Source organism: Eretmochelys imbricata, chromosome 12, assembly GCF_965152235.1.
Source record: "Eretmochelys imbricata isolate rEreImb1 chromosome 12, rEreImb1.hap1, whole genome shotgun sequence".
In the NCBI taxonomy this organism is placed as follows: domain Eukaryota; kingdom Metazoa; phylum Chordata; order Testudines; family Cheloniidae; genus Eretmochelys; species Eretmochelys imbricata.
Genome location: NC_135583.1, coordinates 43417586 through 43705943, shown reverse-complemented (window position 1 = coordinate 43705943; position 288358 = coordinate 43417586). Strand labels below are relative to the sequence as shown.

Below are 288358 nucleotides of genomic sequence, written 5' to 3'. Positions count from 1 at the left end.
GAGTGATTAGAAGACTACCAAACTGATTAATCGTAGCAGGCAGTAGGATGTGAAATGTAATCTGAAGTCATGATTAGCATTGCAGTTGCATAACAAATGCTAATGTTCTCTCTCTCTAACAGAGTCTTGGAGGAAGGAAGTAGCCGATATACCCCAAGGAGTGGTTCAAGACCAATTAACAAAAGGGGGTAGCCTTTTCCAGCTGGCTAACAAAGAATTTGAAGGCAGTGAGGTATACATTCATAGTTGGACAGCTATATCTGCATAATGTGATCACACAGATGTGTTGAACGCTTTATGATGTATAGATTAAAATCCCAAACTAGTGAAACTTTAGATGTAGTTAAGCCTTCATAAGTAACTTTAATCTTAAATATGACTTTGTTTCTGTGTGAACACCACCAGGATGCTGATTCTTTCTACAACTTTGTAGTAACATTAATTAGGGTGTGCTAGTTCAGGGATAAAGGAGTTTTCAGCAGCTGGCTATATTGGGGCCCCTGCTTACAGCAAGGCCTCCCTGCCTGCTAATTAAAACCTTTACCATTCCCAAGACTGCTTCCCACTTCTGATGCTTTTCAGCTTGACCATTGAATCAGGAATTGACAGTGGTTGTAGATCAGCTGGGAGCAATATCTGTATGGCATGAAAAACAACGGGACCAGTGGCTGGGGGAAAACAATACAGAGGTTAGTCAGAACAGGTTGGTATATCAAGGTAGCAGAGAGGGAGTTGAGTCTTGTGTTGGTGCCAAAGAGAGGATAGTATTGGCAAAATAAATATATGTATATACACATATGTATGTGCACACACCCCATCCTTTCCAATAAAGTTATAAGTACATGGGTTACACCAGACATCTCCCTGGAGAATGACCATCAGACATTCATGTTTATAAATTTACAAACTGCTTCTTAGAACTACCCAGAACTGACTGAAATAAAAAAAAAAATGGCTAAAATGCCTTTGTGTAAGACTCAGCATCTGGAGCATGCCATCCTGTGAAGCATTTTTCTCTAATTCACAGGTGCAGATTTATTCTCTCTAGCTTGGCAATTACAGCTTAATGGGGGTACAGCATGCTTTTTTTTATACCAATGGCTTACATTTTAATAATGAAGAAGCAAAAATAGCTTCAGCAGCAATAAATGTTTCCCAAGTTCTATTCCAATTTAAGGTTAATTACAAAACTATGACTAGTCAATTGATTCCCAGATAGTCAGTCATCTGAGTTAACACCTAGAAAACGTCTTAGTGTCAACATTTTAAACTTTTACACAGCTAGCTAAAGCATGGAAGGATATTATTAACTACACAACTTACTATGAATGGTGTGTCGTGGCATATCAAGTAAAAAGAGCATGACTAATTTTTTCCAATTTGACCCTGTGTCCAGAAACTTGGAGGATGTTAGAGACCAAACATGGTTGATAAAGAATGGTCATCTGCACATCACCGTCACCTTGAGTTAAGTTGTAAGTGTTAAGGCTCCATTGGCAAGCAGGGAGTGATTCACTAAGGGTATGCCTTCCCTATCAACATTAAAGTGCTGCTGCGGCAACACTTTAACATGGCTGTGTAGTTGCAGCACCAGCGCTGGGAGAGAGCTCTCTCAGTGCTGTTAAACAACAAAAAAACCCACCACCAGCGCTGGGAGCGCAGCGTCCAGCACTGGGGCACTGTCTACACCACCACTTTACAGCACTGAAACTTGCATTGCGGGGGGTGGGGGTGGGGGGTCATACCCCTGAACGAGAAAGTTTCAGTGCTGTAAAGTGGCCGTTTAGACAAGGCTTTAGTATCACAAGGAGAGTGTGAGCCTTGAGCAGATTTACACAATTCAGAATGACAAAAAAAATTATTTTTGACTGGTTAGATTTTAGTTTATTTAAATCCTATCCCTTGTCTCCTGCCTTTCCACATTCCACTGTATCCTTGGTGCTGTGCATTGCTGTACTTGGATTATTGGATTTTATTGTGCACAGGTATTATGTTCAACACATCAGTATACTTTAGAAGGATTCATATGGGAGGAGGAGAGGACAGCACTGCTCTGGACTCCTAATTTAGCAGTTTTGTGTGACTGAGTTATAGTGGAATGTCACTCACCCTAACTTCTATTCCTAGTCAGAAAATGAGACCTCTGACCTTCAGGAAGAAAATCGTGCAAAAGATGAAGAGCCGAAGTCCCCTGAAAAAATAGCCTCCAGTCAGAAAATGGAACTGAAGGAATGGGTAACTGCTGAGGACTCTGCTATAACTGAAACTCCACCTCAAGAGGAGGAAAATCCCATAAGGACTTGCCCTTCCCCCACAGAGGTGGCAGATGCAGTGAAGACAGTACAGTACTTCATGGAGGAATTCAGCATGGACCTCTCAACTGTTATACAAGCCTTTCTGAAAAACAGTGGTGAAGTGGAGGCCACTTCCTACTTCTTACATAACAGCCAGCGCTTGGATGGATATCCTATATGGAGCAGACAGGATGATTTAGATTTGCAAAAAGCAGATGAAAATCTCAGAAGCAAATTAATAGCAAAATTTGGAGCCCAGAATGTGGTAAAGCGGGTTGCGTTCAGGAAGCGTTAGATGGTAACTTGTGAAGGATGGTTCATGGACTGGGACCCTCCCAGGAAAGCAGGAGATGAGACTTGCATCTCTGACCTTCATGGAAAAAGGAATGAGGATTTGTAGATGTTCTGAAGTCTCTAGGATAGCCACCTGCAATCTCATTTCATACAGGAAAAATCTGGCATTGAAAATTAAGATCTCTGTGCTAAACACTTCATCCTTCCATCGTTTTCTGTTAACTTTTCCATAAGTTTCCATGTTTATGCAAGGCCTTGTTTTATATTTGATTTTTTTTGTACATGCTGAGTATCCTGCTGATAAATCTAAAAATAAAATATTGGGTGAAGATGAGAGCTCCTTAATCTCTTCAGAGCCGAGTGGCTGAGCATTGGAAATCTGCTTTTGTCCTATACACAGTGGTGGGGGGAGGAGTCTGCACATTCATCCATTGAGATGGGATGATACATGAACATGCATTTCAACATACTTTAATCTGTATTAAGGTGGGAAGGTGTGCCTCATTATACAAACAAAAATACCACTGTCTTGCACCTGTAAGGCTTCCCTATTGTCAGAGGCAGACAACTTCTCTTCCTTCTAGGTCAAAGTAAACAGGCTTATCTGATAAGACTTGCCTGGGAGTTACAGAGTAAGCATCTTGATTCTCCTTTATGCTCCAGATTTCTGTACCCTTGAGCTGTCTTATAACCCTGTACATCCTGTAAGACTCACTAGCATTGCTGCATGTAGCAGCTGCTAAGCCACCAGTCCTTAACAGATGGCATGATTGTCTAGTCTGAGGAGGGGTTTTAGACTCGTTGTTTCCAAGCCTTTGGGGGGTGGGGGGGGGAGAGATTCCACTGCAGAATGCAGGTATTGAATATATTTATAGCCATATAAAACTACACTTTCTAGTAGGGAGTTTAATATGTGATACAAATGCTAGCTAAGGGTTGAAATTTTTTCTGATCACTGCTACCTGACCAAAGCTTGGAAGGGCTTACAGGTATTAAACACAGCTTGTAGGGGGTCCTGCTAAAGTCTTTCTAGTCTCTCTGCCTGTTTTCTGGTTTTGTTTTAAGTTGAATTGGTAGTTAGCAAATGTGGGAATATATTTTTAAATTCAGCTGTAACTTGGTGGGGAGAGAATATCACTCCTATTCAACACTGTTACATGAGCAGACCTTGCTAGAGAAATGTTATACATGCACCCACTAAAATGCCAGTAGCGTGTTTTTACCTCTACAAAGTGCTCTAAGACCTATTGCTTACAAAATGACAAGAGTACAATGATGTGGATGCTAAATTCAAGCCTTTCAACCTGGTTCTTCAAGATGTTTATGAAAGAGGCAAGTGTTTAGCTAGAGGCCCCAAGCTTTTGAGGTAAAATAATGTAAGTTTAAACACTTTTTACATGAATAGCAGGAGTAGTTACCAGGTAGGTTTAATTTTCAAGGACTATGGAGTATCAAAACTACATTAAGTGCAATCATTCAGTGTAGCCAAGAACTTCCTTCACTTCACCTATAACATTGTCAGATGCATTATGAGATTTCATGTTATATGAAGTAAAGTATCTTATAAGTTATCACAAGTTATGTTAGGTGAGGCCCCACAGTCTGACTGTCCAGTCACTGGCTCCAGTGCTGACTCTTTAAGACTCTCCCCATACCTATACCCTCTCCCAGAATGCCACCCAAAGGTGTGAGCTTTCTGTTTTACAGTTTACCTCTTCAAGGCACAATAGCTGTATGCAAGCAGAAAAACTTGGTACAGGATTCTAACACCCCATAGCTCTCTAAGAGCAAGATAATAGCAAGAGAAATACACAGCTCTATAATAAACCCTACATGCATTTTTCTAACTCAGTTTCCTCACCACTCTGGAGCTGGGGTCCAGATCTGCTGCATCTCATGGCTTGACTTCTGAACCATAGAGTTTCTCCCCTTCTAGGTTAGCTTGTTTTTCCCTTGATCTTGGCTGACGCTGCAGCTAACCCCTTTTCCCCATGAAAGCATGCCTCTCTCTTTGTCTCCTGCCTAAAGCTTCCTGTGTGGCTTATAGATTCTAAGGCTAGAAGGGACTTTGTGGTCATCTAGTCTGATCTGTATAACACAGGCCACAGAACTTCCCCTAAATAATTCTTAAAGCAAGTCTTAGGAAATTGTCCCATCTTGATTATAAAATTGTCAGTGATAGGAGACTCTACCGTGACCCTTGGTAAATTGTTCCCATGGGTTAATTACTCTCACTGTTAAAAATGTATGCCTTCTTTCCATTCTGAATTTGTCTTGCTTCAACTTCCAGCCATTGGATGGTGTTAGACATTTTTCTGCTAGGCTGAAAGCCAATTATTAAATATTTGTTTCCCATGTAGTTTGTTACACATTGTAATCGACACCCCTTTCTTTGTTAAGATACTTAAATTGCGCTCATGTTTTCTAATCCTTGACTCTTCCCTATACCCTCTTCAATTTATCAACATTCATCTTGGAGCATGAGCACCAGAAGTAGCTAAAGGTTTCAGAGCAGCAACTGTGTTAGTCTGCATTCGCAAAAAGAAAAGGAGTATTTGTGGCACCTTAGAGACTAACCAATTTATTTGAGCATAAGCTTTTGTGAGCTACAGCTCACTTCATCGGATGCATTCAGTGGAAAATACAGTGGGAACATTTATATACATAGAGAACATGAAACAATGGGTGTTACCATACACACTGTAACCAGAGTGATCACTTAAGGTGAGCTATTACCAGCAGGAGAGCGGGGCTGGGGTGGGGCGGAGGGGACCTTTTGTAGTGATAATCAAGGTGGGCCATTTCCAGCAGTTGACAAGGACATCTGAGGAAAAGGGGGGGGGGGGGGAGAATAAACATGGGCAAATAGTTTAACTTTGTGTAATGACCCATCCACTCCCAGTCTCTATTCAAGCCTAAGTTAATTGTATCCAGTTTGCAAATTAATTCAAATTTCAGCAGTCTCTTCTTGGAGTCTGTTTTTGAAGTTTTTTTTTTATTGAAGTCTTGCCACTTTTAGGTCTGTAATCGAGTGACCAGAGAGATTGAAGTGTTCTCCAACTGGTTTTTGGATGTTATAATTCTTGACGTTTGATTTGTGTCCATTTATTCTTTTACGTAGAGACTGTCCAGTTTGCCCAATGTACATGGCAGAGGGGCATTGCTGACACATGATGGCATATATCACATTGGTAGATGTGCAGATGAACGAGCCTCTGAGAGTGTGGCTGATGTGATTAGGCCCTATGATGGTGTCCCCTGAATAGATATGTGGACACAGTTGGCAACGGGCTTTGTTGCAAGGATAGGTTCCTGGGTTAGTGGTTCTGTTGTGTGGTTGCTGGTGAGTATTTGCTTCAGGTTGGGGGGCTGTCTGTAAGCAAGGACTGGCCTGTCTCCCGAAATCTGTGAGAGTGATGGGTCGTCCTTCAGGATAGGTTGTAGATCCTTGATGATGCGTTGGAAAGGTTTTAGTTGGGCTGAAGGTGATGGCTAGTGGCGTTCTGTTATTTTCTTTGTTAGGCTTGTCCTGTAGTAGGTGACTTCTGGGTACTCTTCTGGCTCTGTCAAACTGTTTCTTCACTTCAGCAGGTGGGTATTGTAGTTGTAAAAATGCTTGATGGAGATCTTGTAGATGTTTCTCTGTCTGAGGGGTTGGAGCAAATGCGGTTGTATCGCAGAGCTTGGCTGTAGACAATGGATCGTGTGGTATGGTCTGGATGAAAGCTGGAGGCATGTAGGTAGGAATAGCGGTCAGTAGGTTTCCGGTATAGGGTGGTGTTTGTGACCATCGCTTATTAGCACCGTAGTGTCCAGGAAGTGGATCTCTTGTGTGGACTGGTCCAGGCTGAGGTTGATGGTGGGATGGAAATTGTTGAAATAATGATGGAATTCCTCAAGGGCTTCTTTTCCAGATGATGAAGATATCAATGTAAATACAGTATTCCAGAAGCAGTTTCAGCAATGCCAAATAACCCTACACAAGATTCCCCTGTTTGTGCATCCCAAGATCGCATTAGCTCTTTTGGCCACAGCCTCACACTGGGAGCTCATGTTCAGGTGATTATCCACCATGACTCCCAAATCTTTCAGAGTCACTGCTTTCCAGCATAGAGTCCCTCATTGTGTAAAAATTGCCTACATTCTTTGTTCCTATTTGTATACATTTACATGTACATACTGTTTCCTTGGTAAACTAGGCACAATCAATCTATATCACTCTGATTCAGTGATTTGTCCTCTTCATGATATACCACCTCCCCATTTTTTGAGTCATCTGCAAGCTTTATCAGTGATGATTTTTTCTTCCAAGTCATTGATAAAAATCTTAAATAGCATAGGGACAAGAACTGATCCCAGTGGGACCCACTCAAAACAGACTTGCTCAGTGATGATTCTCCATTTATAGTTACATTTTGAGACCTGCCAGTTTTTAATCCATTTAATGGATGCCATTTTAATTTTATATTCCAATTTTTTTAATAAATTGTGTAGTATCAAGTCAGATACCTTACAGAAGTCTAAGTATATTACATCAAAACTGAGTCCCTAAAGTTGCTGAGTCCCTCAAATCTATATATACCACTACAAACCTTTGTCCTGATGCTGGTTGTTTTCTGGTCTCAAAACCTCAGTGCCCCTAAAGATCAGGAGGAAATACAGGGGCACACAGAGCTCCTGGCATGGGGGGATACTAGGACTCTGGCACAATGGGGAAGGGGGGAACACAGACCCTGGCAAGAGAAGGAAGGAAGGGCTAGCACACAACTACTGGTGAGGGAAGAATGGGGGAGATGAAAGCATGTTTCTCAGACTAGAGCAGTTAACTGTAATGACTACTCTGATTAGTGAATAGATATATTAATGAGGTTGGGTGGAGCAGGGAGAAGCCACTCCAGCTCCAGTCAACCTCCTCATTTCCTCTTTCCCCCATGCCAGGTTCCCTATTCTGCCCACCACACCACGCCAAGGGCTATGTGTCTGACACACACCAAGCCAGGGGCTCAGTTTGCACCCCCATTCTCCCTATAGCAGGTTCACCATCCCACCCCTTGGGATTCTGTGTGCACCCTCCCCCCCCATACCAGGACTGTGTGCACCCCTCAACTCCTATACCATTTTCATATTTTTCTTCTCTCTTTCAGGATGTTAGAATTTTAACTTGTACTGAGAGGCTGGGCAGAGTTAAGTTTGGGGATATTGTAGAATCATAGAAATGCAGGGCTGGAAGGGACCTTGAGGAGTCATCAAGTCCAGCTCTCTGCTGAGGGAGGATCATGAAAGTATAGACATCCTTAACAGGGGTTTGTCCAACCTGTTCTTAAAAACCTCCAATGATGGGAATTCCAGAGCTTACCTTAGAAGGATATTCCACAGCTTAACTTCTTAGAATTAGAAAGTTTTTCCTTCTATCTAACCTCAGTGTCCCTAGCTGCACATTAAGCCCATTACTTCTAGTCCTACATCCAGTAGACATGGAAAGCAATTGATCATACTACTCTTTAGAATAGCCCTTTGTCAAAGTTCCTTCCCCACTCTGAACTCTAGGGTACAGATGTGGGGACCTGCATGAAAAATCCCCTAACCTTATGTCACAAATATAAAGGGAAGGGTAAACCCCTTTGAAATCCCTCCTGGCCAGGGGAAAACTCCTCTCACCTGTAAAGGGTTAAGAAGCTAAAGGTAACCTCGCTGGCACCTGACCAAAATGACCAATGAGGAGACAAGATACTTTCAAAAGCTGGGAGGAGGGAGAGAAACAAAGGGTCTCTGCCTGTCTATATGCTGTTTCTGCCAGGGATAGACCAGGAATGGAGTCTTAGAACTTTTAGTAAGTAATCTAGCTAGGTATGCGTTAGATTATGATTTCTTTAAATGGCTGAGAAAAGAATTGTGCTGAATAGAATACCTATTTCTGTCTGTGTATCTTTTTTGTAACTTAAGGTTTTGCCTAGAGGGGTTCTCTATGTTTTGAATCTAATTACCCTGTAAGGTATCTACTATCCTGATTTTACAGAGGTGATTTCTTTACTTCTATTTACTTCTATTTCCATTAAAAGTCTTCTTGTAAGAAAACTGAATGTTTTTTTCATTGTTCTCAGATCCAAGGGTTTGGGTCTGTGGTCACCTATGCAAATTGGTGAGGCGTTTTATCCAACATTTCCCAGGAAAGGGGGGGTGCAAGTGTTGGGAGAATTGTTCATTGTTCTTAAGATCCAAGTGTCTGGGTCTGTAGTCACCTACGCAAATTGGTGAGGCTTTTTACTAAATCTTGTCCAGGAAGTGGGGTGCAAGGCTTTGGGAAATATTTTGGAGGGAAAGACGTTTCTAAACAGCTCTTCCCCAGTAACCAGTATTTGTTTGGTGGTGGTAGCAGCCAATCCCCAAGGTACAAAATACTGTCCTTGGAAGTTTTGACCTAAGCTGGTAAAGATAAGCTTAGGAGGTTTTTCATGCAGGTCCCCACATCTGTACCCTAGAGTTCAGAGTGGGGGAGGAACCTTGACACCTTATTTTTACCAGCTTAGGTTAAAACTTCCCCAAGGTACAAACTATTTTACCTTTTGTCCCTGGACTTTATTGCTGCCACTACCAAGCGTCTAACAAATATAACAGGGAAAGAGCCCGCTTGGAAACGTCTTTCCCCCCAAGATCCCCCCCTGCCAAGCCCTACACCCCCTTCCCTGGGGAGGGCTTGATTAAAAATCCTCACCAATTTGCATAGGTGAACACAGACCCAAACCCTTGGATCTTAAGAACACTGAAAAAGCAATCAGGTTCTTAAAAGAAGAATTTTAATTGAAGAAAAAGAATCACCTCTGTAAAATCAGGATGGTAAATACCTTACAGGATAATCAGATTCAAAACAGAGAATCCCTCTAGGCAAAACCTTAATTTACAAAAAGACAAAAAAACAGGAATATACATTCCATGCAGCACAACTTATTTTATCAGCCATTTAAACAAAAAACAGAATCTGACGCATATCTAACTAGATTGCTCACTGATTTTTTACAGGAGTTCTGACCTGCATTCCTGCTCTGGTCCCGGCAAATGGAAAAAACACAGCGAGAGAACCCTTTGTCCCCCCCCCCCCCCCAGCTTTGAAAGTATCTTGTCTCCTCTTTGGTCATTTTGGCCAGGTGCCAGCGAGGTTATCTGAGCTTCTTAACCCTTTACAGGTGAAAGGGTTTTTTCCTCTGGCCAGGAGGGATTTAAAGGTGGTTAGCCTTCCCTTTATATTTATGACACGCCCCTCTAATCACAGATAGGGTGAAATACTGGCTGTGATTTCTTCCTGGAGCTCTGGGAGAAAGCAGAGTTAATAAGACACATGCACCTCTAAATATACTACCAAGTATATAAAGACTAACAATATTTTCCACATCTCAAGGAAAATTTTTACCAGTGGATTCTGGGAAACTTTCACGGGAAAGTGAATTAACCACTTTGTTACAAGCTCCTGAGATGTGTTGGATGTCGAAATCAAAATCTTGGAGAGCTAAACTCCGAATAAGTTTGTTATTTCCTATGGCGGTATGAAGTCACTGTAGCACAGCATGGTCAGTTTGCAGGTGGAAACACCGTCCCCAAACGTGTGGGCGTAGCTTTTCCAGAGCCTAGACAATAACATAACATTCTTTTTCACTGACTGACCAGTGGCTTTCCCTCTCAGACAGCTTCTTGGGTGGAATTCTTCATCTCGTCCTTCCTGTATTAAAACTGCTCCCACACCACGCTCAGATGCATCTGTGGTTACTAGGAACGATTTGTCAAAGTCTGGGGCCCTTAGCACAGGGTCAGATATGAGTGTTGCTTTAAGCTGGTTAAAGGCCTTCTGACACTCTTCGGTCATAGAATCATAGAATATCAGGGTTGGAAGGGACCTCAGGAAGTCATCTAGTCCAACCCCCTGCTCAAAGCAGGACCAATCCCCAATTAAATCATCCCAGCCAGGGCTTTGTCAAGCCTGACCTTAAAAACTTCTAAGGAAGGAGATTCTACCACCTCCCTAGGTAACGCATTCCAGTGTTTCACCACCCTCCTAGTGAAAAAGTTTTTCCTAATATCCAACCTAAACCTCCCCCACTGCAACTTGAGACCATTACTCCTTGTCCTGTCCTCTTCTACCACTGAGAATAGTCTAGAACCATCCTCTCTGGAACCACCTCTCAGGTAGTTGAAAGCAGCTATCAAATCCCCCCTCATTCTTCTCTTCTGCAGACTAAACAATCCCAGTTCCCTCAGCCTCTCCTCATAAGTCATGTGTTCCAGACCCCTAATCATTTTTGTTGCCCTTTGCTGGACTCTCTCCAATTTATCCACATCCTTCTTGTAGTGTGGGGCCCAAAACTGGACACAGTACTCCAGATGAGGCCTCACCAATGTCGAATAGAGGGGGACAATCACGTCCCTCGATCTGCTCGCTATGCCCCTACTTATACATCCCAAAATGCCATTGGCCTTCTTGGCAACAAGGGCACACTGTTGACTCATATCCAGCTTCTCGTCCACTGTCACCCCTAGGTCCTTTTCCGCAGAACTGCTGCCTAGCCATTCAGTCCCTAGTCTGTAGCGGTGCATTGGGTTCTTCCGTCCTAAGTGCAGGACCCTGCACTTATCCTTATTGAACCTCATCAGATTTCTTTTGGCCCAATCCTCCAATTTGTCTAGGTCCCCCTCTATCCTATCCCTGCCCTCCAGCGTATCTACCACTCCTCCTAGTTTAGTATCATCCGCAAATTTGCTGAGAGTGCAATCCACACCATCCTCCAGATCATTTATGAAGATATTGAACAAAACCGGCCCCAGACCGACCCCTGGGGCACTCCACTTGACACCGGCTGCCAACTAGACATGGAGCCATTGATCACTACCCGTTGAGCCCGACAATCTAGCCAACTTTCTACCCACCTTATAGTGCATTCATCCAGCCCATACTTCTTTAACTTGCTGACAAGAGACCGTGGGAGAAGCTTTGCTAAAGTCAAGAAACAATACATCCACTGCTTTCCCTTCATCCACAGAACCAGTAATCTCATCATAGAAGGCGATTAGATTAGTCAGGCATGACCTTCCCTTGGTGAATCCATGCTGACTGTTCCTGATCACTTTCCTCTCATGTAAGTGCTTCAGGACCACTGAACGCATTTGGCTGTTTCTTTTTGGTTAGGTCTGTCAGTGGGGGGCGATTTGGCTGTAGTGTGGTACAAATCGCCTGTAATATCCGGCCAAGCCTAAGAAGGATTAGACCTGTTTCTTTCACTTTGGGACAGGCCACTTTTGGATAGCATCCACTTTGGCCTGTAGGGGGTTAATAGTTCCTTGACCCACCTAGTGTCCAAGGTAAGTCACTCTGTTGAGGCCTATTTGACACTTCTTAGCCTTAACAGTTAGTCCAGCCTTCCTTATGCGCTCAAAGACTTTTTGTAGATGTTCCAGGTGTTCTGCCCAGGAATCTGAAAATATGGCCACATCGTCAAGGTAGGTGACTGCATATTCTCCCAATCCCGCTAGGAGACCATCTACAAGTCTTTGGAAGGTGGCGGGTGCATTCCGCAGCCCAAAAGGGAGCACATTAAATTCATACAGCCTGACATATGTGGTGAAGGCTGACCTTTCCTTGGCGGATTCATCTAGGGGTACCTGCCAGAACCCCTTGGTTAAGTCCAAGGTAGAGATGAACTGGGCCCGTCCCAGTTTCTCCAATAGTTCATCTGTGAATGGCATTGGATAGTTGTCTGGGCAAGTTACAGCATTTAGCTTATGATAGTCCACGCAAAAACGTATCTCCCCATCTGGTTTGGGAACTAGAACCACTGGAGATGCCCATGCACTGCGGGAAGGGCGGATTTACATTTAAAACATCGTCCAGCTGATGGGTCACTGGGTCGAGGTGGTTTACTGGAGAACAGTTTGGCAGGACGATAAGGTGTCTGGAGTATTCCTTGGCATGTAGTTGGGGCCTTGGGCTGCCCCCGGTAGTAGGGTGTGGTCTGAGGGTGTCCCTTCTGGTAACTGCTCCAACTGTGACCAGGGTTGTTCCTCTTTCCTCCCTCCACCTGTTTTGTTGGTCCAGGGCTGCTCATATCAATCAGCATAAGAAGCAAGATGTTCTGCTGAGTCCATTTCCTTATCCCATAAACACTGTTTTATTTCCTCCTTGGACATATTCAGGAATTGCTCCTGAGCTATCAAATCACACATTTTGTCAAAGCTAGTGACACCCCTTCCTTGGACCCATTTATCTAACAGATCCTTCATCTGGTTTAGATAAGCCACATTACTTAGTCCAGGCCCTCTCTTAAGGGTTTGAAATTTTACTCTGTACGTTTCAGATGTAATTTGAAATTGCTTTAAAACAAAATCCTTGAACTTATTCTAGTCAGAAGCCTCATCAATAGGCATCTTATTGAATATGTCCAGAGCTCTTCCAGTCAGTTTTGCAACCAATGTGATCATCTTGTGAGCTTCAGGAATTTTATGGAGAGTGCACAGTCTCTCAAAGGTGAGAAAATATTCAGCAATATCACTGGATTCATCATACTGTGGACATAGTCACTCCCATTTGTGGATTGTTGGGGAAGAATGGTTAGGGTTATCCAGTAGATTCCACTCAGCCCTTACCTTCTCCAACTCCAGTGCATGCTTCCTCTTTTTCCCTTGCCTCCATAGCTCTCCTGTGGGCAGCCTCTAGGGCTTTTTCTGCCTCTTTCACTGCCTCCAGTCTGGTTAACTCCAATTTGTGTTGTGCCTTGGTTTCTGTCACGTTAGCCTCTGTTTTTAACTAACTTTACACCCGAGAGTTAGAAAGAAAAACAAAAAACTTTGCTTGTCAAAAAAAAATATAGGTTGTGCTGTACCCGGATACCGATGGGGTCTGATCATGATTGTCAGCCTGCAGAAAAATCCTAAAAAAAACCCCAACACCTTTGGCTCCAGGCAAAGAGACAGAAAAACCCTCCAGTTGCTCTTAAGTAAAAACAAACAAAAGAACCCACAACATCCACCTCTTCAGGTCTGTGAAGACTTGTGAATTTCCCTGCAGGAGGATAACACCCTGCCTTTAGGTAGAGAAAACTCCAGCTCACAAAAGACAATTCCCTTTTGTCTCTGCTCTGGCCCCTAAGCAGAGACAAAAAACAACTAACTGCTTTCAGCTTAAAACCTGCTTTCCAGCAGCCCAAAGGAAAAAAAAATTTGTTTTTTAAATCTGTTTCTGGTTCAAAAAAAAAATCTCAAATTGATCTCAAAATGATTTCAAGTTAATCCCACTGCTCTGCCACCATGTCAAGGTTCCTTCCCACTCTGAACTCTAGGGTACAGATGTGGGGACCTGCATGAAAAACCCTCTAAGCTTATTTTTACCAGCTTAGGTTAAAACTTCCCCAAGGTATAAACTATTTTACCTTTTGTCCCTGGACTTTATTGCTGCCACTACCAAGCGTCTAACAAATATAACAGGGAAAGAGCCCGTTTGGAAATGTCTTCACCCACCCCCCCACCCAAAATCCCCCCCAAGCTCTACACCCCCTTTCCTGAGGAGGGCTTGATAAAAATCCTTACCAATTTGCATAGGTGAACACAGACCCAAACCCTTGGATCTTAAGAACACTGAAAAAGCAATCAGGTTCTTAAAAGAAGAATTTTAATTGAAGAAAAAGAATCACCTCTGTAAAATCAGGATGGTAAATACCTTACAGGATAATCAGATTCAAAACAGAGAATCCCTCTAGGCAAAACCTTAATTTACAAAAAGACACAAAAACAGGAATATACATTCCATTCAGCACAACTTATTTTATCAGCCATTTAAACAAAACAGAATCTGATGCATATCTAACTAGATTGCTTACTGATTTTTTACAGGAGTTCTGACCTGCATTCCTGCTCTGGTCCCGGCAAAGGCAAAAAACACAGAGAGAGAAAACCCTTTGTTCCCCTCCCCTCCAGCTTTGAAAGTATCTTGTCTCCTCATTGGTCATTTTGGCCAGGTGCCAGCGCGGTGATCTTTAGCTTCTTAACCCTTTACAGGTGAAAGGGTTTTTTCCTCTGGCCAGGAGGGATTTAAAGATGGTTAGCCTTCCCTTTATATTTATGACACCCTTAAATTCCCCTCTTCCTGAGTCTTCTTTTCTCAAGAAAAAACATGCCCAAATTTAACCTTTCTTCATAAGTCAGGTTTTGTAAACTATCAGTTTTGTTGCTCTCCTCCGGACTGTCTCCAGTTTGTCCACATCTTTCCTAAAGTGTGGCGCCCAGAACTGGACACAATATTTCAGCTGAGCCCTCACCAGCACCAAGTAGAGCAGGACAATGACCTTCCCTGTCCTGCATACACCACTCTTGTTAACACACCCCAGAATGATGATATCCTTTTTCTCAGCTGCATCACATTCAATTTATGATCCACTATAATCCCCAGATCCTTTTCACCAATACTACTGCCTAGACAGTTATTCCCCATTTTGTAGTTGTGCATTTGATTTTTCCTTCCTAAGTGAAGTACTTTGTACTTTATTGAATTTCATTTTGTTGATTTCAGACCAATTCTTCAATTTGTTACGGTTGTTTTTAATTCTAATCCTGTCATCCAATGTGGTTGCAACTCCTCCCAGCTTGGTGTCATCTGGGAATTTTATAAGCACACTCACTTCCATTATCCAAGGTCATTCAAGAGAAAATATTGAACGTTAATAGACCCAGGACTGACCCCTGTGGGACTGCACTAGAAACATCCTCCCAGTTTGACAGTGAACCATTGATAACTACCCTTTGAGTATAGTCTTTCAACTAGTTGTACACCCACATTACAATTTAATCCAGACCACAATTTTGTAGTGTTTGAGAATATCTTGTGTGACTGTCTCAAAAACCTTACTAAAAAATCAAGATATCTGGCAGCTACCACTTCTCCCCTATACACTAGGCCAGTATCACTATCAAAGAAGAAATTTAGTTAGTTTGGTATGATTTGTTCTTGACAATAAACATGCTGACTATTCCTTATAACCCCACTGTCCTCCAGGTGTTTACAAGTTGATGGTTTATTAATTTGTTCCAATATCTTTCCAGGTATCAAAGTTAGGTTGCCTGGTCTATAATTCCCCAGGTTCTCTTTGTTCCTCTTTTGAAAAATAAGTACTATGTTTGCCCTTCTCCAGTCCCCTGGGACCACACTCATCCTCCAGGAGTTTTCAAGGATAATTGCTAACAGTTCTGAGATTGCTTCAGCTAGTTCCTTAAGTACCCCAGGATGAATTTCACCAGGCTATGCTGACTTGAATATGTCTATTTCTTTAATCTGTTCTTTCCCTATTTTGGCTTGCATTCCTTATGCTTTGTTGTTAATACTAATTATGTTGAGAATCTGGTCACCCTTAATCTTTTTAAGGAAAACTGAAGAAAAATAGGTATTAAACATCTCAGCTTTCTTGATATCCGATATTAGCTCTCCTTCATTAAGTAGATCTACATTTTCCTTCATCATTCTCTTCATCCCAATGTTTTTAAAGAACCTATTCCTATTGCCTTGTGTTATACTGGAATCTGTCAATGGCTATCAACAACTGGTTCTCTGATCTATAGACCATTATAGAGGTGGTTGAAGCTTCTGGCGCTACTACCAGATCCCTGGGGCTCCATGTGTCCCTCGTTTCCCCATTTCAATTTTTTTGCCATAATCCACAGAGATCTGGCCTTTGATGCCTATAACATTCTCTGAAATTTTGGAATTGAATGGTTGTAGTTTTCAAAAGTTATTGTGATTCAGTCCAGATGAAGAAACACCTTGAGTTGAGTGTTAGATCTCACTTTGCCCAGGCAAAGAAGTTCAGGAGAAAACTTCTTCCTACATCTTTAACAAATTGTATTTGTTATAAAGGTGATTCTTAAAAGGGAGCCTTATTACTCTGAACCTGCCCAGTATAAAGAACTTAAAGACCATGCTTTTAGTTCGCTTCCAAAAGGCAGCAGTTTACATATCTCTGCAGTTGGAGAAATCCCAGACCTTCATCTTCCTGTAGCATTCATATGATTGTGTGCAGCGATGCTCTTTTATAAGCATCCCACTCTCTTTTCCAAATCATTTTCCATAAGACTGATCAATATTTTTTATTTCAAGCTCCTCCCTTAATATTTTAAGTCACCTTTGCCTGTGTTAGCATGAGGACAGCTTTAATTTGTTCTGTTCAGCTACAGAGTGCATCTCTGGTATTTCCTTGCCGGTATCTAACCAGCTATCGTCATTAGGAGATAGCCAGTTAAGCACAGTGAGAACTTGTTAAAATTAACTGTCCTGGCTTTTCCCTGATACTGTAAATGCTTCAGCTACTAGAGAAATTTGAGAGGGGGGTAAAAAAAACCAAAAACAAACAAAACCCACAGCAGCATATTGTTAACCTAAACTGTGTAAATCTTGAAATCATGTGTTTATTGGATGACTTTCTGCTCAGTTTGGGAACGCTCATGTTCCAATCATGTAGCTGCAAACTGAGATAAGAGTATCCAAGTTAATCCAGCACAAGCATTACCAACAAAATTTATGCCATGCAGACTGACCGCTCATTCCCGCAGAAATATAACTAGCCTGGTTTACAAAAAATCTGCACCTGCTGAGAAACAAGTTTTCCTAACACCTCTTGGGCCTCAGTAAAGAGCTGGTCACTGGGACTCTGCCCTTTTAACTAAAGCAATATATTGAGTGCAGTTCAGATTTAAAGGGACTTTAGAAAGATGTTCTGCTCTAATCCAGGATGAAGAGGCAGCTCACTCAGTGAAAGAGCAATAGTTTTCCATAACAGCCAGTCCATTACAAGGTAATAGGGAAACAGGTGGCAGAGTGATAAGGTAGAACAGTTAAGAAATCTTTATAGATGGGGTGAGGTCTTATTATAGTTGTGGCTATACTATACTCTTGAGTTCCTAAGGGGTATGAATCAGTACTGGGTGTTAGAATTGATTAACATGGTCTTTAATTTGAATCCAAATTACAGACTTATACCCAAGCTCTAAATACAGAGTAAAATAAATCAAATAGCAGCCTTTTTATAATTCATTCAATTATTAATTTCCTCAATGATCTTTGTAGCTGAGCCCATTGCTTAAGATTCAAAAGTGGTCTCTGCTCTGGAAGGAATGGATAGCATATGGCATACAGTCATTTGTAGATATTCTGAAGGAGGACAGGATTTACATTTACAACAGAAATGGAAATACATTCCATTTTGATGTGTAACAAGGCTGTGCTGAACAGACAGACTGAGCTCACATCCTTGTAGGCATCATTAGAAAAAGCACCCTGAAACGAGGGTGACAGAGAAACAAGATCATTTTGTGAAGGTAAAGGTCATATAGTCTATACCCTGTCTTGCTGCAAGAGGGACCCACCCTCTTAATGAGCAGAACCAGACACATATAGTAATGTCTCCCATGGAAATTGACCCACTGCTGAAAATAGTTTAACTGCTAGTGCAGACAGAAAAAAACTATTTTCAGCTCCATTACAGAAAGTGTGATTGAGACTTTCCTTAGCTAACAGGCATTTTCAGCAGCAGGTCATTTTCCTAGTGTAGAGAAGGCTCAAGAATCTGTCCTTGCCTTAATTGCTCACATACCACTGGCCTTTCTAGATCATTTGGCTAAGAAACCATCTACCATAAGTCTTGCCTTCTTTAGTTTCAGATTATGACCACAGTTGGTTGAGCAGCTCCTTCCATAAATACTTACACACACAGCATGATAGAATCTGGTCATGTTTAACGCTAGCAGTCTTTCCTGCCATTATCCAGATTAATCTTGTTTGTTCAATACTATCTTCCCATTTTGTCCTGACAAAGTCAGTGATTAGCCCTGACCACAAAATTCCAGTTGCAGCCAGCTGAGGACCTTCTACACGAGAAGGTGCCATTAGTAATTTATTGCTGTTGTGCCCGTTTATTGCCACATGCTACCACCCGCTTTCCTATAATCCTTGGTCTCTTTCTTCCAGATGCATTGCTCCGAGTCCTTGTCCTACCACTAATATTAACATACAGGGGGGAATGTTCTCTGTATAGACTACAAACATACAGAAATTGGCTGGTTTTCAAACCCAGGATGGGAGAGCTATTTTCATATGCGGAGTTTCTAATGTGATGGGCAGTGCTCCCCCATCCCTGGCTCTGGCCCAGGCCCTACCCCCAGTCCCTCCCCCGAGCACACCTGGCCCTCGCTCCTCTCCCACCTCCAGCACCTCCTGCATGCTGCGGAATAGCTGACGGTGGGCGGGAGGTGCTGGGGTGGGGAGCACTCACCATTTTTTAATCTGTGGTACTCTGGCCCTGGAGCACCCACAAAGTTGGTGTCTATGGCTATTTTCATGAGGGGAAATAGGGGTAGGAGTGTAATGGCTTTAATACACACAATATTTCTGTTATTAACTATGCTTCTAGCCCTTCTGGGTGTGAAGGAAAAAATCTTTAAATTACAAACCCCTGCAGTCATTAAGCATACTGAAGACATAGCACCAGGGAATGTACATTTCCATGATATTTTCATTAACAATATAAAATTATCAAGTTTATAAACATTATAATTGAAGTCTGACTTTGGCTATAAGAAGATGGTCTCTATCATAGCATTTTGTACATTTCTGGTTAAAACACCTCAAACAATTCTGAGCTAGAGAGTCACTAAAGAGACAAGTGGGTGGGATTTGGATGGTGGGTGAAAAAGGTTGAGATTATGGCTGTCAATTAATCACACTTAACTCACGCGATTAACTCAAAAATATTCATCGCACTTTTAATCAATAGACCACCAATTGAAAGTAAGTAGTTTTGGATGTTTTTCTACATTTTCAAATATATTGATTTCAAGAACATAGTCTACAATGCTCACTTTATTTTTATTAAAAATATTTGGACCGTAAAAATAGTATTTTTCAATTCACCTCATACAAGTACCGTAGTGCAATCTCTTTATCATGAAAGTGCAATTTACAAATGTAGCTTTTGTTGTTACATAACTGCACTCAAAAAACAAAACAATGTAAACCTTTAGAGCCTACAAATCCACTCAGTCCTACTTGTTGTTCAGCCAGTCACTCAGACAAACAAGTTTGTTTACATTTACAGGACATTTGTTTACATTTACAGGAACTGGGAGTGCTTTGTTCCAGGTGAGCCTTAAGTGGGCCTGACTGTATAAAAAGCCAGTCAGCTACGAACCAGCTGAGCAGCAAACAGCACAGCAGCTAACAGAAGGAGTTTGCCTGGGATCTGCCTGAGAGGAGGTACGCTAAGGGCTGCATTAAGGAGGCTGTGTTGGTGAGTATCTGAGTGTTTGTTGTGAGGACAATTTGACTGTGTGCTTGATTGGTTGTTTGAAAAGGGCGGGAACTGGGAGTGCTTTGTTCCAGGTGAGCCTTAAGTGGGCCTGACTGTATAAAAAGCCAGTCAGCTGCGAACCAGCTGAGCAGCGAACAGCACAGCAGCGAACAGAAGGAGTTTGCCTGGGGAGAGCCTGCTTAGGCTTACATCTTGCCGGATTCTCTGAGTAATTACTACAACTCCTGAGGAAGCTCGTAGAAGGAAGGTAATATGGATGGGGGGTGTTCAGCTGTTGTGACCTGCACTGGATGTGCTATGTTTGTCTTTCTTCCACAGGACAGAAGCGACTTTGTCTGTACAAAGTGCAGGCTGGCCTCCATATTGGAAGAGAAGGTTCAAGGTCTGGAGCAACAGGTATCGACCCTGCATTGCATAAGAGAAACTGAAGATTTCCTGGACAGACGTCAGGATATGCTTCTACGGGCACAAGGTTCTGAAGATTCAGAGCAGGCTGCACATCAGGGACAGGAGGACGGTGAAGAAATTTGGCAACATGTGACCTCCAGAAGAAAAAAGGGGAACGTCCATGTACTATCAACGCCGGTACAGATAAGTAACCGTTTTCATGTTCTCTCCACAGATACTAATGCGGAGAGTGGACTAGATGATGCATCTGAGGAAAGGGAACAGAAGGAGACTCCGCCGATTGGAAGGCATGAGATGCACTGTCCTAGGGTTGGGGGTTCCACGACCACCGCTCCCAAGAAGGAGGCAGGTGGTGGTGGTCGGGGACTCTCTCCTGAGGGGGACTGAGTCATCTCTCTGCCGCCCCAACCAGGAAAAACGAGAAGTCTGCTGCTTGCCAGGAGCTAAGATTCACGATGTGATGGAGAGACTGCCGAGATTCATCAAGCCCTCGGATCGCTATCCCTTCCTGCTTCTCCACGTGGGCACCAATGATACTGCCAAGAATGACCTTGAGCGGATCACTGCAGACTACATGGCTCTGGGAAGAAGGATAAAGGAGTTTGAGGCGCAAGTGGTGTTCTCGTCCATCCTCCCCGTGGAAGGAAAAGGCCGGGGTAGAGACCGTCGAATTGTGGAAGTCAACGAAGGCTACGCGGGTGGTGTCAGAGAAGTCTTTGGATTCTTTGACCATGGGATGGTGTTCCAAGAAGGAGGAGTGCTAGGCAGAGATGGGCTCCACCTAACGAAGAGAGGGAAGAGCATCTTCGCAAGCAGGCTGGCTAACCTAGTGAGGAGGGCTTTAAACTAGGTTCACCGGGGGAAGGAGACCAAAGCCCTGAGGTAAGTGGGGAAGTGGGATACCGGGAGGAATCATGAGCAGGAATGCGTGAGAGGGGAGGGCTCTTGCCTCATACTGAGAAAGAGGGATGATCAGCGAGCTATCTCAAGTGCCTATACACAAATGCACGAAGCCTTGGAAACAAGCAGGGAGAACTGGAAGTCCTGGCACAGTCAAGGAATTATGATGTGATTGGAATAACAGAGACTTGGTGGGATAATTCCCATGACTGTAGTACTGTCATGGACTGATATAAAGCTGTTCAGGAAGGACAGGCAGGGCAGAAGAGATGGGGGAGTTGCACTGTATGTAAGGGAGCAGTATGAGTGCTCAGCTCAAGTATGAAACTGCAGAAAAACGTGAGAGTCTCTGAATTAAGTTTAGAAGTGTGAGCAACAAGGGTGATGTCGTGGTGGGAGTCTACTATAGACCACCGGACCAGGGGGATGAGATGGACTAGGCTTTCTTCCTGCAACTCGCAGAAGTTACTAGATCACACGCCCTGGTTCTCATGGGAGACTTCAATCACCCTGATATCTGCTGGGAGAGCAATACAGCGGTGCACAGACAATCCAGGAAGTTTTTGGAAAGTGTAGGGGACAATTTCCTGGTGCAAGTGCTGGAGGAACCAACTAGGGGCAGAGTTCTTCTTGACCTGCTGCTTACAAACAGGGAAGAATTAGTAGGGGAAGCAAAAGTGGATGGGAACCTGGGAGGCAGTGACCATGAGATGGTCCAGTTCAGGATCCTGACACAAGGAAGAAAGGAAAGCAGCAGAATACGGACCCTGGACTTCAGAAAAGCAGACTTTGACTCCCTCAGGGAGCTGATGGGCAAGATCCCCTGGGAGAATAACATGAGGGGGAAAGAAGTCCAGGAGAGCTGGCTGTATTTTAAAGAATCCTTATTAAGGTTACAGGGACAAACCATCCCGATGTGTAGAAAGAATAGTAAATATGGTAGGCGACCGGCTTGGCTTAACAGTGAAATCCTTGCTGATCTTAAATACAAAAAAGAAGCTTACAAGAAGTGGAAGATTGGACAAATGACCAGGGATGAGTATAAAAATATTGCTCGGGCATGCAGGAGTGAAATCAGGAAGGCCAAATCACACTGGAGTTGCACCTAGCAAGAGATGTTAAGAGTAACAAGAAGGGTTTCTTCAGGTATGTTAGCAACAAGAAGAAAGTCTAGGAAAGTGTGGGCCCCTTACTGAATGAGGGAGGCAACCTAGTGACAGAGGATGTGGAAAAAGCTATTGTACTCAGTGCTTTTTTTGCCTCTGTCTTCACGAACAAAGTCAGCTCCTAGACTACTGCACTGGGCAGCACAGCATGGGGAGGAGGTGACCAGCCCTCTGTGGAGAAAGAAGTGGTTCGGGACCATTTAGAAAAGCTGGATGTGCACAAGTCCATGGAGCCGGATGCGTTGCATCCGAGAGTGCTAAAGAAGTTGGTGGATGTGATTGCAGAGCCATTGGCCATTACCTTTGAAAACTCATGGCGATCTGGGGAGGTTCCGGACGACTGAAAAAAGGCTAATGTAGTGCCCATCTTTAAAAAAGGGAAGAAGGAGGATCTGGGGAACTACAGGCCAGTCAGCCTCACCTCAGTCCCTGGAAAAATCATGGAGCAGGTCCTCAAGGAATCAATTCTGAAGCACTTAGAGGAGAGGAAAGTGATCAGGAACAGTCAGCATGGATTCACCAAGGGCAAGTCATGCCTGACTAATCTAATTGCCTTCTATGACGAGATAACTGGCTCTGTGGATGAGGGGAAAGCGGTGGACGTGGTGTTCCTTGACTTTAGCAAAGCTTTTGACACAGTCTCCCACAGTATTCTTGCCAGCAAGTTAAAGAAGTATGGGCTGGATGAAAGGACTATAAGGTGGATAGAAAGCTGGCTAGATTGTCGGGCTCAACGGGTAGTGATCAATGGCTCCATGTCTAGTTGGCAGCCGGTATCAAGTGGAGTGCCCCAAGGGTCGGTCCTGGGGCCGGTTTTGTTCAATATCTTCATAAATGATCTGGAGGATGGTGTGGATTGCACCCTCAGCAAGTTTGCAGATGACACTAAACTGGGAGGAGAGGTCAATATGCTGGAGGGTAGGGATAGGACACAGAGGGACCTAGACAAACTGGAGGATTGGGCCAAAAGAAATCTGATGAGGTTCAACAAGGACAAGTGCAGAGTCCTGCACTTAGGACGGAAGAATCCAATGCACCACTACAGACTAGGGACCAAATGGCTCGGCAGCAGTTCTGCAGAAAAGGACCTAGAGGTTACAGTGGACGAGAAGCTGGATATGAGTCAACAGTGTGCCCTTGTTGCCAAGAAGGCCAATGGCATTTTGGGATGTATAAGTAGGGACATTGCCAGCAGATTGAGGGACGTGATCATTCCCCTCTATTCGACACTGGTGAGGCCTCATCTGGAGTACTGTGTCCAGTTTTGGGCCCCACACTACAAGGAGAATGTGGAAACATTGGAAAGAGTCCAGCGGAGGGCAACAAAAATGATTAGGGGACCAGAACACATGACTTATGAGGAGAGGCTGAGGGAACTGGGGATGTTTAGTCTACAGAAGAGAAGAATGAGGGGGGATTTGATAGCTGCTTTCAACTACTTGAAAGGGGGTTCCAAAGAGGGTGGATCTAGACTGTTCTCAGTGGTAGCAGATGACAGAACAAGGAGTAATGGTCTCAAGTTGCAGTGGGGGAGATTTAGGTTGGATATTAGGAAAGACTTTTTCACTAGGAGGGTGGTGAAACGCTGGAATGAGTTACCTAGGGCGGTGGTGGAATCTCCTTCCTTAGAAGTTTTTAAGGTCAGGCTTGACAAAGCCCTGGCTGGGATGATTTAATTGGGGATCGGTCCTGCTTTGAGCAGGGGATTGGACTAGATGACCTCCTGAGGTCCCTTCCAACCCTGATATTCTATGATTCTATGACATAATACTGCCCTCTCCTTACCTACAAGGTCACCTGAAAGTGAGAACAGGTGTTTGCATGGCACTTGTGGCCAGCATGGCAAGTTAGTTATGTGCCAGATATGCTAAACATTCGTATGCCCCTTCATGCTTCGGCCACCATCTCAGAGGACATGCTTCCATGCTGATGATGCTCATTAAAAAAAATAGGAGGACTTGTGGAACCTTAGAGACTAACAAATTTATTAGAGCATAAGCTTTCGTGGGCTACAGCCCACTTCAGCGGATGCATAGAATGGAACATTTAGTAAGAAGATAGATAGATATACATGTATATACACACACAGAAGGTGGAAGTTGCCATACAAACTTTAAGAGGCTAATTAAGATGAGCTATTATCAGCAGGAGTTACCTTCTTAGTATATATAAGTGTGTGTGTGTGTGTGTGTACACACACACACTCCATTTTACTATGTTCCATTCTATGCATCCGCTGAAGTGGGCTGTAACCCACAAAAGCTTATGCGCTAATAAATTTGTTAGTCTCTAAGATGCCACAAATACTCTTGTTCTTTTTGCAGATACAGACCAACACAGCTGCTACTCTGAAACCTGTCATTAAAAAAAATGTGTTCATTAAATTTGTGGCTGAACTCCCTGGGGAGAATTGTACATCTCCTGCTCTGTCTTACTCACATTCTGCCCTATATTTCATGTTATGGCAATCTCAGATGATGACCCAGTACATGTTGTTCATTTTAAGAACACTTTCACTGCAGATCTGACAAAATGCAAAGAAGGTATAAATGTGAGATTTCTAAAGATAGCTACAGCACTTGACCCAAGATTTAAGAATCTGAAGTGCCTTCCAAAATCTGAGAGGGATGAGGTGTGGAGCAAGCTTTCAGAAGCCTTAAAAGAGTAATACTCCAATATGGAAACTACAGAACTGAACCACCAAAAAAGAAAATCAAGCTTCTGCTGGTGGCATCTGACTCAGATGATGAAAATGAATGTGTGTCAGTCTGCACGGCTGCAGAACCCGTCATCAGCATGGGCACATGTCCTGTGGAATGGTGGTTGAAGCATGAAGGGACATATGAATCTTTAGCGCATCTGGTACACAAATATCTTGCGATGCCAGCTACAACAGTGCCATGCAAACACCTCTTGTCACTTTCAGGTGACGTGAACAAGAAGCGGGCAGCATTATCTCCTGCAAATATAAACAAACTTGTTTGTCTGAGCAATTGGCTTAACAAGGAGGAGGACTGAGTGGACTTGTAGGCTCTAAAGTTTTACATTGTTTTATTATGGAGTGCAGTTATTTTGTTCATAATTCTATATTTGAAAGTTCAACTTTCATGAAAGATTGCAGCACATTTGTATTAGGTGAATTGAAAAATACTATTTGTTTTTTATTGTGCAAATATTTGTAATCAAAAATATAAAGTGAGCACTTTAGGTATTGTGTGGTAACAGAAATAAAATATCTGAAAATGTAGAAAACATCCAATATTTAAATAAATGATCTATTATTCTTTAACAGCACAATTAATTTTTCTTAAAGTCACTTGACAGCCCTATTTGAGATCCTTGCTTTGTGGGAGCAAAGAACCCAAATCCAACAGGAAAAGCCCAGTTGTACTGAACGTTTTCTGTCAGACATAGGATCTCTTATTCTGAGATAAGAGCATGAAAGATCTGGCTAGATTCAAGCCTGGGAAATGTTTAATAAGCAAAAGTAGGCTGTGCCTTCCATATGCTAAAACCTCAGTGAAGTCTCTGTCAAGTTACTGACCCCCTCTCGCTTCCACAAATCAAGGGCTATCTCCCTGCTAAGCTTAACATAGGATGACTATATGAAATTGCAAAACAGGGAGTATGGAGTTTCACATCTGCTCTCTACGGGGCCAGGCTGAACCAGCTAATCCATAGAACACTTCCTTCCACTAGGATCTGGCCTGATACTTCAAGCCTTACTCACACAATGAGTCTGTGATGGTGCAGGACTCACCCTGCAGTGCCTCCTGCTGGTCTCTCAGGGAATTAGCTCTTCCAGCCTCCAGAGCACCCTCTGTAGGCCAGTGTCCTGCTTGCCCCATGTCTCTCCCAGACCCCAGTGCCCCTTTTACCCAGGGTGCTGCCCCCTGGCAGTACCCCCACAGTCTCTGGGTCTCTCCTCCCCAGGGAACCCCTACCTCACCTCAGTCTTTGGCTACTGCCAGTCATCACTGAGCCCCAACACACTGGGGCAGACTGCAGTGTATAAGCCAATCATCACAGGCAAGGGGGGTTTGGACCTGCTGCCTCTGTCTACCCATAAGCTGCGCCCTGCAACCCCAATACCCTTTATTAGGCTGTCTGCCAGGCCTGTAGCCTGGAGCTTTTCCAGTCTGGAGCCTCCCAGCTCCTCTAGCCTTCCCCAGCCCTGCTCCACTCCAGGTACCTTCTCAAGCTCCCCAGCAGTCAGACCCATCTCCCTCTACAGCTAGAGAAGACTGTCTACTCCTGGTCCACTGCCCTCTTATAAGAGCCAGCTGAGCCCTGACTGGGGTGTGGCCACAACTGAGCCTGCTTCCCCCAATCAGCCTGGGAACTGCTTGCTCCCAGCCACAGCCCTCTCCTAGGCTGTTTTAAGCCCTTTAAGGCCGGAGCAGGTGACCACCCTGCTACAGAGTCCCTTTGAAATCAGTAGGACTGCTCAGGTGAGTAAGTCTTTGTAGAGCAACATGAGCTGTTGTCCATATGAGTCCTCTCTCATTTTCTGTTGAGGGCAGCAAGATGTGCACACAGACCAGTCCTCGAGAAGCCAACACTTCACATGCATCAGCCTGACAGCATAGTCACAGTGAGAATTTGTGAACTGGGCTCTCCAGCTGGCACTCAGAACAGGATGTTTTAGGAGCATGCATGCAGAGAGATGCCTCTTGTCATACCAGGCTGAGAGCAAGTCCTTCTCCACTCACACCCCTCCATAGCACCAGACAGAGCAGATAGAAACTGCCCTCTCTGGCTCCTGTTTCTTAAGCTTTTGAAATGGACGGAGTATATTTGTATCATCATAGCAGCTAGGAGCCCCATTCATGGCCAAGGCCCCACTGCAGTAGATACTATAGAGAGACAACAAAAAGATGGTACCTGCCCCAAGGAGCTTCCAATCTAAGTATGAGATAGCTGGATACAGACAGGCATACAAGGAAACAATATTGGTCAGCATGATGGGCAGTGGGCATTGCCATGGTGTTTCCGTTAACCCAGGGGAACCTCTTGTGGGCTGTGTCTGTGCTGCCCGGAGAGCAGGGGCTGGGCTCACACAGGTTGAGGGAGTGCTCCTTTAGCTGAAGTGGAGAGAAGCTGCATTTCAGGGGTCTGGTCCTGGCTCCCGGCGGTTTCAGAGATTTAATATTTGTGTCTGTTGCCTATGAAACACCAACAGACCCTGGTCGTTGGCAGGCAGGATCGAACCTGGGGCCTCTGGAGCTTAGTGCATGAGCCTCCACAGCATGAGCTAAAAGCCATATGGCTGTTAGCTAAGGTTGTAGAGCAAAACTCATTAACCTCGCTCTCTCTAAGTAGCCTCAGTGCCACAAGATGGTATAGAACACTACACCCTGGACACCTACAACCTGTGAGTGCATCACACCCACCCCTCCCCTTCACCCTATAACAACCACTAGCACACAACAGTCTGCCACTTTCTACACTAAATGTCCCAAATCCTACAGTAAAAGAGTCTGATCACTGGGGCCACAGATGTAAAATAGAAAAGGAGTACTTGTGGCACCTTAGAGACTAACAAATTTGATAGATTTCCACTCCATACGGCTAAATTCAGTGCCTTGCATAATGACAGGTTTCAGAGTAGCAGCTGTGTTAGGCTGTATTCGCAAAAAGAAAAGGAGTACTTGTGGCACCTTAGCGACTGCTCTAAGTCCTCCTTTTCTTTTTGCGAATACAGACTAACACGGCTGCTACTCTGAAACCTGATGTAAAATATTATATTATGTTTTTAATTTGGATAAATGTAATTTACCTCTGCTACATGCCCTTTGCAGACCACACCCTCTTCTTCCCCCAGCCCACTCTCTCAATCTGAACACACTTGCCTCCTCTCCTGTTTCATACGCTCACTCTGATTTCTGCTCCTAGTTCCAGAAGGAGCTCAAAGGTAAGATTTCTCTGTTCTGAGAGACTCTAGTGCAAACCTGTTGATCCTTCCCCTCTGTCTGGTGGATGTTTCTATCATCTTGGTATCTGAACACTCTTGCCTCCTTTACAAATTATGTTCTTAAACTATATTTTGTGATTTCCAAACACTTTTTTATGGGCCTACCTTAAAAAAAATTACTAAAAATTTCCCATGTGAGTGTAGCAAGGTAGCAGCAGTGTACTCAAATGTTCTGCCATAGCATTATAGGTGAAAGATCTTGCTCCATTGATCCAACATGCAGTTTTGGAGTTTCTTCTTTTCTTTTAAGGTGCCCTGTGGTGTATTGGCAGTGCTTTGCTGGAAGCTTTAATGGGCTTCTACAAAGAACAGGACCCAATGTGCTAGATGGATTTCTTCAGGTCTTCAGGCCTAACAAGACTCTAGAGGAGCCTCCATTCCCTCTCCTTTGAACTCCAGTTGCAAGGAAGGGGGCTTGACACCTGCTGTTGGTGAATGAAAAATTGGAAAATAATTTCCCAGGAGGAACCACCAGCTATTCTCCACATAACATGCTTCAGCCAAATGGAGCTTTGGGGGTAACACCGGAGACTAACTCCAATGCATCTGCAGTTCTGGCAACACAGTGTTCAAAAGGCAGGAGACAGGCTTGGAAAAAAGCACATCGTTTTAAAAGTTTATAAACAAACAAACTACATTTATCAGAGTAGCAGCCGTGTTAGTCTGTATCCGCAAAAAGAAAAGGAGGACTTGTGGCACCTTAGAGACTAACAAATTTATTTGAGCGTGAGCTACAGCTCGCTTCATCTGATACATTCAGTGGAAAATACAGTGGGGAGATTTATATACACAGAAAACATGAAACAATGGGTGTTACCATACACAGTGTAACCAGAGTGATCAGGTAAGGTGAGCTGTTACCAGCAGGAGAGTGGGGGGAGAAAACCCTTTGTAGTGATAATCAAGATGGGCCATTTCCAGCAGTTGACAAGAACGTCTGAGGAACAGTGGGGGGGAGGGGGAGGTGAAATAGTTTTACTTTGTGTAATGACCCATCCACTCCCAGTTTTTATTCAAGCCTAAATTAATTGTATCCAGTTTGCAAATTAATTCCAATTCAGCAGTCTCTGGTTGGAGTCTGGTTTTGAAGTTTTTTTGTTGAAGAATTGCAACTTTTAGGTCTGTAATCGAGTGATCAAAGAGATTGAAGTGTTCTCCGACTGGTTTTTGAATGTTATAATTCTTGACGTCTGATTTGTGTCCATTTATTCTTTTACGTAGAGACTATCCAGTTTGGTCAATGTACATGGCAGAGGGGCATTGCTGGCACATGATGGCATATATCACATTGGTAGATGTGCAGGTGAACGAGCCTCTGATAGTGTGGCTGATGTGATTAGGCCCTATGATGGTGTCCCCTGAATAGATATGTGGACACAGTTGGCAACGGGCTTTGTTGCAAGGGTAGGTTCCTGGGTTACAGAGTAGCAGCCGTGTTAGTCTGTATTCGCAAAAAGAAAAGGAGGACTTGTGGCACCTTAGAGAATAACAAATTTATTTGAGCATAAGCTTTCGTCTCTAAGGTGCCACAAGTACTCCTTTTCTTGCTCCTGGGTTAGTGGTTCTGTTGTGTGGTGTGTGGTTGCTGATGAGTATTTGCTTCAGGTTGGGGAGCTGTCTGTAGGCAAGGACTGGCCTGTCTCCCAAGATCTGTGAGAGTGATGGGTCGTCCTTCAGGATAGGTTGTGGATCCTTGATGATGCGTTGGAGAGGTTTTAGTTGGGGGCTGAAGGTGATGGCTAGTGGCGTTCTGTTATTTTCTTTGTTGGGCCTGTCCTGTAGTAGGTGACTTCTTAGTGACAGTTAAGAGTGAATCAGCACCCATCCTCCTCCCACCCACCACAATATCTTTAAAGGAAGTGGTCATCTCAAAGGGACTTTAGCACTGATAAAGGTAGAATAATGTCCCAAGTGCATGGAGAGTGTGTGACAGTCAGATGTGCTGAGCTGTTGATATAAGAACACATGAGATCATCATTGTGGTTTTGTGTGAAAGCCCAAGTTGAGGTGTATGTTGCTCTTCAGTATATATTGGAGATGGAAGGAAAAGCCTTTTGGAGCATTTTATCCAAAGCATCGTAGGCAATGTATGTGAAGGTGGCAAATAATGAAGCCAACATTTTGTTTCCACACTGTTAAAGGTTTTGAGTGGGTCATGAAGCAGCCTTAACTGTCACTAAATGTAGCTTTTGTTATACAGGCATGGTTAGCTCATGTGAGTAGCTCCGCAGGGGCTCAGGAAGATAAAAGGGGAGCTGCATGTGCCTGGGAAGCAAGAGAGAACCTGTGCTGCTGAACCCACTGCAGGCTGTACCAATCCCTGAAGGATGTGAGATGCTGCGATATGGCTCATTCCAGTCTGTGTCTATAACACTTTATCCCTGTGTGGGAAGGCAGTCTTACCACCAAGTGCAGTTGTGCCTCAGTTTCCTCTGCGGGTGGCAATTTTCTTCCAGCTAGGTGGGAGGCTGGACGAGGTTTAGCCTCCAAGTCTTCCAGAATAAAATGTCCAAAAGAATCCATTAACATAAAGCCTGTCATCTGCTATCACAGCCTCAATGGTCTTCCTGCACTTCTCGGGGCCCACCTGTTCTCCCCTTTGTGGCGGGGTTTAGTCCTCCACCCCTCGAGGCAATAGCTCAATAGTTCTCATAGCCCTTCACAGGGTTTAGTCCCTTTGGAGAGCCTTGCAAGTTCTTCCCATTACACCCCTCCTTCCTCTGACCTTATTACCTCTTTCTCTTTTTCCTACTCTCTCCACCTTCTCCTGAGAGTCTTTGCAATCACTGCAAACAGCTGTGGCCCTTCCTAGGACAAGGTTAACTCTTTCCATGTCAACCCAGCACAGAGACTGCACACTTTCCCACTAGGAGTGTAGATATCAGTACACATGGCAGAAGTCCAGCTCCCTGCCAGCCCAAGAATGTAGCCTCTCATGGATTTTTGGAACCTGATACAGCCAGGAGTGGCTGCACTCCTCTAGCGTGTCTAACTACTGTGTTTGTCTGGCCTACTAGTGTGAAATATCATGCTCATAAACCTTCAAACCTATTCATCTGTGACACCTGCAACCCAGACATGTGACTGAAATGTGAGACTTAGTCTTAAATGTAAGACTGCACTTAGGACAGAAGAATCCAATGCACCGCTACAGACTAGGGACCGAATGGCTAGGCAGCAGTTCTGCAGAGAAGGACCTAGGGGTGACAGTGGACGAGAAGCTGGATATGAGTCAACAGTGTGCCCTTGTTGCCAGGAAGGCCAATGGCATTTTGGGGTGTATAAGTAGAGGCACTGCCAGCAGATCGAGGGACGTGATCGTTCCCCTCTATTCGACACTGGTGAGGCCCCGTCTGGAGTACTGTGTCCAGTTTTGGGCCCCACACTACAAGAAGGATGTGGAAAAATTGGTGAGAATCCAGCGAAGGGCAACAAAAATGATTAGTTTCAGAGTAACAGCCGTGTTAGTCTGTATTTGCAAAAAGAAAAGGAGTCCTTGTGGCACCTTAGAGACTAACCAATTTATTTGAGCATGATTAGGGTTCTGGAACATATGACTTATGAGGAGAGGCTGAGGGAACTGGGATTGTTTAGTCTACGGAAGAGAAGAATGAGGGGGGATTTGATAGCTGCTTTTAACTACCTGAAAGGTGGATCCAAAGAGGATGGATCTAGACTATTCTCAGTGATAGCAGATGACAGGACAAGGAGTAATGGTCTCAAGTTGCAGTAGGGGAGATTTAGGTTGGATATTGGGAAAAACTTTTTCACTAGAAGGGTAGTGAAGCACTGGAATGCGTTACCTAGGGAGGTGGTGGAATCCCCTTTCTTTGAAGTTTTTAAGGTCAGGCTTGACAAAGCCCTGGCTGGGATGATTTAGTTGGGGATTGGTCCTGCTCTGGGCAGGGGATTGGACTAGATGACTTCCAGAGGTCCCCTCCAACTCTGATATTCTATGATTCTATGAGACACCTGTATTCTTTTATGTTTCACGCCATAATTTATTGATTATCCCAGTTTTCTTCCGACTGTGTGAATCACACGTAATCAGAATATCTCCCATGCAGATCAGCAGAAGCATTTGAACATTGAACGTCAGATTCCCAGTTCAGACCCCTACTGCTTTAACTCCTGGAGTAATTGCCTCTTTGTGGACCATCAACTAGAGAATGACTTCACACACACTTTCCCAATGGGTGACACACTGTTTTCTAGACAGCAGTGGAAGTATTTATTCTAAAATACGCTCTATTAACAAAGAGTGCTTTGTATAACTGATAGTCCGAATCAGCAGCAGAAGGAGCACCGTAGAGCACAGCCCCGAGCATTTCAGATTTCCTGCAAAAGGGGCCCAAAAAAGAACTACCCCTATAAAATGAAACACATAATACATTCTTAAGATGAATAGAAATTTGTAGCAGGTGCTACAACAGCACCATAATAGTACATTTTGAGGGCTTATTATTTGCCTTTTGATTTCTGAGACTGAAGGATGCACTTGGGGGCCATGTTTTCAGATTCTTCTTCACCAAACATCAGAAGACTTGCAATAGAATCACAAGAGTTAGCAACACTGCATTTGGGCCCTGTAAGGCTAATCTGGAGGGAAGATGACTGAATGCATCTTTCGGTTGGCCCCCTCCCAGTGCTAGGAGAAAGGGGAAGGGCTGCAGAGGAGTCAGGATCCTGAGGCTGACAGGTCCCTAGGCCAATGCAGAGAGGCCAGCACTCCAAATCAGCTGGATTGACAGGACTGGCAGGTGTGAGCCGGGGCTGCCAGGACAAAGCCAGGGGAGCCAGAGCTGCGGCAGCGCTGACCAGCTCCACCACTGGGGAGCCAGGGCTGAGCTACAGCAAGAGCTGTGAGGCCAGAGCCAGGATAACGACGCTGGCCATGCCACAAGCAAACTGGAGCTGAGCACAGTGAACACCTAGGGAAAGTGAGGGGGGCCCTGGGCAGAGGGTTCAGTGGAGGGAGATGGTGTCAGACAAGAGGGACTTGAAGGCCAGACTGGGAGTAGGGACCACGACCCCAATGGGAGGGCTGATACTGGGGAGAAGCATCCTGCCACCTGGAGCCTGAGAGCGTGCATCCCAGGCCCCCACCCGCACCCCAGGGCAGGTGTCTGACCTATGGTGTCACCACAGTGCAGCCAGGACTTGGGATGTGTAGGAATAGGCTGTGACTAGCCCCCGAGAGTGTAGTTTATGGTATCCCTATGCCCATTGTGTTAGTTTCTGGATCATTTCACCGTCTCCATTTTTCCCTGATTGGTTTACAGTTGCAGGTTAATAAATTGTACGTGGTTTAAACTCAATGCAATGATCACTGGATCAGGGATGTGGCCAGGGAGGAGAGAGTACCCCACAGTAGGAAGACCCTAAGCCTGGTCCTGAGAAACCCATAATGAGACTGGGGGTTAAGCCCCCAGTGATCCTGGCCCCAGCCTTATCGGGGTTACGAGGTCTCTGTCAGATGGCAGCAAGGAAGAGGAGTTCTTGAGCTCAAGCAGGCATCCAGTAAATATTGTTGAGGTGCAGACTCAGACCCTGTTACCTCCAATTCCACCTGGGGCAGTAGAGAAGCCAGGCAAATTCCTCACAACAGCAGGACCATTCCCTGATTACATGTAGTTTGACAATGATATGAAAACTAACTGAGCATACCGAGGATACTTGGGTTACCTGAGTTTTAAACCTATTCCTGAAATCTTAATATTTGCAAGGATTCTGAGCTGTTTAAGGCCAGAAGGGAGCATTGTGGCCATCCAGCCTGCCCTCCTGCATAATACAGGACAGAGAATTTCACCAAGTGATTCCTGCAACAAGCCCATAATTTATGATTGAGCTAGAGCATCTCTTCTAAAAAGACAATAAGCTTGATTTAAAAACTTCAAGTTCTGGATAATCCACTAGATCCCTAGGTAAAAATGTATAAACTCTTGGATTTACATAGCACCTTTCATCCCAGAGTGCTTCACAAGATAACATACAATAACTACAAAATACTTCTACATCACCATAAAGAGAGAGGATTTAAATCCACAAACATTATGAAATTCAGTTGTAAAGGTTGCTGCCCAATTTCCCATTTTTTGGATTCTGGAGAACAGCTTATTCTGTTAAATGCAACTTTAATGCAGTGTAGACCTGGAAATTGCCCCAGCCTGTAATGCAACTTTAACACAGTGTAGACCTGGAAATCGCCCCGGCACATAAATAAGCTAAAAGGGGAAGTTGCCTGTTCTACACTATCCTTCTACTCTCCACTGCCATGAGCACTGGCAGCCCTTCTCTTCTCCCTCTGCCTCTGCCTGGAAGTTTTCCTACAGCTCCATCCAGCCTCTGCTGCATTAAATAAATCCAGCACAAGCTATACCTGTTCTACAACATCTGTAACTATGGACAAGCAGCAGGAAACGTAACTATTCCATTCCAGTTTTTCACCATGCTTAGCGCTGTGTAATCTGAGCACCTTTAGAATATTCTCATGTGTTTAAATTCTCAGCCTTAACATTGTGTTAATACACTTTTTTGTATTTAATTTCTTTGGCTATAACTGATCATACAGGGCTGGGGTCTCAGTCTTGGACATTGTCTTTGAGATCCCTTGGGGAAGAAATTATTATTTCTGAAGATCAGAAGATTATTATTTTACTAGGACAAGTGGGTTTACATATTCCCAGAAATGGATCCGACTATTCAAACCCAGAGAGAACTGATTTCCCTTTTACTGGTTCAGCCATGGCTGTTCTTGTCCCCTGTTCCACACTGGTGTTATACAGTAAACAAACACAATACTTTCCAACACTGTTAACCAGTGGTGGATGCTCAGGCACAGAAGTGGAGAAAAAGAAAGCTGGACTAGAAAGCTCAGTACTCTCAGAGAAGAAGCTACCCAGAAACTCAATTCTAACCAAATCCATTTCTCCTGTGGCATCATTTACTCCTTCATGGAATTTGTCAGACACATAGGTCCCTACCTGTACACTCACTGTGCCTTCTGGTCTCCAGGAATACACCTGCTAATTGTAGTTTTCTTGGTGTTTAATTAAATTGGCCTTCTGGGAGGTTTCTGACTCTTTTGGGTCCTGTTTGTTGGATGTTCTGTTCCCTCTCAGCTGCGTTTTCTCCTTTTACTGTCCCTCCTAAATTGTGGACTTTTTCAGAAAAAACAAGGCTTGCTTTGCTGCGGGGCCTTGAAGGGTGCTTCCAACCTAATGTCATTTATTTATTGCTTTAATGTATTTTTAGTGTGGAGATTGCACAGCAGAGTTACGCAGGGAAAAAAGTTAGCCGTGATCTCACTGCCTCCAACTGTGCTCTGTTTCAGGTGCTATTATCACGCTGGACACATGCGCGCGCACACACACGCACACACACTTTCACTTGTGCACACTGTTCTGAATTCTGCAGCCTTCAGCTGACAAACAGGAGGCAAATTTTCTGCATTCAGCTCCCTGTGTCACCGGGCGGAGGGCCCTGAGTAAATAACAGGTTCAGTGCCGTATCTTTCTGTTCTTCCTTGGACATCAGTAGTCGATAACCCAACACGTCCATGGCATCCTTGCACACATTTTGCAACTTTTCTATTTTCTGGAAAGGCAGGTTCTTCCTCCAGGCCTGGGACACATTCACTGCATCTCTGGAGCTGATGTCAAAGGCCTGCATCCCTAGGCCTTTCCCATGAGTAATGTTGTACACCCACACCTGAAGTTTGGGTGTGAAGTGGAGCTCTGCAAACTTGTACAACTGTTCAGCCTTTGCCAGGGGATCATTGACAATATCTTCGTAGCGCACCAGCATGTAGCGGCCTTTGAGGAAGCTGGGAAGGGCCTGGCTGCCTTCAGTATAAATACGGATGTGACTTTTACAGATTTCTTGCATCACATTGTATGGCCCACTCTCCCCTTGGTTCTTCTGGGGCCCCACCACAATGTTACTGTCGCGCATCAGAGCAGCCTCTGTTTTCTCACGAGAGTGGAACACAGCCCTGGGGTCGCGAACCAAGTGAATGATTTTGAGATTCAGGGAAGGGTCAGTGAGAAGGGGATAGAGAACCGTCAGATCAAAGAACCGGACCTCCTTGAGGACTGTGTGGCTATAGGTCTTGCAAGCCTCCTCCACCTTGCTGAATGGATACCTGCTGCAGAGGGTCTTGCAGGCGGTTTTGGAAATGATGTGGTTGCGCTGGAAGAGGTCACATGCAGGGGGGGAGCACAGAGCCCGGCTGGTCTCCCACTGAAATAAATCAGATTTATTCCTCCGCGTAGACATGTAGGCATCAAACACAGACATGTCGCACAGAAAGACAGACCTGATGAGGTCACGTGCTGCCATCTGTAAGGTTTTGGCCCTGTTCTGGTACATGGCTGTCCACACGTGCCAGGCAGGCTCCATCAGGTAGAAGACATCAGGGTGCTGGCTGAAGAGCTGGCCAGTGAAGGAAGATCCTGACCTCCAGGAGGAGAGAATGAGAATGTGCACCTGAGCTGGTTTCTGTTCCTGTGGGGAATAGCTGCTGCGAAGCTGAGCGAGGAAGCACATGAAAACAATGGACTGAACTGCCAGGACCACTATCACTATTGTCTTGTTTGACTTCAGCATGGTGGCTGAGAGCCTAAGGAGGGGCGAGAGAGAGAGAGAGAGAGAGAGAGAGAGAGAGTGAGTGCATTCAGATCGTTGGGTTAACAAACACCGTGGGAAGCCAGACCACCCAGGACTGGGCCTCAGAGAAAACCGCAGCACCCCTGTTCTGGGGAAACAGAGTGCTGCCTTGCCAGCAATGACATTCTGGTAATAAATTTGAATGGTCTCTGGTGAAAGCAGATAAAAGGGACTGTGGGTCTGTTTGTGAGCCTGCACACTAGGAGAGAGTGGGATTGAACGCTATATATGCCCACCTAGGTCTGCTGTTTCTGTGCTGTAAGTCACTACAGCGTCCTTGCTCCTAACGCTCCTCAGGCGAAAGAAAAATCACATTTTTTTTCTCTTTTCCTTATCAAGAAGGGATTTATACAGCCCCTGAGGAGCCAAAGTATTTCCCTTGATGGGGACTTGTCCATTTTTTCAGCCTTGCCCTGGATTGAATTTCCCAGCTGGTGGGAGAGAGAGAAGCCTGGAAAGAAAGGAAGCCTTTGGTGAGGCTCAGACAGCTGCATGGTGCAAAGCAGCTGCATCACAGTGGAACTGGGAGGCTCCTGGCTACATCCTGGCTAGTGCCCCCTGGTATGTTTAAAAATCAGAGTTCTGTTTTTAATTATACTGACTTGATGGTTGTTATTATTGCAGTAAGGCCTAGAGACCCCAGTTGGTCTGTGTGATCTAATGAAGGAAGGTATTGTAGACACAGAGAACAAGACAACAATCCCTGCTTTGAAGAGATTACAATCCAAGTGGAAGCTGAGAGATAGCAGGTGGATGCAACAAACAGGTGAGAGAGCCCAGCTAACTATAACTGCAAATAAATAACTACTTCTCACAGTCCTCTGGGAGACACAGATCTAGCATTATTCTAAGTTTACAAATAGAGAAACTGAGGCATGGGGCTGACATATGACCTTCTCAGAGCCTCCCTTATGCACTGGGATCTGCACCATGACTTTCTGACCCCCATCCTGTGCTCAAGCCCCTGGCACATGCTTCCACGTACAGCCTCACAGGCATGTCTGTAAAGTGCCCAAATGTCCCATTTTTAAACAGCTTGTCCCTGAAATTTGGAGCCTTAAAAGAGACCATCAGTTTCCTGTGCTCCCGACCTGCAGGGAGGCAATGCAGGGATGCCATTTGCTCCAGGCCAAACTGTTGGCGGCAGCAGCCCTCCCAAACAGAGGCTGACACCAGCCACCTGACTGACTGCCAAAGCCTAGCGGGTGATGCCAAAGCTGCCCCTGGGCTAGGAGGAGCAGGGTTTGCCTGGCCTGTTCCCAGCGCAGGAGGCAAGGGATGAGGCGGGGACTAGCTCCCCAGTGGCAAGTGGTCAGGCTGCTGTGAATGGTTTATTGTGCCTCAGGGTCACGGGCAGGATCTGAGGCTCAGCAACAGAAAATCATCTCCGGCTCTTGCCAGCTGCTTCCTTCATTTTAATGAGAAAGCACGCTGTAAAGTATCAAACGCTCTTTATGTATAAACAAGGACAGCTTGGGGATGGGGTCACCACCACTGCTGTCGCTTCCGCATAAAACTGAGCGACAGGGTCAGCTCCTGCCCATCTCCCTGCCTTGAGTGACAAGCATCACCCCTTCTGCTGCTCGCTAGCCATGAGGTCAGTCCCTATCCTGAGTGACGGGGGTCAGCCCACAGCTAGTCCCCCTACCCTGAGCAACAGTGGTACCCCTTCCTGCACCCCGAGCGACAGGCCCATTCTCACTGGTAATCTGGCACCTTTGCCAGATGGCACGCACTACCCTACCTGCTGAGCTTACAGAGGAGCTGGTACGATCCCACCACAGGTTTCCTCTCCCCACCTGATTTGGGGGAAGGCAGGAACTCTTCATAATCAGCTCCTACCTTGAAATGGCTGTCCTCAGGAACAGGCTGCCCCAGCTGCTAGGCAGGGCTCTCCCACGTGGAGCAGGGTCAGCCAAATGAACGTGCTCACTGGAGAAGGACCTGGCACACCCAAAGCTGCACCCTAAAATGAGGCCTTGTTTACATGAGAAAGGGGAACCCTAAGGGGTGACTTAAAACCAGTTTAGTTAAACCAGTGTACAGGGCTGTGTGGACACTTGTAGTTAAGCGTAAAGCAGGCTCATTTCATTTAGCAAAACTCAAGAAGGAATCAACTTTAGTTAAATGGAACTATGAGCATCCACACAGCCTTATACACCCATTTAACTAAGTTGGTTCAAAAGTCACAGCAGAGGTTAAACCGGTGCAGCTTTGTTGTGCCGACAAGTCCTGAGAGTGATGCAGTTCCTTTCTGTTAGTGCAACAGTCAATATAACAGCCTGCACAGGTCCCTCTTTCAGAGCCTTAGATGGCAGCATATAAGATGTGATGAACAAGCTAGCACGTCTTAGGAGAGTGGTTTTCAAACTATGGGTTGCGACCCAGTACTGGGTTGCAGAATGGAAGGCACTGGGTCATGGCACCTCTGGTCAGCACTGCCGACGGGGCCGTTAGAAGTCCCATCGGCGGTGCTGCCCGGCTAAAGCAGGCTAGTCCCTACCTGTTCTGACACCGTGCTGTGCCCTGGAAGCAGTCAGCAACAGGTCTGGCTCCTAGGCGGGGGGCCAGGGGGCTCCGCGCGCTGCTTTCGCCCCAAGCACTGGCTCCGCACCTCCATTGGCCAGTTCCTGGCCAACAGGAGCTGGGGGAGGCAGTACCTGTGAGTGAGAGCTGTGTGGAGCCAGACCTGCTGCTGGCCGCTTCCGGGGCGCAGTGTAGTCTGCGGTGTCAGGACGAGCAGGAAGCCTGCCTCTGCACCCTCGCTGTGCTGCTGACTGGGAGCTGCCCAAGGTAAGCCTGCGCAGAGAAGAGCTCTATGTTGAAGCAGAAGTTGTTCCAGTAAAAGGTATTACCTCGCGCAGCTTGTCTCTCTACTACCCCTCTGAGCCACCTGCAGCCCAGTACCCACTAAGTCCACATTGCAACATCGATGCCAGAACTGACTGGGAGGGGACAATACACCCTTCTGAGCCACCCACGTGCTCCCTGAAGCACAATACCCTCTACTGCCACAGTGGGGCATTGGTGTCATGATGGCTTAGAGTGGAGAGCACCCCTTACTGAGTCACCCACATGCTCCATGCAGCACCTTAGATTTTCCTAGAGGTCTCCTATCAGACACTGATCTGACAATTCTGCTTAGGTTCAAAGATTCCAAGGCCAGAAGGGAGCACTGTGATCATCCAGTCTGACTTGCTATGTAACATTGGCCAGAGTCATGCCCCAAGATAATTCCTGCAGATCTCTTAGAAGAATACCCAGTCTTGATTTAAAAATGCTCAGTGATTGAGAAACCACCACGCCCCTCGGTAAGTTGTTCCAATGGTTAATTACCCTCACTCTTGGACAAAGAACTGGTATGGCTATGGGCTCTGCTGACAGGTGTTTGCACCATTCAGCTCTCCAGCTAAGTTAGACTGACCATGTGCTTGGGCACTGCCCTAGAGCTGTCCCCTGCTTTCAAGCACTGACTCTAGCACTAACTTGCTAGCTGGTTGAAGTGACCAGAGTTTGGAGGGCCCCAGTGACACTGGTGAAAGTGTGCACTCCTGCATCTATGCAGGATTTGATTTTGCAGGAAACACAGTGAGGGGAGAATAATTTGTCCAAAGCTGGAAGGTATTGCCCATGCATCCTTGGCTTAAACACTGATTGACAGGCAAGTACGTGAGCCCAGAGCCCCACCTGCCACTTCTCCGCAGGTGTAAATAATTCACAATACAGAGCTCTTTGTATCTTGCACATTTTTTCCTTATTATATATTATGCAACTGTGTTTAGCACTGATCTCGGGGTATGGGGCTGCAAAGAGACTGCATTTTCTCCTTTTGAGCTCCTTCTGGAACAGGACTCACACCCATGATGTGACGAGCACAGTTCCTTCTGCAGGAGCCAAGCTGGCACCGGGCCCCAATTACATTTCAATAAAAGTGTGTTGTTCTTGCCAAGTAACTGCTTTTCAGTTTCCAAGCCCAACTAAATAATAATCTGCCGATTGTCAGCATCATGTCCATCAGAAGCGCAGTGTTCCTCCACAGCAGTCAGAGGGGAAGGGCCCTGATTTAAGAGTCCGAGGGTTGTTCTTAACTTCCCATCACATTGTGGCTGGGCATTGAAGACAACCACAGCACTTCTGTGCTCCTTACCTGCCTGGAGAGGCCTGCCACTTCCCACTCTTCTGAAGGACTTAGAATGCGTCTAAATTGCAAATTAAGATGTGATTGGCACCTGGGTAGGCCTACCCCTGCTATCTTTAATCTAGCTAGCATGGGTAACAATGGTAGTGAAGACATGACAGCACAGGCTTAAGTGTGGCTAGCAACCCAAGTACATACCCAGGGTACCCAGCAGGCTTGTGCTGGGGCAGCTAGCCCATGCTTAAGTCCTTGCAACTACACCTTCACTGCTATTGTTACCCATGCTAGCTAGAGGAACGCAAGCGTGGGTATGACTAGCCATGCTACTGTTACACCTTAATTTGTGGTGTAGATGTACCCTGTGTGTGCTGGAGGAAGAGGGGGACTGAGAACAGAATCCAGGCTGCCTGCCTGCTGTGCCATTTGGACTCAGCTTTTGGACTAAAAAAACACAGCCAATATTTCTGCATTCAGCATCGTGGCAGTTCCAGCCACAGCTCACAGGGACCAGGCAGCCCTAGCTCCTGCCCCCCCGCCGCCCCGCTTTCAGAAGTGAAGGCATGCTCCAGATTGACTCATTCAAACCCCTTAGTCAGGCTGGGGAAAGGGCCTGGCCCTCACCCTTCTGGTACCTCCGTTTCACCTGTCTTGATGCCCAATATTATGTAAATTGTTTTGGTTTATTTACCTCTTACTGGATCACAGGCCTCCATCCCCCACAGCCCAGGCCTCTTTCCTGCTCTGGGCTCTTCTTACACTGTAATTAGAAGGGCTGAGTATTACAATTGGGTCTTTAACATTTTTAGTGCTGTACAAACATTGTCTAATTGTTTGGGGTTCACAGTCTCAGCTGAGCCTCACATGCACTGAGCATCATGCTAGCTTCAAAGCCTCACACATGCTGGATAATTCCAGTGATGACAGTGTCTCATGTGCCATTATTAGTGATAATTTGTGGTATGGTAGTGCCCGGGGCCAACTGGTGCTGCACAAACACATAGCAAGAGACTGCCCCTGCCCCTTACAGACACGGACTAAGCAGACAAGGCAGACACGGGACGGGACAAAGGGATTCAGCACATGCAGAGCCAGTGTTTACATACAGCATGTTAGTGCCACCTTTTGGGAAGGGGGCTGGATTTTTAACTCTTTGGGTGGGTTTTTTGGGTGGTGAACAGCTATAATGGACCTGTTGTAACTCTTGGGGCCTAGCAGGCTTTCCCCAGTTGTGAGCTCAGGAATTGAAAAGTAGGTGAAAAGTTTATAAAATGTACCTCCAACAATAAATGTTGATGGGAAAGGTGCCAAAGGGCTGGCGTGCAGGTCAGCCCCTCACACAGCCTTAGCACGGATGCCTCACACACCAGGCCTGAGGTCAGAGCATAGGGTTGCCAGCTTTGGTTGGATGAATTCCTGGAGGTTTCATCACATGACATTATCTTTAATTAAAGATTAATCTTTAATTCCTGAAGACTCCAGGACAATCCTGGAGGGTTGGCAGCCCTATCAGAGCAGCTGAGCACAGGCTGCTCCCACTGTTTTCTGTTGGCAGGGTGGGCTCTCAGCACCTAGCAGTCAGAACATAAGAATGGCCAGACCCCTGGAGGAAAATTCCTTCCTGACCCCAAATATGGTGATCAGTTAGACCCTGAGCATGTAGGCAAGACCCACACCGCAGATAAATGGGAAAATAGTTGGCAGTCTTGGCCGTGTTCCGGTACGGTAGTCCGTTGTCCACATCACCAATCCATTAACTGGTGCCTTGCATGGCCTGTCTGTTTTCCCATGGGCTGGGAACTGAGCAGTAGTGAATGAGGTGCCGGGGAGGAGAGTCCTAGATTTAGTCTTTCTGAAGGAGACACTAAGACAAGATGCCATGCTTCCAGGAGAAAAATCTCCTTGACTTATAATTGCTGTCTACCTTTATTAAAAGGTTCAACAAGGACAAGTGCAGAGTCCTGCACTTAAGATGGAAGAATCCCATGCGCCGCTACAGACTAGGGACCGAATGGCTAGGCAGCAGTTCTGCAGAGAAGGACCTAGGGGTTACAGTGAACGAGAAGCTGGATATGAGTCAACAGTGTGCCATTGTTGCCAAGAAGGCCAATGGCTTTTTAGGGTGTATAAGTAGGGACATTGCCAGCAGATAGAGAGACGTGATCGTTCCCCTCTATTCGACATTGGTGAGGCCTCATCTGGAGTACTGTGTCCAGTTTTGGGCCCCACACTACAAGAAGGATGTGGAAAAATTGGAAAGAGTCCAGCGGAGGGCAACGAAAATGATTAGGGGACTGGAACACGTGACTTATGAGGAGAGGCTGAGGGAACTGGGATTGTTTAGTCTGCGGAAGAGAAGAATGAGGAGGGATTTGATAGCGGCTTTCAACTACCTGAAAGGGGGTTCCAAAGAGGATGGATCTAGACTGTTCACAGTGATAGCAGATGACAGAACGAGGAGTAATGGTCTCAAGATACAGTGGGAGAGGTTTAGGTTGGATATTAGGAAAAACTTTTTCACTAGGAGGGTGGTGAAACACTGGAATGCGTTACCTAGGGAGGTGGTGGAATCTCCTTCCTTAGAAGTTTTTAAGGTCAGGCTTGACAAAGTCCTGGCTGGGATGTTTTAGTTGGGGATTGGCCCTGCTTTGAGCAGGGGGTTGGACTAGATGACCTCCTGAGGTCCCCTCCAACCCTGATATTCTATGATTCTATGAATTTCATCTTGTTGAATTCAGACTAATTCTTTAATTTGTCAAGGTTGTTTTGAATTCTAATCCTGTCCTCCATAGATCTTGCAACCCCTCCCAGCTTGGTGCCATCTTCAAATGTTATATTCAAATGTTACTCCATTATGTAAGTCATTAATGAAAATATTGAATGGTACCAAACCCAGGAGTGGTCCCTGTGGGACCCCACGAGAGACACCCTTCTAGTTTGACTGCAAACCATTGAGAACTACTCTTTGAGTACCGTCTTTCAACCAGTGGCACAGTCTTTTAACAAGTGGTCCACTCACCTTAGAGTAATTTCATCTAGACCACATTTCCCTAATGCAGTGTTTCCCAAACTTGGGACGCCACTTGTTCAGGGAAAGCCCCTGGCGGGACCGGCCAGTTTGTTTAACTATTGCGTCTGCAGGTTCGGCTGATCGCAGCTCCCACTGGCCGTGGTTTACCGCTGCAGGCCAATGGGGGCTGCGGGAAGTGGCGCAGGTGAAGGGACGTACCAGCTGCCACTTCCCACAGCCCCAAGACCGGGTCAAAGCCCCTCTCCAGCCACTCCCCATCATTGAGGTTCCATTTCAGTGAGTAGCTGTGAATATTCTGGGTCCTTTTCCGAAAAAGACACCCAGAGGAAAGCAGTACATACTGACTTTCATGGATTTTGCCACCCGATGGCCGGAAGCAGTAGCTCTAAGCAACACCAGGGCTAAAAGTGTGTGCCAGGCACTAGCAGACATTTTTGCCAGGGTAGGTTGGCCCTCCGACATCCTCACAGATGCAGGAACTAATTTCCTGGCAGGAACTATGGAAAGCCTTTGGGAAGCTCATAGGGTAAATCACTTGGTTGCCACTCCTTACCACCATCAAACAAATGGCGTGGTGGAGAAGTTTAATGGAACTTTGGGGGCCATGATATATAAATGAGCACTCCAATGATTGGAACCTAGAGTTGCAGCAGTTTCTCTTTGCCTACAGAGCTGTACTACATCCCAGTTTAGGGTTTTCCCCATTTGAACTTGTATATGGCCGTGAGGTTAAGGGGCCATTACAGTTGGTGGAGCAGCAATGGGAGGGGTTTACACCTTCTCCAGGAACTAACATTCTGGATTTTGTAACTAACCTACAAAAGAGCCTCCAAACCTCTCTAGCCCTTGCTAAAGAAAACCTACAGGATGCTCAAAAAGAGCAAAAAGCCTGGTATGATAAACATGCCAGAGAGCGTTCCTTCAAAGTAGGGGACCAGGTCATGGTCTTAAAGGTGCTCCAGGCCCATAAAATGGAAGCGTCGTGGGAAGGGCCATTCATGGTCCAAGAGTGCCTGGGAGCTGTTAATTATCTCATAGCATTCCCCACTTCAAACCGAAAGCCTAAGGTGTACCATATTAATTCTCTAAAGCCCTTTTATTCCAGAGAATTAAAGGTTTGTCAGTTAACAGCCCAGGGAGGAGATGACGCTGAGTGGCCTGAAGGTGTCTACTACGAAGGGAAAAGTGATGGTGGCATGGAAGAGGTGAACCTCTCCATGACCCTTGGGCATATGCAGCGACAGCAGATCAAGGAGCTGTGCACTAGCTACCTGCCAACGTTCTCAGCCACCCCAGGACTGACTGAAAGGGCATACCACTCCATTGACACAAGTAATGCTCACCCAATTAAAGTCCAACCTTACCGGGTGTCTCCTCAAGCTAAAACTGCTATAGAATGGGAGATCCGGGATATGCTACAGATGGGCTTAATCTGCCCCTCCCGCAGTGCATGGGCATCTCCAGTGGTTCTAGTTCCCAAACCAGATGGGAAGATACGTTTTTGCATGGACTACCGTAAGCTAAATGCTGTAACTCGCCCAGACAACTATCCAATGCCATGCACAGATGAATTTTTGGAGAAGCTGGGATGGGCCCCGTTCATCTCTACTTTGAACTTAACCAAGGGGTACTGGCAGGTACCGCTAGATAAATCCGCCAAGGAAAGGTCAGCCTTCATCACACATGCTGGGCTGTATGAATTTAATGTGCTCCCTTTTGCGCTGCGGAATGCACCCGCCACCTTCCAAAGACTTGTAGATGGTCTCCTAGAGTTATTGGGAGAATATGCAGTCACCTACCTTGACAATGTGGCCATATTTCAGATTCCTGGGCAGAACACCTGGAACATCTACAAAAAGTCTTCGACAGGTTTCAGAGTAACAGCCGTGTTAGTCTGTATTCGCAAAAAGAAAAGGAGTACTTGTGGCACCTTAGAGACTAACCAATTTATTTGAGCATAAGCTTTCATGAGCTACAGCTCACTTCATCGGATGCATACCGTGGAAAATACAGAAGATGTTTTTATACACGCAGACCATGAAAAAATGGATGTTTATCACTACAAAAGGTTTTCTCTCCCCCCGAAACCCCACTCTCCTGTTGGTGATAGCTTATCTAAAGTGATCACTCTCCTTACAATGTGTATGATAATCAAGGTGGGGCATTTCCAGCACAAATCCAGGTTTCCTCCCCCCCACCACACCCCACTCTCCTGTTGGTAATAGCTTATCTAAAGTGATCACGCTCCTTACAATGTGTATGATAATCAAGGTGGCCCATTTCCAGCACAAATCCAGGGTTTAACAAGAACATCTGAGGAACGGGGGGGGGGGGAGGAATAAACAAGGGGAAATACATTACTTTTTATAATGAATCAACCATTCCCAGTCTCTATTCAAGCCTAAGTTAATTGTATCCAATTTGCAAATTAATTCCAATTCAGCAATCTCTCTTTGGAGTCTGTTTCTGAAGTTTTTCTGTTGTAATATCGCAACTTTCATGTCTGTAATCGCGTGACCAGAGAGATTGAAGTGTTCTCCAACTGGTTTATGAACGTTATAATTCTTGACATCTGATTTGTGTCCATTTATTCTTTTACATAGAGACTGTCCAGTTTGACCAATATACATGGCAAAGGGGCATTGCTGGCACATGATGGCATATATCACATTGGCAGATGTGCAGGTGAATGAGCCTCTGATAGTGTGGCTGATGTTATTAGGCCCTGTGATGGTGTCCCCTGAATAGATATGTGGACACAGTTGGCAACGGGCTTTGTTGCAAGGATAAGTTCCTGGGTTAGTGGTTCCGTTGTGTGGTATGTGGTTTCTGGGGAGTATTCGCTTCAGGTTGGGGGTCTGTCTGTAGGCAAGGACTGGCCTGTCTCCCAAGATTTGTGATGGTGTTGGGTCATCCTTCAGGATAGGTCGTAGATCCTTGATAATGCGTTGGAGGGGTTTTAGTTGAGGGCTGAAGGTGACAGCTAGTGGCGTTCTGTTATTTTCTTTGTTAGGCCTGTCCTGTAGTAGGTGACTTCTGGGAACTCTTCTGGCTCTATCAATCTGTTTCTTCACTTCCGCAGGTGGGTATTGTAGTTGTAAGAATGCTTGATAGAGATCTTGTAGGTGTTTGTCTCTGTCTGAGGGGTTGGAGCAAATGTGGTTGTATCGCAGAGCTTGGCTGTAGACAATGGATCGTGTGGTGTGGTCAGGGTGAAAGCTGGAGGCATGTAGGTAGGAATAGCGGTCAGTAGATTTCCGGTATAGGGTGGTGTTTATGTGACCATCGTTTATTAGCACTGTAGTGTCCGGGAAGTGGATCTCTTGTGTGGACTGGACCAGGCTGAGGTTGATGGTGGGATGGAAATTGTTGAAATCATGGTGGAATTCCTCAAGGGCTTCTTTTCCATGGGTCCAGATGATGAAGATGTCATCAGTGTAGCACAAGTAGAGTAGGGGCGTTAGGGGACGAGAGCTGAGGAAGCGTTGTTCTAAGTCAGCCATAAAAATGTTGGCATACTGTGGGGCCATGTGGGTACCCATAGCAGTGCCGCTGATTTGAAGGTATACATTGTCCCCAAATGTAAAATAGTTATGGGTAAGGATAAAGTCACAAAGTTCAGCCACCAGGTAGTGGTGAACTATAGGGGATAGTGTTCTTGACAGCTTGTAGTCCATCTTTGTGTGGAATGTTGGTGTAGAGGGCTTCTACATCCATAGTGGCCAGGATGGTGTTATCAGGAAGATCACCGATGGATTGTAGTTTCCTCAGGAAGTCAGTGGTGTCTGGAAGGTAGCTGGGAGTGTTGGTAGCGTAGGGCCTGAGGAGTGAATCTACATAGCCAGACAATCCTGCTGTCAGGGTGCCAATGCCTGAGATGATGGGGTGCCCAGGATTTCCAGGTTTATGGATCTTTGGTAGTAGATAGAATATCCCAGGTCGGGGTTCCAGGGGTGTGTCTGTGCAGATTTGATCTTGTGCTTTTTCAGGGAGTTTCTTGAACAAATGCTGTAGTTTCTTTTGGTAACTCTCAGTGGGATCAGAGGGTAACGGCTTGTAGAAAGTGGTGTTGGAGAGCTGCCGAGCAGCCTCTTGTTCATACTCCGACCTATTCATGATGACAACAGCACCTCCTTTGTCAGCCTTTTTGATTATGATGTCAGAGTTGTTTCTGAGGCTGTGGATGGCATTGTGTTCTGCACGGCTGAGGTTGTGGGGCAAGTGATGCTGCTTGTCCACAATTTCAGCCCGTGCACATCGGCAGAAGCACTCTATGTAGAAGTCCAGTCTGCTGTCTCGACCTTCAGGAGGAGTCCACCTAGAATCCTTCTTTTTGTAGTGTTAGTAGGGAGGTCTCTGTGGATTAGTATGTTGTTCAGAGGTGTGTTGGAAATATTCCTTGAGTCGGAGACGTCGAAAATAGGATTCTAGGTCACCACAGAACTGTATCATGTTCGTGGGGGTGGAGGGGCAGAAGGAGAGGCCCCGAGATAGGACAGTGCTTCTGCTGGGCTAAGAGTATAGTTGGATAGGTTAACAATATTGCTGGGTGGGTTGAGGGAACTATTGCTGTGGCCCCTTGTGGCATGTAGTAGTTTAGAAAGTTTAGTGTCCTTTTTCTTTTGTAGAGAAGCAAAGTGTGTGTTGTAAATGGCTTGTCTAGTTTTAGTAAATTCCAGCCACGGGGAAGTTTGTGTGGAAGGTTGGTTTTTTATGAGAGTATCCAGTTCTGAGAGCTCATTCTTAATCTTTCCCTGTTTGCTGTAGAGGATGTTGATCAGGTGGTTCTGCAGTTTCTTTGAGTGTGTGTGGCACAAGCTGTCAGCATAGTCTGTGTGGTATGTAGATTGTAATGGATTTTAGGAGGCAGGACTAACTGTTAAGGCTAAGAAGTGTCAAATAGGCCTCAACAGAGTGACTTACCTTGGACACCAGGTGGGTCAAGGAATATCAACTCCCTACAGGCCAAAGTGGATGCTATCCAAAAGTGGCCTGTCCCAAAGTCAAAGAAACAGGTCCAATCATTCTTAGTCTTGGCCGGATATTACAGGTGATTTGTACCGCAATAGAGCCAAATCGCCCCCCACTGACAGACCTAACCAAAAAGAAACAGCCAAATGCAGTTCAGTGGACTGAAGAGTGTCAGAAGGCCTTTAACCACCTTAAAGCGACACTCATGTCTAACCCTGTGCTAAGGGTCCCAGACTTTGACAAATCGTTCCTAGTAACCACAGATGCATCCGAGCGTGGTGTGGGAGCAGTCTTAATGCCGGAAGGACCGAATCAAGAGTTCCATCCTGTTGTGTTTTTCAGCAAGAAGCTGTCTGAGAGGGAAAGCCACAGGTCAATCAGTGAAAAGGAATGTTATGCTATTGTCTACGCTCTGGAAAAGCTACGCCCACACGTTTGGGGACTGCGTTTCACCTGCAAACCAACCATGCTGCGCTACAGTGGCTTCATACCACCAAGGGATATAACAAAAAACTTATTCGGTGGAGTTTAGCTCTCCCAGATTTTGATTTTGATTTCGACATCCATCACATCTCAAAAGCTTCTAACAAAGTGGCTGATGCACTCTCCCGTGAAAGTTTCCCAGAATCAACTGGTCCAAATCATCCTTAAGATGTGGGAAATATTGTTAGTCTTTATACAGTTAGTAGTATATTTAGACATGCATGTGTCTTATTAACTCTGTTTTCTCCTAGAGCTCCAGGAAGAAATTACAGCCAGTGTTTCACCCTATCTGTGATTTGGGGGGGCGTGTCACAAATATAAAGGGAAGGGTAACCACCTTTCTGTATACAGTGCTATAAAATCCCTCCTGGCCAGAGACAACATCCTGTTACCTGTAAAGGGTTAAGCTCAGCTAACCTGGCTAGCATCTGACCCAAAGGACCAATAAGAGGACAAGATACTTTCAAATCTTGGGGGGGAAAGGCTTTTGTTTGTGCTCTTTGTTTACGTGGTTGTTCTCTCTTGGGACTGAGAGAAGCCAGACAGAAATCCATCTTCTCCAACCCATCTTAATCCAAGTCTCCAATATTCAAACCAGTATAGGTAAGCCAGGCAAGACAGATTAATTTATCTTTTGTTTTATGTGAATTTTCTCTGTGTTAAGAGGGAGGTTTATTTCTGTTTTGTGTTACTTTAAGGTTTTGCCCAGAGGGGGATCCTCTGTATTTTGAATCTGAATACCCTGTAAAGTATTTTCCATCCTGATTTTACAGAGATAATTTTTACCTTTCTTTTTTTTTAATAAAATCCTTCTTTTAAGAACCTGACTGATTTTTCCATTGTTCCAAGATTCAGGGGTTTGGGTCTTTGATGATTATGTAACAAATTGGTTAGGATATTATTATCAAACCTCCCCAGGAAAGGGGGTGTGTAGGCCTTGGGGGGATATTTTTGGGGAAGACATCTCCAAGTGGTCTCTTTCCCTGTTCTTTGTTTAAAACGCTTGGTGGGTGGCAGCATACTGTTCAAGGACAAGGCAAAGTTTGTACCTGGGGGAAGTTTTTAACCTAAGTTGGTAAGAATAAGCTTAGGGGGTCTTTCATGTGGGTCCCCACATCTGTACCCTAGAGTTCAGAATGGGGAAGGAACCCTGACACACGCATTGACGAGCTAGTTGATCAGTTAGGCAAGGCCCAATACCTAACCACTCTGGACCTGACCAAAGGATATTGGCAAATTCCCCTGGCTGAGAATGCCAAGGAAAAGACTGGTTTCAGAGTAGCAGCCGTGTTAGTCTGTATCCGCAAAAAGAAAAGGAGGACTTGAGACTAACAAATTTATTTGAGCATAAGCTTTCATGAGCTACAGCTCACTTCATCAGATGCATTCAGTGGAAAATACAGTGGGGAGATTTATATACACAGAGAACATGAAACAATGGGTGTTACCATACACACTGTAACGAGAGTGATCAGGTAAGGTGAGCTATTACCAGCAGGAGAGTGCAGGGGGGCGGAACCTTTTGTAGTGATAATCAAGGTGGGCCATTTCCAGCAGTTGACAAGAACGTCTGAGGAACAGCGGGTGGGGGGGGTGGGTGGAATAAACATGGGGAAATAGTTTTACTTTGTGTAATTTCCCTATACCCAATGGCCTGTTCCAATACACTGTCCTCCCTTTCGGACTCCATGGGGCCCCTGCAACATTCCAACGACTTATGGACAAATTGCTGCGACCCCATGCCAAGTATGCCACCGCCTATCTAGACGATATAGTCATCCATAGCCCTGACTGGGAAACGCACCTAGGAAAAGTAGAAGCAGTGCTAGACGCCCTGCAGAAGGCCGACCTCACTGCCAACCTTCTCAAGTGTGTGATAGGACTAGCTGAGGCCAGATACCTCGGGTACGTAGTAGGGAGAGGTTTGGTGAAACCCCAATGGAACAAAGTGGAGGCAATACAAGGTTGGCCTTGACCAGTCCGCAAAAAGCAGGTCAGAGCATTTCTAGGGATAGTAGGATACTATCGGAGATTCATCCCTCATTTTGCCACAAAATTGATGGGCCATTGATGGATTTGATAAAGGCTCAGGGCCCCGAGATAGTAAAGTGGACTGACGTGGCAGAAGGAGCATTTGCAGATTTAAGGACAGCCCTTTGCTGCCATCCAGTACTCATAGCCCCAGACTTCGAGAAGGAATTCATCCTACAAATAGATGCCTCGGAGATAGGGCTAGGAGCCATCCTTTCGCAGATGGTAGGGGAGGAGGAACACCCAACCTTGTACCTCAGCCGCAAACTCCTCCCCAGGGAACAAAAGTACGCCATCGTTGAAAAGGAATGTCTGGTGCTAAAATGGGCTATGGAGACTCTCTGCTACTAACAGAGACTTGGTGGGATAACTCACATGACTGGAGTACTGTCATGGATGGATATAAGCTGTTCAGGAAGGACAGGCAGGGCAGAAAAGGTGGGAGTGGCACTGTATGTAAGGGAGCAGTCTGACTGCTCAGAGCTCAAGTATGAAACTGCAGAAAAACCTGAGTGTCTCTGGATTAAGTTTAGAAGTGTGAGCAACAAGGGTGATGTCGTGGTGGGAGTCTGTTATAGACCACCGGACCAGAGGGATGAGGTGGATGAGGCTTTCTTCCGGCAACTCGCAGAAGCTACTAGATCGCACGCCCTGGTTCTCATGGGAGACTTTAATCACCCTGATATCTGCTGGGAGAGCACTACAGCGGTGCACAGACAATCCAGGAAGTTTTTGGAAAGTGTAGGGGACAATTTCCTGGAGCAAATGCTGGAGGAACCAACTAGGGGCAGAGCTCTTCTTGACCTGCTGCTCACAAACTGGGAAGAATTAGTAGGGGAAGCAAAAGTGGATGGGAACCTGGAGGCAGTGACCATGAGATGGTCCAGTTCAGGATCCTGACACAAGGAAGAAAGGAAAGCAGCAGAATACGGACCCTGGACTTCAGAAAAGCAGACTTTGACTCCCTCAGGGAGCTGATGGGCAAGATCCCCTGGGAGAATAACATGAGGGGGAAAGGAGTCCAGGAGAGCTGGCTGTATTTTAAAGAATCCTTATTGAGGTTACAGGGACAAACCATCCCGATGTGTAGAAAGAATAGTAAATATGGTAGGCGACCGGCTTGGCTTAAAAGTGAAATCCTTGCTGATCTTAAATACAAAAAAGAAGCTTACAAGAAGTGGAAGATTGGACAAATGACCAGGGATGAGTATAAAAATATTGCTCGGGCATGCAGGAGTGAAATCAGGAAGGCCAAATCACACCTGGAGTTGCAGCTAGCAAGAGATGTTAAGAGTAACAAGAAGGGTTTCTTCAGGTATGTTAGCAACAAGAAGAAAGTCAAGGAAAGTGTGGGCCCCTTACTGAATGAGGGAGGCAACCTAGTGATAGAGGATGTGGAAAAAGCTAATGTACTCAATGCTTTTTTTGCCTCTGTCTTCACGAACAAGGTCAGCTCCTAGACTACTGCACTGGGCAGCACAGCATGGGGAGGAGATGACCAGCCCTCTGTGGAGAAAGAAGTGGTTCGGGACCATTTCGAAAAGCTGGACATGCACAAGTCCATGGGGCTGGATGCGTTGCATCCGAGAGTGCTAAAGGAGTTGGCGGATGTGATTGCAGAGCCATTGGCCATTATCTTTGAAAACTCATGGCGATCGGGGGAGGTCCCGGACGACTGAAAAAAGGCTAATGTAGCGCCCATCTTTAAAAAAGGGAAGAAGGAGGATCCTGGGAACTACAGGCCAGTCAGCCTCACCTCAGTCCCTGGAAAAATCATGGAGCAGGTCCTCAAGGAATCAATTCTGAAGCACTTAGAGGAGAGGAAAGTGATCAGGAACAGTCAGCATGGATTCACCAAGGGCAAGTCATGCCTGACTAATCTAATTGCCTTCTATGACAAGATAACTGGGTCTGTGGATGAAGGGAAAGCAGTGGACGTGTTGTTCCTTGACTTTTGACACGGTATCCCACAGTATTCTTACCAGCAAGTTAAAGAAGTATGGGCTGGATGAATGGACTAGAAGGTGGACAGAAAGCTGGCTAGATTGTCGGGCTCAACAGGTAGTGATCAATGGCTCCATGTCTAGTTGGCAGCCGGTATCAAGTGGAGTGCCCCAAGGGTCGGTCCTGGGGCCGGTTTTGTTCAATATCTTCATAAATGATCTGGAGGATGGTGTGGATTGCACCCTCAGCAAGTTTGCAGATGACACTAAACTGGGAGGAGAGGTAAATACGCTGGAGGGTAGGGATAGGATACAGAGGGACCTAGACAAATTGGAGGATTGGGCCAAAAGAAATCTGATGAGGTTCAACAAGGACAAGTGCAGAGTCCTGCACTTAGGACAGAAGAATCCAATGCACCGTTACAGACAGGGACCGAATGGCTCGGCAGCAGTTCTGCAGAAAAGGACCTAGGGGTTACAGTGGATGAGAAGCTGGTTATGAGTCAACAGTGTGCCCTTGTTGCCAGGAAGGCCAATGGCATTTTGGGATGTATAAGTAGGGACATTGCCAGCAGATCGAGGGACGTGATCGTTCCCCTCTATTCAACATTGGTGAGGCCTCATCTGGAGTACTGTGTCCAGTTTTGGGCCCCACACTACAAGAAGGATGTGGAAAAGTTGGAAAGAGTCCAGCAGAGGGCAACAAAAATGATTAGGGGACTGGAACACAAGACTTATGAGGAGAGGCTGAGGGAACTGGGGATGTTTAGTCTACAGAAGAGAAGAATGAGGGGGGATTTGCTAGCTGCTTTCAACTACCTGAAAGGGGGTTCCAAAGAGGATGGATCTAGACTGTTCTCAGTGGTAGCTGATGATAGAACAAGGAGTAATGGTCTCAAGTTGCAGTGGGGGAGGTATAGGTTGGATATTAGGAAAAACTTTTTCACTAGGAGCGTGGTGAAGCACTCGAATGGGTTCCCTAGGGAAGTGGTGGAATCTCCTTCCTTCGAAGTTTTTAAGGTCAGGCTTGACAAATCCCTGGCTGGGATGATTTAATTGGGGATCGGTCCTGCTTTGAGCAGGGGGTTGGACTAGATGACCTCCTGAGGTCCCTTCCAACCCTGATATTCTATGATTCTATGATACCTACTGGGGCGGCGGTTTACCCTCATGACAGACCATGCCCCACTCCAGTGGATGTTACCTAGGGAGCCCTGGCTGGGATGATTTAACTGGGAATTGGTCCTGCTTCGAGCAGGGGGTTGGACTAGATGACCTTCAGGGGTCCCTTCCAACCCTGATATTCTATGATTCTATGTACAGAAACAAGGAGAAGAACGCAAGAGTGACTAGGTGGTTCCTGTCCCTGCAGCCCTTCCATTTCCGGGTACAGCATAGGGCTGGAAGTCAACAAGGCAATGCTGATGGCCTATCACGACAGCACTGCCTCTTGTCCCAAGTAGCCCAACCCCATGGTGTTGAGTGGGGCGGGGCGGTGGGGGCGGATATGTGATACAGCATGGCCAGAGGGCAGCAGGAGAGTGTTAGAAGGGAGCCTTATTCCCCGTAGAGGGAAGAAAGTTTGCTATAGATTAATTAAAGCACCTGAAGCCAGTTAGAGCACCTGAAGCCAGTCACATGATAAAACCCCCCTGCTTCAATCAGACAAGAGGAGGAGTTGAAGTAGAGTGGATTGGCGTTGGAGCAGAGAGCAGTTTGGAGGAGTTGAAGCAGAGTGGATTGGCGTTGGAGCAGAGAGCAGTTTGGAGGGAAGCAGAGGAGAGTTTGGAGAAGTGCTGCAGTGGGCTAAGAAGACCAAGACCCTAGGTAAAGGGACACCTGGTTTGTGCAGAGGGAGGGCAGGAAGCCCCATAAGCTGAAGGGCAGGAAAGGGAAGTAGCCCAGGGGAAGGAACCTCTAGTTCAAGCGGTTTATCACTATCCCTAGGGCCCCTGGGCTGGGACCCGGAGTAGAGGGCGGACCTGGGTCCCTCCCTCTCCACTCCCCTCCTCTAGGACATTAGTGGGGCAGATAATACTCCTGTTCAGGGGCAAGAAATGGTGCCCTGAAACCTCCCCCTCCCACCCCAGAAGAGAAAGTGCAAGACCCATTATAGTAGTGCCGGCAATTTGCCACATAATCCTTTCCCTCAAATAACTCCCCCTGGGTTTCTAATAGCACTGATTACTCTGGAAAGAATTTCTCAACCTAGTTTACTCTCCTCTAACTGCCAGAAGCTGGGAGTGGATGACAGGGGATGGATCACTCCCAAAATTATGCTGTTCATTGCCTCTGAAGCACCTGGCATTGGCCACTGTCAGAAGACAAAAAGAAAAGGAGTACTTGTGGCACCTTAGAGACTAACAAATTTATTTGAGCATAAGCTTTCGTGAGCTACAGCTCACTTCATCGGATGCATTCAATGGAAAATACGTGCATTCAGTGGTATCTTCCACTGAATGCATCCGATGAAGTGAGCTGTAGCTCACAAAAGCTTATGCTCAAATAAATTGGTTAGTCTCTAAGGTGCCACAAGTACTCCTTTTCTTTTTGCAAATACAGACTAACATGGCTGCTACTCTGAAACCTGTCAGAAGACAGGACCCTGGGCTAATTGGACTTTTGGTCTGACCCAGTCTGGCCCTTCTTTGGTTCTTATGTTCCTACACTGGAGGGATGTGGTCACTCTCTCGGAATGTCCTTTAACCTGAACAGGGACAAGAGACAGCAACTTCCAGATACAGAAGGAAGGGGATGGTGGCTGGTGGTACAGCTGGGAGAGCCATGTGTGTCCCTGCCATTGGTGCTGGGAAAGGCTGCCCCCTATTGGTGTTGGAGAGCTGTGTGGGAAAGAGCAGAGACTTCAGCAGAAGCAGCCTCTTGGACAGGGGTGCTGGAACAATGTGTATAGAGGGGGTGCTGAGAGCCATTGAACCAAACTGTAAACCCTGCATATAATGGAAACTACTTCAAGCCAGGGGGTGCGGCAGCTCCCCTAGTTCTAGAGCCTATGCTCTTGGATGCTCTCCGGGAACATAAACTGCAGCTAAAATGGAAGATTTTCTTCCAAGCGCTTCCTATTGTCCTCACCCCACGCTCCTGCCCCAGCAAACAACTTGCCCCTGCCCTCCTGCCACATTGCTCTGCTTACTCAGTGGAGCTTTGTCAAATAGGCTAGAGGTGAAATGAAATATCAGCTGCACATATTGGAAGGAGGCTGGTCAGAGATCAGTGTTGTCCATTCAGCTTCCAGGTAGCAGCCTTTACCATTTATGCTTTAACAGATCTAGAAGCCAGTGTGATGAAAGCAGTAACAATGAAGACAGCACCCGACTAGGATGGAGTTACCTTCTTCCATGCAGAAGGGAGAGCACCACGGTGTTTGTGGAGTAAAGGTTCTGACAGTCTTCGGTTGCCCCTAAACAGGCTGGATCCCTTTCTGCCCCCACACCCTCCAAACCCACCCTGACATATGGTGCGCTGAGTGGCAGAACCAGGTTATCGGTTATGTGTTACAATGAAGTGAGCGGTAGCTCACGAAAGCTTATGCTCAAATAAATTGGTTAGTCTCTAAGGTGCCCCAAGTACTCCTTTTCTTAAGGCACACCCTATCTAGCTGATCTTAGCTCCAGGTTGACTGCCACCTGTGCTCTGCAATAACGCCAGCAGCAAATGCCAGATCTCTTCCTCTGCAACAAGCACTTTTGCTCTTTATCCTGTGCCCCACTTATGATTGGGAAAAGCTCCCAGTCCAAATCCATAAAGCTACCCTTTTATCCTCCTTCATATTCCTCCTTCAACTCACCTCTGCCATAATGCCTACAGGACAGTGCAGCCTAATGGGTAAGCAGAGAGCTATCTACACTGGCATTTTATACGACCACCCATCCCCACAGAAACTGAGCAACGGAGTATCCAGCTCGAATCACTGCTACTGGCCAGTTATGAAGAGTGCACATCCTAAAATAGTTATTTGTTAGTCCGTCTCTCCACCCCACCCTGACCTCTTTGTTGGTCTCATCCCCCTGTTATGGCTTGTCTCTTTGATTGTAAGCTCTTTGGAGCAGAATGTCATTTATCCAATGGGGCCCTGCCTGCTTAGGCACTATCACAGTTTAATGGTTAAATCATAATAATAAGACCTTCCATTGGGGCTGTGAAGATGATTCCACTAATGTTTGCCAGGTGCTCAGATAATGCAGTGATTGGGCTGTACAAGGATCATTCTAGATAAATAGACTTGGTGGGTCTATTCTGTCTGGCAAGAAGGCTGCAAAAGCTCTGACTCTTAGAACTGTGCTGTAGCATTTGGTTCTGACATGTTGTCTCTCCTGATTCACCCCAGGGACAGCCTAAAACAACTTCAACTACCTCACACTGTAAACAAAGGATATAAACTCTCCCCCTCCTCCGCCCTAACAGCAAACATAGTTAGGCTTGTTAAGAATCCTACCTGCATAATAAATCTCCGATGCCATCAGTACCATTAGACACCTTTAACTCCTCATGTCTACCCTGCCCCATTGGGCCAAACCCAGAGAGCTCCGTACCCAGACACAGTTTGGCACTGGAATAACCAAAGCGGTTTTAATCCGCACCATTAGTTATTTCACTGCAAGTCTACGTGCGGCCTCTTATTTCCGATGTATAGGGTCCTATTGCAGTTAGCTTAAGTGCAACCTGGCACCAAAGTAATAAAATATGTGAATTAAAACCTATTTAGGCCATGTCTACAGAGGGAAAGAATGTGGCTTTACAAGCAGACAGCCAACACAGTGTAACACCCTAGTGCAGAATGAGCAGACCCCACAATTTGCCCTATGTAACTGGTCGAGGTGAACTCTAGGGGGGAACCTAGCACACGTTAGCTATGGTGTGTAAAAACACACTTTATTTCCTAGCAAAGACATGGCCTTAGTTATTTCAGCGCAGGTTTGTTTGTAGACCAGCCCTTGCACTTTCACGGAAGCTTGCCTGAATAAGGCCTGCAAGGTGTGGTCCATCATTATAAGATCACATATTGGAACACAAACAAAAAAGGGGATTTCTTGGGTCTTTTCATAAGACCATGTGGCATCTATTGTCCTGGCCTTATAACTCCTAATGGAATGGCACACGGTGGGGCTCTAAACCTGGGATAATGCAGTGTGTGTGTGTGTTGGGGGGGTGTCTATTAGACAATTTCTATTGTAAAACAGAAGATATTTATTTTATTTTTCATAACCATTGACAAGTCCTTATGATCCTGTGAGCTGGAGCTTTTCTTTTGTTAATTGAAATGATGACTTTTCCAACTTTTTGCTATGACAAACAACCAGCTTTAATCGTTATTGCAATTCAATCCCTTTTATACTATGGATGTGAAATATTGGGCCCATCATTAATTACAGAACAGAGCATGGCCCAATCAGCAACAGTGGCAGAGCAGGAAGGGAACATTTCCTCTGCTAACTGCTGCAGATAAGAAAATCTGGGTGTTCTGGTATTGTCTCAGTCGGAACAAGAAGAGCCTTAAGGGTATTAAAGACAAAGAACAGAAGCTTCCAGGAAAGCCATTGCTGTGTCTCACAGCCTCTCCCGGCACTGAAGAGAACAGACACAGACCTGGGATGCAGGCAACCCTCACAATGCCAGAAAACGTCTTAGAATATGAATAGGAAGGCTCTGGAAATTTCTAGGGGAAACGTACAACACTGAATGAATTTGATTCTGTCAAAGAACTGCCATTGTAGCAGGCAGCAGTTAGGCTGCAGGTGTGCTGAGACTACTGCCTATCATGCCGCCCATACTGTCTCATTACTTCCTTTCAGAGTGGTAGCCATGTTAGTCTGTATCAGCAAAAAATACGAGGAGTCCTTGTGGCACCTCAGAGACTAACAAATGTATTTGGGCATAAGCTTTCATGGGCTAAAACCCACTTCATCGGATGCATGCAGTGGAAAATACAGTAGGAGGATATATATACAGAGAACATGAAACAATGAGTGGTGCCATACTTCCTTGTATTCCCAAGACAATCCTGCTCTTATCTAATATTAAGCTCTTTGGGATAAGGACTGTCTTTGTTCTGTTTATGTGGCACCTGCCTCAAAGGAGTCATAGAATCCTAGAATATCAGGGTTGGAAGGGACCTCAGGAGGTCATCCAGTCCAATCCCCTACTCAAAGCAGGGCCAATCGCCAACTAAATCATCCCAGCCAGGGCTTTGTCAAGCCTGACCTTAACTGCAGTCCTGTCCATGACTGGAATTCCTAGGTGCTATGGCAATACAGATAATAGAATTGATAAATAAATACAGTGAAAACATAACCCCAGAAAGACTCTGTACCAAACACAGGCTGGGAACTGTGGGACAGGCGCCTAGAAGGCAGCATAACTGTGCCACTACGTGCATGGGGCAAAAATAACTCCCAAACAGCGTGGCCAGTGCGCACACTCTCATGCCCAGACTCTCTCACCAGCTTGGTTGCGGACAGCTCAGTTTGTTAGTGGAGCTGTGTCCTGTGAGACTTTCTGGGCTGGGCTACACACATATTTTCCTAGCCTTCCCCACTTTTGTACTAGTGCTGATGCAGTTCCAGCTGTGCTAGCAGCGTGGGCCCCCTAGCTACTGTGTCTTTTTAAGGCACAAGCAGCCACTGGCATTTTTACCGCAGTGTTGACTAGGCTTCCTCTGAGCAGCGTTAGATGACAGAATATTAAAGGTGGCAGCACCCTGTCTACACTATCTCTCCCACAGCTGCCACCGCCAGTGGAAAGTGTTTAGAAAAAGGCTCTAAGTGGCTAGCCAGGGAGGTCTGCAGCAACAGAAACTGCTCCCCAAACCTGGCTCAACTGCTTCTGCCCTTGTAATGTAACAACACTTAGCACTTTGCTAACATGTTACATTACAAACATTAACGCGTAACATGGGGTCAGTCCATGGACTTAGGGCTGACCACAACCAGCCAACACATTTGTAAATAACTAGGTGCTGAGTTGTGTCTAACACACGTCAATAACCCACATTCACTAGCACTTTTAAAACACAATTAATTTCCCAAGTCTAGGCAATCCACCCACCCACCCTTACAGTTGCTCTCTGTGCAGACACACACACTTGCTCCCTTTCCCACATATAAATATACATACTCCCCAGTGCATGTGGCACACATGCACACTCTGGCCTGTCATGTGCACACTTTCACTCACACACTGTTTCTCACAGACTGATTTGGCTCTTACCTATACCTGCGACCTGCTCCCTCCCAGTGCTAAGGTTCTTCGCTCACTGGATTTGCATAGGCATCTCATAGCCCTAAGCCACTGTTTGCTCCTGTGCCCTCCTCCCCTCCCTACACGCTGCAGCTGTCTGACTGAGAGTCTGAGATGTTTCAGTACTTTCCTCAAGCCTGAAAACCCCACCTTCTAGGACTGGCTGCAAAGGATGGAAAGAGGTAGTCGCTCCCAGGGAGCAGGGATGGCAGAGTCCAACTGTGACGCAGGCAGATCAGGTGCCAGCTCAGACCAATGTCTCAACTAAACTTTGCCAAATCCAGGGCTGGGATCAGCCTGGCTCACCAGGGTATTAGTATTGTAAAAACAGATATTAGAATTATAAAAATGTGTTTCATGTTTAGACTTTAACTGAAAGCTTGTGAGCTGCTGCCAGCATTAATCTCACTTACATCATCTGTGTCCCATACTGCAAGGGGATATTTGAGCAGTTGTGTTGTGAGCCTCTGTGACTGTGTAAATCACTCAAAGGGAGAGAGACATTAATTAGGGTGAAGTTCTGAGCTTCAGCAGAAGGTGTTACAGCCTTCCCAGCAAGAAAGGTCCAGACACATCAGACTATTGTGGGATGTTAAAGAAGACAAAAGACCTTGTTTTTCTGCTCTCCCCCATGAAGAGGAGTCATGCAAGTGGATGCCTCCCATCAGCTGAGTTTGCAACTCAGAGCTCATGGCAGGAGGGGAATAAAACCCCAAACTAAAGGAACTAGATAGCTCTATGCTGCTCGGACTCTGGGAGGAAGGTTTCTAAGCATAAGCAAGACCAGTAGTGAGCAACCTGCAGCCCATCAGAGTAATCTGGTGGTGGGCCGCCAGACAGTTTGTTTGCATTTGTACGGCCACCCGCAGCTCCCAGTGGCTGTGGTTCACCGTTCCTGGCCAATGGGAGCTGTGGGAAGCAGCGGCCAGCATGCCCCTGTGGCCCGTGCCCCTTCCCGCAGCTCCCAGTGGCCGGGAACGGTGAACTGCGGCCACTTTGAGCTGCGGGTGGCCCTGCAAATGCAAACAAACTGTCTGGCGGCCCGCCAGCAGATTACCCTGACAGGCCGCATGTGGCCCGCGGACCGCAGGTTTCCCACCACTGATCAAGAGATTCCCCAGGGCTTTGGCTGGCTTAGCTCTAGGGACATATGGATCTTGCTGATTTTAGAATCTTCGATTCACTTTGAAACTGAAGATTATAACTTGTGTGCATCTCTGCTGACCCTGCTTTAACCTTGTAAATAACTCTCTTGTTTCCTTTGCCTGTTTAATAAAGCTTCATATAGCTTATGTCAGGATTGGCTACAGGCGCTGTCTTTGGTGTGAGATCTGAGGTGTAATTGACCTGGGGTAAGTGACTAGTCCTTTGGGACTGGCAGAAGCCTGAATATTGCTGTGATTCTTGGTGGAAGGGACCAGCCATCACAAAGGTGAGACAGACCGGAGTGCCCAGGGGGACTGTCTGTGACCCCATGGTAAGGCTGTGCTGGTGCCTGAGGAGATCACACTTGATACTTGGTTGGTGAAAACTAAGCACAGACTTCACAGCCAGTTTTGGGGTGTGGGGTGCCCTGGTTCCTGACAGGCTGCCCTGAGGCTGGGACCCACACTCTGGAGTCACTCAGGCAGCGTCACACCAACACCACGAGCACTGAAATTGTCACAAGCTGATAAGAGCCAGGAAATTCCCAGTGAACACTTTGCTGAATGACCCACTGCTATGCCAAATGAGGGGGCAGGCGGCCTGTTGGGGCTGGAGCACAGCTCTTTTTGGGGAGAAGAGGCTGGGAGCCCTGTGCGGGGTGGGAGGCCCATCCATGGAAGGGGACACTGCGGCAGGGACTGTAAGCGTGGGTGGTTGGAGCACTGAGAGTGGCATGTCAGCACCAGAGTGGGCTGGGCAGGTTTGGGGCAGTACCAGCCTGAGAAGTGGTGTTCACTGGAAACTGTACCAGCAAATCTCACCTGCGCTGTGCTCTGAATGGGACCCAGTGTGAGGCTGCCAGACCAGCTGGGCCACTCCCAGTGGCAAGTGTTGGCATGGGAAAGGCAGTTCTCTCCCAGCCCAGCCCTTCCTTTCCTGGGGCACCATGCTCTGTAGGGCGCGGTGCTCTCTGGGGAGCAGGCTGAATGCTGCTCCAATGGTTGCTCACTGCTGGTGTGGGGGTAGGATGGGGCAGGAAGCCAGGGCAGGTGGGTTGGCAACACAGATCTGTGCTGAGTCCCACACAGCCAGACATGCTGGGTCACAGCTCCCTTCACTCGTCTGCCAGACGCCAGCCCCTCTCGTGCACCCAGTGACCAAATGCAGTGTGACTGCAAAGACAGGGCAGGCCTGTGCATGGCACCCAGAGCCCCTGCCTCAGGACCCACATTTGGAGCCTCCTCTGGAGCCTTCAGCCCGCCCACACGACACCCCCCCCCATACACCAGGATCCTGCTTCCTTAGTGTTCCTACTTCATGCACCTCTGGCCCTTCCCTCTGTGCCTCTAACACACTCGTTCCTCTTCCCTGGGCCCCACTGGCCTCGAGCTCCCGTTCCCTCTCCCCTCTGCTGGGTGCACTCGGCCCCCTGCAGCGTCTGTCTCCTCCCCACCCCTTCCAATTTGGCTTCAGCCCCAAGAACTCAACGAACTGCCCGGCCAAGGGCACAGCCCCTCCTGCCAGCACCCTCCTCAGGGCAGGCACTCTCCTCCCCTCTTACTGCTGCTTTGGCCCACACACTGCACTTTTTCTCTGCTCTTGGTTTCTGAGTCTCCGCCCACCACCAGTGCCCCATAAAGGCTCCTCATGCTCCCTTCTCTTTAACTGGGGCTGTACCACAAGGCTCTGCTCTTCCTCTCTCCCTCCCCCCAGCCAGCACATCAGATGCCCCCTCCACATCACTGATCCCCAATCTGCCTCTCCCTTCAGCCTCCACTGGAGTGGGTGCTTGGTTGTCACCACAAACTCAGTCCTTCCAAAATTCACATCTCCCACGACTGCCCTGCCAGCTCCCCTGGCAGCTGCAGGGGCTGTCCTGACTCCCAAAAGTATGGAAGGCATCCATGTGTAAATTGCACAAGGTCCCCACCCAAAGGCACCGCACCCTAATGTCACACTTTACAAGGCAAACGGGGTTGTGGTGGAAGGAAGGTTGGTCACAGTCAATTGCTAAAGCCTGGCTGGGCAGTGTCAGTGTAGTTGGCTGATTTTACTTTGTTGCTAAAGGAGTCAGAGAATGTCTTGGGTCCCTGACTTGCTGCAGCTGAGCTAAGCCTCCTAGGGGCACTGAAAAGAGAGAGCATGTTGGCCTTGCAGAGCAGTAAGGAATCATGCCCAAGCATAGGGAGAAGCATGGAAGAAAGTGCAGAAGGCAGCCGGGGAAGTTGAAAATTGACACATAGAAGCTGGGCCATTAATGGTTTACAATGGGCAGGACCTGCTGCCTATGGCAGCAAGTCCATAAACAACTTTACCATGCACTAAACCTGTGCCAGTTGTCGTCCCCCTTTCTGTCCCCTACACTATAGATGAAGTGGACAAGGGTCTCTGCAACACTAACTCCAGGAAAGCGGCAGGAATGGACAGAATATATCAAGAATTCCTGAATAATATTGGCCTGAAGGCAAGAAGGTTGCTGACAGACTTCGTCAGCAACATCCACTCTTCTGGCATAATATGGAAGAGCCAAGATCATAGCCCTTTTGAAGCTCGGAAAAGAGGCCACCGACCCAAACCCCCCACCAGCCCATCTCCTTCCTTAGCAGGTGCTATAAGCCTTTGGAGCGGCTCCTACTTCTATGTTACAGCCAGTAGTGGAGCGACTGGTTCCAAAGAGCAGGCTGGATTTAGAACCAGTTACACTGCTGTGACCTGGCGCTGGCCTTAACCAGCTAAATTGGATTTGACTGTCAGCGAAAATTAAAAACAGCAGCCACATTCATTGACCCTTCGTCTGCATATGATACTGTATGGTGCACAGGTCTCCTGCTGAAGTTATCATTAACCTTCCATGCTAATCAAACACAGACTCATCACTAAGATGCTGAGTAACACAATATTCAACTTACGCCTTGGTGAATCTCCCAGCAAATCACAGAGAATGAACAACAACCTCCCACAGGGATCCATTTTAGTACCTATACTGTTCAGTCTCTATACCAGCAACATTCCAGTCACATCATCCCGTGAATTCATCTATGCAGACGACATTGTGCTAGCAACGCGAGTGTCCTCTCTGAAGGCCACAGACAAGATCATGAATAATGACCTCCGAACACTTGAGACGTAACTCAAAACTTGGTGCTTGAAACCCAGGACTTCAAAAACACTCGTCTCTGCCTTCCACTTGAACAACCATGAGGCCCAAATGCCACTGAAAGTGGACTTTTGTGGTCTGCCTCTGTCACATGACCATAGTCCTTGGTAGCTTGGAATTACCCTTGATCAGATGCTGAGCTGTCGCCAGCACCTTGACAACACCAAAAAGAAGATAAAGACAAAGCTTAACGTCATCCAGCAGCTCGCTGGCACATGCTGGGAGTGTGATGCTTCCACACCAGTCTCATTGACATTGAAATCAATGACGCGCTAAGGATTGTTAGTAGCCCTCTCAGTTCCACACCAATAGTGTGTCTCCCGTGTTGGCGGGCATCGCTTCAGCTGACATCAGGTGAGACACTGCTGTAGCCCAGGAGTACAAAATGATCCTGGCTGCTCTGGACCTGCTGACACACCAAGACCTCAATTCACTGCCACTCTCCCAACTCAAACCCAGGAAGCCTTTCTGGCTCCACGCGTCAACACTACAGGCCATTGGAGAGGACTCCAGCACTTGCTGGCTTGCATCGTGGGCTGTTGTGACATTCCAAACAAAGACCTGATTGAAGATCCAACAAAAGAAATCCCAGGATTCTGCCTTCCCCATAGGCAGCGCATGACACTCACCCATGTTTGGACAACGCACAAAGGTGTGGACATCTCCTCCACAAATGGAACATCAAATTGTGTTTGATTGTGACTCTGGTGTGGTATAAACGATGTGACACACCATAGACAACTGCCCCATTTATGCTTACCGTGGTGGCACAAGGGGGATCCACCTAACTGCCCCATCAGCATTAGAATACCTTTTGAATTTCAAGATTCAATTATAATCCCAGCCCATCCGTACAAAAGGAGAATGGGCAGAAGGAGACATGGCAGGAGAGTTCATCCAGTAAGTTAGGAGGCTGAGGGAACTGCGCAGGCCATGAGGAGCAGCTGGACTCTAGCTACATAACTAGATAACAAAATATTTGCTATTTAACAACAGCATAAGGACAATAATTCTCTCTTCCTGCTCGGGGCCAAGCTTTTGCCAGTCACACCGGCTCCCAGCGAGACATCCGCCTTCCTTGACAGCATCCGTCTGTTTGCAGCCTGGGAAGGAGCCAGGCAGCCCCAGGCTCACTCTGTCAGGCTGGGTTCAGGGCAGGAGAGCATAGGAGGCAGTAAGAATAGAAAGACTAATTGCATGGCTGGCTCTTGCCACAGGATGGGACAGGACTGAATGGGGCAGGTCACGCTTCCTTTCACTCCTGACCTTGCAGGCGCAGCTGGACAAGCTCTGGTAAACTTGACTCACGAAACCAGGTGGGAAGCTGGCTGCTACTCAGGCATCAGGGCAGAGCTCCTGCTCAGAGCCCCAGGGAAAGAGCAGCACAGAGAACCCCTGCTGCAGGGCACAGCACATTTTACTGGTCCCACGACATCCAAGAACTTTGCTCTGTGCTCTTGAGCGCCATCTCCCGGCATTGTATCTGGGAACTGTGTAAAGTGATATAGCCATAGCACACTCCTGTCACGCCCCCCTCCTCCTTAATGGGCCTGCCTGAGGCCGGAGTCTCCTCTGCCCAACATCTTGTTCAGCACAGGTGCAGAAAGCTCCCAGCTCAGCATGGCTCTCCAGGGACAACAGGCTCCCCGGTCACTTACGCTGGTGAAGCCAGGGACCTCACTGGTGTGGAACTGAGGGAAGGAGGAGGAGAATCAGGCCCAGAGAGGGAGTAAATCCTTAGCCAGAGGTGACAAAAAAGCCCAGACCTACACAGAGCTACTGTCAGCCACCGCCCTGGAGGAGCTACGCACCTCACTAACGCTGCACCCTGCTGTAGCTATACGGATGCATCTTCACAAGGAGAAAAGGGGCCTCTTAAACAGTGTCACCTCTTGCAAGGCCACTAACACGCGGTGAAATTCTAGTGAAGACAGGGCCCAGTCCAATTTTCACATGAGTTGGCAGGTTGTGGAGGAGCCTGTGGTTTACCTTGATCAGCTAACATCTGCTAGCACGATGCCTAGGGCTTGTGCAGGCCCAGCAAGAGACATGGCTCCTGCTCTGAGTGGGCCCAGACGACAGAGTCAGCCAGCACAGATGCACAGGGGCTCCAGAGGGAAAGACTCACTTAGAGGATGTGCCGTGTTCTTCAGAGGAGTAAGCTGGGGAGTGGGCCGCGTGCTTGGCATGCTGGGAGAAGGAGGGAGTTCCAGGCAGATGGCAGACATGGAAGAAGCACAACAACAGGTTGCCGGTGGTGCGCTGGGTAGTGGGCAGAGATGCGGGCAGGGCTGGAGCTGTGCAATGGAGCCCTCATGTGTGATCAGGGAGCGAGAGACAGGGACACGATCCAGGCAGTGGACAAAGGCCTGCCTTTAACCTCTTCTGCATAGGGTGGAAGGTAGGGAATGGCCCAGGGCACTGAGCTGCTCTGCTGCAAACTGGTCCCAGCTGACAGGCCCATGCAGCACTGGGACAGCTGCTCCTGGGGCCAGCTAGTGTTGGCACATTAGGTGGCTAATGACTAACTTTGCTTTTTCTTTAAAAAAAGATTGATTTAAAGCTGCACGTAGAGGGTCTGCTGTCTGCCTCGTGCTGCTCCCATTTCAGTGCTCCATGTGGGCATGGGCACAAGGGATTGATACAGAAGCCATAGGGCCTCGCTTTGTTCTGCACTCCCCAATGCCACACCAGGGTGGCTTCTCAGCCAGTTCGTGTCTCCTGCATGGATCATGGACAAAAGCTGGGCTGCTTGCTATTTGTCCCCTAGTCCTGTGCTCCAGCTCCCTGATCATTCATGGGAGGGCGGGTTTCCTGTCCTGGATCTCCACACACACCCAGGGCCACGTCGCCGTTGTTTTTAATATTTGCACATTGCTGCCACTCACTTCCTCAGCAAATAGCATCTCCCAGCTGACATGGGCTCCACCTGTGCCCTCACCCCCCATCTGTGCAGATGGTGGCACATTGCCAGTGCAGCTGCCTGCAATACCAGGCATCCCCTTCATGCTGCATAACCCAGAGCTGCCCCCTCTCAGCTCAAAACCCTCAACCCTCCCATCCCCCTCCATTACAGGGCAGTCACAGATGGTGGCCGGAGCCCAGGGGAAGCCCTCCATTGCAGGCTGGAGCCAGGTACAGCTGTGGGAGTCTGTAGGAGCTTGCCAATGAGGAGCCAGGGAAGGAAACAGGGGAGTCAAGGCGCCGTGGGCGGGAGGCATGTAGGCGCCTGCATTTTTTATTGTGTGTGCAGTTTAGGGTGGATTCTCAACCCTAATTGTCCTGTACATACTCTGGGGACTTCAGGGGGATCTCAAAAAACAGCTCACAACCCCCAAATAACTGCTGTTTTATTTGCTCAGTCTCAGATTTTTTGGGTTCTGACGCATGATTTTTGGATTCATGGGGCCCGGCTGGCAATGCTGCATCCATGCACAGATGCCTTAGCACAGTAACCACAATGTATCATTTGGCATAAGAAGCCCACTGCCATGGGAGTGCATGGGGCACCTTTTAGTTCCTATTTATCAGTTTGCTGCAGAACATCTGGCTCCTGTGTTACTTTGCACGCTAGGTTGTGTATGCAGGCCAGCTGTTTGCCTAGAAAATGCTGGCCTTGGGTGCACAACAATCCCATCCCCAGAGGGTTTCCTGTTAGCTCACAGGGTGCTCTGTGCAGTGCTCTGCACAAGGACTTCAAATGCTAATTGCATGGCTGAGCTTCCCAGAAGGCCACTTCCCCTGCCTGAGGTGCATGGGAAGGGTGAGGACATGCTGTCCCTCTGAGCTGGGGGAGGGTGGAGGGGAGGACACTGAGTGCTTTGGATATGCTCCCTTCCTTGTCACAGATGCATTATTTGCGGAAGTGGTAGGATCCTCCGGCTCTTAAAATGAACAATGGTGATTGTTCTCTGTGTACTTTTGGGTCACTAATTTTGGATTACTGTGCCAGAAGCAAATGATTATTATTACCCGAGATCAACATTTGCCATGTGTCCTCAGCCACTGAAAGGCTGTGCCAGCATCTGTGGGGTTCAGCACAGAATTCTGCCCTCTCCCTCCTCCCCTTTCCTAAGCCCTGTGACAGCGTGGAGAGTATCAGACACTAGGCAGAGATGACCTGTCCCAGGAGCGGTTCTGCAGGGAGTGGGCTAACTGCTTTTCACAGGATCATAGAATCATACAAGATCAGGGTTGGAAGGGACCTCAGGAGGTCATCTAGTCCAACCCCCTGCTCAAAGCAGGACCAACCCCAATTAAATCTGCCCAGCTGTATTCATGCTCTGGCTTTGCACCCTCACAGTTACACTTTGTTTTCACAAGTGCCTGGCTGGGCGGCCAGCTTGCAGCCTGCGCAGCTCATGGCGTGAAGGGCAAATGGCCCCCCATGGCTCTTTGGGGTCTTCTGGAGTTCTCACACCTGTTGCCTGGAATCTCTACCCTTGCAGGCTCAAGGCTAGTGGCAGAACTCTTCAGTGATGAAGAGGTCAGGCTCATTTAAGGTACCAAGCCAGGTCAGAAAAGTCCAACTCAGTCTGTAATATTAAACTTTATCAAAAGGTCAGCAAGTGACCACTAGAAGCAACTGGGTTGTTTAGGTTAAAAGAACTGAGGCAATGGAATGCTAAACTGTATTGTACTGTTCAGCCACCAGGGGGCACTGTATGTAAAAAGCAGCTTATTTAAGCAATCTTAGCCATATCTGGCAGAGCATTAATAGATCTTACGATGAACACATCTAGTATGAATAAGCAAACTCTGTAGCCAGTCCATATCTGAGACAGGAGCATGACATGGTGTCAGGAGTAAACTAAGAACAGAAACACAAGTCAAACAGCAACAAAGGTAGCAGTATCTCATCACATGCCACTTTTCAGTGCCCCCGAGAACTTCAGCTTTGGCAAACCTTCAGAATAGACATACTGGAAGCAGTATTTTGAAAGATTTTTGAATTGCAAACAAACTCCACAAAGCAACTGGAAACATACAGGTATCTTCTTTAATTTATGCTGTGGGGAAGCAAGCAGAGTATAGCTTTTTTAAACCCTGAGACTTTACTGAAGACAGTCACAAAGACGTGATACATACTCTATACTCCACAGAAATGCAGTTTATGAAAAATATGTTTTCGCCCAAGAATCCAAGAACCAGGGGAAATGTTGAATGTTTTATAAGAGCTCTGCTTACATTGGCTGAAAACTGTGATTTTGAATTCAATTGAAAATATCAGAGGCTGGCTGGTTATTGGGTTAACAGAGAAAAATCTTTCAGAGCAGCTACAATTGAAAAGAGATTTAACTCTAGCCTCAGCTATTCAAATAGCAAATAGTCTGAACTGGTGAAACAGCAAAGGCTAGAAAAATCTGTAATGCCACTATATAAATCCATGGTAGGCATACACCTTGAATACTACATGCAGATCTGGTCTCCATATCTCAAAAAAGATCTATTAGAATTGGAAAAGGTTCAGAGAAGGGCAAAATAAGTGATTAGAGGTATGGAACAGCTTGCATGTGGGGAGAGATTAAAAAGATGGACTGTTCAGCTTGGAAAAGAGGCAACTAAGTGGGGAGGTAATAGAAGTCTGTAAAATCATGACTGGTGTGGAGAAAGTGAATCAAGAAATGTTATTGACTCTTTCACATAACACAAGAACCTGGGGTCACACAATTAAATTACTATGCAGCGGGTTTTAAACAAACAAAAAGAAGTATTTCTTCACACAACACACAGTCTGCCTGTGGAACTCTTTGCCAGAGGATGTTGTGAAGGCCAAGACTATAACAGGGTTAAAAAAAGTAGATAAGTTCATGGAGGATAGGTCCATCAATGGCTATTAGCCAGGATGGGCAGGGATGCAAAACCTGAGCCTCTGACTGCCGGAAGCTGGGACTAGATAATGGGATAGATCACTTGATGATTCCCTGTTCTGTTCATCTGGCACTGGTCACTGTCGGAAGACAGGATACTGAGCTAGATGCACCATTGGTCTGACCCAGTCTGGCTGTGCTTATGTGTGAAACAGACCTGTCTCAAGCCCCCACCCAGTAATCTGGTAAAATGTATCACCATCCTGGGCACCTCTAAGTGGCAACACTTTCCAACTCTGAAGCCCTGAATCTGTGTATAACAAAGCCAAAAACCTTTAATAAAAGGGAAAGGGAACCAGCATTAATTTGGGAAAACACCATGATCACATTCAAAAGCACGTGACCAGAAGCAAACAGACCAGAAGCAAACAGTGCGTTGGGCAGTGTCCTTTGCCTCAGTTTCCCACTTCTCCAGTGTGAAAGTCTGACAAAATGAATGTCTCTTACCACATCATTGACCTCACCCGCCCGTGCACCCCACTCGTCGTTGGTTGTTCTTGGTTAGCCAAGACCCAGAGTTCAGAGGTGCGTTCACAAGATTCATCTCCCACTCCCGGGGCGGGAGTGAAGCAATGCCTCTGCTGCTGCCTCTGCAACTGGCTCACGGCTGCCACCACTTCTCTGCCACCACTTGGCCACTCTTTCTCCACTCCCACTGGTGCCTGCTGCTGCTTGCTGCTCCCACAACGTGATGTTCTGAAGTTGCACCACTTAACCCAGCTTTTACAGATTTCAGCAAGTTGTGGGAAGCTCACAGCAAGCACAGTCTCCCTGGCCACCGTTCCCACACGAGCTCTAGGCCTCAGCTCCTAGCCGTACCCAGCAGCGATGTCAGCTTTAGACATCACCAGCTGCAAGAAAAGACTCATGCTGGAGTCTCAGCATTTCTGTCACTAACCCTGACAAAAAGGCAAGTCAAACAGCCTCAGGGCTCTCTACACAAAATCCACATACCAGCCACTCATCTTCAGTGGCATTTGACATCCCTCCCTCTTCAGTTTAGGGTGGCTCCCCACCCCCGCTCAGTCAGGGCAGGCTAAGCACAGATCTGCTGCCCTTGACACACATACACAGGATAACAACAATTTCATTATTCCTGCATTCAAATAGAGTAATTTGTAACCCAAACCAGGCAGAATTGTTCATTTTGGCAAAGCAGCTTCATTTGCTAGGCACCTGGGCAGAGTGGGCGTGTCTACACAAACACAGTCTGGTCCTGAAATCTTTTCCCCAGCTCATCCCTATATGTCAGAGGAGAGCTCGCTCAAACCCTGCTTACATATGTAACCCTTCTGCCAGGTGTTATCAGCAAAAAGGGCCCAGTTCAATTTTCATAGAATATCAGGGTTGGAAGGGATCTCAGGAGGTCATCTAGTCCAACCCCCTGCTCAAAGCAGGGCCAACCCCCAACTAAATCATCCCAGCCAGGACTTTGTCAAGCCTGACCTTGAAAACCTCTAAGGAAGGAGATTCCACCACCTCCCTAGGTAACGCATTCCAGTGTTTCACCACCCTCCTAGTGAAAAAGTTTTTCCTAATATCCAACCTAAACCTCCCCCACAGCAACTTGAGACCATTACTCCTTGTTCTGTCATCTGCTACCACTGAGAACAGTCTAGACCAGAGGTGGGCAAACTATGGCCCGCGGGCCACATCCAGCCCATGGGACCCTCCTGCCCGGCCCCTGAACTCCTGGCCAAGGAGGAAATCCCCCTCCTCTGCAGCCTCATCTCACTGCACCGCCAGCGCCATGCTCTGGGTAGTGGGGCTGCGAGCTCTTGCCGGGGGCAGTGCAGCTGCAGAGCCATGGCCTGACTCGGTGCTCTGTGCTGTGCGGTGGCATGGCTGGCTCCAGCTGGGTGGCATGACTGGGTGGCTATAGTGCCGCCAGCCACCAGTGCTCCAGGCAGTGCGGTAAGGGGGCAGGGAGCAGGGGTGGGGGTTGGATAGAGGGCAGGGGAGTTTGGGATGGTGGTCAGGGGGTGGGGGTGTGGATAGGGGGTGGGGCAGTCAGAGGGCAGGGAACAGGGAGATTGAATGGGGGCAGGGGTCCCAGGAGGCAGTCAGGAATGAGAGGAGGGGTTGGATGCGGTGGTGGGGGGCAGTCGGGCGGGGGTGGTCCAGGGATGGTTAGGGGACAGGGAGGGTTGGATGGGGCAGGAGTCCTGAGGGGCCATCAGGGGGTGAGAAGCAGGGGGGGTTGGATAGAGGATGGGGGACTGGCCATGCCTGGCAGTTTGGGCAGGCACCGCCTCCCCTGACCGGCCCTCAGGCCAAAAAGTTTGCCCACCCCATTCTAGATCCATCCTCTTTGGAACCCCTTTCAGGTAGTTGAAAGCAGGTATCAAATCCCCCCTCATTCTTCTCTTCTGCAGACTAAAAAATCCCAGTTCCCTCAGCCTCTCCTCATGAGTCATGTGCTCCAGCCCCCTAATAATTTTAATAATAATAATAATCTGAAACCTAATAATTTTTGTTGCCCTCCACTGGACTCTTTCCAATTTTTCCACATCCCTCTTGTAGTGTGGGCCTAAAAGTGGATGCAGTACTCCAGATGAGGCCTCATCAATGCCAAATAGAGGGGAATGATCACGTCCCTCGATCTGCTGGCAATGCTCCTACTTATACAGCCCAAAATTCTTTTTTCTAGGAGTTCCTTCTGAAAAGGAAAGTAACATTCAGAAACCTGGGAAACTACATGTACCACCCTGGGTGCCCTGGTGGGCAACACTTTCTCTCCCCCGAGCACCAAATCCAAGGGTTTTAAACTGAGAGCACTTTATTGGGAAAGGGAGCAGGGCCAAGAGAACAAACCTGGGAAAGCCAGCAATCCATCCATTAACAATAGACATGATTAGAGACATGGTGGGTGAGGTAATAACTTTTACTGGACCAACTTCAGGGGACTTGAAGAAGAGCTCTATGGAGCCTGAAAATTCATCTCTCTCACCACCAGAAGTTGGTACCAAGAAAACATTCCCTCACTCACCTTGTCTCTCTGAATATACTGGACCAACACACCTACAACACCACTGCAAACATCTGTGTTAAGGAAAAGTTAGCATATGTGACTCCATTTTGGTTTGGGGCCCATCATTGTCTAAAAGCAAGCACATCATGCACCAGGAGGAGTGTTCCTTAGATACTGCATTTCTGTGAAAACCCCCCACCCTTGTTTCCAGCCTGCCTTGACTCCCGGTATCTATTCTTTGTCTGTTCCTAACTCCCTGCCTCCTGGCCTTGATGTGAGCCTCCCATCCTGATAAGAAAGGCTACTGGTGCATTGCTTTAGGACCAGGGTGTGTAGTTGAAGTAATGGTCTAGCACGGGGAATGTACCTAGCAGGGATAGGTGGTAGATAAGGGAAGGGTTTGTCTATTGGCTAAGGTTTCTGATCCACGGGGGCAACATGCTTTGCTAAAAGGTATATAATCTCTGAATAACCTGCATTCGGGGTCTTCTCCTGACTAGCAGGGGGGCACCACGCTCGAGCGTAATAAACATAGTGTCTCTGGAAACTCTGCAGTTGTGGACTTTGTTCATGTGCCTCAGCCTAGACTCGAACTGTGCGTGACCTATCAGGTGTAATTCGTAACAGTTTTGGCAACCCAGATGGGATTCTAGGCTCGCCCCAACAAGCGAGACTACACTCCTCCTCTCGGACAGCTCCAGCTGGCACAGGGTGAGTTCACCTTTGAGAACTCCGAGGAGGGGGGGTGTGAGCCATCGCTTAGGTGATAAGGTGGCACATTTGGTGTCCTTTTTGGTAGCCCATTATGGGTTCTGGGCAGAGTGTAAGTAAGGGGACCCCTTTGGCTGAAATTCTCGAGAATTGGAGGAATATTTCTGGTACCCATGGGTTAGGTAAAAAGAAAGCTGTAATCTTGTGCAAGGTTGAGTGGCCAGCACTAACACCTTTCGAATGGCCACCAGATGGTTCCTTTGCTGGGGAAAAATTAACAGCGCTTAGGAAAAGGCTGGAGGACAAAGCTCCAGCCCAGATGGATTATTGGTATGTATGGGACAACTGCACTTATGCGCGTGCAAAAGGACGTCCTCTTTCCTCCTCCTTTTCTTATTCATCTCAGGGATCTCCAGCCCCACTCTGTGCTATGCCTGCTTCTGCCCCTCCTCTGGCTTACCCTCGGCTTTCTGACCTATGCCCAGGACCAGTTGCAAGCCTTAAGACAGGACTTCCAGGCAGAAAAGGAAGCACTGGCTAAGCAAGTACCAGTCCTTCAGAGACTTGTCAAAATTTAACCATTTGTGCTCAGCATATGACGTAATAACAGTGTGTCTGTCATAAGAGGAAATTAAATAGTTAAACCGCCAATTGGCCGTGCGTTCTGTCCAGGTGACAAGCCTCACAGGGGAGGACTCGGATAGCCCTTGTGAGTGAGAATATTTAAGAGAAGAGACCAGGAGGGCTGGGGGGCTAGTTAAGAAGCCCACCCTCCTTGTTAAATTGGTAGTGGGATAAAGCTGGTGCTCATGGAAGGGACAGTTCAGAGAGAAAAAACGGGATCGGGCCCAAGCGGGCAGGCAACAGATAGAGAGATTGGAAAACAGGTTGGAAACTTGGAGGGCACAGTGGAAAAAGAGGAGTAAATAATTACAGGAATGGGAAACGTAAATCCCAGAATAATACTTGGAATGGTAAAATTTGAATTAATTGGATGTCATTTTGGGAGATAAGCAAGTGATTTAAGAAAGGAAAGTGAGAAGTTAACTCTGTAGTTGCTGGAAAGAATTAAGCAGTTGAACGTTGTGAAATACTTGGAGAAAAAAGTATTCTTGGTCTCTTTGCAGCCATTTTGAGGAAAATGGGCCCTTTTCCAAAGGAATGCAATTATACAGTGCTACTTAATTAATATCTTATCAGGCTCCAGGGGCTACAATAGGTGGTGTCTTCCTTTTCAGGTCGCTGTGTGTTTGACAGCAGGAGTTAAAAGTAAAAGGCAATCAAAAATCTGGTAAAGTTTATTGTGCCCTTTTTAAAGTAAGAATCTTTAAGCTGTGGATCCAAAAGCAAGCCGGAAAGCATTTGTTTTAATGTAAATTACCAAACTGATTAGGTAGAAGCCACTGAAACCTGGGCTGCCTATGAAACAAATACAAGAAAATATGGGTAATTCCTCTGTTTTGCCTGCAATTAACAAGGGTATTTGTATAAAGAGGAGATATTTTAAGCAATGACTGACTGCCCAGAAGGGGTAGATCTATGTTCTTTTTGTCTTTCAGAAAATCAGAGAAAACTGATGCCAGCTGAAAAGCAATTCAACATATCATGAATTTACTGGCACAATACGAATTATGTTCTGTGTTGTGTTTGTCTTGTGGCCAGAATTGCTGTGTTTAATTTTTCATAGGACAGTTTAGTTTAAAACTAAATAGAAGGTTTAAGTCAAAATGCAGATACTTGTTTTATTCAACTTGGAATACAAAGTGTTTGGATAATATCAGGAAAATGTGACATACTAAAGTTTAATACATTTGCTTAAGTAAGAAAAAGAAATTTCATTGGTCAGATCTTTTAATTGAAAAAATTGTTGTTAAAATTCGCACACCAACAGTCTTTGGAAGCAAGGACATGAAAGGTTAACCCACTCCCCATATTATACATGGGATCCTTCTGGCTACCTCAAATTTCTAGCCAGAGGGCTGGGGAGGGAGGAAAGCTATTGGACACCAGAGGTTGTACCAAGTGGACTCCTCAAAAGTGGGTGTGCTTGTCCTGGCTTGTTGCTCCAAAGCTCCGTAATAAAGTCATTTTCCTAGAAGGGTGTATGTGGCATACATTGAACAATAAGACTAAAGTGCTGTATAATGGGCAATGTATATGTGTTCATTTTTGAACAAAGGTGTGTGATGTGTTCATTTTTGAACAAAGGTGTGTGAGTGGAAAGTGAAAGTTTCCTTTGCAGGTTAATAGAAGCCAAGAAGGGGAGAAGAAAAGGAATGGAGGACGAGTTAATTCAACGCTTTAGCTGGCAGGCTCGGTCCAAAGATAAGACGCTGACCTGCCCAAGGACACTACTCACAGCTAGGATTTGGCTGACAGCCAAGAAAGAGGGGGGCTTGAATGTGCCCAAGCAGCTGTGAGATCTGCAACACACTGCCAGACATTAATGAAATGTGTTAGGTCTCTGTATTTACAGATGAAAGAAGTCCTGCTCCAAGGATCCTGAGCAAACCTGCCATTTGTTAAAACCAGGTGACTGGGTCTACATAAAGGTCCATCAACGAAAGACTACTCTGGCCCCATGCTGGAAAGGCCCTTATTAAGTCCTGCTAACTACCAACACCGCTGTGAAGTGCCAAGGACTGACTGCCTGGACCCATGCTTCTTACTGCAACAAGACCCCTCCACCTTGAGATGACTTCACTTCGACTACTGATCAGCCTGTCCCTCCTTCTGGGTTTTTTCTTTCCTCCTTTTGGACAGCAGGGGAAAGGACAAGGTGAAGTGCTAGTAACCTCTCCCTTGTCCACTGACAGAGCTAACCTGCATTCAGTATTTGCTAAAGAATCCAAAGCACTACAGGGTGACGTGCTAGTAACCTCTCCCCTGTATAATGCAAAACCATGACTGTTCCAAGAGAGAAGAAGGAACGCCTGCTCTGCTGAAACCACCAAGATCCAAGGATTTCTGACTGCAAAAGACATTAAGAATTGGCCTTGGTGGCGAAGACGGAGCATTGTACATTGGCAGGGAGGGAGTTGCGGGATGTATTCTTGGGAATGTGGAGTGAAGTGGTGGGGTGGGTTTATTCCAGGGGCTGGAATCTATGCTTGTGGGCAAGTACCACCAGAATGCACTGTCCTCCCTAATTGTCTTCTGGATGATGAATACCAAAAACACCTTATAGCCATGAACATTACTCCCACCATCTGCCACCACTCCTTTGCAGGTAAAGGTTCCTGGATCCATCATAGCTACGTTAAGTTGGCGCTGGGACCCCCACCTGACCCTGACAAGCCATCGGATGAGCCACTTCACGAATGAATGCCACTACCAACCCATGGACTGAGCTTTCTAGCTATTGGGACCTTTATAGCCCACCAGGACTTCTTGTGTTCCTGTTTATTGGACTTACATTGGTGGTGTTGTTTTTTGTATGGTACAGAGGAGGATGCTGACATTGGTATGGTTTGCCTGGGGGTTCCTCTCCCTATTCCCAAGTCCAGTACAAGGATGGGAGGGCAATAGCTTTTTGAATTTAACCCGCGCCATAAAACGGTGTAAATCGAACGCAGTGTTGGATTTGTATTCCTACCCCCACATATTTGGGTCAGGGGGTCCCGTTGGTAGGGGTACCTATCCCTCTTAATCGAACATTCCAAGCTAAGCTATGGGCAAACACTACATTTAACTGGAATGTTACGATTCAAAGATGGTCTATTGATATGGTGGCCCAGGGTAATTATGCTTTACGTGTCTCATGACGTAAGGGCATGGAAAATACAGTTTTTGTGGGAAATTTTGTGGGGGTGCAAAGACACCACCCAGATCAGCTCTGGTGCGGCAGGCCCCTCCACCTACTCTGGGGCCCTGTGGCCAGTCCCTGAGGGGTCTGGCTGGTATTGGTTATGCAATCACACAGCCTATAAGGTTCTCCCGGCAGGATGGTATGGTACATGTACCTTAGGGGCGATAGTACCCGCCGTGACAGTACACCAAATCCTGACCCAGGGAGAGATCCGCAATCTAGTATGGAGGGACCGACAAAGTATTCCTTTAAACCCTCTTTCTCAGCGGCCCACAGGCTTTCACTCCTTTGCGCGATGGTTTCTGCCATGGCTAGGAGTAAGCGAACTAGAAAAAGCTATAGTTAGTATTTCAGCTGCTTTGGAATTAATGAGAAATGTGACTGCAGATGCCTTATCTGCCCTTCAGATTGAAGTAACTTAGTTATCCCAAACTACATTGCAAAACTGCCTAGCCCTGGATTATCTCCTTGCAAACCAGAGCGGGATTTGTGCTCTGGTTAACTCAAGCTGTTGTGTATTTGTAAATCAGCAGCACAGGGTGGAAACTGATATCCACATCCTCGTGCAGCAGGCAGCCCTATTCCACCACGTCAGCCTCGACAATACCAGCTCTGGGTTCCAGGAGGTCTGCAACTGGCTCACCTCATGGCTACCAGATGTGGGGGCTTGGGGATGGTGTATTTTGTATTTCATCCTTTTGGCTGTTATAGCTTTTGTGTTATTTTTTTGTATGCCTACAATGTTGTGGTATGTGCTATCGGCAACTGCTAACCCTGCATCGTGGTTACTCAGCCCCAATATAGCTGACTGACGTACAAAAGAAAAGGGGGGACTGTTAAGGAAAAGTTAGCATATGTGCATATGTGACTCCATTTTGGTTTGGGGCCCACCAGTGTCTAAAAGCAAGCACATCATGCACCAGGAGGAGTGTTCCTTAGATACTGCATTCCTGTGAAAACCCCCCACCCTTGTTTCCAGCCTGCCTTGACTCCCGATATCTGTTCTTTGTCTTTTCCTAACTCCCTGCCTCCTGGCCTTGATGTGAGCCTCCCATCCTGATAAGAAAGGCTATTGGTGCATTGCTTTAGGACCATGTTGTGTAGTTGAAGTAATGGTCTAGCACGGGGAATGACAGAACAAGGAGTAATGGTCTCAAGTTGCAGTGGGGGAGATTTAGGTTGGATATTAGGAAAAACTTTTTCACGACGAGGGTGGTGAAACACTGGAATGCGTTACCTAGGGAGGTGGTGGAATCTCCTTCCCTGGAAGTTTTTAAAGTCAGGCTTGACAAAGCCCTGGCTGGGATGATTTAGTCGGGGATTGGTCCTGCTTTGAGCAGGGGGTTGGACTAGATGACCTCCTGAGGTCCCTTCCAACCCTGATATTCTATGATTCTATGTACCTAGCAGGGGTAGGTGGTAGATAAGGGAAGGGTTTGTCTATTGGCTAAGGTTTCCGATGCACGGGGGCAACATGCTTTGCTAAAAGGTATACAATCTCTGTATAACCTGCATTCGGGGTCCCCTCCTGACTAGCAGGGGGACACCACGCTCGAGCGTAATAAACATAGTGTCTCTGGAAACTCTGCAGTTGTGGACTTTGTTCGTGTGCCTCAGCCTAGACTCAAACTGTGTGTGACCTATCAGGTATAATTCGCAGCTGTTCTTGTGCGTGACCTATTGGGTGTAATTCATAGCAATCTGTTAGGTAAGACTCCCCTGCCCCCTGAAGCCTGGTGTTTTAGCAATTGTCCCAACTTCAGGCCTCTTCTGGCAGCTGCAAGGGCTGGTGCATTCTGGCTGCTTCCCTCCTCCTCAGCTCACCATTCAGTGAAGTCCAAGGGTTCTGACAAGCAGTGCCTGAGCTGCTTGGGAGCCTCTACCATCTAACTCAGCTGCCGTTATTCCAGCTTTGGTGGCTGGGTAGGGTAGCGGGGACAGGCTGCTGCTCTCGGCTGTTCAGGCCAAGACACCTCAGCACATACTTGTGGGCCCCCCTGGGGAATGACAAGAGATTGAGGTACCATCATTTTTAAAAGTGGGAGGGCTTAGCTTTAAGGGCGAACACCCTCCCCAGTGGCACCCCCAGCTGGAGTTCTCAAGCAGCTCAGGGTGCTTTCACCCACAGTGTCACTAACTAGTGAACTCCCCAAGGCCCACGCAGCTTACCAGCGGCCCTAGGCAGTGACCATGCTCAGCCCATGCTCTTTCCTCCTTTCAGTCAGGGTCTCTCACCCTCCCCCAAGTTTGCAAACCCCTCATTACTTTTCCCATTCTACCCTACAGAAGTTTTTCTCTCTCTCTGCAGCCCCCCTGACACTGACCTTCTTTCAACCCTGTCATGCATTTTCACTACTGTCAGTGATGCGCATTTGCCTCTGCAGCCCCTGCCAGCTGCAAAGCAGCCCTGACAGGCCTTGCTGTGCTCCTCTTCAGATTGGCAGTGACCCTGTGGGGCTTTGGCCTTCCTCATCAGGCGGCAGGAGTATCTGGGTGTAGCTCACAAACAACTCCCTGCCATTACAGACACTGCTGCACCTCAGTCCCACCTCTTCTCTGCCAGTGGCGCAGACTAGTTTAGCTGTGTAGAGGGGCGATTACCCCACTCTTGAGATAAAAGGAGTGAGAGCAGCTGAGGGAGGCTGGCTGGGTAGCTGGCCACAGGTGTGGCCTGCTCAGTCAGGGTACAACTGGCCCTGATAAAAGGGCTGTGAGTAAGGAGTGGTGTGAGTCTCACTCCAGCCCTAGAGTGAGAAGGACCTAGCTGCCTGGGAGAGACAGGGTACCTTGGACAGAGCATTCTCACCTCACCTCACCTCACCTCACCTCCACCCCCCCGCACCCCCGCTGTTGGAACCCTCCTCCCCTGCCTGTTGCTTTGGGGAGGAGCAGCTGCCCCTTGCCCTACTCCCATATTTGTGCCTCCTCCTGCCCCTCACTGAAATGGAGAAAGACCCTGCTCCTGCCCCTGCTGATCCCATGGTTCCCCCCTTTGCCACTGCCCCTGCCCGCCCCTGCGACTGACCTCTTGACCATCACCCGTCCAGACTCTGCGGCTGCCATGGCTGCTGTCCCCTCCTGCTCCGGGGGAGCCCCCTGTTCAATCAGCAAAAAGGGCCAGGGGAACAAGAAGGGCAAAGGCCCCACCCAGAAGGTGAAACCTCCTGCGGCAAAGGCCGCCCTCCCTGCTGCGGCCACTCCTTCCCCTGCCATTCCTTCCACCAGCTCTGGCAGCCAGGGTCCTTTCCCCTCGCTGACCAAGAGGCACAGCGTCTGCTGCCCCGTGGTGCCCGCCTCGCCCCACATCAAAACTTACATGCAGGTGTTGGCGCGGTTGGTGGGGCCCATGGCTGTCGTGGCGGCCTCCAAAATGTATGGAAAAGTTGTGTTCCTCCTAGCATCAGAGGTTGCCCCTCAGGAGGTGGTGGAGAAGGGCCTGGAGGTGGAGGGCATTTGTCCCCCTAGACTCCCTGGGTGTACGGGAGGTGCTGACTTCCATCCTGCCCTTCTTGCCCAACACTGCCCTGTTGCCCGCCCTCTCCACCCTGGGGAAGTCCATCTCTGTTCTCAGCCCTCTTCCACTGGGCTGTAAGGACCCCGCCCTCCATCACATTTTATCCTTCCGCCAGCAAGTGCAAATCCAATGTGACAGGGTGGCGCTTGAGGGGTCCTTCCTGGTGCCCTCCCAGGGAGCCCATTACCAGGTCCACTATTCAATGGGGGAGGCCCAGTGCTTTCTCTGCCGGGCAATGGGGCACGTCCGGAGGGACTAGCCCCAGGCCCAGAATGGAGGGGCGCCTGGGACCCCTGAGACCCCTGAGCAGCGGCTACCGCTGCTGCTGCCTCTCCTCCTCCTGCCATAACCCCCACTCAGGCTGCGGGGAGAACCCCCTCATCGTGCCCAGACCTTGCTGCCAAAGAAGGTGGCCCTCCGCAACCTTCAGAACTGGCGTCCTGTCTCGTTCCTCAGCACGGCCTACAAGGTAGTAGCAAAGGCCATCGCGCTGTGGCTGGTGCACATGGTCCATCCCAACCAGAACTACACTGTCCTGGGCTGGACCATCTTTGATAATCTGTACTTGGTCCAGGACCTCTTGGAGCTCAGGAGTAGGGATGGTCTGTCGTTTGCCCTCCTGTCCCTGGACCAGGAGAAGGCGTCCTACAGGATAGACCACAGGTATTTCCTGGGCACTCTGTGGGCATTTGGCTTCAGGCCCCAGTTCGTGGGCTTTCTCCAGGTGCTGTATGCTGACACAGAGTGTTTGGTCAGGCTCAACTGAATCCTGACTGAGCTGGTCAGCTTTGGGCGGGGAGTATGGCAGGGGTTCCCCCTCTCGAGCCAGCTGTATGCTCTGGTGATCAACTCTGTCTCCTCCATCGGAGGCTGATGAGGTTGGTGCTTCTGGAGCTGGAGCTGTGGCTGGTCCTGTTGGTGTACACTGATGACGTACTCCTCGTGGTCCAGGACCCGGACGACCTGGTGCAGGTGGAGGCCTGCCAGGTCATCTACTCAGCAGCCTCCTCTGCCCAGGTCAACTGGGTCAAGAGCTCTGGCCTGGTGGTCGGGGACGGGTGGCAGGGGAGCTCCCTCCCACCCGTGCTTCAAGCCATTTGGTGGAGGGTCCACCGGAGAACTGGCAGGATTTGGAGGCCAGGGTGGGTGAGTGGACAGGAGATGGACAGGACTCCTCCAGTGCCTTTCCCTGCGAGGGAGGGCACTGGTACTGAACCAACTGGTCTTGTCCATGCTCTGGCACCAGCTCAACACCCTGAGCCCAGCCCTGGGGATCCTGGCCCAGCTCCAGAGGGTAGCTCTGGAGTTCTTCTGGCCAGGACTGCACTAGGTCTCTTCAGGGGTCCTGAGTCTTCCCCTGGAGGAGGGAGGACAGGGCCTGGTCTGCCTCCACAGCCAGGTCCATGTCTTCTCCCACCAGACCCTGCAGAGACTCCTTTATGGTGCAGGTACTCCAGCAAGGAGCACGTTGGTGCAAGCCTTCCTCCGCCACCTCTGAGGGCTCTGATACGACTGGCAGCTATTTTTTCTCCACCTGAGCAGTCTTCCGTGAGACGTTTCTGAGCTGCCGGTCTTCTACCAGGACCTCCTCCAGACCTGGAAGCTGTTCTCGGCAACCAGGTCCATTGTGGCCACCAAGTGGGGGCGGACCTCCTTGCGGAGCCCCTGCTGTACAACCCCAACCACGTGTGCAGGTGGCGGAGTCCCCCCTCGGTGCACCGGAGACTGGTCCTGGCACAAACCGCCAGAATCACAGACCTCCTGGGCTACAATAGGTGGGACAGGGTGGATCCGCATGTGCTCGGTCAGCACATGGGGCTCTCTATGCTTCCGGTCTCCCTGCCCATACTCCAGGAGGTGGGGGCTGCCTTGTTGCCCACTTCTCTCATTTTCCTGCAGTGGGCCCTGTGACGGAGCTCCCCATCCACCCCTCACCCCGGGCCCTCCAGATCTTTTTATCAGGCCCCTGTTCCGTGAGCCCCCCCGGCCTCCCCACTCCCATACTTAGAGCCAGCCGCACACCCTGCAGGCGGTTCACTTCCGGACCACACCCAGGGACCAACTGTACATGCTCATGCTCCACACATTGCATTTCCTCACCCTCATGTCCTGCCCCCACACCAAATGGCAGGACTACTTACCACCTATGGAGGGTGAGGAGCCCCAGTGGGCCAGCCTCTATTCCACCTTAGTACCACGGCCCATCAGGGACATCAGTTTGCGGTTCCTTCATGGAGCCATGAGCATGGGCGTGTATCTGGTGTGGTTCACCCCCATTCCCAAGGCCTGCCCCTTCTGTGGTGTGAGGGAAAACCTGGTGCATGCCTGTCTTGAATGCACCAGGTTGCAGCCCCTATTCCGGCTCCTCCAGAACCTCTTGTTGAGGTTCTGGCTGCACTTTTCCCCACACCTGTTCATTTTTGCACACCCTGTCTGTTGCCCCACGAAGTCACAAGACCTCCTCGTCAACCTCCTCCTGGCTCTGGCCAAAGTTACCATCTACAATACCAGGAGGAGGATGCTGGACGTTGGGGTGCTCTGCGACTGTGGGGCCTATTTCCGGTCTTCCCTAGTGTCACGCCTCTGGGCAGAGTTCCACTGGGCAGCATCCACTGGCTCCCTAGATGTCTTTAAGGAGCAGTGGGTGCTGTCCGGGGTCCTCTACTGGGTGTCCCCATCTGCATCCCTCGTTTTGAACCTCTGACCACCACTCCCAATCCTGTTTTTCATAAGTTGTCCCACATCTTCATTTGGTTCCTGGGTCCAGTGGTTCCTCCTGCTAGGCTTGGGGAGGGGCCTTTAGAAGTGGGCAGGCTCGCGCCCGCCCACCTCCCAGGATTTCCAATAAGGCCTGGGAGCAGAGGGTACCTTCAACAAAGCGGTGCTGGGGAAGGGGCAGACTGAGCTGGGGAGCTCAGGCCTGGCGATCGCCCAGGCTGCAGCCTAGCAGGAAGGCCTGAGGAGGTGCTGGGGCTGCAAGGAGACAGCTGGGCTAGAAAGGGAGCAGGTCCAACCCACTTGCCAATGATGAGTGGCCATTACAGACTGCAGATTGCCCCCGAGAAAGGGGTCTAGCTGACGACTGGCAATAGCCACTGAGGCAAGGTCGGCATAGGAGGAGGGGGGTTTCCCTGGGAGGGGAGACCCAGAGTGTGGGGTTCTGCCAGGGGGGCAGTGCCTGAGCGAAGGAACACCCCGGGCCAGGAGGAACATGAGGCCTGAATTTAAGTGTGGTGGAGAAAAGGGAGACACTGGCCAGTAGGGTGACCAGATGAAACGGACAAAATATCAGGACACATGGGGAAAGCCAAAAAAAAAGAAAAAAAAACAACCGGAGCGGCGTAGCCAGAGGAAAACAAAAAACCTGGCAGAGCAGCCAAAGCTGCAATATCGGGGCAAATGGCATCCCGACTGTGCTTCAGTCAGGACATGGGACAAAGAGCTAAAAATCGGGACGGCTGGTCACCCTATTGCCCAGCAGGTGGCGCTCTGAAGCTGGAAGAGCTAATTCCCAGACCAACCAGCAGGAGGCGCCCTGCCAGTGAGTGCTCCGCCCTGCTACAAGTCTTCTGAGGGCTGCAATCCTTTGGGCTAATTCTGGTTCTTGGGTTTGGTGCAGGGGTGGCTGGATGCTGCTGGTGGCCTGTGATATACAAGTCAGACTAGAATGAACTGCTGATCCTGCTGCCCTTGCATGCTGTGCGTGGCTGCTGCACATTCACACTCATGGGATAGTTTGAGCTGCAGCACTCCATCCTCTGGCTGGTGGGACAATGCAGCCCTGCTAAAAAGGACTGCGAGGCTGCCTCATCACACTGCCCAGCTGAACTGGTTGTCAGATCAAAGGCATCATATTTTGGGGATGTATGAACCAAGTCCCAGTGGCAGATTGCTAATACAGGCTAAGGTGAGTAATGGAAACAGCCTTCCTTCTAGTTGTAGGTGCTGTGACCCTCTTGAAGAGGAATAGAAGTGCGTTTATAACACTCCCTGCTGCACACGTGAACCCGCTTGGAAAGGGGCTGGGATGTGCCTTTAGGCCTTGCCCAATTAGAGACAGACTGTCTCACTGATCTCCTGAATTCCTCTGCCTACTTCAAATAGAAGGTGAATGCTCACTTAGCAGCCAAGGCCTATAGTTTTGCTTCCTTTGACTGAAGTGGGGCCTAGGGAACCATACGGAGAAGTTTACAGGATGGGCCAGACTGGAACGGGGGGCTGTTGTTCAATTGTAACTGCCAGCTGGCATACAAGCAGCTAACTAGAAAGGTTAATAAAGCGAGAGCTCCTCTGCAGCAGCACTCAGGGGAGAGGCCCTGTAGCAGAGGCTGGGAAGAGATACCTTGAATAAGAACCCCAGGAGAGAGTCCAGGGCAGTGTGATGTGGTTCTGGGTTTCCCATCAGAAATAGTGGGCACCATCTTCAATAGCCGCTAGGGAAGGCAGAGAAGAATTGACTTGGTTACAAATAGAGACAAAAAATAATGCAAGGACTCCCCCCTCAAATTCTATCAGTAAAAGCCATTTTTCTTTCCTTTTCAAGTCATGCCAAGGACCTCCTGGTCCCGGGTTGTCTCTTTCTGGGGCGTTGAGACACACGGCTAGAAATGGTTAAATATCCTGCAAAATAAATAACCATCAAAAGACATGTGGGGAGATAATGTTTGTGTTTTTGTGTATTTACATATGTATCATTAGGGTCGACAATGTAATCAACAGTCACTGTCTATGCTGTATTCTGATAATTCAGAGATCAAAAGAACATCCTCGCATTTAACTGAATTGTAAATACTGGATATGATGTGATTGGAATCACAGAGACTTGGTGGGATAACTCACATGACTGGAGTACTGTCATGGATGGTTATAAACTGTTCAGGAAGGACAGGCAGGGCAGAAAAGGTGGGGGAGTAGCACTGTATGTAAGGGAGCAGTATGACTGCTCAGAGCTCCGGTACGAAACTGTAGAAAAACCTGAGTGTCTCTGGAGTAAGTTTAGAAGTGTGTGCAACAAGAGTGATGTAGTGGTGGGAGTCTGCTATAGACCACCGGACCAGGGGGATGAGGTAGATGAGGCTTTCTTCCGGCAGCTCACGGAAGCTACTAGATTGCATGCCCTGATTCTCATGGGTGACTTTAATTTTCCTGATATCTGCTGGGAAAGCAATACTGCAGTGCATAGACAATCCAGGAAGTTTTTGGAAAGCGTAGGGGACAATTTCCTGGTGCAAGTGCTAGAGGAGCCAACTAGGGGGGGCGCTTTTCTTGACCTGCTGCTCACAAACCGGGTAGAATTAGTGGGGGAAGCAAAAGTGGATGGGAATCTGGGAGGCAGTGACCATGAGTTGGTTGAGTTCAGGATCCTGACGCAGGGAAGAAAGGTAAGCAGCAGGATACGGACCCTGGACTTCAGGAAAGCAGACTTCGACTCCCTCAGGGAACGGATGGCCAGGATCCCCTGGGGGACTAACTTGAAGGGGAAAGGAGTCCAGGAGAGCTGGCTGTATTTCAAGGAATCCCTGGTGAGGTTACAGGGACAAACCATCCCAATGAGTCGAAAGAATAGTAAATATGGCAGGCGACCAGCTTGGCTTAACGGTGAAATCCTAGCGGATCTTAAACATAAAAAAGAAGCTTACAAGAAGTGGAAGGTTGGACATATGACCAGGGAAAAGTATAAAAATATTGCTCGGGCATGTAGGAATGAAATCAGGAGGGCCAAATCGCACCTGGAGCTGCAGCTAGCGAGAGATGTCAAGAGTAACAAGAAGGGTTTCTTCAGGTATGTTGGCAACAAGAAGAAAGCCAAGGAAAGTGTGGGCCCCTTACTGAATGAGGGAGGCAACCTAGTGACAGAGGATGTGGAAAAAGCTAATGTACTCAATCCTTTTTTTGCCTCTGTTTTCACTAACAAGGTCAGCTCCCAGACTGCTACGCTGGGCATCACAAAATGGGGAAGAGATGGCCAGCCCTCTGTGGAGATAGAGGTGGTTAGGGACTATTTAGAAAAGCTGGACGTGCACAAGTCCATGGGGCCGGACGAGTTGCATCCGAGAGTGCTGAAGGAATTGGCGGCTGTGATTGCAGAGCCATTGGCCATTATCTTTGAAAACTCGTGGCGAACCGGGGAAGTCCCGGATGACTGGAAAAAGGCTAATGTAGTGCCAATCTTTAAAAAAGGGAAGAAGGAGGATCCTGGGAACTACAGGCCAGTCAGCCTCACCTCAGTCCCTGGAAAAATCATGGAGCAGGTCCTCAAAGAATCAATCTTGAAGTACTTGCATGAGAGGAAAGTGATCAGGAACAGCCAGCATGGATTCACCAAGGGAAGGTCATGCCTGACTAATCTAATCGCCTTTTATCATGAGATTACTGGTTCTGTGGATGAAGGGAAAGCAATGGATGTATTGTTTCTTGACTTTAGCAAAGCTTTTGACACGGTCTCCCACAGTATTCTTGTCAGCAAGTTAAGGAAGTATGGGCTGGATGAATGCACTATAGGGTGGGTAGAAAGCTGGCTAGATTGTCGGGCTCAACGGGTAGTGATCAATGGCTCCATGTCTAGTTGGCAGCCGGTGTCAAGTGGAGTGCCCCAGGGGTCGGTCCTGGGGCCGGTTTTGTTCAATATCTTCATAAATGATCTGGAGGATGGTGTGGATTGCACTCTCAGCAAATTTGCGGACGATACTAAACTGGGAGGAGTGGTAGATACGCTGGAGGGGAGGGATAGGATACAGAAGGACCTAGACAAATTGGAGGATTGGGCCAAAAGAAATCTGATGAGGTTCAATAAGGATAAGTGCAGGGTCCTGCATTTAGGACGGAAGAATCCAATGCACCGCTACAGACTAGGGACCGAATGGCTAGGCAGCAGTTCTGCGGAAAAGGACCTAGGGGTGACAGTGGACGAGAAGCTGGATATGAGTCAGCAGTGTGCCCTTGTTGCCAAGAAGGCCAATGGCATTTTGGGATGTATAAGTAGGGGCATAGCGAGCAGATCGAGGGACATGATCGTCCCCCTCTATTCGACATTGGTGAGGCCTCATCTGGAGTACTGTGTCCAGTTTTGGGCCCCACACTACAAGAAGGATGTGGATAAATTGGAGAGAGTCCAGCGAAGGGCAACAAAAATGATTAGGGCTCTACAACACATGACTTATGAGGAGAGGCTGAGGGAGCTGGGATTGTTTAGCCTGCAGAAGAGAAGAATGAGGGGGGATTTGATAGCTGCTTTCAACTACCTGAAAGGGGGTTCCAAAGAGGATGGCTCTAGACTGTTCTCAATGGTAGCAGATGACAGAACGAGGAGTAATGGCCTCAAGTTGCAGTGGGGGAGGTTTAGATTGGATATTAGGAAAAACTTTTTCACTAAGAGGGTGGTGAAACACTGGAATGCGTTGCCTAGGGAGGTGGTGGAATCTCCTTCCCTGGAAGTTTTTAAGGTCAGGCTTGACAAAGCCCTGGCTGGGATGATTTAACTGGGAATTGGTCCTGCTTCGAGCAGGGGGTTGGACTAGATGACCTTCAGGGGTCCCTTCCAACCCTGATATTCTATGATTCTATGATATCTCTGTATTCATCTCTCTTTGAAATGTACAGCAAATGATCTGTAAATGGTGAAGGAACAAGCAAATTGCCTTGTGTTAATTCTACAGCTAAGTACTGGTGATGGCACTCCTTCTAAGTCTCCTAATTACCTTTTGTTCCCCGAGGAACTCCAGCTGGTCAAAAAGGACATTAAATTGTATAAAAGATCCTTGGGTCCTGATCCTGTTCATCTCAGATCTGCTTGAGGCTTCATACAGGGGAAGCTTAGGCAAAAGGACTGAGATCACAGTCCTAAGGTGGAACACCCTGCAATAACTATAACCTATGGACTATTTCTGAAAGAACTCTTTGGAACTACAAAGCTCACCATCTCTGCTATGAATCTGAGCCTCAATGAATTGAACTCATGTCTGTATGTATATTGATTTTTAACCATACTCTCACTTTTGTTTTTTAATAAATTTTAGTTTAGTTAATAAGACTTGGCTGTAGCGTATATTTGGGAAAGATCTGGACTATTCAATAACCTGGGAGGTGATGTGTCCGATACTTTGGGATTGGTAGAACCTTTTCTTCCTTATGTGATGAAATAAGATTTCAACCTAGACGGAGGCCTGAGGCTGGATCACTTTAAGGGAACTGTGTTGTTTGGACTTCTGAGTAACCAGTAAGGTAATAAAGAAGCTGTTTTATGCTGGCTTGGTAAATCTAAGTACTGGAATATCCACCAGCTTTTTGGGGATTGTCTGCCCCATTCTTTGCAGTGCCCCCTAATTGAGTGACCACAGCTGGCTCCCCACTAGAATCCCGGTCACAGTGGCATAATCATGCTTGGATACACATTACCACAGGTTAATTGGGTTTCTGGATCAGAACCACACGCTTGTCAAAATTTAATTTTGATATTGGAAAGTTTAAGGCTTAAAATCAGTTACAGTGAGTGACCCATGATCAAGATGCTGACAGAAAAAGGCCGGAAAAATTGTGCTCACAGAGGGTGCTGTCTTTTAATCAAAAGGGCCCAGAGGGTGGTGGGTTGTGTACGAGGGTGGGTCGGAGGTCAGTGGTGTGTGTGGAGCAGGGTGGGTTTTGTACGAGGGCAGGAAGGAGGTTGATAGTGTATGTGGAGTGGGGGTGGGCTGTGTACAAAGGCAGGGTGGAGGTTGCTGGTGTGTGTGTGGAGAGGGGAAGGGCTATGTACAAGAGTGGATCAGAGATCACTTGTGTGTGTGGAGGGTGGGGTGGGCTGTGTATGAAGGTGGAGCGGAACTCTATGGTGTGTGTGGAGGGCGGTGGCCTGTGTACGAGGGCAGGGCAGAGCTCAGTGGTGTGTGTGGAGGGGGGTGACCTGTGTACGAGGGCGGGGTGGAGGTAGATGGTATGTGTGTGGAGGGGGGTGGGCTGTGTACGAGGGCGGGGTGGGGCTCAGTGGTGTGTGTGGAGAGGGATGGGCTGTGTACGAGGATGGGGTGTAGGTTGATGGTGTGTGTGGAGGGGGTGGGCTGTGTACGAGGGCGGGGTGGAGGTTGATGGTATGTGTATGGAGGGCGGCGGGCTGTGTACAAGGGTGGGGTGGAGGTAGATGGTATGTGTGTGGAGGGGGGTGGGCTGTGTACGAGGGCGGGGTGGAGGTAGATGGTATGTGTGTGGAGGGGCGTGGGCTGTGTACTAGGGCGGGGTGGAGGTTGATGGTGTGTGTGTGGAGGGGGGTGGGCTGTGTACGAGGGTGGGGTGGAGGTCGATGGTGTGTGTGTGGAGGGGGTGGGCTGTGTAGAAGGGCGGGGTGGAGGTAGATGGTGTGTGTGGAGGGGGGTGGGCTGTGTACGAGGGCGGGGTGGGGCTCAGTGGTGTGTGTGGAGGGGTGTAGGCTGTGTACGAGGATGGGGTGTAGGTTGATGGTGTGTGGGGAGGGGGTGGGCTGTGTACAAGGGCGGGGTGGGGCTCAGTGGTGTGTGTGGAGAGGGGTGGGCTGTGTACGAGGATGGGGTGTAGGTTGATGGTGTGTGTGGAGGGGGTGGGCTGTGTACGAGGTCGGGGTGGAGGTACATGGTATGTGTGTGGAGGGGGGTGGGCTGTGTACGAGGGCGGGGTGGAGGTTGATGGTGTGTGTGTGGAGGACAGTGGGCTGTGTACGAGGGTGGGGTGGAGGTTGATGGTGTGTGTGTGGAGAGGGGTGGGCTGTGTAGAAGGGCGGGGTGGAGGTAGATGGTGTGTGTGGAGGGGGGTGGGCTGTGTACGAGGGTGGGGTGGAGCTCAGTGGTGTGTGTGGAGGGGGGTGGGCTGTGTACGAGGGTGGGGTGGAGGTAGATGGTATGTGTGTGGAGGGGGATGGGCTGTGTACGAGGGCGGGGTGGAGCTCAGTGGTCTGTGTGGAGGGGGGTGGGCTGCGTACGAGGGCGGGGTGGAGGTAGATGGTGTGTGTGGAGGGGGATGGGCTGTGTACGAGGGCGGGGTGGAGGTAGATGGTGTGTGTGGAGGGGGGTGGGCTGCGTACGAGGGCGGGGTGGAGCTCAGTGGTGTGTGTGGAGGGGGTTGGGCTGTGTACGAGGGCGGGGTGGAGGTAGATGGTGTATGTGGAGGGGGGTGGGCTGTGTACGAGGGCGGGGTGGAGGTAGATGGTGTATGTGGAGGGGGGTGGGCTGTGTACGAGGGCGGGGTGGAGGTAGATGGTGTATGTGGAGGGGGGTGGGCTGTGTACGAGGGTGGGGTGGAGGTAGATGGTGTGTGTGGAAGGGGGTGGGCTGTGTAGAAGGGCGGGGTGGAGGTAGATGGTGTGTGTGGAGGGGGATGGGCTGTGTACGAGGGTGGGGTGGAGGTAGATGGTGTATGTGGAGGGGGGTGGGTTGTGAACGAGGGTGGGGTGGAGCTCAGTGGTGTGTGTGGAGGGGGTTGGGCTGTGTACGAGGGCGGGGTGGAGGTAGATGGTATGTGTGGAGCGGGGTGGGCTGTGTACGAGGGCGGGGTGGAGGTAGATGGTGTATGTGGAGGGGGGTGGGCTGTGTACGAGGGTGGGGTGGAGGTAGATGGTGTATGTGGAGGGGGGTGGGCTGTGTACGAGGGTGGGGTGGAGGTAGATGGTGTATGTGGAGGGGGGTGGGCTGTGTACGAGGGTGGGGTGGAGGTAGATGGTGTATGTGGAGGGGGGTGGGCTGTGTACGAGGGCGGGGTGGAGCTCAGTGGTGTGTGTGGAGGGCGGTGGCCTGTGTACGAGGGCGGGGTGGAAGCAGATGGTGTATGTGGAGGGGGGTGGGCTGTGTACGAGGGCGGGGTGGAGGTTGATGGTGTGTGTGTGGAGAGGGGTGGGCTGTGTACGAGGGCGGGGTGGAGGTAGATGGTGTGTGTGGAGCGGGGTGGGCTGTGTACGAGGGCAGGGTGGAGGTAGATGGTGTGTGTGGAGGGGGGTGGGCTGTGTACGAGGGCGGGGTGGAGGTAGATGGTGTATGTGGAGGGGGGTGGGCTGTGTACGAGGGTGGGGTGGAGCTCAGTGGTGTGTGTGGAGGGGGGTGGCCTGTGTACGAGGGCGGGGTGGAGGTAGATGGTGTGTGTGGAGCGGGGTGGGCTGTGTACGAGGGCGGGGTGGAGGTAGATGGTGTATGTGGAGGGGGGTGGGCTGTGTACGAGGGTGGGGTGGAGCTCAGTGGTGTGTGTGGAGGGGGGTGGGCTGTGTACGAGGGCAGGGCGGAGCTCAGTGGTGTGTGTGGAGGGGGGTGGGCTGTGTACGAGGGTGGGGTGGAGCTCAGTGGTGTGTGTGGAGGGGGGTGGGCTGTGTACGAGGGCGGGGTGGTGGTTGATGGTGTGTGTGTGGAGGGGGTGGGCTGTGTAGAAGGGCGGGGTGGAGGCTGATGGTGTGTATGGAGGGCGGTGGGCTGTGTACAAGGGACGGGTGGAGGTTGATGGTGTGCGTGTGGAGAGGGGTGGGCTGTGTAGAAGGGCGGGGTGGAGGTAGATGGTGTATGTGGAGGGGGGTGGGCTGTGTACGAGGGTGGGGTGGAGCTCAGTGGTGTGTGTGGAGGGTGGTGGGCTGTGTACAAGGGCGCGGTGGAGCTCAGTGGTGTGTGTGGAGGGGGGTGGGCTGTGTACGAGGGCGGGGTAGAGGTTGATGGTGTGTGTGTGGAGGGGGTGGGCTGTGTAGAAGGGCAGGGTGGAGGTTGATGGTGTGTATGGAGGGCGGTGGGCTGTGTACAAGGGCCGGGTGGAGGTTGATGGTGTGTGTGTGGAGAGGGGTGGGCTGTGTAGAAGGGCGGGGTGGAGGTTGATGGTGTGTGTGGAGGGCGGTGTGCTGTGTACGAGGGCAGAGCGGAGCTCAGTGGTGTGTGTGGAGGGCGGTGGGCCGTGTACGAGGGTGGGGTGGAGGTTGATGGTGTGTGTGTGGAGGGGGTGGGCTGTGTATGAGGGTGGTGTGTAGGTCGATGGTGTGTGTGGAGGGAGGTGGGCTGTGTACGAGGGCGGGGTGGAGATTGATGGTGTGTGTGGAGGGCGGTGGGCTGTGTACGAGGGCAGGGCGGAGCTCAGTGGTGTGTGTGGAGGGCGGTGGGCTGTGTACAAGGGCCGGGTGGAGGTCAGTGGGGTGTGTGGAGGGTGGTGCAGAGGGCAGCACTGAGGTCAGTTGTGGCCATGAGTGGAGCGGGAGGGATGTTCATTTCTGTGAAGGGCAGATTCTGGGGTGCCTGGGGCTGGCTCTAGCATGTGTCTGTGTCTTTAGGGGTTTGGTAGGTGAAGTTTTAGGGCTGAAAACCTGATGATGTTCAGTGTAGTCATCAGCACATCTTCCAAGGGAAAATGCTTCGGCAGAGAGGTGCTGGGGGGTTCAGTAGTTTTGTCTGGTATCAAAGTGAAATGTATGAAGATCACGGTCCTGTCTGGTCTCTGTTCCAGCCTCAGGCTGGTGTGGAACAGCCAACAAAAAGTGTCGATGGAAGAGGAACCGTGCCTCCAGATGTCCAGGGCAGATACAGAAGCAGCCCCAGCAGGGCGGGTCACAGCACAAGGCCAGGCACATCCGAACATTTATTAATAAAATAGTTACAATAATTTATGCCCTTTGCAACACCAAGGGCTGAGTACACAGAGCTCCTGCTCCTTAGAGAACATAAAGGGGAGACATCAGGAACAGTCATTGACATTCTGTGGTACAGACAAACAAGGGTCCATCATGCCACATGTACACCAGACCGTCCAGTACTGCTCCAGCCAAAGAGAGGCTGAGAACTCTGCTCCGACACATGCATGGCTCTGTCAGTGGAAGAGTCCAGCTCAGCATCCCGTGTAACTGCTAGTGAAGGGAATTAGAAGTTGTCATCTTGCATTCAGTGTGGGATCTCCCAGCTACTGCCCTGCAATAACAGAGACCCTCAAACTGAACAGCTAAGTGACAGTTCCCACATACTACAACTGCCTGCCTGAGTGGAAGCCGCAGGCCCTGTATGAAGGATGTTGCGGTTCACTGACACAGACCAGAGCATGGGCTCCTGGTGGGTAGTGGGACACTGGGTGCCTGAGGGTTTGTGAATGGGGTAGAATGATGGCTGCTGGATCCCATGAGCCCAGGGAACATGCAGAATCTCTGCAGGATTGTAGTCTGCTCCAGTTGCATTAGGTGCAATGGGATGTAGGTGCTGACCTGAGGGCAGCCCTGCCCTGCCCACTGCTGCTCATTTACGGGGTGGCTGAGCGGAGGCAGAGTAGAGAGCACTCCTGGCTACTTGTCACATTCCAGGTCCTGGGCCCCCTCGTTGTCCTGGTAGTGCCTTTCACAGAACTCCTGGATGCGACTGCAGGCCTCCACCATCATCTCCTCGGGCACCGTTAGCACCACCCGGAAGAAATTGGGGTACTCAAAGCACTGAAATGAACCATGGGAAAAGGCTGGTTAGTTGGGCAGGGGTGAAACTGGGATCTCAGACCCCTGCCCTGCCAGGTCCCCGGCTGTGTCCTACGAGCAAGCACAACCCACAGGGATAGGCCTAGCCAGATGGAAGGAGCATAGCACTGTGGCCAGGAGCTGTGGGATCTAATCCTGGCCCATCAGCATCTCCATCTGTAAAATGCCTTTCACAGCGCAAACCTCCTGTGGCTGCTGCATCAGCAAGGAATGGTGAGACCCTCAGGGGAAGGGGCTGTAAGCAAAGAGCTGGTGGGGTTGAGCTTGATAGCCCCCGGGCAGGACCCAGAGAACAGGCTGGAGGGAGCCGAGGACCGTCAAGGCTCAGTGAGCGGCTAAGGAACTGGGTGGGTGACTGCGGGCAATGGGAGCGGGAAGGGGAGACGTGCAGCAAGGCTCCAGCCTTGTCCCTGCACCATGAATGGGGCCGCAGGGGGTTTGCACAGGGCATTGAACTGAGCTAGTGCGAACTCTGCAGGGAGCTGCTCTTGTGCGAAGCAGAGAGGACACAGGGCTCAGGAACACACGGGATGCACAGCAGAGGAGCAGACTCTGCAGTCTGAGAGACAGGATAGCGGCTACCTGGGGCCGGGCTAGGGCAACGAGTGACCATTGCAGCACTGCCCAGGGCTTCTGGCAGACCACATGACACCCACCCCCCTTCCCCCAATGCCCTATGCTCAGAACTCCCAGTCCCCCACTGGGTGCCCCAGGCTCAGAGCTCAGAGCACTCCCCCAGACTCTCTACACGTGTGGCTGCTCTGAGGGGAACACTGACCGAGGCTGGCAGGCAGAAGACTGACTGCTCTAAGATCAGCTGTTCGGTGAACTCCACGTCATTCTCAAACTTGGGGAAATGCTCCATTTCAATTCCAACCTGCAGCGCAGAAATTTAGGGATGTCAGAGGCCAAGGCTGGATAGGATTGCACCAGAGCATCCCTCCTCCCCACCCCTCTGCAGCCCCATGCCCTCCACATCCCTCCTTCCCCCTGCCCCGAAGCCTATAGAGCCCCATGCGCCCCACATCCCTCCTCCCTGCCCCTATGCAGCCCCGTGCCTCCTGCATCCATCCTTCCCCTGCAGCCTATACAGTCCCATGCCCCCGTCCTCCCCCCGCAGCCCTATACAGCTCCATGCCCCTGGTATCCCTCCTCCTTCCTGCAGCCCATACAGCCCCGTGTCCCCCACATCCCTCCACCCCCTTCGGCAGCATATACAGCCCCATGTCCCCTGCATCCCTCTGCCCCCTCCCCCTGCTGGCCCTATACAGCCCCATGCCATGTGTGTGAAACTGAAGGCTGTATTTGTGCTTGCAGTGTGCCTCACCCCCTCCCCACCCCATCCTCTAGAATCACTAGGCTAGCAGTGGCCTCACAAACAGGGTCTGCCACACTACATTAACCTCAAACTCTGAAGCAGGAAACCTCAGTCCTAGCTGAAGGCAGCTGCAAACACATTGTCATTCCCCATTATTGTTACTGACAAGGTGGGAGGGCCTGTCAAGGAAGGAGAGGGAGTACAGCGGGGAGGGTGACTCCATTAAAGAAACCATAACCTGTTTTAGAGTTACTGATAGCTCAGAAGCACCAGCTCTTCAATGCACATGGTTCAATGTGCTGTTAATTTCCAGGAGGGGGCAGTGATGGGGATCTGTTACAGACCAGAGAACTGGTTGAGTAACTTCTTAAGCACTTGTCTGTAATATGTGGAAAGAAAAATGGTTGTGATGGGGGACTTCAGTTGAGAAGACATGCTAGAGGTCCCATGCAGCAAGAAGTAAAACTCCATTAGAGTTTGCAAAACATTTTGATGCTGATTTTCTAACACAAAGGGACTGCAGCCAGCAGGAGGTAACTCTATTCTGGACCTCATTGTGATGGATAATGATGGACTGTTCACTGAACTGGAAGTTGGTTGTTACCTAGGGACCAGCAATCATGACCTGATTACATTCATTATGGGCGAAGAGAGGAAGGTTCTGACCAATAATATGTATATATATATGTGTGTATGTATATATTTGGTGCTTCAAAGGGGCTAATTTCCCAAAGCTGACAGAAATTATGAGTGAAATTTACACAGAAAAATGTGAATGAAAATTCTCAGTTGTTTAAGAAGAGTTTACTAGATGTCAAAACGCCATGAATTCACGATCAACAAAGAGGAAAACTTTGGCCAAAAGCCAGTGGCAGAATAAAGTCAGCAATCAGAAATAAAAAGACAATATATTACAAATGGAAAAAGGTTAAAATAGTTAGCAATTGATATAAATTAGAAGTGATGAAGTACAGAAAATTGATAAGGGAAGCTAAAGACATCAAGGGACATTCATGGCTGGCATGCCTAAGGAGAATAAGGAGGATTTTTTTATGAACAAAAGAAATTCTAACAATGGTATAAGTCCATTATTAGAGGGAGATGATAACATTGTTAATAATGATGTAGAAAAGGCAAGGGTATTTAATAGATTATTTGTTCTATATTTGGAAATGAGAATGATGAGGTACTCATATTACATGAGGAGGATGAGCTACTTTCCAGTCTACTAGTAACAAAAGAGGATGATAAACAGCATCTACTAGAGATAAAACATTTTAAGAACAGCAGACCTGGACAACTTGTAGCTAAGAGCCCTAAAAGAGCTGGCTGATCAGATCTTTGGCCTGCTGGTTCATTTTTAATAAACCATGCAGTTCTAGGGACATTCCAGAAGACCGGAAGAGTGTTCACGTTGTGTCAGTTTTCAAAAAGGGCAAGTGGGATGACTCAGGCAACTATAGACATCCCACTCAGAATAACGGTAAAGATGATTCAGCTGACAAAGAATTAAAGAACAGGGATATAACTAATGCCAGCCAATGTGGTGTTTACAGAAAATACATCTTGTCAAGCAAACTGGATTTCATTATTTTATGAGATTAAAAGTTTGGTTGAAAAAGTAACTGTGTACTTAGATTTTTGTTAAGTCTTTGATTTAGTACCACATGACACTCTGATAAAAAAATTAGCAATATCTATAAAGAATAAGCACATGATAAATGGATTAAGAACTGTCTAACTGACAGAGCTCAAAAAATAGTTGTCACTGGGGAACAGTCACTGAGTGTGGATATTGCTAGTGGGGTTCTGCAAGGATCAGTACTAGGCCTGATGCTATTCAACATTTTCGTCAATGATCTGGCAGTAAATATAAAGATGACACAAAAGATTAGTGGAGTGGTAAATAATGCTGAGGACAGGGAAGTCATGCAGAGTGATCTGGATTGCTTGGTAAACTGGGCCCGTTTAATCAAAATAAGTTTTAATAAAGTCAAATATAAAGAATGCCTAGGAACACAGAACACACACCATGCCTGCAGAATGGGGGACCACATTCTGGAAAGCAATAACTGTACAGGATTTAGAGGTCATAGTGGACAAACAACTCAGCATGAGCTCCCAGTGAGATGCTATGGCAAAAAGGGCCAATGCACTCCTTGGGTGTATAAATTAGTGAACAGAAGGGTGATTTTATCTCTGTATGCGGCATTGATGAGACTGATGCTAGAATACCGTGAAGGAGTTCTCGTGCCCAACTTTTAAAAAGGATACTGAAAAACTGGAGAGGGTGCAGACAAGAGCCAGAAAAATGTTTCAAGGGCTGGAGAAAATGCTTTACAGTGAGAGACATAACGAGCTCAGTCTGTTGGTAGCTTCTCATAAAGAAGATTGAGATATGACTTGTTTACAGTACATCAGTATCTTCACAGGGAGAAAATAACAGGTACTAAAGGGCTCTTGAATCTTCTCACAGACAAAGGAATAATGAGAACCAGCGGCTGAAAGTTAAAGGCACAATGTTTTTTAACTGTGAGGGCGATTAACCATTGGACCAAACAGCCAAGGGAAGTAGTGATCCTCCATCTCTTGATGTCTTCAACTCCAGACCAGTGCCTTTTTGGACAATTTGCTTTAGCCAGACACAAGCTACTGGGCTCACCAGAGGGGTAGCTGGGTGGAATTCTCTGGGCTGTGCTACACAGGAGGTCAGACTAAATGACATAGTGGTCTCCCCTGGCCTTAAACTCTACGACTCTCTGAAGAATGGGGCCCCACTGTGCCGAGCGCTGCCCAGACACAGTAAGAAACAGGCCCTGCCCCAGCTGAGATCAGGGCCCCACTGTGCCGGGCACTGCCCAGATACACTAAGAATCAGGCCCTTCCCTGAACAACTCACATTTTAAGCAGACAAGGCAGACACTTGGCAGGGCAACAGGATCCAGCATGCACTGAGCAAAGCAAAGCTCTGAAAATGGCACATTAGCGCCTCACTTACCATGAGGTACATGGCCCCTGAGGGCTGGATGGGCTGGAGTCCAGAGATGGCAGACAGGGCAGCATAGCAAAGGTCAGCATTGGACTGAAAGGCAGAGAGGAGAGAGTTCAGGACTCGGGACATTCCAGGAAGCAGCTCAGCAAATTGGAGACAAATTCTTGGCCAGAACCCAAGACAGGCCCCCCACTGCAAATAAAGGGGCATCTAATGCAAACAGGACAGATGTTAACGGCCTTGAGTGCAGTCGAGGTGACTGAGCTGACCTCAGCAAATCAGTGTAGACACCCCTCCCCCAGCCCTGGCATTTCTTCCTATAGCACTCCTGGCTGGCAGCGCTGTGACTGGATTGTCAAGAGCTCCCCACAGCTGGTACTCCTGCCCCCTCCTGGCAGCGCCCCCTGCTAGAATTGGTCAGGACAGTCGTAGACAGGAGCTCCCTGCATCCCGGTGCTCCTGACCCCCTCCTGGCAGCGCCCCCTGCTAGGATATGCCAGGACTGCAGTAGCCAGGAGCTCCCCCCATAGCTGGCGCTCCTGCCCCGCTCTCTCCAGCCCACCCTGCTGGGAGAGAGTGGACATGGGAAGATGAGGTCCCTAGCAAGACACCACTGTGATGATTCATAGTCCTGTTTGACCTGCTGAGGAATGCTGCTGGTCCGCTCTCACTCTAAATACCTCTCTCTAGGGGGACATACCTTGAGGAAGCTGAGGGTGTTGTGGTAAAACTCTGGGGGTGTTCGGTGGATGATGTGTTCCAGTGCCCCCTGGACAATTGTGCAGGGTCCCAGGATCCTTTGACTCAACCTTACAAGGCCATCCCTGATCTGAAACACAGGTGACACTCTGACCTCAAAGATCGCACACTCATGCAGGAAAGGAAAATGCTCCCACCCTGACGCCAGCATTTCTAGCTATTCATAAGATCAAACACGGCCACAATTGGACAAGGGGTGTTTTTCAAACTTTGCAAAGCATTCTGGAGCCAGTCCCATTATCTGGGGTCTGTATCACAGGTGTCTGCAGACTATCTATGAAGGCCCCAGTGTCACTAGCTGTGTTTGAGGGCCAGAGCTGGTCCACGATCCTTAGCTAGGATCCAGCCCTTTCATACCACGCTTATGGTACAAAGGGGCCAGGAAGCAGCCAGAGCTCACTAGCTGGAGTTTCCTGTTACCAGAGGGCATCTGATATGTTAGAGTAGCTCCTAGGCTTTTCTGAAGTAGTTTGGGGCTGAGGCTAGTACACGACCAACCCCAGCATCTCAGACTCCTTTGTGCCTGAGAATCCACTGTCATTGACCATTGATTTGACTAAACTGTGCACACAAGCATCAGGGCTTCCCAGCCAAACACACCAATACCAAAGGGCTGGGACTTGCCTGGAGCAAACCCATGCCAGAGCCTTTGCAAACCAGTCTCTGTTGTGACACAGTCTTTGGTTCACTCTGCTCATTTCCATTCCGTTTAATCACCATTGGATACTGCATCATGGCCAGCCAGGGACAGGTGATATCAACATTGCCCTCTTCCTCTGCTGTCTATTGTGAGCTCTCGGGTGCCCCAGATTTGTAAAAAGCTCCCAGCTCTACGGGGTATCACCGGGCCACAAATCAGTGAATGATAACTAAAGAGCCAAAGCTCAGGCTGCACCACCACCTGCTATCTTGTTCAACCGATAAGGAGAAACCACATTAGAGCATACAGGGACCACAAGGGGACAGCACGACTTTGTGTTATTGCTGTAGGGGAAACAGGGCTTCCCTGATAGAGAGGAACGCAAAACCCTTTGCCTCCAAAGTGGCATGCAAGAGAAGCAGACATGCCAAACCCGTGAAAAAAATCACAGAAATTAGGCTTGCTTTTGGCTTAATTGGCTTGTAGCTTGTTGCTTCTTTTTTTTGATCAGCTCCCAGCAAGCAGGGGCAAGGGGCAAGCAGGGGCAAGGCGGGGATAGAGTCAGGGGTGCACAGCGGGGCCCACCACAGTCCCAGACTGCCCGCCAGGGGGATCTAGTCACATAGAGTGTTGGGGTTCTTAGGGATTGGCTTGTTTTGGCCTTGTTTTGAAATGGGATTAGCTTGATTTTTGGTTTACTGTGAAAGTCAGGGTGCTTATTTACCGCAAGAAAGTTGGCAACTGTGAAAAAAAGGCAGCGTGTGTGCATGAAGTAGCAGGCAGGAACAGGAGGGCATGTGCGTGTGCGCGTGCAAGGGAGAGTGTGTGAGCAGGAGGAAGAGTGCATGCTTGTGCTGGAGCGAAAGGCAGCGGTGTGCACACACGCAGGGGAAGGAGCCTGCGGCCTGTGCATGTTTAGTGGTGGCATCTATTGCTGGCATTGAGAAGACTACCAGACAGTGTTCCTCACCTCATTCCCAAAGATGTCTCTCCGATCATTAACCAGGATCCATCCCATCCTCCAGCCTGGGACCAGCCATCGCTTGGCCAGGCCTCCACAGGACAAGATTGGCACGTTGGTACTAAGAGTTGCTATGGGCTCATACTTGCACTCTGCAAACACCTGTGAGACAGGAGGATGCATTAGCGGCCACCCTCTCCTTGCCAATTCCCTGTGAGAGACAGGGGAGCTCTGGGAAGGCAGGGGGTTGGCTCATTAACTCACTGGCAGGGATATCAAAGCAGATGAGCAATGAGCAGTGAGACTCTGGCATGAAAGAGATGGTGCAGAGAGCAGGTTTGGGGGAGCTGTAGGGATGCTTCAAGGGGGAGTTCATGTGCAGTGCAAAGAACCAGCCCTTGCACATCTGGTCCTAATTAAGGGATGACAGGGGCCCCTGGACGGGAGACACAAGCACAGCAATGCACACAAGAGCGTGAGTGCTTGCAGCTCTGAGTTTGACCCACCCAGAGGAAAGGAGAGTACCAGACACAAGACGCCCTTCCAGGGGACAGCTGGGCAGACAGGACCAGGGAGCTGCAAGTACAGTACATGGCTGTACTCAAAGGCAGCAGGACTAATGGCTATGGCTCGTCTGGGGCTAGTTACTCCTAAACTCTGCTACCAAGGGGCAAGTGTATAGTGAGAAGCCACGGACCCAGGCTCTGGGTGCAAACGGTTGTGCATGGCAGGGACAGGCACTCACCATGTCTCCATAGATTTCATCAGCTAGGATGGGGACACACTGTCTCGAGGCCACTGGGGGAGAGAAGTAAACACTGAAACTGGCTGCCTTGCTGCCCTACAGGGTGCAGACTCACCCTCATCCTACAGAGGGCAGGCATGGGCTCTCCCCTAGCCCTACACAACAGACCCCAATCCATTCACACAGTGTCTCCATATTCTTTACTTTGGACATGCAAACCAATGGACAAAGTGCTAGAGAATACATTGTTAGGAACAATCCTTCCCAGGGCTAGGCTTGCAGGGCCTATGCCTGCTCTGATCCCAGGCCTGGGACAGACGCCACTGATCCACTAATCGTAATGTTGAAGGCTTTCCCAGCAGGATTCTGAGAGGTGGATCAGGAGTGTGATCCCCATTATACTGCCAGAGAAGGGAAGAGAAGGCCACACAGTGGGTTAGGGACAGAACCTGGGACAGACCCTAGGAGCTCTCATCCTGCATCCCTTCCCTGGCCATGCTGACTCTGTGCAGGGTTGTCCCAAAGGCCCTGGGAACAGGGTAAGACACACAGTGTGGGGTGAATCCTCCAGGCCCTGGTACTGTTATTTCTGTAGCAACAACATAGCCACATAATAGGTCAGGTCCTGCCATATTGCTCACCATAATTAGATTGAAACAGATAAGCAGAGGATAGGACAAGGCAGCGAATCAAAAGCCCTGCCCTGGCTCAGTGCTCAGAGACTCACCGGCCAGGATTTTCTGGAGATGGCTTTTGCTGAATACGGAGCCGCAGGGGTTAGATGGGTTGTTCACAATGACACAGGCCGTCTTCTCATCCACCAGCGACTCCAAGTGCTTCAAGTCAATTTCCCAGGATTTCTCAGGCTAGTGAGAGGAGGAGAGGGAGAGGGTGTGTGAAGATGAAGAATAAGGCATGGAGTATGGAGTGAGGATCCGGCTGGGGGCTGGGCACCAGGCATGGGGATGAAGTGCAGCAGGGCTGGGCACAGAGTGAGGAGCTGGGCACAGGCTGAAGGACTAGCCAGGAGTCCAGGCCCAGAGTGAGGCATGAGGATCCGTCCAGGCGCAGGATGTGGAGCGTATGTGGCCAGGCGCAGGGCAAAGACCATGCAGACATAGCTGTGCTTTGCGCCTAATGAAAGGTACCGGCATTTCTTCCCCCCATGAGAAGGCACAACTTACACAGGGGCCCTGGGGAGAACAGCCACCATGGAAAGCTGAAGGCCCATGAGAAGGGCTGGGCTGATGGGCTCTGGCACCAGCTTATTTGGCTTTGGCACTTCACGCCTTCCTCCCTTTTCTTATGAGGAGGGGTAAGAGATCCCTGGGAGCTCTCTAAAGGGGGCTGTGGCATTCCACTCCTGACTGCCTTACCAAGAGGTTGTAGAATTTGACCTCAATCCCCATGGAGAGTGCAAGGGTCTTGTAGAGAGAGAAGCCAGGTCTTGGCACCAGGATGTTCTGCCCTGGATTAGCCAGCACTGCTAATGCAAGTTCGATAGCCTGGCTGCAGCCACTCGTCAGGATAACGTCCTGCAGACAGCAAACGAGAATGAGCTCTTCGAATGCAGCCAGAGGCTGCTCTCAGAAATTCCAGAGCAGTCACTGACAGCTGAACTGGGAGTAACGAATTGTCCATGGGTCTGCCAGAAGCAAGAACTTATTGGCTAAAGGGGCCTAGAAGAAGCTAAACAGAAAGCAGCAACCACTGCTGGCTTCTGGGGAGCTCAAACCCACCAGATCAGAAAGCCAGGGATGGGTGACAGGCAGGACCCAGGATTGGGGCAGAAAGCCAGACAAGATCACTTTGGATATGGAACATGTCCAGCCATCTTGCTCTCTCCTTGGATAGAGACAAGGTGTGAGAAAAGCCCAGCTGGGGCCCCACTGTGCTGCACTGTATAATTTGTTGCTAACACCACAGAGCCTATTCATTCTCCAGTGAGGACTCTTGCCAGGAAGGCTTCATTACCTGAGCTTCCAGAGGTGCTTCGGGGCAGCTATAATATGCAGCAACCACCTGCCGGCAAGACTGGTACCCTTGGGAGAGAAGGATGGAATATGGAGTGACGGTGGTTTTACCAGATTTCCCTGTTCTGTGCAGGAACCACAAGAGTCATGAGACAGAGACCACGCAGCACAAAGAGGGGTCTCCAGAACCCAGAGAGACTCCAGAGGAATAAATCCCAGGGCAGGATGGAATTTGTCTGAATTCCGAAGGAAACAAAAGACAACATCAGTGAGCCCTGACACAAGCACCTTGTTCCATCACTGAACCAGCTGCTCTCAGCACCCAGAGCAGGTGACGTCCTGGCCCCAGAGCAGACCTGGGAGGTGCAGGCTTTACAGCAGATAAGGGCCTGCTCCAATGCAAACCACCATGCCCTTGAATTAATGCCCCATGCCCAGTCCCCACAGCCCAAGTTAACTCCACTGGTAACTGGGTCTACAACCTCCATGGCCAAGCCAACATGGTGTGGAAAGTGCCGTACTTATATCAGCTAACACCAAGAACAAAACTGTGTGGAAATGCAGCAGTCTTTGCTCTGCTCCAGGGCCCTCACTCTGAGGGGATATCCTCAGCATCTATGGGGTCACAACAGGGATGGATTTGGCCTCCCATGGGTCTTGAATGATTGTTTGAAGCACTTTCCTGTGAAGAATGGGACTAAAATAGCTGGCCAAAGTGACAAAATATGGCGCAGAACGTGGATGCAATGCCCTGCCCACATTGCGCTACTGTGAGGAAACCTCTCCAGGAGGCAGAAGAGCCTTTTCCCAGAACAAGGGCCACAAAATGACCGGGACAAAAGCTCCTCCATGAGCAAATCAGGCCTCCAACCTGTTCAAATGCCCTGCTGCTCATTGGTGTGCATGGGCACACACAGGCCAGAGTAATATATGGATCGTAGTGAGTCAGTGTCAGTCAGAAAGGTGAAACACGATATCCGTCTAGATCCCCGGGCTCAGCCCTGTTCTCTTGTGCACAAGACGGGCTAGGACACTACCCTTAGAAGAGGAATCATGGGACCTTACCGACTGAAGGAGCATATCCATTGTAGTTTCCCGAGTCCAGGGCCTCCTTCACAGCCTGGGTGACCTCATCATCAGTGGGGAGGTTTCCAAATACTGTTGGGTCACCTTTTAGGGAATGACAAACAGCAAAATCTTTGTTTCTCATGTCCTTTAATGACGGAGCTGTACAGGGCACACCCTCCCCTCCTGCACGCTTCAGAAACCCCTCGGCTGCCAGCTCAGCTCAGGAGCCCTCAGTACCACACCTCTTCAACTACCACCCCCACTCTACAGCCACACAAGGCACTGCCGGCAGGAACAGCGCATTTCCCAGTACTCACCTAGAGACAAGGAGATCATAGGCTTGTTTGGGTTGGGTTCCACTTTCATGGTGTCCACGATGGCTCGGATGGGATTGAAAGTCTTCTTGGACATCTCAGAGGCCCGGACTGCCCATCTAGGCTTCCGGCCTTTCACTTTCCCCAGGGAGGGGCTGTTCCCATTTCTATGTACATGGACATCGCTATTGCCGTTCATTTGGATCAGGTAAGAGTCCATTCTGAGATCTGCCCAAGAGAAAGAGCACTCCCCAGAATTAGCCATTGTTGTGCATTATTTGTTATGCACCAGCTGTGTGCTCTGCCCCATACAAGATACAAAGGGGAGTTGCTGCTTGAGGGTCCAAAAGTGAGGCCTTTGAAGTTAGGCCTTTGATGGTCACTGGGCCTCACATACCGATCCCTAATCCCAGTTCCTAGATCAGCAGTGCCAACAGACAGGCTGGAAAGGAAAGGGAGGCAGAGAGAGTGGGGATGGGGAAGGGAGAGAGAGGAAAGAAATAGAAGGGGAAAGCCAGCCCACATACTAATGAGACTAGGGTGACCACACACAAGTGTGAAAAATCGGGATGGGGGTGTAATAGGTGTCTATATAAGACAAAGCCCCAAATATCAGGACTGTCCCTATAAAATTGGGACATCTGGTCACTCTAAATGAGACCCTGCCACAGGAGAACAGAAATAAAGATTCTACTCCACCCCAGCTCCACCCACAGCACAAACTCCACCCACAGCCCCACAGGAGAGGCAGGTTTCTGCTAAAGCTGCAAATTGAGAGTTTGCAACCTTGTCATTTTCATGGTCATCACTGGGCTTCAGAATTAACACACTGCTGAGACGAATGGGGGTCAGTCATGCCTCCCAGAGCTGTTAGGCTGAAGCCATCCTAGGTGTAAGTCCCTGACAGCAAGGATGGATTTACCCCATTTGTGACTGCCTGTCTGTCTGCAGACACTCTTAGCACCTGGCAGGGGTGATGCTCAGAAAGGTCCTCCACAACTGAAAGGACAAACACTTAATGCTGTTAAAATGACAGCTTAGACTCTGCAGAGACGCTGTTGGCCCTGCACTGTTCTTCAGGGCAGACCCCGCAGAGAGGAAGGTGTAAAAAACACAGTTCCCTCCCTGTCACTGAGAAGGCAGCAGAGAGATGGCCCATGGGGAGGAGATGAGAATTCCTGAGCAGATAATAACAGACATAGTGAAGGGTGTGCAGTGAAGCTCCTAGAAAAGGGGAGCTGCCATTGGCTAAGACAGAACGGACTCATTCACCTAGACTGTGGCTTGGACCAAGGGTCCCCCTCACTTATTGCTCACAAGGGGCTCAGGCTACACTCACATTCTGTGAGAGGCTGAATTAAACTGAGCAGTGATCTTATGCTTTCCATCTACAAAAAGTGTAACCAGAATAGTGACCGATTCGTCCCCCAGCGAGCATAATCCCAACTGCACAGAACCTCCCCATAGAAGGACAGATGAGACACAGAGCATCGAGATTTCAGCTGAGGGTTGGGAGGTGCCCTCTCCTGCTATCAGCCCTCACTTTTCCCCATGTAAGTTCGAGTTTCTCCTTTGAGCTCTTCTTGCACTTATCAGCTCTGCTGAGGAAACCCAGTTGGGAGAGGGAAACCATTCAGCAGAGCCCAGTGACAAAGAAACCAGCCACAGACTCAACCCAGTCAGAAAAGTGTTTGGCCTGAGCGTCTGGCCTCCTTGCTAGTGGAGCTGGGGTCTGAACACACACGAAGGAGCTTACTTGGCCAGTCTCTGGCACAGGAGAACCTGCACACAGCACAGCGACAAGATGGGTCTGAAACAGCCCCACAGCCCAGAACCTAGGGCACTGCCTATCTGCAGGGGAAACTGGCTGCATGGAAAGAAGAAACTCTGTCTGCAGTGACCCAGGCCAGTCTCTCCTGAAGGAAACACCAAGTGCCAGAGCTCAGTACTTTACCTTCTACAGCGCAGAGAGGGAGACACTCAAGTGCCCAATGTCCGAGTCTGTCCCTTATCCTTGACAAGTTGCCCTGAGAAGAAACTCAAATGCAATTCCCCAGCCCATGAAATAATTTCCAGAACTGGGCGTTGGGCTTGACTCCTTCGGCTATTGGCTGTCAGTGAGGGCTGTGCTCCCCCACACAAAAACACCCCCTCCCTCCCCACTACAACTGCTCTCACTTCAAACGTCTGGTACTCTCCTGCACATTAACTCTTTCTGGGAGCTGCAGGCAGAGGGGCATAGTTTGGATTTCTGAATGTCACTGGACACTTCCTGTCTGCGCTGCCTACCCCGGTGCACCTAGCTATGGGAGTCCCCAGTGGCCCAGGTACCCCTGACCTAAGCATATCGTAGAGCCACTGACCCCTAAAGTGAGGGGACAACAAAACCTGAAAGTTTGTCCTTCCCACCCCAATGCTTTGGGCCCCTTGTTTCTAGATCCCATAGCTCAGAAGGGCACAGATTGCAGGCATCGTGCAGATACATGTGAGAGGGGCTGTTACTCCTTTGGCAACTGAACAAACAGGCACACATCTCCTCAGCCTTTGTCTGAATGTGCCAGGGCCCTAAGAGTTAAAGGGAGTCTCAGTTGTCCCAGGGCCCACACAGCCTGATCTTCTTGGCAGATAATGGAAGGTGATGCAACTTCTCTCCCCTCAGTGCAAACAGCTAATGATTCCAAATGTGCCTCTCTTGGGGTGGGCAGGTGCTGGGATGTCACAGCAATGTGAAGTGACACTTCACTGCCCCTTGGGGTGCTACTCTGGGAGGGCAGCATGCACAAGTAAAGGAGGTTTTAATTTTTTAGCCTTACAAAGGTTGTTTCTAGTCTATAGATGCCAACCCTCCCCCACTGAGACTGTGTGTGTCTGGGGCTGACTGAAGATCAAAGAGCTGCTCATGGGCTGCAGGAACCCTGCTAATCTCCCTGCAAACAGATAGGCTGATGACACAATGTCAGAGGTCATCGTGACAGTGCCTGTTGGTATCCACCAGTGTAGGTGGAGAAAGGATGAGCAAGGCCCTGGCTTGGCCTGGTGCTTACATTACCCAGCTACCAGCCCTGACAGGCTATTAGCACTAATTCTGCAGCTCTGCCCCAGAGTCAGCTGGAAACAAAACTGTGCACATCAGCCCCAGGGTGCGACTGCATGGTGACATTTTGCTCTGTCAGAACATGGCTATAAACAGGTGACATGATGCTCAGCATAGGCTAGGACAAGCTGCAGCAGCCTTGTGGCAGCTACTGCCCAGGGTTACTCCCAGCTAGCTGACTTGGGTGCCCCATTGTGCTGGGTGGGGTACAGAAACAACCTTTGCCTGAAGCGAAGAGCTCACCATTTTGTCTTCTAACAGGAAAACATGTTGTGTGGATCAGGTCCGGCAGCAAGGGGCCTCCTGGGCACTTAGGGGGCTGGCCAATCTCTTGCTGGGGGGCACTGGGCTTGTCTGGTGGCTGGGGAGTTATAGAACTTCCAGTGTCTCTACTGCTGAGGCCGGTGGGGACCTCAAGGATCAAGGAAGAGAATAGTGGAAAACAGAGTGGCTCTGGGACATCAAGCATTGGAGGGGCAGATGGCAGTGTTAGGATACTGCACTGGTGTTAAGGGTCAGGTGCCCAGGAGCAACACCCACAGCTGGGCTACGTGTGCTGAAATAGCTGCTGCATCCCTCGTGCCAGCGCTTGTCAAAAGATTTCACATGAAAAATAGCCTGTGTCAAAAACAAACATTTCACAAAGAAATTTAGTTTTTGAAAACTTTGTTTTTTTCCAAATGAAAAACTACATTTTGTTATTTTCATTTGCTCTCTCCCCCCAGCCACACACACTTTAAAAAAGAAAAAAAAGAGAAGTTGGCTCCTCCCAGAAACTCTCAAACAAAACATTTTCAAAATGTTTGTGAATTGTTTTTTCTGCCTCTCCCAGAGACTTTTATCTCTTTGAGTTCAGACAGAGCTGTAAGGGTTAAGTCCTGAAGCCCTCACGTAGACTATTCTGCCTGGCAATAAACACCCTAAATTGACGTAATCCAGAGACTCTACCTGTAATCCTGTGCATGGCAATGAGGTTCAGAGAAGGGCATGGCAGGATCCTGCCTGCAGCAAGGAAAATATTGGCATGGAGACAACAGATAATCTGTGTTACATAAGGCTGGGGACCTGGCCAGATGGGGTGTTGGGGGCAGCAGGAAGCAGGATCCAGAGGGAGCTGTGGGTTCCTTCAGCTGTGGCCTACAGGATCAATAAGGGAATGGAAGTGTTTGGGCACGCATATTCCTTTCCTCAGTTCCCTGGAAACTCGGTGCCCCCAGGCCCAACAGGCATGGCTTTGCCGAAGGTTCCAGAAGAGGGTGACACAGGCACCTTTGATCCCATGAGTGGGAATCTACAGAGGTCCTTGAAGAAGAATCGGAGGGCATGTCTACACTGCCCTGCTATTTGGGCTAAGGGGGTGTGAAAAGCAGTGCACAGTCAGGAGTACATTCGTGTGAACTTAGAACCTTTACATTCAGGACTGCAGCATTCACCCGGGGGGGAGTTACAGTGCAGACCTTTGGTGCTTGCACACTGCTAGTCACATGCCGTTAGTCTGAACTGCAGGGCAGTGTAGACATGCCCTGAATTACAAGCAAGGCTGGAGACCAGCCTAGAGAAGGAGGGAGGAGCATGGGCTGAGAGTGAGATCCATAGGGACCTATTCCAGGGTCACCTCTCCATGGCACCTCAGACAGTGCATGAAGAGGCAGGGAGGAGGGGAGGATACACCAGAGACTAGGGGAGGATGATGGTGGTGGTGGAGTTCTCTACAGGGCACTGGATAACCACCCTTCTGTTCCTACCCACTAGGAGGCTGGTAGCTTCAACTGGTCAAGAATTCAATAGTCCACTTGCCAGTCCTGACATGTCTCCTTTGGCCCAGTCCTACATCTTGATTTCACTCTCTCCAACATCTCCTCCTGGGCCTGTCAACTTACTGCTTTCTTTTTACCCAAGTGGTTAGCCAATATTTGGGGTCTTGGCGATTGTTTCTGTTAGGAGGAGAAATTGATGACGAGCCAAGTATTTTTGATGCAATCCTATTTACAGAGGATGTACAAAGTCCTGTTTCCCCAAACACAGTAGGAACAAACAACAAGAGGCAGTTCCTTTGCTCACTATGCTAAAGCCAAGGCTACACTTCCAAGTTCTCCAGACATACCAATGTCAGTCAGTGGTGCAAAGAGATGTGATCTATGACTGACATCACTAATTTGCCAACAGCTTCTAGCACAGATGGAGCTATACCAACAAAACTGTGTTTTTACCGGGGGTGGAATTAGGTATACCAGCAGAAGTTTTGCAGGAAAAATTGGGTCCAAAGGAGGAGTACTTTGCTGGTATAAAACACAGTACAGCTATATCAGCAAAGCACTCTAGTATACACCAGCCCTGAGCCTCTTTCCAGCCAGCACTCTGCCCAAAAAGCTCTCTCTTGTGGCCTTCTCTCAGGGCCACATTACAAGTCACTTCATTGTCTCCTGGCTTTCTGCCTCTCTTTGGGTGCTTTCTGGCTGCTTCTGGCTCAGTCGCGGACACAGCTGCAACCAAAGGAAATCCTAGCCCATGTTTGTATTCACTCTAGTCTTTTGGGCAGTAGACGGCTACCTTTGTTTTGGCTATCATTAAACAACAGGGCATTAATTTGTTCCCTTATTTAGCTGGAATGGAAAATGGTTACCACACCCACTAAGATCAGTGAAATCGGAGACTGGCCACAGATCAAAGACATACTCCCTGGAATCCAAACACCCTTCAGTATATCATACTTAACATGTCCCACACCAAACTCTTTGCCTTCCCTATCAACCTCTCAGCTGCCCCATTCTCTGGCCATGTCTACATTATGAAATTAGGTCGAATTTATAGAAGTTGGTTTTGTAGAAAGCATTTTTATACAGTCGATTGTGTGTGTCCCCACACAAATGCTCTAAGTGCATGTAGTTGGCGGAGTGTGTCCACACTACCGAGGCAACCGTCGACTTCCGGAGCGTTGCACTGTGGGTAGCTATCCCACAGTTCCCGCAGTCTCCACCACCCATCTGAATTCTGGGTAGAAATCCCAATGCCTGATGGGGCTAAAACATTGTCACGGGTGGTTCTAGGTACATATTGTCAGGCCCCCCTTCCCTCCCTCCCTCCGTAAAAGCAACGGCAGACAATTGTTTCATTCCTTTTTTCCTGGGTTACCATGCAGACGCCATACCATGCCAAGCACAAAGCCTGCTCAGCTAACCATCACCGTATGTCTCCTGGGTGCTGGCAGACGCGGTACTGCATTGCTACACAGCAGCAGCTTATTGCCCTTTGGCAGCAGACAGTGCAGTATGATTGGTTGCCGTCGTTGACGTAGTCCAGGGTGCTCTTTTTACCGACCTCGATGAGGTCAGGGGCGCCTGGGCAAACATGGGAGTGACTCAGCCAGGTCATTTCCCTTTTAAGTTTCGTCTCATGGCGATTCAGTCCTACCGGCAGTCCTAGTGCACTGTCTTTTAATCAGCAGCCAGGAGAAGATAATGGCCAGCAGTCGTACTGCACAGTCTGCTGCCAGCAAGATGTATAAAGATAGATGAAGTAGATCAAAACAAGAAATAGACCAGATTTGTTTTGTATTCATTTTCTCCTCCCGCCCTCCGTGAAATCAATGGCCTGCTAAACCCAGTTTTGAGTTCTATCCTTGAGGTTTTGAGTTCTATCCTTGATGGGGCCATTCTGTTTCTCGCAAAGCCACCCCCTTTGTTGATTTTAATTCCCTGTAAGCCAACCCTGTAAGCCATGTTGTCGGTCGCCCCTCCCTCCGTCAGAGCAATGGCAAACAATCGTTTCACGCCCTTTTCCCTGGTTTGACCGAGCAGGAGCAGACGCCATACCACAGCAAGCATGGAGCCCGTTCAGCAAACCGCAGCAGTTATGACCATTGTAAACACCTTGTGTATTATCGTGCAGTGTGTGCAGAACCAGCACCTGAAAAACCAGGCAAGGAGGCGACGTAAGTGCGGTGATGAGGACATGAACACAATTTTCTCTAAAACCGCGTTCCCCCACAGTTTGGAGATCATGGTATTAATGGGGCAGGCTCATGCCATGGAACGCCGATTCTTGGCCCGGGAAACAAGCACAGACTGGTGCAACCACATAGTGTTGCAGGTCTGGGATGATTCTCAGTGGCTCTGAAACTTTCACATGCGTAAGGGCACTTTCATGGAACTTTGTGACTTGCTTTCCCCTGCCCTGAAGCACAAGAATACCAAGATGAGAGCTGCCCTCACAGTTGAGAAGCGAGTGGCAATAGCCCTGTGGAAGTTTGCAACACCAGACAGCTATTGGTCAGTAGGAAATCAATTTGGAGTGGGCAAATCTACTGTGGGGGTTGCTGTGATGCAAGTAGCCAACACAATCATTGAGCTAATGCTATCAAAGGTAGTGACTCTGGGAAATGTGCAGGTCATACTAGATGGCTTTGCTGCAATGGGATTCCCTAACTGTGGTGGGGCCATAGACGGAACCCATATCCCTATCTTGGGACTGGATCACCAGGGCAGCCAGTACATAAACCGAAAGTGGTACTTTTCAACGGTGCTGCAAGCGCTGGTGGATCACAAGAGATGTTTCACCAACATCAACGTGAGATGGCCGGGAAAAGTTCACGACGCTCACGTCTTCTGGAACTCTGGTCTGTTTAAACAGCTGCAGGAAGGGATTTACTTCCCAGACCATCAAATAACTGTTGGGGATGTTGAAATGCCTATAGTTATCCTTGGGGACCCAGCCTACCCCTTAATGCCCTGGCTCATGAAGCCGTACACAGGCACCCTGGACAGTAGTAAGGAGCTGTTCAACTATTGGCTGAGCAAGTGCAGAATGGTGGTAGAGTGTGCATTTGGATGTTTAAAGGGTCGCTGGCGCAGTTTACTGACTCGCTCAGACCTCAGCGAAACCAAATTTCCCATTGTTATTGCTGCTTGCTGTGTGCTGGACAATCTCTGTGAGAGTAAGGGGGAGACGTTTATGGCGGGGTGGGAGGTTGATACAAATCGCATGACCGCTGAATACATCTTTTGGAATGTAGTTCTGATAGCATAGATTCCTTTCCCCATACAGCGATCAGATTCAGTACCTCCAGTTCGGTCCATGCTGGAGCTCTTTTTCGATTCTGGGACTGCATGGTCACCTGTGCTGATGAACTCGCCTGGCCAAACAGGAAATGAGATTCAAAAGTTTCTGGGGCTTTTCCTGTACACCCGGCCAGTGCATCCGAGTTCAGAGTGTTGTCCAGAGCAGTCACAATGGTGCACTGTGGGATAGCTCCCGGAGGTCAATATCTTCAAGTTGCATCCACACTAACCCTAATTTGAAACGGCGATGTTGATTTCAGTGCTAATCCCCTCGTTGGGGAGAAGTACAGAAATCGGTTTTAAGAACCCTTTATGTTGAAAAAATGGCTTTGTTGTGTGGACGGGTGCAGGGTTAATTTGGATTTAACGCTGCTAAATCTGACATAAACTTGTAGTGTAGACCAGGCCACTGTGTCTGCTTACAGCCCTATCCTCCCTGCTGCTCAGCAGGCCCCACCCTGTCTGGGAGTCAGCTTTGCTGTCTCCCTCTCTCATGCCTACCCATCCAAGCCATGTCCAAAACACTGCTGGTGCTTTCTTAGTGCTGCCAACATTTAGCATTTTATCGTAAGTTGCATGATATTAGGTAAAATACAGACTAACACGGCTGTTACTCTGAAACATGATATTACGTATTTTTCTTCAAGTCCCAGCTCCTGGGTATCTATGGTTACATGAGATAAAATGTAAGCCTTCATAAAAAATAAAAAAATTGCTTGCCCTGGCCCGTGGGGAGGAGGGGGCTGTTCACGGGGGGCTGTCTGGCGGGTGGCACTGGGCTGGGAGGGGGCTGCAGGCCCGCCCATGGATCCCACCGCAGCAGCTGCTGTCTAACCCCAGTGCTGCTGGCGGGCGTGGAGCCCGGCCTGAGGCCTGGCCTGGCTCGGCCGCTCACAGCCGGGGTCTCGCCCCAGCCATGCAGGGCCCAGCCCCGCAGGTGGGCAAGCTGGGACGCGGACTCCACATGGGATGGGGCTCCCCCGGCTGTGGCTGGGTCCCTGAGCCCATCTGCTGGGTGCGTGTGGGGAGTCAAACAGTGCCCCGTGTGGGGATCACTAGGAAAGGGATAGATAATAACACGGAACAGATCCTAGCGCCTCTCTCTCAAGTCCTGGAGCACTCACACCTTGACTTCTGCGGGAAAACCATATATTTGAAATGGGGGGGGGGAAGGTCCAGAGAAGGGCGAGGTAAATGATGAAGGGTGTGGAGCACCTTCTATTATAGCACAGATTAAAAAGACTGGGACTATTTAGCTTGGACAAGACATCACTAAGGGGGGAGGATACAATAGAGGTCTATGAAATCATGACTGATGGGGAGAAAGTGAATAAGGACATGTTATTTACTCCTTCTCATAACACAAGAACTAGGGGTTGTCAAATGAAATTAATAAGCAGCAGGTTTCAAACAAACAGAAGGAAGTACTTCTTCACACAATGCACAGTCAATCTGTGGAACTCGTTGCCGGGGATGCTGTGAAGGCCAAATATATATGTGGCTCAAAAAAGAATTAAAGAAGTTCCTGGAGTATAAGGTCCATCAATGGCTATTAGCCAAGATGGTCAGGGATTCAACCCCATGCTCTGGGCTCCCTAAGTTTCTGACTGCCAGATGCTGGGAACTGAGGATAGAGGATGAATCACTTGATGATTGCCTGTTCTTTTCATTCCCTCTGACGCATCTGGCATTGGCCACTGTTAGAAGACAGGATACTGGGCTAGATGGACCATTGGTCAGACCCAGTATGACTGTTCTTATGTTTAAAGAAAAGTTGGAAACTGTGAACCAAAGGCTCCAACTTGAGAAGACAAATGAAAAGACCCCAGCATTTATTATTTTAAAATCTCAAGATTTTTAAGGAAATTCTCAATTTTGGGGGCTAGACTCACGATGGCTGAATGATTAGGCTTGTCAATACTGCTTCCTTTATCACATCTCTGAGATCCAGACTTCTCTCAACAGTTGTGCTGAACTCAGCCTTCTGCAACAGCCATAATGTGTAACACTGTACCATAGTCCCCAGAAAGATGTACTGTACAAATAGCACAATGAACAAACAAATAGCATAATGCAGGCAATCCATTCCCACTTCTCATAAGATTTCATGTGCCACGGCTAATCAGGGTATCATCAGAACACAGCCAACACGTCTGCATATACAACCACAAATCTTCTAGGCCCAGATCATGAAATATTAGCATTTCCCTGAAAAGAACAAAGACCAGAAGAGTGACAACATCACACTTGGTAGTGGAGATATGTACCTGTGAAATCAATGCGAGGAAGACTCAGGTCACAAGCAGTACAAGAATAATGGCTTATCCAAACTGCAGATGTGGGCTGTGGGTTTCTTAAACAGTTATGAAACAGAGGAGGAGGGAAGATTACTATCACTGCAGTATAAATTCCCTTGGAAAACTTCTTCATCTTAAAATTTTATGAAGTAGGTACGGAAGGATTAGAGAAGTGCAGATGGAAATCTGGGTGCAGAGCTAAGGCTGCCTACATGGTACATTTCTTTTAAGTCTCACTTGGCCTTTCCTGTCCATCTGTTTATAACTTGGATATACCTGGAAGGGTTTTAACCCCGTGTTGCTGACATGCCTGGCCTCGATGTGGTGTCTAGAGATGTTCATGGTCTCTCCAGACAGTTTTCACAATTTACCATATACCTGCTTTCTCACATTCATAGAATCATAGAATCATAGAATATCAGGGTTGGAAGGGACCTCAGGAGGTCATCGAGTCCAACCCCCTGCTCAAAGCAGGACCAATCCCCAATTAAATCATCCCAGCCAGGGCTTTGTCAAGCCTGACCTTAAAAACTTCTAAGGAAGGAGATTCTACCACCTCCCTAGGTAACGCATTCCATTGTTTCACCACCCTCCTAGTGAAAAAGTTTTTCCTAATATCCAACCTAAACCTCCCCCACTGCAACTTGAGACCATTACTCCTTGTCCTGTCCTCTTCTACCACTGAGAATAGTCTAGAACCATCCTCTCTGGAACCACCTCTCAGGTAGTTGAAGGCAGCGATCAAATCCCCCCTCATTCTTCTCTTCTGCAGACTAAACAATCCCAGTTCCCTCAGCCTCTCCTCATAAGTCATGTGTTCCAGACCCCTAATCATTTTTGTTGCCCTTCGCTGGACTCTCTCCAATTTATCCACATCCTTCTTGTAGTGTGGGGCCCAAAACTGGACACAGTACTCCAGATGAGGCCTCACCAATGTCGAATAGAGGGGGATGATCACGTCCCTCGATCTGCTCGCTATGCCCCTACTTATACATCCCAAAATGCCATTGGCCTTCTTGGCAACAAGGGCACACTGCTGACTCATATCCAGCTTCTCATCCACTGTCACCCCTAGGTCCTTTTCCGCAGAACTGCTGCCTAGCCATTCGGTCCCTAGTCTGTAGCTGTGCGTTGGGTTCTTCTGTCCTAAGTGCAGGACCCTGCACTTATCCTTATTGAACCTCATCAGATTTCTTTTGGCCCAATCCTCCAATTTGTCTAGGTCCCTCTGTATCCTATCCCTGCCCTCCAGTGTATCTACCACTCCTCCCAGTTTAGTATCATCCGCAAATTTGCTGAGAGTGCAATCCACACCATCCTCCAGATCATTTATGAAGATATTGAACAAAACCGGCCCCAGGACCGACCCCTGGGACACTCCACTTGACACCGGCTGCCAACTAGACATGGAGCCATTGATCACTACCCGTTGAGCCCGACAATCTAGCCAACTTTCTACCCACCTTATAGTGCATTCATCCAGCCCGTACTTCTTTAACTTGCTGACAAGAATACTGTGGGAGACAGTGTCAAAAGCTTTGCTAAAGTCAAGAAACAATACATCCACTGCTTTCCCTTCATCCACAGTACCAGTAATCTCATCATAGAAGGCGATTAGATTAGTCAGGCATGACCTTCCCTTGGTGAATCCATGCTGACTGTTCCTGATCACTTTCCTCTCATGTAAGTGCTTCAGGATTGATTCTTTGAGGACCTGCTCCATGATTTTTCCGGGGACTGAGGTGAGGCTGACTGGCCTGTAGTTCCCAGGATCCTCCTTCTTCCCTTTTTTAAAGATTGGCACTACATTAGCCTTTTTCCAGTCATCCGGGACTTCCCCCGTTCGCCATGAGTTTTCAAAGATAATGGCCAATGGCTCTGCAATCACAGCCGCCAATTCCTTTAGCACTCTCGGATGCAACTCCTCCGGCCCCATGGACTTCTGCACGTCCAGCTTTTCTAAATAGTCCCTAACCACCTCTTTCTCCACAAAGGGCTGGCCATCTATTTCCCATGTTGTGATGCCCAGTGCAGCAGTCTGGGAGCTGACCTTGTTCGTGAAGACAGAGGCAAAAATCAGGCATTCTGATTTCAGCCATGAGAAGATAGTTGTTGTTTATATTAACCCAAGGCTAAGCTCTAAAGGAGGCCACAAAAAGCCTTCCAGAGAATGTCTGTCTCTTCAGACTGACAAGGAGACCACACTTAACTTCTGCTGCATTAAAATGAGAGCCCATTGCTTAGAGTTTCTGCCCAGTTTATGCAGCAGCAGCAGCAAGCAGGCCTCAGATAAGCTGCTCAGGGGAATGCAGGTCTGTTGTTTCGGTGGCCATTGAACTCTACACCGTGTGTATGGGTCTGGGAGTAGCGGAGCAGATTCAAGTGAGCTATGGGCACTAAGACTATTGCAACACTTTGGGACTTAACTCCCTGCCCTCACCCCAGACTCTCCCAGGAGCTGAAAGCACTTGCTGGTGCAACAGGGGGTTTGATTCCAATCCCTTTCCACCCCAGCTCTTCCTCCCAGTGCTGGAGGAGCTGTAGGGTCACCAGGCAATCAGTGTGCTCAACTCACTGGCACTCTGATGGCACCCAAGATGATACCTGTAGTTAGAGAGACGATCTTTGGGTGGAGGACAATCAAAAGCCCTGACTGACTGAGAGGGCATGAATTGATGAGTTGTGCTCATTATTAGAGTTGTTGTGTTTTGTAGACTCTCAAAGCTGCCCAGCAGCAGGAAGTGCTATTGGGAACAACTCCGGTGTCACTGTCCTTTGTGGGGAAAGGTCTCTCCTTGTTCTGCCTTTACATCAAAGCAAATATTAGGTAATTATGTTTCCTGTTTTTGATTTACTACGTTAGTGTTTCATGCTGTTGCACATTCCACACTGAGTAAATAACCAACGGAGCTGGGGATTGGGAGGGAGAGAGGTGCAGTGGGACGGAGGTGCTGTGTGTGGTGGGAGGTTGTCATATTGCGTTCATTGTTCCTATGATTATTTATTTACAAGAGACAGGTGGAACACCTTGCTATGACGTTATGGAACGTCCAAACGAAAGGCTCCTGGCTGCCTTGCACTGGAACAACCACAGAGAGAAGAGACTGGGCATTTCATTCTATTGCTTCCTCTCTGGTTTGCAACACAGGGTGTCTATCCCAATTACTGCACCAGGTCAGCGCTCTCACCTAAGGGCAGGGCAGGGCAGGGCCAGAGCTGAGCTGAGCTCCCTCATTGACAAAAGGCACCTAGTGAAGAAGCAAGAACAGAAGCAACGTGGAAAAGGAGAATCAGAGAGAATGCCAAAGCAAGAACAAGAACTAAAATGTCGCCCCTTCCCGGTTGGCACGCCTTTCTCTCCCCTCAGACCACCTCCTCCTTCCCATCTGGCACTGTCTCCCCACTTCATTGCCCCCCATGTCCTTCTCCAGCCTGCACTCCCTCCCAGCCTCACAGCTTCCCCTATGCCCTCTCCACCTGGCACTTCCTCCCTACCTCACCACAGCTATATCCCAGCTGAGCTGGAACACGAAGGTCCCTGCACTTCTCTCCTTCCATCCCAGGTGGGGCAGCATTTCCCTAAGAGTCATGGCCTGGTGAGTTTGCTGGTCTTTTGCCCTGCAAACCGTGGGCAGATGTGAGGTGTTTACAAAGCGCCCTTAGACCTGCCTGGGCTGTGAAAGCTATTCTGTTTTCAAGGCTACTTACTGTAGCACAGTCTACACTGCTGCAGTTTGCTCTAGAACAGGGGTGGCCAACCTGAGCCTCAGAAGGAGCCAGAATTTACCAATGTACATTGCCAAAGAGCCACAGTGATACGTCAGCAGCCCCCCATCAGCTCCCCTCCTGCTCCCAGCGCCTCCCATCCACCAGCAGCCCCGCCAATCGGCGCCTCCCCTTCCCTCCCCATCAGCTGTTTCGTGGCGTGCAGAAGGCTCGGGGGGTGGGGGTGCGAGGGCAAGGGGTGGAGTGGGGCAGGGCCTGTGCCAGAGCCAGGGGCTGAGCAGCGAGCACTCCCCGGCACATTGGAAAGTTGGCACCTGTAGCTCCATCCCCGGAGTCGGTGCCTATACAAGGAGCCGCATATTAACTCTGAAGAGCCGCCTGTGGCTCCGGAGCCACAGGTTGGCCATTCCTGCTCTAGAAGACCAAAGGCATGAAATGGCCCCCCTGTCTCCATGAATCTCTCATGGGGTTGCATTTTCTGCACCTCCCTGACAATCATTGCCAGCCCCAGAAAAGGAACTGAAGCAATGGACTCTTGTGATAATTGGACCTAGAAATTTACATTAATTGTTAGCTTGACTGTAAAAACTATGTGAAAGTTCCTAAGATGCCACAATAACCTGTAACAACAACTGTTGATGGGAAAAGGTGCTGAAAAGATCTGTTGTTATAACTCAAGGACTGTGTTAAGATCGTGCTTGGTAAAAACAGAAGATGTGGAACCAGAAATTAATGAACCAAAATTGGTGTGTCAGATATTAGGCCTAATTGGTGGGCAAAATAATGAGGTGATGGCAGGGGTGAAAGTAAGTTAGAGGACGTACCGGTATGCCAGAGTCCTGAGCAGGGGGCGTGGCCTCAACCAGAAGAGGCAGGGCCTTAAATCCCCGGGCCCTTTAAATACTGATTTAAAGGGCCCGAGGCTCTAGCTGCGGTAGTGGCGGCTGGGAGACCGGGGCCCTTTAAATCACCCAAGCTATCAGCTGCAGAGGTGGCTGGAAGGCCCGGGACTTGGGGGCGATTTAAAGGGCCTGGGGCTCCGCTGTGGTAGTGGCTACTAGAACCCTGAGCCCAGGGGTAGCAGCGGCCGGGCTCCATCGGGAATTTAAAGGGCCCCAGGGCTCCAGCCGCCGCTACCGCCCTGGCCCTTTAAATCCCCCCTGGAGCCCCACTGCCACTACCCCGGGGCTTCGGCAGCAGGGCTCTGGCACGAATTTAAAGGGCCGGGGCGGTAGCTGGAGCTCCGGGGCCCTTTAAATCCCCGCCGAAGCCCCGCCACCACTACTCCAGGGCTCGGGCAGCAGGGCTCAGGCGGGGATTTAAAGGGCTTGGGGCTCCGGCAGCCGCTACCGCCCCAGCCCTTTAAATCCCCTCCCGAGCCCTGCTGCCACTACCTTAGAGCTTCGGCAGCAGGGCTCCGGCAGGGATTTAAAGGGCAAGGACGGTGGCGGCATCTGGAGCTCCGGGGCCCTTTAAATCCCCGCAGGAGCCCCGCCGCCACTACCCCAGGGCTTTAAATTGCCGTCTGGGAAAGCCGGTCCCGGTGCGTCGCTCTGGGGCGTACCGGCTTACTTTCACTTCTGGGCGACGGGCTATTCCACCGACCTTTCCCTTTGTGGGTCCTTAAAGAAAGAGACTTTGGGGGGAAAATTGGGTAGAACAGATGGAGGCTACTAGAGTGAGCTTCAATTTCTTAGCTGCCACCCCTACCGTTTCCTGGGACTTCATCATCCTGAGCAATGTCCTGACCAGACAGGCCAGAGAGAGGGTTCAGATGACTTTGCCACCCCGACTGGCTCCAGCTGAACCCCAACCACCACCTGAGATGAAACAGGATCAGATTTTAACAGCAGCAGCAGCTCCAGCCCATGGCAACGAACGTATCTTTTCCCCCGAAGGACAGCTATTGCCATCTTTGATGCCACCTTTCTAAAAGGCTGTCAAACAAGGGCTTTCCCTTCTAATAATTCTCCAGCTGAAGGGAAAGAGAACAAGGCATGTTGTTAAAATGAAAGTCTTACCTAATACTTTACATTTCAAATGCTTTAACTTTTTTCCTTCTTCTCCGTATTACAACAACCATTGAAAGGATTTTAATGCTGCGTTTACCACGGGACTAAGCCGGCTGAGGGCTCTGTCGACAACGCAGACCTTGCTGAACACGGTTTAATGCTGGACAGGGACCGGATGATGCCCACACCGCCCACCTAAACTCATGCAACAGGGCCCACAGGGTGAAGCCAGCCCCTCCTGTCGCCACAGGAAGGGTCAAGGGGCTTGTGGAAACAGCAGAACAAACCCACCCGCGGCAGAGCGCCTCGGAAGCCGGGTCTACGGACTCGGGCTCGCAGGGCTCGACCAGGGAAATTAAAACTAGTCCTGTGGACGCCGTGGCTCAGGCCGGAGCTCGGGGAGCGGGTTTCAGGCCCCGAGCTCCAGGCCGCTGCGCCCGGAACCCTGGGCGTGGGGCGGCCGGGGCGCGAGGGGCCGGGGCCGGGCGGGCGGAGCAGGGGCCAGCTCTGCGGGTTTCTCGCCTGGGCCCCCCTCTGGCGACGAGTCATCCGCAGCGGGCCTCGAACCCCTGCCAGCCGCAGCCTCCGGCGCCAGGCCGGACCCGCGTGCGGCGGCCCTGGGCGCCCGCCAACGCCGCCCGCCTCTGCCTCGGGCACCGCCCTCACGCGCCCGCCCCGCCCCGGCGGGGGCCGAGTCTCCCGCCGCCCGGCCCGAGATGGCGGAGCGCGAGCGCAGGAGCCGCCGGCAGCCGGGCGGGGCGCGCGCGGTGAGCGGCCCCCCCAGGGGCCCCCGGCCCGGCCGGTGAGAGCGGGGCGGCGCCCGGCGCGACCCACAGCTGCCCCCCCGCCTTTCCCCGCCCCCCCGCCTGCCTCCTGCCCCCACCCCCGTTCCCAGCCCTCGCCTCCCCACCTGCCCCCACCCCCGTTCCCAGCCCTCGCCTCCCCTCCCGACCCCCCACCTGCCCCCACCCCCGTTCCCAGCCCTCGCCTCCCCTCCTGCCCCCCCACCTGTCCCCACCCCCGTTCCCAGCCCTCGCCTCCCCTCCTGCCCCCCCACCTGCCCCCAGTCTGTCCCCACCCCCGTTCCCAGCCCTCGCCTCCCCTCCTGCCCCATCCCAGGGCCTCCTGCCCCCAGTCTGTCCCCACCCCCGTTTTCCCAGCCCTCGCCTTCCCTCCTGCCCCCCCACCTGCCCCCCAGTCTGTCCCCACCCCCGTTCCCAGCCCTCGCCTCCCCTCCTGCCCCCCCACCTGCCCCCAGTCTGTCCCCACCCCCGTTCCCAGCCCTCGCCTCCCCTTCTGCCCCATCTCAGGGCCTCCTGCCCCCAGTCTGTCCCCACCCCCGTTCCCAGCCCTCGCCTTCCCTCCTGCCCCCCCACCTGTCCCCAGTCTGTCCCCACCCCCGTTCCCAGCCCTCGCCTCCCCTCCTGCCCCATCCCAGGGCCCCCCGCCCCCCCACCTGCCTGCTTCCTGCCCCCAGTCTGCCCCCACGCCCATTCCCTGCCCTCTCCTCCCCTCCTACCCCATCCCAGGGCCCCCTGCCCCCCCACCCTCTGTCCCCACCCCTCCCCTCCTGCCCCATCCTGTGGCCCCCTGCCCCCCCACCTGCCTGCCTCCTGCCCCCACCCTGCCCCCACCCCCGTTCCCAGCCCTCGCCTCCCCTCCTGCCCCAACCCAGGGCCCCCCGGCCCCCCACCTGCCTGCCTCCTGCCCCCACCCTGCCCCCACCCCCGTTCCCAGCCCTCGCCTCCCCTCCTGCCGCCCCACCTGCCCCCAGTCTGTCCCCACCCCCGTTCCCAGCCCTCGCCTCCCCTCCTGCCCCATCCCAGGGCCTCCTGCCCCCAGTCTGTCCCCACCCCCGTTCCCAGCCCTCGCCTCCGCTCCTGCCCCATCCCAGGGCCCCCTGCCCCCCCATCCTCTGTCCCCACCCCCACTGCCCCCCTCCAGCTCTCCCCACCTGCCCCCCCATGACCTCTGCCTCCCAGTGCCCCCCCAGAACTCCCTCTCCACTGGCCACCTGCCCCTCCCCCCCACCCCCACAGCTTCCTCTCATCACCTCCCCAGTGTCCCCCACCTGCCCTAACCTCTGCCCCCCCACCCCTTCACCTGCCCCGACTTCCCCCCAGCACCTGCCCTACTCTCTGACCCATCGCTCACTTCCCCTCCACCTGCCCAACCCCCTGCACCTGCCTCCATCCAGCTCTCCCACTAGCCCTGCCCTCAGCCCCCTCTCAGCCCTGTCCCCCAGTGCCCCTAGCCTCTCAGTCCTGCTACCAGCCATCCCCCAGCCACCTCCTGCCAGCACCCCCGCCCCCAACATCTCCCCACACTGCCCCAGCCCATCTTCTTCTTCCTCCTAACTTGCCTTTTTCCCAGCACCCTCTGACCCCCAGCCTTGGCTCTCCTCTCTGTCCCCCATCCCTGTGCTCCTCAGACCTGCCCCTTATTCATGGCTTCTGGCCCCCTTTGCCCCAGCCCCTCTCCCATCCCACTCTCCCCCACCTGCTTTGACCCCCTGCCAGGTCAGCCGCTGTCTCTGAGTCTGTGTTTGGTTGCAGTGAGGAGCACCCTCCTGTGTTGCCATCCCCGAAACGTGGAACCAGCTGCGAGAGGCCGGAGTGCTACCAGGCGGAGCCGTCAGGCCTGCTGGAGTGTTACCAGTGCCGCTACCTCTGCACAGCCAGAGGTGAGACTCACCTGCCTCTGCCACCCAGCGGACGCTCTGCACTAATTCCCATAGTGCACAGGGCCCTGTCTGGGGGCTGAGGGTGCCAGGTGTCCTGTCTAAAGTGTGTGTGGGGAGGGGAGGGGTCTGCTGCCTGCGCCCCTGCTGCCTCTTGGCTGTTAGTCCTGGTGAGGTTGGACGGAGGCACCTGCCAGTTCCCTCCGTGCCCCTGGTCGGTAGCTGGACGTGCGTCCTGGGACAGGATGAGAGTTTGTCAGCATCTGGCCCTGGTGATGTGGTGCCCCAGGAAACACCAGCGCTTAATGTGGTCTGACATGTATTGGGGAGTTGGTCTGTCATCACTCCTGACAGCCCATTCCCCAGCCCAGCAGTTAATTCTGCCCCCAAATGAACCCTGTTCCCCCCCACTCCTCATCAGTTCTCCCCCATCTGGCCTCTGCTCTTCACCCCTCGCCTGGGGCTGGCTGCAGCTGGTCCCTTCTCTCCCTTCCCGGGCTGGGTGCTGTGGGGAGCACGGGGTGGGAGGGGAATCATAGAATCATGGAATATCAGGGTTGGAAGGGACCTCAGGAGGTCATCTAGTCCCACCCCCTGCTCAAAGCAGGACCAATCCCCAACTAAATCATCCCAGCCAGGGCTTTGTCAAGCCTGACCTTAAAAATATCTAAGGAAGGAGATTCCACCACCTCCCTAGGTAACCCATTCCAGTGTTTCACCACCCTCCTAGTGAAAAAGTTTTTCCTAATATCCAACCTAAACCTCCCCCACTGCAACTTGAGACGATTACTCCTTGTTCTGTTATCAGCTCTCACTGAGAACAGTCTAGATCCATCCTCTTTGGAACCCCCTTTCAGGTAGTTGAAAGCAGCTATCAAATCCCCCCCTCATTCTTCTCTTCTGCAGACTAAATAATCCCAGTTCCCTCAGCCTCTCCTCATAAGTCATGTTTCCAGTCCCCTAATCATTTTTGTTGCCCTTCGCTGGACTCTTTCCAATTTTTCCACATCCTTCTTATAGTGTGTGGCCCAAAACTGGACACAGTACTCCAGATGAGGCCTCACCAATGCCGAATAGAGGGGAATGATCACATCCCTCTATCTGCTGGCTATGCTCCTACTTATACAGCCCAAAATGCCATTAGCCTTGGCAACAAGGGCACACTGTTGACTCTCATCCAGCTTCTCATCCACTGTAACCCCTACATCCTTTTCTGTAACAGTGCTTCCTAGCCACTCGGTCCCTGATCTATAGCAGTGCATGGGATTCGTCCTTCCTAAGTGCAAGACTCTGCACTTATCCTTATTGAACCTCATCAGATTTCTTTTGGCCCAATCCTCCAATTTGTCTAGGGCCCTCTGTATCCTATCCCTACCCTCCAGCGTATCTACCTCTCCTCCCAGTTTAGTGTCATCTGCAAACTTGGAGGAACCATCCCATTGCTCCCAGGCAGGGTAGGGGGAGAGGAGCCACCTTGAGCTGGGTTTGTCCTGTTCCCCCAGCTCCACCTGGAAGAATGAGGTCTGCTCCGGGGGGAGCCCTGATTGGCTGCTGTAGCTCAGGATGTGGGACAGTGGAGAAAACAGCCAATCAGAGGAGAGTCCCCACAGGTGGTGCTAGCAACCTGCTTGCCTCAGCAACCCTACTCCTTTTCAGACATTTGATTTCAGGGGCTAGGACCTAACCTAACATACTTACCCTGTGTGTGTGTACAAACCCCTGTAACCTGGCACACTTACCCTGTGTGTGTGTGTACGCAAATCCATTGTAACCTGGCACACTTACCCTGTGTGTGTGTGTGTACGCAAATCCATTGTAACCTGGCACACTTACCCTGTGTGTGTGTGTGTACGCAAATCCATTGTAACCTGGCACACTTACCCTGTGTGTGTGTGTACGCAAACCCACTGTAACCTGGCACACTTACCCTGTGTGTGTGTGTACGCAAATCCCTTGTAACCTGGCACACTTACCCTGTGTGTGTGTACGCAAATCCATTGTAACCTGGCACACTTACCCTGTGTGTGTGTACGCAAATCCATTGTAACCTGGCACACTTACCCTGTGTGTGTGTACGCAAATCCCTTGTAACCTGGCACACTTACCCTGTGTGTGTACGCAAACCCACTGTAACCCGACGCACTCACCGTGTGTGTGTTGGGGTACAAACCTGGTGTAACCTGGCACACTTACTATTTGTGTGTGTGTACAAACCACTGTAACCCAACACACTTTCCCCGTGTGTGTATACGTAACGCAGTGCATTTTAACTTGTGTGTGTGAGAGTGTGGGTGGGTGCACTTTATCCTGATTGCAGTGGTCCCTTCTGTCTTTGGAATCTCTGAATCTGTGCATACACAGACCTACTGCAAGTCAGTGGACTTCAACCTCTCTGTGTGTGTGTGTGTACACAGACCCACTTCATCCCGTGTGTGTGTGTGTGTGTGTGTACACAGACCCACTTCATCCCGTGTGTGTGTGTGTGTACACAGACCCACTTCATCCCGTGTGTGTGTGTGTGTGTGTGTACACAGACCCACTTCATCCCGTGTGTGTGTGTGTGTGTGTGTGTGTGTACACAGACCCACTTCATCCCGTGTGTGTGTGTGTGTGTGTGTGTGTGTACACAGACCCACTTCATCCCGTGTGTGTGTGTGTACACAGACCCACTTCATCCCGTGTGTGTGTGTGTGTGTGTGTGTGTGTACACAGACCCACTTCATCCCGTGTGTGTGTGTGTGTGTGTGTGTGTGTGTGTACACAGACCCACTTCAACCCAGTGCTCTTTAACCTATGTGTGTACACATACCCATTTGAACCCAGTGCACTTTAGGCCCCGGAGATGGCCATGCCTGCAGCAAGGTCCATAGCTGGGATGCATCTTGCCAGCTGGGGATCTTCCTCATTCCAATAGTCCCAAATCCTCTGAAACAAAGACAACACTTGATTCCAGGAGAGCTGTTCACGTGCTGATTCCGGGGCTAGGGCAGAAGGGCAAGGAGGTTGGGCCTGTGGCTGGTGAACTATTACTCTAGCTCATGCCTTGAGCTGAGTGTGGGTTATTGAGGTGAGGGCTCTGGTCAGTTGCATAGGCTCTTTACTGTGGTGACTTGGTGGTAGGCATCAACCTACAGGGAGCAGCAGAGCAGCAGGAATGGGATTTGCTGTTGATGCTGAGCGAGAACAGAGGAAGCTAGATAAAGGGTGTCAGGTAGTTATTACAAGCTCATAAAAGGGGTTGTATCAGTGGATGATGGAACTTTGCCCTGTATCAGTGCAATAAAACTCCTCCAGAAACCTGCCTGGGAGCATGGAATGGGGGAGGGTTTTGGTGCCTTTGCATGAGTGAGTTAGTTGCTCCGAAAGAGTCAAGTTGCTGTCAAGTCTCCTACTTTAAAAAGCTGCCACTTTTCTCCTTCATACTGTTTTACAGCAAATCCAGCCTCGCACAGCAACTTGCCTCCCGTATCCTCCACCGGTGTCATGTAATGCTTAGGGGTAAAGTCAGGGTCTGCACCCAGTACTGAACCATCACATGGGCTCTCTGCTGCCTTCTCTGACTGGACAGTTTAGAGGGTGTATGACCAAGTTCCTTTATGCTGGTTTAGTAGGGGTGAGGGTGAAATTTCTGTGCACCCTTCACTCCTAAGACTCTTCCCTCCACTGGAGCAAGTGCATAGACTGCCAGTTTTTGGGTACAGGGGCTGAGATGTTTGGCACAGTTAATTTGCCGTATACCACCATGGACGCTGAAGGCGGCTAATTGAATCCAGTAGCATGTGCAGCTACTGCTGGCTCTGAATGTTCGGGGAGAGAGAAGGCTAGGAGTATAGCATGTTCCCCGCCTGCCAGCCAGCCAGCCAATTGGCCCTTCCCTAGCTTTGGAATACAGGCTGTTCCCTGCTGGCCCTGCCTCAGATGGATTCTTCATTTGCACCCCTAAGTGGCTGAGTGCTTTGCAAAGATGTGAGGCTTGTCCTGTCCATGGCATACAGTGGTGATAAGGGATGCCCCTTGGTAAGGCTGTGTGCCTCATGGGGTTTAAAGCAAGTTAAAAACAAATTAGATTTTCAGAGCCTGCTAAAAGCTGCCTTATTTCGTGCTCTGGGGCTGCTGGCTTGTTTGCATTAGTGAGTTGTTGATCCTGTCTGTCAAGGTAGCTGTGTCACACCCCACAGCATGAGAGTGCCTGCAGGACCCATGGATTTATCTGAAGTTGTGGGTGCTCAGCACATAAGAAAAAAGGCCCTTAAAATATAAAGATCAAAGCAAAATAGTCTCTCCTTCTCCCTCCTAAAGCAGATTGGCTGGAACTTGGCTTCTCCTTCTGGTCTGCCCCCCGCATTCAGAGGGCAGTTGAGGAGCTCTCGTATTAATCAAGCTGCTTGATTTATTTGGATTTGTAACAATTGCAAGCCCCTCTCCAGAGCTCCAGGTATTTCAACAACAATTGAAACCACAGTAGGACTGTGAGGAGTAGTTCCCCACTATGCTGTATGGCTGTATATCTGCCCTGTCATCAGACACCTAAGGAAAAAGTTGGGCTTTGCAGTCATGGGAAAATGCACAGGTTAATGTCATCAGGAAACTGGTGAGGAAAAGGTGGGCCTTGCATGTTGTCCCGTGGTCATCTTTCTCTCAGTGAAAGGGAGCTTCAACTACTTACTTCATGGTCAGCAACAGGCAAACCCTCCCTCATGCCCCTGTGTTGCTGTGAGAGAAGCCAGCCCTCTTATAGTTATGGGGGGTGCAGGACCTTCTCAATAAGAGACCCACTGCTAACTGGCCTTTGAATTGTTCATCTTTGCAGCTTGCTGCCAGCTGGTGGAAGTTCTGCTGACCATGCTGATCCTGATCTGCAGCTCTGTGTCCTACAGCTCAACAGGCGGTTACACCGGCATTCCCAACTTGGGGGGCATTTACTACTACCAGTATGGAGGGGCTTATAGTGGCTTTGATGGGGCAGAGGGGGAAAAAGCCCAGCAACTTGACACCCAGTTCTACCAATTAAAGCTGCCGACAGCAAGAGCAGCAATGGCTGTGGGAGGGGCCCTGATGGCCTTCTCTTGCCTTCTGGTTTTGGTTGGTGTGCTGCGGCTGCCATGGCATTTCCCAGCCTGGCTGCTGCTCGAATGCACCCTGGACATATTGATTGCACTTGGCTTCCTGCCTGCTCTGTACTTCTACTTCCACCTTCTGTTGGATGCCTACGATTCTCCAGTGTGCAAAGAGAGAGAGAATCTCTACCAAAGCAAAGGCTACCAAGGATTCAGCTGCAGTGTGCATGGGGCAGAGATAGCAGCTGGGCTCTTTAGCTGCATTGCCATTGTGGTGTTCTTGGTCAGTGCTGGCCTTGCTGTCAGGGGATACAAAACAGTTCATCAGCTGAGAGAGAAGCCAGTGGAAATGTATGAGTTTTAGGGTGGCTTGTTCATAGCCAAGCTGTCCTACCAGCTCATCTCTCTCTGTGGCTGCCAGCCTGGACACCAAGAAGGGGCAGCACCCTCTTCCCTGTCTCAGGACGTTGCATCTGCACTGCTACAATCAGAATACAGGACCATGGCCACAACAAGCACCCCTACCATGAGAGAACAGCTCCAGCTAGAGCCAAGCTTCTCTTAACCAGCCCTCACATTTAAATCTTGTGAATGTGAGTGGAACAGATGCATTCTTAGTTCCATAATCCACATCTGCTCCTTGGCTCTGCCTCTGTTAGCAGTGACTAGCTTACTGCTTGTGCTGAGCTCAGTATCTTGGGAGTAGAGGGACCCCTCCATCTCCTGATCTGCTCAAGCAAGATGTCCCAGCTCTCTCATTGGCCATAGTTCCGTTCCTCCCATACAAGGTAGAGCTACCAGCGCTTGGCAAGATACCTTGTTCATTAGCTAAGACTGAGCTTTTCACTTGACCTTAAGCACAACGGGACGTCGTCTCTCCTCCCATCGCTGCATGTTTGAACAACTTTGATTCCCAGCTGCTTGCTACAGGAGTGCAGGGAGCAGGAGAGAATGACATAGGAAGAGAGCCCAGGTTCGGCCACTAAACCCTGCCACTAGCTCTCCTCTGAGCCTGTGCTTCCTCACATTTCAGGGTGTCACCTTTAAACCATGGTTCTTATTTTTTTTAAATGTAATTGATCGTATAAGAAAATGATTCTACAAACCCGATCATTAGCGGAAGGGTGAGTGAGGACAAACACCAACCATTGTTCCCATAAAGCAGGGGTTCTTAAACTGGGGGTTGGGACCCCTCAGAGGGTCCTGAGGTTATTACATGGGGGGTCACGAGCTGTCAGCCTCCACCCCAAACCCCACTTTGCATCCAGCATTTATAATGGTGTTTAATATATAAAAAAGTTGTTTTTAATTTATAAGGGGGTCGCACTCAAAGGCTTGCTGTGTGAAAGGGGTCACCAGTACAAAAGTTTGAGAACCACTGCCATAAAGCAAAGTGACGTCACTCAGGCAGTAGAAGCTTCACAGCTTGTCTGGAGTGTGACCCTAATGATTAGCTGAGCGCTGCATGCCTGTGTGGAGCCTAGCAGAGCAGGAGCAGCAGCGGGGGAAGGGGTTTACATGTTCATTAGCACCTAGGATTGAGCCTGTGACCAATCCATGGGGAAATGGGATGAAGGCCTGGGAATGTAATGGATCACAGTGGCAACAAGAGAAGACCATCCTATTAAATACAGTTTCTATAACTCATCCCACTATGGTGGGACACTGTCCCCACCACCTTCACCACTTAGCTGAATGGCCAAAGTGAAGGTGCTCCAGGGCTCCCTACAGATTTGAACCTCAAGAGTGACAATGGCTAGGGTTGCCAATCCTCCAGGAATTAAAGATTAATTTTTAATTAAAGATTGTCATGTGAGAGAACCTCAAGGACTACATCCACCCAAAATCGGCATCCCTAACAATGGCTGCTTCAGCCCCAGGGGAATGTTGAGGCACTGTGTCGGCGGTGTTGCTTTTGGTTCCTGGTATGGGGAGTATGGTGCTCAGCTGAAGGGCTGGCAGCCTGGAGATAGATGGAGCAGGCCCTCTTGTGGGAATGGCTGGAGCCTGGCAGTATTTGATGGCAAAAGGCACATATCCCCCCCACTCCTTTTTTCCCTTCTGCTACATGTGGAGAGTTGGCCAGCTGGCTTGGCAGGCGGCCACATCCTTTGGGTGAGAGGGGCAGGAAGACCCATTTCTGGTGTAAGCTAGTGCTGTTGCTTTTTTCCTCCCCTTGTCTCTGCTTTTCCCCTGCACTGTTTCGCCAGTGTTCCCCTGCACTGTTTCTCTCCCTGTGATAGAGGCCCAACACAACTCAAGGGAACAAGAAATAGCCATGTCCTTGTCTGAGCAGAGCTCAGGGTGGACAGGCATTTACCTAAATTCTGTAGAGCATGTGTTCTCATGCTGGAGGGCATAACACCCCCTGGCCTTTGTTTATGGCTAGATGGGAGTATCTTGAAGCTTTTTGTTTTTGTTTTTTTTTTGGTTTATAACATGGGCTCAGTCTCCAGCTGATTGAGAGCCCTGCTGGAGCTGGGCCAAGCACTAGAAAAGACTCGGCACTGGCCCCCCAGGTGCTAGCTGAGCTAAGCTCAGACTTTCTGGCCCGTCTGCCTCTGCTACAAACTGAGTCAGCTAACTAGGGTCGGGCACTCCAGAGTGGTGGGCGGACAGGTCAGGCCTGGCTGAAGTGAAGGGGAGGCATGCCCCACAGCATTGTGTATTTCACTGAGTTGCTCCTCTTCTCCCAGGTGTGGTGCAGTTAATCCAGGGGTTACTGAATGCTCTGGCTCTTGTGTGTGCTCACTTCCTATTTTGTTCTTTATGGATTCAGTGCTGGCTTTACAGATGGTGGCTTCAATGATAATTGCTACTGACCCTTCAAGGGCCAAGCACTGGTGCAAATCCAGCAGCTGGATCAGCAGTTCACCATCCTCAGAGCTCTTCTTATATAGAGCGGCTTGACTTTCTTGTTGGAGAGCTGAGTACTAGCACTGGGGTTCCTTGTTGGAAGGTCCATGCCTCTGCAGGTTCTCTCGCTAGGAAGTGGCTGCTTCTGGAAGCCACGTGCAGGCTCCTGGCATGTTTGGCCTATGGCACAGTGGTAGGCATCTAGCTACACACAGCCCTACAAAGTAATGGCAAAGATCTTTGCAAAGGGAGAGAGGCTATATTGATTAAATGGACTGTGAGCTAGCAGGCACTGCTGGGGAGGCAGCCGCTGTTGGGAGACTCCTAGACATGTTATGAAATTAGCATGGTTCTCACTCCACAGTGTGATAGAAAAATGAACTTTTATCAGGATCTTCCAGAGCTCAATGGTGCAGCTAGTGCAGCAGTTGAGTATTCTTGGCACTGCTGGCCTCATAGTGAGGCAGAGCCAGGGTAACAAGCAGTCTTAGCCACTAGCAGTGGCACCTGCAGGCCAACTCTTTCTCTAGGTATAAAATTTCTAAGCAAAATGTTCTGGATAAGAGCGTGTTTTTCACTGACTTTTATTCTTTCATTCACAGGCTGCCAAAGTTAGTCTCTTTTTGATATAATGCAGGGAAGAACTAGATGATAAAATATTAGAGACCAATGAGAGTCCCATAAAGTAATTGGCCTGATGTATAACCTGGACTCTCACCAAATCTGTCTGAAGCAGCACTAACCCAAGCTTGCTCAGTCCTTTGATTCCCTTAGAAAAGCCAGATAGGTGCTGCAGGCAGTGAATCACTACGAATTCCAGCTAATGGTGTCAAGGGACTGTGGTGCACAGAGCTCTAAACAGCATCTGTCCAGAATAAGGGTCCTGTGGTGCTTTTCCAGAACTGTTAACTGTACTTGCCTGTTTTGAACCCCAGTGGGAAGGTACATTCCCCCTTGGTAAAGTCTCCCTATAGTTTCAGCTGAAGAAAGATATTATCAATTTCAAATTATCTAGCTCCAGACACATGGTGCGCATGCATAAGCCCCTCAGTGATATATAACAGGGACCATCACTTGAAGAAAAATAAGTTTATACGATGCAAGAGTACTACTATAACATTCTGTGCCAGATCACCAGCTGTCATTCTGCTGCCCCCTTTTACAAAGAGTTACTTTTTCTTATAGCACAGAGTCGTTCTGCTAGGAATGTATTGTGCAGAAGACTCCATTAGGAGAGTTGACCTATAAATGAATTCCTTCTAATCAGTGCAGAGCTTGTATTAACCCTTTGAGCCAGGCATTTATATTACCATGATAGAGAAGCCATGCCAGAGACAAGTTTGTTTCCATTTTAAGACCAATGTGTGATATAAATCTCTCTTCTGTCCCTGAGTAAATTTAGGCTGGAAATTAGGTTTCCAATCATCAGAGATGGGAGATTCTGGAAAAGCCTTGCAATAGGAGCAGTGAGAGCATAAAGGATTTTAAGATAGAACTTGATAAATTTACAAATAGGATTATATGGGGGTGTGGGGGTTCTGCGGTAGCAGGGGCCTGCACTCAGTGAGCCAGGGGGTCCCCTCCACTCCTATGCTCTATTTGTTTCATACTCTCTGAGGTGTTGGCAGGGGCACCTTTCTGTATAAAATGTGTCTGGTCTTGGTGTAGTCAGCAAAGTTAATCAGCGCAGATTGAGCAAGATATGAGACTTTGGAAAACAGAGTACAGCTATGAAAATTCTGCTGTCAGATCTCACAATAAAGCTTCCACGCTTTACAGTAAAGATATTAAATGCTGAGCTCTTCCTTGTATTCTTTATAAACAATTAAAGGTGAACTTTACTCTTTTAAAAAGTTTGACTTTTTTATGGAATATAATGGGGCAGTGGCTCTATGAAACCATGAACAACCTTCAAAATGAAATGTCATTTCATAGCAGCCCCTATGTATAGCATCCCCTTCATTAGCACTGACCACATGGAAAACATGCAGAACCAACATGACTGGCCAGGACTGCTTAAAAACCCTGCAGTGAATACAAGTGATGTTTAACCTCTAGTTTCAGAGTAGCAGCCGTGTTAGTCTGTATTCGCAAAAAGAAAAGGAGTACTTGTGGCACCTTAGAGACTAACCAATTTATCTGAGCATAAGCTTTCGTGAGCTACAGCTCACTTCATCGGATGCATAGAGTGGAAAGCTTATGCTCAAATAAATTTGTTAGTCTGTAAGGTGCCACAAGTACTCCTTTTAACCTCTAGTGTTTCTCTTATTTAATTGGCACCAGTCTACTCTAAAGCATCACACGAGATCACAAAGCGGGGGGTGGAGCCAGAGATATGGCAGTAAAAGAAAAAGATTCATAAAAGCCAATTATCAGCTGAAGTATACCTGGTTTTGCTTGGTAGTGCCCTCTTTTGGTACCTGTCACTCATCCGCTAGGTAAGTGGGAGGGGAAACAGTATTTATTTAGCAAATCCTTCTTTCAACTCACAAGGCAAGAGGTGAATTATCTGCCCTCCATTAGCCCAAAAATACAGGGAGAGGAAAACTCTATTCCTGCAACCTGCATAACCCTTAGCAGCCAAATCGGTAGTGTTACCCAGTGTATTCGCTGTGAAGTTCACGCTTATGCTCAAATAAATTTGTTAGTCTCTAAGGTGCCACAAGTCCTCCTTTTCTTTTTGCGAATACAGACTAACACGGCTGCTACTCTGAAACATGTCTAGGCACAGTGGCTTGTGTCAGTCCTAGCCACAGGCTAATGATTCTCCACTTACTATCTGCTGCAGATACCTCTGGAGAGCTGCACAACAAAGTACTTTTGAGGCAAAGCTACAGAACTCCTCTTCACATGAAGAAATTCCACCGTGAAGATTCTTTACAAGTACTTTATAAGGAGGAGGCCCTATTGGGTGGGAGTAGCCCACTCAGCCAGATGACTGAGTCCGTGTCTACGCTACCACTTATGTCAGCAAAACTTATGTTGCTCAAGGGTGAGAAAAAAAACCAACAGCCCCCTGAGCAGTATAAGTTCTGCCGGCATAAGTACTAGGGTACACAGTGTTATGTCGGCATAGGGTGTCTACACGAGAGATCTTACAGCGGTGCAACTGCATTGGTACAGCTGTGCCGCTGTAAGGTCACTAGTGTAAACATGGCCTGAGACCGTCCTGGATAAAGCTGGTCACAACTGTGCTCACATCATGGCATGATTGTGGCACTATGCAAGTTCTCTCCAGTGCATTAACATAAACAGAATATACGCCTAGATGAAAGTAAAAATCTTTATTGCTATGTCCGCTGAAAAGTTGATCAAAAATATTCTTCCTTTCTGAACTGTTCTGTATATCTTAGTAAAGAATCAATGGAATCACATTTTCACCCCAAGGCTCTTCCTCCTTTTGCTGTCACATACAGTGGGTGCAGTGCTGAAGGTGCATTCAGTATAACAATCTACTTCCACACACAATGAAAGAGGGGCATTGTTATAGCTGCACGCTAGAGTCAGGGACATAAAACAGTATATGCTTCATTTTAAAACAAAGGCATGGAAAATCGTTTTGCTGCAATTTCTCTTTAACATGCTCTAGCTCATGTGACAAGTTAAAAAAGTTAACACATTTCAAAAATATCAAAAATACACAAGTCTGAAGATTGCAATAGAACAGCGGACAATGATTGCACAAAAACTATGACGTGAACCCACTGCCTTAACGCCCTTTGGCATAAAACCTACATCCTTCAGGAGAGGTGGAGAAACTCCTGGGTTACGAGGACCATAGATGTGGCTGTATGTTCTGTAAACTAGAGAAAGGGTGGTAGATCTTAAGAGCAACCTATCCCCACGACAGAGAGAGTATCCTGAAGTGCTTGTCACTTTCTGGAATGAAATTAACCCTCGCCCCACAGTTTAGGAGTCAGCAGTTTCCATCAGGCAGCCTCAGCCTCACCTGCTCTAGGCAGCTGGGAGCAATTCGGAGGCTGCTAACTGGCCAAGATTTCTTATCCTCAATACTTTTTGCCTTGGAATTAGTTTGCTCTTATATCAGATATTTTGTTCATTAGTTCCTTCTACTGAGACCTTATTGAACAAGTAAAGCAGATAAGTTAGTGCCTTAGGAGTATCTGCTGCTGTTGAAAGTGCACACCAAGAAGGAGAGAAATACTTGAGACTTGACAGATGGAATAATACTAACCGGCAAACTGCAGCCCCTCACTGGGAAAACGACAGCTCCAACTTCTCTTCCATGGACAGTCTCTTTATTACATAGATGCTCTAGGACAGTGGTTCTCAACCTTTTCCATATTTTTATCACTAGAGGAAGGGGAGAGTGGCCACAACCCCCAGGTCAAGATTCCACTGCTGCACGCCTGAAGAGATGACAGCAACTGTGCAACGGCCTGAGATCATCATCAGGAAAAAGAAGAGGCTATGGAGAACTCTGGTCAGATAGAAATTGAAATAAGCATGGGAAACTCCTCTTTCTTTGTACTTCACCTCACCCTCAGCTGAGAACCCATCACTAGGGCTGCCCCCACCAGCCCAGCTTGTCCCCACATGGGTGACAGGGTTCCTAGGAGCTTGAAAATATAAGAAAACAAGAAGTAAGTTGGGAAAGACAAGGAAGAAGCTTGCTGCCCCATGGAAAGCAGGAAATCAAGAGGCCAGGAAGAGGGGGAAGCTCAGACTCTGCAGCCTGGAGTGAAACACTCTTCTCATAAGACGTGCATTAGAGCAATGTATCAGAGCAAGAGGAAGCCCTCTGTTCTGATTGGCGTCTATGATAACATGCCATGTTGTACAAGGACGCCACCACTAACCAATGAGTGTACAGGATTTGGAGGGAGGGACCTGGTCACATTAAAACCTCTTTCTGCTCCAAATACATAGGATTAGAGAAAATGCTAAGTGATGATCACTGTACACAATTAGCCTTTACTTCAGCAGCTCCACCCCACAGCTTCCAGGGGGCTGTAGGGAATGGAGGCTCTGTATCTATACACTCCATCTGAACTGTCTGTTTTGCTTTTTCCTGCACTTTTTCCACTGAGCCATACAGAGCTGATAAAATCAGTCCTCTCAATGACAGCTGCAACACTCCCTCACAGCCCAGGTTAGTTGGAGCCCAGATATCATGTTCAGAATCTAATTACTAGTCGGAGACACATGCTGGATTTTCCACATCAATGCAAGGATTCCAATACAGAACCTTATTTGTAATAACACATACTAGTGTACTAGTGCAAGGATTTGATTCACATTCTTACTCAGGAAGAGGGGCACATTTTCATGTCAGTGCATTAGTCCAAGACTGTACAAGAGGCTGCACTGCAGCTCTTCTGTAGTGCTTCTGAGACTACTGGGCTAGCTCAGAAGTTTGTTAAAATTATCAGCAGTGAAAGAATTAAAGGGGACCTGCAATTTTTGCTTCTTTTAAGGAAGAGAACCTGAAAGGTTTTTTTGTTTTGTTTTTTAAATAATTTTTTTGGTCTTCCTCTTTTCACTGTAGACTCCTTGGATAACTCAGAGACAGTGTGGGAGCGCTCTTGTCCCTTAATTCTCTCTAGGTTGATAGAACTAGCAGAGGTTTCGAATCTTTAACAAAAAGGTTTTCTCCCAACTTCTAAGTTAAAATAGGTGTTAACAAAACTCGAAGGGTGTGAGACCATCCTATGGGAAAGAGGCGATTTTCTATGACATTAGCTAACGTGGTAATTAAACATGATGAAATCCTAGGGCTTGTACGCCCTAGTACTTATGTTAGTATGACTTATGTCACTCAGGGGTGTGAAAAAGCCACCCCCCCGAGCGATGTAAGTTGCACCGACCTAAGCGCCAGTGCGGACAGTGCTGTGTTGGCGGATTTATTATGCCGACAGCAGAGCTCTCTTCCATCGGCATTGAGTGTCTCTGGTAGCTGCACTATGGTACCGACTCTAGTGCGGAATAGCCCCTTATGTGGATCAGGCAGTTCTTTCCACGCACGTTAGCAGGGCTAGGATGTTGGCTACCATGTGGTAAAAAGACATATTTTTCCCCTAGTGAAGACAAAGCCAAGGAGTTTTACGTTCTGAATAATAGCTATTTCCCCGCTATCACGTTTTCTCACAGGATCTATGATGTCAGAATCCCACTAGTTCTCTAATTGTACATTGAGTATTCCAGGTCAGACAAGACCTGACTTTCTGATATAAAAGAGAAGCAAAAACCAAACACACCAGACAAAATAATACTCACCCCAAAAGCCCAGAACTCTTTTGGAAAAACCTTTCAGACTTTCTTCCTAGACATAATAAATAAGTAAAATAACACTAGCACTAGTCCCAAATAATGTCATAATGAGGCTATCAGTGTTGTCATACCACTGAGGGTATGTCTACACTGCAATTAAACACTTGGGGCTGGCCTGTATAGAGCTGACTCAGGCTTATAGGGCTCGGGGCTGTTTAATTGCAGTGTACATGTTTGCGCTCGGGCAGGATCCCAGGCTCTGGGAGCCTCCCTCCTTGTGGGGTCCCCAAGCCTGAATGTCTACACTGCAAATAAATAGCTCTGGAGCCCAAACCAGCTGACACAGGCCAGCTACAGATGTTTAATTGTAGTGTAGACATACCCTGAGATTACTGAGGCAGCTCCCACCTCAGAGCTATTGTTCCCAACTCCTGGGCCGCAGACTCAGGAAGATGATCTGCCTGGATCACAGATGGAAGGTTGTCTTTGCAACCCTTTTGTAAAGACGAATGCTTAAATCCTGGAAAAACAGCCAGAAAAGTGCTAGCAGGGCACCACGCTGCATACTGGCCCATCCAGGCCCTGAAGGTGGAAGCTGGAACACATTTGCTGACTGGATGCTGGGCAGCTCACTGCTACTCTCCAGAGTTGTTCTAAAATCCTTTTTTCCTCAAGTGTGCTGATAAAAATGTTTGTATTTGGCAAAAGTTCCATTTTCCATCTTGAGTTTAGAACTAAGCAGAAACCACACAGCTTCATCTTGTTCACTTCCTGGTCTGAGCACTTGCAGCTGGAGCATGGGCAGTCCTGGACACTGATTCTGCTTTCTGCTTCTGCAGAGACAGGCAAGGGTGCTTTTGCTGCTACAGTGTAAGAGGTTCATATTTCGCCATGTGTATTAGAGGGAGTGCTTGTGAAATGAACCATCAGAGACCTTCTTGGCACATGCAGAGCACTCTAGGCTGCTCATTAGCCTTTACTGCTACAAACAAAACACCCCGATGGACAAGATGAAGTCCCCCCGCTCACACTTCTTAGCTTCTGCCAGCTGAGGGCACCACAAAGAGCACAGACTCTGTGCTTTGCAGTGGATTCTGACTTCATCCCATGTCTGGCGGATATGGAAGGTTCTGCCTTGAAGTGCACACCAGGGGGGTGGCCAACCCCCTATCCCCTATGGTTGTACACACTAGCCCCATCCCTACCCACGATCATATTTGTTATGGGGACAGCCAAACCCCTCCTGGAACTTCTCCATGCCTCATGGTCATATCTGTCATTGGGGCACCCAACCCTCATGTCCCAGCTGTATCCTTCAGGTTGGAAGGAAGCCCCTGGATAACCTCATAACAAGTGGTGACAGAACTACCTCAGCTACCCCAGGGCCCCTGGTGTACCTATCAGGAGGGCACCAATTCCCATTTGGAGGAATCCCCCCATCATATCCATTGTGAGGTTACGGAAGCCCCTCTCCCTACATAGTAAAGTGCTGGGCAGATGGGGAGCAAAATGGCTCGAGTGCAGTCAATGAAAGTGCTTGCGATGCATATAAGAATCAATTCTCTGACTGGTTCTGTGTCTCTAGTAAGCTTCATTGTGACCAGCTGTATTCTCTGAATAGTGAAGCCAAGTGACCAGTCCCATCATGATGGCTGAATCAGATACTTCACAGAACTCTGGATGCTGTGCATAACAACAGCTGCCTCCTCAGCTCCCACACAGAAACCAGCCCACTGCCTGGCAAATCCTCAGGAGGGCAAGGGTTAATGGCAGGTGGTGGGACCACACATAGGGAAGTCTGCCTTCTCAAATGCCAGACAATCCCCAGCATGGAGCTTGGCTGCTGGCCTGAGTACCCTGGGCTCACAGAACAGCAGGGATGCTGCCTCAAGAAGCTGGCAGCCCTGAGTTTAAAGCTCCAGGCTCATCCTCCACTCCAATAAGGAGGGAGCTGATGTCTGTTCCTTTCCTTGCAGATGCCAACTCCTCTGCCCCGATGGGGTTACAAAGCTGTGTCAAACTCATCTGGAGGAGCCACTGCAGCCTTCTCATTGGGCTCCTGCTCCGCACCACTCCCATGGTGCTGCTTAATTTGTTCCTTCACTTCCTCTTCCAGGTCAGGAGGCACAACAAATTGATCCTCTGGCTCCAGCTGGGTGGGAGCAGCAAAATAACCTGTTTTCTTCTTCGGCACCTCTGTGGCTACCTCAATAAGGTTGAGGCTCTCTTCCAGGGGCACTATGGAGCCATTGGAAAGCTTCTTCCCATAGAGACAGCATGTAGAAGGAGACTTCTGCAACTCGCACCTCTCCTTGGTTCCTGCCAGGAGGATGTTGCTGTTCACACTGTTCTGTCTCTGAATCCTGAAGAAGAACCCCACAGAGTCATCCTCTGAGCCAGCAGCAGGAGATCCCTCCTCAGCACCAGGAGGCCGAGGCTCCAGGCTTTTTCCTTTACAGCAGTGGATGTCCACTTCCACCTCCACTTTGCTGCCATTGGTCATCACACCCTCCACAGGCTGCTCATCGTCGCTGTCCAGACCATTGTCAGAATGATTACTAGAGAACGTGGCACAGGAAGGTTGGCGCTGAAAAATGCTGGATGGGGGCACAGGATGGAGGCTGCAGCGTCGCTCGGGTCGAGGCACCAACCCTGCATCCAGACCAGCTCCACTGTGTTCATCTGACGCAGTGGAGCCCACCTCACTGCTAGCTTCTGAGGCTGACAGCTCACTGCTGAACTCTGAGGCAATTCCACTACCTGAGGAAGGCGTTGTTGGTTTGGCAGTGGAAATAACGCCCCCAGGGCCCGGCAAGGTGAGGCCGTGCATCTCACATGTGCAGCTGTCCTCACCAATGTTCAAACACACCACCATTGCTCCCACATTGTCTTGGCAGCCATAGCTTTGGGCTAAAGTGCAGACCTTCTTTGCAGCAGCTAGTGGGTCATGCAGGTGGCGTACAGCCGTGACAGCCTCTGTATAAGAGAGGTGTTCCCAGAGGGCTTTATTCCCCAGTAGGAGCAGCTCATCCTGCACAGTCAGGGGAATGGAGTAGACGTGAGGCTTGGGCAGGATCCAAGGATGTAAGTACGTGCAGCCTAGCATCCGAGTACAGCAGGTTACACCATTAACCTTGTTGTCCTGCAGTCAAAGAGAAGGCAAAGTCTGAGCATTTAGCATACAAAGACCATTCTGAGCACATTCTCTCTCTGCCTATACACTGGCCTAGAGCCCTCAAGGAGGTGGACATGTCTTCTCTCTCACAATGCGATTAGTCCATTACTAGACAGAAATGGTAGAACTATCAATAATAAAGCAGAAAAGGCAGAATTGTTCAATAAATATTTCTATTCTATATTTAGGAAAATGCCAGATGATGTAGTCATATATGATGATGATATACTTCCAATTCCAGCATAACTAAGGAGGATGTTAAACACCCAGCAAGCTATTATAGTTAGACATTTTTAAGTCAGCAGATCTGGATAACTTGCATTCAAGAGTTTTAAAAGAGCTGGCCAAGGAGCTTTGTGGCACATTGGGGAAGTTTCAGAGGACTGGAAGAAAGCTAATCTTGTGCCAATAGTTAAAAAGCATAAAAGGGATTACCTGGGTAATTATAGGCCTGTCAGTCTGCCATCAGTCTCAGGCAAAATAACAGAATGGCTGCAAGGAAACTTGTTTAATAAAGAACTAAAGGAGGGTAATAAAGTTAATGCCAATCAACACAGGTTTATGGAAAATAGATGATGTCAAATTAACAATCTCTTTTTTTAATGAGATTAAAGTTTGGTTGATAAAAGCAATAGCGTAGATGTGGGGACCAGTCTACAAAAACATTTAGTTTATGGCAAACTGGGGTGTGAATCTACCCCATGCTAGCCTGCCACTCGCTCACTGTCTGTGTGGCCTTTGCTGATGCGCATTAAATCTAGTTCTCTTTGAAAAAGGACTAGATCAAAGCACATTAATGAACTGTTATTGTGCATCACCACGGTGCACAGGGACAGTTAGAGTGCAGCAAGCTAGTGCAGGGGTAGTTTAACACCACTTTTTCACAGAAGCTAGGTACTTACTTATGCAGTACCTGTAATTTTTAAGATGTGTTGTGCACATATACATTCCACTGCAAATGTACGTGTCCCAATGCACTTGAGCTGGAGACTTTTGCCAGCAGTAGCACTAGGTGGTGCATGTGCTCCCGTTCTGCTCAGGTTCCCAGATGAAACCATAAAAGGGGCACATCCACCACCTCCCTCTCCGTTCCTTCACACTGCTGTATGTAATGTCCGAAGTGAGGGGTACTAGAACAACTTTTATAGTGGGGGTGCTGAGAGCCATTGAACCAAACTGTAAACCCTATATATAATGGAAACCATTTCAAACCGGGGGTATGGCAGCACCCCCAGCACCCAGTAGTTCGGCACCTATGTGTGAAGTAGACGGAAAAGTGGGAGAGTCATGGAATATATATCTGCACAACATATGTCAAAGAAGAGGAAGTTACTCACCTTGTGCAGTAACAACGGTTCTTCAAGACTTGTGTCTCTATGGGTGCTCCCCTGTAGGTGTGTGTGCACCCCCATGCTGTTGATTGGAGAATTTCAATAGCAATCTGTCCCGCCTGTGCAGCTCCCTGCCTACCACAAGGCTAGCTAGTGTGCAGAGGCATTTCTCCCTCAGTTCCTTCTCTACCCCAGAGCCAACCAGTGGAAACTCCAAAGTAGAGGGGAGGAGGGAGGTTTGTGGAGCACCCATAGGGACACACATCTTGAAGAACCATCGTTATTGCACAAAGTAACTTCCTCTTCTTCTTCTTCAAGTAGTGTTGCTATGGATGCTCCACTGTACGTGACTCCTGAGCAGTACACACTGTTGGAACCTGGGACTTCGGAGTCTGATACAAATGATGGTACAGAAGCCCCGAATTGGGCGTCTGAAGCTGAATCACTCAGAATGGCATAGTGTTCTGCAAAGGTATGTGCAGAGGCCCATGTAGCTGCTCTGCATATCCCTGATATGGTGATACCTTTAGAGAAGGCGATTGATGAGGAGACCACCCTTGTGGAATGCGTGCGTATTGAAGATGGGGGTGTTACCGCCTGTAATTGGTAGCAGAGTTTATTACAGCCAGAGACCTTCTTGGATAGTCTCTGAGCTGAGATTGCCGCATTCTTTGACCTAACCGCAACTGAAAGGAAGAGCCTCAGAGATTTTCGGAAGGCCTTTATATTGTGTAAGTAGAAGGCCAAAGCTCTGTCACATTGAGTGTATGCAGGATGGCCTCTCTATTGTCCGTATGAGGCTTTTGGATAGAATGTTGGGAGTTGAATGAGTTCATTCATGTGAAGTGCAGAAGTTACTTTGGGAGTGAACTTCGCGTGTGGTCTGAGTGTGACCTTGTCCGGGAAGAACACTGTAAACAGGAGGTGTGCCATCAAAACTGCTATCTCCCCCATCCTTCATGGAAAGGTGAGTTAATGAACAAGTGGCCATGGGTTTGAATGGCGGTCTAGTCAGTTCCTTTAGTGCTAGTTTGAGATCCCATTGAGGAGTAGGGGTCCTGGATTGTGGGAAGAGGTTTGCTATACCTTTTAGAAATCTCTTATTAATCGGCTGAGAGAAGATTGAGTAGCCTTCTACCCTGCTGGTGGAAGGCTGCAATTGTTGCCAAGTGAACATTCAGCGAGCTAATAGAGAGACCCGATTTCTTTAAGGGTAACAGAGAATCCAGGATGACCCGCAAGGTGGCTGAATTAGGGGTGACATCCTTGGATTGGCACCATATCCAGAATCCCTTCCATTTCTGCAGGTAGATGCGACGAGTAGCACCCTTCCTACTGTGGATTAGTACCTCCTGTGCCTCCTCTGAGCAGGATGTCTCTATGTGCTGGAACCATGAAGGAGCCATGCTTTGAGATGTAGGACACATGGACTGGGATGAAGGGTGCAACCCTCATTCTGTGACAGACTATAGGGAATGATCGGTAGGGTCATCGGTGGACACAACACCAGCTGGGACAGGGAAGGGTATCGTGTCTGTCTGGGCCAGGTGGGGGCAATCTGAATGTTTGCTTTTTCCTTTTTTATTTTCAATAGCACCTTTAGCAATAGAGGGAATGGAGGAAATTCCTAAAGAAGGCACTTGTTTCAAGGGATGAGGAGAGCGTCTCCCTTGGAGCGTCGTCTGATCCCTGCTCTGGAGCAGTAAGGCAGACATTTCTTGTTCTGGTAGATAGCGAACAAGTCTATCTGTGGCAACCCCCATTGCTGGAATATATCATGTAAAATGGTTGGCTCTATTTCCTATTCATGGTCACGCAGGAACTTGCAGTTGAGGCTGTCAGCCGTTGTGTTGTATATTCCCGGTAGGTAGGCTGCTGCTATTAGGATGTTGTGGGAGATGCACCAATTCCATAGCTTCAGAGCTTCTGTGCACAAAGAATGAGATCTGGTGCCTCCTTGATGGTTTATGTAGTACATACAGGCCACGTTGTCTGTTATGACCTTCATGTGCATTTTCTTCATCAGTGTGAGGAAGTGAGCACATGCATTTCAAACCGCTCTGAGCTCCAGCAGGTTGATGTGGAGACATATCTCTGACAGGAAGCATTTGCCATGAACAGTGCGACCACTGAGATGTGCTTCTGTCAGGGTTCCCTCCCCACTCTGAACTCTAGAATATGAGAGACCCCCCTAAGCTTATTTCTACCAGCTTAGGTTAAAAACTCCCCAAGGCACAAATTCTCCCTTGTACCTTGGATTAGGTAACACTGCTACCACCAAGTGATTTTGACAAACTCAGGGAAAGGACCACTTGGAGTTCCTACTGCCCCCTAATATCCCCCCAAGCCTCCACACCTCCTTTCCTGGGGAGGCTTGAGAATAAACAAGATGAACACAGACCAACCTTGGGTTTTTTTAGGACACTAAAAAAACCCCAATCAGATTCTAAAAGAAACAGAACTTTATTATAAAGAAAAAAGGTAAAAGAAACATGTCTGTAAAATTAGAATGGAAGATAATCTTACAGGGCAATCAGATTCAAAAACACAGAGGATTTCCCTCTGGGCCAAACTTTAAAGTTACAAAAAGAAAACCAGGAATACACCTTCCTCTCAGCACAGAGAAAATCACAAACCAAAACAAAAATAAGCTAACGCATTCCCTTGCTAGTACTTACTAATTCTAATTGAGTTGGATTGCTTGCTTCCTTGATCTGTGTCTGGCAAGCACACAGAACAGACAGACAAAACCTTCCCCTCCCCCCCCAGATTTGAAAGTATCTTGTCCCCTCATTGGTCCTTTTGGTCAGGTGCCAGCCAGGTTACCTGAGCTTCTTAACCCTTTACAGGTAAAAGGATTTTGTGCCTCTGGCCAGGAGGGATTTTATAGTACTGTATACAGGAAGGTTGTTACCCTTCCCTTTATATTTATGACAGCTCCCTAGCCTATGAGGGATGCATCAGTGGTCAGAAGAAGGGATGGGGAAAACTGACCGAATGGGATCCCCATGCGAACATTCATTGGGTCCTTCCACCAGTTCAAGGATTGCTTGACTATGATGGGCACTGACAGGAGCTTGATTATATTGTCTTTCTTTGGTCTGTATACCAAGCCCAACCATGCTTGGAGGCCTCTCATGCATAGTCTGGCATGAGCAATGATTGATGTGCCCATGGCCATGTGCCCCAGAAACTATCTGGCCAAGATTTGAGGGCTGGATTGTATTGTCTCTATCAAAGAGGAGAGACTGAGAAATCTGTGATATGGTAGGAGCGCCCTCGCCTGAATGGAGTCAAGGTCGGCTCCTATAAACACTAGATTTTGAACCAGTGTTATGGACAATTTTTGTTCGTTGATTTGTAGGCCCAGTCTCAGAAATAAGTCTTGTGTGGTCTGAATGACTCACTGGGCCTCTGCAAAGGACCGTGTCCTGAGAAGGCAATCGTCCAGGTATGGAAAAATCATGATACCCTGAGACCGTAGATGGGCTGCCACTACCGAAAGGACCTTGGATAACACACTGGGGGCCAATGAAAGGCTGAAAAGGAGTACTCTGTACTGGTAGCAGTCTTGACCTAGCGTGACCCTGAGGTAACTCCTGTGTTTTGGTATGATAGAGATGTGAAAATATGCATCTTGAAGATTGAGGGCCGAGAACAAGTCCCCTTTTTCTAGCGCTGGGATAATCGTTGACAGCATAACAATCTTGAATTTCTGCACCTTGACATACCTATTGAGTGCTTTGAGGTCCAGTATAGGTCTCCAACCTCCCTTTTTCTTTGGCATCAGGAAGTAACGAGAGTAGAAGCCTTTGTCCTTGAGATGTGTGGGTACCGGCTCTATAGCTCCTACGTTGAGGAGATGATTCACCTCTTGGTGTAGTAGACTCTCATGAGAAGCGTCCCTGAAGAGGGATGGGGAAGGATGTTTGGGAGGGGGAAGGGAGGAGAAGTGGATGTCATATCCACCCACTTGGACAATTTCCAGCACCCACTTGTTGGAGGTTATCTGTTCCCCGGTACTGCGGATAGGAGAAAGGCAGTCTCCGAAAGGAAATGTGGGGTTTCCCAAGGTGAGATTGTAAGGAGAATGTTCTATTGGCACCTCGACCAACCCATAAAAAGTGTCACTTCGAAGTTGAGGGCTGAGACAAGGGTGGCTGTGGCCCTGATTGTTTGCGCTTACAGAATTTCAATTTCTTTCTCTATGGCTTGTACAATCTCCGCAATAAATATTGAGGCACATACTGCAATGATCTCAGCTTGACCTATGGCTGAGGACTGTATTTTCTTTTGTAAGCCAGCCTGTATATCCCCAAGGATCTCAGAGTCACTCGAGAATCCTTTACCATGTGGAAGGATGCATCTGCCTTCTCGGTGAATAGTTTTGTTCTCTTGAAGGGGAGGTTCTCTACTATTGTCTGGACCTCCTTCGGGAAGCTGGACAAATGGAGCCATGAGGCTCTCCTCATAGCCATAGCGGGGGAGATTGAATGCGCTGCTGTGTTGGCCGTGTCCAACGCGCACTGCAGAGACATTTTCGCCACTAGCTGGCCTTTGTTAATGACAGCCATGAATTGGTCTTTGTATGTATCTGGGAGCTGCTCAATAACGTTTAATTTTATATAGTTCTGATAACCATATTTGGCTAGTAAAGCCTGATAGTTTGGCTCCCCAAATCTGGAGGGTGGCTTTTCTGCCAAACAGGTCCAAGCACGTCCAGTCTTGGTCGTACAGGGTAGATTTAAACTGGTATTGGCAACCACTCGAATTGACCACGTCCACTATGATGGAATTTGGAGGCCGATGGGTGAATCACTCCTAGTAGGGTCTAAGAGCGCCTTGTTAACTGGGAAAGCTACCCTGGCAGAGGTGGAAGAATGTGAAAGATGTCCACCAGCTTGATGAGGTTCATACACCTCATATAGTTGCACTTGTAGGGCCTCAGCCACTCTTTGAGTTAGGTCCTGGAATGACACAGTCATCTGCCAGAGATGGCAGGGGAGGCATCACCAACTCGTCAGGTGAGGATGATGAAAGGTGGATTTGAGGAGCCTCTTGCTTTTCCGCCTCCGCTTCCCATTCTTCCTCCAAGAATTCTGGAGGGTCGGGTGCCCTTGACATTGTCGCTGAAGTGGGACTTCTCTGTGCCTGCTGGTAAATCACGCTAGGTGCCTGTTAGGCTTGTTGTCTCTGGGCCTAGCAGGGATCCCAGTTTGGCTACTGAGGGTAGGGAGCTGGTGGCTGGAACCATGGTTGCCCATACCAAGGAAGTTGAGGGCCAGGGGGGTACCTCTGGTGGGACTGGGGTCCGCGTGGTGACAATGGGTGAGAACCCAACTCCTCCGGCTAGCTATCTGACTCTGAATGGGAAAGTGGTGGTGCATGGCATGGAGATGCAGATGCCAATGCGTCCACTGCTCCTGGCTAGCTTGGTAATGAGGCTCTGATACTGAGAAGGGTGCATCGGATGCTGAGAGGTCTGATGCACACCTGTAGTCCACTGGTGCGGACAGTACTGGTATCAGTGCTGAAGGCAGCCAGTGCTGAGGAGCTTGCACTGAGGGAGTTGGAGACATGGACCTGGTTGTATGGTCCGTCGGCGCCACGTGCACTGAGGTCAGCATCAGTACTTGTGATCTCAATGATGTAGCCTTCCCTGGCGTGGACTGTCTGTTTGTCACACCCTCGCAGTACCAGTATTTCTCTGCCCATGCCCATTGGGCCTCTGTCAACTTGGTACTATGTGTGCCTTGAGTACTGACTCTAGGCAGCTTTGATGCCATTGGTACTGAAGAGACTGATAAAGCTGGAGAACGCTTCTGTCTCGAATTGGGCTCACTACAGGGACTCACAGACCTCTTCTTATGGGTCTTTAGCGAGTGGCTCGATTCCTTAAAATCACCTGCCCTCAGCATAGAAGGTTGCGGTGATGTCTCACTCTGAGATTCTGGAGGCTGAAGGGCTGACATTATGAGCAGGAGTTTTAGGCCTAGTCTACACTAGGACTTGAGGTCGAATTTAGCAGCGTTAAATCGATTTAACCCTGCACCCGTCCACATGGCGAAGCCCTTTTTTTCGACTTAAAGGGCTCTTAAAATTGATTTCTTTACTCCACCCCCGACAAGGGGATTAGCGCTGAAATCGGCCTTGCTGGGTCGAATTTGGGGTAGTGTGGACGCAATTCGACAGTATTGGCCTCCGGGAGCTATCCCAGAGTACTCCATTGTGACCACTCTGGACAGCACTCTCAACTCAGATGCACTGGCCAAGTAGACAGGAAAAGGCCCAAGAACTTCTGAATCTCATTTCCTGTTTGGCCAGTGTGGCAAGCTGCAGGTGAGTGCAGAGCTCATCAGCAGAGGTGACCATGCAGAGCTCATCAGCAGAGGTGACCATGATGGAAGTCCCAGAATCACAAAAGAGTTCCAGCATGGACCGAAATGGAGGTACGGGATCTGATCGCTGTATGGGGAGAGGAATCTGTGCTATCAGAACTCTGTTCCAGTTTTTGAAATGCCAAAACATTTGTCAAAATCTCCCAGCGCATGAAGGACAGAGGCCATAACAGGGACCCAAAGCAGTGCCGCATGAAACTTAAGGAGCTGAGGCAAGCCTACCAGAAAACCAGAGAGGCAAACGGCTGCTCCGGGTCAGAGTCCCAAGCATGCCGCTTCTATGATGAGCTGCATGCCATTTTAGGGGGTTCAGCCACCACTACCCCAACCCTGTGCTTTGACACCGTCAATGGAGTGGGAGGCAACACAGAAGCAAGTTTTGGGGACAAGGAAGATGATGAGGAGGAGGTTGAAGATAGCTCACAGCAAGCAAGAGGAGAAACCGGTTTTCCCGACAGCCAGGAACAGTTTCTCACCCTAGACCTGGAGCCAGTACCCCCCGAACCCACCGAAGGCTGCCTCCCAGACCCGCCAGGTGGAGAAGGGACCTCTGGTGAGTGTACCTTTTTAAACAGTATACATGGTTTAAAAGCAAGCATGTTTAATGATTAATTTGCCCTGGCCTTTGCGGCCAGTACAGCTACTGGAAAAGTCTGTTAACGTGTCTGGGGATGGAGCGGAAATCCTCCAGGGACATCTCCATAAAGCTCTCCTAGATGTACTCTCAAAGCCTTTGCAAAAGTTTTCTGGGGAGGGCAGACTTATTCCATCCACCATGGTAGGACACTTTACCATGCCAGGCCAGTAGCATGTAGTCGGGAATCATTGCAGAACAAAGCATTGCAGCATATGTTTGCTGGCATTCAAATATCCGTTCTTTATCTCTCTGTGTTTTCCACAGGTGAGTGATATCATTCATGGTCACCTGGTTGAAATAGGGTGCTTTTCTTAAGGGGACATTCAAAGGTGCCCGTTCCTGCTGGGGTGTTTGCCTGTGGCTGAACAGAAATGTTCCCCACTGTTAGCCACGCGGTGGGGGGGATGGGTTAGCCACGCAGTGGGGGGAGGCAAAATGTGACCTTGTAATGAAAGCACATGTGCTATGTATGTAATGTTAACAGCAAGTTTACCGTGAAAAAGTGTACCCATTGTTCTATAAAATGTGTCTTTTTAAATACCACTGTCCCGTTTTTTTTCTCCACCAGCTGCATGTGTTTCAAGGATCACAGGATCTTCTCCTTCCCAGAGGCTAGTGAAGATTAGAAGGCAAAAAAAATGCAGTCACGATGAAATGTTCTCTGAGCTCATGCTGTCCTCCCACACTGACAGAGCACAGACCAATGCAAGGAGGCAGACAATGTCAGAGTGCAGGAAAGCACAACATGAACGCGAGGAGAGGTGGCGGGCTGAAGAGAGGGCTGAAGATGATAGGTGGCGGCAGCCTTCTGTCATCAGGTGATGACAGAAGGCAGGATTCAATGCTGAGGCTGCTGGAGGATCAAACTAATGTGCTCCAGGGTATGGCTGAGCTGCAGGAAAGGCAGCTGGAGCACAGACCGCCGCTACAGCCCCTGTGTAACCAACCGCCCTCCTCCCCAGGTTCCATAGCCTCCTCACCCAGACGCCCAAGAATGCGGTGAGGGGACTCCGGACACCCAGCCACTCCACCCCAGAGGATTGCCCAAGCAACAGAAGGCTGGCATTCAATAAGCTTTAAATTTTTTAAGTTTTTAAGTTTTAAAGTGCAGTGTGGCCTTGTCCTTCCCTCCTCCCCCACCCCTCCCAGGCTACCTTGGCAGTTATCCCCCTGTTTGTGTGATGAATTAATAAAGAATGCATGAATGTGAAGCAATAATGACTTTATTGCCTCTGCAAGCGGTGATCGAAGGGGGGCGGGGAGGGTGGTTAGCTTACAGGGAAGTAGAGTGAACCAAGGGGCAGGGGGAGTTTCATCAAGGAGAAACAAACAGAACTTTTCACACCGTAGCCTGGCCAGTCATGAAACTGGTTTTCAAAGATTCTCTGATGCGCAGCGCGCCCTCTTGTGCTCTTCTAACTGCCCTGGTGTCTAGCTGCGCGTAACCAGCGGCCAGGCAATTTGCCTCAACCTCCCATCCTGCCATAAACGTCTCCCCTTTACTCTCACAGAGATTGTGGAGTGCACAGCAAGCAGTAATAACAATGGAAATATTGGTTTTGCTGAGGTCTAAGCGAGTCAGTAAACTGCGCCAGCGCGCTTTTAAACGTCCAAATGCACATTCTACCACCATTCTGCATTTGCTCAGCCTGTAGTTAAACAGCTCCTGACTACTGTCCAGGCTGCCTGTGTATGGCTTCATGAGCCATGACATTAAGGGGTAGGATAACTGTAGGCATAACTATAGGCATTTCAACATCCCCAGCAGTTATTTTCTGGTCTGGGAAGTAAATCCCTTCCTGCAGCTTTTGAAACAGACCAGAGTTCCTGAAGATGCGAGCGTCATGTACCTTTCCCGGCCATCACATGTTGATGTTGGTGAAACGTCTCTTGTGATCCACCAGTGCTTGAAGCACTACTGAAAAGTACTCCTTGCGGTTTATGTACTCACTGGCTTGGTGCTCCGGTGCCAAGATAGGGATATGGGTTCCGTCTATGTGGCCCCACCACAGTTAGGGAATCCCATTGCCGCAAAGCCATCCACTATGACCTGCACATTTCCCAGAGTCACTACCCTTGATAGCAGCAGATCTTTGATTGCGTTGGCTACTTGCATCACAGCAGCCCGCACAGTAGATTTGCCCACTCCAAATTGATTCCCGACTGACTGGTAGCTGTCTGGCGTTGCAAGCTTCCACAGGGCTATTGCCACTTGCTTCTCAACTGTGAGAGCTGCTCTCATCTTGGTATTCTGGTGCTTCAGGGCAGGGGAAAGCAAATCACGAAGTTCCATGAAAGCACCCTTACACATGCGAAAGTTTTGAAGCCACTGGGAATCATCCCAGACCTGCAACGCTATGCGGTCCCACCAGTCTGTGCTTGTTTCCCGGGGCCAGAATCAGCGTTCCACGGCATGAACCTGCCCCATTAGCACCATGATGCCCACATTGCCAGGGCCCGTGCTTTGAGAGTAGTCTGTGTCCATGTCCTCATCACTCTCATCACCACGCTGACGTCGCCTACTAGCCTGGTTTCGCTTTGGCAGGTTCTGGTGCTGCATATACTGCTGGATAATGCACGTGGTATTTAATGTGCTCATAATTGCCAAAGTGATCTGAGCGGGCACATGCTTGCCATGGTATGACGTCTGCATGGAAAAAAGGCGTGGAACGATGGTCTGCCATTGCTCTGATGGAGGGAGGGGCGACTGACGACATGGCTTACAGGGTTGGCTTACAGGGAATTAAAATCAGCAAAGGGGGTGGCTTTACATCAAGGAGAAACAAAAACAACTGTCACACAGAATGGACCCCTCAAGGATTGAACTCAAAACCTGGGGTTTAGCAGGCCAATGCTCAACCCACTGAACTATCCCTCCCCCCGGTATTTCAGGCAGGACTGAATCTCCATTAACTTTTCAAGGTGCCCCTGACAGACCTCATAGAAATGATTGTCGACCGTTGATTTCACGGAGGGAGGGAGGGGGGAGCAAATGAATACAAAACAAATCTGGTCTATTTCTTGTTTTGATCCACTCCATCTATCTTTTACATCTTAGGCTGGCAGCAGATGGTGCAGCAGGACTGCTAGTCATCCTCATCTCTTGGCTGCTCGGCAGAAGACAACGCAATAGGACTGCCGGCAGGACTAAAGAGAATGACCTGGTCGAGTCACTCCTATTTATGTCCCTGTTCCCAATTCTGCCCAAGCGCTCCTGACCGACCTCACTGAGGTGGCCAAGAGCACCTAGAACATGATGACGATGGTTATCAGGCCTATTGCACCGTCTGCTGCCACAAGGCAATGAGCTGTTGCTTTGTAGCAATGCAGTACCGCGTCTGCCAGCACCAAGGAGACGTACGGTGACAGTAAGCTTAGCGGGCTCCATGCTTGCCGTGGTATGGCATCTGCACAGGTAACCCAGGAAAAAGGCACAAAACGATTGTCCGCCATTGTTTTCATGGAGGGCCTGACGACATGTACCCAGAACCACCCGTGACAATGTTTTTGCCTCATTAGGCATTGGGATCTCAACCCAGAATTCCAATGGGCGGCGGAGACTGTGGGAACTGCGGGATAGCTACCCACAGTGCAATGCTCCGGAAGTCGATGCTAGCCTCGGTACTGTGAAGAACTCCGCCGAGTTAATGCACTTAATGCACTTAGAGCATTTTGTGTGGGGACACACACAATGGACTATATAAAAATGATTTCTAAAAAACCGACTTCTATAAATTCAACCTAATTTCATAGTGTAGACATACTCTTAGCCTTAACTCTCTGTACTTCCTGAACCTGGGTTTTACCTGCTGTCACCAACCACACTTTTGTGGATTGTGCTTCTCTCTGAGGCAGTGAATACACTGCAAGTGTCTGTCCGTTACTGGAATGGAATCTTTGCCGCTAAGACACTTTTTGAAGCCTGAGAAGCCAAGCATATCCTTATCCTTGTCCAGGGGTCCCCCTGTGCCGGGGTTGGCGGGAGGCGAGATCTTATTGTTGTTTTCTTTTCTCTCTCTCGCTCTCTCTCTTTTTTTTTTTTTTTGGCACGGGCAACTAAAAAGCAAACAAATACTAAAAGAAAGGGGCTTCAAAGCAGCAAAAAAAGTTGCAGAACTATCAGGAGTTAACGATCCGTGAACAGACAGCGCTCAGCTCCCTCTCTAGCATAGGGTGGTTGAGAAAGAACTGAGGGAGAAATGCCCACACACACTGGCTAGTCTCGTGGCAGGCAGGAAGCGCGTGTGCACACACACACACCTACAGTGGCGCACCCATAGCAACACTGCTCAAAGAACTACAACAATTACTGTACAGGTAGCTAACCATTTTTTCTCCTTTGAGTGATTGTGCACATATACAATCCACTGCAGGTGATTCATCCGAAGTTCCTGTACAGGTGGAGTGACTTCAGATCACGTGAACAGAGATTGTAACACAGGCTTGCCAAAGTTGGCATCATCACAAGAGGTTTGAGTGACGGTGTAATGTCAGGAAAAGGTATGTACAGACGACCATTTTGCTGCTTTGTAGGTATCTGCTATTGAGACATTGTTCAAAGGCTGATGAAGTGAACTGAGCCTTGGTTGAGTGAGCTGTTATTCTCGGTGGAGGAGAGACATTAGCAAGAGGATTAATGCAGTCAGAAATCCAATTTGAGATTTGCTGAGGTGACATTGATTGACCCGTAACACTCTCAGCGTAGGCTACAAAAAGCCTGGGAGAGGTTCTGAAGAACCTAGTTTGGTCCAGGCAGAATGCCAAAGCTCTAAGAATGTCCAAAGCACAAAGACTTGTCAGCTCTGGAAGAATGCAGTTTTGGGGGAAAACACCAGAAGATGAATAGTTTGGTTCAGCTGGAAAGATGACACTACTTTAAACATAAAGTTAGGGTATAGCCTAAGGGAAACCTTGTCTTTATGGAATATTGTGGTCACACAGAAGCTCTTGAAGTTTTAAAACCCTCCTTGTGGAAGTGACTGCCACCAGAAATGCTGCCTTCATAGACAATAAGCAAGTGTGAGGTTGTACCCATCGGTTCAAAGGGAGTCCTATTGAAAAGGAGTCCATGGGGTCCAACTCAGTGGGTGAAGAGATGGTAGTAGGATCCTGGGTAGAGGTTTCCTGCATGGGGGAGGAGGAGACAACTTTCTCCTAAAGCATGAGCGTGATGGAGGCCTAGAATCTCTCAGAGCAGCCAAAGACCACTAAGGCCATGAAAGATACTGCACAGTGCGAGCCATCCATAGTGAGAGACATCCTGCTGAAGCCTGCTTATAAGAAACCTAGTCCTGGTCCTTAGATCCCGTAACCATGGCAGAAGGCCTATAAGGTGATCTAAAAGATCTTAAAAGTGATACAGGTTCCTCCCTTTCAGAGTCTGAGGAATAAATATAGGTTTCTTCGGAATAGGGAGGAGCAGTGCCCGTTGTAGTTCAAGGTGGTCTGGGTATGGGAGAAACACTGCGATCCAACAAAACTGAGGGTCAAGGTGGTCAGAATGCAGATGAAGTGATAAGTGCCAGCATAACAGGCAGAGAAACAGTATTGTATTTGATGGAGCCAACAGTGCTAATGGCCCCGAAGTGCATTGGCTGAGTGGAGTGTCTCAACAGTGCTGATGACTAAAAGCTCCTGTCGTGCGGAGTGAGCCAGCAGTGCTGATGACTCCAAGTTTACTGGGGGCATTGTGTGCAATGGTGTTGAGAATATTGACAAAGCAATATTGGAGTTGCCTTTAAGCACAGCCAGCTGCAGCAAAGGAGAGTCTGGTAGGGGAAGACAGAGACGATCCCTTTCCAGCAAGAACACCTGCAGACTAGAGGGCACTGCAACAGGCAGGGCCGTCCCAAGGAGGGGGACAGGACCCAGGTCCCGCCCCCACTCCACCCGTTCCCCCAAACTCCCACCCCGCCTCTTCCCACTACTGCCCTGCCCCCATCCCGCCCCTTTCCCCAAACCCCCATCCCCAAGTGACGCTGGGAGCCGGCAAGGCGGAGCAGGCTGGGTTGCTCACTGCTGCCGGTGCCAGGCCCCCCACTAGCTCCCCAGGCCGCCCTGGACCTCATGTCCCAAAGCACAGGGCCCCCAAAAGCGTGGGGCCTGGGACGGTTGCCCCAGTCCATACTATGGATGGGACAGCTCTGGCAACAGGTGAAGAGTGCATATATGGGTGTCCACAGAGCCAGCAGCACTGAGGTAGACTGGATCAGCTGGAAAGATGAAGGACCAAAGACACCAGCCTCAACAGTCCTGAAAGAGCCGGAGTCAATGGTGCTGCCTTGGACAGAGCTGGTGAGTTTCTAGATTTGTGATGTCTTGAACCAGTACTGGAGGACTTACTAGCAGTCTTTCTTGGAGAACTCCAAGACTTTGCCCGCTTGTCAGCATTGGCATGCTTGGAGCGCTTTGAAGAAGGTGAAGGTAAAGAGGTGTTTCTCACCAGACTTGTGCCTCGAATCAGGGACAGCTGGAAGGCACTGCTTGTGGATTCTGAACCCACTATCTCTCCCAGTCAGGGCTCTGTTTTGACACAGGACGCATCACCTCTTTCATGAGGTGAACTTTGAGGCATAAATCCCTCTGTTTTTAGTCCTGGTGGGGAAGGATGTACAAGTAGGGCATTTGTCTCTCACATGGCCCTCACCAAGACAAATCAAGCAGCTCTTATCCTTGTCACAGATAGGCATAACACCCTTACATGTGGCACACTTCGTAAAACCTGGGGATTTTTGCATAATAAATTCTCCATGCAACTATTAAATGCTACCTAAACTAACTATATTACACAAAATACTACTACAACAATACACACTAAACAAGTTCTGAAACGCTGGCTAACTGAAGCAAATGCTATGGGGAGCACAACTTCTTGCCATGTGCAAAATGAAGGAACTGAGAGGGAGGGGGGCAGACCCACCCCTTTATACTTTTGTCTGAGAACACAAGGAGAGCAGAGGCCACCTAGGGGAACATATATGTGCACAGTCGTTTGAAGGAGAACTAAAAGTTCATGTAGACAAGCCCTGAGATGTCTGCAAGACACCTGACTTGGTACCCCACAACATTTTGAAAAAACTAGAATACAAAATCAACATGGCATACATTAAATGAATTAAAAACTGGCGATAGGTCTCAAAACATAATTGTAAACAGGAAACCATAACTGAGCAGCTGTGTTTTAGTGGGGTTCTGCAGGGTTTGGCTCTTGGCCCTACTCTATTTGACATTTTTATCAATGACCTACAAGAAAAAGAAATCATTACTGATAAAAGTTTGCAGATGACACAAAGATTGAAGAGTCGTAAATAATGTAGAGGACAGGTCACTGATACAGAATAATCTAGATAGCTTCATAAAAGGGGCGCAAGCAAACAACATACATTTGGCCAGAAGCGAAGCATGGGGGCACACAGAGTCATATGCCCCCCAGACTTCTGCCAGGGTGGGGGTTAGGATGAGCACAGCTGAGGGTAGTATGCCTGGGAAAGGCATAGGCACCACGCACCTGCTGAACCCTGCTAGAAGGGTCCCAGAGCAGGGAAGAGAGATGGGGCTGGCAGTGCAGCTTCGCCAGAGGGGGCACAGGGAAGCCCATTGAGTCCCATAACTTCCTCATCCACAACCACAGTTACCTGCTTGGCAGTAGGTGTCTGGAGGCCACTGGTCTGTGCTGCGCCCGTGGCAGGGAGGGAATGGAGGAAGTGGGGAAGGAGCTGTGAGGGGTGTGGAGACAAGGTGGTGCTGGCTTGGAGCGGGAGGCCCGGGGAGGGGAGTGGGAAAGGGGACAGAGATGACATGTGGGGTGGTCAAGTGCCCCACCCCCTTAAATTGTGGACCCTGCCACCATCAAGAGTTGTGTGTCGCCTCTGCATTTGGCCACACTTAAACACAGTCATACATCTACAAACACAGAATGCAGGCCATGCTGACAGGATGGGGATTCTATCCTGCAAAGCAGTAACTCTGAAAAAGATTTGGGGGTCATGGTAGATAATCAGCTGTACATGAGCTCCCCATGTGATGCTGTTTTCAAATGGGCTAATGCAATAATTAGATGTATAAACAGGGGAATATCAAGCAGGAGTAAGGAAATTGTATTACCTCAGTATTTGGCACAAGTGCAACCATTGTTGGAATACTGTGTCCAGTTCTGCTGTCCACAGTTCAAGCAGGATGTTGATCAGTTGAAGAGGGTTCAGAGAAGAGCCATGAGAATGATTAAAAAATGAGAAAATCTGTCTTATAGTGACAGACTCAAGGAGCGCAATCTGTTTAGCTTAAAGAGAAGGTTAAGGGATGACTTGACCACAGTCTATATGTTCCTATACAGAGAAGAAAATTTGATAACAGAGGGTTCTTCAGTCTAGGAGAGAAAATATAACAGTATTCAATGGTTGGAAGTTGAGCTAGACATATTTAGGCTGGAAATGAGGCTTATATTTATAGGCAAAGTGAGGTTACTTAACCATTGGAACAATTTATCTAGAGTTGTGGTGGATTTTCCATCACTGGTAATTTTTAAATCAAGACTGGATGTTTTTCTAAGAAATATGCTTTAGTGCAAACAGGAAATAATTCGTATAGTCCCATGGCCTGAGTTATGCAGATCAGACTAGATGATTACAGTGGTCCCTTATACCACTCCTGCATTTTCACTTCATGCATCTGATGAAGTGGATTCTAACCTATGAAAGCTTATGCCCAAATAAATTAGTTAGTCTCTAATATGCCACAAGGACTCATTATTTTTGCTGATACAGACTAGCATGGCTACCACTCTGAAACCTTCTGGCTTTATAATCTATTAGTGTATACCTATCGGGTGGACGGTTTGTGGTCTACGGGAAGTGGGTCTCAGTCCCGCTCCTAGCAGACCATTATACATAGTGTGACAATGTCCTGCAATATCCTTAATACTTTATTGTATGAAGTTCACGTATTATTGTGGACTGGGACTGTACATCACCTCTCGCGGGGGGGGGGGGAGAGATGTGACAGTTGCAAGACCTGGGAGCTCAAAGACTATATTGAAATGTGCCAGATAAGTATGGACTTTTGGGACAGTAAGTGTTAAGTGACATTTTTGTGGAATCCTTAGAGAGAAGTTAATGCAAATTCCCCAACTCTGGTTAGACAAAAACCCAGCTTTTTGAAGCTACGCCCTGAGAAGAAGGTCATTATCTGCTGACTACCTTTCATAGAAGGCCAAGATCAAAGCCCAGAGATGTATAAAGAAACAGCTGCCTTTGTTCTGGTTCCAGATCTAAAAGGGATGAATATGTAACCATGGGGGAAACCCACTGATGGGTTTTGAAGAACCGAAACCTACCAAGACCCTAAGTTAGAGTTGGGGTGACCTCTGGTTAGCATGTGTAAGTTCTTTTATTGTTTTAATACATTTTCTCTGTAATGGTTTTCTTTGAATAAATGGGCTTCCTTAGACAGAGCTGTGTGGTATCTTATAACCATGGACAATACACTGACCATAGCCCTTGGAAAGAAAGCAAAGCCCAGCTGATGATCTTTTTAGGCAGTCTGGCTTGCTGAGGATACCACAGTGTAAGGCAGGGAGCTGTAGAGCCTTAAAATCCCTGGTCAGGAGGGAGTGAGATGCAGATCTCCATACAAAAGAGATGATGGTTGGGAGCCAGAAGCATAAAATGGGTGCACTTGGTGGACCACAGAGGGAGAATACAAGTGCAGTTGCCCTGAAACTGTGACACATGGCACATAACCACAAGTGGCAATAACTGGCCCCTTGCTGGCAAGAAACATACTCCCTTCCTACAGGTGGTCTTGCCACATTATGGAGGAGTAAATGGTGGGGGAAAACCTTTATAGATTCTAAGGTCAGAGAGGACGACTCTGATCATCCAGTCTGACCAGCTGCTTAACACAGACCAGCACATTTCACCCAGTGATTCCTGCAACAAGTCAATAACTTTTGGTTGAGCTAGAGCATCTCTTTCAGAAAATTATCCAGTCTTGGTTTAAAGACTGCAGGTGATGGAGAATCCACCACACCATTTGGTAAATTGTTCCCATGGTTAAGTACCCTCACTGATAAAAACTTGCACCTCATTTCTAGACTGAATTTGTCTAGCTTCAGCTTCCACCCACTGGATTTTGTTACACCTTTTTCTGCTAAATTAATGAGACATCTACTATCACAAATCTCTTCCCCTTGTAGGTACTTATAGACAATGACTAAGTCACCTCTTAACCTTCTCTTAGATAAACTTCATAGATTGAGCTTCTTTAGTTTCTTGCTATAAGGCAAGTGTGCCAGACCTCAAATAATTTGTATAGCTCTTTTCTAAGCCCTTTCCACTTGCCATCATATTTTTTTAAGTGTAGACAAGAGAACTGGACAAAGTATCCCATAATGGTATCATCAAACTTTTTGGAAAAGAAGGAACCTCTACAGGAAGAATGGGCTCCACCTAAACCAAAATGGACCTAGACTGTAAAATTAAATAGGTCACACAGGAGTTTTTAAACTAAAGGCTGGGGAAAATCTGGCAGGTGCGGAAGTGCACATGGTTTGGACAGACATGTCCCTTAGGGGAGGATTTATTCAAGGGGATACTTTATATCATAGTAAAGAGGAGAGAATAGAAGTTGAGGAGAGGCTGGGGGAACTGGGGTTATTTAGTCTGCAGAAAAGAAGAGTGAGGGGGGATTTGACAGCAGCCTTCAACTACCTGAACGGGGGTTCCAAGAGGATGGAGCTAGGCTGTTCTCAGTGGTGGCAGATGACAGAACAAGGAGCAATGGTCTCAAGGTGCAGTGGGGGAGGTCTAGCTTGGATATTAGGAAAAACTATTTCACTAGGAGGGTGGTGAAGCACTGGAATGGGTTACCTAGGGAGGTGGTGGAATCCCCATCCTTAGAGGTTTTTAAGGCCCGGCTTGACAAAGCCCTGGCTGGGATGATTTAGTTGGGGTTGGTCCTACTTTGAGCAGGGGGTTGAACTAGATGACCTCCTGAGGTCTCTTCCAACCCTCATCTTTTATGATTCTATGATAAAGAACAGGTAGGAACAGAAAAGGAACAGTCAAAAGAAAAAGATTCTCATTTAATTACATCACATGAAGGCAGACTACTAAGTATTGACAAATTTTATAAGTGGTTGTACACAAATGCAAGAAGTCTAAATACTAAGATGGGTAAACGTGAATGCCTGTTATTAAATGAGAATATTGATATAATAGGTAAGGCTATGATTATGTCATGGAGGATACAGAAGTCATGGAATCTGTGGCTTTCATTGACCTCCGTGACATTTTCTGCCCTGGGGCTGGAGCTCGCAGCCAGCCCCAGCCTCGCAGCTCCCAGCCCCCAACCTGGTGGGGGGACACCACGCACCTGCCCAGCTGCGGCAGGAAGGCAGTGGGACCCTGAGCAGCTGCCCAGCCGCAGCAGGAAGGCAGTGGGACCCAGCTAGCCCTGGAACCCACAAGGGAGAGGCAATTCTTGATTTAGTCCTAAGTGGCACACAGGATCTGGTCCAAGAGGTGACTACAGCTGAATCAGTGGGTTCACACCTGAGCCATTCTTTTTAGGAGAACAAATCTGATGAACTGCCCCATGTTGAGGAGATTTTGGAACAAACTGATAAATTAAACAGTACTAAGGCACCAGGACCAGATGGTATTCACCCAGGAGTTCTGAAGGAACTCAAATATGAAACTGCAGAACTAGGAGAAGGAGCAACTGAGGCTATCCACGAAGGAGTTGCTCATGCCGGGAAGATGCATGGCATGGAGCAAGATCCTGTGTTTGAGGCACCAATTCCAAAGGAGAATGGCAGCCATACAGACGAAGGGGGAGCAGGCCCTGCCCTGTTTGTTGATACATACGACTGTCGCCATGTTGTCGGAGAGCAGTTGGACATGGTGGGAGTGGAGAAATAGTAGAAGTGCACGGCAGGCTAGGTGGATGGCTCGAAGTTCAAGAACACTGATGTGCATTCTGGCTACTCTGGGTAACCAGAGGCCCTTGGCCATGTGGCCCTCCCCATATGCTCCCCATCCTGCCAGGAAGATAATGGTGGTCAGGGTGGTGCATGGCACCGGAGGTGTGAAAGGGATGCCTGTTAGGACGGGTTGCACCACCAAGTGAGGGAGACCAGGATGGAAGCGGGGGAAGAGAACCAGCTTGGAGAGAGGGTCCCTCTGTGTGTTGTAAGTCAACTGGAGCCAGAGTTGGAGGCAGTGCATGTGAAGGCGTGTGAAGGGTGTCACCGTGGTGCAGGTCACCATGTAGCTAAAGAGCGAGAGGCAGTCGGATGCACGTGTGAGATCAATGGCGAATGCGCGCAATGAGAGTGGTGAGGGCAGCGAAACGGTCTGACTGTAGAAAGGCATGGACCGCGACAGAGTTGAGATGCCCCTATGAAGATGAGGTTGTGAGTGGGAGTAAGTATTGATTTGTCTTCATTGATGCAGATGCTGAGCTTGTCCAGTTTGGATAGTGGCAAGGAGACGAGTGCAGGAGAGTGCAACGAGAAGCCAGACAGTGGGGTAGGGAGAGAGGGAATGTCCCAGGCGGCACATATATGCCGCTAGGATGACGAAGACCTTGGTAAAGACTTGGGGGGGCAGTAGCTATGGGAAGGGCTCTGAACTGGTAGTGTGAATTGCCTACCACGAAGTGGAGAAATTTACTGTGGGCAGGATGAATGTCGATATGAAAATAGGCATCCTTCATATCAAAAGCTGTGAACCAGGCTCCCCTGGGAAGACACAGAAGTATCAGGGGAAGAACTAGATAAGTTCATGGAGGATGGGTCCATCAATGGCTATTAGCCAGGATGGGCAGGGATGGTGTCCCTAGCCGCTCTTTGCCAGAAGCTAGGAATGGGAGACAGGGAATGGATCATTTGATGATTATGTGTTCTGTTCATTCCCTCTGGGATACCTGGCATTGGCCACTGTCGGAAGACAGGAAACTGGGCTAGATGGACCTTTGGTCTGACCCAGTATGGCCATTCTTATGTGTCCCTCCGGAAGCGGAACTTGCAGATAAATCTGTTGAGTAAGCAGAGCTTCAGGACAGGGCTGTGTGACAGAGCTTCTTCTCCACCTCAGTGGGTCCCGCGCTTCCATTTAGCGACGGGCTGGGGTATTCCTCTTTCCCTCAAAATTTTCCTCATGCCCCTGGGCTTGCTGTCCACACCCTGCCAGAGCAGTGTTCCCCTCTGGCCTCCTTGATGGGGGGAGGGGAAGAGGAGCCTCTCAGTTTCTGGTAGCCCCTGTGGGCGTGGTGGCAACAGACCAGACACTTGGTTCAGTCTCTCCCCTCTGGCGGAGTCTCTTCCCTCAGACCTCGGGGGCCCAGAAGGGCCGTCCGCCCCATTGGGCAGGGATTCTCCCACCCTTTGCCTCTGTACCTGCGTGGTTTCTTTCCTGGTGCTTGTCAATGTCTGCACCGCCCAGCTCTCCAGTAGCTCGCCTTCCTCCCACAGCTCCTATCGCACACCCCTATCTGGCTGGAGGGGAGGCTCTTAACAGGTTCTGGGCAGGCCCTTGATCGACCCCAGGTGTCCTAATTAACCTAGAGTAACCCCTGTTCAGCTACCAAGGGAAAACAGACCTGCTTATCCTGGGGCTAATATACCTGTCTCTCCTGTAGCGGTCTGGTCTGACCCAGTTACAGCAGATACCACCCCCTTTCTTCGGTATGAGGAAACAGGCGGAGTAAAAGCCATGGCCACGATAGCATTGTGGTACTTGCTCTGTGGCACCCTTGTGGAGGAGGGCGTCCACTTCCTGTTGGAGGGGGTGGTATGGGGAGGGGTCCAAAGGGTGACCATGGGGAGGGTGGCGAGGAGGGAAAGAAAGAACTTTATTAGGTAGCTGTGGCGAATGACATCAAGCACCCATTGGTTGGTAGTAATCTTGCCCCAGCTGCAGGCGAATAGGGCAAGTCGGTCGCCAAAGATGATGTGGAGTATAACCAGCGGAATGGAGGAAGGTTCGTGGTTCTCTGCGAAGGAGTCAAAAGTTGTGTCTGGGGGTACAGTGGGTGAACATGGAGGCAGCCAAGTTAGAGGCAAAAGATTGTTGCAGGCATTGAGAGCATGGACAGCGATGGGGTAGTTCAGACTGGCACTGTGGATAAGGCTGGTAAGTTTGTTGGGGGCAGGGGCAGGAGGACCAGTTTTGTCAACGAGTTGGGGCCAGGGTATAGAGGCCCAGGGACCGGAGGGTGGCTCGGGAGTCTTTCAGGGAGTGAAAGGACTCATCCCTCCTGTTGCTGAAAAGTCTGTTATTACGGAAGGGGAGATCTTCAACAGTTGTCCGGACCTCCTTCTGGGGGCTGCAATTTAGCCATGAGTCACGGTGGAGCACCATCACAGAGCCCAGCGATCCGGGAGGTGGTATCTGCAGTGTTCACTGCAGCCTGAAGTGCGACTTTGGTGACCAACATGCCCTCGTCTATGAGTGACTGAAAGTCCTGTTGCTTGTCTTGGGGAAGAAAGTCCCTGAATTGTGCCACTTTGGCATAGGAGCGGGAATCATATTTGGCCAGAATGGCTTGGTAACTGGCTATACAAAATTGGAGGCCCGCAGAGGAGTAAACCTTACGCTCGACAAGGCCAAGCTTTTTGCCTGCCTAGTCGGGGAAGGAGGGGGAGTGGAGCAAAGGTGTTGTTGGTGGGCACGCTCCGTAGCTGCCTGGAATACCAGGGAATTTGGAGCGGGGTGCTGGAAAAGGAAGTCCATACCCTTGGCCGGCATGAAATAGTGGCATTCAGCTCACATTAGAATAGACACACAGGAAGCTGGTGTGTGCCCGACTGTTTGTGCAGGTTGAAGGATGGCATTAGGGCCGTACGAGTGGGGCTTGGAGGCTGCAGAATATCCATGAACTGGTCTTGAGGATCCTGCATGTCCTCCACAGGAAGTTTGAGGGCAGTGGCCATACAATGAAGGCGGGCTTGATACTGAGCATGATCATCTGAAGGTGAGAGACAGAGGTGTGGGCACATCATCAGGAGAGGAGGCAGTGCCGATGGAGACTGGCGGGGCCAACTGTTCCAGCAGTGCCAGCGGTGCAAGTGGATCCGGTGGAGCAGGGGCATCCAAAGGGGAGTCACGGGCGGTGGTAGCAGATGGAGAGCGGCGGCAGTGCATACAGTGCGCTATGGGTCCCAAGCTGCTCAACAGGGCCAAGCATAAGGGTCGCTCGGAACTGGTGGTCCCTTCTGGGTAGGTGAACTACGGATCGGCAAAGTGTCCAACACCATCAGAACAGTGGGAAGCAATGGAGGGCGGTTCATCAATAAGAGAGGCTCCTCAAGTAGGAATGGAGGACCGTGGGTGGTCGGCAGTGCGGCGGAGAGCCAGCAAATGGCAGCATCAGCTCAGTCGTAGGAGTCAAGGGAGACAGGTATCCTGGGGTGCATGGGACCAGGCAGGAGATACCAGATGGTCCCAGCAGACTGGTTGTCCGTGGAGGCAAAGGCTGCAGGGCTGGTACTGGGGCCGAGGTCATCATTGCTGGAGCACGGTGTTGGGATCTATGCTCAGAATGAGACTTCTTCGCAGGGGGAGCCTCATCTTTGGTGTGAGACGTCTCACCTGACCTGCCACGGCTTGGGGAGGAAATGCTGTGCTCGTGCCCATGCTGTGCTTTTTCCCTGGATGTGGCAGTGACGCTGGTGCCCGGCAGGACGGGCTGGAAGTAGGGCTGGCCGCTGGCGCAGAGCGGCCATCCAACAGATACACTGGTGCTGGTTTCTGTGGCGCACGAGGGCACATAGTCTCCTCCATCAGGAATTTATGGAGGCAAATCTCTGAAGCTTCCTGAGTTTGGGGTGGGAAGGAGAAGCAGATAAAGCAGCGTGCAGTGATGTGAGCTTTGTCAAGACAGTATAGGTATCGTTCATGTTCTTTGCTCACCGAGAATGGGCGAGGGAAGGAAGCACAGTACTCAAACCCTGCTTGTCTGGGCATAGTGCCCTGGCTGGGAAGAGAGTCCCACCAAGGGGAAAGTCTTGGATTTTTATTCCTAACTAACAGCTGACTACTAACAACTAAGGGACAGGAAAAACGAGGATGGACAATTACTCTATGAATAACTATATACCACAAGAACTAGAGAACTTGAAACAAGCTTACGATCACCGAGGAATGGGCGTTCCGACTCTGGCCATGTGGCAGTAAGAGAGCACTGGAGCGGCATCGATCCACACAGCTTCTTAAAGCCTTGGATACACCACGCGGTTAACACACATTCGGGTTGACAGACACTACTATGAACAGTTCCAGCTCCAGCACATGGCACGCATATGCACCCGCGATTGGAATCCACATAGGGACCATCACTCAAAGAAGAATAGATGTTTCAGAATAAGATGCGACCCCTCCTCCCACACACACATAATACAGACAGTCAGAGCCCTGCTGCACTAGATTCAAATCATCCTAACTTTTAGCCCAGAAAATGACCATTTTAAAATCTATCCCCATCCATGTGGCCCCATGCTAGAAGGAGTGAAGAGCTGAAACAGCTCATTTGTTTCACTAAGTGAATGACCCTTTGATTAGGTCAGGATCTTCACCATGAGCCTCAGGGAGACAACGCACATCAGCTGGCGTTGGGGTTTTAGATATGCTGGCTTCCCATACCTATCCCTCACCCTCCCAGATATGCCCAGCTGTCTGTTCAGCATGGCATTTCAAGACTGCTCAATGCTAAATGTCCCACCAGCAGCAGGAACAGAGCTGGGAAGGAGCAGAGACAAAAGAGATGCAAATATTTATCTCTGTAGACTCTGCTGTGATGTCCTCTGCAGCATGTTAGAGCCTGGTGCTGTTATTAAACCCATATTACAGGATGAAAGCTGAGCTGCAGAAAGGCAGAACTGACCTCTGTTATGATGGCTTTTTGCTCCTTGACTCTCCTGGCCTCCTCAGGATATTGTTCCAGGCTGAAGACTTTGGAAAGGGGCAGGGGTTTTCCACTGCGGCACAGAATGGCTTGGCATGTGCCCACATTGGCCAATGTCAGAGTGAAGCTGCCAGCTAGGTCAGTAGCATCATGTCGAATATAGCAGAGGACAGCAGAGGAGCCCAGCTTCTGGCCAGCCATCCCCAGCTTCCTATTGGAAAGAAGAGACAGTATAAAAAGAATAAAGCTTCCAATGACAGGTACTTAACAAATGGGCCTGTGTCTCTCCTTCATACACAGAGTGCTAGGTATCAGAGTGATATATATATCCATGACCCCAAGCCCTACCCATTGGGAGAGATGCAGCTGAACACCCTGCAGAGATCATCCACACTCGATCCTGTATCAACAAGTGAGATTCCTTCTCTCCCATCGATGCAAGAAGGCCCCCTCTCCCTCAACAAACCAGCCACCCACTTGAGCCTCCTCCCCACATTTCTCACCCATTTATCAAACTGCAGGAACAAACAAATCCTTGCTCACAGGTGCAGCCTCCCTACCCTGCACTGGGAGAGGATCTCTCCTGTGCCCTTCTCACATCTCCATGCATCAGTCTGACCAGTTTCAACAAGTGCCCCCAGCACCTGCTGGCCTACCTGTGGGAGACCAGGAAGGTGTTAGACATGAACACAGAGTCTATGTTCGACTGCTGCACCTCCTCCAGTAGCACGTCTGCCATAGTGCATTGCAGGAGACGGGGCAGCTCCTCATTCCTGTCACCGTCAAACATGCCGTACACAGCTTCCACGCTGTCTGCAAAGCTCCCCAGAGCCAGGGCCGACACACAGAGCCTATAGGGGGAGGGTAAAAGCAGCTTGAATCTATATGAGGTACTTATATGGCCTCATTACCATAGTATCTGATTCACAATCTCCAAACTATTTCTCCTCACATGCCCCTGTGAAGTAGGGCAGTGCTATTATCTCATTGTACATATTGGGAACTGAGGCAAAGAGAGGCTAAGTGACCTGCCCAAGGTCACATACAAAATGTGCAATGGAGCTGGGACATAAATTCAGGTTTCTCAAGTCCAAGGCTAGTGTCCAGACCAATGGGGCCATACTTCCTTGCCAGCATAGGGGGAACATGCAGAGTCTGCATGGGGAGTACAGAGGTAGTTCTACCTAGTGGTTTCTGTGTGCACACACACACACACACACGGGGAGAGCAAAGGCAGCTCTACCCAGGGATGGGGGGCAGAGGCCCTCGGTGTCCCAGAGCATGTGGACTTTAGTTAAGGAAGGGAGTGGGGAAGGGAGGTCCCAGTTGCCAGGAGAAGGCAAATGATCCAGGAAGCCACAGAAGGCTGGCTAGCTCCCGAGGACACCAGGGTTTGATTGGCTGGATGGTCATTCAGCAGTGTATGCTGCCCCTCGCCCCAGAACAGAATGGGTGTCTCAGGATCCATGTGTGAGCCTCACATCAGGCAATAATACTCACTTATTCCTCTGGCCAGCCATCTCGGCTAACCCATGATTCCACAGCGTAGAGGAGAGTACTGAGTCTGCTGTGAGGGAGGGCTTGGCATCAATCTTCAGGGTGGCAATGTGACTGCAGAGAGAGCACCACAAAGGTCATTCTGCTCCCACAGACTGCACAACAGCCTCGGGCATCTCCATATAAGCATTAGGGGTAAAGGCCAGTTCACCCTACCAATCTAGAGTTCCTAAAAAGCAGCCCCTTGGAAGAAGCTGAGCCCAGGAAAGGAGATTAAGGACGAAGCCTTCCATGGGCTGTTGTTATGTATCTACAAGGTGCCAACCAAGAGATTCTTTGCCTAACAGTTCTATGCTGATGTAGAGCCAGCATCTGCACTTTTTTTGCTGCAAGACAAACAGCATTAGTCAGTCATGGATGAATGATTGTGGGAAGGGGATGTTAAGGACTTTTGTTGTGCTCAGTGACCCAGTCAACACATTACTTCCACCTCTGGTACATGCTTCACAGATAAAAATGTACACCTTATTTCCAGTCTGAATTTGTCCAGCCTCAACTTTCAACCATTGGATTTTGTTATATATTTGTCTACTAGACTGAAGAGCTCATTATCAAATTTGTGTTCCTCATATAGGTACTTTGAGACTGATCAAATCACCCTTAACCTTCTCTTTGTTAAGCTAAATAGATTGAGCTCCCTGAGTCTATCTCTATAAGGTATGTTATCTAATCCGTTAATCATCTCATGGCTCTTCTCCGAACCCTCTCTAATTTATCGACATCCTTCTTCAGTTGTGGAGACCAGAACTGGACACTACTGCTGAAGAAACAACCTCTCTACTCCTACTTGAGGTTCCTGTTTATAGATCCAAGGATTGCATTAGCCCTTTTTGGACACAGAATTGCATTGGGAGCTCATGTTCAGCTGCTTATCCACCATGATCCTTCAAGTCTTTTTCAGAGTCATGGCTTCCCAGGATAGAGTTCCTCATCTTGCATGGATGGCATGCATTCTGTGTTCCTAGACGTATGACTTTACATTTGTCTGTATTAAAATGCATCTTGTGTGCTTGTGCCCAGCTTGATAAGCCCTTCCCAGAGAGCTTCTTGCTTCATTGGCCTGGCAGCCCCACAACTCACCTGAAGATGTCCAGGATCTTGTGTTCTAGCACCAGGTTTGTGTTTCCAGTCAGGTCCAGCTCCTGCAAGGTAGCTGGCAGCACCTCAGGGATCACGATTTCTGTTAGTTCATTGCAGCTCAAGTCTACAAACTGCAGAATAGAGAAAGCATAACAGAGAGGGATCCCTTCCCTGCAACCCCCCAAAGGCTTCATCACTACATTTCCCCTCCATATGTCTGCTCACCCCCACCTTCCAGTGTCCCATCGCTACATTGCCCACCCCATTTTGGATCTCTCTCCAACCCCCAGAGGCCCTGCTGCTATATCCTCAACTCCATATTATAAGGGGAGTGTAATATCTTCAGGGGGATAGCTTCTCTCAGTTCTGGGTCACAGATCACCAGTTCTTCGCCTTATCTGCTTCTAAGTCTCTTTTCCACTGGTAGGTCAGGCCTGTCAGTTCCATTTTCATGACATATTTCTGGGAGCTAATTGGCAGTGGGGTGGGGAATGTAGTGATGGAACCCACCACCAAGTGCAGATCAGTAATGGGATTGAGTTGGGAATATAGTGACAGGGCTCTTAGGAGTTTGGGGGAGATCCTAAATGGGGCAGGGAATGCAGTGACAGGGCCCCACGGGGATGGTGATCAGAGGTGGTGGGAAGTGTAGTGATTGGGCCCCATACAGATATGTGCAGAATACTCTCAGCTGGACTTGGGTGTTCAGTTCTGCTCCTGCTGTCTCATAAATTATATAAATAGAGGGGTTTCAGAGATGGACAATGAATCTGAAGGAGGGAATGAAAAGTCTGTGACTGTTTAATTTAGAGAGGAAACAAACAAGAAGGAACAGAATAGATACAGGATGCACATATTATACCCTCTATGGGACCTGCATCTCTAACGCTGGAGCCTGCAGTTCCTCTCCCAGGAATTCCATAGTTATCCCTCCACCCCAGCTATTTCCTGAAGCCTTTCACCCTTCAGGGATACCTGAATACAAGGTAGGTGCAGGATCTCTGGGAAGATACTGATCTCATTTGAGTGTGCAATAAGTGTGTGCAGCTGCTTGCAGTTTGCGATCGTTGTAGGAATCGTCTTCAGCTTGTTGCCACTCAGGTTCAGCTCTTCTAACTGCTCCAGCTTGCTCAGTTTGCTGAAGGGAAAACCCAAAGTAGCACATCTCATGAGCCAGAACCTGCCACCATCAGAATTCATAGGCACAGGACCCAAAGCGTTAATCTGCTCCCTGGGCAGGAGAATCTAGGGAAGCAGCCGAAGGAAAGGTTCAGCTGCTTACTAGCTGTGTTTCTGATTTACGGATAGGAGACAGCCAGCAATTCCAAGGAAACATGGTAGTGAGAACAGGGACTGTAAGGCCAGGATTTGTCCAGTGGTCTGATTTCTTTGCTCCTGGCTCCTACATGCATGAAAGCAGAAGAGAAACTCATCATAGGCAACTCTGCAGGACCAGTGAACTTGTACCCATGAGTTTCAAAGGAACTGACTAAGAAGCTATGTGGGTCACTAGATATTTAACAAATCTTGGAATGCTGGGGAAGTCCCAGATGACTGGAAACAAGCTAATGTTGTATTTAATAAGGATAAATGACATGACTCATGAAACAATAGGTTGATTAGCTTGACACTGACCCTAGGCAAAATCATGGAAAAGCCAATATAGGATGCAATCAATAAAGAATTGAATGATAGTAGCATAATTAATGCCAATCAACATGGTTTTATGGAAATAGGTCTTGTCAAACAAACTAGATACAGTTTTTTGATGAGATTACAAGTTTGGATAACATAGATAAATGTGTTAACATAATATACTTAGACTTTTCTAAGACATTGTATACACAACATTCTGATTAACAAATTAACAGATTAAATGCATTAAAAAATGGCTAACTGATAAATCACCAAAAATAAATCTAAATGGGGAATCATCATCCAATAGGAGCTTTTTTAGTTGGGTCCTGCAGGGTCTGTTGATGGCCCAATGCTATTCAATACTGTTATCAATGATCTGGAAGAAAATAAAGACTCGCTTATAGTAGCGTTTGCAGATGACACAAAATTGGTGGATTAGTAAACAGTAATAAGGATGAGTCAGTTCTAGAGATCAACCTGGATCACTTGGTACACTGGGCTTATTGAAGTGCATGTTGTTCAAATACAACCAAATGCAAGGTCATACACCAATAAAGAACACAAGTCACACTTACAGGATGGGGATCTGTTTTCTGGAAAGTATTGACTCTAAAAAGGATTTAAGGGTCACGGTAAATAACCACCTGAACAGGAGATGCCAATTCCAATGCTATGGTTGAAAGGGGCAACTTGATCCTTGGCTGTATAAGCTGGGAATATCAAGAAGAAATAGGGAGGTGGTATCCCCTCTGCTTACAGCATTACTGAGACCATTATTGGGATAGTGTGTCCAATTCTGATGTTCACACTTCAAAAAGTTTTGGTAAGTAGTGAGGACCTCATAGAAGAAATGGTTGTAGGGGATAGTCTTGGCTCAAGTGATCATGAGCTAATTCAGTTCAAACTGAACGGATGGATTAACAAAAATAAATCTGCAACTAGGGTTTTTGATTTCAAAAGGGCTGACTTTCAAAAATTAAGGAAATTAGTTAGGGAAGTGGATTGGACTGAAGAATTTATAGATCTAAAGGTAGCCTGGGATTATTTTAAATCAAAGCTGAAGAAGCTATCGGAAGCCTGCATCCCAAGAAAGGGGAAAAAATTCATAGGCAGGAGTTGTAGACCAATCTGGATGAGCAAGCATCTCAGAGAGGTGATTAAGAAAAAGCAGAAAGCATACAGGGAGTGGAAGAAGGGAGGGATCAGCAAGGAAAGCTACCTTATTGAGGTCAGAACATGTAGGGATAATGTCAGACAGGCTAAAAGTCAAGTAGAGTTGGACCTTGCAAAGGGAATTAAAACCAATAGTAAAAGGTTCTATAGCCATATAAATAAGAAGAAAACAAAGAAAGAAGAAGTGGGACCACTAAACACTGAGGATGGAGTGGAGGTCAAGAATAATCTAGGCATGGCCCCATACCTAAACAAATACTGTGCCTCAGTCTTTAATAAGACTAAAGAGGATCTTAGGGATAATAGTAGCATGACAAATGGGAATGAGGATATGGAGGTAGACATTACCATATTTGAGGTAGAAGCGAAACTCAAACACCTTAATGGGACTAAATCGGGGGGCCCAGATAATCTTCATCCAAGAATATTAAAGGAATTGGCACATGAAATTGCAAGCCCATTAGCAAGAATTTTTAATGAATCTGTAAACTCAGGGGTTGTACCGTATGATTGGAGAATTGCTAACATAGTTCCTATTTTTAAGAAAGGGAAAAAAAGTGATTCGGGTAATTATAGGCCTGTTAGTTTGACATCTGTAGTATGCAAGGTCTTGGAAAAAATCTTGAAGGAGAAGGTAGTTAAGGACATTGAAGTCAATGGTAAATGGGACAAAATACAACATGGTTTTACAAAAGGTAGATCGTGCCAAACCAACCTATCTCCTTCTTTGAGAAAGTAGCAGATTTTTTAGACAAAGGAAACACAGTGGATCTAATTTACCTAGATTTTAGTAAGGCATTTGATACCGTGCCACATGGGGAATTATTAGTTAAATTGGATAAGATGGGGATCAATAGGAAAATTGAAACGTGGATAAGGAATAGGTTAAAGGGGAGACTACAATGGGTCCTACTGAAAGGTGAACTATCAGGCTGGCGGGAGGATACCAGTGGAATTCCTCAAGGATCGGTTTTATTTAATCTTTTTATTACTGACCTCGGCACAAAAAGTGGGAGTGTGCTAATAAAGTTTGCGGATGATACAAAGCTGGGAGGTATTGCCAATTTAGAGAAGGACAGGGATATCCTACAGGAGGATCTGGATGACCTTGTAAACTGGAGTAATACAAGGATGACCTTGTAAACTGGAGAAGTGTAAGGTCATGCATTTAGGGATTAATAACAAGAATTTTAGTTATAAGCTACGGACGCATTAATTAGAAGTAACGGAAGAGGAAAAGGACCTTGGAGTATTGGTTGATCATAGGATGACTATGAGCCGCCACTGTGATATGGCTGTGTAAAAAGCTAATGCGGTCTTGGGATCCATTAGGAGAGGTATTTCCAGTAGGGATAAGGAGGTTTTAGTACCGTTATACAAGGCACTGGTGAGACCTCACCTGGAATACTGTGTGCAGTTCTGGTCTCCCATGTTTAAGAAGGATTAATTCAAACTGGAAAAGGTACAGAGAAGGGCTACTAGGATGATCCAAGGAATGGAAAACTTGTCTTATGAAAGGAGACTCAAGCAGCTTGACTTGTTTAGCCTAACCAAAAGAAGGTTGAAGGGAGATATGATTGCTCTCTATAAATATATCAGAGGGATAAATACTGGAGAGGGAGAGGAATTATTTAAGCTCGGTACCAATGTGGACACAAGAACAAATGGATATAAACTGGCCACCAGGAAATTTAGACTAGAAATTAGACAAAGGTTTCTAACCATCAGAGGAGTGAAGTTTTGGAATAGCCTTCCAAGGGAAGCAGTGGGGGCAAAAGATCTATCTGGCTTTAAGATTAAACTCGATAAGTTTATGGAGGAGATGGTATGATGGGATAACATGGTTTTGGTAATTAAATATTCATGGTAAATAGGCCCAATGGCCTGTGATGGGATATTAGATGGGGTGGGATCCGAGTTACCCAGGAAAGAATTTTCTGTAGTATCTGGCTGATGAATCTTGCCCATATGCTCAGGGTTTAGCTGATCACCATATTTGGGGTCGGGAAGGAATTTTCCTCCAAGGCAGATTGGAAGAGGCCCTGGAAGTTTTTCGCCTTCCTCTGTAGCATGGGGCACGGGTCACTTGCTGAAGGATTCTCTGCTTCTTGAAGTCTTTAAACTACGATTTGAGGACTTCAATAGCACAGATATAGGTGTGAGGTTTTTTGCAGGAGTGGTGGGTGAAATTCTGTGTCCTGCGTTGTGCAGGAGGTCAGACTAGATGATCATAATGGTCCCTTCTGACCTAAATATCTATGAAAAAAAGGATATTAAAAAACTGGAAAGGGTTCAGAGAAGAGCCAACCAAATGATCTGAGGTCAATCTATTTAGTTTATTGAAAAAACAGTTACTTACTTTCTTGTAACTGTTGTTCTTCGAGATGTGTTGTTCACGTCCATTCCACATTAGGTGTGCGCGCGCCGCGTGCACGAGTGTCAGAAACTTTTTCCCTTAGCGGCTCCCATCAGGCCGGCGGGGCCCCCCGAGTGGCGCCACTGCGCCGTGCATATATACCCCTGCCGGCCCGACCCCCTCCAGTTCCTTCTTACCGGTGACTCCGACAGAGGGGTAGAAGGGTGGGTGGTGGAATGGATGTGAACAACACATCTCGAAGAACAACAGTTACGAGAAAGTGAGTAACCGTTTTTTCTTCTTCGAGTGCTTGTTCACGTCCATTCCACATTAGGTGAATTACAGGCTTACCTCTGGAGGACGGTAGGAGTCATGGAACAACTGCTCGGAGGACCACTCTGCCAACCGCTGCGTCCTCTCTGGCCTGCTGGTTGACCGCATAGTGGGTCGTGAAGGTGTGCACCGAGGACCAGGTGGCTGCTCTGCAGATCTCCTGAATCGGGACCTGTGCCAGGAACGCCGTGGAAGTTGCCCGCGCCCTGGTCGCGTGGGCCGTGACCGCCAGGGCCGGAACACCTGAGAGCTCATAGCATGCCCAGATGCAGCTTGTAATCCAAGACGAAATCTGCTGCGCTGACACAGGGAGGTCTTTCATTTTCTTGACTACAGCCACAAACAGCTGCGCAGATTTGCTAAAGGGCTTGGTGCGCTCCAAATAGAACGCCAGCACTCGAAGCACATCCAGGATGTGCAAGCTGCGGTGACTCGGGTCCGTATGGGGTTTCGGGAAGAACACCAGCAGACAGATGTCCTGGCCCAAATGGAATTGGGAGACCACCTTAGGGAGGAACTTGGGGTGCGGTCGGAGCTGCACCTTGTCCTTGTGAAACACTGTATATGGTGGCTCAGAGGTGAGGGCCCTCAGTTCGGACACCCTTCTGGCTGAGGTAATGGCAACCAGAAACGTCACCTTCCAGGAAAGGTGGAGGAGAGAACAGGAAGAGAGGGCTCAAAAGGGGGTCCCATGAGTTTAGAGAGGACCAGGTTAAGGTTCCACAGAGGGACTGGGGGGCGTGAGTACGGAAACACCCTCTCCAAATCTTTAAGGAACCGTCCCACCATTGGGTGGGAAAACACCGAGCCCCCCAAGAACCCGGAAGGCGGAGATGGCTGCCAGATGTACTCTGAGTGAGGACGGGGCTAGCCCTTGCTGCTTGAGGTGCAGGAGGTACTCCAGGATGGCCTGCACCAGGGCCTGGCACAGCCACACCTGTTGGGGTTCACACCAACATGAGAACCTTTTCCACTTGGCCATATAGGTCGCCCTGGTAGAGGGCTTTCTACTGCCAAGCAGAATCTGCTGCACGGGAAGGGAGCACTGGCTCTCCAGGGCGTTTAATCACAGAGCCTCCAAGCCGTCAGGTGCAGTGACTGCAGGTCGGGGTTGAGAAGCTGCCCGCCGTCCTGTGTAATGAGGTCCCGGTGTAGGGGCAGGACTACTGGGGCCTCCACCGACAACTCTAGGAGCGATGTGTACCAGTGCTGGCGGGCCCAGGCTGGAGCGATGAGGATCACCGCCGCCCTGTCCCTGCGCACCTTTAGTAGGACCACGTGTACCAAGGGGAGCAGGGGGAAGGCATATATCAAGCCCCCTCTCCATGGGATTGAAAACACATCTGCAAGCGAGCCCGGGCTGCGGCCCTGGAACTAGCAGAACCGTGGGCATTGGGCGTTGGCCCTGGTGGCAAACAGGTCTACCCCGGGAAACCCCCACCTGCGGAAGAGCGAAAGCACGACGTCCGCCCTGAGCGTCCACTTGTGCATGCGGTACGACCTGCTGAGGGAGTTTCGTACCCCCGGGAGATAAGACGCCTCAAGGTGAATTGCATGGGCTATGCAAAGGTCCCAGAGGAGGAGAGCCTCGAGACAGAGTGGCGAGGAATGGGCCCCGCCCTGTTTGTTTTATATAAAACATGGGAGTAGTGTTGTCTGTCCGAACTGTCACGCTGTGACCACTCAGAGTGGCATGAAAGGTCTGGCAGGCGAGACGAACCGCCCTGAGCTCCTTCACATTAATATGGAGCAAACGCTCTGTTCTGGACCACAACCCCTGCGTCATGAGGTCCCCCAGGTGAGCCCCCGATCTGTGGTCTGACGTATCTGTCACCAGCGTCAGGTCCGGCTGTGGGGCGGTGAAGGGGATGCCTTTGCAAACCATGGGATGGGACTGCCAACACCGCAGGGAGTCCAGCACGTCCCTTGGGGCTGTCACTACCAAGTCCAGGGGGTCCCTGCCTAGGCGGTACACCCGAGCGAGCCACGCCTGCAGAGTCCTGAGTCTCAGTCTGGCATGCCTGACCAGGTGCGTGCATGCTGCCATGTGGCCTAGCAGCCGCAGGCAGCACCTGGCCGTTGTCGTTGGAGACTGGTGCAGGGAGGCCACTGATTGCTGGATAGCCTGGAATCGGGACACTGGAAGGCTTGCTCCGGCCTGCACCGCATCCAGGACTGCTCCTATGAATTCTACTCTCTGCGTGGGTACGAGCGTGGACGTGGGGACATTGACCAGGAGTCCCAGCTTGCGGAACAATCTCAGGGCCACCTCCACGTGGCCCAGCACTTCCGCCTCGGATCGACCCGCCAGGAGCCAGTCATCAAGGTACGGGTACACCCGGATTCTCTGCCTCCGTAAGAAGGCTGCCACCACGGCCATGCACTTCGTGAACACCCGTGGGGCCACGGCTAGACCAAACAGGAGAACCGCAAACTAATAATGTTCTTGGCCCACGGTGAAGCGTAGGAACCGCCGATGTGCTGGGTGGATGGCGATATGAAAGTACGTGTCCTTCATGTCGAGGGAGGCGTACCAGTCCCCCGGATCCAGGGAAGGGATGATGGTACCCAGAGAAACCATGTGGAACCGGGCCTTGGCCAGGAATTTGTTGAGCCTGCGCAGGTCTACGATGAGGCGAAGGCCCCCTTTGGCCTTGGGGATGAAGGAGTAGAACCCCTTCCTCCTTAGGCTGTGTGGCACCGCCTCTACCGCCCCCGTCTCTAGCAGAGAGCAGACTTCCTTCTCTAGGAGATGCTCGTGAGAGGGGTCCCTGAAGAGGGACGGGGAAGGGAGGTGGGAGGGGGAAAGGGAGGAGAACTGCAGCGGGTACCTGTTCTGCACCGTGCGTAAGACCCAGCGATCTGACGGAATGTTGGACCATGCACGGGAGAAATGGGACAGGCAGTTCAGGAAACAAAGGGACGGATCCAGTGACTGGTCTGGTACGCTGTCCTCGAGCGCACCTTTCAAAGCCTGGCTTAGTGCCCGGCTGGGGTTTGTGCTGGCCTTGGTTCTGGCCCGGCGCATTATTGTTACTGTTGTTGTTGCCCGGCGCCTGTTATCCCTGCCTCGCCTACGGTAAGGCTCATGCCTATGGCGACACTGCAGCTTAAAGGGCTTCCTCTGGGTCGCCGGGGTGTGCATACCCAGCGACTTAAGCGTAGCCCACGAGTCCTTAAGGCTGTGCAGCCTCGTGTCTGTCTGGTCCGAGAAGAGGCTGGACCCTTTGAAGGGAGGTCCTGGAGTGTATTCTGGACCTTGGGCAGCAGGCCTGACTCCTGGAGCCACGCCAAGAGCCTCATGACCACCCCTGATGCGATTGTTCTAGCTACCACATCCGCTGAATCCAGGGAGGTCTTGGCTACTGCCTTGCCCTCGTCCACCAGGGCCATGAACTCCTGTTGGGAACCTTGCGGGAGGTTGTCCTTAAACTTCCCCACCGCCGCCCAGGAGTTGAAATTATGCCTGTTGAGGATGGCCTGCTGGTTCGCAATCCTCAACTGAAGGCCCCCAGATGAGTACACCTTTCTGCCAAAAGGGTCCCGGAGTTTTGCCTCCTTGGCCTTAGGGGCTGGGGCCTGCTGTCTATGGCACTCCTTTCATTTACTGCTGAGACCACTAGGGAGCATGGACTCGGGTGGCAGAACAGGAACTCATAGCCCTTAGATGGGGCAAAGTATTTACACTCCACTCCTTTGGCCATTGGAGCGCTGGAGGCCGGGGTCTACCATATGGTCTTATAGTTGGACTGAATGGTCTTAATGAGCGGGAGCGCTATTCTGGATGGACCTTCGGGGCTCAAAATGTCCACCACGGGGTCCTCCTGCTCAACCATCTCCTCAGCCTGCAACCCCAAGTTCTGGGCGACCCTGCGCAGCAACTCCTGGTGGGCTTTAAGGTCTATCGGTGGAGGGCTGGACACCGCTGTACCCACCACTGCCTCATCCGGGGATAACGAGTAGGTTAGCTGCTACTCGACTCCCTCTGGCTGGTCCTCCTGCTCCCCTTCTCCCGTGGAAGGGGCCTCCAGCTTGGGCTAGAGCAGGAGTCCATGGGACGGCACCGCACTCGGTGCCGGTCTCTCCGGTTTATCCTGGGGGGATGCCGGGGGCCTGGATACTGTAGCCTCTGGCACCATCTGGCGTTGGTGCAGGGACCGGGATCGCTGCACCGAGTAACTTGCCCTGGACGGGGCCCCTTGACTCTCCTGATAGGCCTAGGGGGTCGAAAAAGGCCAATGGCCTGGTGGTCCCCATTGGGGTTGCCAGCCCATCTGAGGGTCCCTGCTGTCCGGGGCCTGGTGCAGGTAGCTATAGCTGCCAGACTCAGCGCCGGACTGTGGCGACGCCGATTGCGAAGGCCACGGAGGTACCAACGATCTGCACCAGCGTGAGAATGAGCGGCTCCTGGCTGCGCGGGAGCAGTACTGGTATCCCCGGAACTGGGACCGGGATCAGATCTGGACCGGGACCTGGATCTGGACCAGTGCCAGCGTTCCCTGGACCGGGACCATCTGCAGGAGTCCTCTGGAGAGGGCTGTCTCAACTCCTCCCAGTGCCGGTCTCTGGGTGGTGCAGGACAGCGGTGTTCCCTTTCCGGTGCTTCCTCACGCCGACCCACTCCCGGTGCTGCGACCTTCTTCTGGGCTGCCAGTAACTGTGAGTCCGCGGAGTCGGAGCTCGACCGGGACCAACTCCGGGAGTGGTGCCGGGACGGTGTCCTCGAGCGGCACGCCATTGCTGGCTTACCCCTCGACAGCACCCGTTGCATGGGTGCCGGAGGGTTCTTCCTATGCAGGAGGGGGCTCGCCGCCGACAGCTCGATGAGGTCCTTTGCAGCCTCAAAGGTGCCAGGCGTGGAGGGCTGATCCGTTATGCCCTCGAGCCCATTGTCTGCACTGAGCTCACTTAGGTCTGAGCTTGGTGGGGCTTGTGCTGCCAGGACCGCTGATGTCGGCGTAGGTACCACAGCCTTTCTGCTCTTATCGGCGCCCGGGGCCTTGGGAGGCGTTGGCCTCCTGTGCGGGGAACGACCACGCCTTCCTTTCGGCTGCGCCGGGGGCTGCACCGGGGAGGACGAGCGGTGCCAGGGTCTAGTCTGGCGCTCCAGGGCCGACAGTTTACAGTGTTTAGCCGGTGCCGGGTCTCTCAACGGCTCCGGGGCACTATGCACCGAGGAAGCCTGAGTCGGCATTGGGCGCTCCAGGCCCGGTGGCTGCAATGCGGCCTCCATCAACAGCTGCTCTGAAAAGGCTAAGGGACTGCTCTTCTACGAGAGAGAGAGGTTGTTCCAACGCAGCCAAGGACGGTAAGAAGGAACTGGAGGGGGTCGGGCTGGGGTATATATGCACGGCGCAGTGGTGCCACGCGGAGGGGGCCCGCCGGGAGCCACTAAGGGAAAAAGTTTCCGACGCTCGTGCACGCAGTGTGCGCACACCTAATGTGGAATGGACGTGAACAAGCACTCGAAGAAGAATAGAAGGTTAAGAAGTCATTTGATCACTGTCTAGAAGTACTTTCAGGGGGTAAGATTTCTGATGCTATATGGCTCTTTAACAGACAAAGGCATTATAAAATCCAATGGCTGGAAGTTGACTCTAAACAGACTCAGACTTGATATAAGGCACTTTTCTTCTTTTAAGTGAGGGTCATTAACCATTGAAACAACTTACCAAAGGATGTGGTGGATTCTCAGTCACCTGAAGTCTTTAAATCAAAACTGGGTACCTTTCTAAGAGAGATGCTCTAACTCAACCACAAATTATGAACTTAACGTAGGAATCAACAGATAAAATTATATGGCCTGAGGTATGTAGGATATCAGACTAAATTGTCAGAACGGACTTCCAGCCTGAAAATCTATGACTGTATGAACAGCACAATTCAACAGCCTTCACAGCTGCTGTAAACTGCACTGCCCACTGCTATTAGCAACGCAGCCATCCCAGGCTCAGCCAGCCATACACCCCTACCTCCACCGCACTCAGCATGTGCTAGGAGTACAGGAACCACAGCAGCCAGCACTATCCTAAGGGATACTGATGGATGCTTGGGAGGACGTGAATCTCGAGTCACATATCAGAGGCACAGCATCTCATCATGACATCGATAAGCTCCTACCAGTTCCCAATGAGGGACGGAAACCCACTCACTCTAACCCAGCTGAGTCAACTGATTCTAGCCCTGTTAGCTGAGCATTACCTTTCCCCACCTTTTGCATGCACTTACCTTGCAGGGAAGGTTTGCAGTTGGTTGTTTGCCAGGTGCAGGACCCGTAAGTTTGCGTGTCCCACCAGGTCAGGGATGCACTGATCTGTGAGGTTATTATTGGTCAAGTAAAGTAACTGCAGCATGCTGAGACTCTCTTCCCCAGGGCAAACAGATGGCAACGACTCCAGGCTGTTGGCAGATGCATTCAAGTACCTGAGACTAACAACAACAGATTAAGAGACATTAGGTTCCGTTCCATCCCATCCAAACCACTTCACCAGATACGACAGTGATAGAAGCCATATGAGAACCTGGACAGATAGCTATGGCTGCGTTATCATAATGGAAGTCATACCAGATGATTATAATGGTCTCTTCCAGCCTTAAAAATCTATCAATCTAAAAATGACTAGCTATATAGCACTAGAGATGCACATAGTGCTTTTCAACAAAAAGGGAATCCCTGCCCTGAAGAGTTTGCAAGCTAAGTTGAGAGGTAACACAGGGAATGGGTAGAAAAAAGCTGAGTGCAGGAAGCTCTCACAGTCACTTGGGAATATAAAGCTTGTGTTTTACTTTATTTAGGATTATTCCATTCCAGTGAGTATCTCTTCTCTGCCCTTAACACCTTATACTGCACCTATCACAGTGGTATCCAAGTGCCTGTCTGCTTTCTCCTTTGTACCTGAAAAACTTATATACTGGTGTCAAAGAATGAAAACTCCTCAGTGCATTGTGTTCCTATGTGCATATGAATTGTGGTAGAGAAATAACAATAACTACAGGCAACTTCCTTGGACGGCTGGTGGGTTAGACTACACTCACCTTTCCTGCTATTATACAGAAACCTGATTCCCTCAGCAGCCAGCTGGGTGATTTCTCCCCTTGGCACCTGGATTACTGCCTCATAAAACACAAATCTGTCCTATTACCTCTTACTCAACAGGCAATTAAGCACCAGAACCTGGCACCATCAGTCACGCAAACAGCACCATAACCCTTTACAGCTCCAAAGGTGAGACAGCCAGAGAAACTGATCTTTCACCCAGAGTTAGGTAAAAGCTTCCATCCTAACAAAATGTGTTCTGCTGCCACTTACTTCAGAGCCTTGAAGAAGAACATCTCCGGAAGTTTAGTGATCAGGTTATGCTGGAGGTCCAGCACCTCCAGGGGAATGTGTTCCAGCAGAAGTGGAAGACTCTGCACATGGTTGTGCCCCACCATCAACTTCCGAAGACTCAAACTACTCAGGGTCCTAGGAGAACAGAGAGCTTATTGAATTAGTTTGGCTCACCCGTCTTTCAGAGGCCCAAAGCAGAAAGCTCCTGGTCTTTAATCCTGTTATTAAACAAAATTAGGGCTGAAGAACATTATATTGCCTGGGTCAGTGAATTTTAAACAATGCAAAGAGTGAGATGCATGCGTGATCAGGCAAGCCCCTACCTCTGTGTACACATATGTATGTGAGTGCCCCTGCAGTTCTATCCAAGCTATTGTACATGTATGCAGAGATCCCTGATTTGTGCTGTAGGCATGTGTATATAGATACACTGTGAGCATACTTCACAGTGTAGGATGAAGGAGGAATGGAACAGCAAAGGATGGACTAGAATTTAGTGACTTCCTCCTTCTGACAGAAGAGACTATTCTCAATGCTGACAAAGTGATTCTGGGCTTGAATTGCACTGGATCAACAACCCAGTGTGGTTTTGAGGCTGCCATCATATTCTCCAGAATCTCCGCTTTTCTTTAAAAAACAACCCAAGTCTCTAATCCTAATGACTGCAAAGATAATTTTGGAAAGTTGAGCTGAGTGTAACCACTACAGTGATGTCTACCTGAGTCTGCAGACATACAGAAATAACAACAAACAGATATAAACTGCCCCATTAATTTCAGTGAGATAACACAGTTAACAGCGCTGACACGGGCATCTATTTCATGACAACATGTAGGAAAGGAAGAGATCATCATGCTAGGGAGCTCTGAAAGCCACTGCAGGTGACAGCTTATTTGGGAACCACCAGTGAATGGTGCTGAGGAGATATCAGCATCATTTTTTCCCTGCTCCAAGGATGAAGGTGTAACATCCAATTCTCCTCATACAGCACCTGCTCTGGGGTGGGGCACCTTCTCCTCTGGCTTCCAGAAGGAGCCAGCAGCAGTTGTTGGTGGCCTCCTACTCCTTTCATCTACTCAGACGAGCCAGGAGGCCTCCGCCCCTGTACTGCTGATGGTGGCCCTCTTCTCTGAGCAGTGACAGGAGTGCAGTACCCTCAGGGTTTCAGGAGCCTAGTCTGCTCTATCACTTATTTCCTGGCTCTAGAGGCTGCTGGTCCTCTCTCTGCATCAGTTACAGCCAGGGCAGTTCTCCACCTCAGAACTATTGTTTCAAGCCCTCTGCATACTGAGATACGTTACTGCATCAGTTAACCTTGAAAATATGACCCAAGTATTTCTATGCCACTATGAGGACCAGAAGTATATAATCACAGAAATGTACAGATGGAAGGCACCTCAAGAAGTCATTAGGTCCAGCCTCCTGTGCTGTGTCAGAAACAAGTAAACCCAGATCATCTCGGATATGTGTTTGTCCAACCTGTTCTTAAAAACTTACAATGGGGATTCCAAAACCTCCCTTGGAAGCCTGTTCCAGAGTTTAACTACCCTTTTAATTAGCAAGGTTTTCCTAATATCTAACCTAAATCTCCCTTGCTGCAGATTAAGCCCATTACTTGTTGTCCTTTCTCCAGTGGACATGGAAAACAACTGATCACAGTCCTCTTTATAACAGCCCTTAAAATATTTGAAGACTATTGTCCATTAATGGCTATTAGCCAGGATGGGTAAGGAATGGTGTCCCTAGACTCAGAGGGTGGAGATGGATGGCAGGAAAGAGATCACTGATCATTACCTGTTAGGTTCACTCTCTCTGGGGCACCTGGTATTGGCCCGTCGGTAGACAGGACACTGGGCTAGATGAACCTTTGGTTTGACCCAGTATGGCCATTCTTATGTTCTTAGCATGCTTCAGCCAGCTCCTTAAGTACCTTGGGTTGAATTAAGTATCATTTGAATTGAAATGGAAGTTGAGATTCTATCATCACATTACTCTGGGCACACTGACCCTTGCCATACATTTATTGTGCCTATAACATAAAGCAGCTCTGCCCAACAACATACACAGATTTGGAGGACAGAAAAGACCATTATGATCAACTGCTCTGACCTTCTGCATAGTACAGGCCATAGATCGTCGTTCCAAAATTCTAGCCCTGTAACTTCTGCTTGAGCTAAGCCACATCTTTTAGAAAGACATCCAATGTTGATCTAAAGACTTCAAGTGATGGAGAATCCATCACATCCCTTTGTAAGCTGTTTCTGTTAATTTCTCTCTGTTAAAAATTTGCACATTATTTCTACTCTGAATTTGCCTAGCCTCAGTTTCCAGCCACTGGATCTTGTTATACCTTTTTCTGCCAAACTAAAGAGCTGTCTACTATCAGAAATCTTTTCCCCCGTAGGGACTATATATAGTGATCAAGTCACCTCTTAACCTAATCTTCAATAAACTACATAGATTGAGGTGGTGTTGTAGGTGTGTTGGTCCCAGAATATTAGAGAGACAAGGTGGGTGAGGTAATATCTTTGATTGGACCAACTTCTGTTGGTGAAAGAGACAAGCGTTTTATTTCACCCTCCTTGTCTCTCTAAATAGATTGAGCTTTTCTTTCGTCTCTGGCTAGGTGTCATATTTTCCAGACCTCAAATCACTCTTGTAACTCTTTTCTGAAGCCTTTCCAATTTGTCAACATCCTTTTTAAAGTGTGGACTCCAGAACTGGATACAGTATCCAGTAATGGTCCCCCCACTGCTTACTCATACTTGATATTTCCCTGATTGTAAATCCAAGGATTTCATTCACTCTCTTAGCTATTGGATTGCACCAGAAGCTCACTTTCTACTCGTTTTCATGTCCCAGTAAATCTTTTCCAAAATCTCTGCTCTTCCAGGATACAGTCCCCCATCTTATAAATGTGACCAACAGCCCTTGTTATGAAGTGCAGGACTATGCAAATGGCTGTGTTAAAATACATTCCTCAAATGAGCCCTTTAAACCAAGCAATCCAGGCTAGTATGTACAATTGACCTGTCCCTATTATTATTTACCACTCCACCACTTTTAGTGTCATCTGCAAACTTTACCACCAATGATTTTAAGTTTTCTTCCAGATCACTAATAAACTTTTCTGAATACCACTGGGCTGAGAATAGATACCTGAGGGATGTCACTAGACACACCTCCACTGGATGATGATTCCCCATTTACAGCTACTTTTTTCTCTGTATCTGTTGACCAGTTTTTAATACATTTAATATGATTTTGTATAGTGGGGTTTTTTTTAAATCAGAATGTCATGGTTCAAATGCCTTACAAAACTCTAACTATATTATGTCAACGCAATTACCTTTGTCAGTCAAACTTGTAATCTGATAAAAAATGGTATCAAGTTTGTTTGACAAGAACTATTTTTCATAAGACCAGGTTGACTGGCATTAATTATGATACCATAATTTAATTCTTTACTGACTGTATCTCATATCAGCGTTTTAATGATTTTGCCCAGGTTCATTATCAGGTTAACCAGCCAATCAATAATTTTCTGGATCAACTTGTTTACCCTTTTTAAATATGGACACAACATTGGCTTTTGCTTCCTCAGTGTTCCCAGATTTGTTAAAAATCAAGACAAATTTTTCACAGAGCTCCTAGGACAATTCTTTTAATATTCATGGGTTCAATATATCTGGCCCTGCAGATTTAAAAATGTTTAACTTCAACAGTTGGTGGTTAACATCCTCCCTAGACACTGATAAAACAGAATGTATTTCATCATCACACTGAGATATGAGAACACATCATCCTGCTTCTTTTCAAATACAGAACGCCTATATTTATTGAATACCTCTGCCTTTTCTGCATCATAGCTGATAGTTTTACAATTCTTGTCAAGTATTAGACCTATATCACTGGTAGGATTTAATTTGTTCCTGACATATTTAAAGAATTCCTTCTTAGTGTCCTTAACCCTACTGGCCATAGATTTTTCACTGATACCTTTAGCTTTCCTTATCAATTGTCTGTATTTCCTAACTGCTGATTTGTACTCATTGCTATCAGCTTCGCTGCTTTTCCATTATTTTTTACTTCCTCTTTCACCTCCTTTCTTAGCCAGGATGTATTGTTATTGGGTTTTTTTTAACTGAAGTAGCCTTCTTTTGTGATTGAAGAATGTGGGGCTTGGGCATCTAACAAACCATTCTTAAATAATTCCCAGTTATCATTTGTATTTTTATGTTTAAATATTTCCTCTCACTTAATTTTGCTTGTGACTGATTTTGAATCCCAATGAGATAGAGGCAAGCCTGAGAAGACAAGAACAGCATGTGTGACCATATTTAATTAGTTGGGGGGGGAAAGGGTTAAGAGCAACTCATAGAAAAGAGGCAACAGTCTAAAATAACCTACACTGGGAGAAGATCCTGGTATTACAGAGCTTTTTTAAGTTAGTTGACAAAGGCACAAGATCCAACAGCTGGAAGTTGAAATCAGCAAAATTCTAACTGGAAATAAGGCATACATTTTATTGTTGAGGATAATCAGCCACTGAAATCTTTTCACAGGATGTAGTAGATTCTCCAGCACTTGAAGCCTCAAGCTTCAATTAAATCAAGCTTGGATTATCTTTCTACAATATACTCTCTAGTTCAACCACAGATTGCTGGGGTAGATGCAGGAATCGCTGGATGAAATTCTCTGGCCTGTGTTATTCAGGAGGTCAAATGAGATGATCATAATGATCCCTTCTGACCTTAAAAATCTATAAATGTTTTGAATATATGCACAGTCCAGACAGTGTGGCACCACATATTGGCATCACAAGCAAGTGAAACATTGTTGGGGGGGGCAGAGTATAGAAGAGTACTATCACTCTTTTCCCCCAAGACACACAGCCTGGAGGGAGTCCCACCTTTGGCCAAGAAGGAGGTTTGCTATTACCTTGATGGAAGCTCTGTGAGGAGATTGTAGCTCATATCCAAAATCTCAAGTTTCTTTGCTTCGCAGGCCCAATCAGGGATACACAGCAGCTGGTTACTGAGAAAAGGAAATGGAAAGCATAAGAGGAGGAGGGACAGCAAGATATCAGAATTCTACTGAACCTATAACCCATCATGTGGAGATTTTGTTGGAACACTCTAGTGATTCTCAAATATAAAATAGCACAAGAGATGAACCCAAAGAAAAAGAAACGACAGTGTAGAATCAGTCACAAACACCAGATCTCATTCAAACTCATTTAAAACAAAACCAGTGAGTGTAGGGCTGGTAAAGACTGCTGATTCATGGCCATGATGTTTTATCCACAGCTATGGCAGGAGCAGGGAAAGCTTCCCTATGCTGGCATGTTGATGCACTTCACCCCAGAGCTTGAGTGAGAGGAGAGGCCAGATTCCATGGTCCATTCAGTCTTTGGTCTCTCTGCTGAGACCTGCCAACAAGGGGGAAATTAGCACTGAACAAGAAGGTAGCCTGCCCACTGGGACCTAGGCTAAGATATCTCCCTTTCCCAGATTTTTACATCATGGCCCAATAAACAGCCATTCGTAACAGCTTTCAACTTCTACTGACTGAATGCTGAACTAATGATCAAGAGCTAAAAGGCTGCCAGTCACCTAGTCATGCCAAGCTGGTTTAACGGGGCTTCTAGTCTTGGAAATGTTCATTTTCCTTTCATGCTAGTCTGTTCTGTTATGAGGAGATGCTTCACTCTTTTCACCACTCTCTTCTCTTTCAAAAGAACAGCAGTGCTGTACCTTTGCCCACAAGATATGAGAAAGGGGCCAAAGAGAGAGTTGTCCCATAGAATAGAATTCAGCAGACGAACGGCAACCTGCACTCTCTCTCAGAGCACCAACACAGGAAAGCCTGTGTGTTTCAGGAAGCATCCTCAGAAGAATCTTTTGCTCTCACTCCTTTTACCCAGAGGCCTAATCAATCCTAAACTCAGACTGGCATCAGGTTCTACTTTATGTTCATGAAAATCCAGTACTTGTGGCACCTTAGAGACTAACCAATTTATTTGAGCATGAGCTTTCGTGAGCTAAGCTCATGCTCAAATAAATTGGTTAGTCTCTAAGGTGCCACAAGTACTCCTTTTCTTTTTGCGAATACAGACTAACACGGCTGTTACTCTGAAACATGAAAATCCAGGCAGACTATTTCTATCAAGGAGCTACAGCCATGAACCATAGGTCTCAATCTCACCAAATTAGCCTTGCCAAATCTATTTTCTTTCTATTTTTCTCAGGTGCCTCTATACTAAGGGAAAGTAGAAATTAACAAAATGAGAGAATGTTTTTCTGATAGCATGGGGCGGGGGGGAGTGTCACTTGAGAACTTTGCAGCCTAGATGTGAAACAATTAGAACTGGGCAAAGTCTATGGAGCTAAACTTGCCATAAACCCTAAGAAATTGAGGCAGCCATTAGATTAGATCTCTCAGTAACCAAGTCCCCCTCTCCTGAGACAATTTGGCTGAGAGGGGGAACACAGGGTTGTCTGAGCCCTAACCACATCCAGACCTCATATAGTAACTGACATATTCAAAACACTTTTCAAACAAAATATTTACCCCTTCCCTGGGAAGGGGAACACTTAATATGAAGTACAAAGAGGTTACTTGCATGTACAGTACTCATGTTCTTAAAGGTGTGTAGCCTGTCTTCGTATTCCACAGTTGGTGTTTGCATGCCCAATGCTCATGCGTTAGAAAAATTTCTAGTTAGCAGTGTTGGTTGGGGTGGCGTATGTGCCCTTCATATCCTTGTGCATTCTGGTGAGAGTATAAAGGGCGGAGTCATGTAACTACATCCAGTTCCTTTGCCATCTTTAGTGGTTTGTGAAGACTCTGAAGTAGCGAGGATGGCAGGTGTGTGATGAAATACATATACAGACTACACATCTCAAATAACCTCAGTTACTGTACAGGCAAGTAGCCTCTTTTCTTCTTCGAGTGGTAGCCTGTATACCTGATGACTCTCAGCTGATGACTCTCACTGGAGTCAGAAATGAGGAGCTTATGCAAACGGAGACTACAGCACAGTCCTTCTCAAAGTGGATGAGATTCTCCAATTGGACCTGCCAGCACCACATTTCCAGGCTATGTGGGAATAACTATACCAGCGGAAACTGGTCTCTTGCTGAGAGTTCATTTGGCTGCCATATCAGTCATCCATCCACTAAGTGATCAATCAGTATTTTCACACTCAATGGCAAACAGATTCCTGAGAGGCATTTCTAGACTGTCCATCATTTAGGGATCCATTCCCTATGCGGGATCTTTACTTAGCTCTCTCAAAAGTCATGGATGCTCCCTTTAAGCCTATGGTCATGTGTCCCCTGTGAGGAATGGCACATTATAACCATTGTTGCCATGGGCCTGGGGACCATATCCACAGCGTCCAATGCTGCCCATAGAGCTGTCTTGGCAACCAATTGCCCATCAGGATGACTTAGAACTCACTTCTGAATTCCTGCAGCAGTTTGTCAATAAAACATTCCATGGAACACCAGTCAAGGTAGTCATATTTTGCTAGGATTGCTTGATAGTTCAATATTCTTATTTGGTGGTTCAAGGTTGAGTACAATTTCCTACCAAGAAAGTCTAGGCTCCTTATCCTTGCAGCCAAATTCTGGTAGCCGTGGCACATTCTCTCATTTGCCACAGTCACTACGAGTGATCCCTGTATCGGGTATGAATAGGCCAGCATCTGGTACTATCTATCAGCCTACTTTGAGGTTGGTGCTAATGATGCTGGTGTCTGCCACAGGGTCTTCACAGGATCTAGTAGGTCCTTGTTTATCATGATTGCTACACAACATGGTATCGATATATGTAATATATTGAGCAGCCTGTGCAGTGTGTCATGTACTTCTTTGGTGGGAATCTCTATAGTTGTTGGTATATGCCTCATCAAGTCCTGGATGATTTATGGTCTTCTGGAGTGGCCATCACTTGATGTGATATCAGGGTCTCGTTGAGTGATTACAAAGACAAATTAGCTGGTACCAGCTACTCTGGGTTTTGTGGTTGTAGCATGGGAAAAGGCGGCTGCTGTCTGTGGTTCTGAACTCCAGGTGGGGTTAGTACTGTACTCAGGATTAGTACTGTACTCATGCCTTGGCCAGAGGTGGGTATCCTTCTCTCATACAGGAGAAAATGACAGAACAGAGTCCTGGAACCTGGTTAGGGGCAGTTGCTGGCTCCCTTCTGAGGCTGAGGAGAAGAACATACGAACAGCCATACTGGGTCAGACCTATGGTCCACCTAGCCCAGTATCTTGTCTTCTGACAGTGGCCAGTGCCAGATGCTTTGGAGAGAATGAACAGAACAGGGCAATTATCAAATGATCCATCCTGTCATCCACTCCCAGATTCTGGCAGCTGGAGGTTAGGAACATCCTGAGCACGTGTGCCATGATGGACCTATCCTCCATGAACTTATCTACTTTTTTTTTAGAACCCAGTTATACTTGAGGCCCTGGCAATGAATTCCACAGGTTGACTGTGTGGTGAGTGAAGAAGTACTTCCTTATATTTGTTTTAAACCTGCTGCCTATTAATTTCATTGGCTTACCCTGGTTCTTGTGCTATGTGAATGAGGATGAGAAGTAGTTTTCTTCCGTAAGAGTGTGTGCCCTCCCAGTAGGTGCTGAAGGTACCGACCTAGCTGGCCCTGAGGATCATGGAGGCAACAGTGCTGATACTGTTGGTTCTAGGAACTGGGACAGCATCAGTGAGGAGGGCCATATCAAAAGTCCAGGTAAATCCCTAGAGGTGCTTCCTAGAAGATGAGAAGGATTTTAAGGGTACCTTGGAAAATTTTGAAGAGGCCACCAGCACTGACTTTTATGACCTCCAGTCCCCAGAGATTCTCAATGTCTGGAAGCCGGGATCAGAGTCTCAGCACAGAGACTGCTCCAACAGGAAGGTCCTCAGGTGGGATTCCATCAACTGCTGGGTCCGCTTTGAGAAGGCACAAAGATTTTGCAATGATCTGAAACGTGTCCCTTGCTGAAATGGAAAAGACCCCTTGCATGATGGTCATTCGGGAGATAATGACCTTATATGAGGGGCAGCTCTTAAAGTCTGAGGACTTGTGGTCTCCCCTGCAGGCAATTGGTACCAAACACTCAGTCACGGATAAGTCCTTTCTTCGCTGAAGAACCCAAGTTCAGGAAAAGTAAAAACCTAACACTATTACTAACTGCCAGCTATAAGAACTATGCACAATGAGAAACAGGTATGTTTGCTCCAAAAGTGAGCTGCTCTGACCCATGCCACAAGCAGTAAGAATGAACTGGGTGTGGTTGTATAGCTCCATCTTTTATATTCTTCCTGGAACAAATGGGGATGTGAAGGAAGCTTGTACCAACCCTAATGGATGAATAGAAAGTTGAGACGAGCACACTGGACAAGCAAACACCAACTGTTGAATATTTATACATACTATCACTCAAAGAAGAACTATATCCCTCCCATTTCCTCTAAAACAGAGGTGGGCAAACTATGGCCCACGGGCCACATCCAGCCCGCAGGACCGTCCTTTCCAGACCTTGAGCTCCCGGCTGGGGAGGCTAGCGCCCAGCCCCTCCCCTGCTGTTCCCCCTGCCCCGCAGCCATGCTGCTGCGCAGGCAGCGAGGCTTGCACCCGCCCACGTCCCAGGCTCTCCAATAAGCCAGTCCTGCTGCTCTGAGCGGCATGGTAAGGTGGTGGGGATGGTTAGATAAGGGGCAGGAGGTCCCGGGGGGGAAGTCAAGGGACGGGGAGCAGGGGGCGGTCGGATGGGGCAGAGGTTCGGCGGGGGGGGGCGGTTGTGAGGGTAAAGGGGGGGTTGGATAGGGAGTGGTACTAGGGGGCCTGTCAGGGGGCAGGGGTGTGGATAAGGGTCAGGGCAGTCAGGGGACAGGGAACAGCAGGGGTTGGCTAGGGAGTGGGGTCCCGGGGGGTGGTTAGGGGCAGGGGAGTCCTGGGAGGGGGCGGTCAGAGGACAAGGAGCAGGGGGCATTGGATGGGTCAGGGGTTCTGGGGGTGGTGGTCAGGGGATGGGGAACGGGGGGGGTTGGATAGGCGTGGGAGTCCTGGGGGGCCTGTTAGGGGGCGGGGGTGTGGATAGGGGTTGGGGCAGTCAGGGGACAGGGAGCAGAGGTGGTTAGGGGCGGGAGGTCCCAGGAGGTGGCGGGCAGGGGGCCAGGCTGTTTGGTGAGGCACAGCCTTTCCTACCTGGCCCTCCATACAGTTTCGCACCCCGATGTGGCCCTCGGGCCAAAATGTTTGCCCACCCCTGCTCTAGAAGGCAGGAAGAGGAATATTTGGACATTCTAGAAGTTGCTTCATGAACTCAGAGAAATCAGCTGATGAACTGAAAGTTCCCAACACCATCAGGAAATGGGACTAAGGGCTTGTCTACATGGGAAAGGTATACTGGTAAAAGCTACAGTATGAATTAAACTGATAGTTATACTGGTATAACTCCTCCTGTGGACACACTTACTCCAGTACCAGAATGCCTTTTTGCAGTATAGCTAATATTGTTTTGGAAGAGGTTTAAAGTAAACAGAAAAAACCCACTCTCATTCTGAAAGAGAAATCCCTGATAGGCAGTTATAGTGGTATGCATACTGGTTTAATTATACCAGCATACTGACAAAACTTTCCCGTACAACAAGCCCACTCCACTCACTGCTGTGTTTAACTCCAGAAGCATATTCACCTCCTACATGAACAGAGCTTCAGAGGCACGAAAACTCAGGCATTGGAATTTATGTTGACCCCTTGAATTGTAGTAGAATTCCCATGGAAGCCAACATGCACATGGGGGAAGGGCATGCTATGGGGCTGAGCTCTAAGGAACAAAGATTTCTCTTCTGAAGGCAAGTTTTGGGGATGGAAAAGGCCTGAAATAACAAAATGGCATTTAAAATGAACAGTCAACTGAATGGACAGAAAAATCCAACTAAGCATCCTTTCAGGGATACAAGAGCAGAAGTCTTTGAAGAGACAGATCCCGTGCAACAGTGGCAGTCACTACATAAAGACCTCTGATAGATCCATGCAAAACTCAGATTTGATAAGGAGTACTTGTGGCACCTTAGAGACTAACCAATTTATTTGAGCATAAGCTTTCGTGAGCTACAGCTCACTTCATCGGATGCATACTGTGGAAACATACTGTGGATGCATCCAATGAAGTGAGCTGTAGCTCACGAAAGCTTATGCTCAAATAAATTGGTTAGTCTCTAAGGTGCCACAAGTCCTCCTTTTCTTTTTGCGAATACAGACTAACACGGCTGTTACTCTGAAACCTGTCAGATTTGATAGTGATCAAGTTTCTCCTTGTAATTTCCCAAGAAGCCTAGAGAGAGTGCCTGTGTCATTCAATACACGCGGCCCAGGACTTGGATTCCAGAGAATCTGCAGGAAGTGGTCCAGGCCCCCCAGGATTTCACTTTGTATTCTTTTGTGTGTCACCACTTACCGGGAGATTTCTAGGCAGGTCAGCAGACTAGGGACTGGATAAACATTTACAGTCATCAGACCTGATCAAATAAAGGAAACAGTAATGAGTCCAGGCTGCTAGAAGGGGAACAGCAGAGACACAAACACTGTTACCCAGAAATATACTAGGGTAGATATCAACTGTCAACCCTTCAGGATGACCAGATAGGGCTGGAAAATCTCTAGTGCTCAGACAGACATTTGTTGCAACTGCAGACAGGAAAAGCCCATGGTATGAAGAGCCAGGCTGCAGTTCTTCTCTCCTCAGGTATCACAGAATCATAGAATATCAGGGTTGGAAGGGACCCCTGAAGGTCATCTAGTCCAACCCTCTGCTCGAAGCAGGACCAATTCCCAGTTAAATCATCCCAGCCAGGGCTTTGTCAAGCCTGACCTTAAAAACCTCTAAGGAAGGAGATTCTACCACCTCCCTAGGTAACGCATTCCAGTGTTTCACCACCCTCCTAGTGAAAAAGTTTTTCCTAATATCCAATCTAAACCTCCCCCACTGCAACTTGAGACCATTACTCCTCGTTCTGTCATCTGCTACCATTGAGAACAGTCTAGAGCCATCCTCTTTGGAACCCCCTTTCAGGTAGTTGAAAGCAGCTATCAAATCCCCCCTCATTCTTCTCTTCTGCAGACTAAACAATCCCAGCTCCCTCAGCCTCTCCTCATAAGTCATGTGTTCTAGACCCCTAATCATTTTTGTTGCCCTTCGCTGGACTCTCTCCAAGTTATCCACATCCTTCTTGTAGTGTGGGGCCCAAAACTGGACACAGTACTCCCGATGAGGCCTCACCAATGTCGAATAGAGGGGAACGATCACGTCCCTCGATCTGCTCGCTATGCCCCTACTTATACATCCCAAAATGCCATTGGCCTTCTTGGCAACAAGGGCACACTGCTGACTCATATCCAGCTTCTCATCCACTGTCACCCCTAGGTCCTTTTCCGCAGAACTGCTGCCTAGCCATTCGGCCCCTAGTCTGTAGTGGTGCATTGGATTCTTCCGTCCTAAGTGCAGGACCCTGCACTTATCCTTTTTGAACCTCATCAGATTTCTTTTGGCCCAATCCTCCAATTTGTCTAGGTCCTTCTGTATCCTATCCCTCCCCTCCAGCGTATCTACCACTCCTCCCAGTTTAGTATCAAACTACATATTTCTCTAAAACTGTGTTCCAAGAGATTATTATTTCTACTGCGGTGGTTATAGGATTCTTGTCTCTAGTATGATGCAGTGCAGCACAAAGGGCAGCAAGAGAACTGTTCTCACTCACAGGAACAGCAGAAAAATGAGAATAACTTGAGAGCATAGATCATTTAATCAAAGGACCAGAGGCGGGATTGCTCTGGACGGCTAGTGAACATGGCAAAACAAAAATGATCATTCTTGTTACAACCCAACATCAGTACTTTCAACAACAATGCCACAGCCTAAAGTGAGAATCTGCACGGACATCCTTCCATTTGTAACACTTATTATAAGATGCTACTGAAATGCACTTCCATGTCCTTTTCTCCCTGTGAAAAGCATGATGAACTAGAGGGAAGGGTCAGTGAGTTCTACAAGTCAGGAAAGTTCACTTTGCTGCAAGAGGCTGTACTCATTGGAAGGCTCATCAGCCTAGGCAAATGAGACACAGCCTAACTAAAATACTGAGAAGCTAATTCCCAAAAGCTACATTTTTGTATATATAGAGAGATGCTTAAGGACAGCTAAGCATGTTCATTGATAGTAACAAAAGTCTACAAGAAGGTCTTATAATTTGATTTAAATTTGTCACATTACTCTCTCCATATCCACACTGAAACAATGCCAGAAAATGTAGAGCGGCAGGTGAGGTTCAAACCATGATACAGGTGTTGGTGCCTCAGGAAGCTGCCTCATTACCATGGCAACTTACAATGCACAGGAGTCACTTTATGAGGGTGTTGCAGGGGTAATCATGGCTTGGTAAGGCCACGGCAGGACTGCAGCAATTAAGGTAACTTCTGACAGCGGGGCTGCAGGGGGATCCCTCCCAGCACTGACACAGCAGAGGGGGCTCCCTGCATGGCAGAGGGGCCCAAGACACTAGGGCACAGGGGAGGCTGCAGTCATCCTGGCCAGGACACCAACCAGGATGACGAGCCCCCAGCCACTGGGGAAGCCACCCTGTTGCTCAACAGTTCCTGCCCAGGGACAGCTCCTACACTCCTGGCTGGTGAGCAAGGGAGCGGGGCTGTGACAGCAAAGCTGCAAAGGGCTTGCGGCATCGCCATGGGGCCAATGACACGGGATCCCTGCAAGCACAAGGGAGAGACTGCGATAGTCTGACAGGGCAGAGTAGACACGTCCGATCATGACTACAAGGACGACGATGTATACTGGAATTTGTGAGACTTTCTGATAAGTGCTTCACTTGTGAAAAAAGTCACCAGCTGCCACTGGTTGCCACATAGATCATGCTCACACCAAAGCTACTAAAATGGATTAAACCAGACTTCCAGAGCCCCCTTCAAACCTAGGAGTAAGACAGTATAGATCCCAGAAACATGTGGCTGCTATGCGTAAAGTGAGCTGCTGCTGTTCTGTATGGAAACTACAAAGACTCCTGTTTTTCAACCCAGATGCAGCAAAGGGACTCAGCTAGATTTAGTATGAAGCATCCAGCTGCACATTTGGCAATGTTACTGAAACAAGACATCCCTGGCAGCAAGAAATAATGGCTATACAGGTGTCCAGTGGGGATTACAGATATCATTAAGATCCTAAAAACTGCACCTATTGTTTTATAAGTTTAAAAACCGAAAGCTGGGCATGTGCCCATGCAGCCACATGTTCCCATGTCTGTTACTCTTAGCCTCCTTCTCCTTCTGTTTGTTACACACACTTGATTGGATAACCTTAACTGAGATGGCAGACTCTTTAGGGAAGAGACAGCCTCTTACTCTGTCTGTGAAGCACTTTGCAAAATGGGGTGTTGATCTGATTGAATATTACTGTAATACAAGTAAATAAAATACTACACCATCAACAGTACTAATACGGAGAGGAGAGGCCCTTTCCGGATTGTACAGAGGATGCAGAACAAGCTTCTGTGGGATAACCCCTTGGGCTGCTACAGTTTCCATCTTTGAAGTGGCTATTGCTCCACAGGATATTGAGAGTAGGGCTGAACTCTAGGGAGCCGCCAACCTGTGTTTGGAGTAGCTATGTTTCGGGGGGGGGGATGACAGAAGGGCTCTCCCTGGGTCTGGGGAGGGAGCAGGCAGGTGAAGGAGATAAAATGGACATACAGTTGGTGTTGGCATAGAGTGCCCGAAGGGAGAAGCCACTCAGAGTCAGTTCCCTCAGTTGATTCCGCTCACAGTGCAGCTGCTCCAGACTGCCAAGGAAGCTCAGATCCAGGTCAGTCAGCCGATTGTCTCGCAAATCCATGTGGGTCACAGATTTGTTCCCCTCCAGGCTGTCAACAGATAATCTCCACAGGTGGTTCAGCCTAAACACTCAGAGATAAGAGATAAAGGATCAGAGAAAAGAACACTGAAAGGTTTTCTATTTTTGGGGGGAGGTGGGGACAGAGTGAAATGATGGCAGGAGGGAGAAGTGGGAAACAGACAGGCTGGAGACTGCACCGAAAGGAGGGATGTGGGGGAGTCTGGAGACCAAACCCAGGATAGAGGACTGGGGGGGTGAGTGAGGTAGAGGAAGGGTTCTGGTGAAGGGGGATTTTCTGGGAGGGGTACAGACAGAAGCAGTCCCTATGTCTGTTCACCCACTATTCATTGTTGAATTAAATATTATTGGCTCTACTCAGTTTCTGAACACCTTTAACAGTCAGGAGATGCTGAGGGCAGCTTCTAGAGGCTAGCAGACGGAAGGCCTGGTTCTGGGACAGAGAGCTGTATTGTGCGTGGTCACACAGGAACCTGGGAAGGCACTTGCCATACATGTTAATTCAGCTATAAGATTTTTATGTCTCTTAGATTTTTATGTCTTTTATGATCAGAAGTCTCACTATGTTTTCTAAGGATGAAGCAGACCATTGCTGCAGGAATTTACAGGCTAGAAATCAGTAACTGTCTCATCTCCAGAGAAGCAAGTGAGGCAAAGCCAGGAGAGCTGGTGAGTTCCCTACTAAGGAGTAGCAGAGCAGCAGCGCTGAACACCAGAGGACTGGACAGTGCTCAGTGACCTCAGCCACAGAACAGTTAGCCTGCCTTTCTCTTAAATACCCTCCGAAGTGGAATTTCCCAAGCTCTGAAAATATCAGTAAGAACACAACCACCCAGGATGCCTCCTAAGACATGCTAGAGCATTTATACAGCTTCCTTTGCTGGAAGTGGGGTTGAGGAGCACTCTGGCTGATGGAATGTTCAAGCAGCTAGAGTCCACTTACCTAAGATCCACATATCTGATGTGGCTCATCCTGTTCAGCATCCCAAGGTTCAGGGTTTCCAGCTGGTTCCCTGCCATGGCCAGTTTGTCCAAGGCAGTGAGTTTCTCACAGACCACTGGCACCTCACTGAAGTTGTTGAAGGAAAGCCCGAGAGAGCAGAGCTGCTGCAGGTTTCCCAACTCTTCTGGCAAAGATGTGAGGAAATTCCCATCAAGACATAAGATCTGGAGACTGTGGCAGGCAAAGGGAAAAAGAGAAACATTCAGGGATGGAGAATTGAGTCACCTGTTTAACATTGTCAGTGAATTTATACACTGGCTAATTACAGCTTGATTATTATTTCCAGTAGCTAACTGTGACTTGTTTCTAGAGTTGTAAGGTTATTACATGATTATTTATTATTCAGCTAATATGCTTGTGTTCTAAGCTCACTTCATCGGATGCAATGAAGTGAGCTATAGCTCACGAAAGCTCATGCTCAAATAAATTGGTTAGTCTCTAAGGTGCCACAAGTCCTCCTTTTCTTTTTGCGTAATTACTTTGTAACTGTAGAGTATAACTATAGAGTACTGTAGAGTATTTATTTGACAGGCAAGATGGGTGAGGTAACATTATTGGACCAACTTCTACTGGTGAAAGAGAGAAGTTTTAAGAGCTTACACAGAGCTCTTCTTCAGCTCTGGGAAAGGTTCTCAGAAGCCATGTCTACACTAAACAGTTTTGTCAACAAAAGTCAGCTTTTGTCGACAAAACAGTGGAGGTGTAGACACTGCAATGCTCCTCCTGCCAATTTAACTCTCCTGCTATGCCGACATAATAAAAGCACCTGGACAAGAAGCATAGAGCTTTTTGCAATGAAGTTAGTGTAAACACTGCGTTGCTTATGTCACCCTAAGTGGCCTCCAGGTAGTATCCCACAATGCCCATCATGACCGCTCTGGTTTGAACTCCGCTGCTCTGCAGCCAGGTACATAAGCATGCGTCCCTCCCCACTTAAAGCCCCAGAACTTTTGAAATTCCTCTTCCTGTTTGCTCAATATAGACAGCTCACATAGCATTGTCCCAGCTGAAAATGGTGGGTACCTGCAGCAAACACGCTCCCGCCTGAGTAAACTGGAGTTGTCAGATCTGTGGGGAGAGGAGGCTGTGCAGTTGCAGCTCTGCTCCAGCCACAGGAATTTTGATACATATGGGCAAATTACTTGTGGCATGGAGCTTAAGGGGTACGAAAAGGACACGCAGCAGTGCTGTGCAAAGATCAAGGAGCTGAAGCAGGGTGTACCAGAAGGCAAGTGAGGCCAATCACCAATCTGGTGCGTTGCCAAAGACATGCCACTTCTACAAGTAGCTGCATGCCATCCTCAGCAACCCCACCTCCACCATCAAGACCCTTGTGGATACTTTGGGGAAGCTGGAAACAGCAGAGTGAATCCTGAGGATGAAGTGGTAGACAAGGAAGTGGAGTTGGAGGAAGATGTGGGACAGGCAACAGAGATGTCTGAGGGCGTGGCAAGCTAGGATCTCTTTTTAACTCCAGAGGGGTTTAGGCAGCCCCAGCACTCTGGCATGCCTCATGCGGAAGAGGGGAGCTCCAGTAAATACTCATTGTACTTTGATACTGTAGGAAGAAATGAGGTAGAGCTAGATTTTTTTTTCCAAAGGATAGAAGAGGAATAGAAATAACCAACAGTAGCACTTTTTGCATCTGCTTCTCATCTCCCTGTGAACCTAGACAGAGGGGACCCAACAGAAAAGTTTGTTGATGCACACTGGGATGTGCCAGCAATTCTCCATACTGATCTCTAGGAAACTTTCATGGAGGTATTCTGCAATCCTCTGCCAAAGGTTCCTTGAGAGGGCTACCTTATTTCTTCCCCCGCAATAACTTTGCTGTGCTAATCGGCAATTACTTCTACAGGTGCCAAAGCAGCACACAGATGAGCAGCATACAGACTCAGCCTGCAGCTGCACCCATGCAGGACTGCACCCTTGCATCCCTGGTCACCCTGAGGAGCGAGATATCAGCTTCTATCACCACTGCCTTTGGAAAATGGTGCCAGTAATCAGAATAGTGTCCCTAGGCATTTGTAGTCACCTCACTCTGAAACCCACCCGCCCTTTGTCCCATCTTGCCTCTTTCCCCCTGTGCCAAACCCACCATGGTTAGGGCTCTCGCTGTGCTGTGTGCCTGTTATAGGAAAGTGAGAAAGTGGTATAACTAGAAAGGAAACAAGGCTGTGAGTGCACTCATAGAAGTGCTTCCGTTTATTGTTTCTTTAGCTTTTTCAGATGCATCCTTGAGGGTCTACTCCTGCACACCAGCTGAACGGCACTGTCTGATAAGGACATGAACAGGAGGAGTAAGGAAGACATGTCCAGGGAGGTGCTGCAATCGTCTGATGCTGCTGATAGCAAGCGGAGAGCATTGAGAGAGGCTATCAATGAAAAATTGAGAATGGATAGCCAGGAGAGGAAACGGACTGGAGTGGAGGATACAGCTGCTTGAAGGCCAACTGGACTTGCTGAGGTCCTTGATTGTGCTGCAGGTGGAACACATCCACGCTTGTCTCCCCCTGCAACCCAAACAGAAACGCCTTTTATGCCTTCCCCAACTCCCCCCACACCCCATTCTTCGCGTGTTCCTGGTCCGTCGCAGTAGTCAATGCACTCCACCCAGGAACATGTTTCACAATGACAGCTGGACATACACCCAGCTGTGAAAGCATCATTGTAAAAAGTGCTCTTCATTGTCATGTCTCTTGTAGGTAATAGAAATATTTGTATAGCTGTTAAATAAAAGTGTACGTATAGAAAGAAAATGAATCTTTATTGATCTACTGCACATGGTGGTTGCTGCTGAAATTAATACATAACAGTAATCACTGCATTTGCAAAGTAAAATTAATGCATACACAGCAATCATTATAAGGCTCAAATTACAGTGCAAGAAAGCAATGCCTAGCTCAATTCATTAGAGAAAGTCATATTACTGGGGCACATTGCCAAAATTCTCCTTCAAAGCATTCTTGATTTGAACAGCTCCCTGTTGAGCCCCTCTAGCAGCCCTGGTATGTGGCTGCTCAAAAGCAGCTTCCAACCAATCCATCTCAAGCCTCCACCCCCTATGGAAACTTTTCCCCCTTGTTTCACAAGTGTTATGCAGAGCACAGCAGGCTGCTGTGACCATGGGAATATTTTCCTCACTGAGGTCTAACCTGCCAATAGTGTCAGGAACCCTTTAATCTGCCAAAGGCACGTTCAATGGTCATTCTGCATCTGCTGAGTCTGTTGTTGAAGCGCTCCTTGCTACAGTCAAGGTTTCCGGTGTAAGGCTTCATGAGCTACGGGAACAAGAGGTAGGCTAGGTCTCCCAGATCACAATTGGCATTTCCACTTCCCCAATTACAATCTTCTGGTCTGGAAAGAAAGTCCCTGCTTACAGCTTTCTATGCAGGCCAGTGTTCCTGAAGATGCATGCATCATGCACCTTCCCTGACCACCCTGCGCTGAGGTTGGTGAAACAACCTGGTGATCCACCAGCGCTTGCAATACCCTAGAAAAGAAGCCCTTTCTGTTGATGTATTCCATCGCAAAGTGGTCTGGGGCCAAAATGGGGATATGCATGCCATCTATTGCCCCAAAGCCATCCACTATTTCCCACACATTGCCCAGAGTCACAGTCCTTTGTAATAGGAGGCAACTAATGGCCCTGTACACTTGCATTACTGCAACCCCCACAATGGACTTTCCACCTCCAAACTGCTTCAAAACTGATCAGTAGCAGTCTGGAGTTCCCAGCTTCCACATAGCAATCGCCACTCACTTCTCTGTTGTGAGGGCAGCTCTCATTTTGGTGTCCTTGCACTGGAGGGCAGGGGCAAGCTCCGCACACAGTTCCAGGAAAGTGGCTTTGAGCATCTGAAAGGTCTGCAGCCACTACTCATCATCCCGTACCTGCATCACAATGCGATCCCACCACTAAGTGCTTGTTTCCCAAGACCAATATCAATGGTCCACAGTGTGCAGCTGCCCCATGAATACCAACAGCAATCTTGAATTGTTTCTTTCCATGGCATGCAGCAGGGCAGACACCACAGTGTCATCAGATTCGCAGCTCATGAAATACTGCAGGATCAGCTGCGTTGTGTTTGTAATGCTCATCACAAGACTGGAGAGCGGTGCAGGATCCACACTTTCAGACAGAAATGGCAGGTGCACAGTTTACAGGAGCTGTTGAAAAGCGGCGCAAAACACAGTAAGAAGCCCATGGAATGATGGGATGAAGAAAACTGCATCATGGGATGCTGAGCCCTCCCCCATGATTCACTGTGATCCCTTCCCAGAGCACCCAGTGGCAGGTGGTGGGGTGCTACACAGTGGGATAGCTACCACTGTGCACTGCTCTCTCTGTCAATGCAAGAGCACCAGCTGTGGATGCACTCCTCCAACACAATGAGTGTTCCCTGGACATGCAAAAGTGGTTTAATTACAGCAATGGATGATCGCCGACCTAATTTAAGTTAACTTAACTTTGTAGTGCAATCATAGCCAGAGTGTCACAGATAAATATCAGGTGGCACAGAGTATTTAGCATAAGTAGTTACCGCATATTGTAAAAGCCCTTTCCAGGTGAAGTGGCAAGTTAACACCTCCACAGTCACAGGACATAGCGAGTTACAGATTGTTGTAATAAGCCATAAATCCAGTGTCTTTATTAAGACCATGATTGTTAGGGTCTAGTAAAGTTATGAATGTAAGCTCCCAGGCTTGGCTTTGAAAGTGATTGTGACAGGGCACCACCCCACACCTGCCTCTTTTCTAGCCACACACCACTCAAAGACCTACTTCTGGCCAAACACCCTTTGTGCAATTTATTTACAGTGTTCTCTCCTCCACCCTTACAAACTTGTGCAACTCTGTATTTCCAATAGCATATACTCCTTAGGTATCATCCCACTGAGAGATCTCTCCTGGCTCTGACTCTTCAAAAGTGAAATCCCTGCAAGCTGCATGGAAACTTTTTAAAGACACCATAACAGAGGCTCAATTTAAATTTATACCTCAATCTAAAAAATATAATAAGAGGACCCAAAGATTTCACCGTGGCTAAAAAACAAAGTAAAGGAAGCAGTTAGAGACAAAAAAGACATCCTTTAAAAAGTGGAAGTTAAATCTTATTGAGGAAAATAGAAAGGCATATAGACTCTGGCAAGTGAAGTGTAAAAATATAATTAGGAAGGCCAAAAAAAGATATTGGAAGAACAGCTAGGGGTGGCCAACCTGAGCCTGAGAAGGAGCCAGAATTTAACAGTGTACATTGCCAAAGAGCCACAGTAATATGTCTGCAGCCCCCCATCAGCTGCCCCACCCCGCTCCCAGCATCTCCCACCCACCAGCAGCCCCGCCAATCAGTGCCTCCCCCTCCCTACCAATCAGCTGTTTCGTGGCGTGCAGGAGGCTCGGAGGGGAAGGAGGGAGGGCACTGCAGGCTCAGGGGAGGGGGCAGGGCCTGTGGCTGAGCCAGGGGTTGAGCAGTGAAAACCCCCGGCACACTGAAAAGTTGACGCCTGTAGCTCCAGCCCCGGAGTCGGTGCCTATACAAGGAGCTGCATATTAACTTCTGAAAAGCCACATGTGGCTCTGGAGCCACAGGTTGGCCACTCCTGAGCTAGTCAAAGACTCAAAAAGTAACAGCAATTTTTTTTAAGTACATCAGAAGCAGGAAGCCTGCTAAAGAAGCAGTGGGGCCACTGGACAATCAAGATGCTAAAGAAGCACTCAAGGAAAATAAGTCCATTGCGGAGAAACTAAATGAATTATTTGCATCAGTCTTCACAGCTGAGGATGTGAGGGAGAGTCCCAAACCTGAGCCATTCTTTTTAGGTGACAAATCTGAGGAACTGTCCCAAACTGAGGTGTCATTACAGGAGGTTTTGGAACAAATTGATAAACGAAACAGTAATAAGTTACCAGGATCAGATGGTATTCACCCAAGAGTTCTGAAGGAACTCAAATGTGAAATTGCAGAATTAATAACTGTAGTATGTAACCTATCATTTAAATCAGCTTCTGTACCAGAAGACTGGAGGATAACTAATGTGAAACCAATTTTTAAAAAAGGCTCCAGAGGCAATCTAAGCAATTACCAGCAGGTAAACCTAACGTCAGTACCAGGCAAATTGGTTGAAACTATAGTAATGAATAGAATTTTCAGAAACATAGATGAACGAAATTTTTTGGGGAAGAGTCAACATTGTTTCTGTAAAGTGAAATCATGCCCCCGCAATCTATAATTCTTTGAAGGGGTCAACGAGCACAAGCACAAGGGTAATCCAGCGGATATAGCATACTTAGATTTTCAGAAAGCCTTTGACAAGCTCCCTCACCAAAGACTCTTAAACAAAGTAAGCTGTCATGGGATAAGAGGGAAGATGCTCTCATGGATCAATAACTGGTTAAAAGATAAGAAACAAAGGGTAGGAATAAACAGTCAGTTTTCAGAATGGAGACAGGTAAATAGTGGTGTCCCCCATGGGTCTGTACTGGGACCAGTATTGTTCAACATATTCATAAATGATTTGGGAAAAGGGGTAAAAAGTGACGTGGCAAAATTTGCAGATGATATAAAACTACTCAAGATAGTTAAGTCCAAAGCAGATTGCGAAAAGTTGCAAAGGGATCTCATTAAATTGGGTGATTGGGCAACAAAATGGCAGATGAAATTCAGTGTTGATAAATGCAAAGTAATGCACACTAGAAAACATAAGCCCAGCTATGCACATAAAATGATGAGGGCTGAATTAGCTGTTACCACTCAAGAGAGAGAGATCATGGAATCACTGTGGATAGTTAATCTGAAAACATCCACTCAATGTGCAGTGGCAATCAAAAAACCTAACAGAATGTTGGGAATCATTTAAAAAGGGATAGATAATAAGACAGAAAATATCATATTGCCTCTATAAAAATCCATGGTACGCCCACATCGTGAATATTGTGTTCAGATCTCGTCACCCCCTCTCAAAAAAGATATACTGGAATTGGAAAAGGTACAGAAAAGGGTGGAACAGCTTTCATATGAGGAAAATTAATAAGACTGGGACTTTTTGGTTTGGAAAAGAAACAACTAAGGGGGGATATGATAGAGGTCTATAAAATCATGACTGGTGTGCAGAAAGTAAATAAGGAAGTGTTATTTACTCCTTCTCATAACACAAGAACAAGGGGTCACCAAATGTAATTAATAGGCAGCAGGTCTAAAACAAACAAAAGGAAGCATATTTCTTCACACAACAGTCAACCTGTAGAACTCAAGTGCTAGGGGATGTTGTGATGGCCAAGACTATAATAGGGTTAAAAAAGGTTTCAGAGTAACAGCCGTGTTAGTCTGTATTCACAAAAAGAAAAGGAGTACTTGTGGCACCTTAGAGACTAACCAATTTATTTGAGCATAAGCTTTTCGTGTGCATCCGATGAAGTGAGCTGTAGCTCACGAAAGCTTATGCTCAAATAAATTGGTTAGTCTCTAAGGTGCCACAAGTACTCCTTTTCTTGTAGGGTTAAAAAAAGAACTAGATAAGTTAATGGAGCCTAGGTCCATCAATGGCTATTAGTCAGGATGGGCAAGGATGCCAAACATGTTCTGAGTTGTCCCTAACCTGTTTGCCAGAAGCTGGGAATGGGCGACAGGGGCTGGATCACTTGATGATTACCCGTTCTGTTCACTCTCTCTGAAGCACCTTTACCACTGTTGGAAGATAGAATACGGGGCAAGATGGACCACAGGTCTGACCCAGTATTGCTCTTCTTATGTTCTAAGCTTCTCAGTCTCTTCCCCCCACTTGGCACTTCCTTTCTGTACCTTTTCTACTTTTGGGGTTAATTAGCCTTGTAGCTCTCTCCAGTCCATCCCCAATCGCTCAACTGGACACAGTTTTGCCCCTCAGGTTTACCCCAGGGTGATTTAATTGGTGATCCAGTTATCAGACTGTTGGTACAGCTACTGTTGCCCAGCACTGTCACATTTACTCTGAAGGTTTCCTTTAAGGATGAGGACTGACAGGTCAGATACGAAGTGATTGCTTTGTGAAAACAGTTCACCCACAGGTGATCTGGTGTTTTTGTCTTTCAGCATAGTGATTGTTTCATTTCACCCACACACTTGTTAATGGGGTATTTAATGCACTGGATAAGGTACACCACACATTGTGATAGGCAAGTGCAGGACCCATGTATCTTGAAAGGTGTATTGTGTTGATCATCATAGCAGTGGAGATACGCCTACAGGTTTTGCATCTCTTGTTATGGCAGAATTTGGTGCTGCTTTGAGTTGGTGTGTCCTGGTCAGTGCGGAGCTTTCTTCTGATGATGACAACTAAGTCTACCAATGTTAGGTCGACGTACAGCCACTTGCAGTAATTACTGCTATTTTTCATGTCCACACTACCCTCCTTCTGTCGGTGGTGTGCATGCTCACCAGGAGCGCTTGCCCCAACTTATGGGGGACAGTGTGTGGGGCTGAGAGGCCAGGCTCCCAGTGCCAGGCTGAGAGACCAGGCTCCCAGCTGGGAGCTTGGTGCCAAGTTGACAGGCAATGTAAGTAACACAGTGTCTACACAAACATTGCGTCACTCTAACTATATCAACCTCATTGCTGCAACTCTTGTGTAGGTAGAGTAATTAAGTCGTTGTAGTGAGGGACTTACATGGGAAGGAGCAACACTGTAGTGTAGACACTTAAAAGGTTAGGTCGATGTAAGCTGCCTTATATTGACCTAACTCTGTAATGTAGACCCGGCCATATTTATAGTGGAAAACAATAAGAAGTTTATCATCAAAAATTCAAGCGATAGTGAGTAAGTGGAAGCAAAGAGTTACATATACAACAAAACAACAAAAGCTTTCTAGAAACTAAACTTAACTAACAAGCTAGCTTTCTGTCTAAAGTTTACCTCACCACCAAAGTTATCTGCAGCATTTTCAACCACCGTTGGGTGAGATGTCATTTTCATGAATGTAAACGCACTGCTTGTTTACTTCCTGGGTCCAGAATAAGAGGGTGTATTCTTTACCTTCTACCTATACTCCCCATAGTTCATTGCCTGTATTCAGAGACTGTATAACCACCTGTAACTTGTTTTTCCTGTGTGCTCCTTCCCTGCTGACTTCATGTCTCTTTGATAACTTTGCATGTAAATGGGCATCCATTTATAATGCTTAATTTACTCTTGTCTGACAGAAAACCTTTTTTTCACTCCTGCTAGTGATTCACTCCTTAATACAGACTCTAAGAATATATTTTCAGTGTATATATACACAACTCCTTACACAGTATCTGTACATACATTTCACAACTAGGTTAATAACCAGTGTGATCCTGGCTTTCATGTAAGCCTTCACATAACATCTTTTGGTGCACCAGAATGTACGTACCAGAATCAGGACATTTCTGTAACACACTGGTCAGCTGGCATTAAGGGCTCCTTGGGTCATATTGTGAAAGGCACTCTTGGGCTCTCAGTAAGGGTCACAGAGCAAGAGGGCCTGTCTCACCAGTGATGCCTTTACTCTGTCTGCACTCAAACCAAGACAGAGGGCAAGTCTATAACCACAGATGAAAGGTGTTTAAGGGCCAAGACAAAAGTCACATAACTCACTTGAACAGGTTGCCAATCTGGCTTGGCAGGTGATGAAGCCCATTACAGGAAATGTTGAGTTCAGTCAGAGTGGAGATCTCACACAGCAATATAGGAAGCTCCCCCAGCATATTATGGGACAGGTTCAGGCCCTTCAGCTGAGAGAACCTAAATGTCAAGTGTACAAATTATTCATAAAGCACAGTGGTTAGTGACAAATACACGTACAAGGGCAAGCACAAAGGTTGTCTGAAGTAGTCCAAGTTCTTTCATAAATATGGTACCCCCTCTTCTCAAACCAGTTATAGCATGGCATTTCCTGCACCAAACAGACTATAATCCATCAATAATATATACCTAAGGCCTGGACCGGCTCTAGGATTTTTGCTGCCCAAAGAAAAAAAATTTTTGGCTGCCCCCGCTTTTTTTTCATGCCCTCCCTGTCCCTGGCTCCGTCCCAACTCTGCCCCTTCCCAACCCCTTCCCCAAATCCCCGGCCCCGCCTCCTCCCCCGGGCGTGCTGCATTCCTCCCCCCGCACTGCTTCCTGCGGCTCCCCCGCACCCCCCGCCCTAGCTCACCTCCGCTCTGCTTGCTCCCCTGAACACGCCACTGCTCCGCTTCTCCCACCTCCGTCTCAGGCGAGGGAGAGGCAGCGTGTTCAGGGGAGCAGGCAGAGTGGAGGTGAGTGAGGGTGGGTGGGGGAGCACAGGACGTAACAGGGCGGGGGTAGAGGAACCGCTCCCTACCCCAGCTTGCCTCCGCTCCCCCACCGCTGCCTCCCCCGAGCGCGCCGCCGCTCGGCTTCTCCTCCCTCCCTCCCTCCCAGGCTTGCCACACGAAACAGGCGCGCGGCAAGCCAGGGAGGGAGGGGGAGAAGCAGAGCGGCAACGGCGCGCTCAGGGGAGCAGGCGGAGGCGGAGTGGAGGCAAGCTGGGGCGGCGGGGGCACATTTCTAGGGGCAGCATAGCAGGCGCCGGAATGCCGCCCCAAGCACCTGCTTGTTTTGCTGGTGCCTAGAGCCGACCCTCCCTAAGGCTAAGATTTTGTCATGGACATTTTTAGTAAAAGTAAAAAGTCACACGCAAAAAACAAAAATTCACAGAAGCCGTGACCTGTGCGTGACTTTTACTAAAAATATCCCTGACAAAATGGGGATCTGCAGGTCCCCACACTGCCTGAAGTGGGGCAGCTGCACAGGGGCTAGGAGGCCCTAGGAGGCTCCAGAGGCCCAGGGCAGCGGGGAGCTCAGGGGTTCCCCTGCAGCAGTTCCCTCACCACTGGCAGGGTGGTGATTCCCTCACCACTGGCAGCCACTTGGGAGCTGCGGGGTTTCCCACTGCCTGCAGCAGCCGGAGGGTCAGGGGTTCCTCCGCCACTGGCAGCTCTGGGGGCCCCTACCACCTAGAGTGGCCAGGAGCTTGGGGGTTCTGCCGCCGTGAGCTTGGGGGTACCCCCCGTCTGCATCGGCTTGGAGCTCCAGGAGCTGCCAGAGGCAGCAGGGTACTTTGCAGATCCCTGCCCCCACGGGTGGCAGGGGAACCTGCAGCTTCCGACCACCGCATGCTGAAGTCACGGCAGTCGCTGGAAGTCACAGATTCCGTGACTTCCGCAACCTCTGTGACTAAATCATAGCCTTATTCATAACATTACTTCTGCTCTATATTGGGTAAGACAAGAGAAGTCTAAAGTTAGGTCAACCCAGCTATGTTGCTCAGGAGTGTGGGAAAAGGCACAGCTAGGTAGTTAAGATGACCTAAACCCAGACAGACAGCTCTAGGTCAATGGAAGAATTCTTTGGTCGAACTGGCTACTGCCTGTTGGAGGGAGATTTATCACAGCAACAGGAAAACCCCTCCCTTTGCCTCAGTGAGTGTCTACACTTAAGTGCTGCAGCAGTGCAGCTGCAGTGTTTCGAGTGAAGACAGACTAAGAGTTACATACACTCCCATCTCTTTAAACTCAGAAGCAAAGCAGAAAATTATTTGTCTGCTAGATAAACACCTTGGATTAGGGACTATAAACATTAGAACAGATTAATTAGCAATTTAAAATAATTTCTTCCAACAACAGTGTGTGTCATCTGAAGGATGGGGTGGAGGATTTCAAATGCGGGTTGAAAATCCTCATTTCAGTAAGTCTACCTCCAACGTACCATTTGGGGGTGGGGTAAGCAACAAAGGTGGGACAGGAAAGCAGGAAACGAAACTGTTTAGTCACCAGATTAACTAGGGCCTTGAATGAATTTGGTGAAAGGTCAAGAGAAAGAGGTGTTTGGTGTAAACCAGGCACATCAAAAGAAACCTCAAAAGACATAACCAGGGCTGTAAAGGGGAAAGCCCGGAGGCACTGTCTCTGAGGCCACATTCCACACTTGGAAAAGTGAATTGCTAAATTAAGGTTTCTCGTTGTAACTGGAGTTCTTTTAAGATGGACTCTACATTTTCACATTCATAGGGTGCACAGCTGGTGCCACACTGATGGCAGAATGTTTCACAGAAGTACTCACTGGAGTGCTCTCATGTCCCTCCTGTTCCTGGTTGTGATGGAATGGTATTACTACTTGGGGAAGAAATTTAGGATGGGGACGATAGGCGCCAGCTTCCTCTGGGCCCAGGTGTTGCTCAAGCCCCTGCTCCGCCCCAGGTCCCGCTCCCACCTGCCCCCTTCCCCCAAATCCCCAACCCCATCCCACTTCTTCCCGCCACCACTCTCACCCCTTCTCCCAAGTCCCCACTCCCACCCTGCCTCTTCCCGCCCCCTCCCCGCTCCTCCCACTCCTCCCAGAGCTTCCTGCATGACAGGAAACAGCTGATTGTGGCAGGTGGGAGGCACTGGGATGGAGGGGGAGGAGTCGAACGGCAGGGCCGCCAATGGATGGGAGGCGCTGGAAGTGGGGGAAGGAGAGCCGCCTACCAGTGGGCACCCACTAATTTTTTTCCAGGGGTGCTCCAGGGCACTTTATTCTTGTGGAAAACCATGAATGACAAAAAGAAAAGGAGTACTTGTGGCACCTTAGAGACTAACCAATTTATTTGAGCATAAGCTTTCGTGAGCTACAGCTCACTTCATCGGATGCATTCAGTGGAAAAAATCAGCTCATCTTAAGTGATCACTCTCCTTACAGTGTGCATGATAAACACCCATTTTTTCATGTTCTGTGTGTATATAAATCTCCTCACTGTATTTTCCACTGAATGCATCCAGTGAATGAGCTGTAGCTCACGAAAGCTTATGCTCAAATAAATTGGTTAGTCTCTAAGGCGCCACAAGTACTCCTTTTCTTTTTGCGAATACAGACTAACACGGCTGCTACTCTGAAACCTGTCATGAATGACAAATCAGCCATGAGAGCTTGTATTTCACTTACTTTTCTACAAGATGTGATTGCTATAACAAAAGGTGTCTTAATTGAAAAGTGAAATAGGGAACATTTCCCCAAGGTTCAAAGGAAGGTTTCACAAGCTGAATAAACACTAGGTTGAGGTCCCATGTTGGTGCTGGTTCTTTGACTGGAGGGTAAACATTCATTAGTTCCTTCACAAATCTTAGCTGTATCATGGGTAAGTACAGTCTTATGATCAATTAGCACATGGTGTGCAGAAATAGCTGCCAAGTGCACTTTGACGATGATCTAGAGAGTCCTTATAATTTCAAATGGAGCAGGTACGCCAGTATGGATGGAATGAAGGCTGATGCTGAATCCAGGTTATTTGCCCAAAATTGAAAAAAAAACGGTTACTCACCCTTTTTGTAATTGTTGTTCTTCAAGATGTATTGATCATATCTATTCCAGTTAGGTGTGCGCGTGCCATGTGCACGATGTCGGAAACTTTTCCGTAGCAGCTACCAATCAGGCCAGCTGTGGAGCCCCTTGGAGTGGCGCCGATATGGCGCTTTATATACAACCCTGCTCGCCCGACGCCCTTTCAGCTCCTTCTTGCCGGCAGAAGGTGGTGGGGAAGTGGAATAGATATGAGCAACACATCTCAAAGCACAACAGTTACAAAAAGGATGAGTAACCATTTTTTCTTCTTCAAGTGCTTGCTCATATCAATTCCAGTTAGGTGACTCCCAAGCCTTACACTGGAGGTGGGGTCGGAGTCGGTACTGCAGACTGAAGAATCGCCCTGCCGAAGGCCGCATCATCATGAGATTGATGGACGATGGCATAGTGCGACATGACGGTGTGCACCAAAGCCCATGTGGCAGCCCTGCAGATTTCCTCTGCGCCAGGAAGGCTGCAGAGGAGGCTTGGGCTCTTGTGGAGTGAGCCGTAACAGTAGGCAGAGGGACATTTGCAACTTTATAACAAGAGCAAATACATGAGGTAATCCATGAAGATATCCACTGGGAAGAAACCAGAGCATCTTTCGTTCGACGAACAACTGGGTTGTCTTGCGGAACGGTTTTGTTCGATCTATGTAGAAGGTGAGCACCCTTCTGACATCCAAGGAATGCAGCTGCTGCTCCCGAAGATTGGTTTTGGGTAGAAAACAGGCAGGAAAATATCCTGGCTGCCATGGAAACAGGATACAACTTTTGGTAGGAAAGCTGGATGAGGTCTAAGCTGAACTTTATCCTTATGAGATGAAAATTGTATATGGTGGCTCACACGTGAGGGCCCATAGCTCAGAAACATGTGCTGAGGTAATGGCAACTAGGAAGGCAACCTTCCAGGAGAGACAGAGAAGCGAGCAGGAAGCTAGTGCTGCGAAAGGAGGACCCATGAGGGAGAAAGAAGTAAGTTAAGGTCCCAGGCCGGCACAGTGGGCTTCATCGGGGGATAGACATTTTCCAGACCTTTTAGGAAACATCCCACGATGGGGTGTGCAAACACGGAATGCCCAGAAATGCCCAGGTGGAATGCCGGGATAGCCGCAAGGTGGACCTTAGGAGAGATGAATGCCAGATGTTGGTCTTTCAAGTGCACTAGATAGTCCAAGATGCACAGGATTGACGCCTGAAGCAGGAGCACCTGCCATTAAGCACACCAAATGGAAAACCGTTTCCACTTTGCTTCGTACGCAATCCTGGTAGAAGGTTTGCGGCTTTCCAGGAGCACCTGTCTCACCAAGTCCGAATAGGCGAGCTCAGCCTGGTTCAACCACTGATCCTCCAGACCATGAGATGGAGAGACTGAAGGACGACTGTGATTCTGTGAGATGAGGTGGGAGTGAGAGGTAGATGCAACAGGGCCCAGATCGACAGATTCAAGAGAGTGGGTTACTAGCACAGGCGAGGCCAAGCCGCGGCCACCAGTATGACGTCCGCCTTGTCCCTAAGGACCTTGAGAAGCACCTTGTGAACCAGAGGAAAAGGCAGGAAGGCGTACAGTAACTGACCAGACCAGGGAATCCGGAAGGCATCTGCAATCGAGCCCGGGGCTGTGACCCCGGAAGGAGCAGAAGGTTGGGCACTTCCTGTTGGCCCGCGTGGTGAACAGATCGATTCGGGGAAGCCCCCAGCTGCGAAACAGAACCGCTCCAATAAATTCTATTGTTTGGGTCAGAGCGAGAACCAACTTGTTGACGTTTAGAATGATGCCCAAGCGTGTCTATGACCAATTGCACCTGTGATTCTACGTGCTGGCTGGACCAGCCTCGTATGAACCAGTCGTCTAGGTACGGGTAGACATGCACGCGATGGTGGCGAAGGAAGGCTGCGACGACCACCACACATTTGGTGAAGACACAAGGAGCCGTGCACAGGCCGAATGGGAGGGCTGTGAACTGATAATGCATCTTGTTCACCACGAACCAGAGAAAACATCTGAGAGATGGAGTGATTGAGATGTGAAAATAGGCATCCTTCATATCGAGGACAGTGTACCAGTCTTCAGGATCCAGTGAGGGAATGATCTTGCCCAAGGAGACCATGAGGAACTTTAAGTTGACGATGTACTTGTTGAGCTCCCTGGGTCCAGAATGGGCCATAGGCCTCCTTTTGCCTTAGGGACGAGGAAGTAATGTGAGTAGAAACCCTTGCCTCTGAGCTCCTGAGTCACCTCCTCCAAGGCTCCTAGAACGAGGAGGGACTTGACCTCCTAAATAAGGAGTTGCTCGTGAGAGGGGTCCCCGAAGAGGGACGGGCAAGGGGGGTGGGAGGGTGGGAAGGAACAGAAGTTGATAGAATATTCCGCCTCTACCGCGCAGAGGAGCCATCCGTCCGATGTAATAAGGGACCATGCACAGTAGAAGTGGGATAGACGGTTCAGAAAGGGAGGATAGCTGGCTGGGTTGTGGGTAATCCATCCTCATGCATATCTTCAAAAGGTGTGCTTAGGGCCCAGAGGGGGCTTGGATTCTCCATGGCCCTGCCCAGGATGGGGGCGCGATGGCCTGCGCCAAGAGTATCTGCGCCTCCTGCGGAAGAAGTCCTGCCTGGGTTTAGAGGGGAAGGATTGCTGCTGGGTGGGCTGTGGCTTGAACAGCTTTCTCTGAGTTGCCAGGGTATGCATGCCTAAAGACTTAATGGTATTATGTGAATCTTTCAGGCTATGCAGTCTCGAATTGGTCTGTTCGGCGAATAGGCCTTGACTGTTGAACGGGAGGTCCTGGATCATCTGCTGGACTTCTGGTGGGAGGCCTGAGGATTGGAGCCAGGCGTTATATCGCATGGCAATGCCAGACACCAGTGTCTGCGTCATCCAGGGAGTCTTGAAGACTAGTCTGGGCCACTAGTCTGCCCTCCTTGGCAACGGCCCCCAGCTCTGTGCATGAATCGGATGGGAGAAGCTCCTGGAACTTCTGAATAGCAGACCAAGAATTGTAATTGTATCTGCTAAGGAACGCGAGTTGACTAGCGATCTAAAGGGAAAGGCCACCTGTGGAATAAACCTTTCTCCCAAAGAGATCCAGGCGTTTCGCATCCCTTGATTTAGGGGCAGGCCCCTGCTGACCCTGCCTTTCTCTCTCATTTGCCGCATCTACCACCAGGGAGCATGGGCGGGGTGTGTGTGTGTGAAAAGGTATTCATACCCCTTAGTGGGGACAAAGTACTTCCTTTCAGCTCCCTTGGCTGTGAGGGGAATGGAGGCTGGAGTTTGCCAGACTGTTTTGGCATTAGACTGAATAGTTTTAACAACTGGTAAGGCTACTCTAGAAGGCCCTTCTGGTGTCAGGATGTCCACCTTCTTCTACAACCTCCTCCACTTGGAGGTTCATGTTCAGGGCCACCTGCCGGAGGAGTTCTTGCAGTGCCCTGAAGTCCATGGGAGGTGGGTTGGATGTGGATGTACCCGCCACAGCCTTGTCAGGAGAAGACAAGGAGGATGCGACTGGCATGGCTGGGTCCGAAACAGCCCCTTGGTCTGTTGTGTCCGGTTCCTTCTGAGCAGCGGGAGTAGCCTCCACCGGGGGTGGGGCTGGTTCCAGAGTTTGTGCAGGGTCTGGAGGGGGTACCACTGAGGGTTGCCTCAGGAAGGCAGGACCCTGAATGTGGCAGCAGAAGGACAGCGGCAGTGGGAGGGCACCCTGCGCCTGGTGGTACCTCCAGGGGGTCCAGAACTGCCACTGGGGTTGCCAGTGGGGTACTGAGGTGTCCTGTCTGCAGCTGCCTGGGCCTGACTGGGGTACGTCTGAAGCTCCTGATGCCCTACCCGACCTAAGGGAGGGAGACTGGGAGTGGGACGGCCAAGGAAGGGAGGTGTTTGAGCTCACCAAGGAAGGTTTCGCATCCCCTGATGGGCAGGATGGGTACTGCGAGGAATGGCGAGATCCGGGCGGCAACTGGTGCCGTTGTGGAGAGCGGTACCATGGGGTCGACGCGTGCAGAGAAGTTGAACCTAGCCTCGATGGGGAGCGACGTTGAGAGAGCGACTGCGACCAGTGCTGTGTCGGACAGCGGTGCCGTGCCAGAGATCGGTGCCGCGATAAAGAATGGTGCCGCGCCGGAGATCTGCGCTGTGCCAGACAGCAGTGCCGCGATCGGCAACTTGGAGAGGTGCAGTGCCACGATGGAGAGTGGTGCATGGAATGATGACGATCTAAGCAATGCCGCGAGGTCTCAGACCATGACCTAGACCGTGAGTGGGACCATGACCTATCAGCCAACGACCACCTCGAGAAGGAACGGCTCCGAGGATTGGGGCTGCGAGACCAGTGCCGTGGGTCGAACCAGTGCCATGAGTCAGACTGGCGTATAAAATACGTGCGGTGCCGGGTCTCAGAATGGCGCAGGGACTCAGAGCGGCGCAGTGATGCAGTTGGCAACGGGCTTTGTTGCAAGGTTAGTGGTTCTGTTGTGTGGTGTGTGGTTGCTGGTGAGTATTTGCTTCAGGTTAGGGGGCTGTCTGTAAGCAAGGACTGGCCTGTCTCCCAAGATCTGTGAGAGTGATGGGTTGTCCTTAGGATAGGTTGTAGATCCTTGATGATGCGTTGGAGAGATTTTAGTTGGGGGCTGAAGGTGATGGCTAGTGGCGTTCTGTTATTTTCTTTGTTGGGCCTGTCCTGTAGTTGGTGACTTCTGGGTACTCTTCTGCCTCTGTCAATCTGTTTCTTCACTTCAGCAGCACTCTAGAAATGGAAAGCTAATACCCTACTGTAACTAAGCAGAAGAGGTACCTACCCAGCACAAGAACAGATGCACCACAGAAACTGTTTCTTTTGTTTTATTTGGATCTTTTTGCTGCATTCTTACTAAATCTTGTTTTTAAAACTCTTTGGGAATTTGACATACACTGCCTCAGAAAGTTAAAACATTCCACCTCTAACAAGAGACTCCCATGCCCAACATTCTGTCTCAAAGGTATAGACTAAGGACTCCTCTTCCATAAGGTGCTGCTCCCACCCAGGGACCAGGAAAACAGCATCTTGAAAGCTGCTCAAGAAGCTTCATTATTCTAATGTCATGGTTTCTAGTTCTTTTCTCACTTTTCAAACACTAAAACAGACCCTGAAAGGTCTGGAAGGACCATTACAGTTTTTCCAGCAAGAGAACCTACTGCAGTAGCTCCTTGCTTAATATTGTAGATATGTTCCTGAAAAATGCGACTTTAAGCGAATCCAATTTCCCCATAAGAATTAATGTAAATGGGGGGGGTTAGGTTCCAAGGAAATTTTTTTTTTTGCCAGACAAAAGATTAATTATATATATATATATATACACACACACAGTATAAGTTTTAAACAAACAATTTAATACTGTACACAGCGTTGATGATTGTGAAGCTTGGTTGAGGTGGTGGAGTCAGAGGGTGGGATATTTCCCAGGGAATGCCTTACCGCTAAATGATGAACTAGCAATTGGCTGAGCCCTCATGGGTTAACTCATTGTTCTTAATGTAGCCTCACACTCTACAAGGCAGCACGAATGGAAGGAGGGGAGACAGCATGGCAGACAGAGACACACACCCTGTGTGTGAGAGAGAGAGAGATGCACATTTCCCCTTTAAAAAGAAAAGGAGTACTTGTGGCACCTTAGAGACTAACCAATTTATTTGAGCATAAGCTTTCGTGAGCTACAGCTCACTTCATCGGATGCATGCAATGGAAAAAAAGTTGTGCAATGCTCCCTTATGTCGTTTTTTATCACTGCATGCATCCAATGAAGTGAGCTGTAGCTCACGAAAGCTTATGCTCAAATAAATTTGTTAGTCTCTAAGGTGCCACAAGTACTCTTGTTCTTTTTGCGGATACAGACTAACACAGCTGCTACTCTGAAACATTTCCCCTTTAAGTATGCTGACACCCCTCTTAAGTACACTACTTTGTTAAGTTAACCAGCAAGCTGAGAAGCAGCAGCTGCTGCAGGAAGCTCCCTCCCTCCTGAGCCCTGTCGTGTGTGTCCCCTGCTCTATGGAGATGGGCTAAGTGGGGTGCAGGAGCAGGGGGGAGGGGGACACCCTGACATTAGCCCCCTCTCCTTCCCCTCTCCCCCCACCCAGCAGGAGGCTCTGGAGAGCAGCTCCAAGGCAGAGTGCAGGAGCAGCACATGGCAGTGGGGGGAGGGACAGCTGAACAGCGGCAATTGATAGCCTGCTGGGCGGCTGCTGCACAGAGAACTTAGGGGAGAAGGGAGCTGATAGGCGGGCTGCTGGTCCACCCTGGTTCCAAGCCCCCACCAGCTCGCTGCAATGGGATGCTTTTCCTGCAAGCAGTGGACAAAGCAGGCGGCTGCCAAACGACATAAGGGAGCATTGCACAACTTTAAAAGAGCATGTTCCCTAACTGATCAGCAACGTAACAAAACAACGTTAACCGGGATGACTTTAAGTGAGGAGTTACTGTATTATCACAGCAACTAAGCAGGTAGGAAACCAAGACAAGCTTAGAAATAGAAGAACCTGGATAATAAACTAGACTCTAGCCCTTGATGAAATTGCACCAAAATAGCATAGTAAAGGTATATTCTTTCACCTATACGTATGATCACCTGAATATTTCATTGCTCTGCAGGAGGAGGGAGAGAAAATACCATGGAGATGGGCACCTAAAAATACACGGAGAAATCAGAGGAGCATTTTTGCAGATTTTCATGATAATCCTGCCACAGGAAAAGATGATTACTCATCTTTGTAACTGTTGTTCTTCGAGATGTGTTGCTCATATCCATTCCAATTAAGTGTGCGTATGCCACGTGCACCATCGTCGGAGAAATTTTTACCCTAGCAACACCCAGTGAGTTGGCTGTGGAGCCCCCTGGAGTGGCGCCTCTATCGCGCTGGATATATATCCCAGCTGACCCAGCGCCCCCTCAGTTCCTTCTTGCCGGCTACTCTGACAGAGGGGAAGAAGGGCGGGTTTGGAATAGATATGAGCAATACATCTCAAAGAACAACAGTTACAAAGGTGAGTAACCGTCTTTTCTTCGAGTACTTGCTCATATCGATTCCAATTAGGTGACTCCCAAGCCTTACCTAGGCGGTGGGGTTGGAGTGAGATACCACTGTGTGCAGAACCGCTGAACCAAATGCAGCATCGTCTCTGGACTGCTGGACTATTGCACAGTGAGAGGCAAACATATGAACTGAAGACCAAGTGGCAGCTTTACAAATTTCCTGTACTGGAACCTGTGCTAGGAAAGCAGCCAATGAAGCTTGGGCCCTTGTGGAATGGGCGGTGAGGTGTGTGGCCGGGACGTCGGCCAGGTCGTAACAAGCACGGATACAGGACGTGATCCAAGAGGAGATACGCTCTGAGGAGACCGGGAGGAGGCCTTTCATCCTGTCGGCCACAGCAACAAATCGCTGGGTCGTCTTTCTGAACGGCTTCGTACGTTCAACATAGAAGGCGAGGGTCCTACGAACATCAAGGAAGTGCAGCCGTTGCTCCCATCGAGTAGCGTGTGGCTTCGGATAGAAGACCAGGAGGAAAAATGTCCTAGTTGATGTGAAAAGTTGACACCACCTTGGGAAGAAAGGCAGGGTGAGGGCAAAGCTGCACCTTGTCTTTATGGAAAACCGTGTACGGCAGTTCCGACATGAGGGCTCTGATCTCAGATACGTGCCTTGCTGAAGTGATGTCTACAAAGAAGGCTGTCTTCCAAGATAGGTAGAGAAGCGAGCAGGTGGCCATCGGCTCGAACGGGGGCCCCGTGAGTCTGGAAAGGACCAGGTTAAGGTCCCACGCCGGGACCGGTTGTCGAAGCTGCGGGTAGAGACGGTCCAGTCCCTTAAGAAACCAACCGACTGCCGGGTTGGAGAAGACAGAGCGACCATGTTCTCCTGGGTGGAAAGCCAAGATGGCTGCCAGGTGCACCCTAACAGACGATATCTCCAGACCCTGCTGTTTTAGGGAAAGGAGATACTCTAGGATGAGAGGCACCGACGCCTGCAAAGGGGGCGTGTTCGCTGAGCACACCAGCGGGAGAAACGCTTCCATTTGGCCAGGTACCTGGCTCGAGTGGAGGGTTTTCTGCTACCTAGCAGTACCTGCTGCACCGAGTGTGAGCGAAGTAGCTCTGACTGAGTTAGCCATGCAGCATCCACGCCATGAGATGGAGGGATTGCAGGTCATAGAAAATCATAGAATCATAGAATATCAGGGTTGGAAGGAACCTCAGGAGGTCATCTAGTCCAACCCCCTGCTCAAAGCAGGACCAATCCCCAACTAAATCATCCCAGCCAGGGCTTTGTCAAACCTGACCTTAAAAATATCTAAGGAAGGAGATTCCACCACCTCCCTAGGTAACGCATTCCAGTGTTTCACCACCCTCCTAGTGAAAAAGTTTTTCCTAATATCCAACCTAAACCTCCCCCACTGCAACTTGAGACCATTACTCCTTGTTCTGTCATCAGCTACCACTGAGAACAGTCTAGAGCCATCCTCTTTGGAACCCCCTTTCAGGTAGTTGAAAGAAGCTATCAAATCCCCCCTCATTCTTCTCTTCCGCAAACTAAACAATCTCAGTTCCCTCAGCCTCTCCTCATAAGTCATGTGTTCAGTACCTTAATCATTTTTGTTGCCCTCCACTGGACTCTTTCCAATTTTTCCACATCCTTCTTGTAATGTGGGGCCCAAAACTGGACACAGTACTCCAGATGAGGCCTCACCAATGTCGAATAGAGGGGAACACATCCCTAGATCTGCTGGCAATGCCCCTACTTATACATCCCAAAATGCCATTGGCCTTCTTGGCAACAAGGGCACACTGTTGACTCATATCCAGCTTCTCGTCCACTGTAACCCCTAGGTCCTTTTCTGCAGAACTGCTGCCGAGCCATTCGGTTCCTAGTCTGTAGCGGTGCATGGGATTCTTCCATCCTAAGTGCAGGACTCTGCACTTGTCGTTGTTGAACCTCATCAGATTTCCTTTGGCCCAATCCTCTAATTTGTCTAGGTCCCTCTGAATCCTATCCCTACCCTCCAGCGTATCTACCTCTTCTCCCAGTTTAGTGTCATCTGCAAACTTGCTGAGGGTGCAATCCACATCATCCTCCAGATCATTTATGAAGATATTGAACAAAACCGGCCCCAGGACCGACCCTTGGGGCACTCCACTTGATACCGGCTGCCAACTAGACGTGGAGACATTGATCACTACCCGTTGAGCCTGACAATCCAGCCAACTTTCTATCCACCTTATAGTGCATTCATCCAGCCCATACTTCTTTAACTTGCTGGCAAGAATACTGTGGGAGACTGTGTCAAAAGCTTGGCTAAAGTCAAGGAACAACACGTCCCCCGCTTTCCCCTCATCCACAGAGCCAGTTATCTCGTCATAGAAGGCAATTAGATTAGTCAGGCATGACTTACCCTTGGTGAATCCATGTTGACTGTTCCTGATCACTTTCCTCTCCTCTAAGTGCTTCAGAATTGATTCCTTGAGGACCTGCTCCATGATTTTTCCAGGGACTGAGGTGAGGCTGACTGGCCTGTAGTTCCCAGGATCCTCCTTCTTCCCTTTTTTAAAGATGGGCACTATATTAGCCTTTTTTCAGTCGTCCGGGACTTCCCCAGATCGCCATGAGTTTTCAAAGATAATGGCCAATGGCTCTGCAATCACATCCACCAACTCCTTTAGCACTCTCGGATGCAGCGCATCCAGCCCCATGGACTTGAGCTCGTCCAGCTTTTCTAAATAGTCCTGAAACACTTCTTTCTCCACAGAGGGCTGGTCACCTCCTCCCCATGCTGTGCTGTCCAGTGCAACAGTCTGGGAGCTGACCTTGTTCGTGAAGACAGAGGCAAAAAAAGAATTGAGTACATTAGCTTTTTCCACATCCTCTGTCACTAGGTTGCCTCCCTCATTCAGTAAGGGGCCCACACTTTCCTTGACTTTCTTCTTGTTGCTAACATACCTGAAGAAACCCTTCTTGTTACTCTTAACATCTCTTGCTAGCTGAAACTCCAGGTGTGATTTGGCCTTCCTGATTTCACTCCTGCATGCCCGAGCAATATTTTTATACTCATCCCTGGTCATTTGTCCAATCTTCCACTTCTTGTAAGCTTCTTTTTTGTGTTCAAGATCAGCAAGGATTTCACTGTTAAGCCAAGCTGGTCACCTGCCATATTTACTATTCTTTCAACACATCGGGATGGTTTGCCCCTGTAACCTCAATAAGGATTCTTTAAAATACAGCAAGCTCTCCTGGACTCCTTTCCCCATCATGTTATTCTCCCAGGGGATCCTGCCCATCAGTTCCCTGAAGGAGTCAAAGTCTGCTTTTCTGAAGTCCAGGGTCCGTATTCTGCTGCTCTCCTTTCTTCCCTGTGTCAGGATCCTGAACTCAACCATCTCATGGTCACTGCCTCCCAGGTTCCCATCCACTTTTGCTTCCCCTACTAATTCTTCCCAGTTTGTGAGCAGCAGGTCAAGAAGAGCTCTGCCCCTAGTTGGTTCCTCCAGCACTTGCGCCAGGAAATTGTCCCCTACACTTTCCAAAAACTTCCTGGACTGTCTGTGCACCGCTGTATTGCTCTCCCAGCAGATATCAGGAAAATTAAAGTCACCCATGAGAACCAGGGCCTACGATCTAGTAACTTCCGTGAGTTGCCAGAAGAAAGCCTCGTCCACCTCATCCCCCTGGTCCGGTGGTCTATAGCAGACTTCCACCACGACATCACCCTTGTTGCTCACACTTCTAAACTTAATCCAGAGACACTCAGATTTTTCTGCAGTTTCATACTTGAGCTCTGAGCAGTCATACTGTTCCCTTACATACAGTGCAACTCCCCCACCTTTTCTGCCCTGCCTGTCCTTCCTGAACAGTTTATATCCATCCATGACAGTACTCCAGTCATGTGAGTTATCCCACCAAGTCTCTGTTATTCCAATCACATCATAATTCCTTGACTGTGCCAGGACTTCCAGTTCTCCCTGCTTGTTTCCAAGGCTTCTTGCATTTGTGTACAGGCACTTGAGATAACTCGCTGATCGTCCCTCTTTCTCAGTATGAGGCAGGACCCCTGCCCTCTCGCGCGCTCCTGCTCGTGCTTCCTCCCAGTATCCCACTTCCCCACTTACCTCAGAGCTTTGGTCTTCTTCCCCCGGTGAACCTAGTTTAAAGCCCTCCTCACTAGGTTAGCCAGCCTGCTTGCGAAGATGCTCTTCCCTCTCTTCGTTAGGTTGCGCCCATCTCTGCCTAGCAGAGGTTGGGGTGACAGAGGCGGCCGTGGTCTTGTGAGATCAGGTCCGGCCAAAGCAGGAGTGGGATCGGAGTGTCTACCGATAACTTCAGCAGCGTGGTGTACCAGTGTTGCCTGGGCCATGCTGGGGAGACTAGAATCAGACACACGCTGTCCCTACGTAACTTGAGCAGGACCTTGTGGACTAGCGGGAACAGAGGGAAGGCGTAGAAAAGCTGGTCCTTCCACAGGATCAGGAAGGCGTCTGACAGCAAACCTGGGGAACTTCCCTGGAGAGAACAAAACATCTGGCACTTCTGATTGCTGAATGAGGCGAACAGGTCGACCTGGGGAAACCCCCACCTCAGGAAGATGGAGTGGATGACATCCAGACGAATTGACCACTCGTGAGACTGGAAGGACCTGCTGAGGCCATCTGCCAGTGTGTTCTGGATCCCTGGGAGAAAGGATGCCACCAGAGGGATAGAGGAATATATAGAACTGCCACAGGTGAATGGCTTCCCAACAGAGGGGGGACAACCGGGCTCCCCCTTGCTTGTTGATGTAGAACATGGCCGTGGTGTTGTCTGTGAGGACCGCCACACAACATCCATGTAGACGCTCCTGGAATGCCTGACATGCCAGGCGCACCGCCATCAGTTCTCGTACACATTGATGTGTAGAGATAGCTAAACTGCACCCTGTGTTTGGAGGTCCTTGAGGTGGGCGCCCCATCCTAGGGATGAAGCATCTGTGACCAGGGACAAGGATGGTCAAGGGCATGAAATGGGACCCCTTCGCAAACTGTCCTGGGATCCAACCACCAGCGGAGAGAGGTTAGGACCATTTCTGGGACAGTGACCACCATACTCAAGCTGTCCCGAGCTGGACGATATACTGTTGACAGCAGGCCTGAAGTGGGCGGAGCCGCAGTCTGGCATGCCCAGTCACGTATGTGCAAGAGGCTATGTGCCCCAGAAGGCTCAGGCACGTTTTCACTGTTGAGGTTGGGAAACTTTGAAGGCTGCGGATGAGGTTCGCCAACGACTAGAAGCGGACATCCGGTAGGAGAGCTTGGGCCAGTCTGGAATCTAAGATTGCCCTGATGAACTCTATTCTCTGGCTTGGCTCCAGGGTCGACTTTCGGACGTTGAGCAGGAGGCCCAGCTGACGAAACATGGCTATGGTAACTTGCACGTGGGCCTGCACTTGTCTCCTGGTGCAACCCCGGATAAGCCAATCGTTGAGATATGGAAATACTTGGATCTGCTGCCGATGAAGGGAGGCTGCCACGACAGCCATACATTTGGTGAATATTCTGGGGGCCGTGGAAAGGCCAAAAGGAAGGACTGTGAACTGACAGTGTTTGCGGTTGATCACAAAGTGTAGGAAACGTCTGTGCACCGGATGAATCACTATGTGGAAGTATTCAGAGTAGCAGCCATGTTAGTCTGTATTCGCAAAAAGAAAAGGAGTACTTGTGGCACCTTAGAGACTAACAAATTTATTTGAGCATGCTCATATAAATTTGATAGTCTCTAAGGTGCCACAAGTACTCCTTTTCTTTATGTGGAAGTACACGTCCTTCATGTCGAGGGCGGCAAACCAGTCTCCAGGATCCAGGGAAGGAATAACTATAATAACTACGGGAAAAAGAGAATGTTAGGGAAAGTGGAGAACAACAAAGTTGCGCTCCACAGTTCCAACGACCGTAACGGGCGGTAAGAAGGAACTGAGGGAGCGCTGGGTCAGCTTGGGTATATATCCAGGGCCAAAGAGGCACCACTCCAGGAGGCTCCACAGCTGACCCACTGGGTGTTGCTACGGTAAAAATTTCTCCGACAATCGTGCATGCGGTGCGCTCACACCTAATGGGATTCGATATGAGCAAGCACTCGAAGAAGAACACAGCTATTTGATTATATTGCTGTCGGACACCAGTTGGCTTTCAATATTTCACAAAGTGACTGCCAGAACCCCCTGTTAGCAAGTAAAAGAATGCAGAGACCTGCAGGAAGAAAGACTGCCCCGCTCCATCCTTTACAACGGAGTCTGATTTATTTTGGGATTTGTTTTTTAATTTCTCTTATTTTTAGGTCTAATTGGGTCCCTACACTCTCCTACTTATTGGAGCTAGTTGCACCTAGCATACCATCCATCATGCATCTCCCACTACCCAGTAAATGGATAATTACAAGTTCCCAGTGTAAAGCTGGAGTCTTGCAGACACTGCCAATTCTGAATTTGCGACAGCATTAAAGACTAATTAAAACAGGCTTCTTTTATACTTGCATTCCTTAGTACAAGCTTTTACTCATATTCTCCCTCAGCATTTGTTCTTATATCTAACAATGCTGCCAGACTATTTAGTAAATGGCATTATAATCACCACCATATCTTCTCTATGTAATAGCATATCACCACACAAGGTTCAGCACAATCATCCTTAAAATGAAAGGAACATGTGGAAGGACAGCTTGTACATACTGTAAACTGCTGGAAGTTGAACAGTGAATGAAGACAAAAATTATATTTCCTAGTCTTCATCACCTTGAGGTAGCCAGATACCCCCCAAAGACCAATCTCTTACCAGTATGCCAACTTTCCACAAGGACCATGGACCCTCAGTATATTCCTGCCTCCTCGCCTGACTGTATATTCCCGTACCCCAAAATGTAACAGAAAATAGTTCTCTGCAGACCTGCAAAGAGAGTCAAGACCCCCTGATCCATCCAGTCGCATAAAGTTGTGTCGCAGGTTGAGGTAGGTGATGTCTTGACTGTAGAAGAGATGCTCAGGTACCTCCTCAAGGCTATAACAAGACAGATCAACTGTGCTGAGTCGCTGAGACACCACCTGAAAAAAAGAAAAGGGCAACAGAGTTACAGCTACATTTACAATTTTCTTACCAGTTCAATTCAATGAAAGTTTATTGGCAGGACATGCTAGACAAGTGCTAACAAAGCACAAGAAAATGAAACCCCTCAGATATCTATCAGAGGCAAATTCAGCCCACCCGGGGCAGGTTTACATACAGTGTTTAGGATTTGATCCCAGGCCTGTATGTTGCTACTGTACATTCCTGTTGGCAGGCACATACACAAGCATGGAAAAGGGCACAGGAAAGGGACTGCTCTGACTTGTATACATTTTTTGATTCAGAATACCAGCCAACTTAAACTGCAGGGGAAATCCAGGGTGAGACAAATATCTAACTTATCTTAGGCTTTAGTGCCGCTGCCTGTCAGCATAATATCTGAGCACCTTCAACATCAGACAGAATGGAACCAGTGACCCAGTAGGGTTTCTTTGCCAGAGGATGTTGCAAAGGCCAAGACTATAAGAGGGTTCAAAAAGAACTAGACAAGTTCATGGAGGATAGATCCATCAAGGACTATTAGCCAAGACGGGCAGGGATGATGTCCTTAGCCTCTGTTTGCCAGAAGCTGGGAATGGGCCACAGGCGATGGATCACTTGATTATCGTGTTCTGTTCATTCCCTCTGAAGCACCTGGCATTGGCCACTGTCAGAAGACAAGATACTGGGCTAGATGACCCAATATGGCCGTCCTTATGTTCTTCTGTTTGCTTGTTTTTGGAGTGTTGTGAATGTCATTCTTTTTATGCTGGAAAGGTACTATCAATGAATAAGGTTTTGCAATATTTCCTAGAGGTGCTCAGACCCTGCAAACAACCAGTCTCCTTTGGAAGTTCATTCTGCAGCCATATCCCTTTGACTCAGAGTACTTTGTCTCCAGCACTCATGTGCTTCGCTTTGGGCTTTGTGATCTGCACTGTCCCACAGGAGCAAAACTCTCTTGGCAGTTCAAAGATTGATATTTGGTCTCTTATGCAGCTGGGTATAACAAGGCACTGGTCCTGGGATGCACATGCACTCATTCCAAGACTGGCCCCCTTTCACAGAATTGCTTTTCAAGTGAGGGGTCTGAGGGAATAGGAAGGTCATGTGGCTATGTAAAAGGGCATGCTGAGAGATATAAGGGCAGCTTGTGTTCTGTTAGGAAGACTCCAATGAAATCAGGATAGAAACAATTTTCCACAGTTCCCAGGCAGAGGGAAAAGAACCTGCAGGGAGGAGAAGCCTGCTGGGAAGGTGGTGGCCAGACTAGATGATCTCAGTGCTCCCTTCTAGCCTTGGATTCTGTAACTATGAAAAAAACCTCAGCTGAGAGATTTGCTGGAAGAAAATCTCAGCTGGGACAGGATTATAAAGGACCAGGAAGCTCTGGAAAGAGGGCAAAACCCTGGTAAACAACTGGAAGGACTATTGAGCACTAGAAAAGTCTAAAAGGAACTGGTGAGCCTGGAAAAGCAGGGTGGGCTAACTGTTATTTTGAGAGTAAACCAGACTCCATAAGGCGAGAGTAATTTAAAAGCACCAACTAAGGTGGTTTGACTAGAGGGAGAGAGAGAAAGGAGCTAAACTGAGGCAGCAGATAGGTCCAGTGCCGACAAGCCCCTACTACACTGGGGAACGATCTGTTAACTGCTTTGACAATTGCAACCTCTGCCTTAAACTGGCAGTGGAAGCAAACTGGAAGCCAATGGAAGAGGCAGACAGCTGCACTCTGTATCAGCTGCAGTTTCTGCATTATTTTCACAAATTATTATACTAGATAAGAGCAAAGTCTTTAGTAGTGAAAACATGTATACATTGGCATATATGGTGGAAGCCATACACTTTACACAAGAAGCCTTTGTTAGCATTCAGACCAATCAATGCAAAAAACAACAAATGCAAGCCAAACACACAGAAAATCTAGCATGGAGAAATGGGATATTTTATACAGCCAAAGCAAATATAAGACATTATCTCTTAACCTGTATTTCACATCAGAAGCTGTTACTATCTAAGTCCTGAGTTAGCACAGTCCACCAATCACCAATAAACATGCTATGTAGTACACAGGAATCATCATAGTGAATCAGACCAGTGCTCCATCTAGTCCAGAATCCTATCTTTGACAGTGGACAATACGTTTCAGATGAAGATGCAAGAAACCCTCTAAGAGAAACATCACCTGGCAGTTAAAGACTGGTTCATGCACTGAAGCTTGATGATTTACATCCTATTTTTTAATCCTATCTAATGTGACTGTGGATGTCCTTACTACCTGTATAACATCTACTCTTTGTTGAATCCTGGTAAACTCTTGGCTTTTGGTTAAACAAAAATGTTGTTCAGGTGGATGCAGCCAAGGCAGTAGGAAGGACTTATAGACTGCTGTAGCTGGGAAGAAAGAGAAGTTTGTCTCTGGGATTAGTTTTGAAGACTGCAATAAACTTCAGATGCTTGGTTAATATCAATAGTGCTATCAGTGTGGGATAGCGCAGAACTATAGCTCATAGCTGCTGCATAGCTGCTGCAGCCTGGTGGAATGCTGAAATGAAGCATCCAGCAGATCAGAGAGACATGCAGTGGCTAAGTAGCCTCCACCCCACAGATGTCATAGTTCAAAGGAAGCCCACAGGTGATCTTGGTACTCTCTAAGAACTCGAGTTAGAAGCTGTGTCTCAAGAGTAAGCCTGTTCCAAAATTCTCCAAGCTTTCTTTCCTCTTGCCCTGTATCAGAGCACCCACACCTACAGATTATTGGGCCTCACCGTGGATGCCTGCCGGTGCCATCTCTGGTACTCTGCCAGCGTTTCAAAGCAAACATGGTAGGTTTGAGCCTGTGCACCAGCAGAGCTGAAAGCAAGTGAGTGCTGCCGACGCTTCACTTCTTCCACCTGAAATGGGAGAAATAAGAACAAAAATAGCCCAGTCTAAATTCCAGCAATTACACAATCTGAAATTCCAGCAATTACACAATCTGAAATGCAGGGAGTGGGGATGTTACACAAAACCAATACAAGACACTCCACAAAGTACAGTCAAGCTAGTCCCCTCTGGCTGATATACAGCAAAAACTCCGTTTCAGAACCCCTCCGTTGAAACAGACCAGTGGTGCTGGAACAATTTTTACAGTAGGGGTGCTGAACGTAGAAACCAGGTATTGGGTCTGTTATTACTACTTCAAGCCAGGGAGTGTAGTAGCACACCCAAAACCCATAGTTCCAGCACTTATGGAACACACCCAATAAGTAATTACTTCTGGGTTGTGGTAAATTGCTGGACAGAACCAATACACGTAAAAGTATCATGTAATTTATGGCTGAAGCAAAGAACCTGCATTCCTTTCACTGTTTTAGTAAACTAAAGATTGCCTAGTAAATAAGCAGAGAGGAGTCAGGCAGATGTATTCAAACATCTTAACACAGAAACTCACTAAAGAGGCCTAGACTGACTTATAAATCCTGTTTGCCCCTTCATTCTCACATCTTACCTACAGGAAACTAACAAAGAACCAGTTAGGCCCAAGAGCCTCACCTTCCCTCCGACAAGAGGCAGAATGTGCATCTTTCCTGTATGGCAATCCTTCACTGAGGATACGATGAGGCAGGTGCCACAGAGAATGACCAAGCGTTCTGCCCACTTGTGCAACTGCGTCTTCCCTTTGCGCACATTATAGACCCCAGACAGAAGGATTCGGTCTAGTTGCTCCATTTGACATGGCTTTTCTGAAAAGAAAATTGCACTTTATCATTTACTTTTCACTGGATTCTTCATTTCCATCTTATGGGGATAATTAGCACCAAAAAACCACATGCAATCTCAGCGATTAAAACAGACAACTACAGGGAAGTCAAGGTAGAGTAAATAGTGGTACACTGAGAACAGAGTCTCATTTGCAGGATAAACAGCCTGTAATAAACAATGCAATAATATTTACAAATATTTTGTAGAGAGATTAATTATTATATACTGTATTGTTATGCTTGAAGATGTTAATGGCTGCAGACAAGCCTGCCTGATCTACATACAATCACAGACATCATTAAAGCTGATAGGCATGCTAGCCATCCTTCATTCAGGCTAAATGGAAATGCAATTAAGCTCCTTTACAGAGTAAGATTGCTGAAACCACTGTCCAAGGCACTGGGCCACGTGGGAAGGCTTTAGCCAGAACTCAAGGCAAATGAGGAGTTTCCTTGGGGACTGATTGCAAAGGCAGGGGGCGCTGATTGGTTGCAGCTGTGTTTGCATGAGTGGAAAAGACACAAAGCAACCAGAAAGCCAGAAGAAAGCCAGAGAAACAGGCATGAGCATGGCCCTCAGAGGGAACAGAGACAGAATTCCTTGGGGCACAAAGCTGGATGGAAAGGCAGGCTTGGAATTTATGAGCAAGGAAACTGGTCTGCTGCTGTTTGTTCCTGTAGTGTACACAGAAAGAGAACTTTGTACATTCTTTGCATCAAAGAAATATCTGACTTCTACCATCAATTTCTCTTCCTAATAGAAACAACTTGGCAAGACCCCACATACTGCTAACTACTCAGGCCAAGAGGCGACAGTATGTTTGGAGATAAACTATGATGGCATTAAAAAAAAAAATCCTCTTCCTTGATATGTCATTGTTTAACTTAGAATACAAGCTCTTTGGGGCATAGAACTAGGCTGTCTGCAAAGTAACATGCACATCAAAAGCATAACAGAAATACCTAATGTGTTAGTATTAGTTAACCAATTTTTCCTTTGAGAAAGAAATCAAAGATGTAGCGAAGTTACAGTTTTCTAGTTAAACGATCTTAAAAATGAATTCTGGTTTGCTAAGACATATGAAAGGCTAATTTAATTCAATTTTTGATACAATAAGAATTAATTCAACTTTTGATACAATAAGAATTTAAAATAATTAAACATGTTTTCTAGTAAAATTCTGCCACAAGATCTCTCTCCTGCTTTCTTAGTACTTGTGTTTCTTGCATTTTGGGGAGTTTTTAAAATGCTTTGTGTCTGTTTGTTTGTTTTTGCCACAATTCCTTTTGCAGGGTCATTTTTCATCTTCAGTAGCCTGAAAGTTAGTTATTCAAACCTTGATTTGTGCGTGGCATAATATTTCATCTATAGGTACTGGGAAATGGAACATTTCTCTTGACATCTTGTATATGGTGTAGAGATCTGAATATACTGTTAAATAAAGAGGTATCACATATGTGTATTGTTGTTTTATAAAATCCTGACAAGTTCTGGAGGCATAGCTGTTAGAATTTATGAGAGCACCACACTTCTAATTTGCACAAGATGGGGCTTGGCACATCCATTACAATTCATTGTAAACAGGAAAAGTTAAACCATTGATATAGGTACTTAGATGGTGCCCATCACTATAATATCTGAGTACCTTTGCTCTTCTATGCCAATCCAAGTGCCCACTGCAGGAAGCTGGTTTTTCTTTATTTAAAAATACCAGTTTAAGAAGGCTCTTAAAGTAACTGACAAATGGTTCTCGAGGTTAGGAAAAGAAAGGCACCTGTAGCTTTCACATTCTACAGGGTGGCAGATGTTCAGGCAGGATGCCTTTTCTGCCAGGAAAAATCCTTGATTTAAAATTTTAAAAATTCATAAATTAATTTGAGTTGCAATCAGAAGCATGGAATACAAATACAGAATTTTGGAAAGGGTAAACTTCTTAATGCTGATATATGGGCTATTCAGTTAATTTGCTAAGTGAAAACACAGTAGTTGTACATAAAATATCGTATTGTAGGAGTAAAAATATTCCAAGACATTTAAAACAATGTCTAGAAATCAGGAATGGAGACTTACAAACATCACTAAAGATTTGAAAATATTAGTTCTGTTTACCAGTTTTGTACTGATATGGTTCCATAATATAAGTAGTTCTAATGCAAGCGGAACATCCTTTTCTGGGTTTGAGGGACTCTGCACTGTATTACATTCCTATTTTGATTCCAAAATCACTGAGGTGAGGCTAAATTGAATGAGCCTCACTTTGCCCCACAACCTCATGAAACTAGAAACCCAAAACAACACTCAGCCACTCATCCTACAAAGAAGAAGAAAACAAAGGAAAGAGGGAAGCCTACATTAAAGCAGGCATTGTGAATGTACTAAAACTGGTTCTAATGGCATTAGGAGATTGACCCTGCCAACATCACATTAGCCTCAGACACTTCTGAGATATTTATGGAAACTCACTCAGAACAATCCCACATCCTCTTTTGAATGAAAGAGACAATACGTATTGATTTTAGATGACCGTGTGTTTAGCCTTCCCTTAGCAGGTGGGAAATAACAAGCATCATTGCACAGACAATATCCAGCTTCTAAATGTATCTGTGTTAGTCTGGATCTGTAAACATGGCAAAGAGTCCGGTGGCACCTTACAGACTAACAGATGTATTGGAGCATAAGCTTTTGTGGGTGAATACATGCATCTGATGAAGTGGGTATTCACCCATGAAAGCTTATGCTCCAATACATCTGTTAGTCTATAAGGTGCCACAGGACTCTTTGCCACTTTTACAGCTTCTCAATGGAATCCCTGGGCTCCTCCTGTAGCCCACTGCCTTCCACTGTAACCAGACAGTTCATATCCTCTCTCCAGTAAGGCCAACTGCTCATAAAACAGGCATTTCTCACCCACAGGTCTCTGCTTCAGCTGCAATCAGACGTACCTGAGTTATGATACAGGTGGTTTAAAAGAGCATATAGCTTGGTCAAGGTGTTTTTCATGCAGGGCCCTGAACCTGCAAATTGACCCATGCATAACCCTTGCCCAAATCAGCTGAAACCTGTTGACATTCAGGGCGCATTGCAAGGCTCACTTGTTTTCTTGGAAAGGGCTGAGCAGGAGGTGGTTGGAGTCATTTGGCAAAATCTTAGGTAGATGCTTAAATCACAAATCACATTAAATAAGTAATGTAGAGACATCCCAATTAAAGGGAAAGGCTTGGTAACTAGATACTTATTTTCTGATTTCAAAACAGTGACTTCGTGCATGTGTAGGCTTAAATATTACTCTTTTTCTTTCCTTGTCAAAGTCTGAGCAGAAATACAGAATCCGATCCCAGGCGCTATCTTGTAAATGAAGCAGAAACTGTTTTCAAACATCCTAGTTTAAAATGTTAGTAGTGCTTGCCATTTTTAAGTCTGACATGCATACCTGCTACCAATATGCAATCTGAAACACATGGAAACTCGTGTTTATAAAAAGCTTCCCAGACTCTCTCCAACCTACTGCATCAGGCTACTCTGGTCTGGGCACAGAGACTTCCATGGAAGCATAACTGTCATCCCAGATTTCAGAGTAGCATCCGTGTTAGTCTGTATTCGCAAACAGAAAAGGAGTACTTTTGGCACCTTAGAGACTAACAAATTTATTTGAGCATAAGATTTCGTAAGCTGTAGCTCATGAAAGCTTATGCTCAAATAAATTGGTTAGTCTCTAAGGTGCCACAAGTACTCCTTTTCTTTTTGTCATCCCAGAGGAGACCAAAGGGTCTACCTAGATAATTTATTGTCAGCAGGTGGGGGCTCTGGAGCTCTCAGCCTCTGCAAGCAGAAGAGGCCCTGAAGTCATTAGCTGCCATGGGCACCTGGAGCTGTTGACCGCCATGGGGGCACCCAGAAGTCTGAGCCACTCTGGCTGTGGCGGGGCCTACGGAGCTGTCAGCCGCCACCATTGCAACAGGTGCTGGACGCGCCTGCCTCCTGCAGTAGGGCTCAGGCTCTCCACCTCCTCTCAGACCCTCGCCATTATTTTCAGTAGAAGTCACAGACAGGTTGCAGGCTTCTGTGAATTTTTATTGCCCATGACCTGTCTGTAACTTTTACTAAAAATAACTGTGATAAAATCTTAACCTTAATCATGTTATACCATTCTCTGCTACACTGAAGAGACCATTATTTCTTCCCCATGTAGATACTTATAGACTGTAATCAAGCCACTCCTTAACCTTCTCTTTGTTAAATTAAATAGATTGAGCTCCTTGAGTCTATCACTGTAAGGGGTAAGCAGAGGTCTTCCAGAGGGTACATCAACTCATCTAGATATTTGCCTAGTTTTACAACAGGCTACATAAAAAGCACTAGTGACATCAGTAAAAACTAAAATTTCATACAAGACTTGCTTATGCTGCTCCATATACTATACACTATAAATATAGTATTTATATTCCTATTTATTTATTTAATAATTATATGAAAATGAGAAAATAATAGTGCGCTGTGTCACTTTTGTATTTTTATGTCTGATGTCATAAGCAAGTAGTTTTTAAGTGAGGCAAAACTTGGGGTGTGCAAGACAAATCATAGAATCATAGAATATCAGGGTTGGAAGGGACCTCAGGAGGTCATCCAGTCCAACCTCCTGCTCAAAGCAGGACCCATCCCCAATTAAATCATCCCAGCCAGGGCTTTGTCAAGCCTGACCTTAAAAACTTCTAAGGAAGGAGATTCTACCACCTCCCTAGGTAACGCATTCCAGTGTTTCACCACCCTCCTAGTGAAAAAGTTTTTCCTAATATCCAACCTAAACCTCCCCCACTGCAACTTGAGACCATTACTCCTTGTCCTGTCCTCTTCTACCACTGAGAATAGTCTAGAACCATCCTCTCTGGAACCACCTCTCAGGTAGTTGAAAGCAACGATCAAATCCCCCCTCATTCTTCTCTTCTGCAGACTAAACAATCCCAGTTCCCTCAGCCTCTCCTCATAAGTCATGTGTTCCAGACCCCTAATCATTTTTGTTGCTCTTCGCTGGACTCTCTCCAATTTATCGATATCCTTCTTGTAGTGTGGGGCCCAAAACTGGACACAGTACTCCAGATGAGGCCTCACCAATGTCGAATAGAGGGGGATGATCACGTCCCTCGATCTGCTCGCTATGCCCCTACTTATACATCCCAAAATGCCACTGGCCTTCTTGGCAACAAGGGCACACTGCTGACTCATATCCAGCTTCTCGTCCACTGTCACCCCTAGGTCCTTTTCCGCAGAACTGCTGCCTAGCCATTCGGTCCCTAGTCTGTAGCTGTGCATTGGGTTCTTCCGTCCTAAGTGCAGGACCCTGCACTTATCCTTATTGAACCTCATCAGATTTCTTTTGGCCCAATCCTCCAATTTGTCTAGGTCCCTCTGTATCCTATCCCTGCCCTCCAGCGTATCTACCACTCCTCCCAATTTAGTATCATCCGCAAATTTGCTGAGAGTGCAATCTACACCATCCTCCAGATCATTTATGAAGATATTGAACAAAACCGGCCCCAGGACCGACCCCTGGGGCACTCCACTTGACACCGGCTGCCAACTAGACATGGAGCCATTGATCACCACCCGTTGAGCCTGACAATCTAGGCAACTTTCTACCCGCCTTATAGTGCATTCATCCAGCCCCTACTTCTTTAACTTGCTGGCAAGAATACTGTGGGAGACCATATCAAAAGCTTTGCTAAAGTCAAGAAACAATACATCCACTGCTTTCCCTTCATCCACAGAACCAGTAATCTCATCATAGAAGGCGATTAGATTAGTCAGGCATGACCTTCCCTTGGTGAATCCATGCTGACTGTTCCTGATCACTTTCCTCTCATGTAAGTGCTTCAGGATTGATTCTTTGAGGATCTGCTCCATGATTTTTCTGGGGACTGAGGTGAGGCTGACTGGCCTGTAGTTCCCAGGATCCACCTTCTTCCCTTTTTTAAAGATGGGCACTACATTAGCCTTTTTCCAGTCATCCGGGACTTTCCCCATTCGCCACGAGTTTTCAAAGATAATGGCCAATGGTTCTGCAATCACAGCCGCCAATTCCTTTAGCACTCTCGGATGCAACTCGTCCGGCCCCATGGACTTGTGCACATCCAGCTTTTCTAAATAGTCCCTAACCACCTCTTTCTCCACAGAGGGCTGGCCATCTATTCCCCATGTTGTGATGCCCAGCACAGCAGTCTGGGAGCTGACCTTGTTCGTGAAGACAGAGGCAAAAAAAGCACTGAGTGCATTAGCTTTTTCCACATCCTCTGTCACTAGGTTGCCTCCCTCATTCATTAAGGGGCCCACACTTTCCTTGGCTTTCTTCTTGTTGCCAGCATACCTGGAGAAACCCTTCTTGTTACTCTTGACATCTCTCGCTAGCTGCAGCTCCAGGTGTGATTTGGCCCTCCTGATTTCATTCCTACATGCCCGAGCAATATTTTTATACTCTTCCCTGGTCATATGTCCAACCTTCCACTTCTTGTAAGCTTCTTTTTTATGTTTAAGATCTGCTAGGATTTCACCGTTAAGCCAAGCTGGTCGCCTGCCATATTTACTATTCTTTCGACACATCAGGATGATTTGTCCCTGTAACCTCAAAAGGGATTCCTTGAAATACAGCCAGCTCTCCTGGACTCCTGAAAGGGGTACAGTCTGGAAAGTTTGAGAGTCACTGCCCTAAGGTATGTTCTCCAATCCTTTACTCATGCTCATGGCTCTTCTCTGAACCTTCTCCAATTGATCAACATCCTTCTTGAATTGTAGGCAGCAGAACTGGACACAGTATTTTAGCAGAGGTTGAACCAGTGCCAAATATGGAGATAAAAAAATGACTACTCCTACTTGAGATTCCACTCTTTATGCCTTCCAGGATTGCATTAACTCTTCTGGCCACGGCATCACATTTGGACCTCACATTCAGCTGATTATCTACCATGACAACCAAATCTTTTTCAGTCACTGCTTCCCAGGATAGAGTCACCCGTCTTGTAAATATTGCCTACATTCTTTGTTCCTAGATGTATATATTTACATTTAGCTGGATTAAAACTCATATTGTTTCCTTGCGCCAAGTTTACCAAGTGATCCAGATCATCCTGAATCAGTGACATGTCTTCATTATTTACTATTCCATCAATTAATGTGTCATCTGCAAACTTTATGAGTGATGATTTTATAATTTCCTCCAGGTCATCAACAAAAATGTTAAATAGGATAGGCCCAAGAACCAATCGTGGCCAGAAAAAAACCCACTCAATGATCATTCCCCGTACACATTTACATTTGAGACCTATCAATTAGCCAGTTTTTAATCCATTTAATGTGTGCCATCTTACTTTTATATGTTCTAATTTAAGCAAAATGTTTTGCGATGCCAAGTCAAATGTTATATCAACACTATTTTTTTTAATGAAACTAAAAGTTTGGTTGACAAAAGCGTCAAGTTAGTTTGACAGGATCTATTTTCCATAAACCCACTGATTTGCATTAATTACATTACCTTCCTTTAATTCTTTATTAATTGAGTCCCATATCAGCTACTCCATTCTCTTACTCGGGATTGATGTCAGGCTGACAAGCTTGTAATTACCCTGGGCATCCTGTTTACCCGTTTTAAAAACTGGCAAAATATTAGCTTTCTTCCAGTCTTCTGGGACTTCCACAATGCTCCGAAACCTACTGAAAATCAACATTAATGGTTCGGCAAGCTCCTCAGCCAGTTCTTGCATGCAAGTTATTTTAATCTGCTGATTTAAAAATGTCTAACTTCAGTAGCTTCAGTTTAACATCCTCCAGAGATACTAGTGGAAAGGAAACAATGTTATTACCATCAGATGATGAGACTATATCATCTGTTTTTCCCGAAATACTGAACAATATTTATTGAACATGTCTGTCTTTTCTACATTATTGATAATTCTACCATTTCTATCTAGTAATGGACCAATACTGTTGACAGGATTCTTTTTGTTCCTAATATATTTTAAAAACTCCTCATTGTCCTTAATGCTACTGATTTTGCCTTGTGTCCCTTTGCTTCTCTTTTCAACTTACTACAATTCCTAACTTCTGATGTATATTCATTACTATCAACTTCTCTTTACTCTATTTGTCTATATATGTCTTCACTCCCCCTTGTCTAAACCAGGTCAGTTTTTTAATCAGTACAGCCCTCTTCCTTAATTGTGGCTTTTTGGGCATCTAGTAATGTGTTCTTAAATGATCACCAATTATCATTCACATTTTTCTGATTAAATACTTCCTCCCACTTGATTTGGCTCATACTTAACTTCAGCTTTCTGAAATTGGCACTATTAAAGCACCAAGTATATATCTATTACTGGGGGGGATTTTATTCTGCTTGCACATTATAAATGTGATCAAGTCATTATCTCTAGCACCTAAGCTACAATTAATTTTTAGTTCTGTGATCAGTTCCTTTATCTGATAGGACAAGTCTAAAAGAATTCCCCTATGTAAGCTGAAACTCTTTGAGTACAGAAATTGTCATCGATAATGTTGGAAATTCCAAGGATGTTTTAATGCTGGCAGCATGAGACCTCCAGCATGTGGCACCCAAATTGAAGTCCCTCATGATCACACAGCTTTTCTTCCTACGCGTTATAGATAGGAGCATAAGGAGGTGGTCATCGCGTTCTCCAGTGTGATTGGATGGTCTGTAACAGACACCAACTGATACCCCATCTTATGCTTTACATGTTAGGACATTGATCCATAAGCATTCAAGATGATTTTCTTGTGAGTTATCAGTGACTTGGAAACAAGTCATGTCTTTTTTGACAATGTCACTCCCCCATCCCTTTTGCTCACTCATTTCTTTCTAAATAGGTTATAACCATTGATTCTAACATTCCAGTCAGGTGAATCTTCCCATCAGGTTTCAAGTAATATCAACAAGATCAAATTTATGCTCATAAATGAGCAATTCCAATTCCTCTTGTTACTAAGGCTCTGAGCAGTGGTGTATTAGCAATTAAAGTATTTCTTCTCTTCATGTCCTTTGGTTCCTTGATTTTCTTCTCAACATCTCAATTTTGTGATGAGCACTCTTATCTTCCCTCTTTTTACCCTCCCCTTTTACTATTCATTTAGCCCCCTTTTCACTATTCTAGCCAGCCTGTCCCCAAGGAGATTGGTCCCCGCCTTCTACTGAGGTGGAGGCCATCCAAAATATACAAGCCCCTCTCCCCAAGGAAGGTGACCAATGTTCCACAAACCCAAAACCCTCTACACCTCTTACCTAGCCAGTGGTTCACTTCCAGAATCTTCTGTCTTCCTTTGCTCATGAGACAGAAAGGATCTCATAAAAGATTACTTGGACATTCTTCTTCTTTAGCACACTTTTGAGTTCCCCGAAGTCATCTAATATCTGTGAGATATCCTGTGATACAATGTCATTAGTGCCAATATGAACCATCTCCAGTGGATCTTTGCCTGTTGACTGCAGAAGTTTATCCAATCTTAGAGTGACGTCTTATGTCTTGGCTCCAGGAAGGCAACACGCTGTCCTGTTGTCCACGTGTCCCTTGCAGAATGTTGGTTTGGTTCTTCTCCGTATTGAATCTCCAACAAGGATCTCCTTGGATGGTTGAGAACCCTGTGGGTAAGCATGATTTTCTTACAGGTTGGGCTGAGCTACCATAGACGTGTGTTCCATACATCTCTGTTCCCTTAGACCTGCTCGATCTTGAGAGGTATCTTCCAAAGTTTCCACATTAAGCACCTGGTATCAATTGGAAACTTTTAGCTGTGTGGAATTCCTCCCAGTCCTCTTTTCTCTGGTAGCCCCAGCATACTACGTAAAATGCTGCCGTGACCTCCTGCCTCTAGTGGTTATGAACTGCTAGGTCTCTTCTCTGCCTTCCTTTCTCGGTGACTCCTTGATGACCCACAAGGTTTGAAGAAGTTTATGTAGGGTGTGAAAAATCCATCACCTGAGTGGCATTTTTAAGATTGCTTACATCCATGTGGAGACAGAGTTCTTCTGTCAACCTAGCTACCACCTCTCAGGGAAGAGGATTACTTTTGTTGATGGGAGAAGTTGGTTTAGGTTGTATCTACAATGAGACAAGGCTGCTACTGTAAGGAGGTGCCTTGGTACTCAGGCCCAAGGGAACAGAGGTGTATGTGTGTGTGAGGCTCATTTCCAGTAATCTCTGCATAAAAAAGGTGATCATGAGATCACCTCCATTCAGTGGGACTATTTTCCCTGAGAGGGGGGTGAGAAGCTGACTTGACTCACGTATTAGGGGAACAGGACAAACTGGTGGCCCTGCAGCCATAGCCACTGAAGACAGAGGCAGCTGTACAGGCAACTCCATGGGGAATAAAGAATCCACTAGTGCTTGTCCCATTTGGTAGGAACAAGGGGTGATGAGTAAAGATCCCAAGAATAAGTTCTGGAGATAGAAGTTCTTACTGTAGGCAATTGGTGGAGTTAGAGCTCACTGATTTGTAATGAATAATTTGATACTTTAGCATATTTCATTGCTAATAAAGCAGTTCTGGTTTCAGAGGATCGGGGCTGGAGTATAAATGCCCAGAGACAGGAGGGTGGCACGGGAGTCCCTGAGGAAGTAGAGAGACTCAGCCGTCTCGTCACTAAATAATTTATGATTGTCAAAATGAAGGTCCTCAAGGGTTGTCTGGACCTCTTTAGGGAAACTGCTAGATTGGAGCCAGAATCGAGGCGGAGCACTACTCCAGACACCAAGGAGCATGACGCAGTGTCGGTGGCATCAACAGCAGCTTGGAGAGGTACCTTGGCCACCAATTTGCCCTCATCCAACAGATGCTGAAAGTCCTTCTGCTTTTCCAGAGGGAGGAAATCCTGAAAATCTGCTAGCTTAAAATTGGACAGGTAATCCTACTTGGCAAGGATAGTCTGGTAGCTGGCAACGTGGAATTGAAGATCCACGGACAAATACACCTTGTGGCCTTGTAGGTCCAGCTTTTTGGCAGTGTCATCAGGAGGGGGCAGATTTAAAGTCCTGCTGATGGGTGCGCTTAGTGGCTGTGTGGACAACCAGGGATTTGGACAGCAAGTGGGTAAAGAGAAAGTCCATACCCTTAGAGGGCATGAAGTAGCGGCGATCCACCAGCTTCAGCATAGGGGCGCAGGAGGCTGGCACGTATCAAACAGCCTGGGCTGGCTGCAAAATGATGTCGTGGATGGGCAAGTTGGTACGGGAAGGTCCAGAGGCTGGAGAAAGATTAAGCACAGCAGCCATACAATGGAGCAAGCCATGGTATTGGGCATAGTCATCAGATGATGGGGGGCAGGTGGATTGAGGGAGGCACCCATGGGAACCACAGGTGCTGATTGTGCCGATGGAGTGGGAACATCAGAGGCTCCATGTGGAAGGGAGCAGTGTGGATGGGAGATGGCAGGTGATGTGGGCAGTGCATCCCACAATCATGGTAGGTGTCCCAAATGGGCAGTAGGGCCAGGTGTAGAGATCATCAGGCATCAGTGTCCAGGTCGGAGGACCACTCAGATTCAGAAGAAGGGTCCAGGAGAAGAGGAGATGTTAATGTCAGTGGAGCCATTGGTGCAAGACGAGGTCCAAGAGGATGGTCGACAAGTAGAAGGGGTTTGTCTGTCACCAGTGCTAGTGGAGAAGGACGGAGCACGGGGGACTCATCCACTGGAGAGGGGAGTCTCGAAATAGGTGGCGGTCCGGAGTGTGGGGAAGAGCCGACCAAGGGCAGCATGAGCTGAGCCGTTGGTGTCAGGGGAGATACCTGCCCTGGAGCGTGCGCGACCAGGAAGGACAGGCTGGAAGGTCCAGTCCAAGGGTGAAGGAAGTGGCCCAGGTGCCGGAGCAGACGAGGCAGCAGAGGAAGAATATTGAAGAGGCAGCAGAGGAGCCTGCGATGTACCACGGCGCTTGGATCAGTGCACTGTATGAGCCTTTTTTGGAGCAGGAGTATTCACAGCTAAGCGCAACTTCTTGCCCAACCTAACATGGCTCAGGGAGGTAACGCTGCATTTTGAGGTAGTCCCCGTCGGGGAGCCGCCCTTGTGCCCATGCTTCTTGTGCACATGGTGGGGCTTTGGTGGGTGCAGCGGTGCCACAGGTACCACACAAGATGGGCCTAGCAAAGCACTCACTGCCAGTGGCAGGCGCTGTTGTGGCACGTCTGGTGGAGCCAGGTCTGGTTGTACACACAGCTGCATCACCTCCTCCATCAGATATTTCTGGAGGGGAAGTTCACAAGCTGCTTGAGTCCTGGATGGAAATGAGCAGCAGATGGAACAATGAGAGACTATGTGGGCTTCGCCAAGACAGTAAAGACAATGAGTGTGCTTGTTGCTCACTGAAAAGGAGTGATGGCACAAAGCACAGTTCTTGAAGCCAGCTTGCCAGTGCATCGTCCCCAGGTAAGGGAAAAAGAACTCCTCTTAGAGAGCTAAGAGCACTGTGGAACAGGGGTTCCAACTCTGGCCACGTGGCAGTAAGAGGGAACTGGAGCGGCATCGACCCACACAGCATCTTAAAGCCTTGGACACCCTACGTGGTCGACACACATGCGGATCAATGGACACTACTATGAACAGTTCCAGCTCCGGCACATGGAGCACATGTGCACCCCGTGTTTGGAATCCACATAGGGACCATCACTCGAAGAAGAAACAGTCTTATAACTACAGGTAGCACTACCAACAAGCAGCCAGTTTGCACTGGTGCATTGGTGGTCTGCAATGGCTGCAATCAAGGCAAATCCCCAGGACACAAAATGCCTCTCCTTCCTTATGCTGTGTCCATCCCACTGGGCTAAAATATTCATTGTTATCTATTACACCATGACCTCAGTGCCCAGCATGGTGACTCAGCAAGACACTATCTTTCTACTGGCAGCTGAGCTGCTGCCAGAGCACAGAAGATTCCCTTACAAACACTTACAGATTCCTATATTCATCTAGCTAGTCTAGGAAGTACCCTGATCTCCATCCTCCCGCGGCTAGTTTAGAGATAGCCCCCACCTCATGCTCTCTGAATCTATTCTACAGCCAGTCTAGTAAGTTCCCTGCCCTTTAAGGCTCCCAGGTCCCTGTGACCATGCCACTAACCAGTCCTGCAGGTCCTCATTGTGAGCAAGTTCATCATACTAGTATCTCTGTACCTACCTTACTGGCCAGCATAGAAGGCTCTCTACCAGCAGCTTCCCCCATTCGTGTTCTTACGACCCCTATGGCCTGATGGTTGGCCTGATGGTTGGACTTTGTTACCACCTGAAAAGGAATTGCCCCTAACACCTGAAGGAAACAGGAAAGGGAATAAGGGAAACAACAGTCACAAGTTTGTAGGGGTGAGGATGGGGGAAGAAATCAGTGAAATCGTTGCAAGCCTGCTGTTGTGCCCTCTTGGAGGTGTTGCCCCACATGAGTGAAGTGACTCCACCAAAACTGTTCTCAGCAATGTTTCCTCTGACTTTTCTTGACCCAAATCCAGGGCCTGTACTCAATCCTCATCCTCTGATATTTCTTCTGGTTGACACTCTCAACCATACACTCCTTGAAATCTTACCGTCTTGACTTTTGCGACTGTCTTTGCACGATTCTCCTATCTCTCAGATCACTCCTTCACCATATTTTAATTGATCCTCTTCTGTCACTTTCTATATGGTCCTCCAAAGTTCTATCCTCAGTCCTCTCCTCTTTTTCCTTTATGATCTCTTTGTGGGCGATTTTACTCAGCTACACAGTTTCAACTACCATCTTTTGACAAAGACTCTGAGATATCTCTCCACTCCTGACTGTCTGCCTCCAGGCTCTGCCTGTATGTCATAAATCCATCACCTGAATGGCATCTCTGCCTGTATGTCATCTCCTTCTGAATGTTAAACTGCCAGGTGATGTTTAACACACTCAAAAACAAATTCCTGATATTTCCTCCCAAGCCCTCTCCACTCTGTCACTAATGATATCTTTCTCAGTCACCTTCTCTGAGTCCTCCCTCTTTCACCTCACAAATCCAGACTGTGTTTAAAATATACTATTACTTCCTAGATTACATTATGATCCATCCTCTTCTTTCTGTCCAAACAGCATAAACCCATTGGCCAGACTCTCACTATCTCCTATCTTGAACATTGTTCCTTCCTGTGGTACTGGTAAGGTGGTGGGTCCCAGGTCCAAAGGATTAAATTAATTACCCTGGTTTTCCTTTTTCAATATAAAACAGTTAAGTGTGGCCTACTGCAGACTATCATGAAACATTTTAAACTTTCCCTGAAATACATAAAGAGGAGAAGCAGTTAATGCATTAGAAAATCAAGTAACCCTTTAATTTTAACAGTTTTCCTCATTCTCTTCTTCTTCTGCACCTACCACCTCCTACTGCTTCACCGCCAGTCTTCCTGTTCAATCAATCATGCCAGTCTCTTCCGCCTATTTGGCAGCTTCTTACTTGAAATATGAGTCAACAGTGTAACACTGTTGCAAACAAAGCAAACATCATTCTGGGATGTATTAGCAGGAGTGTTGTAAGCAAGACCGAGGAAGTAATTCTTCTGCTCTACTCCATGCAGATTAGGCAACAGCTGGAGCATTGTGTCCAGTTCTGGCCACCATATTTCAGGAAAGATGTGGACAAATTGGAGAAAGTCCAGAGAAGAGCAACAAAAATTATTAAAGGTGTAGAAAACATGACTTATGAGGGAAGATTGAAAAAACTGGGTTTGTTTAGTATGGAAAAGAGAAGTCTGGGTGGGGGGCATGATAACATTTTTCAAGTAAATAAAAGGTTGTTACAAGGAGGAGGGAGAAAAATTGTTCTTCTTAACCTCTGAGGATAGGACAAGAAGCAATGGGCTTAAATTGCAGCAATGAAGGTTTAGGTTGGACATTAGGGAGAACTTCCTAACTCTCAGGGTGGCTAAGCACCGGAATAAATTGCCAAGGGAGGTTGTGGAATCTCCATTATCGGAGATTTTTAAGCACAGGTTAGACAAACACCCATCAGGGATGGTCTAGATAATACTTAGTCCTGCCATGAGTGCAAGGGACTGGACTACATGACCTCTCGAAGTCCCTTCCAGTCCTATGATTCTATGAACACTACTATGCCTTCTTCCATGCTAACCCTTATGGCATGCATCACCTTCCCCAACTCGATCCATAAGGCCATCATACCCATTCCTCCAAAGCTCTCGAAACTCACCTCTGTGATTCACTTATATCAGCTGACTAATGAAGACTTAGGGGTCAGACAGGGTTAGCTGGCACTTTGCACTTTTTAAAATTATAAACAAGTATTTTACTGCATCCCTCTTTTCCCTTGATTCAAGGGTCATTTTCATTGTAAACTCTTCAGGGCAGGAATTGCATCTTCAAATGTTTAACGCTTTGTGCAGCGCAGCTTTGTGGCACTATAGTAATACAAATATTAAAAATAAAGATATAAGCCAAAACATCACTCCCTAAGGGTCTGTTTCATCCCAAACCATGCAACAAATGCTCTCTTGAGAGAACAAAAGATCTGAATTGTAAAATGTTTCTCTTAGTAACCTTGGCAGCTTATTTCTAAAAGCAGTATCCAGTGATACATGTTAGGTGCCTGATGTGACTTGTTATATACAAATCCTTACCATTGTAAAAGCGAATCATGCAGCTGAGATCAGAGTTTGCTGCCTCTTCCTGTATTCTCACAAGATCCTCAAAGCCGAGCCCAGCCAAGTACTCGTACACAATCTGAAGGGGTTTCTCTGTGGGCTCCAGCCTCCTAGTAATACAATCCACAAGAAGAAATGAGTTTAGTATGGACATGAAAGAATGAACTTTCTTTTTTTTTTATGACAGTTACAGTGCAAAAGGAGCAACGACTTGGTCTTTCTGCTTCTCTGAAGATATCATCTGGCAAGGACTCACTCCTGGGGCCTGTGATCCCTAGTTTGAGATAGATGAACACTTCAAGTACTAAACCTATTGATCGCTAAGGACGGGGGTCACATAAGACACACCCTGGTGATCATGCACCACCCAGGATTCTAATGATTGCCATTCATATCTTTCAGACAGTTTCTGGCTGAGCAGAAAGCAGAGACACCAAGAAAAAAAAAGAGCAGCATGTCACAAATCAAAAAGGATTTAAAAATTATGCTTCAAAAAGATCATGTACAAAAATGAAAGAAACCCCATTTTAAGAAAGTTCCCTTTCAAATACAGCTGGCAGGAGAGCACATGAGAGAGAATCCTTCGAGAAGGTTTCTTCAGAGAATTAGAGTGACAAGATAAGTCATTCCCCCTTCTCGAACGATCCCACATCCATGCAGAATTCTCACTCCTAGAGAACAGAGAGCTTGGGGGATGTTCCCAAAAAAAAAAACATCCCATAACTACAACAGGCAGCAGGAACTACGCTACGGCTAACAATTTGAATAAGGAGAAAAGGGGGGGGGCGGGGGAGTCACACAAAGTGTCTCTCTAAAACAACAAGCTTCGTCAATTTTAAGGCCAGAAGGGATCATTATGTCTCACCTCCTACATAACACAGACTAGAGAATTTCAAATGGTAACTTCTGCAACAAGCCCATAACTGCTGGTTGAGCTAGAGCATCTCTTTCAGAAAGACCAATCATGATCTAAAGACTTCAAATGATGAAGAATCCATCACATCCTTAGATAAGCTGTTGCAATGATTAATCACCTTAACTTTTAAAAATTCTCATTTCTAATCTGAATTTGTCTAGCTTCAACTTCCACCCTTTGGATCCTGTTGTGACTTTGTCCGACAGCTTAAAGAGCCATCTACTATAAGAAATCTTCTCCCAATGTATGTATTTAAAGACCATGATTGAGAGGCCCTTAAATCTTTTTCTTAAAATGAACAAATTAAGCTTCTTAAGTCTTTCACTGTAAGATGGATTTACCAGACCTCAAATCATTTGTATAGCACTTTTCTGAACCCTTTCCAATTTCTCAACATCCTTGTTGAAGTGTGGACACCAGAAGAGGACAGTATGTTCCAGCAATGGTTTCACCAATGCTGTATACCAAGGTAATACCACTTTCCTACTTCTACTCAACATTCCCCTGCTTAGCCAACACATTGCACTATGAGCTCATCTTGACCTGGTTTTCCACTATGACTCTAAATCCTTTTCTGAGTTACTCCTTTCCAAATTCCACAGTTCCCAATCTTATAAGCTTGAGCTACATTCTTGGTTCCTAGATGTATGACATTGTATTTAAGGATATTAAAACTTGATATACAAGTAAACCCTATTTACCAAGCAATCCGGAGAGCACTGAATGACTGACCTATCCTTATTTACCATCCACTAACTTTTGGTGTCATCTGCAAATTTTACCAGCAATGATTTTACATTTACTTTCAGATCATTGAAAAAGATATTGAATAGAATTGGGTCACAATCATTACATCTCTGTGGGACTAAGAAATCCCCCCATTGTAAATGGGGCAGCCACCCAATTACTTTTCAAGATCTATCATTTAGCCAGTTTTTGATCCATTTAATGTGTTACTTTTTGTATAGCAAATGTTATATAGTACAATGCCTTATCAAAGTATGTTATGTTGACAAAGAAATGTGTTAGACTCTTAATCTCGTCAAAAAACATGATCAACTTTGTTTGACAAGACTTGTTTTCCATAAAACCATGATAACTGGCATTAATTGTACTACAATCATTTAACATATATGGGAATATAAAGTATTTCATTATTGCTGTAAATTGAATGTGTCAAACAGCTTTGTCCCAAATACAGAACAGAAACATTTAACGCATCTTTTCTGCAACATTAACAATTTTATTGTCCCTGTCTATTAATAGATACCTTTGCTATAATTTCTTACATTCCTGATACACTGTAAAACATTTTTCCTTGTGTCATTAATCCTACTGACTAATTATTTTTCATTAATACATTTAGCTTCTCTTATAAGGTGTCTATACTTCATGGCTTAATATACAATCACTACTATCAGCTTCCCTCTCTTTCAATTTGTTAGATTTTCATTTTTGTTCAAGTTTTTTATTACTGCTTTCACTTCACTTCTTTACCAGGAGTTCTTTTTTAAACTGACAAAGCCTGCTTTATTGATTGCAGAATTGTGAGGATCTGGGGCATCTGGAAAAGTTCTCTTAAACAACTTCCAATCATCATTCACACTTATGTTTAACTTTTTCCTCCCATTCAATTCAGCTCCTAATAATTTTCAGCTTTAGGAAATTAGCTCTTTTCAAGTGACAGGTTTGAGTGTGTACATATATACAACTGGTCAGACTGTATTATTTTATACATAACAAATGTAACTAGGTTTAAATCTTCAATAGTGAGCAAAATGATCCAAACAAATAAAATATCAAAAAACTCAACTCAAATAAAGGACATCCCTAAATGAACAAAACTCTAGGTACAAGTGAATTTGGCTTCTCCTTCAGAAAAAGAGAGTTACCTTTTCGTAACTGATGTTCTTCAAGATGTGTTGCTCATGTCCATTCTGTATGTGTGCTCACCACATGCACCAGTGCCAAAGTTTTCCCTCAGTGGTATTCGTAGGGGACCAGCTCCGGCACCCTCTGGAGTAGTGCACGTATGCACCGTAAGGGGTGCCACCGGCTCCCCCTGACCCTCAGTTCCACCTTGCCGGAAACTCCGACTGTGGGGAAGGAGGGTGGGTCATGGAATGGACATGGGCAACACATCTCAAAGAACACCAGTTACGAAAAGGTAACTGTCTTTTCTTCTTTGAGTGCTTGCTCACGTCCATTCCATTGTAGGTGACTCCCAAGCAGTACCACCAGAGGCAGATAGGAATTCATGGATGTGTCGACTACAAGACAGCTCTGCTAAATCCAACATCATCTCTGGCTTACTGGGTGATAGCATAATGCGTTGTGAACTTGTGTACCACAGACCATGTTGCGGCCCTGCAGTTGACCTCGAAGGCAACCGAAAACTACTGAGCCCTAGTTGAGTGAAGCTTTACTATTGGTGGAGGTACAGCATGAGCCAACTCATAACAAGTACGGATGCAGGTGGTGATCCAATTTGAAATTCTCTGAGAGGACATTGGAAGGTCCTTCATCCTACCAGCTGTCGCGATAAAGGGCTGGGTCAACCTGCAGAAAGGTTTGGTGTACTCCAGGTAGAACGCCAGGGCGCGCCGGACATCCAGAGTGTGCAGCTGCCTCTCCTCATTGGTCGAGTGCGGCTTTGGACAGAAAACCAGGAGGAAGATATCCTGGTTGACATGAAAAGGGGACACCACCTTAGGCAGAAAAGCTGGATGGGGCTGCAGCTGGACCTTCTCCTTGTAGAATACTGTATACGGTGGTTCTGAAGTGAAGGCTTGTTCTTGGGCATCGATCCTGGTTGGCCCTGTCTGTCATGCTCATTGGCTGCCGACACAATCAGTGAGCTTGGGGCAGGGTGGGTATAAAGAGACTCATACCCCTTGCTGGGAATGTAGTATTTCCACTCTGCCCACTTGGAGATGGATGACAGTGAGGAAGGTGTATGCCACAGGGCCTTCATGATTTTTGCCGCCCCCTCGTGCACAGGCAATGCCACCCTGGCTGGAGCTGCCGGGCTGAGTACGTCGAACAAAAAGTCCAAGCACTCTGCCAACTCCATGGCTTCCAGCCCCAAGTTGGAGGCACCCTCTTTAAGAGCTCCTGGTGAGCCTCAGCATCGTCCTGGGGAACTGGGTGAGAAGATCTCACTATCGCCGCATCGGGTGAAGACGATGAGATGGCAGGTATGTGTGGGTCTGCCAAATCTGCCGACTCTGTCGTCAGAGCCTCACGCGAGGCTGGCTGGACCTGGGGAGCCCACTCTGACTCCATGTCCGAGTCCAGGGACGGGAGACTGTTGCCGTTTGTCAGATGCCCCCGATGCTGACCTCAGCCCCTGAGAAGGTTGGGGAAATCCCCAGGGCTTCCAGAGCTGCCAGGGGGCAGGCTACTGTCCGTGTGGCCATGCTGCCAATGGTGGCCCAGCGGGTAATGCCAATGCCCCTGATAGTAGGCCCTGGCCCACAGGCAGGATTTCCTCCTCGCTGTCGGAGCCCAAGGAGGGGGATACATGTCTGGGGGAGCAGGCCGGCACCGAGGCCACCTGTCTACACCGATCCCATTGGCCCTGGCCGAGCCTCTGCTGAGAATCTGTAAGAGGGTGATGACTCACAGTACCGTGATCTCAGTGACCGGTGTCATCGTCCAGAGGATCTGCAACAGAACCCCAACGATCTACACCCTTATGCTTTGGGAGCGGGAGCATGAGTGAATTGACTGATGAGTCAGAGACAGTCAATGTGCTCGTGGTAAGCCATACTGGGGGTCTGGCGATCAGTGGCATGGCTCCAGGGACCAGTGTCTCCACCCCGCGCAGTGTCATGCACTGGGCGAGCGGATCGGGTGCTCTCAGCACTAGGGCTCTGAGGACTGTTGCTGTGCCTCTATGGGTCTGCGCCAGCCCACTGATGATCGCCACCTTGAACCTGAGGAACGTTGCCTGAAGTCCCTGGACCGACGCCAGGAACTCTGGCAGGCCAGCTGGTCCATGTCCACAGGCTGGTGCCATTGCTCAGACAAGCTTTGACGGGGCACCTTCTGCAGTGAGGAGCAGTCCTGTACTGATGGGAACCATTGGAAGGGTCCCAAGGTAGGTTTATCCCTTGAACAGGGTACAGTCGTAGCCAGCATGGGCAGCACCAGCAAGGACAGGTTGTCTTTCATGGCGTGATAGCACCACTAGGTGCCAAGTGCCTCTGCCACTCCCTTGCGTGGTGGGCGGGTCCTGGAGTGGGCTCTGCCGCTGAGCAGGAGTCGGGGCCTGACCTCCATCTGGAGGGGAAGAGCTGCCCCTCATGGGTCTTTGCTCTGCTCCGGTTCTCTCCTTCCCTCCCAGCCTTCCTTTGCTTTTTAGCCGGTACTGGGGATGGGGATTGGCGCCCGTCTGTGGCCGGTGTCAGTGGCATACTCCAGACCGAAGCTGCAGGGCTAGGAGCAGTGTCCAACCTGGTCAGCTCTGAAGCCAGGGTAAGGGTCAACTCCATAAGGAGTGCTCGGAGACGAATGTCCCACTCCTTCTTGGTCTGTGGTCTGAAACTCTTGCAAATACAACACTTGTCGTTAACGTGGGTTTCCCCTAAGCACTTCAAGCAGCTTCCATGGGGATCACTGACTGGCGTGGGTTTCTTGCAACAGTCACAAGGTTTGAAACCTGGGGACCGGGGCATCCCATCCCTAGGCTAAGTCCCGTTTGGGACTAACAAACTACACAAAAACTACTCTAAGGGAACTATAAAACTAACCATTTGAAAACACCTAGATACAAAAAAGTTCGCAACTGGGTACAGTTGAGAAAAATAGGCTTTCCAAGGCAAGGAGACTGTCACTGGCGGTAACAAGAAACTGAGGGTGAGGGGAGCTGGTGGCACCCTGGTGCATACACATGCAGTGACAGAGCCAGTCCTCTACAGATATCACTGAGGGAACAACTTCTGGCACCGCTGCATGTGGCGAGCACACACACACCTACAATGGAATGGACACGAGCAAGCACTAGAAGAAGATCAGGTTCTGCAAGACAGATGAATTCCTCCCTGGATATTGAATCAAAGTAACAGGTTTTGTAGCATCAGAGGATGACAATATATCTCAGATGGAAAGATTAAACAAGACAGGTCCTGGGGGTAGCCTTACTTGTATCAAGTGAGTCATGATATGCCCTTCTAGTTTCAAGCCAGCCAGGACATATCTAAAATCTATTTAGGTTCTTATATTGCCACCCATCAACTTGGTATCTGAGCACCTACATGAAAAAGAGGGACAGTGTGGAAATGGACCTCTTGGAACAGCACTGCTCAGCAAATTAGAATTAGATTGGGTAGACTTTCTAAGGGCTTTAGTCTACTCCCAGTAGAACCTCATCAACATTTTAACATCAAGCATATGGAGAAGGCAACATCAGGATGTACATGCAAGCATCAGGAAAATGTTCATCCATGTAAAAAGCTTTAGTTCAGATTTTCCTCCAGAACCTATGTCTCCCACTCAAAAGGCCAATCATGAAGACAACTCACCCATGGAATTGTCTGCAATCATGTTCTCATTCCTTTCCAGCTTTGTGGCAAATAGGAATGTCTTGCCAGACAAAGCCCACTCCCACAGCTATAAAGCTTCAAGGCAGCGCTCTCTCTAATTTTTTACGTCCATGTGCAGAATTAATTTTACGTGCACCAATATGGAGGTGACGTGTGGAGCCGAGGGGTTTGGAGTGTGGGAGGGGACTCAGGACTGGGCAGAGGGTTGGATGAGGGCTCTGGATGGGGGTGTGGGCTCTGGGGTGGGGCCAGGGATGAGGGGATTGGCGTGTGGGAGGGGGCTCGGGGCTAGGGCAGAGGGTTGCGGGGGGATGAAGGCTCTGGCTGGGGGTACGGGCTCTGGGGTGGGGCTGGGGATGAGGGGTTCAGGGTGCAGGAGAGGGCTCAGGGCTAGGACACCGAATGGCTCGGCAGCAGTTCTGCAGAAAAGGACCTAGGGGTTACAGTGGACGAGAAGTTGGATATGAGTCAACAGTGTGCCCTTGTTGCCAAGAAGGCCAAGGGCATTTTGGGATGTATAAGTAGGGGCATTGCCAGCAGATTGAGGAACGTGATCGTACCCCTCTATTCGACATTGGTGAGGCCTCATCGGGAGTACTGTGTCCAGTTTTGGGCCCCACACTACAAGAAGGATGTGAAAAAATTGGAAAGAGTCCAGCGGAGGGCAACAAAAATGATTAGGGGACTGGAACACATGACTTATGAGGAGAGGCTGAGGGAACTGGGGATGTTTAGTCTTCAGAAGAGAAGAATGAGGGGGGATTTGATAGCTGCTTTCAACTACCTGAAAGGGGGTTCCAAAGAGGATGGCTCTAGACTGTTCTCAGTGGTAGCAGATGACAGGACAAGGAGTAATGGTCTCAAGTTGCAGTGGGGGAGATTTAGGTTGGATATTAGGAAAAACTTTTTCACTAGGAGGGTGGTGAAACACTGGAATGCGTTATCTAAGGAGGTGGTGGAATCTCCTTCCTTAGAAGTTTTTAAGGTCAGGCTTGACAAAGCCCTGGCTGGGATGATTTAATTGGGGATCGGTCCTGCTTTGAGCAGGGGGTAGGACTAGATGACCACCTGAGGTCCCTTCCTACCCTGATATTCTATGATTCTATGATAAATAGGCCCGATGGCCTGTAATGAGATGTTAGATGGGGTGGGATCTGAGTTACTACAGAGAATTCTTTCCTGGGTCTCTGGCTGGTGAATCTTGCCCACATGCTCAGGGTTCAGCTGATGGCCATACTTGGGGTCAGGAAGGAATTTTCCTCCAGGGCAGATTGGAAGAGGGTTTTTCACCTTCCTCTACAGCATGGGGCATGGGTCACTTGCTGGAGAATTCTCTGCACCTTGAAGTCTTTAAACCATGATTTGAGGACTTCAATAGCTCAGACATAGGTGAGAGGTTTATTGCAGGAGTGAGTGGGTGAGACTCTGTGGCCTGCATTGTGCAGGAGGTCAGACTAGATGATCTTTAATGGTCCCTTCTGACCTTAATATCTATGAATCTATGACAGAGGATTTGGTGCAGAAGGTGAAGGCTCTGGGATGGGGCCAGGGATGAGAGGTTTGGGGTGCAGGCTGCCCCAGGGAGAGAGGACTTCCCCCAGCCCTCTCTTGCCGCAGCATCTTGGGGCTGGGCAAGAGGCAGCCCTCACAGGCCGTGGCAACTGGTGGGGGCTCAACTGGGCCAGGGGAGGGAGTTCCTCTCCCTGCCAGCTCCGGCCACACAGCTGAAATGCGGAGTTGCTCTGCCAGACTTAACTCAAACCTTCTTCCCCCAGAACAGCATCCAAGACCTCGGGCTGGCAGAAATGATAAGTCAGAGTCATCAGGAAATGGCTCAGACCACACTACGAATGCTGGGTCTTGTGTTTACCCTGTATTTGTAGTACCCATAATATGTTTCTATATGGGACCATCTCAGTGGACCCCTGTGATCCTAAGTGAGCATTAGGAGATGTGAATTGCATTCAAGTGTCATGTGCCCTCATTAATATCTCGTTGGATTGTATGCGCTATCATCATATCTGAAGTTATGAAGTTTGGCTGTGTATGTGTTACTGAAACATGTTGTGAGGTTGAAAACACCCACAAGCAGCCTTTCAGGTACAGCAGTAAAAAGGTCAAACAATGTGAATGGCTTATTGAGGAAATGCACACAAGCACAAGGATTACCCCAGGAACTGTGTACAATAAAAACCTCTGAGCGATAGTACTACACAATGGGAACTGTTTGACCCAGGTCACAGCAAAACAGCTTTCCAGCAAGTGGGAAGAAGATATAAAAGGGGAAAAATGACATCACATGGGTACCTCACTCTCCCTACAACAACACACCTGGAAACACCTTAGGAATAAAGACTGAACGGGGGGAAGTGATAGTCCCAGGATAAGGGATTTCTAGCCTATGTATAAAAACCTGGGAAACCCAAGCTTCAAAGCCAAGGCAGCTTGTGCCTTAAGAATCTGCCAGCCTGTTTATCACTGCTAATTCATCTCCTACATATCTAGTATGTTAAGCTCAATTTGCAGTTTTGTTTATTTACCAGGTAATCTGCTTTGATCTGTTTGCTATCACTTAAAATCTATCCTTTTGTAGTTAATAAACTTATTTTATGTTTTAATCAAAACCACTGTGCATTTGACTAAGGTGTCTGTGAAAAATCTCAGCTTGGTTATCACAAGCGTGCACAGTCCTCTTCACGTTGCAGGAGAGGCTGACCGGGGTTTAAACCCATATACTGGCCCAATTTGACCAGGGCAGGATGGTCCCCTACTGCTCCAGGGGCCTAGGCTGGGAGGCTGGTGGTTAGAGAACCTGCATGTGACTGCAGCTGGGTGTATCCCTACCTGTGTGAATGCTGGTGAAAGTGCCAGGTTAGAGAGCTTTGCAACTTGTCACAGCAGCACAGTGACAGGGAACCCAAGACGGTGGGCCAGAGAGCTCAGTGCTACCCCAGTTCCAGGTGCCACCCCGGGGAGAAGCCATCACGGGTTTTCTGAAATATTTTGTAGGGCTATCAAGTGATTAAAAAATTTAATCACAATTAATCATGCAGTTAAACAATAATAGAATACCATTTATTTAAATATTTTTAGACATTTTCTGCATTTTCAAAAACATTGATTTCAATTACAACACAGAATACAAAGTGTACAGTGTTCACTTTATATTTATTTTTTATTACAGATATTTGCACTGTAAAGAAATTGTATTTTTCAATTCACCTAATACAAGTACTATAGTGCAATCTCTTTATCATGAAAGTGCAACTTACAAATGTAGAATTATGTATAAAAAATAACTGCATTCAAAAATAAAACAATGCAAAACTTTGGAGCCTACAAATCCACTTGTCAGCCAACTGCTTAGACAAACAAGTTTGGTTACAATTTGCAGAAGATAAACCTGCCTGCTTCTTGTTTACATTGTCACCTGAAAGTGAGAACAGGCATTCACACGGTACTGTTGTAGCCAGAGTTGCAAGATATGCTAAAGATTCGTATGTCCCTTCATGCTTCAACCACCATTCCAGAGGACATGCGTCCATGCTGATGAGGGGTTCTGCTCGATAATGATCAAGAGCAGAGCAGACTGACGCATGTTTGTTTTCATCATCTGAGTCAGGTGTCACAAGCAGAAGGTTGATTTTCTTTTTTGGTGGTTCGGGTTCTATGGTTTCCGCATCCGAATGTTGCTCTTTTAAGACTCCTGAAAGCATGCTCCACGTTTTGTCCCTCTCAGATTTTGGACGGCACTTCAGATTCTTAAACCTTGGGTTGAGCGCTGTAGCTATTTTTAGAAATCTCGCATTGGTACCTTCTTTGCATTTTGTCAAATCTGCTGTGAAAGTGTTCTTAAAATGAACAACATGTGCTGAGTCATCATCCGAGACTGTAACATGAAATATATGGCAGAATGCGGGTAAAACAGAACAGGAGACATACAATTCTCCCCCAAGGAGTTCAGTCACAAATTTAATTAAAGCATTATTTTTTTAACGAGCATCATCAGCATGGAAGCATGTCCTCTGGAATGGTGGCCGAAACATGAAGGGGCATACAAATGTTTAGCATATCTGGCATGTAAATACCTTGCAACACTGGCTACAAAAGTGCCATGTGAACACCTGTTCTCACTTTCAGGTGACATAATAAATAAGTAGCAGGCAGCAGTATCTCCCATAAATATAAACAAACTCAGCGATTGGCTGAGTAAGAAGTGGGACTGAGTGGACTTGTAGGCTCTGAAGCAGACGGGGGGGAACCTTTTTTCTATCAAGGGCCACTGACCCACAGAAAAAAATCAGTTGCAGGCCACACACAGCCCTGCGGGGGGAGGAGCGGAGGCTCGGGGCTTCCTCCCGCAGTGGGGTAAGCCAGCACTCGTGACTCCAGCCCCATGGGGGGGTGAAGGGAGAGGGCGGAGGCTCGGGTCTTCCCCTAGGTTCCAGGGTGGGGCCAGAAATGAGGGATTCAGGGTGTGGGAGCAGGCTCTGGGTTGGGGTGAAGAAGGGAGTGAAGGTTCCGGCTGCAGGTGCAGGCTCTGGGGTGGGGTCGGGGATGAGAAGTTTGGGGTGCAGGAGTGGGCTCAGGGCTGGGGGGGGAGTTAGAGTGAGAGACATGGTTCCGAACTGGGGCAGGCAGTTAGGGTGCAGGTAGGGGTGTGGACTCTGGGAGTTTGGGTGTGGGAAGGGACTCAGGCCTGGAGTGCGGGTGCGGAGGCCCCCCTACTATAAAAAGGGTGTGGACAAATTGGAGAGAGTCCAGTGGAGGGCAACAAAAATGATTAGATGGCTGGGGCACATGACTTATGAGGAGAGACTAAGAAAACTGGGCTTACTTAGTCTGCAGAAGAGAAGAATGAGGGGGGATTTGATAGCAGCATTCAACTACCTGAAGGGGAGTTACAAAGAGGATGGAGCTAGGCTTTTTCTCACTGGTGGCAGATGACAGAACAAGGAACAATGGTCTCAAGTTGCAGTGGGGGAGGTCTAGGTTGGATATTAGGAAAAACTATTTCACTAGGAGAGTGGTGAAGCACTGGAATGGGTTACCCAGGGAGGGGGTGGAATCTCCATCCTTAGAGGTTTTTAAGGCCCGGCTTGACAAAGCCCTGGCTGGGATGATTTAGTTAGGGTTGGTCCTGCTTTGAGCAGGAAATTGGACCAGATGACCTCCTGAGGTCTCTTCCAACCCTAATCTTATATGATTCTGAGGGGGTTGAGGTGTGGGGGCTGGGAGTGTGGTTGGGGTGTAGGAGAGGGTGAGGGGTGGGGGCTCTGGCCAGGTGGCACTTAACTGAGGTGGCTCCTTGTCGGCAGCACAGGGGGGCTAAGGCAGGCTCCCTGACTGCCCTGGTCCCGCGCTGCTCCCAGAAGCGGCTGGCAAGTCCAGCCCCAAGGCAGAGGGGCAGCCAGGGGGCTCTGCATGGTGAGTGCTGTCTGTGCCTGCAGGTACCGCCCCCGCAGCTCCCACTGGCCGCAGTTCCCAGACAATAAGAGCTGCGGAGCTGGCGCTTGGGGCAGCACGTAGAGCTTTCCTGATCACCCCTCTGCCCGGGAGCTTTTGGGGGCAGGGGGACAAGGCTCAGGGCTTCTGGCCCATGGCACGGAGACTTGCCATGGGCTGGATTAAATTAGTCAGCGGGCCAGAGGTTCCCCACCCCTGCTCTAAAGTTTTATGTTGGGTTGGGGGTTTTTTTGAGTGCACTTACGTAACCAAAAAAAATAAAAAATCTACATTTGTAAATTACACTTTCATGATAAAGAGATTGCACTACAGTACTTGTATGAGGCGTATTGAAAACTACTATTTCTTTTATCATTTTTATAGTGCAAATATTTGTAATAAAAATACTATAAAATGAGCACTGTATACTTTGTATTCTGTGTTGTAACAGAAATCAATATATTTGAAAATGTAGAAAAACATCCAAAAATATTTAATAAATTTCAACTGGTATTCTATTGTTTAACACTGCGATTAATCATGATTAATTTTTTTGAGTTAATTGTGAGAGTTAACTGCGATTAATCGACAGCCATAATATTTTGTATTCCCTCTGAGCAGTGCTCAAGACCCACATCTTCAAGACGAACAAGGGCCCATCAGCTGAAAATGGCTCCCTGCCTCCAACAAGATGGTCCTGGAAAGCTGCATAAAGCGTTGGCTGATTATATGCTTAGGAATCCTTCAAACACCCTTTGGCTTTTTTGGTATGAGAGCTTAAGATCCTCTGGCATCTGCTGCTGCTAAGACCAAGCACCCTGTACAGTCAGTGTAAAAGAGGCTTTTTATATAAAAAAAAAAAAGCAGACGCTTTCCCTTCCCTCCCTTGTGAAAGGGACTCACAAAAGGAGACAGATCCAGAAGAATGCAGAGCTTTTGACTGCTTTGCTTTCTGTAAGAGGTCTCTGAGTCCAAAAGAGGTTCTCTCCAATGCATCTCTCTTTTTTTTTTTTTTTTTGGACCTGATGACGAGATCTGGAAGCCTTGAGCTAGAACAGACCTACAGATATCCACCCATAACACAGATTATTCACTGCATAATTTTCATCAGAGACTACCTGGAACTGATGCTCCATCAGGACCGTGCCCTCTGCTCACTAACATTCACCTTCGGGAAGAAAATGAGCTGGGAGAGAGATCTTTTTCCAAAGCTTGACCTGTTCTTGGGCAAATGTGTTGTGGACTAACAGATCTCAAAGGGCTCTAGCTACAAAATGACAAGCACTTCATCCAAAGCAATCCCAGTACTGAAGCTCAAGGTTCTGAGGCACATTACATTGCATTTGTCTTTCCTCAGGCCAACCTCATCCCAAGTATAAAGCTTGCATGGGACACTGGGGGCAGGAGACAGACAGGAGTGTCCTGAAGGAGAATGTACTTTTTTTTTCCGATGACATCCAAGATAGGGCAGCAGAGTGGTTGTGTGTGCGGAGGTGGGAGAGAAGTGGGGGGTGTCTGCCACGCTGCTTCAGTTGGTGACAGAGGCGCACTGGGCTTCTGGCCTATCCATCTCTCAATCGTGGCTTCTGCACATTCCTGGACTGGCAACTTTGCAAGCTTTTTTAGCAACTTGGACAAGTCAGATTCTAAAACAAAATCACCATCCTGCTGCTCTTTCACCATGGAAATGTACCTCGCAACAGGAAGTTGCACAGACTCCTCAATCACTTCATTGTCCTAATCAGCTCCATTGCCTCCATATGAGCACCTGGAGTTAGCAAGATGAGGGGGTAGCCTGGAACATCAGCAATACTTTGGGATGCAGAGACACTGGATGTGCTGAGACCCATGAAGCAAGAGGCACAAAGAGCCAACTCAAGGAGGGTGTCAGTATTGCTGCAAAGTGCTCTGGCTACACCGAGTGATTCAAAGACTCCAAACTGAGGGTGAGAGGGAAGCACCGAGGTGTCACTGCAGCCTCAAGGCAGACTTTGAGATGTGCTGGTGAGACGTGCCCAGGTCCCCAAACAAACCCTAACACTTAAGCTTCCTGACTGTGGCTGAGAAAGGGAAACTGATGCCCTATATCTTGACATAAGCTACCTGAAGCCCCTAACTCCATCAGTGGTGCCTTGGAGTACAGTGGGGAGGCAATGCCTCATCAGCTGAGTCATAGCTCAGTGCCATCCGCAGCAAGTGCCAAGGCTTGGAGGGAGTCAAAAACTCAGCACATGGCAGAAATATTTTAATGAGCTTAGCAGGAAGTTGGGCCTGTGTTGATAAAAGTGGCACCCAGACAGAGTCCTGTAGACTAATCTGAAAGCAACTTCCATTGGGGAATATTTCAGAGTGGTAGCCATGTTAGTCTGCACCACCAAAAACAACGAGGAGTCCCTGTGGCACTTTAGAGACTAACACATTTATTTGGGCATAAGCTTTCATGGTCTAAAACCCACTTCATCAGATGCATTGAGGAGGTATAAATACACAGCATATGAAAAGATGGGAGTTGCCTTACCAAGTGGGGGGTCAGTGCTAACGAGCCAATTCAATTTAAGTTGGAAGTAGGCAATTCTCAACAGTTGACAAGGAGGAGTGGAAATCACTTTTGTAGTGTGAATGAGGCCAATGTAAACAGCTTATGCCCAAATAAATGTGTTAGTCTCTAAAGTGCCAAAAGGACTCCTCATTGTGTAGGAAAGACCATGCACAAGTACAATCTCTTCAGCTGCACATTTCTCAATAAAATGAATGAGGAGTCCTTTTGGCACTTTAGAGACTAACATTTATTTGGGCATAAGCTGTTTACATTGTTTACATTGGCCTCATTCACAATGTAAACAGCTTATGCCCAAATAAATGTTAGTCTCTAAAGTGCCAAAAGGACTCCTCATTCATTTTATTGAGAAATGTGCAGCTGAAGAGATTGTACTTGTGCATGGTCTTTCCTACACAATGAGGAGTCCTTTTGGCACTTTAGAGACTAACACATTTATTTGGGCATAAGCTGTTTACATTGGCCTCATTCACACTACAAAAGTGATTTCCACTCCTCCTTGTCAACTGTTGAGAATTGCCTACTTCCAACTTAAATTGAATTGGCTCGTTAGCACTGACCCCCCACTTGGTAAGGCAACTCCCATCTTTTCATATGCTGTGTATTTATACCTCCTCAATGCATCTGATGAAGTGGGTTTTAGCCCACGAAAGCTTATGCCCAAATAAATGTGTTAGTCTCTAAAGTGCCACAAGGACTCCTCATTGTTTTTATTGAGAAATGTGCAGCTGAAGAGATTGTACTTGTGCATGGTCTTTCCTACACAGAGTACAGTACAGACCGAGAGCTAGTATAGCTCGGGAATAACCAAGCAATTTATTGGGAGTATCTGCCCGCCGCTTGCGTGTGCTGTCAACCCTCCAGTCTAGTCTCATGAACATCATATCAGCAAGAGAAGTGGCTCAGGCTTACGCTGCAGGGGTTTCTCCTTTGAAACATTCTGGACTTGCGTTGGACTTGCACAACTCCCAGGGGACTGCCTTGAGGAAGACTTGGAGGCATTCCCCATGATACTTGAGTGTTTACAGTAACATCTCTAGACATTCCCCATGATACCCTGTACAGCATGCCCCATTCAGACACTTGTATTGTACTCTGCATTATAGATGTTCTTCTGCAGCACAGATTTTTGTCTGAAGCTGCTAAGTGGTATCGCTTCCTTCCAAGGGGTCAAGGCAGTAGGTGACATCCTGAAAGAGCAAAGAAAACAGCTGAAAGAAATACAAAACAAAGAGCTAAAAGCTTGTAGCAGTACGAGGCTTTGAAAATAGACCAAATGCTGAAGGAAAAAGGTTTGTTGTTCATCCACAGACCCATGACATGGTTCTTCAAATGTCTTTGGAGACTGGAACCTTGTGGACTGAATCAGTGCTCCCAAGCAACTGACAGACCAAAAGCCAAAGGGTCTAGAAATAAAAAGGCTTGGAAGGCATGGGGAGTGGGAGAGGGCGCAAACCAAAAAAAGATACCTTAAGCAAGTAAGTTGCTGGAGAGAGACAGCTCCTACAAGAAACTCCTTTACCAGACCCTGGTCAAAGAGGAATGGACTGGAAGGTTCCAAGGGCACTGGTTAGAATCCTGGGTGGTGCAGAACTAACAGTAAGTGAAGGCTGCTTGCCTCTTGACCCTATAATGTTGCCCTTAGGGGTCAAAAATGTTATCACTTGAGGCGTTCAACCTGTATAGAAATAGTGAATGCAAGATCCAGGATCCTAAATAGATGGTATTTGTGAAGAAAGTGCATTACCCGACACATCCTTTCATCCTCAAACTGAATACAGGAAAACATGCATCTTCCCCCAACAGAATACAATGCAATCTATAAACAGACAAAACCTGAAGGCAATCAGAAACATGCAACTGAAAAGACTGTACTTGTACATGCTCTTTCCTACACACAGTACACACTGAGGGCTAGTGTAGTTGGAGAATACACCAGCAATTCACTGAGAACATTTCCTCTCCTTTCATGTGGTGTCAAACCCTCCAGTCTAGTGTTTTCAGTATCACATACCAAGTACTGGTCACTTCAGCTAGGTCAGTGAGAGAGCACGATCAGGCCAGGGTAAGAAATAAGCATAGGAGAGAACAGGAGGCCAGCACAGAACAGCAGCTTCACAGACCCTCATGTAACTTTAGTTATTGCCCATGCATAAAAGCCAGGTTTTATACCTTTATAGATTCCAAGGCCACAAGGGACATTGTGATCATCTAGTCTGACCTTCTGTATAACACTGGCCACAGAACTTCCCCAAAATAATTCCTAGGGTTGTGTTTTGTTTTTTTTTTTAAAGAAAAACACCAATCTTGATAACACACCACAGCCCTTGGTAAATTGTTCCAGTGGTTAATTGCCCTCACCATTAAAAATGTTAATTATGATTCGCTGTTTACAATTACATTTTGAGACTTATGAGTTATCCAGTTTTTATATCATTCTATATTTTTAATAAAAATGTCATGCAGTACCACATCAAATTCCTTACAGAAATCTAAGTATATTACAACAACACTATTATTTTTATCAACCAAATTTGTAATCTCATAAAAAAAATCAAGTTTGTTTGACAGGATTTATTTTCCATGAACCGATGTTGATTGACATTAATTAATTACCCTTCTTTAATACTTATTAAAGAAGACTCACATCAGCTGCTCTATTATATCTTCCCTGGGATCAATGTGAGACTGGCCTATGATTACGTGGTTCATTCAGGTACAGAAAAGAGTTTTGTCCATGTAGTTTTCAGAACCTATCCTTTATTGTGAGCTATAACTTTTGAAAAACTTTCAAAGAGAACCTAAGGAATGGAAGGTCTTAGCTAGAAAGAAAGGCTGAAGACCTTAGACCTATACATCTTAGAGAGGTAAATGCTCAAAGGAACTTACTGAAATGTGTATGCACTTAATGGGGATCACAGAGGATCTACTTCAGCTGAGGAGTTTAGGACAAATATCTGGGGATCTTCTCCTGCCCCTCCTACCCCAAAAGGGTGATCAGTATTTGTATTCTTAATCCAGGAGATGTGGGAAAAATCCACCTACAAGGATTCAAATGGTGGGGAATTAAGAGTTACTTGGGGTCCAACATATCTGGGGTACAAGCGACATCAGATGCTTGACTGGGTTATTTGTGTTCATATGCATGTGACCACATTGATCAGCAGATTGTGCACTAAAATGGAATTCTCTTGGCATTTGAGAGAATTTGGGTATAGTGAGACCTTGAGTTTGGTGTCATCTTCCTCAGGAGAACTGACCAAGACCATGGACCATATCCTAATGTCAAACTAAGGGGAAATTCATACTTACTGTATCTCTATGGCCGGGGTTCTCAAACTTTTGTACTGGTGACCCCTTTCACACAGTAAGCCTGAGTGTGACTCCCCTTATACATTAAAAACACTTTTTTATATATTTAACACCGTTATAAATGCTGGAGGCAAAGCAGGGCTTGGGGTAGAACCTGATAGCTCACAACCCGCCATGTAATAACCTTGCGACCCCGAGGGGTCCCAACCCCCAGTTTGAGAACCCTGCTGTACGGAGACCTTCCCCCTTTGAGGTTTATTTACGAGACCTTCCTGCTACATTTACATTCAGAATTTTGCACAGGTGACATGCAATAGTTCAAGAACTGAATTTCAGGATCAAGCTTGTTGAATTGCTAAAGGCAAGAAGGTAGCAAGTGTGGGAGCAGGACCTGCTGCCATCAGTTTAAAGCTCAGGACTGGGTTTCAAAGTATTATTCACAGAGACCAATTAACTTAGCTATTCAACTTGCCACAAATCAAAGTGAAGTAATGCTGCAAAACAACAAGAAAAGAGAGGCTGAAACAAAAGTTCAAAAGGGGAATTAAAACACAATCTCTTACAACTGCTCCAACAATGCGTCTTCAAATCCTAACCTTATCAGGGCTCTGGGGTAAAGGGTCTGTGCTTTTCTCTAAGTGCTGGAAGATCACTACAGAACTAAGCAATGAGCCACTAAAGACAATTTTCCTATAAACATTTCACCTAATAAACACAATTTATCAGCTACATCCATGGCTCCATGCCAACAGCTATGTATATCCTTACTGTAACTGACCTATGCCTGGTTCCTGCAACTCAGACACATAGCCAAGTGAAGGGAGAGCTCCACTACAAATCTAGTCTTACTCGCCTCACTGTTACGATGCAATACAGAACAGGACTGCACTGTCTTCCTTTTCCTGTACCAATATGCTGAATTCAAGCTATGCTGCATGTTCTGTATTCTCAGCACCCAATGCACAACAGCAGAAAAATCTGGGAGCCAAATCCAGAGCTTGCAAAAGTGAGTGTAACATCACTGAATTCACTGAAACCGCACTTGCTTACAGTATTGAAGAGGAAGCCCGATTTTTATTATAAATCCTCTTTTTTTTTTTTTACAAATTTTCAATTTCAAAGAGAATGTTTTGGCTTGAAAAACTGCCATTTTCATATAATAGAATTGTTTCTGAAAATCTGAAGAAACTGATCAAACTTTACAAAACTCCATTTTCAAGATTTCATAGCCAGAGCCTTACTTAAACTGTACTGCACACTAGTATATATGCATGTCAAATCTCATAAATAAGTGACTAGCTTTCATCATCAATACTTGGTTTTCCATCATGAATTCCAGTGTGCAAAACTTTCTATGCCAAAACTACAACAAGATTTGTAAGCAGACAACATGTAGTGGAGACCTAGCCTGACATGAGCAATTAACATCTGGAGGGAGGCCTCATTTCTTGGAGGCCTCACTTCTTGGACAACAGAATTAGGGAGGTAAACGGATCACAGAATATCAGGGTTGGAAGGGACCTCAGGAGGTTGAAAAAGACAGAATGTTTGAGCCAGCTCAGATAAGATGGAGAACACCCAGGGACCCATTTATTAACAATGGACAAAATAGTTTGGAATGTAGAGATGAGGTAAAGACTAGGTCAAGTGAGGACAATGCATAGACAGAGCATGTTGCACAGGGACTGGTTCCTGCAAAGTAACCAAGCTAATTCAAAAACATGTGATGCAATGTAAAGTGTACATGTATATAAAGGAAGAGTTTTTCTGTGTAACTCTGGATGTATGGTACATACTATACTCTCCCCTACACTGGAGTCTGATCAGCATAGCTTTGCTGCATGACAAATAAAGGAACCTGAGTGACTAAATCTGGAGTCGAACTGAGTTTTTTGGATCCCAGAAAACTGGATAAAGTGTTCTCCTAGAAGTGAACAAGGTATTCTGGATAAGCTGAGTGGAAAAGGTTTCAGAGGGAATCTAACACTACAGCAGGAAAACTTTCTATTAAACTTTTAAAACATCAAGACCCCAGTCTTTTAATCATTCCAAGAGACCAATTTGTGCAGGACAAGTTTCTATTGCAGTGAATTTGTGCAGTTTGGTCCCTACCTAAATTTTATGTGCAAATTTATCAGCTGCCATGTCACATTTCTCTCCTCTCCTTTATGCTCCCACACTTCTCCCTAGATAAAACCATATCTGGGATCTCAGAAACTCAGATGTTCAGTAGACCCAACCTATGCTGAGCTATGCTACCTTGAGCATTAATCCATGCTGAGAGGTGGGGAAGGAGCTATAAGGAACATAGATTCACTTTTGTACTGAGGCAATTGGAAGGATCAGGCATCCTTCAGCTCATGAAGTCATTATACAATAAGTAATTCAGTACACATAGTTTTACACACCTATAACTTATTGTGAAGAAAAAACTTCAGTGTATAATTTATGCAAATAATACTTTATCAAAAATACTTAGTGATGCAAAGGACACCCAGTCTTTCCTCCCATCTGTCAATGACTTTCCCAAACACACTGAAGTCTACGGCCCTAGCAGTGGAACTTTTACCAGGAACTGGAGAAGTGCTCCAAAGTGCCATGCCTTTCCCCGTGCATTTTAGAAGAACAACATGGATTAGGTCCACTGGGAAAAGTGTGGATTAGAGACTCCCGTTTTAACTTTGTCCGTGAAAAGGAGCGGCAGGTTTACACGCTGAAATCCAAAATCCACTGTAGGTAATACAAAGTCTAAATTCAAAAGAACTCCATGGCTTGTAAAGCTATGAGGAATTCATGATCTTCTCAGCACAAAGTTTGTGCACATTAAACTTTATGAGCTGAAGTCTATTTTCAGTGCATAATGACCTAAGGCACAACACTTTATACACTGAAGTCCAAGTTTTCTGCACATAAAACTTTATAGCTTAAGTCTATTTATACTCTTAGCATACTTTGCAATTCATTTTTTTTAAACAAAGGATATCCCCACTGAAAAAGCATTAATTTATACAGTTACTAAATCATGACCATCACAGAAGTACATACCAAGATCACTTCAGTTAACAAAATATAGATGTCAAGAAATGATCACTAAAGGTAACTTAGAGATTATACATTCTCAAGAAAATTTACACTTGTGAACATGCACATTAGACATTTCTATGACCTTAACTCTGGCCCTTTTCGTCTGTGGCCTTTTTTTGGTGAATACATTTGAATAATTTGCCTAACAAATATGCTACCATTTAGGATTCCAGTTTTATAAAGATGAATAAAGATGTTAAGATAGTATATACTGGGAGTAAAATGTAGCCCTTTATATGGAAAAAGATGCAGCATTATATAAACAGGGACATCTCTCACCCCAGGGCATATTCTATGTCCAACTAGAAGTTCCCAGAAGTTAACTCACTCAAACGAAACACTCTTCAAAAAGGAGGTGCTTCTAGGGGAATTACCAGTCAAACCCTCCCAGCCAAAACACCAATGAGTGTTTCCTATCTGAGCATAACAGCTTCAATCCATAAATTATAGTATTATATGCTCAGAACTGGATCCATCTGTCATACAGAACCCCTTTGTTGACCCATAACCTGAGCTTAGGTGATCACGTAAATAATCACTTATATTTTAGAAAAAGTTAAGATGCTTGTTTAATTAGTGCAAATTAAACTAAAGCTACGATGCAAGTAGGATAAAAAAAACAACAAAGATTATTTTAAAATGGGCTTTGCAGTGAGTCTGAAGCCTAGTATTCAGCTTGAGGACTAGTGGTAATAGTTAGCATAAAGCCACATTAGACCTAATAACACAATCTCATTTTAAGGGGAATCCACAGCCCCACTGATTCCTGAGTATACATGATGCAAATTCAGCTATTAGTCTTATCTTGTTTCCTAGTTCTGTGATTTTGTTTATAATAAACATCGTACAAATAAAACTCAGTCTCTATGTATGTCTCACCAGTCATCATCTTAATTAATCTCTAAATAGCCACCAAAGAACAGACCTGTTATTAGTGACTAGTGCATCTTGCACCCAAAATGAATCATAAGGCTATACCTACCTACTTTAAATCAGCCCTAGTTTCATTCACATTCATTTGCCCACAGCAAGAAAGCACTGCCCTCCATCCACTTCTGGAATTGGATTTACCCTTTCCTTCTGTCCTTACCTGACCAGGTCTCCATGGAGCTGCAAATAGAGGTTCTCCCTACCCTCTCCATCACAGATCTCAGATGCCAGGGTATCCACTGTACAAAGGACCAAGTGCAGGTCAGAAGAGGTTGCAGTTGCAGAGTCTGCTCCATAAATGTACACACAGCCTCGCCCAACATCCTCTTTCAGCCAGTCTCTCTCACGGGAGCCAAATCGACTCCTCCTGTTCAAGCAGTTTCTGCTCCCATTGCACTTCATGTTCCTCTAAAGGACATCAAAAGTAGATGGTTAGCTGCTGGCACGAAGACTGAAATCCAATAGATTGCCTGTTGCTTTCCTTCTCCAACACCTCCAATGACCAGCCAAGTGTAATTTCCACACCTCACCCACCTCTCCTTCTGCTTTCCCAAATTCCCCTCATCCCTCATGGATTGCAGTCATCCAAACAGCTGCTTACTCCTGGGGGAATTCTGCGCCACTACACGTGCACAGAATTCATGTCCCCTGCAGATTTCTTTGCTTCCCCACAGAAAAATGACTTTCTGACAGGGAAACAAAGGGAAGCTGCAAGAGCAGTCACGCACCACTACCTAGCTGCGCAGGTTCATCGTTTCAAGCACCTGGAGCAGCCGGCGGAGAGGTAAATCACCGCAAGGCTGGGAACACCCCATCCTTTGGCTCCTACCCTGAGCCGAGATCACCTGATAGCCCTGGCTGGGCTGGAAGCTGGAGAGGACAGGATTTCTTCTTCCCCTGCAAAGGAGTGGATGGGGCTGTGTCAGACCCCCCTCCCCCGAGAATCCTCCCCCAGCTGCAGGAAGCTCAGCATTCTTCCATGCTTCCTGCCCCCATCGCTCCTCAGCTGCGGGGGGGGGGGAGGGTGGGTCACTGGATGGGGAGCTGCTCCCCCATCCACCCAATCCCCATGCATCTGGACCTCCCATACCCAGACACCCCTGCCAAGCCTCACCCCATATACCCAGAACCCCACTAGCCCTCCATACCTGAACCCCATCCCACTGAACCTCAACCCCTGCACCTGGAGCCCTCCTGCACCCAGACCCCCTGCCTCCGGACCCCCACCCCTGCACCCAAACCATCCCCACACTGAGCTCCCTGCACTCAAACCCCCACCCTGACACGCCCAACCCCCCTGCACCACCCTGAGCCCCCACATCCAGACCCCCAACTAGCTGCACCCAGACCTCCACCCCACGAAGCCCCACTCCCCCCAGGATCCAGACCCCCCGCTGAGCCCCAAACACTCAGACCCCTCCGCTGAGCCCCCACCACTTTCACCTGAAAGCCCCGGCAGAGTCCCATTGCCCCTGCACCTGGAACCCCCCCAATGAGCCTCTGTGCATCCAGATCCCCCCACACCTAGACCCCCCACTGAGCTGCCTGCACCCAGATAGTCTCACACAGAATCTTCTCACCCCACACTGAGCCCCTCCACACTTGGATCCTGCCTGGTTGAGCCTGCCTGCCCCACAGGTGCACCTAGCACAAAGGGGCAGGGCCACAGGGTGTTTCTGTGGTATACTCAGGCCTTGTGCTGTGTCAGGGTTCGGTGCAGCCTCACCACTGAGTCCTTGTCCTGGGGGTAGGGGATGGGGAGGCTGCAGGGTAATCTCCCACCTTTGTACAGCCAGTGGCCTATGCTCCCCACCACCATGCTGAAGCCTCTGCATTTATTTATCGACAAATAAAGCTTGCAGAATTTTAAAATATTGTGTGCAGAATTTTTTATTTTTTGGCACAGAATGCCCTCAGGCATAACAGTTGTGGACAAGACATGTGAGGAGACTGAATAAACTAAGGTAAGGCTGGAAGTGGCCCCTGGATTGTGCCTGGAAAGCATCTGCAACACCCTTTATCTCTATGATCTAGAAACATCCTTCACCTCTTTGGATCTCACCCATTACTAAAGAGAAGCACACGATTAGCAGGAAAATTAAACCACAGATGGGACCAAATCCTCTATCCGAGCTGACTTGTTTGACACTTTGATGATTCAACAAGGATGCATTAGAAAAATTGGAAAGAGTCCAGCGGAAGGCAACAAAAATGATTAGGGGACTGGAACACATGACTTATGAGGAGTGGCTGAAGGAACTGGGGATGTTTAGTCTTCAGAAGAGAAGAATGAGGGGGGATTTGATAGCTGCTTTCAACTACCTGAAAGGGGGTTCCAAAGAGGATGGCTCTAGACTGTTCTCAGTGGTAGCAGATGACAGGACAAGGAGTAATGGTCTCAAGTTGCAGTGGGGGAGATTTAGGTTGGATATTAGGAAAAACTTTTTCACTAGGAGGATGGTGAAACACTGGAATGCGTTACCTAGGGAGGTGGTGGAATCTCCTTCCCTAGAAGTTCTTAAGGTCAGGCTTGACAAAGCCCTGGCTGGGATGATTTAGTTGGGGATCGGTCCTGCTTTGAGCAGGGGGTTGGACTAGATGACCTCCTGAGGTCCCTTCCAACCCTGATATTCTGTGATTCTATGAATATGGAATTGTCTCCTTAATGACATAGTCATGCTCCTTCCCTCTTGCCTAGAAATACAGCTCTACCCAGGGCTGACAAGAAGTGGGGAAAAGGAAGACAACTGTATCAAGGCCCCAAGTCCAGGGCTCCCCGCAAAATGTCTAATGTCTGTGTAAATAAAGTGAAATTGCAGGGAGTGAGGCCCCAGTGAACATTCTGTACTAGGGCTCCAAATTTCTCTTGAAGGGCCTGACTCTACCACTACTACTAACAAGAAAGTGCCCTAAAAGCAGAAATGGCTCAATTCAAACCTCACTATGCTAGCTGTTCGTTCCACAGCAGGTGTTCAAGCTCATAATCTGTGAAGAGTGAAGGCCACTGCTCCAAACGGACATGCCCTAAACCTATCACAGTAAAGTGTTAGGCAAATCAATATTACATTGTAAAACAAATAATTTTTCTCACTCTGCCTCAGAGTCCCAAAGTGCCAGATGCATATTCCACATAGCAAAATAATTTTTACAATAGTTTGTCACTTTAGCAGTCAATGTTGTCAACTAGATTTTCCTCTATTAGAAAATAGAGGCTCATCAGAGAGAGATGAGAGAGAGGCTCATCAGAGTATCTAAGAAATCCTTCTGGAGTTAGCTTTGCTTACAGATGGTGGTGCTAGATTCCCATAAGCACCTATCACCTCACTAGCAATGCAACATTTCATCCTCTACAACAGTGGTGACCAAACCACAGCTCGCAAAACGTATGTGGCTCTTTTACAGTTAAAGTGTGGCTCGTGGAGCTCTCCACGCTCCCCCCTCTCCCCCCCGCCATTCTCTGCCTACCAGACTGGGGGCGGGGGGGAGGGGGAGGATACTCAGGGCTTCTGCCCTGGATTTGGGTGGTAGGGCTAGGAGCTTCTTCTCCCCAGCAGGGAGGGGGGTCTTGGGGCTTCAACCCCACAGGATATACCTGCCAGGACTCAGGGCTTCAGAAGGAGCATTGCTGAAGCCCCAAGACCTCCCTCCCCACAGGGCTGAAGCCCCAAACCCCGGCAGGTGCCTCACACAGAGCTGAAGCCCCAAGACATTTCCCATTATAAGACCCTGTTTTCAATTGCCTATATCTTTGCCAAATTTTAACCATTTGGGCTCCAATTTTCCATGCCGGGTGTCTGTTTCCAGCTGAACTTCTTTTTAGAAAATTTCAGGCAAAACAGTTTCTGAGAACGAGGCTAGGGAAAAATGTCTGACACTGTATAGCAATTCTTATGTTATGCCCATGTTAAAGAATTCTTTGAAAAGTTCTGGTCCCCATGCTTTGGAGCAGGGACATGAAAAGGGGAGGAGGTCTGGCTGGCCTGTGTGTCAGGAATATGCCTTTTAACATTCCCATTAAAATTTTCCCAAATTAGGCCAAACTATAAACTTTGGGGAGGGGAGGGAAGAATCACAGTTCACACACTCAGTGGAGGCTTCTTTGATTTTAGTAGCCAAAAATCTCTGAAGATTCTGTACTTACTGACCATGCTTGAGATTGCACATCCTCCAGCGGCACAGAGCAACTGAGCATGCTTCAGCTCCTCAACTACATGTGCACCATTACCACAGAGCATGCTCGAGCCCAGGATACAGGCACAAAGCCAAATTTTCCCCCATAATGACATTTACCAGCTGCTCCAGGTTGTGGTGGGACCACCAGACATTAGAACTGAGAGCAGGAGCCTGTCTCTTCAGTGTTCTCAATGATCTCCCAGAGGGCATTTAGGCAGAAACAAGATAGAAGCTGTTTGATTCAAATGCACAGGGGACAAAAGCTGAATTGGGAGGAGGGAAAGGAGTAGATTAGGACAAAGTGTCTGGTGAAATTGGCACAGGGGGACGACGACACAGATTGGGCATGAAGACTGGGAGCAGGGGGAGTAGAGACTGGAACTGACTGGACAGGTAGGGTGAGACTGAGAGCCAGTGTGGTACACAGTAGGGTGAGGGGAAGGAAAGAGCCTGGGAGAGCCCTAAAATCAGACAAGGAAGTGGGGAGACTGGGGCTGGATGGACAATGAGACTGGGACTAGAAACCAGTGGTAGGAAATGGGGGCAGGTGGATGGAGAGGAGGCAGATCTGACAAGAAGCAGAGGCGCACGGCATGAACTGAGTGTGCCTCAACAAGAGACAGGGAGGGGAGAGACTGGAACTAAGTGTGGAGAGAAAGGGGGGAGACTGGGACTCAGAGAGTGAGCCCAGAGAGTGAGACTAGGACTGGGACAAAAAGATGGAGGAGGTGAGACTGGGAAGGCAAAGAGAATGAGAATGGGATGAGGAGCCTGGGGTGGGGAAGAGACAGGACAGGGACAGGACTAAAGGGGTCAAACTTGGGGGGAAAAGAGAAGAAGTCTCTGTACCCACCACAGCACATTTCCCTCGGTAGCCTAGAATGGAACTCAAGATTCCCAAGTCTCATCATTCCTCTGCTGTCAGCAAATATCTGCTGAAACTGACTCAAAGTATGTGTCTCATCCCCCTGCAGTGCTGGTCCACACAGAGGATGCCAACCTACTATTGTTATTGATTACTCTGTTAGCTCAAGTAGCAGAAGTCCTTGTGGTGGATCTAAAGGTTTCAACCCTGCTGATGACCCACTTGGGCGTCAGTGTGATGCCACGTGATGGAACTGGTCTTTTTTGGTTTGCTTTTTTAAAAGCTAGGAAGTTGCATACACGCACACACACACACAAATTATGTTAAACAAACATCAGTAAAAAGAAAAGGAGTACTTGTGGCACCTTAGAGACTAACCAATTTATTTGAGCATAAGCTTTCGTGAGCTACAGCTCACTTCATCGGATGCATACTGTGGAAACTGCAGAAGACATTATATACACAGAGACATGGTGTATATAATGTCTTCTGCAGTTTCCACAGTATGCATCCGATGAAGTGAGCTGTAGCTCACGAAAGCTTATGCTCAAATAAATTGGTTAGTCTCTAAGGTGCCACAAGTACTCCTTTTCTTTTTGCGAATACAGACTAACACGGCTGTTACTCTGAAACCAAACATCAGTAAGGGTTGCAAAGTTAAGCACTCAGAAGTTAGGAAATGCCAGAATTAAGGTGGCCTGTGCAGCCTTAGTTTGGCTCCCTTGGGCATATGTGTTATGATGCTATCTTTAATTACATGATCATATACTATTCATTTCCACAAGACACCAGCCTCACCCAGGGCACAAGATGGATACAACTCAATTAATGGGTAGTTATTCAATATTTTGTTTTCTCACTGTTTTTTGTGTGGCTCCATGCCTTGTTTACTGCACACTATTTAAACCCTGCTCTGAAGACAGAATTACTAATTTCTTCCTGGACTTTCTATGGAGCTCATCCCTATAGTATGTAAATGTTTCACAAACAATTAATGTATTTCACAACACCCCTATGAGAAGAGGGGATGATACTACCCCCATCTTATGGATAGGGAAATAAGAGACAGAGATCAAGGTCAAAAGTTTCTACTGATTTTGGGTGCCCAATTTTAGATAACTAGGACCTGATTTAGAGTAATTAGCATTATACGTTTATATGTTCACAGTACACCTCTCACTGACTTGCAGAGGTGCTGTGCACTCACAGCAGCAACTGAAGTCAGACCCTGGAGTCTCGAGTCAGGCATTCAGAAAATGAGGAACTAATATTAGTGGTCACCTGTGAAAAGTTCGATTTAAGTGATTTACCCAAAATCACACTGTGACTCTGTAGCCCACAGCCCGCTGGGGATGTTTGTTGAAAGCTCCTTCACAGAGCCACAAACATAGGCCTGTACCTGGCACAGTTCACGAATTTTCCCAACACTTGTCATTCCTGCAGTGAGGGGGAGACCCTAGCATACATCTACATGGGGTATGTCAGGTTGCAGTCCCTCTTACTGAGGTTCTGGCTATACTTTCCCCTGTTCCTGGCACACCCCATCCATGACCCCACAAAGTTGTGAGACCTTCTTATCAACCTTCTCCTGGCGCTGACCATCCACCACTCCAGGAGGAAGAAGCTAGATGGGCATGGGTGCTCTGTGACTTAGGGCCTATTTCTGTTCCCTTGTCCATTCTCACCTCCAGGCAGAGTTCCTCCTTAGATGCCTTTGAGGAACAGTGGGCACTGCCTGGAGCAATCTGCTCAGTGTCCCCCTCTGGATCCCTCGTTATTAACCTTTGACCTCACTCCCGCTCCTATTTTTTTCCCCACTTTGTGCCCCCAAAAATCACTTGTAGCCTGGATTCAGTGGTTCTGCCCCTTTAGCTGAGAGGGTAGGCCTTTAGTTTTGGGCAATCCTATTCCTGCTCTTCTACTAATAGTACAGTGACTCTGTGGAAGAGGTAGGAATAGAATCCAATTCTCCAGGGCAGCATTCACTTGTCTTAACCACGAAACCATCATTTCTCCTCCTGCAATTCCTTGCCTCATTCACTACACATATTCCAACTGTTGCCGGCACAGAGTGTCCAGCGTCACCAACAAACTTCTGCAATAAACAAGGCAGAGTCCTATAGACAACAGCCGACTGTATCCCCATATTCATCCCCAGATCAGGTTCATCCTGTGCACTAACAGAGGTGGAGTCTGGTGTAAAAAAACCAAAAATAGTTTGGTTTCAGAGTAACAGCCATGTTAGTCTGTATCTGCAAAAAGAAAAGGAGTACTTGTAGCACCTTAGAGACTAACCAATTTATCTGAGCATAAGCTTTCGTGAGCTACAGCTCACTTCATCGTATGCATACTGTGGAAAGTACAGAAGATCTTTCCACAGTATGCATCCGATGAAGTGAGCTGTAGCCCACGAAAGCTTATGCTCAAATAAATTGGTTAGTCTCTAAGGTGCCACAAGTACTCCTTTTCTTTTTGCAAAAATAGTATGTGATCATTGTGACTGAATGCCCCGCTGCAGTCACACCCTACACACTACTGTAATAATCTTTGTACAAGATATGCCTTGTGAGGTATCATTTAAAAACTGATAATACATTGATCAATATTTTTGTGTAATGTATGTATAAAATGCATATTAAGAGTTATCAACATAAACTGAAATTCTGACTGAAATGTTTACACCAGGGAAGGGGGTAAACCTGTTTCTCAATCTCAAAGGACACGCTAATGCCTCTAGCCAGGTGTCAGCAAAGTTGATTGGCAATCACCCGTCAAGTGGCCATTCTTTGGCAACAGAGGAAGGCAGGCACTCTCTATGCTCACAGTGGGAAGGCACTTTATCTAGGGGTAACCCTCAGGCAAATGCATTTCAAAGGTTGACTGGACTATAAAAGCGAGGGACAAAAACACACCAGATATTCTCTTTCTCTTCCTATCTCTTTCACCTAAGACAACAGCCTTTGGACTTTGGGAGGAGTTCTGACCTGAGAATTTGGTCAGCCCTATTGCTAAGAACATGTGGTAAGGATTTTACCTTGAACCAAGTCTAGTTTGTTAAGTTTTAGTTACTAGAAAGCGTTTCATCTTTCTCTTGTAACCATTTCTGACTTTAATACCTTATACTTGTACTCATTTAAATTCTACCTCTTTGTAATTAAACTTGTTTTATTCTTTAGTCAAAACTAATCCATTGCTGTGCTTAAACTGAATTGTTTGGTAATGCCAATTAAAGTACCAAACTGTTGTATATTGACTCCTTACAGAGGCAACAGACCTCTAATATCTGAACTCTCGCCAAGAAAGCTGGACAGTGCAGAACACACGTTTTGGGGAAAATCCAGGACCAGGAGTGTGTTGGGGTCACCCTGCAAGTGGAAGCCAGAGCGTGACTGGAATGCTGCTGGCAGGCTGCAACTATACACAGACACTCAGACTACGACAGCAAAGATGATAATTTGGAGGGAAGCACAGCAGGCACTGAGGACTCCTGTTTTTGCCTCCTTGTATGAAACTCCTCAGAAGAAGAGGTGTGCTGGATCTCAAGTACAGTAGGAGTAAAGCAAGCAGTTCTGCTGGCTTTGCCAAATAAATGCCCTTTCCCAACACAGATTCCTGTGTGAAACAAGCTGGAAGTGTTATTAGTAACACAGGTAAGGGAACTATTTTTAAAGTACTTTTAACCAGCTAGTGACTCACTCAAGGTCACATGAGAAGCCTGTGGTAGAACTGAGGCGAGAACACAGGAGTCTTGGCTCTTAAGAACCCCTTCTTCCAAATCTTGATCCCTCCCACTCTCTGTTTTTACCATTTAAGCTTGTCTATTTATTACTGCTGTGTTAAGTGTTCTACTCTTAAGACAGCATCATATCAACGCAAGAGTGTGTCTCATTTCTTGACACTAAAGCTTTTGCTGATGCCTCCCTTGTTGTCACCAACTCCGCAATTTGCCACCCCTTGCTGTACTCTAACTCAGACTAATCTTCTCGTGGCAAGGACCATTTTATTTTTGCTAAAGTGCCAGGCTCACTGGTGATGCTATTTGAATAAATACAGAACCAGACAATACCAAAGAAAGGGAGTAAAAGAAAAGTATGCCTTCTTGGAGGGAAGGGGAGAGGTTTTGTATATGCCTCTGGGGCAAGTGAATGTCATGGTTATAAGTTAAGTCCTGTCTATACTATGGTAATCACCATGAACTTCTGACCACAGCATTATTAGGACACCAGTGTAACCAACATATGGCTTCATTAGAAGTCTGTTGGGGTTTCCTCTGCAAGAGGTCTTGGAGGAGAAATTCACATAATCCAAAGTCCACTCCCTGGGCTGCCAAGGGGTAAATTCCCTTCTTCTGACATTCACAGACTGCTTCAGGAGCCAGACACGATGGATGACGACCCGTTAGACACGTCCACCACCAAGACGTATCACAGTGTGAGATCAGCAGATGGATGAAGAGCTGCGGGCCCAGGATCAAGCCAGGGAAACGAGAGGCGATGCCCACATGCAGCTGGGGAGCGCGGGGCGGAACGGTGCATTAGGGAACTTGCCAGTGCCCCGCCCGCACCCTGATTAAGGTCCACAGATCACCCCGGTGCTGGGAGCCGTGGGGCCCAGGGCTCACCTCTCCGGGACGTGCGGGGGGACGCGCTTTCTTCCAGCCGCTCGCCAGGACGCCGCGCCTGGGACGAAGCCCTGGCCGCGGGTCTCCAGCTCACGCTCCCCGGGCTTGGGCGCCGCCGCCGCCGGCCCCCCAGCCCCGGAGGGCAGCGCCGCGAGTGTGTGGCCCCCGCCCCGAGCCCCCCGGCAGCAGGGGCCGCCGTCCTGCGCCGCATCTCCCGGGCCTGGCACGTCGGGGTCTGACGCCCCGGAGCGCTCCGGCGGCCGGCACCGTGCGCCCCGTCGGGGGGCGGAGAGCGCGCGCCGCACGGGGAGGCCCTGCTCCGGCCGCGGGCCCCTCGCTCCGGGGTAGGGCCGGCCGCCCCCAAGCCCCCGGCCCGGCCCGCTCACCTTCAGCACCCGGATGCCCCCGCGGCTCCCGGGCCGGCTTCCGCGGGCGCCGCCGGCTCCCGCCGCCGCCGCTGCCTCCTCCAGCGCCGCCGCCTCCATGGGCCCCGGCGCGGCCCCGGCCTCCCCCTCAGCGGCGGCGCCTCGCGCTCGCCGCGGCGGACTCCCAGCCGCGCCCACGGGCTCATTAGCATAACGGACACCGCCTGCCGGGCCCCGCCCCCTGCCGGAGCGGAGGCTGGGGCCGGAGCCCCTCAGCTGCCGCGCCTGCTTCGGGGGGGGGGCGGGGCGGGGCGGAGCAGAGAACTGGGGGCAAGTTAGGGCACTGGGGGGGGCCTAGCCAAGTACAGAGCGGGGGTGGAAAGGGGGGGGCTAGTCGGGGAGGCGTGGACAGCACAGGCAGGAGCGCATGGGGGGCTAGCTAGGGGGCAGGGCATGGAGGGGGGCCTAGCCAGGAGTAACAGGAGTGGGGGGGGCTAGCAGGGGAGCTCTGGGGGGAAAGGAGGGGGGCTAGCAGAGGAGAACATTGGAGGGTGCCTAACCCGGGGGGGGGGGGCGCTAGCCAGGGGGAACAGGAGGGGGGCTATCAGAGGAGAGCATTGGGGGGGCCTAGCCAGGAGGAAGAGGAGTGGGGGGCTAGCAGGGGGAGCACTAGGGGGGCTAGCCAGGGGGAACAGGAGGGGGGCTATCAGAGGAGAGCATTGGGGGGGCCTAGCCAGGAGGAAGAGGAGTGGGGGGCTAGCAGGGGGAGCACTAGGGGGGCTAGCCAAGGGGAACAGGAGGGGGGCTATCAGAGGAGAGCATTGGGGGGGCCTAGCCAGGAGGAAGAGGAGTGGGGGGCTAGCAGGGGGAGCACTAGGGGGGCTAGCCAGGGGGAACAGGAGGGGGGCTATCAGAGGAGAGCATGGGGGGGCCTAGCCAGGAGGAAGAGGAGTGGGGGGCTAGCCAGGGGGAACAGGAGGGGGGCTATCAGAGGAGAGCATTGGGGGGGCCTAGCCAGGAGGAGCACTAGGGGGGCTAGCCAGGGGGAACAGGAGGGGGGCTATCAGAGGAGAGCATTGGGGGCGCCTAGCCAGGAGGAAGAGGAGTGGGGGGCTAGCAGGGGGAGCACTAGGGGGGCTATCAGAGGAGAGCATTAGGGGCGCCTAGCCAGGAGGAAGAGGAGTGGGGGGCTAGCAGGGGGAGCACTAGGGGGGCTAGCCAGGGGGAACAGGAGGGGGGCTATCAGAGGAGAGCATTAGGGGCACCTAGCCAGGAGGAAGAGGAGTGGGGGGCTAGCCAGGGGGAGCACTAGGGGGGCTAGCCAGGGGGAACAGGAGGGGGGCTATCAGAGGAGAGCATTAGGGGCACCTAGCCAGGAGGAAGAGGAGTGGGGGGCTAGTAGGGGAGAGCATTGCAGGGGTTGCCTCACTGGGGGCAGAGCAGGGCGAGAGCCAGTAGCAGTAGGAAGAGGTGCCTGTTTCTCCAAGGCTGGGGGTGATAGAGAACATGCTCTGGCCAGATAACCAGTCCTGTAGGAATAAAGCTCTCATGGTCATGCAGGCTCCCGTAGCGATAGTGCTAGGATGAAATCACAAACCAAAATAAACTGTCTATATCAACAATACTAAAACTGCTTCCAGCCTAACTCCGGCTTTCGGAAAAGCCTGGATAAATAAATGCGCTTGCAGTGTGCTCTGGAAGTCTGCAGGCTAGTGCCTATCAAATAAAGGGAAATGCAAGTTCCCGGTTTGAGGGCCTTCTAATGCACAGTCCTCCATACCTACAGCTCTAGGCCAGTTCACGTTCCTTGGCTGATCTCAGCTGTCCGAGTGTGAGAAGAGAGACTACACTGGAACTGATTTAAACCTGTCAAATGCACAGAAGTCTCACTACTTTTTTAGTAAAGGTCTCCTGGTGTTTTGATCTGAGAAGCACATTTCTCAGGTAATGCAAATACATGATCTTACAGCAGGGTTTGTACATGGGAATAAGCAAACACAATTTATTTGAATCGTATCACTGTATCAGCGTAGCAGGTTAAATATCAGCTACTCTTTGTGGAGGAATTTTTACTCCCTTGCACACAGTTTTATGTTTATGCCCTAAATACAGATTTAAATGCACAATCACTTCAGTTCTTTCTCTGATTTGTAGATCACCAATCACAGGTGCTAATCTGGGTATGTACTAAGTTAGTTTGTTTCCAATATACTGGAATAATATAACCATTTCGGGATAGCTGCTTCAGTTGTGCTATCAGTTTTTCTTGAACTGCTAAGTATTATGTTACCCCAACATTCTGGAATTGAAGCTTTTGATGCAGTTAATATAAATTATGCATGCTGTGTAACGAATATTTTTTAAAATGTGACCAATTTGATAATTTTTGATCAATAGTCTAGAGGATGGTTCTAGACTATTCTCAGTGGTGGAAGAGGACAGGACAAGGAGTAATGGTCTCAAGTTGCAGTGGGGGAGGTTTAGGATGGATATTAGGAAAAACTTTTTCACTAGGAGGGTGGTGAAACACTGGAATGCGTTGCCTAGGGAGGTGGTGGAATCTCCTTCCTTAGAAGTTTTTAAGGTCTGGTTTGACAAAGCCCTGGCTGGGATGATTTAATTGGGGATTGGTCCTGCTTTTGAGCAGGGGGTTGGACTAGATGACCTCCTGAGGTCCCTTCCAACCCTGATATTCTATGATTCTATGAAAATGGACTGTAGAGCAGGCCCCAAGGACTGGAAGTTTCCACAGGTCCTGGGGGTTGAAGAGCCCCAGTGCTGTAGAACCAGGGGCAGCAGGTTTGTATAATTTTTGGTGGTGCCCAGAATAGGCCCAAATCCCGCATCTCCCACCCATACCTGCTTAAAGCAGGAATGGGTTTGGGTGCAGGCTCTGGGCTGGGCTGGGGAATGGTGTGTAGCAGGGCTGCAGGCTCTGGGAGGGAGTTTGGGTGCTGGGTATGGGCTGGGCCAGAAGGTTAGAGTGCAGGGCTGGGCCAGGATGCGGAGTTTGGGGTACCCCAGGCAGGCTGCGCTGGGGCAAAGGGCCAGAGAGGACAACTCCCTGCAGCCCTCTCCCCACTGGCAGCAGCGAGCTCTGGGGGTGGGCCAGCATGACACTCAGCCAAGCCCCCCCAGGCTGCTGCTCAGGAGGTCCAGCCAGGATAAGCACCACCCTCCCTCTTGGAGTCAACTCAGAGTCACCTGCCAGGGTGGGGCTGCCATGCACCTTCTCCCCTCCTCAAGCACAGCAGCTGCCTCAACCTGCCCCAGCACTGCTCCGTTGTAGCCGGCAGCGGCTGGCGAAGAAGCGTGGAGCTGCAGGGAGCAGCCGCCCGCTGCCCAGGGCAGGCAGGGACACTCTGGAGGGGTGTATGGGGGCAGGAGGCAGGGCAAGGGGAGAGACCTGTCCCCAAACATTGGTGGAGCCAGGCCCCCTGGGTCCTGAATTTGCTGGAGCCTGGGCACCACAGGCCCATACATCTCGCAGCCCCTGAGAGCCATGTCAGAGGCCTAAGACAGCATAGCAAAGCTCAGGAGTAAAGAGTTTCTGGCACTAGCCTTCACTCTCCTCATCATCTCCAGAAGAGCAGGGACCTCAATAGCACAGATGCCAGGTAAAAAACCATTTTGTCAATAAGTGTCCTGAATCAAGATCTCTCTCAAAGTTAGCCAGGTGGCCTGAAGAGCTTCCCCAGCACTTGAGAACTGAGACAGCCCTCCTGCTCTTTACAGATCACGCACATCTGGGTTTTGACCTCCCCAAACACAAGGGCAGGTGGCTTTCTTAGTAACCTCATCCATGCTGCTTGCAGTGTCAGTGGATCCAAGGCAGGGAAAATAGCTAGAGGGGGAAACTGGACCAATGTGTCTGATATTAGGGGAAGCAGCCCAAGATGTCTAGCCATACCGGATTTCCCCCATCAGCACAGGCACTTAAAATTAACTACATTAAAAAGCAGCACCCAAAAGGTGCAGAGAAAGAGAAATCTGAGAGGACAAGCATTAAGGGCACAGTGCTCCGAGCTCACTCCACCATCAGCAGTCAAAGGAAAGTGGAGAAAAGTTGGGTTTCCACCCTTGTGGGGGGGAGGCAGGTAACCACAATGGACATTGCTTTCTGGCCAATACCATGAGCACATTCACCATGGGGGGGGGGGGGGGGGGGGGAAGTGTCATCCACAAGGAGAATTTCCAAAGGAGGATGTATCAGATTGTAAGTAAAAGTTCACATGCTGGAATATGATGCTGAGGTAAGGGAAGGATGCTGTGGCAAATACCATGACCAGAGAATCAGAAGAGAGCTAGATAAGTTCACGGAGGATAGGTCCATCAATGGCTATTAACCAAGATGGGTAGAGAGGAAAAACAATGCTCTGAGAAGTGTCCCTAGCCTCTGTTTCCCAGAAGCTGGGAATAGGCCACAGGGGGATGGATCACTTGATTACCTGTTCTGTTCATTCCCTCTGAAGCACTTGGCATTAGCCACTGTCGGAAGACAGGATACTGGGCTAGATGGAGCTTTGGTCTGACCCAGTACGGCCGTTCTTATGTTTGCTTGTTTTTGGAGTGTTGTGAATGTTATTCTTTTTATGCTGGAAAGGCACTATCAATGAATAAGGTTTTGCAACATTTCCTTGAGGTGCTTGGACTCTGCAAACAACCAGTCTCCTTTGGAAGTTCATTCTGTAGCCATATCCCTTTGACTCAGAGTACTTTGTCCCCAGCACTCATGCGCTTCACTTTGGGTTTTGTGATCTGCACTGTCCCACAGAAGCAAAACTCTCTTGGCAGTTCAAAGATTGATATTTGGTCTCTTATGCAGCAAGGCACTGGTCCTGGGATGTACATACACTTGTTCCAAGACTGGCCCCCTTTCACAGAATTGCTTTTCAAGTGAGGGGTCTGAGGGAATAGGAAGGTCATGTGAATATGTAAAAGGACATGCTGAGAGATATAAGGGCAACTTGGGTTCTGTTAGGAAGACTCCAAGGGAAGAGAATCAGGATAGAGACAATTTTTCACAGTCCCAGGCAGAGAAGAGAAGCCTGCTGGGAAGGTGGCGGTCAGAATCTCTTATGTGAGGTGTCAAGGTTCCTCCCCCACTCTGAACTCTAGGGTACAGATGTGGGGACCTACATGAAAACCTCCTAAGCTTACTTTCACCAGCTTAGGTTAAAAGCAAAAGTGGATGGGAATCTGGGAGGCAGTGACCATGAGTTGGTTGAGTTCAGGATCCTGACACAGGGAAGAAAGGTAAGCAGCAGGATACGGACCCTGGACTTCAGGAAAGCAGACTTCGACTCCCTCAGGGAACGGATAGGTAGGATCCCCTGGGGGACTAACATGAAGGGGAAAGGAGTCCAGGAGAGCTGGCTGTATTTCAAGGAATCCCTGTTGAGGTTACAGGGACAAACCATCCCGATGTGCTGAAAGAATAGTAAATAAGGCAGGCGACCAGCTTGGCTTAACGGTGAAATCCTAGCGGATCTTAAGCATAAAAAAGAAGCTTACAAGAAGTGGAAGGTTGGACATATGGCCAGGGAAGAGTATAAAAATATTGCTCGGGCATGTAGGAATTAAATTAGGAGGCCCAAATCGCACCTGGAGCTGCAGCTAGCAAGAGATGTTAAGAGTAACAAGAAGGGTTTCTTCAGGTATGTTGGCAACAAGAAGAAAGCCAAGGAAAGTGTGGGCCCCTTAATGAATGAGGGAGGCAACCTAGTGACAGAGGATGTGGAAAAAGCTAATGTACTCAATGCTTTTTTTGCCTCTGTCTTCACGAACAAGGTCAGCTCCCAGACTGCGGTGCTGGGCATCACAACATGGGGAATAGATGGCCAGCCCTCTGTGGAGAAAGAGGTGGTTAGGGACTATTTAGAAAAGCTGGATGTGCACAAGTCCATGGGGCCGGACGAGTTGCATCCGAGAGTGCTAAAGGAACTGGCGGCTGTGATTGCAGAGCCATTGGCCATTATCTTTGAAAACTCGTGGCAAACGGGGGAAGTCCCGGATGACTGGAAAAAGGCTAATGTAGTGCCAATCTTTAAAAAAGGGAAGGAGGATCCTGGGAACTACAGGCCAGTCAGCCTCACCTCAGTCCCCAGAAAAATCATGGAGCAGATCCTCAAAGAATCAATCCTGAAGCACTTACATGAGAGGAAAGTGATCAGGAACAGTCAGCATGGATTCACCAAGGGAAGGTCATGCCTGACTAATCTAATCGCCTTCTATGATGAGATTACTGGTTCTGTGGATGAAGGGAAAGCAGTGGATGTATTGTTTCTTGACTTTAGCAAAGCTTTTGACACCGTCTCCCACAGTATTCTTGTCAGCAAGTTAAAGAAGTACGGGCTGGATGAATGCACTATAAGGTGGGTAGAAAGTTGCCTAGATTGTCGGGCTCAACGGGTAGTGATCAATGGCTCCATGTCTAGTTGGCAGCCGGTGTCAAGTGGAGTGCCCCAGGGGTCGGTCCTGGGGCCGGTTTTGTTCAATATCTTCATAAATGATCTGGAGGATGGTATGGATTGCACTCTCAGCAAATTTGCGGATGATACTAAACTGGGAGGAGTGGTAGATACGCTGGAGGGCAGAGATAGGATACAGAGGGACCTAGACAAATTGGAGGATTGGGCCAAAAGAAATCTGATGAGGTTCAATAAGGATAAGTGCAGGGTCCTGCACTTAGGATGGAAGAACCCAATGCACAGCTACAGACTAGGGACCGAATGGCTAGGCAGCAGTTCTGCGGAAAAGGACCTAGGGGTGACAGTGGACGAGAAGCTGGATATGAGCCAGCAGTGTGCCCTTTTTGCCAAGAAGGCCAATGGCATTTTGGGATGTATAAGTAGGGGCATAGCGAGCAGATCGAGGGACGTGATCATCCCCCTCTATTCGACATTGGTGAGGCCTCATCTGGAGTACTGTGTCCAGTTTTGGGCCCCACACTACAAGAAGGATGTGGATAAATTGGAGAGAGTCCAGCGAAGGGCAACAAAAATGATTAGGGGTCTGGAACACATGACTTATGAGGAGAGGCTGAGGGAACTGGGATTGTTTAGTCTGCGGAAGAGAAGAATAAGGGGAGATTTGATAGCTGCTTTCAACTACCTGAGAGGTAGTTCCAAAGAGGATGGTTCTAGACTATTCTCAGTGGTGGAAGAGGACAGGACAAGGAGTAATGGTCTCAAGTTGCAGTGGGGGAGGTTTAGGTTGGATATTAGGAAAAACTTTTTCACTAGGAGGGTGGTGAAACACTGGAATGCATTACCTAGGGAGGTGGTGGAATTTCCTTCCTTAGAAGTTTTTAAGGTCAGGCTTGACAAAGCCCTGGCTGGGATGATTTAATTGGGGATGGGTCCTGCTTTTGAGCAGGGGGTTGGACTAGATGACCTCCTGAGGTCCCTTCCAACCCTGATATTCTATGATTCTATGATTCTAAAACTTCCCCAAGGTACAAATTAATTTTATCCTTTGTCCCTGGATCTCCACTGCCACCACCAAACTCTAACTGGGTTTACTCGGAAACGTAGTTTGGACACGTCTTTCCCCACAAAATCCTCCCAACCCTTGCACCCCACTTCCTGGGAAAGGTTTGGTAAAAATCCTCACCAATTTGCATAGGTGACCACAGACCCAAACCCTTGGATCTGAGAACAATGAAAAAGCATTCAGTTTTCTTACAAGAAGACTTTTAATAGAAGTAGAAGTAAATAGAAATAAAGGAATCACCTCTGTAAAATCAGGATGGTAGATACCTTACAGGGTAATTAGATTCAAAACATAGAGAATCCCTCTAGGCAAAACCTTAAGTTACAAAAAAGACACACAGAAATAGTCATTCTATTCAGCACAGTTCTTTTCTCAGCCATTTAAAGAAATCATAATCTAACACATACCTAGCTAGATTACTTACTAAAAGTTCTACGACTCCATTCCTGTTCTATCCCCGGCAAAAGCAGCATACTGACAGACACAGACCCTTTGTTTCTCTCCCTCCTCCCAGCTTTTGAAAGTATCTTGTCTCCCCATTGGTCATTTTGGTCAGGTGCCAGCGAGGTTACCTTTAGCTTCTTAACGCTTTACAGGTGAGGATTTTTGCTCTGGCCAGGAGGGACTTTAAAGGGGTTTACCCTTCCCTTTATATTTATGACATGAGGCAAACCCCGTTTTGGTGGAGTTGTCAACATGTGATCCTAATGTGGTGCCTGAGACTGACAAGGGAGGAAGGGGTGAGAAATGTGGTCCAGATAATGAAGAACAGTAAGGCAGCAGGATAAGCAGAATGGTTAAGGCATATGGGGAAACAAGTGAATTCCAAAGGATTGGTGGAAGTCTATCTTTGTCCCAATGCATAAGAAGGGTAGTATCCATTAATGTGGAAACTATCAAAAGATAAGTTATTTTTGCACCGGATCAAGTTACTGGAATGCATCCTGAATATTAGAATTAGGAAAGTTGTGGAACCTGTCCCTGAACAAGAACAGTTCAGCTTTAGGAAATTATGAGGAACCATAGATGCTATGTTTGCAATTCATCAAGGGATAGAGAAGTGCCTAGAACAGGGATGAGCAAACTACGGCCCATGGGCTAGATCTGGCCCGCCAGCTGTTTTAAGACTGCCGTTGAGCTCCTGCTGGGGAGTGGGGTCTGGGACTTATGGCGCTTCATGCAGCTCCCGGAAGCAGCAACATGGCCCCCCCTCCAGCTCCTATGAGCTCCAATGGTTCCCTCTAGTGCTCCAATGGGAGCTGCAGGGGCGGTGCAGAATGCAGAGCCGCCTGGCTGCGCCTCCGCATAGGAGCCAGAGAAGGAACCTGCCATTGCTTCCGGGAGCTGCTTGAGGTAAGTGCCCCTGGAGTCTGCACCCCTGAGCCTCTTCCCATGCCCCAACTCCCTGCCCCAGCCCTGATCCCCCTTCTACCCTCCAAACCCCTCAATCCCAGGCTGGAGCACCCTCCTGCACCTCAAGCCCCTCATCCCCAGCCCCACCCCAGAGCCTGCACCCCTTCCCACACCGCAACCCCCTGCCCCAGCCCTGATTCCCCCTCCCGCCCTCCAAACCCCTCGGTCCCAGCCCAAAGCACCCTCCTACACCCCAAACTCCTCATCTCTAGCCCCACCCCAGAACCCACACCCCCAGCTGGAGCCCTCACCCCCAGCCCAGAGTCCCCTCCAGCACCCTGAACTCCTCATTTCTGGTCCCACCCTGGAGCCCTCACCCCCTCCCGCACCCCAACCGTAATTTTGTGAGCATTCATGGCCTGCCACACAATTTCTATTCCAAGATGTGGCCCTCAGGCTGAAAAGTCTGCCCACCCCTGGCGTAGAGCTTTAACAGGGTAGCTTCTGGGCTTTTAGAAGACCGAGAAAAGGCATATGATCAAGTAAACAGAAGGATGCTCACAACAGTACTGAGGAAATATTGAGTGTCCAATGATTTAATAACTATGGTGAATGCATAACTGTGATCCAGAGATATTTTGGAATAACAAGCCCCTTTGAAATGGAAGTTAGACTGTATCAGAAGTTGGCCCTCAGTCAGCTGCTGTTTATCATATTGATGGACTATGTCAGCAGGAAGATCCCAAAGAGAAAAGGTGAGAAGCTGGTATAGGCAGATAACATAGCAATAAGGGCATCCTCAAAAGAAGACCTAGATGAAATAGTAAACCAGTAGTATCACCAGCTATGCAAGCATGGGATGAAAGTGAACATGACTAAGACCAAGGTCATGTGGATTAGTAGAGGTACGATAGGGAAACTGGATATAGAGATTAATGGAGTAAGACTAAACCCGACTGATCCATTCAAGTACCTTAGTAGATGGGTTATAGAAGCAGGCATGCTTGAATGTTAGTTTCAGTCCAGCCTGGGGAGTGCTGGACGAGTATGGAATAACATCTCAGGTGTTGTTTCTGACAAGCATAGGGCACTGAGACTGAAAACCCAACTGTACAGAACTGGGGTCCCCCCAAAGTGTTCAAGATGAGATGTCTTCATGCACTAAAAAGGAGTAACATGAAGGTACAGATTTCAAAATGAAAGCATTGGGATGGAAGGCAAAGTCCATGATGTGGCTGACAAAATCCAAGTAGTACAACTTCACTGGTTTGGAGATGTACAGAGGATGAATTAAGAGAACCTGGTGAAGACAGCATGGCAGGAGAGGCTGATAGGAAACCAACCCCAGTGAAAGCCCAGGAAGCAATTGGTGGATTGCATCAAAGAAGATGGACCTTAATGCAGCCCTGGACAGACAAAGATAGCAGATGCTTGCATGACAGCCTGACCCCAAATGATGGGATATGGGGAAGTAGTAATAAATATATTAAACATAAGACCTAAGACGGGACCTTGAGAAAAAATGGTAAATTATCAATAATAGTGCAGACAAGGCAAAAGTTTTCAATAAATATTTCCATTCTGTATTTGGGAAAAAGCAGATGATGTTATAATATATGATAGCACTCTTCCCATTCCACTAGCATCTCAGGAAGATGTTAAACAGCAACTACTAACATTTTAAAATGTGCAGGTCCAGATAATTTGCATCTAAGAGTTTTAAAAGAGCTAACTGGATA

The 288358-nt window shown here is 48.1% G+C and overlaps 5 protein-coding genes across 9 annotated transcripts in view; 2 read left to right on the top strand and 3 right to left on the bottom strand.

Moving 5' to 3' along the window:
* TERF2IP (TERF2 interacting protein) overlaps window positions 1-2922 on the top strand; it is a 5120-nt gene extending 2198 nt beyond the window's left edge. Inside the window, exons 2-3 of the mRNA XM_077831198.1 lie at window positions 123-232; window positions 2128-2922. Of these exons, the coding sequence (XP_077687324.1) occupies window positions 123-232; window positions 2128-2589 (572 nt within the window). The 3' untranslated portion in view covers window positions 2590-2922. The remainder of the gene's footprint in view (window positions 1-122; window positions 233-2127) is intronic.
* A 32893-nt stretch (window positions 2923-35815) lies between these two features.
* On the bottom strand, window positions 35816-36970 carry CHST4 (carbohydrate sulfotransferase 4). Its single transcript, XM_077831283.1, has one exon. The coding sequence runs from the start codon at window positions 36968-36970 to the stop codon at window positions 35816-35818; it is 1155 nt and encodes a 384-aa protein (XP_077687409.1).
* Window positions 36971-95301: 58331 nt separating this feature from the next.
* Window positions 95302-106474, bottom strand: TAT (tyrosine aminotransferase). The gene is made up of 11 exons (XM_077831178.1): window positions 106258-106474; window positions 105938-106042; window positions 104874-104941; window positions 104276-104434; window positions 103627-103765; window positions 102900-102952; window positions 102164-102316; window positions 100495-100623; window positions 99801-99884; window positions 96263-96361; window positions 95302-95445 (listed from the first exon to the last, which is right to left on the bottom strand). Exons 1-11 carry the CDS (start codon window positions 106472-106474, stop codon window positions 95302-95304), a joined length of 1350 nt encoding a protein of 449 aa, XP_077687304.1.
* A 16682-nt stretch (window positions 106475-123156) lies between these two features.
* Window positions 123157-134880, top strand: MARVELD3 (MARVEL domain containing 3). Its single transcript, XM_077831298.1, has 3 exons — window positions 123157-123242; window positions 124996-125123; window positions 129931-134880. Exons 1-3 carry the CDS (start codon window positions 123157-123159, stop codon window positions 130539-130541), a joined length of 825 nt encoding a protein of 274 aa, XP_077687424.1. The 3' UTR covers window positions 130542-134880.
* Window positions 134881-136302: 1422 nt separating this feature from the next.
* PHLPP2 (PH domain and leucine rich repeat protein phosphatase 2) lies at window positions 136303-277915 on the bottom strand. Of its 5 annotated transcripts, XR_013347619.1 has the most exons (20): window positions 277794-277915; window positions 267909-268156; window positions 245935-246068; window positions 230092-230282; window positions 229326-229451; window positions 226402-226556; window positions 208715-208861; window positions 199059-199289; window positions 197956-198158; window positions 194654-194714; window positions 188116-188211; window positions 183154-183309; window positions 182073-182273; window positions 171320-171482; window positions 170345-170475; window positions 169208-169318; window positions 168364-168558; window positions 167687-167918; window positions 139271-142406; window positions 136303-137474 (listed from the first exon to the last, which is right to left on the bottom strand). XR_013347619.1 is itself a non-coding variant. In XM_077830931.1 (19 exons), the coding sequence occupies exons 1-19, from the start codon at window positions 277890-277892 to the stop codon at window positions 141267-141269; spliced, it is 4020 nt and encodes a 1339-aa protein (XP_077687057.1). In that variant the 5' UTR covers window positions 277893-277915; the 3' UTR covers window positions 136303-141266. The 5 variants fall into 5 exon arrangements, 4 of the variants coding, with proteins under 4 accessions (XP_077687057.1, XP_077687060.1, XP_077687058.1 ...); XM_077830931.1 differs by having other exon boundaries at window positions 136303-142406; XM_077830934.1 differs by lacking the exon at window positions 139271-142406 and having other exon boundaries at window positions 136303-136530.
* Window positions 277916-288358: the final 10443 nt, after the last annotated feature.

Bases quoted from the DNA above. Each gene is read 5' to 3' on its own strand.
- CHST4 (XM_077831283.1), bottom strand. From the start codon at position 36,970: ATGCTGAAGTCAAACAAGACAATAGTGATAGTGGTCCTGGCAGTTCAG.
- TAT (XM_077831178.1), bottom strand. From the start codon at position 106,474: ATGGACTCTTACCTGATCCAAATGAACGGCAATAGCGATGTCCATGTA. The intron at 104,942-105,937 runs GTAAGGTCCCAT...TTCTCTCCCAAG, and splicing joins TGGATATGCTCCTTCAGTCG to GGTACCAGTCTTGCCGGCAG. The intron at 96,362-99,800 runs GTAAGTGAGGCG...TCTGCGCTGCAG, and splicing joins CAGGGGCCATGTACCTCATG to GTTGGAATTGAAATGGAGCA.
- MARVELD3 (XM_077831298.1), top strand. From the start codon at position 123,157: ATGGCGGAGCGCGAGCGCAGGAGCCGCCGGCAGCCGGGCGGGGCGCGC. The intron at 123,243-124,995 runs GTGAGAGCGGGG...GTTTGGTTGCAG, and splicing joins AGGGGCCCCCGGCCCGGCCG to TGAGGAGCACCCTCCTGTGT. The intron at 125,124-129,930 runs GTGAGACTCACC...TCATCTTTGCAG, and splicing joins CTACCTCTGCACAGCCAGAG to CTTGCTGCCAGCTGGTGGAA.
- PHLPP2 (XM_077830931.1), bottom strand. From the start codon at position 277,892: ATGGAGGCGGCGGCGCTGGAGGAGGCAGCGGCGGCGGCGGGAGCCGGC. The intron at 229,452-230,091 runs GTGAGGCTCTTG...CTCCCATTTCAG, and splicing joins TGCCTCTTGTCGGAGGGAAG to GTGGAAGAAGTGAAGCGTCG. The intron at 142,407-167,686 runs GTCAGTTCTGCC...CTTTGACTGCAG, and splicing joins AAAAAGCCATCATAACAGAG to GACAACAAGGTTAATGGTGT.